Source organism: Dendrobates tinctorius, unplaced genomic scaffold, assembly GCF_039654945.1.
Source record: "Dendrobates tinctorius isolate UK_male_01 unplaced genomic scaffold, ASM3965494v1 ptg000064l, whole genome shotgun sequence".
NCBI classification, from domain to species: Eukaryota; Metazoa; Chordata; class Amphibia; order Anura; family Dendrobatidae; genus Dendrobates; species Dendrobates tinctorius.
In genome coordinates this window covers 152,796-396,588 of record NW_027361732.1, presented here as the reverse complement: position 1 = coordinate 396,588, position 243,793 = coordinate 152,796, and the positions used below count along the sequence as shown (strand labels likewise).

General features: G+C 45.5%; 2 protein-coding genes across 8 annotated transcripts; one reads left to right on the top strand and one right to left on the bottom strand.

Moving 5' to 3' along the window:
- Positions 1-1,522: 1,522 nt before the first annotated feature.
- FMNL3 (formin like 3) lies at positions 1,523-130,530 on the bottom strand. Of its 7 annotated transcripts, none has more exons than XM_073580206.1 (27): positions 130,240-130,530; positions 56,892-56,975; positions 52,853-52,933; positions 51,017-51,093; positions 24,772-24,855; positions 24,291-24,443; positions 23,433-23,544; positions 22,799-22,875; positions 21,581-21,674; positions 21,205-21,279; positions 21,021-21,131; positions 20,446-20,595; positions 19,802-19,903; positions 19,101-19,398; positions 17,829-17,894; positions 17,620-17,744; positions 16,959-17,161; positions 15,568-15,802; positions 14,932-15,000; positions 14,768-14,848; positions 14,552-14,681; positions 9,442-9,602; positions 7,197-7,298; positions 5,841-5,933; positions 5,625-5,748; positions 5,301-5,412; positions 1,523-4,167 (listed from the first exon to the last, which is right to left on the bottom strand). In XM_073580206.1, the coding sequence occupies exons 1-26, from the start codon at positions 130,345-130,347 to the stop codon at positions 5,321-5,323; spliced, it is 3,087 nt and encodes a 1,028-aa protein (XP_073436307.1). In that variant the 5' UTR covers positions 130,348-130,530; the 3' UTR covers positions 1,523-4,167; positions 5,301-5,320. The 7 variants fall into 7 exon arrangements, with proteins under 7 accessions (XP_073436307.1, XP_073436312.1, XP_073436310.1 ...); XM_073580211.1 differs by lacking the exon at positions 130,240-130,530 and adding an exon at positions 103,535-103,614; XM_073580209.1 differs by lacking the exon at positions 130,240-130,530 and adding an exon at positions 103,476-103,531.
- Positions 130,531-213,829: 83,299 nt separating this feature from the next.
- On the top strand, positions 213,830-241,640 carry TMBIM6 (transmembrane BAX inhibitor motif containing 6). The gene is made up of 10 exons (XM_073580205.1): positions 213,830-213,990; positions 227,759-227,850; positions 229,590-229,698; positions 233,341-233,461; positions 236,347-236,395; positions 237,146-237,243; positions 237,864-237,943; positions 238,172-238,272; positions 239,136-239,211; positions 239,728-241,640. The coding sequence occupies exons 2-10, from the start codon at positions 227,795-227,797 to the stop codon at positions 239,749-239,751; spliced, it is 714 nt and encodes a 237-aa protein (XP_073436306.1). The 5' UTR covers positions 213,830-213,990; positions 227,759-227,794; the 3' UTR covers positions 239,752-241,640.
- The last annotated feature ends 2,153 nt before the right edge of the window (positions 241,641-243,793 follow it).

Sequence of the window (243,793 nt, the reverse complement as noted above, 5' to 3'; positions counted from 1 at the left end):
AGTTTGCCAAAGAAAAATGGTCTAAAATTCCAGTAGAGCATTGTAAGAAACTCATTGATGGTTACCGGAAGCGGTTGGTCGCAGTTATTTTGGCTAAAGGTTGTGCAACCAAGTATTAGGCTGAGGGTGCCAATACTTTTGCCTGGCCCATTTTTGGAGTTTTGTGTGAAATGATCAATGTTTTGCTTCTTTCTCTTTTGTGTTTTTTCATTTAAGACAAATTAAATGAAGATAATAATACCAAAGAATTTGTGTTTGCAATCATTTTCAGAAAGAAACTGAGTATTATCTGACAAAATTGCAGGGGTGTCAATACTTTTGGCCACAACTGTACGTGTATCGGCGCATGACACTTCTGTTTTTCAGCTTTGCCTGCAGTTGGTCAAAGCATACCGCGCAGGCGCAAAACGCAATATTTCTGAGCAGGCACGAGATGTCGCACGGCACAAGAGGCGTCATCTATGAAGTAGGACGGTGAGCAACAGCCGATGGGAGTAATGTAGAGGCCCGAAACCACGCCTATTGGACCTGACTGAGAAGATTACCATACACCGCAGGAGAAATTAAAAAAGGTTTTTCGGGAGTATACAAGGGGAGTCCGGGGGTTCTATAAGGATTTAGGGAATGGATAGCAGATGCTGAATAAGGTGATACTTTTAGCTGCTATGTAACAAAACTGGTGACAGGTTCCCTTTAAAAGGGGTGTTCTTAAGTATGAAAGTTATACCTTATTCTGTGAATAGGGGATAACTTTCCAAACGCCGGGGTCTGACCACAAGAACTGGGGCTCTGAAGAGCTGCGGCTGAATGGAGTGGAGGTGAATCATGGGCACTGCTGCCCCATTCATTCTAATGGAAGAGCTGGAGATTGCTGAGTGCTGCTCTCGACCAATTTTCGGTGCTGCCGTTAGAATGAATGAATGGAGCAGCATTGCACATGACCGACCTCCACTCCATTCAGCCAGAGCTCTTTAAGTCCAGTTCTTGTTATCACTTGGGGGGGGGGGGGGGGGGGGAGCGATCCGACCTGCAGTGATCAGATAGCTATCCCCTATAACATGGATAAGGGATAACCTTTACATTTGAGATCACCTCTTTAAGGTGTGAAACCTGTAATCAACCAATTATAAACAATGTGGTCCCTAAGTAACTTAAAAAAACAAAACAAACAATAGTGAATATTGGGGTCAGCCCATGCAATCCCTAAATGCTTTTTTTCTAGAAGCCCACCCCTATTAATTGAACATTTTTCAATGCATTCTTCATTTTGAAGAGATTTCACACTATTGTGGAGACCACTGGCGAACAGAGACAAAAAAGGACCCTTGTGCAAGAACAATATCAGGTTCCTTTAAAGTCCAACAGCTCATCATAATGCACAATTCCATCCGTTTTGTAGGTGGAAATGGGCCCCCTTACCTCTTGGGCCCCTGTGCGGCTGCACAGGTCGCACAGATGATATGTCTGCCTCTGGCGGAGACAATGCCGCAGCTGGAGGGAGACCACACAAACACGTGAAGAATAGGGCTCTGCACATTTATTGTCAGTAAAATAAAACACAATAACATAAGAGAGCGCTATATAGGTTTCTGACATCTGAAGGAAAGGAAATGACCTGTATCAGACAAGTACTGGCATCTAATGTCCTGTACAAGATGAACACACCTAGAAAAGGCACTGGAGCCTCTCCATAGCCAAAACGTGTGCTCCACAAGGCAACCGGCCTCTAGCCATGGAGGAGGCTGGGAATGTATGTCACATGCACAACAGTTACAGTTTTATACCCTGGAATGATTAAAATACAGGCTGGATGAGAAACAGAGATCGCTGCTAGTTGCTATGTCTCGGCCACAGCCACCATTTCTGGGACACAGAACTGCCCACAGAGACAATGCCAAGCGTGTGGAGAAATCCCGGATACGGCCGTCCTAAAAGCTGGTATATTGTATAGCTGGAGCATAAGGTGCACGTCTACATGGCTTCTACCACCTTCAGGAAGAAAAGCTGTCACCATCTCTTATCCAGTCTGCGGGGTTTGGTCCCTACGTTCACCTTCTGGGCGCTGGATACAAGGATATGTTCAGAGAGATCGGCGCACATTTCCCGTGACGCTGGCCTCACTACATGAATCACACATACCGGCTAAAACATAACTGAACCAAGCAGCTAATGCAGCGAGAGCCTAAGAAACAGGACGATGTCCTCAGCACGGGCGACAGGACAGACGGGGACACGACCCATAGACGACATACCGCCGCTTCCCCAACGTGCAACTCATTACTCTCCTATAAAGCTAAATGTGTCACTTTGAAGTTGGAGCCCCTTTTTTTTCTCCATCTAATAAAAATACCTCTTGCTTGGCGCTATATTAAAAATACAATTCATTTTATGAACTGAGCAAACTGACAAAAAGGACTTTGGCAATTAGTGTTACGGACCGCCGGGCGTTCACCAAAATCTCCAGGCAATTACTGATCTGTTCTAAGACTGTATAGATAAAAGCTTCAGATTAGGACAATTTAGAAATAAATTATCTTTACCCCAATTAAAAACAAAGGGCACACTACTGCCCCCTAGACACAGATGTAGGGTAGCACATCAAATCACAACACCCCAAACCTACCGAAATATAAAGAAAAACTTCATTGTGAAGTATGTATGGGTAGGAATGGGAGAGCGCTGCTAGATACTCCGCTCAGCTAGAGATAAAATACATATATATATATATTTTGATATACAATAATAAAAAACTGTGCAGACTGGAAATCACTGACTGTGAGGTCTGTGCATAGTGGATTTAAAAGGTAGATGTCCAATTTACTAAACCTTGTTAGATTTGCCAAGCACTGCCAGTGTCAGGAGGCGAGAAATGCCGTAACAATGGCAGGATCGTGTTTGTGCCCGGCGACCTGATAAGAGCCAGATAGACCAACGCGTTTCGGCGTCGGAACCTAATACAAACCTTATCTGAAGTTCCAAGGCTCCTCATTTACCGCAGCACAATCCACCCAATGTGACTATTCGTGATGAGCGAACGTGCTTGGATAAGGCTTTATCTGAGTATGCTCTTGTGCCCACCGGCTGACTTTGGCATGCTCGAATAATATGTTCGAGTCCCCGAGGATGCATGTGTCATGGCTGCTCAACGACAGCCGCAATACATGTAGGGATCGCCTGTAACACATTATTCAAGCACGCCAAAGACATTCTGTCAGCACCAGAGCATGCTCAGGTAACACCTTATCCAAGCACGATCGCTCATCACTAGATTCTATCCATTCTGGTAGAAAGGGCACATTGATACTTACAAATAGGACAGTATCAAGGGTAAAAAAAAAATCAAATTCTGCACAACCATAGTAAAGTGGACATCTACACAGATAGAAAGGTATGACAGAAAGCGAGTGCGAGCAGGACCCTCAGACATAGTAGATGAGCTATACCATGTGCCATGCATATCCTGGCTCTAGAGTAAGGCAGAAACAGAATAAATGGCAATTCTGAGCCCACGACAGGTGTCCGCCACTACCTACTTACCATTATCACTCTCCTTAGTTCTTCTCAGGAATTTCTGCCTACTTTCCACACTAACACTTGATATGTCACTTCACAACTTTCTGGAGCAACCTTAGCAAATTCTTTGTTTTAACCATCTCCATTACCGGTTACAGTTTCTTACGACCTGGTCCCACTGGATCCTTATAAAACATTTCCGACCCCTCCGCTACGCTCTGCTCCACTCGCTGCATCCCTTTAATGTTCACACTAGCCTCCCGCACACTTTATAACACTTACAAGGCACTTTTTTCTTTGCAATAAGTATTGCCTACAGCAGCCAGTACAGATTCAGCAAAGAATATTACAAAATATTTACATTTTTAACAGTAAAACATTAAAAAAAATATATAAATAGTAAAAATAAAAATAAAAAAAATAGTTCTATAATACTGTAACGATAAGGCACTTTTTCTTCTCGGCAAAGTGTCCCAACTTCTTCATTTCCCTTACAATGTGGAATGGAGGAGTGCAGAATGAACTACAGAGCTCTGGCGCTCTATGGACCCACGGGGCAATGCACAGCACAGCCTGACTTCTGGGGGCGCTAGATCCGTCGCCAGGCGTTGCGGAGGACCGCGTCTGCTCTTCTGTAGGGCTGACTGCGGAGGTCTGAAAGATAGAAAGCATCAAATATTGATGAGCTAAAGAAAACGCTCACAAAAATGGAGGAAAGCAGATCGGCAGAAGCAGTTAGTGGCGGTTATCCGGTATTCTGAGATTACATGAACTGTGCTTGTGTCCAAAACTGGATTAAAGGGGTAATGGGGTAATAAAGTGACATCAAATCGCAACCTCCTTACTAGTCATATACTAACCTTTGCTGGGTTTATATACTGAGGCATTAGTTATAACAATTCTTGTAAAGCTAGCACGTTAGTCTTGTAGTGCAAACGCATGTAGCAGCGTCAGTGCCACCAGTGTACCGGGCAACACCCGATCTAGGTCAATGGGGCTCCGAGGTGGTACACAATGGAAAGACATAGCCAAGTGCTCTGGACTTATTTGGAGATGGCATGTATATGGTACCGTTGGGCAAAGTGCAGTAAACACAGACTTAGGACATGAATCAGCCCTCTCTGAAGCAGAAGCCACATAGCCGGCATTAGCTGATGCACATACAGCCATTTCTGGACAGTCTCTTACCCTCTGCAATAGGAGGGATACTACAGATCGATCTTCTTGGGGCTAATCTGAGAGATAAAATAAAATATGGATGTATATAGATTCAAGAACAATCTATTCTGCTCCCAAAGTCAAGAAACGAAACCAGGATTTCAGCTGAAGATCTCAGCGAACAGAGTTGCCGTCCTTGGATACAGTCTCATCACTGTGCCGGCAGCATTCCATAGATGCCCAACAGGGAGGGCACCTGGTTCGCCTAAAATAACGCTTACAGATCGGTACTTATCACATTTCTTGGTGAAAAGATAAAATAAGCAGCAAAGAAACATCTCCCATGGGCCTAACTAATATCAGAAAGAATAAAGGCGCGTGTATATATGTAACATATCCAAGAAAATATGACATATATGAGACGGCGGCAGAACATTATAAATGCGTGTAGATATCCAGGCGTGAGAAGAACATGCAGTCAGGTGCATTGCAAATCATTAGTATAGTGGCTACAAAGTTAAAGCACAGAGTGCGGGCATGCATTCCAGGGTTGTCCAAGAGAGCCGTCCACGGCTGAACGAGGCAGGCGACAATGCATGCAGGAGGAGCGTGTTGGTACCGTTACATACTTTTTAAAAGGCACGGGGGCTTAACAGTTTGAATCCTCAAAAAGGGATGTATCACAGAAGAACCGAGAGCCTCTCTTGGCTGTTCTGGCTGTGAAGGGGACACTCTTCAGGACTGCAGTCATCAATGAGGTTTGGGGAAACAGAGAGATACACATACATGGTCAAATAAAGACAATTACCGGTAATTAAAAAAAAAAGTGTCAACACAAGGAGTAGCCATCCCCAGGAGCGCAGGATGCAGGATGGAGCATTAACTCCATGGGGTGCTTGAGATCGCTGTAGAAAAAAAAAATGTGCAGAACTTCACCTATAAAAGAAACCCACCTGTGATGATGTCCTCGATAGTTCCATCCTTTCCTTCATACACAGGGCGGTGGTCCTTGGCCTGCCGCCTTCGCAGCTCAGCTATCAAGTCCTGCTGCTGACGCTTGTTTTTCTGCATTGGAGACTGGAGGGAGAATAAAAGATGCTTTGCACTGATCACTGATGACAACACATGGCTGCTGTGCCCTGGGGCTGATAATAGCTCCTATTTTATACCTTAGGGTCCATCTTCTTTGCCTCCTGGGCTAGTAATTTCTCTCGTAATACCTCCTCCTGCTTCTTCCTCATCTCATTACCTTCCTCAGCATCCTGTATGGAGAATAGAGGCTTGTAAACCAGTGGTACCATAAAACATGGCGAGACAGAACACCTCATAGCTCCTTATCCTGATGGTCATCACACTGGCAGCGGAGTCCTCTGCTGAGCGCTGTGCTATAGGTTTCTAGAATAATAAATCATGATACACCCACAAAGACATCCATCATGCTGCATCTCCCTGTACCTCCAGCGACCTGTCTATATCCTTACCTTGGCTATGTTCTGCTAATGATCCAAGACTATTACACCCCAGAATTCAAACCCTGCACTTTTTTCTCCAGGACTCCTCTTGTGCTGCACCAGGTCTCTGAAATGCTCTACCCCACACAATCAAATGAATGCTTAGTATCCACATTTTAAATGTGTCCAAAATAGCCATATTTTAGGCAGGCCTGTGACATTTCATTAAGTGACTCCTGCTCTTTTATCATCATTGCTCTCAGAACCTCATCTGTCTATTGAGCAGTATTCTCCGGCACTTCTCACACCCTGATGCACGTCACATCACAGACACTGGCTGGATGACTGGTGGATTAGTGGGTACTACCCTGTTTACTATAAAAGATAGGTGGACAATAGTACAAACATTTTTACCTCTTTGTGTACACCCTCATTCCTCCTGTTTAATTAATTCTTTAATATTTCTTCATTCACATTCCCTCTAAAGGTGGTTGGAATAATTTGCCACTATAAAATTAACAATGTCTGAGATTTGTAAATCTACACCTTAAAGTATATACGCGACAGTCTTAGTAATATAGCGCCATCATATTCCATAGCGCTTTACGGACATCATCATCCCTGTCCCCATTAGGGCTGAAAATCTAAACCGTGTGCTTTTGGAGTGCTGGAGGAAACTAAAGTACCCAGAGGAAACCCACGTAAATGTGGGGAGAACATACAAACTCCTTGCAGATGTTGTCCTTGGTGGGATGTAACTCAGGACCCCTGTGTTACAAGGCTGCAGTGCTAACCACCGAGCCATGATGTGCTGACATTTACTCTGGAATGGAGCAGCGTTTAGTTTCTATGTTCCCATTTGCACAGTCTATCCTGAACGTAGTCCCACTCGCTGGACAAAGCTGTTATGCAGTTTCTGTTCAGGTGACCACACCCCAAGGACCTTTTCCTGCTGGAACAATCACAGGAAAGAGCCTTTCTTCTGGGTTTCGAGGACACACATTAAACACAGGTGCTTCTGCAGCATCCAACAGGCGCGCACACTAGTCTGTGACATGAGGTTCATTTCTGTACCTTGTATGATTTGATGAATCTGGCGAACACTGGAAAGAAAACAGAGGGCGGCGTTGTCTTTGGATTTTCTCCAAAGTAATGCACCACAGCTGCGTACGCTTCCTGCAGAGGAGAAAAAGGAGAGATCTGGAGATACTGTTCTCTTCGAAGAGCGCACAGAACTTCACAAGTCTACGTTTCCTGCAGGCACAGAGGAGGGAAGGATGGGAGGGAGGAATCACAGTGGGATGGATGGCTAAAAATACCCGCACCAAACAGTCCCATAAAGCAGGAAAAAACAGCTGATGGGGAAAAACAATACACACAAGTATCAAAAAAATGGCAGAAAGCAAGAGAAGTAACACGGATATAGAGGCTCAGACAATATGGATTTTCATGGAGAACCACAGTCTGATATAGCACTTTGTCACATGCTGGTACCAGCAGAGACAAATCCAAATAACTACATAAAAATATTATTTTACAATTATCACAGGATATTATCATTCCTGAACAGAGTATACTACACTGCTCCAAAAAATAAAAGCAACAATTAAACAACACAGTGTAACTCCAAGTCAATCACTCTTCTGTGAAATCAACCTGTCCAGTTATGAAGCAACACTGATTGTGAATAAATTAAATGATCGTAATTAGCAAGACAACCCCTATAAAAGGATTAGTTCTACAAGGGGTGACCACAGACCATTTCTCTGTTCCCATTCTTTTAGGCTGTTATTTTGGTCACTTTTGCATTTTGTCATTGCTCTCTAGAGGTACTGTACAGTAGGCATGAGACACTATCTACAAAACCACAGAAATGCTCAGGTAGTGCAGAGCATCCAGGATGGCCCATCAATGTGAGCTGTGGCAAGAAGGGTAGCTGTGTCTGTCAATACAGTATCAAGAGCATTGAGCAGATGCCAGGAGTTAGGCCAGTACACTAGGAGACGTGGAGGGGGGGTCAACAACCCAGCAGCATGACCGCTACCTCCCTCCTTTGTGCAAGAAGGAACAGGAGGAGCAGTGCCAGAGCCCTGCAAAATGACCTCCAGCAGTCCACTAACATCCATGTGTCTGCTCAAACTGTCAGAAAGAGACTCCATGAGGGAAGTATGAGGGCCAGACATCCACAAGTGGGTGTTGTGCTTAGTCAAACACTCTGCAGGGCGATTGGAATTTGCCAAAGAACACCAAAATTGCCAGATTCGACATTTTCACCCTGTGCTCTTCACAAATAAAAGCAGGTTCACAATGAGCACATGCGACAGAGTCTGGAGACGCCATGGAGAACGTTCTGTTGCCTGCAACATCCTACAGCATGACTGGTTTGGCAGTGGGTCAGTAATGGTGTGGGGAGGCATTTCTTTGGAGGGCCGCACAGCCCTCCATGTGCTAGCCAGAGGTACCCTGACTGCCATTAGGTACCGGAATGAGAGCCTCAGACCCAGAGAACACAATTTGCAGATTTGACATTGGCGCCCTGTGCTCTTCATGGATAAGAGCATGTTCACACTGAGCACATAGGACAGACATGACAGAGTCTACAGGCCATGGAGAATGGTCTGCTGCCTGCAACATCCTCCAGCATGACCAGTTTGGCAGTGGGTCACTAATGGTGTGGGGAGGCATTTCTTTGGAGGGCCACACAGCCCCCATGTGATAGCCAGGTTTCCTGACTGCGATTAGGTACTGGGATGAGATCCTCAGACCCATTGGGAGACCATATGCAGGTGCACTGGGCCCTGGGTTCCTTCTGATAAATGACAATGCTAAGCCTCGTGTGGCTGACGTATATCAACAGTTCCTGTATGATGAAGGCATTTATGCTATGAACTGGCCTGTCTATTTCCCACAGCTGAATCAAAATATAGCACATCGGGGACATCATGTCTCGTTCCATCCACCAATGCCACATCCGCCGCCTCATAAGGACCATGCCCAGGCACGTGGAGGCCACACACACTATTGAGCATCATTTCCTTGTCTTGAGGTATTTCCACTGAAGTTGGATCAGCCTGTAATTTGATCTTCCACTTGGTTTTTGAGTACCATTGCAAATCCAGACCTCCATGGTATATTAATTTACATTGATCATTTTTATGTTTTATTGTTCAACGCATTCCACTATGTAATCAATAAAGATTTGCAAATGGAATATTTCATTCAGTGATATCTAGGATGTGGTGTTTTAGTGTTCCCCTTATTTTTTTGAGCAGTGTATACATCATTTGACCTGAAAAACGTCCCCCACAAGCATCATTACCTCCGCAGTCCTAGCATCCTTCTGAAGCTTGTCTAGTTTCCCTTCATTTGTGCTCACAAAACTCTTCAGAATGCTGTTATCATGGTGGCTGCTCTCCTTTCGGATCAAATCCATTCCTTTCCCCAACTCCCTGACATCCAGTAGGACATTTTCTAAAGACACTTCAAACACAAAACAGAATTATACCGGTGACTTTGCGACAGAACCAGAGACGGGTCATGGCCAAAGACGAAACATCAGACTAGCAAACGTTTATATCCCTGAGAACATGTTCCTACATAGATAGAGCTATACTCCTGTTATATATTACTAGTAGCAAACAGATGAAAGTCTCATAATCCAGCTCAGTAGTTTACAATGTTGAGTCAGGTTTTCAGTAGAGGAAATCTCAGATTCTGCGAGTTCTGTCTCAGCCGCAGTGTGAGATCATAGGCCTTCACCATTGTGATCGTCTGATATGTGATGCATGTATTTCTATGCAGCCGCACGCTCTGCTCCCGAGTGCCGGCGGCAGTGCCGGGTATTAAGATGCGAGACTCGTCTGAGTTTCTCGCATGTGTGATCCCGGCCTGAGTGTGATAAACACCTTCAGCATTCATCTCACAGCAGTCAGTGTGGGGGACGGGGAAATACAGCTGAGTGCAGTTAGAGGAGAGCTGCAGAGGTGTTTGTAATCACACTCTGCTCTGTATCACACATTAAGTGCAGTGATCAGTGCTGGTTGTCATCACATCTCACAGAAGAAAGCATGTTCTTCTGACCTGCTAGGGGTGTTCTATTTCTCCTGCTTATAACTAGCCACTTAATGAAAGGGGAAAAAACATGCCCCCAGAGAAGAATATCTGGTAAAGCCCAATTGCACTGATCATAAATTATAAATACATGCCAATATCTCCGCAATGGAGAATTACAAAATAAAAATTAAATTATATTCAGCTCTGCAGCCAGTATTAGATTTTGATGCCAGTTTAATATATGAAGACTGGCCAAAGGTCCTTTTCTAGCAGATGTAAGTTTGTAGAAAAGAAATAACATGTATGTTCTGTTTTTAATTTGTTGTTTAATGATTTGGGTCTTGTTTTTTTGTTTCAAAACTGTTCCATATATTTTGTCTATACTGTATGTATAGACAGTGTGTGGGTACATTATGGCAGCTACAGTAAATAACAGGTAATTGACAGAAGAAATATGACATCTTTCTCTGAGTGATGATGGCGTACAGCTCCTCCCCCTTAAGGCTTGTTCACACCACCGTATGTTCAATCTGTGTGCTGTACGTGGAAAATACGGAAAGCATTCGGACCAATGTTATTCAATAGGGCAGTACAGGCATCGTATTTTTCAGACTATAAGACGCACCGGACCATAAGACGCACCCCAAATTTTCAGAGGGAAAAAAATTAATGCGTCAAATGGGGGTCCGTCTTGCAGTCCGAAATCAGCTTACCCGGGGAAATCGGTAGCGCTGGTGGAGCGTGGTCACAGAGGGTGTTCGGTGGTCCGGCAATGATATGAATGCCATCCCAGACTGGTGCAGCAGGTTCTGCGGTGTTTGTGATGCGGGTGCTCCGCCAATATTTTGTGAAAGCCCGGAGCCCCGCACAACCCCACTGCTGCGATGTAGTGACCTCCGGGAAAATGGCCTTCGGGTCGGCGCATGCACAGATTGAGATTTCAGCACTCAGCGCTTCTGGCAGCCATTTTCACGGAGGCCACTCATCACAGCAATGGAAGTGCGGGGGCTCCATGCTTTCAGAAAATGTCGGCAGAGCCCCCCACCACTGTGCACGGCTGAATACTGCCACTCCCGCCTGGGAAGGAAGTGTGATCATCGCCCTGCAGCGTCGGATGGCCGCTGAGTCGCCCGACTCCTGCTACCGCCACACTACAAAATTTTTTGGGAAAAAAGTGCGTGTTATAATCCAAAAAATACGGTAAATGATCTTTTTCACTGTTTTATGAAAAAAATCGCAGCATGGACTAGTTTGTTCTATAAATCAGATGATTCAGACTCATTCAAGTCTATGGGGGTGTGAAAACAAAAGAAAAGAAAATCGGATGCCATATGGAGCCACAGTAAGCATTTTTATGGATAAATTGCAATTCTATATCATAGCAAACACAAAACTGTCCTGTGAATGATTAATAGCTGCTGCTGTAAAAAACGGATTATATACGGATGACAAGTGGGTAAAAAATCTTCCCACTTTTCTGGATGATCTCTTTTTATTATGCTTGTGTGAACTTGCTCTTACAGAGAGGCTGAGGGAGTCTTCCCTGTGCATGGTGTTGTAATCCCGGCTTAGGCTACTTTTACACTTGCGTTAGGAGGCGCAGCGCACGCTCAGCGTAAAGCTCCGCCCCCTGCCGCGCCTCCTCCGGTCAGCTCTGCCTATGGGCGCATGACGCTGCATGCGACCTGCGTACCCTATCTTTAGCATTGGGTACGCAGGCATGCTTTTGCCGGCGCATGCGTCCTTTTGACGGTGCGCCAACCTGCGCCAAACGCATCGTGTTGCATTTTGGTGCGGCCGGCGCACCGTCAAAAGGATGCATGCACCGGCAAAAGTATACCTGCGAATGGCCTGCGTACCCAATGCTAAAGATAGGGTACGCAGGTCGCATGCAGCGTCATGCGCCCATAGGCAGAGCTGACCAGAGGAGGAGCGGCAGGGGGCGGAGCTTCACGCCGAGCGTACGCTGCGCCTCCAAACGCAAGTGTGAAAGTAGCCTTATCTAGCCCTCCAACATTACAATCCAGCTGCATTAAGTCACCCTACATCTGAGGGTAGGTTACCACGAGGGTATTAAAACATTTAAAACAAAAATCGGTCAGTTTCATCCAGAAAATGGGAAGATTTTTTTTCACCTATCATTCGTGTGCAATGTTTTTTTTTTGTTTTTTTTTTTCACAGCAATTCTGTAGCAAAGGTAACTGTAAAAATCAGGTGCCTTACTGTAATCAGGTGCCTAAGGGCCCTGTCACACATAGCGACGCACCAGCGATCTCGACAACGATATGACCTTGTCAGGATCGCTGGTGTGTCGCTACATGATCGCTGGTGAGCTGCCAAACAGGCAGCTTCACCAGCGATCAGGACAGCGACACGCGGGTAACAAGCGACGCACGTCGCTTAGTTACCCGCAGTGTATGTTAGATATCAGCGAGCTGGTGCAGGGAGCTGGTAACCAAGGTACACATCGGGTTTCTAAGCGCCGCGCGGCGCTTAGAAACCCGATGTTTACCTTGTTTACCAGCTCACTGATCGCTGGTCTCCCGCCTGCCACATGCAGCGATGCGTGCTGGCCTACGGGAGACCAGTGATCAAAAAAATGTCCTGGCCATTCGAGGACGATCAGCGATACCCGGCAGGGGGGCCGGTCGCCGATAGGTGTCACACACTGCGTTCTCGCTGGTAAGATCGCTGTTGCGTCACAAAACTTGTGACACAGCAGCGATCTCGCTAGCGAGATCGCTGTGTGTGACGGGGGCTTTACCATGGCATCTGAATTTTTTTTTTTTTTTAATTACACACACATAGACTTATGGTAGAAACTAGTGCATGCTGTGATTTCTTTTTTGAACATGCAAATTTGGTCAGAACAAAAATATGGTTGTGTGAGCAAGGCCTAATGATAAAGAAATTACTGACCCCGATACACAACAAAGCTTTAAAATGATCTCCAGACAACAGGAAATGTCAGCCCACTTTGTGCGCTCGAAAAGTCAGTGACAGTCCTACAATACGTCACATAAAAAAACAATACATAACTTCATTATAACAGACAGATGACTGCTGATCAAGGTCTTACTGCTACAAAGGATTTCTCCATACCCCGGGCAATTGTCAAAGATTAGGCTGGATAGTCTGTACGACATGAACATAATAGGGTGCAAACAAGAATGTGATCGAATTGCTAAACAAAAACCCTAAAGTAAGACTTTGCTTGGGGAACAATGGAGAGAAAATATGCAGAGAGATCAAAGTACCCACAGATATGTGATGTATGAATAGAGAGCAATGCATTGAACAGTGAAGGGTGTGACTTCCCCTGCCGAGCACTTCTATATTTTCTAGTAGTTGAAGAGCCCAGCTTGCCTGGGCATAGTAACTAACTGCCGTCTGGCTCTCTCCCTCCGCAGCCCCGCTCTGCACTTGCCGTCTCGTTCTCTCCCTCCGAAGCCCAGCTCTCCACCCGCCGTCCCGCATTCTCCCTCAGTAGCCCAGCTCTCCACCCGCCGTCTCGCATTCTCCCTCAGCAGCCCTGCTCTCCATCCACCATCCTGCGCTCTCCCTCTGCAGCCCCGCTTTCGCTCCGCTGTCTCCCTCCGCAGCCCAGCTCTCCATCTACCATCCCGCTCTTTCCTTCCGCAGCCCCACTCTCTCCCTCAGCAGTCCCTGTCTCCACTGGCCATCCTGCACTCTCCCTCTGCAGCCCCGCTCTCCACTCGCCGTCCCGCTCTCCCTCTGCAGCCCCTGTTTCCACTGGCAGTCCCGCTGTCTCCCTCAGCAGCCCAGCTCTCCACCAGCGTCCCGCTCTCTCCCTTAACAGCCCCGCTCTCCACCCGCCATCAGGCGCTGTCCTTCCGCAGCCCCACTCTCCACCCACCGTCCCGCTCTCTCACTCTACAGCCCCGCTCTCCATGTGCCGTTCCGATCTATCCCTTCGCAGCCCCGCTCTCCATCCGTTTCCCGCTCTCTCCCTCGCAGCTCCGCTCTCCACCCGCGTCCCACACTTTCCCTCTGCAACCCCGCTCTCCACCCGCCAGTGGGTGTGGCTATGCGGAGTGGGCATGGCTTGATACACACACATACACTCAGCTTTATATATATATATATATATATATATATATATATATATATATATATGAGCCGCTTCCAGACATCTCAGGCAATGGATTGTCTCACAGAGAACAAAAGGATCGGCAGTCAGGAAAATCAGACTTGAGATCTTATGTCAGGGGAGCGTTGGAGACCCCAATACACATTACATGGTCAGCTGAACTCATTGATACTGGTGGCCGACGCTAGTCTTATGCATAAGGGGGGTCTTATGATAAGCTATAAATGTTTTCTTCATGCAGTTGACATCAGATTGACATCCTTACCTGCCGCTGCCTTCTCTACAAAGTGAAGCTCATTATAGAAAGTGGCCACTTCAGGATACTTCTCCTTGCAAACCAATGCAATGTAGTTTAATAGGGTCATTTTCCTGTCCGTTGACTTTGTGTCTTGGAGCTGGAGCAGACATGAACTGATTAGATATCAGAATATCATGCAGAGGTGAGCTCCTCTCCCGCCATTAGTGATAATGACCATCTTACCAAGTCCAAGCTCTGTAGTTTGAACCCGTAAACGGATCCTCTCTTGCTGCTGTTCATGTAATTGCCTAAAGCGAGGATAATCTGAGCAAAAGAGATGGAGGCGTCAGTTCAGCATTTGCCATATCACAAATCAGTTGAGATCTAATCCTCAGGCGCTCACCCACCTCCAGCATTTGTTTCAGCTTCGGAGATGATTTGACAGAAGCAGACGCTGCAATCACTGCATTAAGTTGCTGCAATGTTAGAAAATCTATGAGATGACATACAACAAAGAAAATACACATCTCATCCTAGTGTAACATATATTCCAGGAGTCAATAATGAAGGCATGGAAGGTTTCATATCGAGCTACATGTATCAAACATTGATGCCACATCCATATTTAGTATACTTTCTGTAATCTCAGACTTTGGCTCTGTTCACATCTGCCTTGTGGTTGCCATTTATAGCAAACTGCTCAATTTGTCATGGCGGACATGGTTAGCACCACACGGAGTCAATTTTTAGGTTCTTCTGTGATGGTTTAATAGCAATATTAGCGCTGAATGCAGCACCGTTCTTTCGGTCAGGATGACTGAGTATGTCATGGAAGCTCTGACGCAGATGTGAACAGAGGGAAAAATATAAAAAAATAAATGTAGATGACAGAAGAAATACACTCAGTTGTGAATGGATCCTGTTAGAAGATAAGCAGCTGGCAGTGGACTTCTGATTGAGTGGTGTGTATCTCCTACATCCATGAGCTTAATCATCAGCAGTGACCTAGGAGAACAAAATATCTTGTGCTAAGGCCTTCATACCGGTGTGAGCAACTGCAGGTTCTCATTGAAGTTGCCCATGAATGTCATGATAGACATTCTCTGGGAGAGACGTTCCACTTTACTGAAGAGCATCATAAATCGGTCTTCATCGGAAAGGTCCTCGAGAGGCTTCCTCTCCCTCTCATACTGTCTCAGTAACTTAACTTCTGCTTCTGTGGGAAGAAAACGCACCAGACACTCCACAAAGTCCACAGGGATTGTCCGCAAGTCGAACCTGTAATGAAGCCAAACCAAGTGGATTATTTTATGAATTTGTAAGCATGAAAAAATATATATTTTAGATTTATAGATATACTAAAAAATCCAACAGTGCTCCAATGGCAGAAGTGTGTTCTACAGTTTCACAAATATTGTCCACTTTTGTAGGGGCATGTTCTACATTTGTATGACTATGGTCTAACTGTATAGGTGTATGTTCTAGATTTGCATGAGTATGAACTAAATTTCTAAGTGTATGGCCTAATTTTATAGTATTATGTTCTAGATTGGTATGCTTATTATATGTTCCAGATTTGTTTGCCTATGTTTAAGATTGAGCAAAACCAATGAAATGTTGGCAAAAGTGCAATGTGTAGGTACATGTTCACATTGTGCCAACCTAACCTATGTAGATAAAAGCGAGATGAGCAAATACCCTGCAGTAAGTAAATAAAATAAACATATAGTAATAGTGCATGTAAATAACAGAGGGGACATACTTGACAATGGGCTGATCAGAAAAACGTAAAAGTCGTCCCGCCCGACAAGGTGTACCCAGCCGGGACGGTGCTATCTCTAATATTAAACCTCACCCATGTGTTACCAGACCTCAATGTACGTGGCAACAGAGCAGGACCCAGACCTAACTGTGTCACGGCAGGATGGCTTTTACGCTGTGTCAGCTAAGTACCCCATGTTATTTACATACACTATTACTATTCAATTATTTACCTACTGGAGGGTATGTGCTCATTTTGCTTTTATCTTAGGTTTTGCATATTCTAGATTGGCATCAGCTGCAGATCAGAACCTACTGTCTTAATCAGCTGTGAATCTGCAGTACCGGCAGCGGCTGCTACGCACTGAATGGAACTGTGCAGTTAAATTCAGTAATTATATGCAAGCCACCGCCAAAACAGCTATTTGATGGGGGTGTCAAGCGTCAGACCCCTACCAATCTGATATTTATTACCTATCCTGGAGATGGGTCAATCAATATGATATGCGCAGACAACTCAGGGCTTTGTTTTGTGCCTGAATAGGCTGATCTGTCACATTTAACCGCAAAAACAGCACAACATGCAGCGCTTATTTGGTGAATAAAATGACAGCCGTGATGCAGGTGTGAAAAGAACCTAAATGTAGGTAAAAAGATAAAATCAGAAGCCTACGTTTGGATGGCTTTACAGATCTCCTCCGTTGACCTTCCAGCTTTTCGTAGAGTGATGGCCAAGTTCTTGGCTCTGTTAGCTTCTAGAAGGGTTACTTTGCTGACGGACTTCTGAGAAGATTTATTCTTGGAGCAGGTCAGGTCTATGGCAGCCCCTTGTGCTTTGGTTTTGAAGATCTCTTCAAATTTATCCATATCCAGATCCTACAATGGTCAGAAGTCATGGACAACATTGCCGGAGATCAGGAGTATACGATTACACCGTTATTTCATAAAACAACAAATTATCAAATTCATTTGGGACAAAAATCAGCAGTGAGAATGTAGATATTAATGAGAGGGAGGCCACAAGGGTAGGGGGCATAGTTAACACGATGGGGTTACGCTACCATTGATTAGTAAAATCACATTAATATCTGGAAATATTCATTTAAAAAGGTTGAACTATTGTAGGAACGGGACTAGCTTATTATTCCCCAAAAAACGGCGATCTGAATGTTACTCCATAAAATGGCTGCTAATGGCGCTCTATGTGAATCAGGACAAGAAGTAACGCTCCGCTTTTTATTATGCACAGTGCTACATCCCTTTAATATCCATAAGTGTATGAGCTGCCTTACATGTACAGGCTATAATAACAAACACCGTGCAACTTATTTCACCTGTAAAATGCGCTCGTCGTCAAGATCGCTGAACACTGTCCCACTAATCTGGTTGGGCTTGAGTGCCGTCCAATTAAAGACAGGTAAGCGGAATTTCGTTTTTATTGGTTTCTTGATTCGGATGGCTGAAATAGGAATTTTAGGGTAAAGTGTGGAACCAAATTGGCACAACCAGAGCTTATGCTATACTGGCCACCTGGAGCACTTACCTGATAATCCAGTTGTGATGATGACAGGACAAGACGATGGAAGTGGCGGTGGGGGAGGACATTTGTCTAGAGGAGTAAATAGAAATTTCAGCTATAGATGTCTACATAAATAACTATGCATCCACAACCTAGAAGACCGGCTGAAACAACACATCACTATAATAATGAGGACGGGGTCGTGAATATATTTCAAGGGGTTTCCACTGTCTAAAAAACTTGTGCCTTAACGATTACATGCTTGTAAAACACCAAATAATACTCACTCACTACATGTCCAGCGCCAGCTCGCCGACGCTGCTCCCATCTCTGTGTTTTGGTTGCAGCGGTAACATCATGACTACAATGTAGATCACTGCCCTCAGTAGCTCGTGTCGTGGACATCAGCAAAAATGCTCATCTCCGTGATTGGCTGCAGCGGTAACATCATGACTACAATGTAGATCACTGACCTCAGTGGCTCGTGGCCAAGAGCAAAAAAGCTCATCTCAGTGATTGGCTGTAGCGGCGATGTACGTTTTTATTAATTAAGTCACCGGTGTACACAAAATACAGAACAAATAAGCAGTGAAAAGAAGACGCAGGACACAGGGGAGGGGAGTACGTTCTGTATCTCATGTTTTACAATTATGCAATTGTTTGGGCACAAGTTTTTAAAATTTAAAAAACTCTTTAAAGTTATTGCCTAATCTGCCGTATTTTGCAGGCGAATCATATTGTTCTCCAGTTTAGGTTATTGCCATTAGTACAATTTTAACAGAGGCCACTTTTTGAAGTTTTTATTTGGGCTCTAAAGTATTTTATTAAATAATCGTTTTTAGACCCAACAACTATATACAGAATGCTTTCTAGTATAATAACTAATATAAAAAGTATACTTCTTGACAGACGAGTTGGCACCCTTGTGCACATAAAGCTACCGGTGTGCAGGCTCCATGGTTTTCAATTGATAGTTGTCAGGTGTATGTAAGGATTGAAGGCAAGAATAGTTTTGGATAAAAAGAACGTAAATACCCTTAGTTTTGGATAAAAAGCACGTACATACCCTTAGTTTTGGATAAAAAGCACGTACATACCCTTAGTTTCAGATAAAAAGCGCACACATACCCTTAGTTTTGGATAAAAAGCACATACATAACCTTACTTGTTAATACAGAAAACACCTCCATTCCCACCACAACACTGCTGCTTTACAATGATCTACTATTCCAATAGCTGCTAATATTTGATAGGAGCGTAAAATAGATATTTAAGTGAACAATCTTACACCCTTACTTTGCATAAGTGGAGGGGGTGGAGGAGGAGGTGGTGGAGGCGGCGGAGGTGGTGGCGGAGCTGCAGGAGCAGGTGCAGGAGCCGGGGGTGGTGGTGGAGGTGGTGGAAAGTCTGCCATTGTACCAATATCTCCACCAGAACCCCCAATAGGTGCCAGCACAGTGCCGGCAGACCCATGTTTCTGCTGGTGCAAAGCATTGGCCTGTTCCAGCTGCCGAAGATGTTGAACAGCTTCCTCCTTTTCTTTGATGATTTTCCTTAGCGTGTTCACCTGGTGACTAGTTTTCTCATACGTTTCCTTAAAAACACAGAGATAATGGAGTTAACAGCCAAGTATTCATTCAGTAATAACTCACAGTAATTCACAACATTTCCAGCTTCATATGTCGTGTAGTATTTATCCTTACGGTAATGTCGGACATTGTATAACAACACAGATTTTCGGCAGATGCAAACATCTTATACATATCTAGACACATATATAGAAGTACAGTTGTTTGGAAGTTTTAATGCAAAGTTCTAAACATTGTTAGGAAATTCCTAATACTGGAATGATGTCATGAAAAGCCTACAGAAACAAAAGTAGATCTGGAGAACATGCACGCCCATAGTAGACAGTAATGATACATAATTTACTCCATTATATAAATCACATCCAGGGACACAGATCCCACATGTAGTAATCATCCTTAGGGTCTTACCCTCATGAGCTCCAGGTCCTTCTCCCGTTGTAACAGAGTTTTCTCAAGTTCAGCCACCCGCATCATGTTCTCATTCTCCAAATCCAGCAGCTTTTCCGTCATCTGGTAGAAAATCATGGTTTCAATAATTGGATGTGCAGTGCCTACAAGGTCTACTAAACGTTTTCCCACAAAGGAAACTCCGCTCTCTCGTATCGTAAGTTGAAACTAAAAGGATTTTTTTTTTTCACTTTAGACAAGATACTGGGAAAAAAAACCTTAAAATGACCAAACATTCCAAAGGGGAAGGATGAGGTCACACACGTCTTTCACTTTCACATGTGTAGTGCTGCAACTTATGTGGATCGCCCTCGCAGCACTTCTTCAGGAAATCTTATCACATGATTACAGTTTTATCTACCTAACAATTCGTTTCAAAGCAAATAAACAGCAATGAAAATAATATTTACAAATGAGCCATACAATCACATAATAAAAATACCAATCAAGTGCAAAATAAGAATGAAAAATAACCTATTATTTCAACCAGAGAATCAACAGATTCCCAGAGAATCTCAAGTTTGTTGGGTATCTCCATTAATAGAAATGCATTAAGGTAGAGATGTCCTTCACCCAACTAGTGAAAGAATTCTACATTTACTCACGTGAGACAGATGTTCTTCCAGCTCTTCCACTTTCTCAAGTGCAACATTCTTGGTCTCGGCATCTTCCAGCAGCCCCCCAACATCAAACACATTGTCCAGGTAAGCCTGGATCTGAACCAACAGTTTCTCACTCTCTGTGTGCTTGGACTTCTGTAGAGAAGCAATGAATCAGAAGTTGACATCAGATCGGGAGGTGTCAGTGTGAGAGCCCCATTTAGTCATCGCAGTTCCACTAGTTTTTAGAAAATACACACGTCAATAAGTAATGAACGTGGTTTCTTGTATGTATTATTTATTCCATCTTAAAAATTAAAATTCCACATCACACAGTGGAATACATATTGACGCACTTCAACTGAAATATTACAACTCAGACCGACAACGTGTCGAAACGCGTCCACATGGACTACTACTCTGCTGACGTGATTTGGAATTTTAACTATTTTTTTTAGTATTGATTTTATAATGGTTGTAGCTAGCGAGTTGACTGTGGCTTTGGAGATGTGCAATGGGCAATAATTATGGATCCCACAGTTTCACAGTCTAGTTTCAGAAAAATACATTTATATCCTCACCTCCAGAAATTCTTCAAGGCCCAACTTGGTGAACTCGAATTGAAGGTGTACACGGAAATTCATGTCTTCCACAGAATGGACAACGATGTTAATGAACTGCATGCATGCAACCTGAAAGAATAACCGTATATTAACAAGTGATCTTGGCAGCAGAATGTAAGTAGAAGCCAGTCCCGTCCCTTACCATGAAATCAATGTTGCCATCTTCATTTCGGAAATATTCCATCAGCTTCTCAAAGCGATGCTTCTCTTTACAGACCTGAAAAAAATGCAACAGATTCATTTATGCTCAATTATAGTTACAACACAAAGGGATATATGAACAGCTTAGAAAAATGCAAGGAAGACCGCAGTAAAAAGCGGCACGTGTTGAAACACAATGAAGTGCCACCCGAGCGGCCCCCACTATAGTGTGTGAAGTGATACCCCAATAAACTGTATAAAGCACCATTACTTTAATATAAAAGGATAGCCATTAATGCATTTAGGGATCCCAGTACCGCACACACTGAAGGACGCTCTAGAGTATAATTATTTAGTTTCCTAATCTCCATTTTCACCTCTTTAAAGTTGTCAAAAGCAGATAGAATGATTTCATGGCCTCCTCGGACAAGACACACAGCCGCCAGTAGTTCTAAGACCAGAGCTTTAGTCCTAAATACCATAAAAAAAATGTCAACTTAAAGGTTTGTACTAGATTGTGAGTAAACTGCAAAACTGTGAACTGTTACTAGAGTGCAGTAGAAAGGAGCAGAGAGGACCTCAGGACAGAACACACTGATACAAGGTATAAAGCAGAACCCGGACATGACCCACCGGGGCACAGATTACCTAGCCCTCTGTAAAACTTAAGGCCCCGTCACACATAGCGATCTCGCTAGTGAGATCGCTGCTGAGTCACAAGTTTTGTGACACAACAGCGATCTCACCAGCGAGATCGCTGTGTGTGACAGCGATCAGCGAGCGGCCCCCCTGCCGGTATCGCTGATCCCTGCAAGAAACCTCTGGACATTTCTTTTGTCGCTGATCTCCCGCTGGCCAGCACGCATCGCTGTGTGTGACAGGCGGGAGACCAGCAATCAGCGATAAAATAATTAAAAAAAATATATATATATTGTTATTCTCACCTTCCGACGACCCGTTCAGCCATCCTGCCTCGCTCCGGTCCCAGTGATCCTTTGCAAGAATGACCGCGAGAATGTCATGGTCTCGCGACGTCTCGCGGTCATTCTTGCAAAGGATTACTAGGACCGGAGCGTGGAGAGAGGCGGGAATGCTGCGCGGGACGTCGGAAGATGAGAATAACAATATTTTTTATTTTAATTCTAATTTTTGACATGAATCAGCGCTGAACACAGCGATGCCGCGCGCGTGGCGTCGCTGTGCTAATCGCTGGTGAAGCTGTCTGTCTGACAGCTCACCAGCGATCACATAGCGACTTACCAGCGATCCTGACACGTTGATATCGTTGTCGGGATCGCAGGTAAGTCGCTAAGTGTGACGGGGCCTTTACTTTCCTACTAAACCTAATCTTAGACGTCCCTAGAACACTACTTCCTATATGTCTTATGTTGTCTGGAGCTTCAGTCACACCCTGCTCTGGGGGACACCGGTTCACCACTTGGGTGGTATGCTACTATCAGTACAAGGACCTCATTGCCTTTTGTGCCACCTCTCCCACAACATTCATCTTAAACTGTTGCTTAGTAATCTATGCCCTTTACATTGTCTACTGATTACAGAATATGAAATATTAAAAATGGTATTATGCAGGTTACCTTGGATTCTTGTTGTTCAAACTAAGAGCAATTTCATTGACCGCGTGAGGATGAGACATTACCAGATTGAAGCCATACTTGAACAAAAGTTAGAGAAAAGCAGTTGTTACTGTCCAGTACAATTGTAGACACCAATATGTGTGCATGAGCATTTATGTGTAGGTTTGTACCTGTATGTACATTTATGTGTGTGCGTGCATATGTACTGTATGTGTATGTATGTTTGTGTGTATATATATATATATATATATATATATATATATATATATATATATACACACATACATACATACACACACGCACACAGTATATGTGTGTATGCATATATATGTGTGTGTGTATATATATATATATATATATATATATATATATATATATATATATATGTGTGTGTGTGTATCTATGTATATATCTGTATATATGTTGTGTGTGTGTGTATACATATGTGGTTTGTGTGTGTATGTATGTATGTATATTAAGAAAGCATCTGTGTATATGTATATGTATGTATATATATATATATATATATATATATATACACACACACACACACACACACACATATATATATGTGTGTGTATGTATGCGTATGTATGTATGTATGTATGTATGTATGCATGCACCTTTTCTTTACCTGGTAATTCATAATGGCTCGCAGGCACATGATGCACACATGTACGTCGTCCTTCTGACTGACCAATCTGGAGTTTTTCAGAGCTTTCTTTCCCGGTAACGTATTGTAGCTGCTATTGGGAGAAAGTGATTTTGGGAGGGTTAAGAGCCTTTGCTGCCTATTACAGGACACATTTCCTTCTCTAGTTGCACAAGCCTACATTGACAAATGAGTTTATATTATTATAGTATTTACATTCCAACAACGGCAGAGCCTGGTGTAAAGTAATGATTACAATGTGGTGGGATTCTTGTGGCAGTAACACCCAAAAAATAAAAATGGGTCGCACAATGTTGATATAATAAAATAATCAAATAATCTTCAGCAGAAATGCATATATGTTTTGCACGGATTTATAAATCATGTGTGACAGGGGTCACAGTTTTTATTTCTGCTCGCAGTAGGGCATCGCAGTTTTGGCACGCACCACTACTTATTGGTCTGCCTGATGGCTGAGAGGGGCGCTGTGAAGCCCACGAGAATATGGCAAATAACAAAACACTTGAACTCACCAGATGGGAGTTTCATAGTAAACCATTTGCACTACAGACAGATCAATGACGAAACTAATACATACTTTTGCAGTATACCAACCAAATACATTTAAAAATGAATATCCATAATGGATTTTTGGGGAAATTCTAATAAAATGTAACCGACAATAGAAGAATGATAATTCAAGGGAGCTTATGAATGGACAAGGACCCTTCATATTTCCAGGTGCTACTTTTCAAGAATGGACAAGACAGGGAAGAATCACAAACATAGCATATTGGCAGGTCGGCTGCAGGGACAAGGAGCTAGCACACAAATACATACCGGAGCACAGACTGGCGGGCAGAGCGAGCGAGGCCGTTGGCGAAAGGGGCAGGGAGGGCGTTGGGATTCTGCAGATCCTCGATGGATCTGCTCCACGATTTGGACTTTTCAACCAAGCCATCCTCCCCGTTTTCCAGGCCATCAAAATCAAACCTACATCAAGAGGATACAGAAGAAGCTTGAGCGGCCAAGGGACAGAGAGAGGACTGGACAAAGCAAAGCAGCAGAATGGTTTCCAAACTGAAAATGCGCAATGGCTGGAGTGATCCGGACCGAAAAACAGACGACTGCAAACCGAGCTCCAGATGGAAGGCGGTGCAGGGTGGAAACGGTTATTGGGGCACATGCTTCTACATCAGCACTAAGACGGAGCTGTACAAGCATCTTTACTATTAGTGTGGAGAGTTCCTCCTCATTATTACACCTAAGCTCTTACAGTTTTCCTCATGTGTATACTCCAGCATGATATGCCTATACTTACATAACCGCGCACTGTGCGAAGGACAGATACTCCACCAACACATCCAGGCCCTTGTTGTCATTGTTCAAAAACTCCCGCACCCACCTGGAAAAAAGCATAAGTGTCTGTATCAGAAAAGAGCATGTCAGATCACATTTACAGTGGCGAAAAAAAGTATTTAGTCAGCCGCCAATTGTGCAAGTTCTCCCACTTAAAAAGATGAGAGAGGCCTGTAATTGACATCATAGGTAGATCACAACTATGAGAGTCAAAATGAGAAAACAAATCCAGAAAATCACCTTGTCTGGATTCGGCAAGATTTATTTTGCAAATTATGTTGGAAAATAAGTATTTGGTCATCTAAAAGATGCAAGATTTCTGGCTCTCACAGACCTGTAACTTCTTCGTTAAGAGGCTCCTCTGTACTCCACTCATTACCTGTAGTAATGGCACCTGTTTGAACTTTTTATCAGTATAAAAGACACCTGTCCACAACCTCAAACAGTCACACTCCAAACTTCACTATGATGAAGACCAAAGAGCTGTTGAAGGACACCAGAGAAAAAATTGTAGCCCTGCACCAGGCTGAGAAGACTGAATCTGCAAAAGGAAAGCAACTTGGTGTGATGAAATCACCTGTGGGAGCAATAATAAGAAAATGGAAGACACACAAGACCACTGATAATCTCCCTCGTTCTGGGGCTCCACGCAAGATCTCACCCCGTGGGGTCAAAATGATCACGAGAACGGTGAGCAAAAATCTCAGAACCACACAGGGGACCTAGTGAGCGACCTAAATGGAGCTGAGACCACCGTAACAAAGGCTACCATCAGTAACACACTACGCCGCCAGGGAGTCAGATCCTGCAGTGACAGACGTGTCCCCCTGGTTCAGCCAGTACATATCTGGGCCCGTCTGAAGTTTGTTAGAGAGCATTTGAATTATCAAGAAGAGTATTGGGAGAATGTCATATGATCTGATGAAACTAAAGTAGAACTGTTTGGTAGAAACAAAACTCGCCTTGTTTGAAGGAGACAGAATTCTGATTTGTATTCAAAGAACACCATACCTACTGTGAAGCATGGGAGAGGTAACATCATGCTTTGGGGCTGATTCTCTGCAAAGGGAACAGGACGACTGATCCGTGGACATGAAAGAATGAATGGGGCCATGTATAGTGAGATTTTGAATGCAAACCTCCTTCCATCAGCATGGGCATTGAAGATGAAACGTGGATGGGTCTTTCAGCATGATTAATGATCCCAAGCACACCACCAGGGCAACGAAGGAGTGGCTTCGTAAGAAGCATATGAAGGTCCTGGAGTGGCCTAGCAAGTCTCCAGATCTCAACCTCATAGAAAACCTTTGGAGGTATTTGAAAGTCCGTGTTGCCCAGCAACAGGCCCAAAACATCACTGCTCTAGAGGAGATCTGCATGGATGAATGGGCCAACATACCTCCAACAGTGTGTGCCAACCTTGTGAAGACTTACAGAAAACATTTGACCTCTGTCATTGCCAACAAAGGATATATAACAAAATATTGAGATGAACTTTTGTTAATGACCAAATACTTATTTTCCACCATAATTTTACAAATAAATCTTGACAAATCAGACAAGGTGATTTTCTGGATTTGTTTTCTCATTTTGACTCTCATAGTTTTGGTTTACCTATGATGTCAATTACAGGCCTCTCTCATCTTTTTAATTGCGAGAACTTGCACAATTAGTGGCTGACTAAATATTTTTTCCCCACTCTATACAATGTAACCCAGCAGGGCACACATCTATACAGTGTAACCCAGCAGGGCACACATCTATACAATGTAACCCAGCAGGGCACACATCTATACAGTGTAACCCAGCAGGGCACACATCTATACAATGTAACCCAGCAGGGCACACATCGATACAATGCAACCCAGCAGGGCACACATCTATACAGTGTAACCCAGCAGGGCACACATCTATACAGTGTAACCCAGCAGGGTACACATCTATACAGTGTAACCCAGCAGGGCACACATCTATACAATGTAACCCAGCAGGGCACACATCTATACAATGTAACCCAGCAGGGCACACATCTATACAGTGTAACCCAGCAGGGCACACATCTATACAATGTAACCCAGCAGGGCACACATCTATACAATGTAACCCAGCAGGGCACACATCTATACAATGTAACCCAGCAGGGTACACATCTATACAGTGTAACCCAGTAGGGCACACATCTATACAATGTAACCCAGCAGGGCACACATCTATACAATGTAACCCAGCAGGGCACACATCTATACAGTGTAACCCAGCAGGGCACCCATCCATACAGTGTAACCCAGCAGGGCACCCATCCATACAGTGTAACCCAGCAGGGCACACATCTATACAATACAACCCAGCAGGGCACACATCTATACAGTGTAACCCAGCAGGGCACACATCTATGCAATGTAACCCAGCAGGGCACATATCTAGACTAAGCAGGGCAAAACAGCAGCAAAACATGCATATTATCTGAGTACGCCAAAGATACTCGGAAAACACCTGTACACACGTGGGTAACGCGTTATCCGAACACGTCCGCTCATCACTAATTGCAATGTATTTATAATAGTACTTGGTTCGTAAACTTTCTGTATAAATAAGCTGTATACAGTGGGGAAAAAAAGTATTTAGTCAGTCAGCAATAGTGCAAGTTCCACCACTTAAAAAGATGAGAGGCGTCTGTAATTCACATCATAGGTAGACCTCAACTATGGGAGACAAAATGAGAAAAAAAAATCCAGAAAATCACATTGTCTGTTTTTTTTTCATTTTATTTGCATATTATGGTGGAAAATAAGTATTTGGTCAGAAACAAGCAATCAAGATTTCTGGCTCTCACAGACCTGTAACTTCTTCTTTAAGAGTCTCCTCTTTCCTCCACTCATTACCTGTAGTAATGGCACCTGTTTAAACTTGTTATCAGTATAAAAAGACACCTGTGCACTCCCTCAAACAGTCTGACTCCAAACTCCACTATGGTGAAGACCAAAGAGCTGTCAAAGGACACCAGAAACAAAATTGTAGCCCTGCACCAGGCTGGGAAGACTGAATCTGCAATAGCCAACCAGCTTGGAGTGAAGAAATCAACTGTGGGAGCAATAATTAGAAAATGGAAGACATACAAGACCACTGATAATCTCCCTCGATCTGGTGCTCCACGCAAAATCCCACCCCGTGGGGTCAGAATGATCACAAGAACGGTGAGCAAAAATCCCAGAACCACGCGGGGGGACCTAGTGAATGAACTGCAGAGAGCTGGGACCAATGTAACAAGGCCTACCATAAGTAACACACTACGCCACCATGGACTCAGATCCTGCAGTGCCAGACGTGTCCCACTGCTTAAGCCTGTACATGTCCGGGCCCGTCTGAAGTTTGCTAGAGAGCATTTGGATGATCCAGAGGAGTTTTGGGAGAATGTCCTATGGTCTGATGAAACCAAACTGGAACGGTTTGGTAGAAACACAACTTGTCGTGTTTGGAGGAAAAAGAATACTGAGTTGCATCCATCAAACACCATACCTACTGTAAAGCATGGTGGTGGAAACATCATGCTTTGGGGCTGTTTCTCTGCAAAGGGGCCAGGACGACTGATCCGGGTACATGAAAGAATGAATGGGGCCATGTACCGTGAGATTTTGAGTGCAAACCTCCTTCCATCAGCAAGGGCATTGAAGATGAAACGTGGCTGGGTCTTTCAACATGACAATGATCCAAAGCACACCGCCAGGGCAACGAAGGAGTGTCTTCGTAAGAAGCATTTCAAGGTCCTGGAGTGGCAACCCAGCAGGGCACACATCTATACAGTGTAACCCAGCAGGGCACACATCTATACAGTGTAACCCAGCAGGGCACACATCTATACAGTGTAACCCAGCAGGGCACACATCTATACAATGTAACCCAGCAGGGCACACATCTATACAATGTAACCCAGCAGGGCACACATCTATACAGTGTAACCCAGCAGGGCACCCATCCATACAGTGTAACCCAGCAGGGCACCCATCTATACAGTGTAACCCAGCAGGGCACCCATCTATACAATGTAACCCAGCAGGGCACACATCTATACAGTGTAACCCAGCAGGGCACACATCTATACAGTGTAACCCAGCAGGGCACCCATCTATACAGTGTAACCCAGCAGGGCACCCATCTATACAGTGTAACCCAGCAGGGCACCCATCCATACAGTGTAACCCAGCAGGGCACACATCTATACAATACAACCCAGCAGGGCACACATCTATACAGTGTAACCCAGCAGGGCACACATCTATGCAATGTAACCCATGCAGATTCAGTCTTCCCAGCCTGGTGCAGGGCTACAATTTTGTTTCTGGTGTCCTTTGACAGCTCTTTGGTCTTCACCATAGTGGAGTTTGGAGTCAGACTGTTTGAGGGTGTGCACAGGTGTCTTTTTATACTGATAACAAGTTTAAACAGGTGCCATTACTACAGGTAATGAGTGGAGGAAAGAGGAGACTCTTAAAGAAGAAGTTACAGGTCTGTGAGAGCCAGAAATCTTGATTGCTTGTTTCTGACCAAATACTTATTTTCCACCATAATATGCAAATAAAATGAAAAAAAAACACAATGTGATTTTCTGGATTTTTTTTTCTCAGTTTGTCTCCCATAGTTGAGGTCTACCTATGATGTAAATTACAGACGCCTCTCATCTTTTTAAGTGGTGGAACTTGCACTATTGCTGACTGACTAAATACATTTTTTCCCCACTGTATATGCATTTATGATTATACAGTTGCAATCAAAATTATTCAATCCACATTACAAATTAGGTTTATCAGTAAAATTTACAAACTTTCTTCTCTTTGTAACACATCTGTCAAATAAGATCAAATTAAACAGCTCAACAAAAATAATGACAAGTGTTTGCTCCAAATTCCTCACAAAATAACACTTTAATGACTGCTGTCTCAGATTTATTCATCTCATTCACGACAAGCGTCTCTAGTACTACAGCACCTTCAGCTGTTATGACCTGCTGTAAACATGATGCACAGTCAGACACCAGTTTCTGGCAGCGTTCCTGAGGAGGATGGCCTTCAGTTCACTAATAAGAGTTCAAGAAAGTGGTCCGAAAAGTTAAGAGATCATTATCTTACACAATCAAGGAATACAGTCCAGAAAGATAGTAAAGGTACTGAATGCTCCTAGGAACACTGCTGGAAGCAGAGTTCACAAGTTCAAACATAACTTATCACTGGCTACACTAGCTGGACGTGGCAGAAAGAGGAGGCAATCACCGGATGCCATCAAATTAATGAGGACGTCAGTGGTCAATCCCCCTTTAAGTGACTGCAAAGACCTGCAGCAAGATTTGGTGGCAGCAGGCACTCACATATCAGTATTATTTGGTGGCAGCAGGCACTCACATATCAGTATTATTTAGTGGCAGCAGGCACTCACATTTCAGTATTTAGCAACTTACTTTGCAAACTGACAGTCTTCATGCAAGAACTCGAAGACATCATCTCTAATCCAAAAGCACACGAAAAGTAGGCGCCAATATGCTTAAAAATCATACAAATAAGCCCCAGAAATTTGGGGATTCTGTTCTGTAGAGCAAATTAACAAAACAAACTTTTTGGGTATGTTGGCAAGTCTGAAGGAGGGGAAAGAATGATGCACAAGCTGAAAACACCAAGCCTACAAAGAAGAATGGTGATGGCTCAGTGATGCTCTGGGGCTGTCTTTTTTGGCACTGGAACACTGCAATGTGCGGAGAGCAAAATGGATTAAAATAAAGTATTAGGAAATCCTAGGGGAAAACATCATGGATATTGCAAGGAAGAAGAAACGAAGGGAAACGGGACATAAGAGCCAAAGGTGCTCTACTAGGTTCCAAAGATGCTTGGTCCTAAAGGGGCTGAATATTTCAGAGATTGCAATACTCATATTTTGTGCTGACTTTGGAGAAAGCAAGTTGTATTAATTGTGTTAAGCCATTTCAATTGTTATTCTTTGATTGGTTTATTGCAAACAAGTGCAATGACCACCGATCCAAAGTAGTGTATGAAAAAGCAGGGTAGGATTACTTATTAAAATACAACTTTTAATGATTATTCTAAAAATTAGCCCTATAGTATCACACAAAAGAACAATTAATAATGTAGATAATAACAAAAAAAATTACATAAAAAAAAAAATCACTCAGCTGAGGTGATGACTAGATAAATATCAGGGTATCCTTGTATGTCAAATCATAGCTTCCGACCCATAATGAACGTTAGTGTATACACAAAGTGTTGCAATGCAATATGCGTTACATATACATACACACACACTTAGATATGGGCATATACACACATTTATTGCATTGCAAAACTTTGCATGGTTCAAATCTGCAGGATTCCTTCTTAGCGCACACTTGAGGTAGACGCTCTCTATGACATAAGTGTATGCCGACTAATAGCTACATGTAGCTGGTTCTTAAAGGACTCCCAGTATAAGGTCTCCATTCAGTGTGGAATTGACAGCTCGGCTGGACACCCCTCAGCCTGAGCACTGACGCTGTGTGTAAGTATAGGAGGGCCTCCGCTATGCCAGGAAAGAAAATAAACAGAAGCGAGCGCTTCTCAGCTCCAGGACTGTTGTGTCTGTGAGGCACCATAATTATCCGGCAGCCTCAGTCACAGGATTAGTCAGCAGTGCAATAGCAGAACATAATGATATCAATATGCTGAAGGAGAAAGGGCATTATATAGACACAAGACGCCCCGGGCAGATTCATCAGCATCAGCTCCGGAAAGCTCTTATGTGCCGCACTCCACGTGATGAACACTTCTGAATTTCCGCTAACTACATTTCTTTTATAGAAAGTACATTTTTCTGTTTGTTTTACGCTTACCATAATCTGCAAAAGTAATGTACAATTAGTGGTGGCATCCAAACCTGTCCCCATTAATAAATCTGTCCTTTTTTGTTCCATTAATAAGAGGAAATATAAGAATGCGACCCTCGGCCCCTGGGCGGAATGCCTCCCGCTATATATTAACTTCTTATTTTAGCAGAAGAGGTCCATTTTTGCCAAAGCGCTTCCCAATAGAATCAGTTTCTTATGTTGTCCTTATATTTATTATTGCCGCTTATATAGTTCCATCATATTCCACAGCCCTGTACACAGCATGTCATTTCTCTCCAGCCCCGATTCCCGTGGTACTTGCAAATCTTATGTCTCTAGCAGACAGCCATTTAACCTAGCCATATGTTGGTGGAGTGCGGTAAGAACTGGAGTAAAACGGAGGAACGTAAAGACAAGGAGAACGTGCAAACTCCCTACAGATGTTGTCCTTGGTTGGCTTTGTGCCCAGGACCCCAGCACTGAACATCAATACTGCTAACCACTGAGCCATCATTCTGTAACCCTGTCCCGAAGTCCATCCTCATTACTGCACCAATAAGGGTACGTGCACACGATGTCTTGTTTCGGTCTTGTTTTACTTTTTTCAACCGCCTCAGGCTTCGAAATCCGCTACTTTCTTTTATGTAAAATAATAATTTAAAAAAATAAAAATATGACAGTGATGAAGCCGTCACAAAAACAACTGGTGTTTTCTGCTTCAAAAACTATACTGGTGTGCTGCAGATGTCAGGCACGTCGACAGGCCGCTTCATCACTAAAGCAGAAGCAGTGGGGGACCAAGCATAGAAGCGCTGCCATAGAGGCTGTAGGGGCCTGATAAGGTGAGGGGCATTTACTCCTCTTGTTATTTTATACCATTGTAGGCAATCTGTAAAAGACAAAATCATCAAGTTGTAAAATTTCTTTCACAACTTGTTCACACAGATTTTACATTGGTCAAGTGAAAAAAGCTACAGGAGTCAAAAAAACTCTCACCCAGTCAATGTTGGAGCCTTCACTTCTAGCACAGAAAGAAAGTGATCTACAGGAAGATTCTGCAAAAAGCGACGACTGTCTGGAGGAAAGTGCTCATACCTTGTCCACGTTCTGAGGAGACATTACGGGGTCTGCGGCGGGGAATGTACACGCCGATCAGTGACATATTAGTCATCTGTGGTATCAGTGCTATGATACGGCTTCTGCATCAGTTTCCTTTCCTCTGTAGGATGTTGTGAGATGATCTAGTCTATTTATGCACACGTGGTCAAAATTGTTGATACCCCTCATTTTATGACAGAAAAACCCACAATGGTTACAGAAATAACTTGAATCTGACAAAAGTAATAATAAATCAAAAATCTATGAAAATGAACAAATGAAAGTCAGACATTGCTTTTCATCCATTCTTCCACAGAATTAAAAAAAATAAAACTCATGAAATAGGCCTGGACAGAAATGATGGTACCCCTGAAAATAATGTGACAAAAGGGACATGTTAAATCAAGGTGTGTCCACTAATTAGCATCACAGGTGTCTACAATCTTGGAATCAGTGAGTGGGCCTGTACATAGGACTACAGATACTCACTGTGCTGTTTGGTGACATGGTGTGTATCACATTCAACATGGACCAGAGGAAGCGAAGGAAAGAGTTGTCTCAGGAGATTAGAAAGAAAATTACAGACAAACATGACTACAGTTGCACATATTATTCAGAAATTTAAGCTCCATGGGACTGTAGCGAACCTCCCTGGACGAGGCTGAAGGAGGAAAATTGATGACAAATCAAAGAGACGGATAATAAGAATGGTAACAAAGGGGTCCCAGAAAAACTTCTATAAAAATTAAAGGTGAACTTCGAGTTCAAGGAACATCAATGTCAGATCGCACCATCCGTCGTTGTATGAGCCAAAGTGGACTTCATGGGAGATGACCAAGGGGGACACCATTGTAGAAAAAAAAAAAAAAAAAAGTCAGACTGGAATTTGCCAAACTACATGTTGACAAGCCACAAAGCTTCTGGGAGAATGTGCTATGGACAGATGAGGAAAAAATAGAACTTTTTGGCAAGGCACATCAGCTCTATGTTCACAGATGGAAAAAATGAAGTGTGTGTATATATATATATATATATATATATATATATATATATATATATATATATATATATATATATATATATATAGAGTAAAGCAGCAGCGTCCACGCTGTGCAGAGATGGGGCAGTGACCGGCAAGTTCAAACAAAAAAGCGTATTTAGGCTGTGTGCCCACGTAGCGATTTTTAAGCGTTTTTGCCGCGATTTTCGGCACGAAAACACTGCGAAAACGTTTAAAAATCATGTACAGAACGCCCCCCATGCATTCCTATGGCATTCCGCACATGCTGTGCTAATGCTGCGCTTTTTTCCGCAGCATGCTCATTCTTTTGTGCGGAATCGCAAAGAATTGCCGCGATTCCGCACCCATAGGAATGCATGAGAATCGCTGACTTCCCGCATGTGGCTATGCCCACCATGCGGGAAGTTAAGCGTCTCATGTGCGGTTGGTACCCACGGTGTGGAGGAGAGGAGACTGTCCTCCAGGCCCAGGGTACCATACCCCTGTAAAAAAAAGAATAAAAAATAAAAAATCGGGGTATATTTACCTTCCGGTGTCCCGCGCTGCATTCCCGGCCTAAGCGTTCGCAGTAATGCCTTGCGGCAAGGCCCTGTAATGACGTGGTCTCGCGAGATCGCTATAGCAATGCGAGACCAACGTCATCACAGGTCTCGCAAGGCATTACTGGGAACGCTGTGGCCCGGGATGGCAGCGTGGGACGCCGGAAGGTAAATATACCCCAATTTTTTTAGCATTTTAACATCCTATCTTTTACTATTGATGCCGCATAGGCGGCCTCATAGTAAAAACCTGGTCACACTTGTCAAACACTATGTTTGACGAGTGTGACCAACCTGTCAATCACTTTCCAAGCGATGCTTCAAATCGCTTGGAAAGTGCTTGAATATCTCACGCGAAAATCGCGGCAAAATCGCGATCATAATCGCGGTAAAATCGCGCAGGAAAAAAACGCGCGATTTCTGGGAAGGAGTCCGGTTTTTAGTGAGCGTTTTAAAACGCTACGTGGGCACATAGCCTTAATGTCCATAAAATAAAACACAGTGCACAACACGCTGTATCCTCCGGATCGCAGCTGGGAAGCAACAAAACAGTCCGTGGCCAGTTGCCGTGAGCGACCGCGTTGCCCGGGTATGAAAGGGGAGCCAGACCTTGGCTCAGCTTGGCCCTGTGTTGCCTCACACAGGGAGCTCCGCAGACCACTGCTCTCTCTCTGAGCAAGTCAGAACTGACACACCCAAACCCTTTCTGCAGGTTTTTTTTTTCCCTTTTCTCCAATCTGTGGCCATAGGCCACTTCTAAGACCTGGGCTAGAGGAATCGGACCGGACCCCACTACCTTCCTGCAGTCCGTTTCAAAAATGAAAGCCCATACCGGGTTTTCCTGAATAAACTCCTTGGTCCAAATAACTTCACCAGGCTCAAACTCACTTTTATTCTGCCCTGTGAGTCACAGGCACACTGCTGTGACAACAGGGCACTCCAGCGGATCTGATATGCTTCTGAGCGCATTCTGGGGGACACATAGCGACCCTCACATATGACTCCGGTCGAGGCCTCACATACGCCCCCCCCCCCCTCTGTTCAAGCTTATGGGGTTGAACATTTGTCACCATACAGGGGGCCCGTGACAGGGCATCCGCATTTCCATGTGCCTTCCCCGCCCTATGTTCCACTGAGAAACTGAAGTTTTGTAGGGAGAAGAACCATCTGGTGACTCGGGCATTCCTCTCTTTTGCATTACTTATCCAGACGAGGGGGGAATGGTCTGTTACCAAAGGAAACTGACGCCTGAGCAAATAATAGCGTAGGGACTCCAAGGCCCATTTAAGCACTCCTTCTCCACTACGCTATAATTCTTCTCTGCCAGGGTCAGTTTCCTGCTCAAGCAGGTGACTGGATGCTCATCCCCGTTCACCTCTTGCGACATCACCGCTCCTAGACCTACCTCCGAAGCATCGGTTTGTACAATAAAGGTCTTTTTGAAGTCGGGGCTGATGAGGATCGGCTGTCCACACAACGCCGACTTCAGGGACTCGAATGCTTTTTCCGCCTGAGGACTCCATCGGACCATCACTGTCCTTTTACCTTTTAAGAGGTCTATTAGGGGTGCTGATTCCCCCGCAAAATTGGGTATAAACCGGCGGTAGTAACCAATGATGCCAAGGAATTCCCTCACCTGCTTAGTACTTAAGGGCTTGGGCCAGTTTTGGATGGCCTCAATCTTGTTTACTTGGGGTTTGATCACCCCACGACTGATCACGTAACCCAAGTACCGAGCTTCCGTTAACCCTATCGCACATTTCTTTGGGTTTACTGTTAACCCCACGACTCGGAGCGAGTCTAACACGGCTTGTAACTGGGACAGGTGGGTCTCCCAGTTGGTACTAAAGATGACTGTCATCTAAACAGGCCGATGCGTATTTCCGATTAGGTTCTAATACTATGTCCATCAGCCTCTGGAATGTGGCCGGAGCCCCATGTAACCCAAAGGGTAAGACAACATAGTGAAACAGACCCTCTGGCGTGATAAATGCGGTCTTCTCTTTAGCAGATTCTGTCAGGGGAACCTGCCAGTACCCTTTAGTGAGGTCGAGCGTGGTGAAGTACTGGACCTTTCTCAGTCTTTTAATTAGCTCGTCCACCCGAGGCATTGGGTAGAGGTCAAATTTTGACACCTCATTTAACTTCCTGAAGTCATTACAGAAGCGTAATGACCTGTCCGGTTTCGGTATTAGCACAATGGGGCTAGCCCACTCACTCCGGGACTCTTCAATGACTCCCAATTGAAGCATTTGTTTCACTTCAGCCGCTATCGCTTGCCTCCTGGCTTCTGGCACTCGGTATGGATTCATCTGTACCCTAACCTGGGGCTCGGTGATAATGTCATGCTGTATCACCGAGGTTCGTCTCAGCAGCTCTGAGAATACATCTGTATTCTGCTGCACTAAAGCTCGAGCCTCCCGTCGCTGCTGTTTTGTGAGGGTGTCATTTATTTTTACCTCACACCCAGCCGGGTCCTTAGCCATAGCCAGAGGGACCCCCGTTTGTATGACCGGAGTTGCCTCGGTAACCAAATATTCTCGGTCCTGCCAGGCCTTTAACAGGTTTACATGGTACAGCTGCTCAGGTTTCCTTTTCCCAGGTTGGTACACCTTATAATTCAATTCCCCCACCTTCCCCTGTATCTCATAAGGCCCTTGCCACTTGGCCATGAGTTTACTCTCTGGGGTGGGTACTAGTACCAACACCCGGTCTCCTTCTTTAAAGGTCTTGACCGTGGCCCGTGCGGCTCTGAGCGACCTGGGCATCCAACAGATGCTCCTTTACTATGGGCCACACGACAGCAATCCAATCCTGCATTTTTGTCACATACTCAATGACACTCTTATGAGGAGTGGGCTCTTGTTCCCACGTCTCTTTGGCTACATCTAGCAGTCCTCTTGGGTGCCTGCCATACAATATAGCTCAAACGGGGAGAACCCTGTTGACGCCTGTGGTACCTCGCGAATGGCGAACATTAGATAGGGCAGTAACATGTCCCAATCCCTCCCATCCTTGGCGATCACCTTTTTTAGCATGGCTTTGAGGGTCTTATTAAACCTCTCCACCAACCTGTCGGTTTGTGGATGCTACACAGACGTGCGTAGCTGTTTGATTTGGAGCAGCTTACACATCTCCTTGGTCACCTTAGACATAAATGGAGTACCTTGATCGGTAAGGATCTCCTTGGGTAGCCCTAAGCGACAGAACATGGCAAACCGTTCACAGGCTATTAGTTTAGCCGAAGTGTGGCGGAGGGGTATCGCCTCTGGGTACCGGGTGGCGTAATCTACGACTACTAATATGTGCTGGTGGCCCAAGGCGGACTTTACTAATGGCCCTACCAGATCCATCGCAATCCACTCAAAAAATACCTCTATAATGGGCAGAGGCACCAAAGGACTCCGGTAGTTCATGGTGGGTGAGGTTAGTTGGCACTCTGGACATGTGTCGCAATACCTTTTGACCTCAACATAGACCCAAGGCCAGAAAAACCGCTGCAATATGCGCTCTAGCGTCTTTTTGGCCCCCAAATGCCCTCCCAGCATGTGAGAGTGAGCCATATTGAGCACCTCCCGACGATAGAGTTGAGGCACCACCAGCTGTTCTACCACCTCATCCCTGATTTTATCAACCCTGTACAGTAACTCTTGGTTGATCTCCATCCGGGGAAACTCCCTCTCTGCACCTGGTTGTTGAGCCACCCCATTTACCACGATTACTCTTTCCCTGGCCCGGGTCAAAGTGGAGTCCTGGAGCTGGGCAGTCCCGAACTTACCAGGTGACACCTCCAGCTCAGGAATCCGTGAGTTCTCCTCAACTTCCGCCAACACCTCTAGGGGAAACCTATCGGGGTTACACTCTGTCCCTAGGTTGGTGACCCCTACGGCAGGAATCCCTGACTCGGGATCTTCAGGTTCAGCGCCCGGAATACTTTTTACAATGGGCAAGTTAACCCTTGTCTCCCATAGGGACCAGAACAGGGGAAAGTCTCTTCATAATACAGTCCCATACGGAAGAACGTGACCTCCTCAGTCAGGTACTCACGGAGGTCCCCATGTACTACCCCCACCTTCCGTCCATTAGGTCTATCCCCCGCAACCAGGTACCCGTGTACCAGGGTCACCAAACTCCCGGAGTTCAAGAGAGCATCCGTCGGGTACCCATTGACGAGTACCTCACACCGCTGAGGTTCGGTACCGGCAGGGTCTGTAGTGGCAGTGCAGACTGGCTGGGCATACATAGATACACGGCGGGTATACCCGCAGTCCATGGGTTCGGTTGTTAGGGGGCAGTTAGCAATCACATGTCCAGGCTCTTGGCACCGCCAACACTTAAGGACTGGGGCCCGAGGGAACCTTGGGGCTACACTAGGGGACAAGGGGCGGTTGACACTCTCCTTCCGAGATATCCCCTCAGTACGGGCACGATCCATATTGGCCTTGGTGGTGGGTTGTAGACTTTTCCCAGGCTCCTGAGCTGACGGGGCCTTACGTGACAGCCGAAGTGGGGCAGTGTCCCGTATAAAGTCTTGAGTGGCTGTATACTGCTCAACCAGTCCTACCACCTGGTCCAGAGTGCCCGGGTCCCCTTGCCCCACCCAAAGTTGTATGGCGGCTGGCAGGGCCCTCACCAGCCGGTCGACCACCACCCTCTCTACCATCTGGATCGGTGTTAAAGTCTCAGGCTGTAGCCATTTTTTAACCAGTTGCAGTAAGTCATAGGCTTGAGACCGGGCTGGGCGAGTCTCAGAAAAGGACCACTGGAACACCAGTTGGGCCCGCACATATGTATTAACCCCCCGTCGGGCAAGGATCTCACCTTTCAGCTTCCCATAGTCCAGGGCATCGTCCCGACTGAGGTTCAGGTAGGCCTTTTGTGCATCTCCCGTCAAGAAGTTGGACACCACCTCAGCCCACTGAGCCACCGGCAAGTTCTCCCGCTCTGCAGTGTGTTCAAAAATGGTGAGAAAAGCCTCCATGTCGTCTTCAGGTGCCATCTTCCTCAGTGCTGAGCGGACCTTGTACCGGCCTTTCAGTCGGTTTGTGGTGGCTGAGGTACCTGCCAGTTGCAGTGCCGCAATCTGCTGCAGAATTAAATTGTTGGTCTGTTGCTGCTCCTCTTGCAGCTTCTGCTGTCGCACCTGCGAGGTGGCCATCTGTCTTAGTATTTCCTCCATCTTATCAGTCGACTTAACCCCTTCACGACCAATGACGCCACATAGGCGTCATGAAACCTGGTTCAAATCTGACCAGTGACGCCTATGTGGCGTCATGACTTCAAAGCCCCCCTGCGGGTCGGGTGACCGGGGTCACTGAAAGGTCACCCGACCCGCAGATACAGGGGGCTTTGTAATTTACCACAGGGGGCGTGCCTTCGCCCCCACGTGGCTACGATCGCTCTGATTGGCTGTTAAAAGTGAAACAGCCAATCAGAGCGATAGTAATATTTCATCAATGAAAATTGATGAAATATTACAATCCAGCCATGTCCGATGCTGCTGTAGCATCGGACATGGCTGGAGACACCGATTCCACCCCCCCCCCCCGCCACCGGCGATCGCCCCCCCCGCAACTGAATGACAGCGGCGATCTGCCGCCGCTGTCATCATCTGCCCCCCTCCCATTCCCTCTGCTCCCCGCCAGCCTCCGATCCCCCCCTCACCCCCCCCGGTACCTCCGGTGTCCCCCGTCCCTCCCGGTGTCCCTCGGGTCCGGATGATGGGCGCCGCCATCTTTGAAAATGGCGGGCGCATGCGCAGTGCGCCCGCCCGAATCTGCCGGCTGCAGATTCCATTCTTTCATTTTGATCACTCTCACAGTGATCAAAATGAAAGAAAAAGTAAATAAACCCCCCCGATTATCACCCCCATAGGTAAGCAGAACTAATAAAATAAAGATAATATATTTTTTTTTTTTCCCATTAGGGTTAGGGTTGAAAAGAGGGTTAGGGTTAGGGTTAGGGTTGAAAAGAGGGTTAGGGTTAGGGTTAAAAAGAGGGTTAGGGTTAGGGTTGAAAAGAGGGTTAGGGTTGAAAAGAGGGTTAGGGTTGGAAAGAGGGTTAGGGTTGGAAAGAGGGTTAGGGTTGGAAAGAGGGTTAGGGTTGGAAAGAGGGTTAGGGTTGGAAAGAGGGTTAGGGTTGGAAAGAGGGTTAGGGTTGGAAAGAGGGTTAGGGTTGGAATTAGGGTTAGGGTTGGAATTAGGGTTAGGGTTGGAATTAGGGTTAGGGTTGGAATTAGGGTTAGGGTTGGAATTAGGGTTAGGGTTGGAATTAGGGTTAGGCTTGTGGTTAGGGTTATGGTTAGGGTTGGGATTAGGGTTCGGGGTCTGTTGGGGTTAGGGTTATGGTTAGGGTTGGAATTAGGGTTAGGGATGTGTTGGGGTTAGGGCTGTGGTTAGGGGTGTGTTGGGGTTAGGGCTGGAGTTAGAATTGAGGGGTTTCCACTGTTTAGGCACATCAGGGGGTCACCAAACGCGACATGGTGCAACCACTGATTCCAGCCAATTTTGCGTTCAAAAAGTTAAACGGTGCTTCCTCCCTTCCAAGCCCCGACGTGTGCCCAAACAGTGGTTTACCCCAACATATGGGGTATCAGCGTACTCAGGAAAAATTGCACAACAACTTTGGGGGTCTAATTTCTCCTGGTACCCTTGGGAAAATAAAAAATTGGGGGCTAAAAAAATATTTTTGTGGAAAAAAATTTTTTTATAATTTTCACGTCTCTGCGTTATAAACTTCTGTGAAGCACTTGGGGGTCCAAAGTGCTCACCAGGCATCTAGATAAGTTACTTGGGAGGTCTAGTTTCCAAAATGGGGTCACTTGTGGGGGGGTTTCTATTGTTTAGGCACATCAGGGGCTCTGCAAACGTAATGACGACCGCAGACCATTCCATCAAAGTCTGCATTTCAAAACGCCACTACTTCCATTCCGAGCCCTTACGTGTGCCCAAACAATAGTTCCCCCCCATATATGGGGCACCAGCGTACTCAGGACAAACTGTACAACAACTTTTGGGGTCCAATTTATCCTGCTACCCTTGTGAAAAAAAAAATTGCTGGCTAAAAATCATTTTTTTTGAGGAAAAAAAAATATTTTTTATTTTCACGTCTCTGCGTTCTAAACTTCTGTGAAGCACTTGGGGGTTCAAGGTGCTTACCACACATCTAGATAAGTTCCTTAGGGGGTCTAGTTTCCAAAATGGGGTCACTTGTGGGGGGGTTCCACAGTTTAGGTACATCAGGGGTTCTGCAAATGTAACATGATGCCCGCAGACCATTCCATCAAAGTCAGCATTTCATAATGTCACTACTTCCCTTCCGAGCCCCGACGTGTACCCAAACAGTGGTCATCCCCCACATATGGGGTATCAGCGTACTCAGGACAAACTGGACAACAACTTTTGGGGTCCAATTTATCCTGCTACCCTTGTGAAAAAAAAAATTGCTAGCTAAAAATCATTTTTTTTGAGGAAAAAAAAATATTTTTTATTTTCACTGCTCTGCGTTATAAACTTCTGTGAAGCACTTGGGGGTTCAAGGTGCTCACCACACATCTAGATAAGTTCCTTGGGGGGTCTAGTTTCCAAAATGGGGTCACTTGTGGGGGGTTCCACAGTTTAGGTACATCAGGGGTTCTGCAAATGTAACATGATGCCCGCAGACCATTCCATCAAAGTCAGCATTTCATAATGTCACTACTTCCCTTCCGAGCCCCGACGTGTACCCAAACAGTGGTCCCCACCCACATATGAGGTATCAGCGTACTCAGAACAAACTGGACAACAACTTTTGGGGCCAATTTATCCTGCTACCCCTGTGAAAAAAAAATTGCTGGCTAAAAATCATTTTTTTTTTGTGGAAAAAAAAATATTTTTTATTTTCACGGCTCTGCGTTATAAACTTCTGTGAAGCGCTTGGGGGTTCAAGGTGCTCACCACACATCTAGATAAGTTCCTTGGGGGGTCTAGTCTCCAAAATTGGGTCACTTGTGGGGGGGTTCCACAGTTTAGGTACATCAGGGGCTCTGCAAATGTAACATGACACCCGCAGACCATTCCATCAAAGTCAGCATTTCAAAATGTCACTACTTCCCTTCCGAGCCCCGACGTGTGCCCAAACAGTGGTTCCCCCCCACATGTGGGGTACCAGCATACTCAGGACAAACTGGACAACAAATTTTGGGGTCTAATTTATCCTGGTACCCTTGTGAAAATAAAAAATTGCGCACTAAAAAATAATTTTTTGAGGGAAAAAATTTTTTTTTTTATTTTCACGGCTCTGCGTCATAAACTTTTGTGAAGCACTTGAGGGTTCAAGGTGCTCACTACACATCTAGATAAGTTCCTTAGGGGGTCTAGTTTCCAAAATGGGGTCATTTGTGGGGGAGCTCCAATGTTTAGGCACACAGTGGCTCTCCAAACACAACATGGTGTCCGCTAACGATTGGAAGTAATTTGCATTTTAAAAAGTCAAATGGCGCTCCTTCCCTTCTGAGCCCTGCCGTGTGCCCAAACAGTGGTTCCCCCCCACATATGGGGTACCAGCGTACTCAGGACAAACTGGACAACAAGATTTGTGGTCCAATTTCTCCTGTTAGCCTTGTGAAAATTAAAAATAGTGTGCTAAAAATCATTTTTGAGGAAAAAAAAATATTTTTTATTTTCACTGCTCTGTGTTATAAACTTTTGTGAAGCACTTGGGGGTTCAAAGTGCTCCCTACACGTCTAGATAAGTTCCTTAGGGGGTCTAGTTTCCAAAATGGGGTCACTTGTGGGGGAGCTCCAATGTTTAGGTGCACAGGGGCTCTCCAAATGCGACATGGTGTCCGATAACGATTGGAGCTAATTTTCCATTCAAAAAGTCAAATGGTGCTCCTTGCCTTCCGGGCCATGCCGTGCACCCAAACAGTGGTTTATGACCACATATGAGGTATCTGTGCACTCAGGAGAAATTGCTCAACAAATTTTAGGATCCATTTTATCCTGTTGCCCATGTGAAAATGAAAAAACTGAGGCTAAAAGAAAATTTTTGTGAAAAAAAAGTGTTTTGTTTTTTTTTACAGATCAATTTGTGAAGTACCTGGGGGTTCAAAGTGATCACTATGCATCTAGATAAGTTCCTTGGGGGGTCTAGTTTCCAAAATGGGGTCACTTGTGGAGGAGCTCCAATGTTTATGCACACAGGGGCTCTCCAAACACGACATGGCAACCGCTAAATATTCCAGCATATTTTCCATTCAAAAAGTCAAATGGCGCTCCTTCCCTTCTGAGCCGTGCCGTGCGCCCAAACAGTGGTTTATGACCACATATGAGGTATCGTTGTACTCCGGAGAAATTGCCCAACAAATTTTAGCATCCATTTTATCCTGTTTCCCATGTGAAAATGAAAAAATTGATGCTAAAAAAATTTTTTGTTGGAAAAATTAAAATGTCCATTTTTTCTTTCCACATTGCTTTAGTTCCTGTGAAACACCTGAAGGGTTAATAATCTTCTTGAATGTAGTTTTGAGTAGCTTGAGGGGTGCAGTTTTTAGAATGGTGTAACTTTTGGGTATTTTCTGCCATATAGACCCCTCAAAGTGACTTCAAATGTGAGGTGGTCCCTAAAAAAATGGTTTTGTAAATTTTATTGTAAAAATGAGAAATCGCTGGTCAACTTTTAACCCTTATAACTTCCTAACAAAAAAATATTTTGTTTCCAAAATTGTGCTGATGTAAAGTAGACATATGGGAAATATTATTTATTAACTATTTTGTGTCACATAACTCTCTGGTTTAACAGAATAAAAATTCAAAATTTGAAAATTGCAAAATTTTCTAAATTTTCACCAAATTTCTGATTTTTTGACAAATAAACGCAAAAATTATCAACCTAAATTTACCACTAACATGAAGCCCAATATGTCACGAAAAAACAATCTCAGAATCGCTAGGATCCATTGAAGCGTTCCTGAGTTATTACCTCATAAAGGGACACTGGTCAGAATTGCAAAAAATGGCCTGGTCATTAAGGTCAAAATAGGCTTGGTCATGAAGGGGTTAAGCTGCAGCGTTGCAGGCCTAATATACGACATGCAGCACGCTTTGGGTATGCCTCAATTCACACTGCCCGCATTCTCCAACCAAGTGTAAAGCAGCAGCGTCCACACTGTTCAGAAATGAGGCAGTGACCCAGCAAGTTCAAACAAAAAAACGTATTTAAGGTCCCAAAAAAAAAACCACTCACAGTGCACAACACACTGTATCCTCCGGGTCGCAGCCGGGAAGCAACAAAACAGTCCGTGGCCAGTTGCCGTGAGCGACCGCGTTGCTCAGGTATGAAAGGGGTGCCAGACCTTTGCTCAGCTTGGCCCTGTGTTGCCTCACACAGGGAGCTCTGCAGACCACTGCTCTCTCTGAGCAAGCCAGAACTGACACACCCAAACCCTTTCTGCAGGGTTTTTTTTTTTCCTTTCTCCAATCTGTGGCCATAGGCCACTTATAAAACCTGGGCTGGAGGAAACTACCTTCCTGCAGTCCGTTTCAAAAATAAAAGCCCATACCGGGTTTTCCTGAATAAACTCCTTGGTCCAAATAACTGTCAGGAACACCGCACTGCACTTGCTCACTGAGCCAGTGCGCGTGTCCTGAGTACAAAAACAGTGCTCAAAGATACCTGTGGAGCGGGGCAGCAGCGGTGACGATGTGTGCTTCAGACTATCAGGACCTGAAGCACGTGACTGCTGGGGGCGTGACCTAAGCTCCACAGAGCTAGGAGCTACAGGGAAACTCCTAGAAAGGTAACTACAGGACAAGTTACCAAGGGGCATAGACAGGGACGTAATCCAGATCAAGCCGGGTCAAAGCACGAGATAGCAGGACAGTACCAAAGGGTTATACAGAGCGAATAGTCAGAACGTAGCAATAGATCAGAAAACCAGAAAGGGCAATGGATGGTACAATAGGGACAAACTGTAACGGAGTAACAATAGCCAAGCCAGGAGGTCGGAACCGGAGAAGACAATAGTACCAAAACGAGAGACAAAGAACTGAGTGAGGGGACAGACCGGGTCATACATGGGAAGCAAACAAGCAATGCAGTATACACGCACACCAGGGGGGGGTCAGACACACAGCCAGAATAACAGTATAGCGGACAGGGAATCCTAGTCTGGAGTGAGTATAAATACCCCTCCCAGATCCAAAGAGGCCGGCAAAAGTTAACCCTGTGAGAACAGGACATTAACCATGTCCTAACCATGACAATAACTTGACCAGGCTCAAACTCACTTTTATTCTGTCCTGTGAGTCACAGGCACACTGCTGCGACGACAGGGGACTCCAGCGGATCTAATACGCTTCTGAGCGCACTCTGGGGGACATATAGCGACCCTCACATATGACTCCGGACGCAGCCTCACTATATTATATATATATATATATATATACACATACATATATATATATATATATATATATATATATATATATATATATATATATATATATATATATATATATACACACACACACACATATACATATATATACACACACACATATATATATACCGTATTTTTCGCTTTGTAAGACGCACTTTTTTTCCCCCAAATTTGGGAGGAAAATAGGGGTGCGTCTTACAATGCAAACATACCTTTTTTGGTGCTGCCGCTGCGGGTGTCTGTTAATTGCTGCCACCGCGCTGGGTGCCCCGGGTGCTGCCGCCACCGCGCTGGGTCCCCCGGGTGCTGCGCTGAAATCTCATCTCCTGAGATTTCAATGCTGAGATCTCCATCTGCGCTTGCGCGGCGGCCATTTTCTAGGAAGCAATCCACGCACAGGCATGGAAGGAACGTCAGAGCCCCCCACGCAGCAAGGGACAGAGTCCGGCGGCGGCAGCACCCGGGGGACCCAGTGCGGCGGCAACACCCGGGGAACCAGCGTGGTGGCGGAATCACCTGGTAAAGAGAGGGCGACAGCACCCCGGGGACAGAGTGGGCGACAGCACCCCGGGGACAGAGTGGGCGACAGCACCCCGGGGACAGAGCGGTTGACAGCACCCCGGGGACAGAGCGGGCGACAGCACCCTGGGGACAGAGCGGGCGACAGCACCCTGGGGACAGAGTGGTAAGCAATAAGACGCCTGGATTATAAGAAGCACCACCATTTTATTAAAAAAACTTTTCTTTCCTATTTTTCTCCTCAAAATTTGGGGTGCGTCTTATAATCCGGAGCGTCTAATAAAGCGAAAAATACGGTATATATATATATATATATATATATATATATATATATATATATATATACACATATACATATATACACACACACACACACACACACACACACACACACACATACACATACATATATATACACACACACACACACACACACACACACACTGATTCCAAGATTGTAGAGATCTGTGATGCTAATTAGTGGACACACCTTGATTTAACATGTCCCTTTTGTCACATTATTTTCAGGGGTACCATCATTTCTGTCCAGGTCTATTTCATGAGTTTTATTTTATTTTTTTAATTCTGTGGAAGTATGGTTGAAAAGCAATGTCTGAATTTCATTTGTTCATTTTCATAGATTTTTGATTTATTGTTACTTTTGTCAGATTCAAGTTATTTTTGTCACCATTGTGGGTTTTTCTGTCATTAAACAATGGGTACCAAAAATTAATACCACGTGTGTACATGGTGTACATAAGGTTATACTATCCCTACAAATTCCCAATCAATGTTCTTCTGTGTCAAATGACACATTCTTGATAAAAGCAGAGGAAAGCAGCACCCAATGTAATTACAAGAGATGACGGCATAGTAATAGCTTATAGTTTGTATAGTTACTGGGATAAGGCACTTGGTGTGGTACTTTTTTGCACCCCAACAGTGACATCCAATGAGTGTATTAATTCCAATAGATAATGTATTAAGAATCGCAATGGCACTTTAAATGTTTCACTCTTTGTTCCATTGCAGCCATTTGGTAAAATTAAAAAAAAAAGTTCACTTTTTTTTCTCATTAATGTACACTCTGCACCCCATCTTGACTGAGAAAAAAAAACAGAAATGTAGAAAGTTTTGCAAAGTTATTAAAAAATAAAAACTGAAATATCACATGGTCATAAGTATTCAGACCCTTTGCTCAGTATTGAGCAGAATTACCCTTTTGAGCTAGTACAGCCATGAGTCTTCTTGGGAATGATTCAACAAGTTTTTCACACCTGGATCAGGTTGGATGGTGAACGTTGGTGGACAGCCATTTTCAGGTCTCTCCAGAGATGCTCAATTGGGTTTAGGTCAGGGCTCTGGCTGGGCCAGTCAAGAATGGTCACAGAGTTGACTGAAGCCAATCCTTTGTTATTTTAGCTGAGTGCTTAGGGTCATTGTCTTGTTGGAAGATGAACCTTCGGCCAAGTCTGAGGTCCAGAGCACTCTGGAAGAGGTTTTCATCCAGGATAGCTCTGTACTTGGTCGCATTCATGTTTCCTTCAATTGCATCCAGTCATCCTGTCCCTGCAGCTGAAAAACACCCCCATATCATGATGCAGCCACCACCATGTTTCACTGTTGGGATTGTATTGGGCAGGTGTTGAGCAGTGCCTGGTTTTCGCCAAACATACATCACATACAGCTTAGAATTATCAACAAAAAGTTCTATCTTCGTCTCATCAGACCAGAGAATCTTATTTCTCATAGTGTGGGAGTCCGTCATGTGTTTTTTTTTTTTTTTTTTAAGCAAACTCTATGGAGGCTTTCATATGTCTGGCACTGAGGAGAGGCTTCTGCTGGGCCGTTCTGCCATAAAGGCCCGACTAGTGGAGGGCTGCAGTGATAGTTGATTTTGTGAAACTTTCTACCATCTCCCTACTGCATCTGTGGAGCTGAGCCTCAGTGATCTTGGGGTTTTTCTTTACATCTCTCACCAAGGCTCTTCTCCCATGATTGCTCAGTTTGGCTGGACAGCCAGGTCTAGGAAGACTTCTGGTGGTCCCAAACTTCTTCTATTTAAGGATTATGGAGGCCACTGTACTCTTAGGAACCTTGAGTACTGCAGAAATTCTTTTGTAACCTTGGCCAGATCTGTGCCTTGCCACAATTCTGGCTCTGAGCTCCTTGGCCAGTTCCTTTGATCTCATGATTCTCATTTGGTCTGACATGCACTGTGAGCTGTGAGGTCTTATATAGACAGGTGTGTGCCTTTACAATTCAAGTCCTATCAGTGTAATTAAACACGGATGGACTCCAATGGAGTAGAAGCATCTCAAGGTGGATCACAAGGAAATGGACAGCATGTGACTTAAATATGAGTGTCTGAGCAAAGGGTCTGAATACTTATGACCATGTGATATTTCAGTTTTTCTTTTTTAATAAATTTGCAACAATTTCTACATTTCTGTTTTTTTCAGTCAAGATGGGGTACAGAGTGTACATTAATGAGAAAAAAATGAACTTTTTAGAATTTACCAAATGGCTGCAATGAAACAAAGAGTGAAAAATGTAAAGGGGTCTGAATACTTTCCGTACTCACTGTATATAGCGCCAACATATTCCGCAGCACTTTAAATCTGCATGTCTCATTCCATCGACCACAACAGTGGTTTGTGGCCGCTGCACAGGGATGGGGGTACCGCCTCTTTCCTGCCGGTATTCGGAGTTCTTCCTTAAATTAGCCAGCCTGGCGAGACGTCATTGCTGCTGCGTGATGCCTGTGTGAAGACTCAGGCTGGCTAATCAAAACAAGAGCTGCAGATGCTGACAGGTAAGAGGCAGTATTCCTGCTTTTGTACATCGGCTGCTCACCACTGTTACGGCAGATGAAATGAGACGTGAGAATCAGTCTTTGCGAACTCTACAATATATATGTCTTTTGACGTGTACGAGGAAACCTCCGAAATGATGGGGAGAAGGTGCGAACTCCATGCAGATATCCTCGGTGGTACTTGAACCCCAGACCTCATCGACCAATCTGCAGCCATATTTTTTCTAGTCTGTTACAGTTTATCGGACAATGACTGTTTGTGATGGACATGTCTGTAGGGTTAGTGCAGTGCAGGGTTTCATCTGAGGGCAGATTTCCAACCAAAATCTCTGACCAGCTTTCCACCATTTTTGCATAAAGACGCATATGCAAACCCTTTGCGACTCGATACTGTCCAATTTCAGCCATATATGACATTATGCGAACTCAATACGCAGAGCTGATTTACACACCATGTCTATAGTTCTGGAGACTGCTTGATAAATGACTGAAACATGGAAGACCGAGAAATGCCAAAAATGAATCAGACATTTCCCGTGTAAGCTTTCTACGATACATATGACATACGTGCACACTGGGGCGTTTATATAAGTGACATGACGATGCGGTGTCTTGTATGATGACATTTCTGGTATACTTTGCACCGATGATGGATAGACGCTTTACCATTTCCTACTCTCTCCAGATGCCGCAGCCCCTCTGTCCTGCACACAGGCTCTGGCACTGGAGCGGACTCTTTCCTCCCCGCAGCCCGCCTATTTCCTGTCTGCTGCCTCTGCAGACCCCCACCACCTCCTGCACATTTCCTGTCTGACTACATGCTCTATTCTGGGGTTGCTTACAGCTGACGTATGCCTGAATCCCACCTAAATTATGCCAAGAAGTATTCTTTTTTTTTTCTGTTCTCCTAATTTGCTCCTGGGTTTGTTCAGGTTACTCGATTCCCACAAGCTACTGGTCTGCCGCGCTGGTTAATTTCCAACCTAGAAAGTCTGAAGCCAAAAATCTGCTACGTAACACATAGTAGCCAGGCTGCACTACAGCACACTACATTAGTGAGCGCTGACACTCCTGCCTTATCGTAGGGGCTACACCATCCCTTATAATGCCTCAGCTGCTGCAGAACTTCATGAATCACTTAAAACTGAGGATCTGCAGCAGCTGATAAAAGGACTCAAAATAGAGTTAAAGGGGTATTCCCACCTCCAAGATCTTAACCCAATAGGTGTAATAATAATAATAATATTCACAAATACCTCCAATTAGAAATGTAGTATAGTTTTCCTGATTTGCCATGCCCCTATCCCCATGTGCAGGCATTGCAGGACTTTAGGTATCCATGGTTACGACCACTAGCAACTATCTGTCACTATGTCATGGATACCTAAGGTCCTGCAATGCTTGCACATGAGGAAGGGGACATCGCGAATCAGACAAACTATACTATATTATACTATACTAATTGGAGGTATTTGTGAATATTATTATTATTACACCTACTACATATTGGGATAGGAATACCGCTTTAACTCCATCCCCTTCCCTACAGATCACACATACATTACCCTGCATGCGTTCCATCCACAACCTATATGCACTCACTCCATGATGGATGCTTGACGCACTGCCTATAGGACAGGGCCAGAGCATTGTCCTGCAGATCAGATACAATCCCCGGGAAGTGGTAGTATTCCTGTTACTCCATATCCTTCCTGATCGCCACCTCACAGTCTGGTGTGCCAGGACCCAACACATCCGGTCAGTGACACCAAGATACACCTGCACTGGTGCCGCCACGTAATGTGCAGTCTGTCCCACCACCTCACATTTCAGTAACACGCAGCATCTTAGCAAAGTTTATTCACATTTGAAGCCAAGTAATAACTCTGATCCATGAACTCCCACAAGCTCCGGGATGTGGTTCTTATTCTTACCCTATGTGATTGGTCCTTAGTGATATTTCCAGTTCTCGCAGCACTTTTGTGGACTCTTGGACCCGTCTTCTGAATTTCTGAAATATGTATGAGAGAAGTTACTTTCAGTAAAAGCGTTACAAATTAATTTGTAGAATATATCGAGAAATCCATATGGATTTTCAGTTTTACAGCACTCCCGGAATTAAGCATGGATTCCTCCGTGAGCGAGAGCGTCCTAAAGCGGCAGAGCTGCTGAGCCGCGGTGGCCACATCACCGCTGCAGCCTGTCAAAGACCGGAGCAGCGGGTAGGGTTTGCAATTTTAACCTAGAGGAAGTCAATGGGGAAGGAACAGTTTTTTCTGTAATTCCCTTCAATAAGCTAAGTAAGGGCTACAGCTAGCCCAGAGCATTAAGCGTGAAGTCCATCAATGGGTCTTTACCCAGTACAGCTGCTTAAGTTGTCCTTTGGCCAAGGTGTGACACGGCAATGAGGAAAACATGTGCTCACCAAATATTTTATTTCATCAACCAACAAAATGGCAGCTTCGCAGGGGCGAGAAAAAAAAAAAAAAAAAAAGTCCTTATTTTAGTAGTCGAGAAATTCACAATTAACCTCCAATTCACAGGCGAAAAAAAAACTCACAACTTAGGCAGCTCTACCGTGGATATCAGTGTAAACTGCAGCTACGTCGGCAGGAATGACTACACCGGAGTGTCCAGGTCTTTTAATTTATACGTATCATTATGCGCCAATAACGCAGCCACTCACCTTAGGTAAAACACAGTCAATCACTCCAAACTAACACAAGCAGAAAAAAAAGGAAAAATAAAAACAAATACTTTTAAAGGTGCATTTACACACCCAAATGTGTCCTCATAAATAAACGCCAGCAGGCTGTATACAAGATGATCAGCGCCCATCATATTTGAGAGCGCTCCACTCGTAATTACTCCCATTGTGGAACGCATTAACTAGTTCTGGTCTCGATGGAACGCATAAACCACATCCGGGTTCATGTTCATGCACAGCTCGAGAATTTCTGGCATTTCACCCCAGATGAGCAATTACGCCACATACTGGCTCATTTAATCCTTATTATCCTTTATTTCTCTGGTATCACCCCTGACGAAGCTACCGTGGAGCAGCGAAACTCGTGGGGGTTCTTGCACCACCAGGCAAGTCATCCAACTTTATGTTATTACATGTGGCTGGTTTTGTCCTTACTTTGTATTTTACACCATTTTTCTCCTCCAACAGGACTTCTTGGTCATTATCTTCAGTATTATACAATTTGTGCTTGTTTTATCTCATATAATACATTTATACTGAGCCGCCTAATCACATATTAATGCTCATGTCTGCCTGGTGTGGGGTTTATATTTTTTTTGTTTTTCTTATCCATACCTTCTTTTGTAGATCTATTGTACTTTTTAATCATTTTCAAACTATTTGTTCCATTTTTTTTCAATAAAACTTTCCGTGATTTGTTTATTATTTGGGGTGTATTATATACGGTACACCATTTTTGTCTTTTTTTATACACTTAAAGCTCGTTCTCTCAGACAAGTATAAATTGTACGGGGGACAAAAAGATCTTTATTACAATTGTTCTGCCCCCATATTGAAAGAACGTGTCCTGCTTACATTGGGTGATGTGCTGCCGACAACAATGATTTCGTAGCTAGAATGAATGATCCAACCAGCCGGCTACCTAGTGTTTTGCTCATTAGTCCGCCGGTCAGTAGCATGTTTACACGAGCCGTGTATGATCGGGAACGAGCGTCTTTCCTAAGGCTGATTTATTGCTTATCGGCACATGGAATTGACCCTTTATACTAAAACATATCATTACCTTTCGTGTTACTCCCGGGTCCAAGAAAGATTGAAGCTTCAGGATGTAAGTGTGCGGCGGATTTTTGACTTGAAACCGCTCCTAAATAGAAAACAATAAAAGCAATAAAGGTAATATAACATATACGAGGGGCGCCTGAAAACTTCGAGGCCCACCCATGAAATCTTTTTTGCATGGTCTTGTTTTGCAATGCAATATGTTATTTAGTTAGTTGAATGGTCTCATGAGCAATCTGGATTTATTTTGATTTTTTTTTGTTCCGTTACAGCATTTTAAAGTTGGGTCGCAAGGCTGAAATATGGAAATGGAGAAGATGGCAAAGTTCACACATCGGCTGTTGCAATGGCTGCAATTCCACCTTCCACCAAGGTGCTTTTTCATCTGAGGGAATAGGTGATAGTCCGAGGGAGCCAAGTCAGGGGAATAGGGTGGGTGCTGAAGCAGTTGGAAACCACAGGAGTGAACCCCCAAAGGAAGCAATAAAGTGAAGATGATCACATGCGGCACACGTGATCAGCACTTCTCGCTGCAGACTGGATTTTTACCGTTGTGACCGAGAACTTTCCTGGGCTCTTCTGTTTTCTACGACATACTGTTTCTATGATTAGATTAATGATGATCAATGTGAACAAGAGTAAATTCGTAGAGCAGCAAAGAGTGATTCTCAGTATTGGGGAATGCAAACTATTGCAAAAACTAAATGTGATTCGTACACATGGGAAAGTGAAATTCTACTGCACTACATAATGAACTGACACTTTTTCTCTTTTATAGAGATCACTTTTTAGCAGTATTGGAAGGTTATCACCTATATATTGAAAGGACACCAGATCCACTAGTCACAATAGATGGTTAAATAAACAGTGCCTTGCAAAAGTATTCGGCCCCCTGAAACTTTTCAACCTTTTCCCACATATCATGCCTCAAACATAAAGATACCACATGTTAATTTTTGGTGAAGAATCAACAACAAGTGGGACACAATTGTGAAGTTAAATTAAATTTATTGGGGATTTTAAATTTTTGTGGAAATTCAAAAACTGAAAAGTGGAGCGTGCAATATTATTCAGCCCCTTTAACATAATACTTTGCTGCACCACCTTTTGCTGAGATTACAGCTGCAAGTCACTTGGGGTATGTCTCTATCAGTTTTGTACATCGAGAGACTGAAATTCTTGCCCATTCTTCCTTGGCAAACAGCTCGAGCTCAGTGAGGTTGGATGGAGATCATTTGTGAACAGCAGTTTTCAGCTCTTTCCACAGATTCTCAATTGGATTCAGGTCTGGACTTTGACTTGGCCATTCTAACACCTGGAAACGTTTATTTGTGAACCATTCCATTGTAGATTTTGCTTTATGTTTGGGATCATTGTCTTGTTGGAAGACAAATCTTCGTCCCAGTCTCAAGTCTTTTGCAGACTCCAACTGGTTTTCTTCAAGAATGGGCCTGTATTTGGCTCCATCCATCTTCCCATCAATTTTAACCATCTTACCTGTCGCTGCTGAAGAAAAGCAGGCCCAAACCATGATGCTGCCACCACCATGTTTGACAGTGGGGATGATGTGTTCAGGGTGATGAGCTGTGTTGCCTTTACGCCAAACATATCGTTTGGCATTGCTGCCAAAAAGTTCGATTTTGGCTTCATCTGACCAGAGCACCTTCTTCCACATGTTTGGTGTGTCTCCTAGGTGGCTTGTTGCAAACTTTAATCAACACTTTTTATGGATATCTTTGAGAAATGGCTTTCTTCTTGCCACTCTTCTATAAAGGCCTGATTTGTGCAGTGTACAACTGATTGTTGTCCTATGGACAGACTGTCCCACCTCAGCCGTAGATCTCTGCAGTTGATCCAGAGTGATCATGGGCCTCTTGGCTGCATCTCTGATCAGTCTTCTCCTTGTTTGATATGAAAGTTTAGAGGGACGGCCAGGTCTTGGTAGATTTGCAGTGGTATGATACTCCTTCCATTTCAATATGATCACTTGCACAGGGCTCCTTGCGATGTTTAAAGTTTTGGAGATCATTTTGTATCCAAATCCGGCTTTAAACTTCTCCACAACAGTATCACGGACCTGCCTGTTGTGTTCCTTGGTCTTCATGATGCTCTCTGTGCTTTAAACAGAACCCTGAGACTATCACAGAGCAGGTGCATTTATACGGAGACTTGATTACACACAGGTGGGTTATATTTATCATCATTAGTCATTTAGGACAACATTGGATCATTCAGCGATCCACAATGAACTTCTGGAGTGAGTTTGCTGCACTGAAAGTAAAGGGGCCGAATAATATTGCACGCCCCACTTTTCAGTTTTTGAATTTCCACAAAAATTTAAAATAACCAATAAATTTCGTTCAACTTCACAATTGTGTCCCACTTGTTGTTGATTCTTCACCAAAAAATTACACTTGGTATCTTTAAGTTTGAAGCATGATATGTGGGAAAAGGTTGAAAAGTTCCAGGGGGCCGAATAATTTCGCAAGGCACTGTAATATTATATATATATATATATATATATATATATATATATATATATATATATATATTACCCCTCACCTGTAGTGTTTTAATCACTACATCCATTCTAAGAAACTGATGTTAAATCAAATAATAATAATTAGGGCGCTCAGTGCAGCATTCAGCCCAATGATTTGGCATGCCCCATCCCATTGACAAAGCAGGTTTACTTGGAGCAATCAGTGTCTGTAGAGAAATCGCCGGTAAAAGAGGTGGGGACATGCCAAACCAGTGGGGTGAATGGTGTACTGAGTCTCTTAGCCACACTAAGGGTACATTGAGCATCCCATTTAGCATAGAGGCAGTGCTTCCAAAACGAAACGGTGTGGTTTTTATATCGACAATACCCCCTATATCCTTAGTCTACATTGTCTGTCAGTTTGGGCTAACAGGCTCAATAAAAAAAAATGAAGGAGTAGCCACATGGAAACTATAGATGTAAAAAAAAAAATAAATCACCAAACAAAAATTGAATAGATACAACACTCTCCCATGGAATTAAAAAATGGCTTTGTTTCTGTATATACTGTACTCTATTTAGTACAAATAAATAAGATATAGAATGTGATACTACACACATAAGCTAAAATAAAATTTACTGTTGTCTCCAACTAATCCATACGGTGTCGAGATGTAACGCTCATGAATCAGAGCTGGTGCTGGCCGGATTATACATTTTCATTCTTGTCCTAATACTATTATTTGTTGCTTACAGCATGATGCACGTATATACCAACATGTTCACACTGTGCATGAGGGGTATTACAGTTATTTGGTTGTACTTTTTTTTTCTTTAGTAGTGGTAACTAGTAATAAGCGAATGTGCTCGGATAAGGTGTTATCTGATCATGCTCGGGTGCTGAGTGTCTTTGGAGTGCTCAAAAAATATGTTCGAGTCCCTCTCGGCTGGATGTCTCGCAGCTTTTGGACAGCCACAACACAGGCAGGGATTGTCTAACAAACAGGGAATCCCAGCATGTGTTGCGGATGTCAAACAGCTGAGACATGCAAACGCAGGGACTTGAACATATTTTTCGAGCACGCTGAAGACACGGTGTTTGTACCCCAGCAACTGCGGATAACGCCTTATCCAATTACAGTCGCTCATCGCTAGTGGTCACACATGCCGAGCTAAACTAACCTTTTAAATGTGGCTAGGTCATATGCTTATATGTCACAACATTATCTGGGCTATTTTAATCCAGGCTAATGCCTTGTCCCATGAACATATGTCCCAACGACATGTAATAGGATTAGGAAGCCTGTCTGGGACATTGGGACACGAGGCCGGTTATATCACCAGGGATTCCCAGTGACATTAAGGAGCACAACATGCAGAACATCAGAGGAGTTGTCACAACAGAGCCTCCCCAATCGCGACCATCAGAGAATACTCCAGGGGCCGCAGCAGAATCCTAGATTGGCTTACAGCAGGGAACAGGCGGACCATTTGCCAAAATGGCTACAAGCTTCATCGCTGTAGTTGCCTGATTACCTGATCCTCAGAAGCATAGCCGTACCTGGTCACAGATCAGATCCCACTTTTTCTCATTGTCATACTGCCGCAGGAGTCGCGCCTTGTCCGGGGGAAGGTTCATGGAGCTCTGGAAGATAGAAGGCAAAGCAATCTGTCAGTCAGCTGGTGACGATGAGGAGCGGTTCTTCTGCACACTTCAGTCCACTGTGACATGAAGCTGCCTTTTCTAGTTATTCCTACAGATGGTATACTATGCACTCTCCTGCCAACTTTTCACTGTCCATTCAGAAGTTTCCTAAAACAAACACAAACTTTATAAAATGGATTTTAGGACGTTTGTGCAGTGCTAAATGTACACGTTGTAAGCAGGGAATGTCCAAGAGAAGAAGCCCCCTCGTACACATTAGACTGCGTTCTACAACTGCCCCATACACAAGAGCGCACCGGTGTTCTCTATGGGAGCCACAAAGTTGGCCTCTTAGAATCCCACCGCCAGGTCCTTCTCCCCCAAAATGATCTGTTGAGGGAGAATCGGGAGGCCCCCATACATTTTAGACCGCTATCTCCTCAATTCTTATTTTACACTTCTTTAGAATGAGGCTGTTGCTAAAGTTCTGTAATAAAAAAAGAGCATGTGATAATCATCCGCACTGCACTAATCTATGAATGAATTGTGTGAGACGGGCACGTCCCAGAATCCGAGAACCGATGCTGCTCCCAGGCAAACAAGTGGGAATACCCAGCTCATCGTCAGCCCACCCGCCCCGAGCCCTGCTCCACATTTAGAAGACAGAGGTCTTGTTTGTGCCTCGCCTCAGTTTAGGGATGTGATTAGTGCTGAAGACGAAGCTTCCCGAGTGGAGCTGCTGCTCCTGGTCATCAGATCCATCACCACTGGCTCTAGTGAAGATAGAAAGGGTATAAAGCAGGGGTGGGGAACCTCAGGCCCCAGGGCCATTTACGGCCCTCGATGACCTTTCGTCAGGCCCCCAAGCAGATTCTCAGGGACCGCATTCTTGGGCAGGGAGCTGTATTTTGATTGCCACAATCTCATTAATTTCTTCTTGCTCTGTTAGCACACACACTGTGTTCACTACTGAACATTGGAGGGCATGCAATGAAAGATTAAGTCATGAAACCAGTGCCAGAGTCAGGATGTACTTTGTGGGCGGAGTTCGTACGGCCCCCGAAGGATGGTATAAATATCCAAATGGCCCTTGGCAAAAAAAAAAAAAAAAGATTCCACACCCCTGGTATAAAGGGACAGGTTCCCACACCGAAACATACATGGGTTCACAGCCTGAGGTTAACATCCACACATACATCCAATTTAAAAATGGCTCCATATCTCTGGTCTGTGAGACTCAGAGCAGGTCCTACTCTCATCCATTTAGTGAATCAGACTCAGCCATTAATGTATATGGGGATCCATGAGACACTGATGAAATTAGGAAGACAGACTTTGTACGCCAGAGTCCCCCTCCAACTATAGCCCAATATGGGGGTGCAACATCATACAATGCACGTCCTGTGTCTGTACTAGTTATGTGGTTGGCGGAATCAACGTCAAACCAGGAACAGCCAAAACAAAATGTTTCAGTAAAAAAAAAACACTCTTCCCAGTAACGAGCAAATCTGTTAAAATTAAATTTGGCAAAAAACACTCAAATTTGATCAGGAAACCTGATTTGTATCAAATATATGCAATTTATTCTCAGAGGTCTCTCCAGATCCCAAGGGTATACTCCACATATTCTCCTCGCCTTGGCCACCACCTGTTCAGCCACACAGCCCCAGTCTACAGGTGTCTGCTACTTTCCTCCATTTTTGGCCTTTCTGCACTTGATCAGGTCACAACGTTATGATGTTTTGAGCCCTAAATCATTGAAGAGGTGAAGATGCTTTGATGCCGAAGACCAGATTGGTAGCGGACGCCTGAAGACGAGATCAAAGCGGAGAGAAGCAGTGCGGCTAGAATGATTACTTATGGGCTGAAGAGAAATGTATACATATATACACACACACACATAAAAGATATCTTATTTTTTGCCCAGTCCAGTCACCATATTTCTGGATTCACGTAAAGAAAATTGTTCAAAAGTTAGGATACGCCCGAATCTATGAATTTTGGGTAAATTCTAAAGTCAACCTCCTCCAATAACTCCCTAAGGAGGAGCATTTCCTAAAGCAGCTCCCACTTGAGAAACTCGCACTAGGTTAAGCTATATTCACACAGAGTGTTCTGAGGAGTTCAGGAAACAATAAGTCAGGTAAGTCGCTTTTCATGCATCCGGGTTAATTCCAGATTAAGCACTCTTGTTGACCGCTACATTACATCTTCACACAAGCATCAGGTTGAATAGAGCCATTATATGTCTCCCATAAAAGTCTATAAGCCCATAATGTAACTCCATATTCTACCAATGACATACAGAATACAATGATTTGATGCCATATTACAGTGATATGACACTGCGTCTGGGGAATATGAGTGGTGCAGAAGAGAATCCACATGATGCAGCATATTCTTTGCTACGAGCATGCAACCTAAAAGTGCTACACCTTAAAAAACTGGGTTTTCAATGAGGAGAGTGGAGTAAGCTGCTGCCAGGGACCTCTGGTGGCTGCTTATCTTTGGAGAATTAAAGGGTTGGGCGTTAAAATTCAACATATCCAATCGTTACCTTCCCTGAGAGGCAGACGGTTCCCATACACATTAGATGGTCAGATCCTGAGCTTAGCCAACTTTTATCTCATGTATGGAGACCTTAAGGCCACGTTTATAACCAGCATAAAAATTTACAGCATAGGACCACAGGTTTAATTTTTCGCATTTTTGTGCAGACTAAAAGCTCCAATACATATTAGACAAATGTCATCTGAATCCCCCCCACCCCCACCCGATAATGATGGGCTTGGCCGACGGTCTAATGTGTATGGGGCTGCCGGTGGGCTGAAGATCGGGAGAGACATCGATCAGATACGTACTGCCAGGGTCAGCTCAATGATGGGCCGAAGCACAGTTCGGCTGACAGCCATCTAATGTGTATGGCAAGCTCTAGCTGCTGAATTCACTCATTGCCATCAAGCAAGTCCACAGTGAAAATCCACATTTTCATAACAAATCTGTTACATCATTTAAAGAGAACTTGTTATGTGCAAAAATGCTATTTACCGGTTGATATATTAATCTGCATCTAAATAGCTTAGGCCGGCTTCACATTTGCGTATGGAGGAGCTGCGGACGTCTGCGGACTTCCTCCGTGAAGCTCCGCCCACGGCTGCATTTCCTCCGGTCAGCTCCGCCTACGTCCGCATACTTCTCCTTGTGGCCTGCCTACCCTACCTTTAACATTGGGTACGCAGGTCGTGCGGATGTTTGCAGATGCCTCCGCATGCGTCGTTTTGACGATGTGGTGACCTGCGTCGAACGCATATTGTTGGAATTTTATGCGGGCGCCGCTTCATCAAAACAACACATGCGGAGGCATCCGCATACATTCGCATAACCTGCGTACCCAATGTTAAAGGTAGGGTATGCAGGCTGCATGCAGAAGTATGCGGGCATAGGTGGAGCTGACCGGAGGAGGTGCAGCCGTGAGCGGAGCTTCACGGAGGAAGTCCGCAGATCACCCATACGCAAATGTGAACCTAGCCTTACTGAATGCGTGGATGCAGGGAGGAAATGAACTAATATAGTCTCTTTAGCCACTCGTCATATGGGCACGAACAGAGAGCGGTTACAGGCAAACGTTTACTATTCGATGAGCGGCAGCTGTAATCATTCCCTGGCACTTTGATTGACAGCTCACTCTGTACATACCTACTGCAGAGCAAGCAATCAACCCGTCCATGTGGCGGGGAGTGGTTACAGCTCATCATATATACAGCCATGACTGGAACGGCTTTGTGTAGGTCCCTATTACCGAGAGCGAGCACCTCCCTGGAGGATACAAGTTAGTTTCCACTTGGCAGCTATGCTTTCAGTAAGGAGTCCAAGCAGTGCTGTGGAGTTGGTAAGCCAAACCTTTGACTCCGAAATTTCCCTGACTCCAGACTCCACAGCACAGGTCACTACTGAGCATGTACATAAAGTGCAGCACAGATTCATCTCCCCTACAACTCCACAGCACTGGTCACTACTGAGCATAAACAAAGTGCAGAACAGAGTCATCTCACCTACAACGTCACAGCACTGGTCACTACTGAGCCTGTACCTAAAGTGCAGCACAGATTCATCTCTCCTACAACTCCACAGCACTGGCCACTACTGAGCATGTGCATAAAGTGCAGCACAGATTCATCTCAGCTACAACCCCACAGCACTGGTCACTACTGAGCATGAACATAAAGTGCAGCACAGAGTCATCTCACCTACAACTCCACAGCACTGGTCACTACTGAGCATGTACATGAAGTGCAGCACAGATTCATATCATCTAAAACTCCACAGCACTGGTCCCTACTGAGCCTGTACATAAAGTGCAGCACAGAGTCATCTCAGCTACAACCCCACAGCATTGGTCACTACTGAGCATGTACATAAAGTGCAGCACAGAGTCATCTCACCTACAACTCCACAGCACTGGTCACTACTGAGCATGTGCATAAAGTTCAGCACAGAATCATCTCACCTACAACTCCACAGCATTGGTCACTACTGAGCATGTACATAAAGTGCAGCACAGATTCATCTCACCTACAACTCCACAGCACTGGTCACTACTGAGCATGTACATAAAGTGCAGCACAGAGTCATCTCATCTACAACTCCACAGCATTGGTCACTACTGAGCATGTGCATAAAGTGCAGCACAGAGTCATCTCACCTGCAACTCCACAGCATTGGTCACTACTGAGCATGTACATAAAGTGCAGCACAGATTCATCTCACCTACAACTCCACAATACTGCTCAATACTGAGCATGTACATAAAGTGCAGCACAGAGTCATCTCACCTACAACTCCACAGCACTGGTCACTACTGAGCATGTACATAAAGTTCAGCACAGTCATCTCACCTACAACTCCACAGCATTGGTCACTACTGAGCATGTACATAAAGTTCAGCACAGAGTCATCTCACCTACAACTCCACAGCATTGGTCACTACTGAGCATGTACATAAAGTGCAGCACTGATTCATTTCAGCTACAACTCCCCAGCACTGGACACTACTGAGCACGTACATAAAGTGCAGCACAGAGTCATCTCACCTACAACTCCACAGCACTGGTCACTACTGAGCATGTACATAAAGTTCAGCACAGAGTCATCTCACCTACAACTCCACAGCATTGGTCACTACTGAGCATGTACATAAAGTGCAGCACTGATTCATTTCAGCTACAACTCCCCAGCACTGGACACTACTGAGCACGTACATAAAGTGCAGCACAGAGTCATCTCACCTACAACTCCACAGCACTGGTCACTACTGAGCATGTACATAAAGTGCAGCACAGAGTCATCTCACCTACAACTCCACAGCACTGGTCACTACTGAGCATGTACATAAAGTGCAGCACAGATCAACTAAAAGCCAAGATCCTTAGATCAGGAACAGAACAGATATTTATAGGACATTTAACTTTTCCAAATTCTTATGAAAACATTTACAGCACATCCAGCATTGCACTACTGTACCCAATTTATTATATATTTTAGGAGTAGGTCCATTTTATTCCGACTCCACAGCCCTGCGTGCAAGCAGCATTTTAATGCCATTTACCTGCAGATTACCCCTTTATGTGCACTTACAGTAAATAGTTTTTGCATATGACATGTTCCCTTTAGGGCCACGGTGTACAAAAGAGAATTACTGATCCAACCACTAAGAATGGACACAACACCCTGCACAAATGTGCCAACACACAGTACTAGCATTCCTCCAAAATGTATTTTTTAATTTTGGGGGGCTCTTGAACAGATTTACGGCGAGACTTGAGCTCCCCTGCTGTGGCTCAGCTAGCTATGGAAGCTTTCAGTCCAAAACATTTCGCAAACAATGGGGTCTCAGAGTTCTGGCTGCAAACCAGAATGGGGGGAAAAATTAGAAACTAGAGCAAATTACAACCCTTTTAGCAATTTTCAATTGCTAAGTAGGTCAATGAAACTTCATTTAAGATGGCAATATTAATGGAAATTTTATTGTGGCAATTCTTGACTCTGTACAGACTGACCCTGTTTTGTGTATTCAGCAATTAAAGTTGGAAGCATCTGCAAGTGTAGTCAGGGCATGTAAAACTTTGGTCACCCCTGGTCAAAATTACTGCTATTAGGCTATGTACCCACATTGCAGAGATGCTGCAGAAATTTCCGCAGCATTTCCTCAACTCCCGCCGCGGGAAAAGCACATGGAATTCGCATGCGTTTTTCACGCGATTTTCACGTGCGGAATTCAAGCGCATTCCAAGCGATTTGAAGCATTGCTTGGAATGTGATTGACAGGTTGGTCACACTCGTCAAACATAGTGTTTGACAATTGTGATCAACTTTTTACTATTGAGGCCGCCTATGCGGCCTCAATAGTAAAAGATAGAATGTTAAAAATAATAAAAAAATAAATAAAAAAATCGTGATATTCTCACCTTCCGACGTCCCCCGCAGTATCCCCAGTCCTCAGCGATGCTCCCGTTCCCACGATGCCTTGCGACAATGACCTCTGATGACATAGCGGTCTCACGAGACCGCTACATCATCACAGGTCCTCGCTGCAAGGCATTACTGGGAACGGGAGTTGGCGGGAGCATCGGTAAGGCAGCGCGGGACGCCGGAAGGTGAATATAACCCGATTTTATATATTTTTTTTTTTACAGGGATATGGTACCCAGGGCCTGGAGGACAGTCTCCTCTCCTCCAGACCGTGTTTACCATCCGCACATGAGCCGCTCACTTTGCGCATGGTGGGCATAGCCACATGCGGAAAGTAAGTGGATCTCATGCATTCCTATGTGTGCATAATCGCGGCGATTCTTTGCGGAATCGAGGTGATTCCGCAAAAATAATGAGCCTGCTGCGTTTTTTTCCGCTATGAGATTCCACCGCGGAAAAAAGAACGCAGCATTAGCACAGCAGGTGCAGAATGCCATAGGAATGCATGGGGTGCATTCTGTATGCATTTTCGCAGCGTTTTCACAGCGAAAAATGCGGCAAAAACGCATACAATCCGCAACGTGGGTACACAGCCTTACTGTTATTGTAAACAGTTAAGCAAGTCTGCAGATGAAATTATCTCTAAAAGGGCAAAGTTAAAGGTTACACATTTCCTTTGTATTTTAGGCAAAACAAACATTATAGATAATATATCGTCATTTTTTACATTTAAAAAAATTACAAAAAGGTAAGTGGGCCAACGGAAAAGTTTGGGCACACTGCATGGTTAGTACCTAGTGGAACCCCCTTTTCAAAGTATCACAGCTTTTTGTAGCCAGACAAGTCTTTCAATTCTAGTTTAAGGGATTTTCATCCATTCTTCCCCGGAAAATTCTTCCAGTTCTGTGAGATTCCTGGGTCGTCTTGCATGCACTGGTATTTTGAGGTCTAGCCACAGATTTTCAATGATGTTCAGATTAGGGGATGGTGAGGGCCATTGTAAAACCTTCAGTTTGCACCTTTTGAGGCAGTCTATTGTGGATTTTTTCGTGTGTTTATGATCATTATCCATTTGTAGAACCCATACTCTTTTCAACTTCAGGTTTATACAGACAATTTTATATTTGCATCAAGAATTTGTTGAAAGCTTACTGAATCCATTCTTCCCTCTATCCATGAAATGTTCCCCGTGCCAATGGCTGCAACACAACCCCAAGGCATGATTGATCCACCCCATGCTTAATGGTTGGGGAGATGTTCTTTTTGTAAAGTTCTGTGCTCTTTTTACTCCACACATACCTGATCTTTTTGACCAAAGAATTCTTCTATTTTAAACTCATCGGTCCACAGGACTTGTTTCCAAAATGCATCAGGCTTGTTTGGATGTTCATTTGCATACTTATGATGCTGAATTTTATGGTGAGGAAGCAGGAGAGGTTTCATTCTGATGACTCCTCCATGAAAGCCATATTTGTGCAGGTGTCTCTGAACAGTAGAACAATATACCACAACTCCAGAGTCTGCTAAATCTTTCTGAAGGTCTTTTGTCAAGTGGGGTTTGCCTCTCTAGCAATCCTACGAGCAGCTCTCACTGAAATGTTACTTGGTCATCCAGACCTTATCTTGACCTCCACTGTTCCTGTTAACTGCCATTTCTTAATTACATTTCGAACTGGGGAAAGGACAATTTGAAAATGCTTTGCTATCTTCTTATCTCCACCATTTTCAGAGTCCTAGGCAGCTGCTTAGAAGAACCCGTGGCTGCTGTTTTTTTGCACAAGGTTTGAGTTGGCTGTTTTTGTTTTTTTTTAGAAAACTGGGAAAATTGCATCACCTGGCCTTTCCTAATGATGATAGTGAACAAGCCATAACCCTAACAGGCTAATTTAGTTTTGAAACCCTGGTCATAGATATCTCAGCACACAGTCTCCAAGGGCGCCCAAACTTTGGCATTGGCCCATTTTCCTTTTAGTAATTTTTAAAATGTAAAAAAATGACATTTTTTTTTGCCTAAAATACAAAACAAATGTATCATCTTTAACTTTAGTCCTTTTACAGACAATTTCATCTTCAACTTGCTTAATTGCTCACAATAACAGTAATTTTGAAAATCACAGCATGCTGTGGGTGCATCTGATAATCGGATCACACTCACCCACACAAGTCTATGAGTGCGTATGAAACATCGGACTGCACTCGGATGTCAGAGTGCAGTCCGATTTCTACGGACATATAGATTGTCTTCTCCGCATCTGTGCTAAGATTCTCTCAAATGCATCATCGATCGTGTGAGTCCGGCGTTAATGTACAAGTAGCAGGCCATTTTTAATGTAGTAGAAATGCTGTGTGTACACCCCACAATCAACAATTCAAGTCTTCTCATGTCATTGTTAAAAGGAATCCGTCAGACATATTTGCCCTCCTGAGCAGTCTATAAAGGCATGTGCAGTATATCATTGGAAGCTGGATCAAAGATACCTTGATGTCTGTGATCTGGTGTCTTTTTCCAGATATTCACATTTTTCTTAATATGTAAAATGAAATATGTTCTTTCAAGCTAAAAGGTGTGGGAACATTATACATCAGATGGAAATTTAGTACAAAAGGAACCTCTGTAGATTTTGCTGCAAATCCACTGTAAAAAAAAATAAATAAATAAAAAATTCAAGAAAAAAAAAAAAAAAAAGTAGTGATGAGCGAAGGTGCCCGAAAGGATAAGGCGTTGTCCAAGCGTCTTCATCGTGCTCGAAAAAGGTGTTTGACTGGGGTCTCAAACTGAATTGACGTTCAGAGAGAAAAAAACATATGTACTGATAGATTAATTTGAAATTTAGATTGTGAACCCCTATCAGGACAGCGCCGATGTGAGTGATGCCAATCTCTGCACAGCACTGCAAAAATGTTGGTGCAGTAAAATTTATGTAGATAGATAGTCCATGAATGATGACTAAGGCCTGATTCATACTTCAGTTTTTTACGTCAGTCAAAATCCGCCGTTTTGCAAAAAAAAAAACGGATCCGCCATTTTTTTTGGCGGATCCGTTTTTTTCCCATAGACTCATTAGCGGTGGATTTTGACAGATGGTCATCCATTTTTTGACGGATCCATCATAATTTTGGCATCCGCTGACTGGGGTGGACGGACAATGAAACGTTTTTTTCTCTGCATCAAAACAGCGGAAAGCAACGGATCCGTCGCTGTCCGCCATGCGTTATAATGGACGCCAATGGGTGACGGATCCGTTGCCATCCGTTATTTGACTGAATCCGCCAACGGATCCGCCTTTTTATACTGAGCATGTCCGGAAATTAAATTAAACTTAACCCCGAAAACCGTTCTGGCAGCTCTCTCTCTGTGAGCAGAACCCCCATGTGTGAACGTCAGGCACTCAGACCATCCTCATGGAGTTGGTTTCCAACAGTTTGTGCAGACACATGCACATTTGTGCCCTGCTGGAGGTCATTTTGCAGGGCTCTGGCAGGCAGTGCTCCTCCTTGCACAAAGGCTGAAGTAGTGGTCCTGCTGCTGGGTTGTTCCCCTCCTATGGCCCCCTCCACGTTTCCTGATGTACTGGTCTGTCTCCTGGTAGCACCTCCAGCCTCTGGACACTACGCTAACAGACACAGCAAACCTTCTTGCCACAGCTCACATTGATGTACCATCCTGGATGAGCTGCACTACCTGAGCCACTAGTGTGGGTTGTAGAGTCCGTCTCATGCTACCACGAGTGTGAAAGCACAACCAACATTCAAAAGTGACCAAAACATCAGCCAGAAAGCATTGGTACTGAGATGTGGTCTGTGGCTCCTACCTGCAGAACCACTCCTTTATTGAGGGTGTCTTGATAATTGCCAATAATTTCCATCTGTTGTCTATTCCATTTGCACAACAGCATGTGAAATTGATTGTCAATCAGTGTTGCTTCCTAAGTGGACAGTTTGATTTACTTGGAGTTATATTCTGTTAAGTGTTCCCTTTATTTTTTTGAGCAGTGTATATGTGCATGTAGCTCCTTCACAGACAAGTCCAGCGCCGCCTACTCCTGTTTGACTGACAGCCCTTGAAAAGCAGGAGGAGGCAGCGTTGGCAGGGAATAGAGCTGGAGTGACAGAGACTTCAGATATACCATAGCTCTTCTGCCTCATTTGCACATGAATTCAAACACTGATTCCTCAGCAATAGAGGAACAGACCGGCCACGTAAAGGTATTGCTGGACTTGTGTGTGAAAGAGCTACATGCACATAAATAGTTTGGGGTGTTAAATCATGCTGACAATTTCCCTTTAAAGGGGTTGTCCAGTGAAAACAAGTTTAGTTTGAGCTGTGAGACCCAAGGAGCTTTTCCTCCAGGCCAATAGGATTTAGCCTTTATGTTACTGGTAGTTCTCTTGCACGGCAGGTGACATCTAGGACAGTCCGCTTATCGCTTTTGCTGGTTGTGCTCGTGTCCACAATGTACTTTCTTAAGCTGGAAATCTCTTCTATGAATAGCTGCGGAGGTTTCTGGCTTCCCTAAACTCTCTTTACAATTCCTAAATTACAGATGGCAGATGTAGCATCCCAGTCAGTCTCCACACGTCACTGTATTTGAAGGACTTGAAAGGGTTTTCATCTCAGCCAAGGTTAAAATTTGTGAGCGCATCTAGCACCAGGAATCCCAATAGTGTGCAATGTAAACACGGTTAGGATTTCGCTCCTCTACACTGTGCTGGCAGTCATAACACGACGACTCATGTGCGATTTACATACTCAGGGTCACGTGAGGACCACTATTATTATTATTATTATTATTTATTGTTATAGCGCCATTTATTCTATGGCGCTTTACATGTAGGGAGGGGTATACATAAAAACAAGTACAATAATGTTGAACAATACAAGTCATAACTGGTACAGGAGGAAAGAGGACCCTGCCCGCGAAGGCTCACAGTCTACAAGGGATGGGTGAAAATACAGTAGGCGAGGGTAGAGCTGGTCATGCAGCGGTTTGGTCGATCGGTGGTTACTGCAGGTTATAGGCTTGTCGGAAGAGGTGGGTCTTCAGGCTCTTTTTGAAGGTTGCGATGGTAGGTGAGAGTCTGATATGTTGTGGTAGAGAGTTCCAGAGTAGGGGTGATGCACGAGAGAAATCTTGTATGCGATTGTGGGAAGAGAAGATAAGAGGGGAGTAGAGAAGGAGATCTTGTGAGGATCGGAGGTTGCGTGCAGGGAAGTATCGGGAGACAAGGTCACAGATGTATGGAGGAGACAGGTTGTGGATGGCTTTGTATGTCATGGTTAGGGTTTTGTACTGGAGTCTCTGGGCAATGGGGAGCCAGTGAAGGGATTGACAGAGGGGAGAAGCTGGGGAATAGCGGGGGGACAGGTGTATTAGTCGGGCAGCGGAGTTTAGAATAGATTGGAGGGGTGCGAGAGTGTTTGAGGGGAGGCCACTGAGCAGGAGGTTGCAGTAGTCAAGGCGAGGGCACGGACTAGGGTTTTTGCAGATTCTTGGTTGAGGAATGAACGGATTCGTGAAATATTTTTGAGTTGAAGTCGGCAGGAAGTGGAAAGGGCTTGGATATGTGGTTTGAAGGAGAGATCAGCATCAAGGATTACCCCGAGGCAGCGAGCTTGTGGGACTGGGGAGAGTGGGCAGCCATTTACTGTAATGAATAGGTTCGTTGGGGTGGTCACGTGAGATGGGGGAAAGATGATGAATTCTGTTTTGTCCATGTTAAGTTTCAGAAATCTGGTAGAGAAGAAGGATGAAATAGTGGACAGACATTGAGGGATTCTGGTTAGCAGGGAGGTGATATCTGGTCCAGAGATGTAGATCTGTGTGTCATCAGCATAGAGAGGATACTGAAAGCCATGAGATTCTATAAGCTGTCCCAGGCCAAAGGTGTAAATGGAGAAGAGCAGGGGTCCTAGGACTGAACCTTGTGGGACTCCGACAGATAGGGGGTGAGGTGAGGAGGTGGTGTGTGAGTGGGAGACGCTGAATGTCCGGTCTGTTAGGTATGAGGAGATCCAGGACAAGGCCAAGTCTGTGATGCCAAGGCATGAGAGGGTTTGTAATAGTAGGGAATGGTCCACTGTGTCAAAGGCAGCCGACAGGTCCAGGAGGAGGAGGACAGAGTAGTGTCGCTTTCTCTTGGCAGTTAAGAGGTCATTGGTGACCTTAGTAAGGGCAGTTTCGGTGGAGTGGTGTGACCGGAAGCCAGATTGTAAGCGGTCGAAGAGGGAGCAAGAAGAGAGATGGGAGGACAGTTCAAGGTAGACGTGTTGTTCCAGTAGCTTGGAGGCATAGGGGAGAAGTGATATAGGGCGATAGCTAGATACAGAGGATGGGTCAAGAGAGGGCTTTTTGAGGATAGGTGTGATTGAGGCATGTTTAAAGCTTGAGGGGAAAACACCAGTTGTTAGTGATAGGTTGAAGAGATGGGTTAGGGTTGGGATGAAGACTGTTGTGAGGTTTGGGATGAAGTGGGAAGGGATCGGGTCAAGTGCACAAGTGGTGAGATGTGATCTTGAGAGTAGAGTGGAGAGTCGATCTTCTGTAATGGTGGAGAAGTTGGTTTTGGAGGTGGAGGGCTGGGAAGATGGGAGACGGGGCTCTGGGGGTTGTTGACCAAAACTGTCTCTGATGTTATCAATCTTCTGCTTGAAAAATTAGGCAAAGTCTTCAGCTGAGATGAGTGGGGAGGGAGGAGGTGCTGGGGGACGGAGGAGAGAATTGAAGGTGTTGAATAGCTGTTTAGGGTTATGAGACAGGGCGGATATGAGCGACGAGAAGTAGGTTTGTTTAGCTGTGGCGAGTGTGGTCTTGAAAATCTCCCCCACCTCTCTCAATACTTGAGACCTGGGCTGCAAAACCCCTTTAGGGTAGACATACACACAAGAGAAGTCAGCTAAAACGAACGATTGTGACCAACGACCCAATAATTGTTTGAAAACTATATATGAATGACTGCCATCAGCTGAGCACGCGATCCGTCAAGGGGCTCGTTATTGACCTTTGTCAAAGTCTATGGCATGAATGGCTGGAAACAGATTCTTCTTAGCTTTCTTAGTCCAAGCCCACCCTGTTTCCTAAACTATCGCCCAGGCCTTCTGGTTTAGTCTGGCCTGTTGCTGATCGGATTGTCCATACTTATATACCCACTGATCAGGGCTGTGGAGTCGGTAAGCCAAACCTACGACTCCAACTCCACCAAAACGGGCTCCGACTCCACAGCCCTGCCACTGATGCCGATATTATTGGTATGTCCGCTTTGTGACGATTTCCATTGTGCAGTCTTGCGTCACTCCGACTCCACAGCCCTTCCACTTATGCCGATATTATTGGTATGTCTGCTTTGTGACTATTTCAATTGTGAAATCTTGCGTCACTCCGACTCCATGACTACGACTCCACAGCCCTGCCACTGATGCCGATATTATTGGTATGTCCGCTTTGTGCTGATTTCCATTGTGCAGTCTTGCGTTCCTTCTTCCTAGATGTCCTATTGAAGCTGGATCGAGTACATTGACATCTATCCAGAACAGTCATCAAGAGCTTTACGGAAATAAGCCTCCTTCTAACATGGGAACAGCTCAGCACCAAACTTTACATTTCGAGTGTCTGGGACGGGACATCTTTCAGTATTATCCCTAGGGGGCAGCAGGTTCTGAACGCTGCAGGCCTAAGCCCACCATCCTACTGCGCAGAAGATGAATTTAGTGCTGAAATCTGTTCCTGAAATTACAACTTCTCATGCTCACCACATCGCCCACAGACAAGAACAAACACAGATTTTTCCATTAACCAACAAAGAGACAAAAAGAAATTACTAGTTTATTCGTAATCGCCTAGAAAGTTTTTTGTGGAATTATGGAATACCCCCTACACTGCCATGAATGGGGGAGGTGGGACTGTAACATTCATGTCCACCATTGCTATGCTGGAGAACATCTGTGTGAGCTCCCTGCAGGGCCCAGCGCTCCCTCCCCGGCTCCAGCACATATACACATATCCCTGCTGCTAGTCTCAGATTGCAGATTCCCAAATCCACCTATAAATTCCCAGCTACTTCCACCTCGGCCCTCAAAAGTGCCCCTTTCACAGTAGAGACTGCAGACAATGAGTTATTTTCAGACACTCGTGTATAACAGGAGCCAGCTGGCCCATCACTGATGGTGCAATGGGTGCAGGACTCACAAGTCTCCTCTGGGCAGCACCGGCCCTTTAAGTGCCCTCCTATCTATATACATGTCTGGAGGGATGCTGCAAAGAGTGCAAAACATTACAAGATGCCAAAGATCTCACCTCAATCTGTGCAGGGCAGGAAAGTGCCGCTCTAAAATACTCACATATTGGTAGTATTTTTGTTTTTCCACCAAAAAATAAAGGTGAAGTTGAGGATATAACCAGGATGTCACCAATGCAATGTGTATCAAATCAATGGACAGATGTGCACCCCACACCCAATAGCAGCGTCCATGGCATCAGATATAGCGGACTGCCCAGCACCTCTGTACCCTGTGAATATTGGTGGGGTGTACGGACAGAGATGTTGGCCAGTCCATCTGATCTGATCGTACAGACTTTCCCACTAGTAGGCATGGTGCACTACATATAACAGTGTGTCTGGCACCTTATCGAAGGTTCATATGGATGCATTCATAATCTTATAGCAGATTTGTCTCCAGGGATCACAATACAAACCATACAAAGTATTAAGCAGATCTAAGACCTGATGTTGCTGGTGTTTTTCCTATGAAAATCCAAGTCAGAATGGATGATGTTATTAGAACCATTTTACAAGTTCATCTACAGAATGATACAACTCGAGACGTAGGGCCTGTTTCATCATGACTGGAGATTTTCTGGACAGTCTTGATGAGGAGGTGGGCTGGAGTCAGGTAAACGCCTCTTAATGAATCAGGCGCACCTGACTATTGGTGTGAACCTCACTTAGGCCGGGGTCAGACTTGCAAGAAACTCGGACGAGTCTTGCACATTAAAGGGAATCTGCCATCTATTTTTTCGCATATAAGCTGCCGACACCGCCATCAGGGGCTTATCTACAGCATTCCGGTCTGGTGCTCTCCGGGTCCAATGGGTGTCGCGGTCCGGGTCCGGCGCCTCCCATCTTCATGCGAGGACATCCTCCTCCTGGCTTCTGTCGCTGCTTCTGTGCAGGTGTAATTCTCTGCCCTGCTGAGGGCAGCGTAAAGTACTGTGCAGTACGCAGGCACCGGACCTCTCTGACCTTTCCCGGCGTCTGCGCACTGCAGTACTCTGCTCTGCCATCAACAGGGCAGAGAATTACACCTGCGCATTAGGTGCGACAGAATCAAGGAAAAGGACGTCATCGCTAGAAAATAGGAGGGCCGGACCCGGACCGCGACACCCATCGGACTGGTGAGTATAATCTGACTTGTTTTTCTTATCTTTCAGGTTACAGCGGGGCTTATGTACAGCTTTACAGAATGCAGTAGATAAGCCCCTAATGGCAGTGCCGGCAGCTTATATGTGAAAAAATAGGTGACAGATTCCCTTTAATACCCGGCACTGCCGCCGACACTCGGGATCGGAGCGTTCATCTGCATGTATTTCTATACAGCCGCATGCTCCGTTCCCGACTGCCGGAGGCAGTGCCGGGTATTAACGCGCAAGACTCGTCTGAGTTTCTCACATGTGTGACCCCGGCCTTACTCCAAATTCTGGTATCGGTAACACCGCCGTTTGCCATGAATTAGGTGGTATGTAGTGTCACGCCCCCTTCAAGCCTTGGCTTCACCCATTTTGGCAGAGCTGGGGCAAACTGGGGGTGAAAAAAACAAAATTCTCAAGATGTTTGCACGACTTCTAGTTGTGCGAACATTTTGTGACTTTTCAAAGCGTTTTATGCCAGACTTCGATGGATTGGGGCCTGAGTGTATTCAGTCTTTGGCCACCCAGCCTGACTGACACAGCTGCAGTTTGCACTGTGTAGCGTGAGATCTAAGCAGGGAGGAAGGACACCGAGGAGCTGCCAACCAGGCTAGTTAGGTGGAGATGGAGTTAAACTTTCGAACATGATACGGAAGGTGTACGAGAGGATGTTCATCAGCATTTTACACCTGTACAATCTCCATCATATTCTCCATCATCTCGGAGGGGGGAATGGCACACCACCGAGGTCCATAAAACCAATATCCAGAATTCTTATTTAAAAAGCATTTACTAATGGATGTATCAGGAGATCTGACGGATCCTCTTAAATTAAAGATGACATCACAACCACCATACGCCAATTCCTATTCCTACTCAATCTCAAAGAAGGCATAAACTGTTTTCTTCCTTTTTGCTTATCGTAGAAATAATGGCGTAAGGTGAATTTCTCAATCAAGTCGCGCTGAAATGACTAAATACATTATGACATACAAAGTATAATTGTGAACATATATACCAGCGCTGCAAAGGTCACGGATAATCTGATCTGTCTGCGCAGTAATAGATTTGTTCCCTTTACTACAGCAATTACCATTATGCACAGCACTAAATGCATTACAAATGCAGTCACTCCAGGTTTAGCTCCTACTTGCCTCGATATAAGGCCTCATTCAGACGTCAGCGACATAACATGAACGTAGAAGCCGGCCTGAGATTCATCAGTGTTCTGGATCAGATTTTCAGCAGTGGTTGGTCAGTTTTTATTAATAGGCCACGTTCACACGTTCAGTATTTGGTCAGTCTTTGTAAGCCAAAACTAGAAGTGGGTGAAAAATGCAGAAGTGTTGATGTGCTTGTATTATACTTTTCCTTTAAGGGTATGTGCACACTTTGCGGTTTCTGCTGTGTTTCCGCAGCGGTTTTGGCTCTGCAGAAACGCAGCAGATTTTGCTGCGTTGTACAGTACCTTTATTTCCTATGGAAATAAAAAAAAAGCAGTGCACATGCTGCGTTTTTTTCCACGCGGTTTTGCTGCGGTTTTCAAAACGCAGCATGTCAATTGTTTGGTGCAGAAACGCTGCAGTTTTACACCTCATCCATTATGAGGTGTAAACCGCAGGGCAAAACCGCAGAAAAAACGCAGATAAACCGCAGAAAAACCGCAGCACTTTGTCCTGCGGATTTCCTGCAGTTTTCTCTACAAAATCCGCAGAGACAAAAAACTATGTGTGCACATAGCCTGAGGCTTACAAATACTGAACGTGGCCTTAGTGTTTCATCCGTGATTTCTCGTCTGAAAAACTAAATATATAAATTCCAAATAATGTCCTATCCATTGCAAAGTCACACACGGATTGTACATAGACTTGTGGGTAAGCTGGATTTATGTCCCCACACAGTCCACGAAAAAACACGTACATGTGAATAGTACCATAGACTTTAATAGTTCATGTTCAATCCATAAATATCACAGGTGGAACACGTCCGTGATTTACAGACATCTGACTGAGGCCTAACGGGAACTTGGAAGCAATGGAGGCCTTAAGAGGAATCCATCAGCATGTTTTGTTATGTAATTGGAGGGCAGCTTGAAGTAAGGGCTGAGACCCTGATTTCAGCAATGTGTCACTTATTAGGCTGGGTGCTGTTTCAATGCAATGAGTATTTTATCAACAGATTATTACTGCCCGGACTACAGCTCATGTACATCCTGGTCCAACTTCGCCCCCTGCAGCTTACCGTCAATACACACTCAGGGGTGGGCGGGATTAGCTTTCTCAGCTCTGCTTCCTGTTACATGTAAAAAGTCTGATTGTATCACAACCGCTGCACCCAGAAAACTAAGTAATACAACGCTGGAATCAGGGTCTCTTTTCCTACATCATGCTGCTTGTCAGATGAGATAGGAAAAAACCTTGTGATCGATTTCCTTTCAGCTGTATACTTCTTAGGACGGACTTAGACATAACAGGCCTCTATATTATTTATTTGGAGAGTGGATAAAGTATCAGAAAGCGGCATCACAATAAACAGGAGAAAAAGAACTGGAAAAGGTTAAAACCCTCGACAACTCTCCAGAAACATGTCCTTCTGCCTCCATTCCCTTAGACATGTGCAAGAAATGATTATTTGTGACTCCTCTGAGGCTTGTGAAGACAATGGGGCCATTTCCTCAGCTTGTTTGTATACAGATCAGATGTGACTGGTTACACAGGAACCGCTGGAATGTTTGGTGGAAATTGTTATATGGATGTAGGTCTGTGCGCACATTAGCCAATTCACACTTCTTCAGTATTCACCATTTGTTTTTAAAGCTAAAACCTGACATAGGATGCGACAAATATAAATAAAAAGGGAAGCATTTATTTTACTCAGGTAGGGTGTAGTCCGATCGAAATGCAGCGCACGGATTGGTTGGCGGCTCTCCTGACCCGAGAGTGACAGCTGCATAGAAATACATGAACCGGTCACGCTCGGGTGAGGAGAGCAGCCGGACATGGAAGATCAGAAGACACCGATCCAAGCAAAACAGCCGTCCAGTGTGAGATCTGTGGGTCCTGGCCTCCGAGGACTCTGTGTGGGATCAGTGAGAAAGAGGAGTAAGGTTTAGAGAGGGCAGTGGGTAGTCACCCAGGGCTACAAAGGATGGAACAAACCGAAATCCACCAAGCCAGGTGGAATCCACCATCATTTATACAATGTGCAGCTACAGTGACAGTGACATTTGCAGATTTGAAGAGTGTAAACTGTACTGCACCACTCCAGCGGGTGTTCTTACTGCAGCACCGGAGTGGTGCCTCTAAGGTAAGGTCTTCTACTTACCTGCCGCCATCTTCACCTTCTATCACCGCTGCTCCCGTCTGTCCCCTGCAGCTTGGGAGCTGCCACATCGCTCCGATTAGCTGGAGCCGGAGGTCACAGTTCAGTGTATGTCTATGAGAGCCTCGTTCGGTGACATTTAGAGCTTGTGACCATTACTTCTGATTTCTGGTCGGTCACAAGATGGCGACGTGGGATCAGAGTGGCACCAATAAGAGATAAAGACAGGGAAGGAGAGTTTAGGACCAGAGTCAGGCACCTTAGATTAGGAGCACCACTCCAGCAGTGAAAAATACAAACGCAGGAGTGGTGCTTTAAGACAAAGGAAAGCTGTTCCTGTCAGCAGTGCTCACATTTGCTAACAATGTTGGCCTGCAGGTGGTATTACCTGAGAATCCTTGCTGCAGTCCCCCTGGCACTGTGATCGTGAGCCCCTTCCCAAACTCTCTGCTCCCTCTTCCATGTGTTGACCTGTTTGGATGCTAGAGCCATTACTCACAGCAGAGGGAAGGGAATGGGGGGAGCGATCAGCGCAGAGTCCAGGGCACGTCACATGAAGAGACCACCTACTTGGCCACTGGAATCACAGAACCAGGGGAATGAAAATGGAGAATTATCAATAGTGCAGCTAGAAAGATTATGCAGGTAGACAAGCTGCACCTGTTCCCCGTCCCCCATGTATACAGTATGCTGCCAGTTATAAGGGGTACAAGGCTCCTTTACAAGGAATCTGTCACCAGGTTGCCACCTAATCCGAGGGCAGCAGAATGTAGACAGAGATCCCGATATGTTACATACTGAGACGCTTGCTACAACTTCAATAAAATGAGTGTTTTATCAGCAGGAGATCATCACTAGAGGACTAGTCACCCTGCTGTCATATAGTCCTCCATATTCATGAGTTCTGTAAAGCCCACCCCCACCAGTGATTGGCAGCTGTCTGCCTATGCACAGTGTACACAGAAAACTGCCAATCAGTGGTGGGAGCAGGATTATACAGAGCTCAGCATTCAGAGAACTGCAAGATCTGTAGCAGAGAAAACAGTGATTGTATCAAAACTGCAGCAAGCAGCCCAGTAAGTCATACATTGCTGGAATCAGGGTGTTTGCCCATACTGTACGTTATGCAGCTCTCAAATGGGGTAGCAAAAACCTGGTGACAGATTGCCTTTAAAGGGTACAAATCTCTGACTGGTAGCTGTGCAAATTCTGGCACATACAGATTTTGAGAATGTGAAGAAGTGACCACATACTATATGGTACATGATGAAACTGAGTGTTGGTACGCGGCGCCCAGGACTTTGGAGTCGGTAAACCAAATCACGGACTCCGTGATCCCAGATCACTGCCTCACTACTGAGCATGGACATAAAGGGCAGCGCAGACTTATGACTGGCGCCCTCCCATTCTTAAAGGGAATCTGTCATCAGGTTTGGCCGATATGAAGTAAAGCCATCACCTTTCAGGGCTTATCTACAGCATTCTATAATACTGTATGTCTGCCCCCAACCCGACCTGTAAGAGAAGAAAAATAACTTTTATTATACTCACCTGTAGGGCGGTCCGGTCCGAGGGTTGTCGCTGGTCCTGGTCCGTCGCCTCTCATCTTCTTGCGATGCTGTCGTCTTTCTTAGTTTGTGTGGATAATGTGTCCCTGCATCATCCATACAGTCTGCTTGTCATCGGGCTCCTGCACAGGCGTACTTATCTGTCCTGTTGCGGGCAGAGCAAAGTACTGCAGTGCGCAGGTGTCGAGGCTCTTTGACCTTTCCCGCAAGTAGGAGGGCGGCGATCATAAGAAGATGGGAGGCGCTGGACCAAGAAGAGCAACACCTCTACCCCTCGTACGGAACCGCCGCGCATGTGAGTATAATAAGTTGTTTTTCTTCTCTTCCAGGTCGGGTTGGGGGCAGATATACAGCATTATGGAATGCTGCATATCAGCCCTGAAAGGCGATGGCCGCATCTCTTATCGGCCAAACTTGGTGACAGGATCACTTTAACTGATAAACGTCTACGATGAGGAACTTTTTTCATTCATTGCACGGGTGACGCTGAATCAGCTCTTTTGAGCAAGGACACTCCAAATCAACACACATTTATTGAGCCTCGTCTCCCTGGGTTTTACATTTTTAACTTTTCTCACAATTTTTTCATAATGCTTATTTGTCACAAGTCCTAGAACAGAGTGGGAATCCCCCCATGAAGAAATAAAATACCATTTTGGAAAGCCCCCATAAGAAAAAGAAACTATGAGTGTTCCCTAGCAGTAAAACTAACCAGTTTTCCCACACTGTTTGGCAGAGAGGACTATTTAGAAAGCCTAAGGGTTAAGTTCACACTAGGTGTTTTTTCAGCAGGTTTTCCTTGGTTTTGGTTGTGTTTCGACATGCTAGACTAGTTTTCTCATAAAGTTTAGCGTTCAACAAAAAAAAAAGTCCAGTAAGGATGTATCTGGCAGAACAGTAATCACTGGACACACATCTCTTACAGATTGTAGGTGCTTCACATTAGCTACTTGATGCCTTTATTTAGGGACATCGCTGCCTCAAAACACGGATGAGTAAAGATCATCAACATTTGGTTAAGGCAGCAAAACATAAAATGGGTGTCTTTAATGTAAAAACTGACGCCAATGATGTCATGGTTGTGTACTGTATACACTAGGCTACAATTCATGAATGCATGGATTCCATCATTGCTACACACGTGAAAAACATGGATTTTTGTGAGTACTCACCGTAAAATCCTTTTCTCCGAGACGCTCATTGGGGGACACAGAGATTGTGGGTGTGTGCTACTGCCGTCTGGAGGCCGACACTAAGTATACAAAAAACAAGTTAGCTCCTCCGCCGCATACACCCTCGCCCCGATAGCGGGCGGAAACCAGTTTAGTGCAAAAGCAGTAGGAGAACATAACAATAAATTAGCCTTAACGCAGAAAATTATATGTCTGAAAAAGGACCACCCTACATTAAATAAGGAATTATACTAATTAAATAAACAAGAGCCAACTGGCTATCAGGGTGGGTGCTGTGTCCCCCAATGAGCGTCTCGGAGAAAAGGATTTTACGGTGAGTACTCACAAAAATCCATGTTTCTCCTTCATCTCATTGGGGGACACAGAGACTGTGGGACGTCCTAAAGCAGTCCCTGGGTGGGAGCAACTCACCAATCCACACCGCATGCCCACCTGTTTAAAGGTGTGCCACCGCTGCCTGGAGAATTTTCCTACCCAGGCTCGCATCCGACGAAGCCTGAGTATGCACATTGTAATGCTTAGAGAACGTGTGCAGGCTTGACCAAGTTGCCGCCTTGCATACCTGCTCTGCCGAAGCCTGATGCCGAAGCGCCCAAGAGGCGCCCACTGCCCGAGTCGAGTGCGCCCTTAATCCAGCTGGAACCGGCGCACCTCTAATACGGTAAGCCTCCTGAATAGTAAGGTGAATCCATCTGGCTATGGTCGACCGTGAGGCTGCGAGCCCCTTCCTGCGCCCTTCGGGGATCACAAACAACGAATCTGTCTGGCGAAAAGGTGCTGTCCTCGACACATACCTTCTGAGGGCCCTTACTAGGTCCAGCGTGTGGAGCGCCTTCTCCACTCTGTGTACCGGGGCTGGACAAAATGAAGGCAAAACAATGTCCTCATTAATATGGAACGAGGACACAACCTTCGGCAGAAACGGCGGCAGTGGTCTCAGGACTACCTTATCCTTAAAAAAAGGTCAGAAACGGCGCTCTACAGGATAGGGCTGCCAATTCCGAGACCCGCCTAATAGAGGTTATGGCTACCAAAAACACGACCTTCCTGGTAAGGTATGGCAATTCGACTTCCTGCAACGGCTCAAAAGGAGCTTCCTGCAGGACACCCAGAACCAAATTAAGGTCCCAGGCGTCTAAGCGAGCCCTAAAGGGGGGCACCAAATGCGAGACCCCCTGAATGAATGTCTTGACCTGCATATTGGTAGCGATCTTTCGCTGGAAAAGGACAGACAAGGCCGATATCTGTCTCCTCAGGGAACTCGGGGCCAAACCTGCGTCCAGGCCTGACTGCAGAAAAGCCAGAATGTTGGGAACCGAGAAGGACAAAGGCGCAACCCCGTGCTCTCAACACCAGAGAAAGAAAACCTTCCACGTGTTATGATAGACCCTCGCCGAGGCCGGCTTCTGGGCGCTAACCATCGTGGCCACCACCTCAGGTACAAACCCCGCCAGGGTCAGAACCCAGGATTCAACGGCCATGCCGTCAAACACAGGGCCCCTAAGTTCGGGAGGTAGATCGGCCCCTGGGACAGTAAGTCTGGCCGTTCCGGTAGACGCCATGGCACGTCTGCGAGGAGATTTACTAGATCCGCGTACCAAGCTCGACATGGCCAGTCAGGAGCCAGCAGAATTGCCGGAACCCTCTATCTTGATCTTCCTGATTACCCTCGGGAGAAGAGGCAGAGGAGGAAACAGGTATGGAAGCCGAAACTGGCTCCATGGAAGAACCAACGCATCCGCTGCAATTGCTCGCGGGTCTTGAGACCGGGCAACAACCCTGCCCACCTTGGCGTTCTCCCTGGAGGCCATCAGATCCATGTCCGGAGTTCCCCACCGTTGGCAAATCTGCTGGAAAATCTCGGGGTGCAGGGACCATTCTCCGGCCACGACCCCCTGCCGACTCAGGAAATCTGCTGCCCAATTTTCCACGCCTGGTATATGAACCGCTGAGATTACTGAGTGGTGCCTCTCGGCCCAATGGAGTACATGTTCTATCTCGCGCATGGCTGCCCTGCTGCACGTGCCTCCCTGGTGATTCACGTACGCCACTGCCGTGGCGTTGTCTGACTGGACCCTGACTGGACGACCCACTAGCCAGTGCTGAAAATGCTGCAACGCCAACCGCACTGCTCGAATCTCCAACAAGTTGATCGGCAGAAGAGTCTCCTGGGGAGACCACTGCCCCTGTGCTGTGTGATGACGAAACACTGCTCCCCAACCGAAAAGACTCGCGTCGGTCGTGACCACCAACCATTGATCTGGAGGAAAGGGTTTCCCCTGAAGGAGAGAGGAGTCGCGCGTCCACCATTGAAGTGCCCGCCGGACCTGAAGGGACAACCTGCACTGATGATCCAGGGAGAACGGACTCCTGTCCCATGCTGCTAAAAGAGCATGCTGCAGGGGGCGAAGATGAAACTGCGCAAACGGAATTGCTTCTATTGCTGCTACCATCCTCCCTAGAACCCTCATCCCAAATCGAATCGTGTGAGGGCCTGGCTGCTGAAGACTCCGAACTCCCTGCCGGAGCGCCTGGGCCTTGTCTTGAGGGAGAATTACCAGCCCTTGGGAAGTGTCGAAAATCATCCCTAGGAATGGAATCCTCTGAGCCGGGGTAAGAGATGACTTCTTCCCATTGACTAACCATCCCAGGCGGGATAGAGTATCCAGCGTGATGCTGACATTCTCCTCGCATGCTTGAAAGGACGGCCCTTTCACTAAAAGGTCGTCCAAATATGGCAGCACTACTATGCCCCGAGAATGAAGAATGGCCATAACGACCGCCATCACCTTCGTGAATACCCTGGGTGCCGTGGCCAACCCGAACGGCAGAGCCACAAACTGGAAATGCCGGCCATTGATCGCAAAATGAAGGAACTTCTGATGCGGGGGGAAAAATAGGGATGTGCAGGTAGGCATCCTGAACATCGATTGAGGCCAAATACTCTCCCTGCTCCATGGCCGATATTACTGACCGGAGGGATTCCATCCGAAAGTGCCTGACTCTGATGAACCTGTTTAGGAGCTTTAGGTCCAAAACCAGTCTTACTGTTCCGTCCTTCTTGGGGACCGTGAACAGGTTGGAATAAAATCCTTGGGCCTCTTCGCCTCTGGTACCGGGACAATGACCCCGTTGCACAGAAGAAAACTGATGGCACCTAGCAATGCCTCTGCCCGGGTTTCCGATTTGGGAAGCCGGGAATGAAAAAATCTCTCTGGAGTGTGTCCGATAAACTCTATCTTGTACCCGAATGACACCAATTGCGCCACCCATGCGTCATGTGCCACCTTGACCCAGACGTGGCGGAACCTGAGCAGACGACCGCCTACTCTGCTGTCCTCGGGTACCTGATGCCTCAAGTCATTTTGCTGAGGGCCTTTGGGACCTAGCTCCCCTTGACCTGGGTGGACGGCTCCGCATCCTCCCCAGCGGGTTGGCTCTATACGTGACCTGGCGCTCTCTGTCTTGGTTGTGACGAGCTGGGGCAGTAGAACCGGCCGCTGTTGCCCATCCTGGGGCGCGAAATGCTCGAAAGCGCGCCTGCGGTTGACGAAAGGGCGGTCTACTCTTCTGCTGTGGGAGAAAGCTACTCTTTCCCCCTGTGGCATCTGAAATAAGCTTGTCTAGCTTCTCTCCAAAAAGCCGATTACCCTGATATGGCAGGGACGTTAACGATTTTTTAGAAATCGAATCAGCCCGCCATAGCCTTAGCCACAAGGCTCTCCTAATGGCGATAGCATTTGCTGCCGCTAGCGCCGCGCAATTAGCCGCATCCAAGGATGCATTAATTAGATAGTCCCTTGCCATCGCGATCTGATTTGCTATCTCAGACACCTCTACCGTCAAGTCTCTGTCTTGCAGGACTCTATTCAAAGATTCTGACCACGACATCATGGCCTTGGCCACCCATGTTGCTGCGAATGAAGGCAAAAGCGCTGATCCCGATGCCTCATACACCGAGCGGGCTAAACTTTCTATGAGCCGATCCGTGGGGTCCTTAATGGAAGAACGACTAGGCACCGACAACAACGATCTTGAGGCCAGGCATGACACTGGGGGATCCACAATCGGAGATTCCGCCCAACTTTTACAGAACTCTGGTGCAAACGGGAACCTCGTCTCTAGCGTTTTTTGTCCTGAAAAACGCTTGTCTGGGCGTTCCCTGTGCCGCTGCACCGTGTCCTCGAATTTTGGATGAGTGCTAAACACCCTATGTGGGCGCCTGGCCTTCTTAAAAGATATCTTATGCCCTGCGGTCAGGGAGACATCCTCCTCAATACCAAGAGTTTGATTGACGGCCTCAATGAGACTGACTACCGTCTCCCGACACCCGGGGGTATCCAGATCCAAGGAATCCTGCCTGTCCTCATCCGAACTTTGCTCGCTCCCAGACAATGGTGACGGTGAGCGAGACGCCGCACTCACGGATGCCGAAGCACCGGAGGGGCCCGGAGACGCCATATGGGCTCTTTCCCTGTACGTCTCCTTAGAGAGGGTGCGGCCCCTGCAGGCCGGCGGCTCATGTGAGGTGGATGAACCTTCCCAAACCGGTGAGCCGTTGTCTCTACCCCTATCCGGGGCCTGAAGGGTCTCAATCGCCTTCGTAAGTGAAGCCATAGACCGAGACAGTGATAACGCCCATTCCGGGGGATCCGACCCCCTGGGCTCCGTTGGAGGGGAGGGCTCCTGGGCGCGTTCGGAACTACAGGCCTCACATATTTTAATAGTCTGCGCTCGCGTGAACACAGCCCCACAGGAAACGCATGCGGTATCAAGGAAAGTGTGTTTCTTCCCCTTTCCAGACATACTTGCGGAAAAAAAACGGCCAGAAAATTTTTTTTTTTTTCTTTCTATATCATACAGGGGTATGAGGAGAAGGAGGACAACCTGCCCTAGTGTGGCCAAGACGGGGGTCGCACTTACCCGGGCTCCTGCTGTCTACCCGTGCTCCTGTGCTGCTGCTCGCTCCCAGCTGCTGGTCTCCCTGGGTAGGCTGCGATGCTTCCTGACCGCGGCCTACCCCATCCTGAAGCCGGGGCCTCTGTTTTATCCAGCGCCCGCCCAGTACCCGGGCCGAAGCCGCGGGCTAAATTTAGGCACTGCCTGCCCGCCGGCGGGCCTCCCCCGTGGCCTAGGCCGAAGCTGCGGGCTAAATTTGAGCCCCGCCCGCTGGAGCTGGCGCCCTATATTGGCGCCTCACCTACCCCGCGCGCTCCTTCCCCAGCCTGGCCACTGCAGAGAGACGTGGAAGGCTGACCAGGAAGGAAGGAGGGGAAAACGACCGCCGAGGATCTGCCCGCAGGCATGAGAGGGGAGCCGGCTCCAGCATCTGGAGTGTTCGTCGCAGCCCTGGCCTGGAACCTCCCGCTGCCCAGGAGCCCTTCTTACCCTGAGGTAACCTGTCTTCGGACAGTGCAGGCACCCTAGCTCCGTCTGCCTTGTCTGGGCGAGGAAAGGGACCGTCCGCCACCACGCAGTACCGCCGTCTAGCGTTGGTGTAGCAGTGGGGCCGCACAGACTAGTCTTGTGCCTCTGTGCAAGCCCATGATTTCGCTACCTAGGGGTGGACAGGGCTAAGTCTGGCATATTGTCCCACGTCGCGGGAGAGGAAACGTGGAGGGACACTCGCACGTGGTCACCCGTTGATGGTTTGGGGAAATCGGATCCTTTCAATAGGATGCGTTGCCCCTGTCATATCTTCTCAAAATAAAAAAGAAAAAATAGATGTCTGGGGAAAAGTCCCAGAGATGTCCCTCGGTGCGGGAAAGGATACGCGGAGGCGATACTCGCGCGTGCTCGCCCGTTGATGTTTGGGGGAGATCGGACCCTTTCAATAGGGTCCGTCGCCCCTGTCTCCTCTTCATAGCAAGAAAATGTTATAAAAAAAAAAAAAATAGTCTGGAGAGACCCAGACTGCATGTGCCTCCATCAGACACTAAGCAAAAACTGGTTTCCGCCCGCTTTCGGGGCGAGGGTGTATGCGGCGGAGGAGGAGCTAACTTGTTTTTTGTATACTTAGTGTCGGCCTCCAGACGGCAGTAGCACATACCCACAATCTCTGTGTCCCCCAATGAGACGAAGGAGAAAATGTGTGCTAGGTATAAGCCATCCACCGGCGACAAGGTGACCTCACGGGATGGACCCCCGACCCTACTGACTCACCTCTTGTGAAACTTGTTCTGTAATCTCAGGACTGTGCGTTATTTCATCACGTGGATCACCAGCCAGCACGGTCCATACTACATGCACTAGTTTTGCTTTTGGCTGCGGATATCAGGACACTGTGCTATCTCGCGATAGGTTGGTCTGTCTGGATAGAACTAGAATTATAGCTTTTAATGTAGTAAAAAAAATAATATCTGGGCATATTGAATAACTGATGAAAATGATGCCATTATGTGCATTAATATACTGAGAATCGCGCGTCGTGGTAGTGTAGGGGCACAACCCCCACACAGGGAGGCAGAATGTAAATATAGACGGATGAATGTGCTGTGCAGAGAGCGCAGTAATTCTTCACATGAGAGAATAAAAGTAAAACAGTTTATTCATCGCGTTTCAGGGTGGTACCAACTCTTTCTTCAAACTACATGATAGTTACCTTGAAGATGGGGATGGTACAACCTCGACACGCATAGAATAAACTACTTTACACCCGCATATGAAGGTATCCTCTCCGCAGCGCATAAAATCCAACCATCTATCGCCAATATAATACATTGATATTTTATATTATGTCATAATGTGGATTAATTATGATTAAGTCCAAGTGGATGTTAATACTGGGGGCGCGTAATTCTTTCTGTAGGAGTTGCTAAATGACGTCGCCCACTTGGAGTTAATAAAAGTTAACTCATTAGGCGTTAAATACTTTGATTGCTAATATCACCGCAATGGAGGTGCAAAATTAAAAAAAATAAAAATTTTATTCCCCTCTGCAACCACTATTACATTGTGTGTCGAGTTCTACATGAAAAATTTGGTGAAAGGTCTTCGGCCTTGGTCAGCGTCTCTCCAGTGGCCCATTCCTGGTGTACGGGTGACCTCCTGACTGTCTTCCATTATATAATGTTGAAGGAGAGAAAGATTGGGTCATTGGCATCTTCAAAAGAAGATCCTTTTTGCTTTCATAGGACAATTTTCTGCTCTCCCCGTTGGAGGCACATGATTGCTCCGCCAAGGATACGTTTATGGATGAGTCGGGACAGACAGCCGGTGATATGTATGGCTGGCTTTAGGGCATTATTCATGAACTTGTACAAATAAACCATGTTTGACAAGTGTGACCAACCTGGCAATCAGTTTTCCAGGGATGCTCCAGATCGCTTGGAAAACGCTAGCATTCTGCAAGCTAATTATGCTTGCAAAACGCTAGTTTTTCACAGGAATTACGCATGTGGATTTCTCGCGTATTTCCAGCGGCAGGGAGTTGCAGAAATTTCCGCGGGAATTCTGCACGTGGGAACAAAGCCTTATTGGTTGACGTGGGCAATAAAGACAGATTTTTCTGTTAGCCCATTTTGTTTTTTTGGTCACTTTGCCACTGTGGCATTGATTGTTTCCAGATTGTTTTAATTTGAATTCATCATTTGAAAGTTTTCAAAAAGTCGCAAAGTTTGTTGTAAGGGTACCCCGGTCCACCCCCTGGAGCGATGAAGTGGGAACATAAAGCGCACATTTCTGGCGCATACATAATAGGTTTCTTTCTGTGCCCGATTTCAATATGCGCACCCTTTGACCTAATAACGACACCCACTACAAGACTAGAGAAAAAGGCAGGAATTAGAAACGATACAAAGTAGTACAAAATGATAGAAGTAGCAGATTGTCAAACTCTTAAATAAAATCCATAGAAATCACAGCAAGGCAGGGATTACCCGGCACACTGAGGTTGTGTGAATTAATTACGAGGCTCGCGCCACTTTATGAATTTGGCGCCTCTACTGAGTGTGCTACGCCATAAATGCTACTCCAGTTGGGAACCGGAGTAGCATTTCTGGCTTAAAAAATGGGGGCAGATTTGTAGAATTTGCTGGCTGAATGTGACTATGCCCCCACTCTGCCTCGAGACATTTCGGAGTAGCTGATCCGAATTGGCTTTGAAAACAAAAATTTACAAAAATTTTGCAACTGTTTAAAGTTTTTATGCCAGTTTTATGGAGTAAAAGCTTTGACCAGCCCCTTAATTATTGACCCCTGGGTACACATGGCAGGAATGCTGGAAATCAGTCAGCTCCAACTATTAAAAAAAATGATCTCGAAGGATTAGAGGCTGCCGTCATGTATTCCTGAGCCTGAACCAATCTCATCAGCACAAGACAAGTGATAGCTATTGAGCTCAGGTCATTACATCAATATACATTTCTCAATAACACATATCTTACATGAATCTCCCTCCCATTACCACCGACATTCCTTAGATAATGGCATAACCCACAAGTATGTAAAAGATAACCTGTCCACATATCTGGAAACTAGAATAAGTATATCCTATACAGTGCCTACAAGTAGTATTCAACCCCCTGCAGATTTAGCAGGTTTACACATTCGGAATTAACTTGGCATTGTGACATTTGGACTGTAGATCAGCCTGGAAGTGTGAAATGCACTGCAGCAAAAAAGAATGTTATTTCTTTGTTTAATTTTTTTTTTAAATTGTGAAAAGTTTATTCAGAGGGTCATTTATTATTCAACCCCTCAAACCACCAGAATTCTGTTTGGTTCCCCTAAAGTATTAAGAAGTATTTCAGGCACAAAGAACAATGAGCTTCACATGTTTGGATTAATTATCTCTTTTCCAGCCTTTTCTGACTATTTAAGACCCTCCCCAAACTTGTGAACAGCACTCATACATGGTCAACATGGGAAAGACAAAGGAGCATTCCAAGGCCATCAGAGACAAGATCGTGGAGGGTCACAAGGCTGGCAAGGGGTACAAAACCCTTTCCAAGGAGTTGGGCCTACCTGTCTCCACTGTTGGGAGCATCATCCGGAAGTGGAAGGCTTATGGAACTACTGTTAGCCTTCCACGGCCTGGACAGCCTTTGAAAGTTTCCTCCCGTGCCGAGGCCAGGCTTGTCCGAAGAGTCAAGGCTAACCCAAGGACAACAAGGAAGGAGCTCCGGGAAGATCTCATGGCAGTGGGGACATTGGTTTCAGTTAATACCATAAGTAACGTACTCCACCGCAATGGTCTCCGTTCCAGACGAGCCCGTAAGGTACCTTTACTTTCAAAGCGTCATGTCAAGGCTCGTCTACAGTTTGCTCATGATCACTTGGAGGACTCTGAGACAGACTGGTTCAAGGTTCTCTGGTCTGATGAGACCAAGATCGAGATCTTTGGTGCCAACCACACACGTGACGTTTGGAGACTGGATGGCACTGCATACGACCCCAAGAATACCAACCCTACAGTCAAGCATGGTGGTGGCAGCATCATGCTGTGGGGCTGTTTCTCAGCCAAGGGGCCTGGCCATCTGGTCCGCATCCATGGGAAGATGGATAGCACGGCCTACCTGGAGATTTTGGCCAAGAACCTCCGCTCCTCCATCAAGGATCTTAAGATGGGTCGTCATTTCATCTTTCAACAAGACAACGACCCAAAGCACACAGCCAAGAAAACCAAGGCCTGGTTCAAGAGGCAAAAAATCAAGGTGTTGGAGTGGCCTAGTCAGTCTCCTGACCTTAACCCAATTGAAAAGTTGTGGAAGGAGCTCAAGATTAAAGTCCACATGAGACACCCAAAGAACCTAGATAACTTGGAGAAGATCTGCATGGAGGAGTGGGCCAAGATAACTCCAGAGACCTGTGCCGGCCTGATCAGGTCTTATAAAAGACGATTATTAGCTGTAATTGCAAACAAGGGTTATTCCACAAAATATTAAACCTAGAAGTTGAATAATAATTGACCCACACTTGTATGTTTAAAATGTATTAAAATTTAACTGAGCAACATAACTTTTTGGTTTGTAAGATTTATGCATCTGTTAATAAATCCTGCTCTTGTGTGAAGTTTGAAGGCTCTAACTTATTTGCATCTTTTTATCTGTATGGCATCCATTTTTATACTTCAAAATAAAAAGTTTCCTTAGGTTATCAACCGCAATGTACTCGGAAAACGGGACGCTATACGGATAATCTATATGGGGGTCCAATTTTTTTTTGCCTACCATAATAGTTTTTTTTACTTGGATCAAAAAACCAGGTCGTGTGAATGTAGGCTAATAATAAGACAAGTGACAATGTGGATCCGATTGTTCCCATGTGAGATCTACTCAATATACTTTTTTCGTCTGGGACATTGGGACTCTGTGTTCCCGTGGAAAGGTGATAAATGTATAAAGTGGGAAAATCCCTTGATGTAGGGGCAGAGACCCTAATCCCAGTGATGGATTACTTGCTCAGCCTTCTGCTGTAGTTTCAAATCAAGCGTTTTATGAGCAGAAGATTATCAATGCAGGACTAGGGTGTTCCATACCATACAGTCTAGCTACTCTGTGATCCCGCCCCCCACCACTGATTGGCAACTTGCTGATAATGTACACAGGAAGCTGCCAATCAGGGGTGTGGGTGGGGTTAGGCACAGCTCAGTGTTTTAGCACTGCTACATCTACAGCAGGGAAAACAGGAATTTTATCAAAACTGCATCAAGCAGCCCAGTAAGTGATACATCACTGGAATCAGGGTCTCTGCCTCTACATCATGCTGCTCTCAGATTCCATATCCAAAATTTGCTTACAGATTCCCTTTAAGCCAATGAGGAATCCAAACAAAGTAGACTGGGAAAACTCATACAGTGTATATTCTCTACTCTTTCCTTATCTTAGAAATCATCCAGATGTAAAAAAAACGTGCACGTAGCATGTTACGGTGCTGCCCATGGAGCATTAATCAGAAGAAAGAACAAACATGGAGAACTAAACCATCCCATGGACCCGAGGAGCCGCACAAAGCCAGATGTGGATCCAGTAAGCAATCTGTCCTCTATATTCTTCATGAATCCTACTCTGGATTTGCCTTTGACGGCATTAAAACCTGCATGTGTGATTCCGGCCTTACACAGTGCAGATTTGTGGTACTTCACGTAGATTTAAAACAAGTGAAAAGCCAATTTTTGGGGGTATGCTTGTGTCGGGGGAAGTTGTAGGCCATTGATCTTGCTCCTGACACTAGTGACGAGCTGGAGGTAAATGACAGGCTGGTGGAAAGATAAAAGGCATGGCGCAGCCCCACCCGAGGATCCCATGACCAGCAGACATCCCCAGGGAGGGCGCTCACGGCCCTGGGAAGATCGCTCTGGCAAGGCTTTGTTTTTTCCACCTATTCAAAAGGGCAGAGGATAAACTTTCCTCCCAACAAGGACGCCCCCTGAAATCAGAAGAGCAGGGACCGGCCCGTAGCAGAGGAAACAGGAAATCCATTACATTGTGGCCTAAAATTAAAACGCAGAATAGGACTTCTCCAGATAACCCAAGGTTAATGAAAAAAAAATACTACTAGAGGCAGCAGAGACAAAAATCAGACAAGACCGACAATGAAATAAAAGGATGAATACTGTGATGAAACTTGTGATGAATACTTATAGCATTACTTAAGATGTCAAAAAACAATTACCGTAATCAGTAGGCTGAAGCGCTAATTAGATGCTATTCTCGCCATCAAATGACACCGTAAAGTGACAAAGAACTCCATGAAGCCTCATAGTGCCATTGGGGGTCTCTTTAGTCACTTTTATTTATTTTATTTTTTTCTGATTTTAAAGCACCAGATAAAACAACGTGCCTCCGGAAATAACGGAGCCTTCCTCTCTTCACTGATCTTCGGCAGCTCGCTATACAACCAAAACAGGCTTCTTATTACCAAACAGCAAGTGTTTAAAATGGGATCTCCAAAGTGGAAGCCCCCCATACATACGCCCTATAGACAAATACCCCGGGCCCCTCTGTGAGTCACCTCCCGGGGGAACACTTGGCGCAGCCATTACAGCAGCCGATGCAGGTGACATGTAGCGACAGCAGCTGGCTGTCCGAGGATCCGGCAGCCGGACTGACCCCGGGAGGGAAGAGGGTCCGGGCCAGGAGGAGAAACTCAACAAAACTGAGAAGATCTAGAAAAACGAAAGCCATAAATATATCTATGAGGGCAGCAGGTACTCGAGTCTGGGTGACGGCATGCAAAGGCCATACCATGTACTCTGTACTGTGCCGGAGCCCGAAACCTGGGCAGAAAATGTACAATAATTCAGTTTAAATGGTATGTCTAGGATTTTCACAATAACCTGTAAAGCATGGATGTCATTTTATTTTATTTTTTTAAAATCCCTTTAAGAGTATAGAAAATAGAAAGAAATGTATACATAGAATAGGATCAGGACCCTTATACTTTCCCTATTTATCTACTTTGTGCCATCGGAGGCACAGAAAGGAAAAACAGCTCTTCAATAAAGTTCATGGTGAAGTGCTCAGTCAAGAGTGAAATAGCAATGCGTGGTTATGGGAAATTCACAGACATGCAGAGTCAGCCCTGGCACACGTCACGCAGGGTACAAGAGAGTGGGGGCCCCGAGATACAGACAAAGCGCATGGCTATAATCCACAACCCTGGCGAGAGCCAGCACAGCGTCCAGTGCACCCACCCTGGCTCCTCGCACCTTACACAGGCCCTGGCTCCTCGCACCGTACACGGCTCCTCACACCGTACACCGACCCTGGCTCCTCACACCGTACACCGGTCCTGGCTCCTCACACCGTACAAAGACCCTGGATCCTCACACCGTACAAAGACCCTGGCTCCTCACACCATACAAAGACCCTGGGTCCCCACACCGTACACCGGCCCTGGCTCCTCACACCGTACACCGGCCCTGGCTCCTCACACCGTACACCGGCCCTGGCTCCTCACACCGTACACCGGCCCTGGCTCCTCACACCGTACACCGGCCCTGGCTCCTCACACCGTACACCGGCCCTGGCTCCTCACACCGTACACCGGCCCTGGCTCCTCACACCGTACACCGGCCCTGGCTCCTCACACCGTACACCGGCCCTGGCTCCTCACACCGTACACCGGCCCTGGCTCCTCACACCGTACACCGGCCCTGGCTCCTCACACCGTACACCGGCCCTGGCTCCTCACACCGTACACCGGCCCTGGCTCCTCACACCATACACTATGACCTAATAAACCAGATACATATGCAATGATGGGTCACTTTCTGACCTCATAAACAGGGGAGTCGTATCAGTTTTCATAAAGGATTTGGTTTGGAGTACATCCCAGGAGTAACATCGGTGTTGGCCATAGTTTGGGGATGCCTTTAATAAGTCAATCCCTTTAAAAAGGGTATTTGCAAACGATAAAGCAAACCTTTGGTCCACGGGCAAAAAATTAAAATGTCACGGCATGTATGAAATAATACTTTTATCTTCCTTTCTGTGATGCAAATTGTGCGTGGGTAGTCAGAGACACTCCCTCTTCTGGATTGGCCAACACTAGTCATGTGACCTGGTGGGCTGAGAGCTGGGGAAGTGTCACAGACTATCGGTGCACTTTAATCACAGCTCCACAGATCCCATCAACCATTGGCTGATAGTGTTTAGATTTGGCGGGAAGCAGGCAATGTGTGTCTGCAGATGACAGTCCATAGAATTCCACTATAAACCATTTACACTGCCATCACGCTGAGTTTTCCAGAAAATGTTTTACTTTAACTAAGGAGTCATTACGGAACAATACAAATCTATTTAATAAATTGCCTTGTAATGTTTTCATTTCCTGTTCTGTCCAGATGTCACCATATCCCAGAATTCCAAGCGGAGGAAGTTCACCGACCGCCATATTGGGACACCCAAGTGATGGGTGGTGCCTCTTGCGTGGTACCACCAGCAGAACACCATCGCACTGCACCTGTATGAATTCCACGCAGGCACGGTGAATCATTCGGGTGATCCCGGCGGCAGAAGAATGACGTGTCTACAGGCAGAAGAAGCTGGTCACATTAAAGGGGTTTTCCCCACAAACAAAAGTTCAGTTTAAAAATTGTCTGTGTCTGACTGTGTACGGAGCATACCACATCTCCTGGGAAGGGGAGGAAGCAAAAGACAATACTGACATTACAACAGGGGATCACAGAGGATTCATTTTGTGAGGTAAAATATTTCACTGACTGTTTTTAAACAATATTTTACCTCACAAAATGTATCCTCTGCAATCTCCTGCTGTAATGTCAGTATTGTCTTTTGCTTCCTCCCCTGCCCGGGAGCTGTGGTATGTTTTGTACATGAGGGAGACAGAGCACAGGGGGGAGACAGCTCTAACAGGACAGCACATGAGGGGAGAACACAGCACAGGAAGGAGAGACAGCAGACAAGGGGGATAGCACATGGGGTAGACAGGTCAAAGAGAGCACAGACGGGAGAAGTCAGCACATGGGGAAAGAGAGTGGAGGGTGAGCACATGGGGGAAGAGATTCTCAACGCTGCAAAGCCTGCCCCCATTGTGACATTACCGCCCTCCCGATGCGACAGCATCCGGCCTCCTTCTAGTATGATAACTAATGAAAGATGGATAGAGCCATACAGAATACTGCCAACATTAAAGGGCTTGTCTGGCCACACCATTACTGATGGCCTGTCTGTCGGCTAGGTCATAAATATAAGATTGGTGGCAGAACAACACTCGGCACCCCACTTTTCAACTCATGTCTCCTCTGTCGGCACTTTGAAGGCGCAAAGCTCATCTCCATTAAGTGCATAGCGGATCAGCTGTTAGGGGGTCCTACACCACCTACTATCCTTAGCTCATCAATGTAGTACAACCGGACATCCCCTTTAAAATATGTTCAATACTAAAATATCCTAATCTAACAAAAAGTAGAATGCAACATCCTCTACAACTAACTTACGTCATTGAGGCTAAAAGCGACCTGTGGGAAGTAATGATCATTTTCGGGGTACTTTGCTTTATTGCTGGCATTAGAGTCCTCTTCCCTTCTGAAGCTATTTGCATATTTAAATTTGCGGAGGAGCATTGCATGGCCTACATGTCTCCTTATACTGACTTGGCATTCCTCATCACAAATAGAAACATTTTGCTTTAGGACCCCCCCCAGTCAGAGGCCTCTCCCCCAGCCAAATCAGACCTGCTGCTTTGCATCGATGAGGAGCAAACACCCAGAAACATGTGTCTGCAAATGAGAGTGTCTGGTTTGACTTCTTAACCTAAGTCAAGTGGCAAGGCTCGTCAAAGAGACAACATTGACTTTTAGGATTGCTACCCCCCAATAGATGGCACTAGAGTCCCTATCCTCTTCCTCTCTAAAGAGGCAACTTGTACCGAGAAAGATGTGATGGCAGATGATGTTTTTCCTATGTAGTAATTCATCTCAAAGCCAAGACAAAGATCTCATCAGAATTGGCAACGCCATGCCAGAATTACAGAACAATTACTGTAGTAAAGATTAAATATTTTTTAGAATCAGCTAAGGCTCTGTTCACATCACGTTTTTACCCTACTGTAGAGGAATACTTCACACACACCCCTGACAGACCTGTCATGTCCCCAAATGCTATTAGCCTGCAGATATGAAGTTAATCTGCAGATTAATAGCATTCTCAAGCCATAAGCCACACTATAAACCCAGCTGCCTGGAGGTAATGACATTTATTCCTCCAGCGCGGCTTCAGTCACCACTCCGTACATAGTGATTTGCAGCTGTAACCATGTCCTGACACTGACAGACAGCTGACTCTGTACTGAGCGGTGCCTGAAGCTGTACCAGCCGCACCTGTATGACTAAAAGTCGGAGGCTGCAGGGAGGAATAACGATTATTTCTTCCCAGCAGCCGGGCTTTCAGTCCATCGGCCAGGCAGCTTCAGAACGCAAATAACCTGTAGATTAACCCCATATTTGCAATGTAATATTTGTTGTTGTTTTTTTTACATGACAGGTTCTCTTTAATGTGGTAGTCCCCATCTTTTGCAGCTACCATAAAAACGGATGCAGAACACGGCCACCTCTCCTCTAACAGTGGCACTTAATGCTGCCCCGCTTTCCAGGAACATGCAGGTTCCAGCGTTGGGTCTCATATTTAGCACCTATTTATGGCAGATCATCTACCATATATACACAAGATGTATATAGCTCTTTAAATTAGATCATACCAAATCCAATGCAACCAACATCCTCCTTGTACGTCTAGAAACGTGCAGTGCTGACTTGTCCCAGGCTACAAGGCAGAGCTGTCTGGAGGTTCACATTCATTTTTAGCTTTGGGAAGACAAATTGCAAATATGCTTTTGGGCGTTTTCATTTTTGTTTGCTGCTTGGTGCATTATACGACACACACCCATCAGCATCTGCACATAGAAAGTCAGTCACATCTCACACGTTCATTTCGACTAAAGCGGGCCATATTCAAAGAATTAGGATTAAGTCGATAGAAGAAAAAAAATTTAAAAGCAGACAGCATCAAATCTGTTATGTGCCGCACATCGGCTGTATTACAACTTCAGAGACTAAATCGAGGTGCATGAGGCCTCTTCTGTACCTCCATACTAGAATAACAATGCTAAGCAGATCTTCCCGTTTCGCACTAATGTCCGATCCTTATACACTTCCCAGCACTAGCCCAATGATGGATGGTTCTCGGCTGCATAAACAACAACGCAGTCACAATGCGCAGCCCACTGCTGATCTCCAGCCCTCAGATTCCAAACACAAACAACATTTTCTTCTTCATTCACCAGGTCCAGGAATGAAAACAACATAAGTATGGGCAACTGTGACTATATCTTCACACCACCGAGAGTATATACACAAGGCATCTTTCATCCTCCATGAAAACAAATAGCAGGTGCAGGAAGAAACAGAAAACAAACATTGTATTTTCACACTACTTCTAATATTTTAATTGGACCCATTTCTAAAATTAAATTAGAAAAAAGTACAGACTGAGCCTTCCTGCTATCCTCTATTAACCAAAGCAGAGAGCTATAGTAAAGAGCTGCTCCGCTCTGGGTGGTCTCCACGTGGCCCAGCGCTACTCCCCTCTGGAGGGCTCAGCGTGGCCCAGCGCCACTCCCCTCTGGAGGGCTCAGCGTGGCCCAGCGCCACTCCCCTCTGGAGGGCTCAGCGTGGCCCAGCGCTACTCCCCTCTGGAGGGCTCAGCGTGGCCCAGCGCTACTCCCCTCTGGAGGGCTCAGCGTGGCCCAGCGCTACTCCCCTCTGGAGGGCTCAGCGTGGCCCAGCGCTACTCCCTTCTGGAGGAATCGACAAGTCCCAGTTGTACTCCATTCTGGAGGTCTCAGCAAGGCCTAGAAAGGTGTTAGATTTAAATAAACTCGGGGCACAGTATCATCACAAATTTGCATCTGCAGGTAGGTCTGGCCATGGGCCGTATACAGACGTTGGACCGTAGGACCGTACCCTTAGCCCTAATTAGTTTGGTACAATACTGTAAAGTCAACCTCTCTTCTCATAGTTTTCTTCCTCTGTGGTAATATGTTTCAACCTGGAGTCCAGGCTGTTCAGGTTACAAAGTTTTCCTAAACTGGATATACAGGTGAACAGGGTTATATCCACATGCAAAAAAAAATGCTCCCATTTACTGACAGCAAACAAATATCCTTAAAACTGAACAATAAAATTGGAAGTTATATGAAGTTAAAAGTCTCAACTCCAGAAAATGACTTTAGTTTTACAGTGGATGTGTCACCAGATTTTACAATGTAAGCTGCATATATTAGTAAATGTATCTATTTTTGACCTGATGAGGCTGGTGGTGTCCATAACTTGGAAAATCAATTTCAGTGTGGCTGTATAATTAAAGGGAATCTGTCACCCCTTTTTGAGATATCATATAATGCTATCATTCAATTGTGTGTCATATAAGGATTCTCTTAGTACTTTTGCTTCCCCCTGACCCCACACATTTCATGCATAAAAACCTTTTTTATATCGGTTCAGATGTATGTAAACTGCCGCGGTCCGGTCAGATGGGCGGGGCTTATTCACCTGCTCCCCCCAAGAAGAAATGCACAGAGCAAGACGGGGGAGGGGGGAAGCAAGTTAATAAGCCCCGCCCATCCGACCGGACCACGGCGGATTACATACATCTGAACCGATATAAAAAAGGTATTGATGCATGAAAGGTGCGGGGTCAGGGGGAAGCAAAAGTACTAAGAGAATCCTTATGTGATACACAATTGAATATCATTATATGATATCTCAAAAAAGGGGTGACAGATAGATTCCCTTTAACTTTCAAACTTTTCCATCCTAGTATTAAAATGCTCATCTTCATATCAGGATTATACAGCCAGGTGGGCTGGATTTTCAAAGTAAGTACACCAGCTTCATCAGGTCTAAGATCTATTTAAAGATGCCCTCCCATCAAAAATTGTATTGCCTTCTTTATAAATATGCATGTAATGCAGTATAGTGGCACTGAAATACTTATCGAATGCCTTCTTCCCTGGTTGCCAGCGCCACTCCGCTCCTCTTCTGGATCACAAGGCTCCACATGGACTAGAAATCACTTTCACAGTGTTAGTCTATGGAGCCCTATTCGGAGCGCCATTGGCTTACATTGATGGCAGTGAGATGACAAAGGACAGGAGCTAATAGAGAAAACAGTCAAAAATGAATAGATGAGAAACTCTGGCGCTAATAGACGGTCAGTGGTATTGGTCTTCAACCAATGAAACAGATGGTAGCCGACGTTTCGGCCGCCCTGGCCTTTATCAAGGTCATCTCTGCATATAATATTACAGACACATCAATCCTGTGTACAGAAATATCTATAAATTTACAAGAGCTTGATTGGAGAACATGGTAATAATGATCACAGAGGTACAAGTTAAAGGGATATTTTGAAAATCAAGCATATAACATGTTCGGACTTCCTACTGGGGATATCTGCAGTAGAAGATGAATATTAATACTTGAGGAAGCAGTAGTGAAACTGTGCCAACTGCAAAATTCTAGGTCTCTGTGGAGAAAAAAAAATGGATAACTGGGTAGGTATGACTGAAAGAGGGAAGATAGAAATAAAAAAGGGGAAGGTAAAGAAAAGTTAAAAATGAAAAAAATGCAAAGAAAAAAAAACCCTTACAAATTATGTACCGTATATAAAATGGATGCAACTGTAAAAAATAAGAAATACAAATTAAAATAAGAAAAAAATAGCACATGAACAAATGGAAATATAGACAAAGAATAGAAGTGCTTTGGTACACCCAGAGCACTAAAGCTTGCATATTTGCATATGAATTAAACCAATTTTTCAGTCAGTGAGCACCCGACTGAATCACTAAAAATGTGGATGACAATATCTTTCAGAGACCAACATGACCATAAAAATAGTTTGGGGGGTATGTTATACTGAGAGAGAAAATTAAAAAAAAAAAAAAAAAAAATCAGTGAGTCTTCTAACAAAAAAAAAAAAGGTAAGAATGACTGAGTAGAGTACATGGAATACACCGCCGAATCTAAAAATAACAAAAAAGTCTTCCAAAGTGCAGGCCGGAGATCACCAAGACTGCGACACTCTGCAGACTGCTCATCCGGTGACACATGGCGCTCAGTATCTGGGACGAGTCCTCTCTGCAGCTCTGGAATTTCCTTTTCTCAATCCACAGCTTCCTTTCCAAGATGAAGGAAACGTTCAAGGCCCCACCGCATAGGTCTATCCAGAAGTATTCAGGGGAGCTGATCACAGGAAGCAGACAGCTTCATTTCGGCTCTTTTATGAAAGATTTTAACAAAAGAAGAAATGCAACGACCCCGTCTCATGTATATCTATGTATCAGCAGTGTAATCACTCACAATACCAAGTGCTGCACATTGGGAGAGCGACACCAGGGACCAACAGCAGCCTAGGAAGGATGGATGCAGAAACTAGAAATCAGCAAGAATCTAAGGCAAATCCACTCTTCAGATCAGGTGGTGGCGGGAGGATTCCCCTGCGCAGATCACATATAGAGAACACAAGCCGGATGGCCACGTAAAGGACAGACTCCCCCCAGTTGTAGGCAGCAGGTGCACCTTGTGCTCGTCCATAATTAACACGCAAATCGTCCTCCGGCAGATCATACCATTAGCGTAAGTGCAGGGATAACAATCGCAGGCTTTACCAGGATCACCAATATCTTCACTTTCCATATAAATAAAGAACAGAATTATACCGACCACCCTAAAGGAAAACGGGGCAGGAGCCGATGAGCCCTGGCCACTATGTCAATTAACAACGAGCTGAAAATTAGATAACACGGTTACCAGAATTACAACGATTCCAAGGTCTGAAGACCCCACAATAAAGGGGGCTGTATCAGCATTTCTGCTGTGGCTGGACAGGCTTATCCAGGCTCCCATACACAGACACAAGCAGCGTACTACGTAAGGCTCCCATACACTGCATAGAGTCCGCCGCACCCGCTGGCATCGGCCGACAGTCTAATGTGTACGGAGGCCTTGTAGCTTCCCTGACACTTTATATTTTGGCCGAGAAAGTTCCAGGATGTTCGCTTTCCAATGGCCAATACTTTTGTACTCCCTTGGGAAAAGCCAGCACCTAAGGAGTCTGGCAGCAGCCCTCTCTGAGAACACAGGAGAGCTTGGCCAAACCCTGCGCTCCATCTAAGGCTATGTGCACACGTTGCAGATTCTGCTGTGGAATTTTCCGCGCAGATTTTGCTAAATCCGCAGGTAAAATGACCTGCGCTTTACCTACAGATTTAGTGCGGATTTCCCCTGCAGTTTTACACCTGTGGATTTCTATAATGGAGCAGGAGTAAATCTGCAGCAGAACTGCACAAAATGACATGCTGTAGTTTTAAGGGTGTGTGCACACGCTGTGGATTCTGCTGCGGATCCGCAGCGGTTTTGGTCCTGCAGAGGTGTACAGTAGCATTATAACCTATGGAAAACAAAAACCACAGTGCAGACAGTGCGGATTTTTCCGCGCGGTTTTGAATCCGCAGAAAGAAATGACATGTCAATTCTTTCTGCGGATTCCGCTGCGGTTTACCATCTGCTCCATTGTAGAGATGATAAACAGCAGGCTAATCCACAGATAATCCGCAGGTCTTCTGACCTGCGGATTTACATGCAGATTTTACTAAATCCGTGCGGACAAATCCGCAGAGCATTCCGCAGCGTGTGCACACACCCTAAATCCGCACCAAGTCTGCGCGGAAAAATCCACAGCATGTGCACAGCGGTTTTTGTTTTACATAGCCTTACATAATACTGTACATCACATGCAGTTCTGCAGGGCCAAATCTGCTGCAGAACTGCAGAAGAATCCGCACCGTGTGCACACACCCTGGATTTACTTCTCTGGCAGACCTTTTCTGCAATGGCACCAAATATTCACACAGTAATTTCCCAATGGATGCGATGCCGTCAGAATCATTATGACGACAGCATTTAATCAATAACACAAATCTCTAGCAATCTTTTTTGGCTTTCCAACAAAGCCAACCGTTGTTATTACAATTATGTCTGATTTCTGAGGAAGTTGGACAGATTAAAAAGTCAAGATTTATACAAAGTGTATACAAAAAAACAAGGTGAGGAAAGTGGCTCTGGACACAATGTAAATGTACTATTAGCCTTTGGTGAACACTGAGGGCAAAGAAGGTGGCAAAGGCTTAAACACAAAGTATATTGGAAAGGTACATAACATTTCACTATAAAACTAGAACAACCAGAGAGGGTCCAATGCTACCTGTGGATTAAAGTAAAAAAAAGAAAACACACAAACTGCCTTGTGTAAATCCCATAATATAATGCCCCGAACATATTAACCATCACTGCTACACTGCCAAATGTTTAAGCTCAAACTGTACTAAAGAGAATCCGTCAGGAGTTTTTTTTTGCTATGTAATCCGAGAGCAGCATGATGTTGGGGCAGAGACCCTGATTCCAGAGATGTGTCACTTCCTGGATTCCCTGGTGCAGTTCTCTAATGCTGAGCTGTGTATAACCCACCCATACCCCTGTGACCGCTGTGTACACTGTGCATTGTCAGCAAGCTGCCAATCAATGGGGGGGGGGGGGGGGGGGGTTACACAGGATAAGCCTGACTGACCTGCACATGAGATTTAGTCCATGGCGGGATCACACATGCGAGGAATACGGCCGAGTCATGCATGCTAATACCCGGCACTGCCGCCTGCACTCAGGAGCGGAGCGTGAGGCTCCATGTATTGCTATGCGGCCGCACGCTCCGCTCCTGAGTGCCGGCGGCAGTGCCGGGTATTAACATGCGACACTCGGCCGTATTCCTCGCATGTGTGATCCCGGCCCTACAGTGATAATCTCCTGCTGATAACACACGATTGTACTGAAACTACAGCAGTGAAAACACTGGAATCAGGCTCTCAGCCTTCACAGTATGCTGCTCTCAGACTTGTAGCTTAAGACCAAACAACACGTTTAAAGCAAAAAAACAAAAGGAATATATATTAATCTGAATTACCAAACACCCAAAGGTTTCAGACGTTTTAAATGGAATCCAGAAATCAATGGTATAAGTTATTGTAGCATCTATAGCTCAGTTTACGTAAAATAGAATTTGCATTGGGACCTGACATCTCACGCTGGAATTCAAATCCCTTTTTTCTTATTCCCGCATTTTTAATAAGAGATTACTGGCCCTTTAATTGGCATGCCAAAACAAACTAAAATTGGGCAGTGATTAATAACAGACTGCAAAAAATAAAGTCCTAGAAACTGGAGAAAGAGTTGGAAAAGACTATTCACTGTAAGTCATCAGGCTCTCGAAATTTCTTCCATGAATAAGGAAAGCCACAAAAATGTGCTTCTTTTCCAGGACATCCCAGCACGCATGTGTCTCAGCTGCTTACCATCCATTACCCAAGATGACGGCGTCTCCAGCGGGCCAGTATAAAGTGATCCTCCAGATGCCAAACCACCGCACTGGATACTGGGGCCGGGAGCATGACTGCTCGGAAGCGGAGAAATTAAACATTTTCAAGCATACCCATGAATAGGGCATCAATCACGTACCCAATGAGCCAGGGTGCCCACATCATACAAACACCGAAATAATGAGCCATCACTACTGTCCAACGCAACCATGCAAAACACTTAATGCGACTTGTCTAAGGTCCCGTCACCCGGGAGAACTGCTCAGGTATAGGCCAAATGTCTGCAAACCAACAGAGAATCTGTCAGCCGATTTTTGCTATCTAATCTGAGGGCAGCATGAGGTAGGGCCTGAGACACTGATTTCAGGGATGTGTCACATAATAGAATCATAGAGTTGGAAGGGACCTCCTGGGCCATCTGGTCCAACCCCCTGCTCAAAGCAGGATTCGCTAAATCATCCCAGTCAGATGTCTGTCCAGCCTCTGTTTGAAGACTTCCATTGAAGGGGAACTCACCACTTCTCGTGGCAGCTTGTTCCACTCATTGATCACTCTAACTGTCAAAAAGATTTTTCTAATATCTAATCTGTGTCTCCTCCCATTAAGTTTCATCCCATTGCTTCTAGTCTTTCCTTGTGCAAATGAGAATAAAGTTGATCCTTCTACAATGTGACAGCCCTTTAGATATTTGTAGACAGCTATTAAGTCTCCTCTCAGTCTTCGCTTTTGCAAACTAAACATTCCCAAATCCTGCAACCTTTCCTCATAAGACAGGGTTTGCAGACCGGTCACCATTCTGGTTGCTCTTTTCTGAACTTGCGCAAGTTTTTTTATGTCTTTTTTAAAATGTGGTGCCCAAAACTGGACACAATATTCCAGATGAGGTCTGACCAAAGAGGAGTAGAGGGCAATAATGACTTCACGTGATCTAGACTGTATGCTTTTTCACATGTGCTGTTGCTTAGGCCTATTCCTCCCATTCTGTGTATGCTTTTTTCATTTGTATTGCCCAGATGTAGTACTTTGCATTTTTCCCTGTTAAAAACCATTCTGTTAGTTGCTGCCCACTTCTCCAGTTTATTTATATCTTTTGAATCCTCTCTCTCTCCTCTAGTATTAGCTATCCCTCCTAGCTTTGTGTCATCAGCAAATTTAATCAGTTTACCCTCAATTCCTTCATCTAAATCGTTGACAAAGATGTTGAACAATACAGGGCCCAGGACAGAGCCCTGTGGTACCCCATATTAGCCTGTATGTTGTTTCAATACAATGAGTGTTTTATCAGCAGGAGATTATCACTGACAGGACTACAGCTTCCTGGTCCAACCACACCCCCTGCACTGATTAGCAGCTTACTGTCAATAGATAATGTACACAGATTCCCATCTATAAGAAAGTGTAACTTAGCGCGTATTGTTCATGTTGGGGACACTCGCTCAGCAGCGAATTAAGCACGCCAGGCACGGGTTGTTCACATAAATCAGTCCATCTGGTTTATTGTGCAGCATAACCATATAGCAGCAACAATCTTACATCAGACCAAATGAAGATTCAATGTAGAGCTCCGCTCTCTTAGCCCTGTGGTCACACAGGCTGTGCTTTGTCAAGCAAACAAGCTCTACAGTCTCTCAGTTAATTCCCCCTGTACGGGGTTACCTCTTAGCTGCTTCTCAGTCCTGACGTCCCTTCCCTCCTGGGGACTGTCCAGTACTCACAGGCTATTACACACAGGCCACACACGGTCAGCGGCGTCCACATGTGCGCTTCAGGAAGGCAACACTCCTACTAGGACGTCGGCCTCCCGGCACCTTCCACACAGACCAATCAGATCCAGGCATTCTCTCATGTGACTTACCTTGGTCACCTTATATGGTCCGTAGCCACACCCACAGCATCACATGGCTATGAACTCATTGCAGGTCCTTCAGATTCACAACCACACACATAGGGATTTACTTCAGACACACGCCCCTGGGTGGGTTTGTAGGTGACTGGTGCCACCCGTCTCACCAGCCACCTGGAAGCCTTCCCTGATACACTGTAACAAAAACCTCAGCAGTACCTCTGCTGATTAACACACATTCAAGCTTCCATCCCAGGGCCACCCCCCCGGGATACATACCGGTCATTTACGATCCTGCCGTTCCTCCTATTTCCATTACCACAATGGACATGCCTGTCCTGGGGCACCCACACAGCGCCCCTTAGCGGACACAGTGGTCACTGCACCACAAAAGGTATAGGCTCGATACACAACATATCAAATCAATGTCTATTAGACAGAAGTACACAGTACTGCACAAGTTTTAAGCTGGTGCGGATAAAATGATGCCAAGTAAGAATGCTTTGCTTTGCATTTATGGTTATTCAAGGGAACATGTCAGGCCCCCATGTTCTGCAACCCAGCAGCATTCACAGATGTATGACTAAATTCCCTGCCTACCAGCCCTGTGTAACATCATTCATTTCAATCAATGTTCAAAAAAAAAGTGTTTATAAGGTCCGCTTTTCATATGCAAATTAGAGCTTTGAGTAGTCGATGTGGCATTAGTTCTCTGGACTAGTCTGCTGTTATGATTGGGTCACCGAGGAGGAAAACAAGACCAAGCTAAGCCACAGAAAACCAGAGAGGTTGGTAACTAAGCGGATTGCAGACCCCTGATCCTATCCACACAACTAGCAGTAGCCGTGGAGCGTACTTACGATGATTCTAGACGCCTCGTCACAGCCGAAGGACTAAATAAGCCTAAAGCAAGAAAAGGGGACCTAAATTGCCCCAGAGCAGACCCCAAAGGAATAGCTAGCCCCCAAACATTTATTGTCAGTGAGACAAGATGAAAACACAAACACAGGTAAGAAAATACGCTGAGCAAACGATGGGGCCCACACTAACTAGAAAGGACAGGAAAGGAAAGATACTGTCTACAATCACACCCAAAAAACCCTGCAAAAATGTCCAACACTTCTGATAGCAAAAAAAACCCTGAAGTCACTAGACTTCACCCACTATATCAGCACTCTGGCATATTCTCAGAACAGAGCAAAAAGAGGCCAATCTAATAAGGGACAAAAAACAAACTGGCACAAACAGTAACATAAGGATGGAAATTCAGCACAGCCCCAGCCGGGGCTGGCTGACCACACAAAACTGAATAGACAAAACCAAACCAAATGCGAACAATAGCAAAGAACACTTAGCTTGAGAATGCAGGGACTGAACTGGAAACTAAGACCTCAGGAGGCAGGAAAAATCACAAGCAGAGATAGAGGGAGTCGGCTGTCTTAAATCCAGTCAGACTCCAGATGTCCAATCGTCGTCCTCATTATCAGGTGGCAGGTCTCTGTTAATTAGATCAGCTTCATTACCTCCTGCAACCACCAGAGGAAGCCCGGAAAGAGAACTCACGACTCCTCTATCAATACAACCAGCTCCACCACCCTCACCAGCAACCAGAGGTAGACCAGAAAGTGAATTCACAACAGTAGCCCCCCTTGAGGAGGGGTCACCGAACCCTCATCCACACCACCAGGCCGATCGGGATGGGCCCGGTGAAAAGCACATACCAATCTATCGGCATGAATGTCAGAAGCAGACACCCAAGAATTATCCTCCTGGCCATAACCCTTCCATTTGACCAAGTACTGGAGTCTCCGTCTAGCCAAACGAGAATCCAATATTTTCTCTACCACATCTCATATTCCACATTGCCTTTAACCAATACAGGGTCAGGAGGTGCCGCCATAGGAACTACTGGCTCAACAAACCTCTTCAACAGAGATTTATGAAACACGTTATGGATCTTAAACGCAACTGGAAGAGCCAATCGAAAAGAAACAGGATTAAGAATCTCCAAAATCTTATAAGGTCCAATAAATCTTGGCTTGAACTTTGGAGACACAACCTTCATAGAAATATTCTTTGATGACAACCAAACCATATCACCTACTTTAAACCGGGGACCAATGGTCCTATGCCGGTTGGAAAACCGCTGGGCCTTTTCCTGAGAGAGGGACAACTTATCCACCACTTGGTCCCAAATCTGCTCCATTCTCTCTACCACAGTGTCCACACCTGGGCAGACTGAAGATTCCACTTGTCCTGAAGAAAATTGAGGGTGAAACCCAAAGTTACAGAAAAAGGGCGAAATCAAAGTGGCAGAACTAGCTCTATTGTTTAGCGCGAATTCGGCCAACATCTCAAATAGGACTTCAAAGTCGGGTTTGTTCTCTCAGTCTGCCCATTGGTCTGAGGATGAAACGCAGAGGAGATAGATAACTGAATTCCCAGATTGGAACAAAAAGCTTTCCAGAATCTGGAAACAAACTGGACTCCTCTGTCCGACACAATGTTCTCAGGAATCCCATGCAACCGAACCACCTGTTGTAAAAACAAGGGTACCAACTCTGAAGAAGATGGCAACTTTGGGAGTGGTACAAGATGGACCATCTTAGAAAATCTATCACAAACCACCCAGATAACAGTCATTCTCTGAGAGACAGGAAGATCAGAAATAAAATCCATTGAGATATGGGTCCATGGCCTCTTGGGCACCGGCAGGGGCATCAACAACCCACTAGAACGAGAACAGGGTTTAGACCGAGAACAAGTCCGACAGGACAGCACAAAATTCCTGACATCACAAGGTACCAAAAATACCTGGATGACCAGCCAACGCGGAGCAATGAACTTCAGACATCACTCTCTTCCTCCACTGGTCAGGAACATACAATTTTCCCATAGGACAACGCTCAGGTTTGTCCTCCTGAAATTCCTCCAGGGCGCGTCTCAAATCGGGCGAGATGGCAGAAAGAACTACCCCCTCACCTAGGATGGTAGTAGGCTCGGTCACAATAAGAGAATCAGCAAAGAAACTCCTAGAAAGGGCATCTGCCTTAACATTCTTAGTGCCCAGAAGAAAAGAGACCACAAAATTAAAACGCATGAAAAACAAGGCCCACCTAGCCTGTCTAGGATTCAAGCGTTTGGCCGACTCCAGATAAATCAAATTCTTGTGGTCTGTAAGGACCACAACTTGATGTCTAGCTCCCTCCAACCAATGTCTCCACTCTTCAAATGCCCATTTCATGGCCAACAATTCCCAATTCCCCACGTCATAGTTACGTTCAGATGGGGAAAATTTTCGAGAAAAGAAGGCACAGGGATTCATTTTAGAAGTCACCGGATCTTTTTGGGACAAAACAGCTCCTGCACCAATCTCAGAAGCATCTACCCCCATCTGAAATGGAAGTGAGACATCAGGTTGCCGTAGAACCGGAGCAGAAGTGAATCTCCGCTTAAGCTCCTGAAATGTCGAGACAGCCTCTGGAGACCAATTCAGCACATCAGCGCCCTTCTTGGTCAGATCAGTCAGTGGTTTGACAATACCGGAAAAATGACCTATAAATTTACGATAAAAATTAGCAAAACCCAAAAACTTCTGGAGAGCCTTAAAAGAAGTGGGCTGAACCCAGTCATAAATGGCCTGTACCTTGGCCGGGTCCATTTCAATAGTTGACGGAGACAAAATAAATCCCAAAAATGAAATCCTTTGTACAAGAAAGAGGCATTTCGATCCCTTAAAATACAGGGAATTTTCCCTCAAAATCCGGAACACAGTCCGGACATGTTCCACATGAGAATCCCAATCACTGGAAAAGATCAAAATATCATCCAGATAGATGATCAAAAACTTATCCACAAAGTCCCGGAAAATATCATTCATAAAGGATTGAAAGACAGAAGGGGCATTAGTGAGCCCAAAAGGCATCACCAGGTACTCGAAATGTCCCTCCGTATTATGAAACGCCGTCTTCCATTCATCCCCGTGCTTGATGCGAATAAGATTATATGCCCCCCTGAGGTCAAGCTTGGTAAACCAGCAGGCACTTTTAACTCTGGAAAATAAATTAGGGGCAACGGGTACTGATATTTAACCGTAATTTTGTTAAGGGAACGATAGTCAATACAAGGCCTTAATGAACCATCTTTCTTGGTCACAAAAAAAACCCCAGCACCTAAGGGTGAAGAGGATGGTCTAATATGACCCTTCTCCAACGACTCCTTGATATAAGATCGCATAGCATCATGTTCGGGTACCGATAAGTTGAAAAGTCGACCCTTGGGAAATTTACACCCGAACATCAAATCAATTGCACAGTCATAACTCCTATGAGGAGGCAAAGACGCAGACTTACTCTCACTAAATACATCAGAAAAATCAGTCAAATAGTCAGGAATATTATGAGACTGGGGAGAGGTGGAGAAAACAGGAGTGTCACTAAGAACACACTGACAACTCCAACTCGCCACAAACACAGACTTCCAATCCAAAACTGGGTTATGAGTTTGCAACCAGGGAAAACCCAGAACAATAGTATCATGCAAATTGTGCAGCACCAGAAATTTACAATTTTCTTGGTGGTCTGGGGCAACTCGCATTATCACCTGGGTCCAAAACTGGGGTTTATTCTCCGGCAAAAGCGTAGCATCAATACCCCTCAAAGGAATAGGCGTCCGAAGAGGTATCATGGGAAAACCACAACGTTTAGCAAAGTCGAAATCCATCAGATTCAAAGCTGCTCCTGAATCTACAAAAGCCTTAGCAGAAAATGTAGACAAGAAGCAGATCAGAGTAATTGCCAAAAGGAACTTAGGTTGTACACTGCCCACCGCAAATGTGTGTGCAAAACGATTCTCTCGTTTAGGGCAGACAGAAATAATATGAGAGGCGTCTCCACAGAAAAAACACAGCTTATTACGCCTTCTAAACTCATCACATAGCGCCCTAGACAAAACCCTATCACATTGCATGGGTTCAGACGTTTGTTCAAAAGATGGCAACGCCTCTCGTGTAGTTTTACGTTCACGTAAACGCCGATCAACTTTAATGGCTAATGACATAGAATCATCAAGACCAGAGATAACAGGAAATCCCACCATAACATCTTTTACGGTTTCTGATAAACCCTTCCGAAAGAGAGCTGCCAAGGCACCATCATTCCATGTAGTAAGGACCGCCCAGTTTCGGAATTTTTGACAGTATAACTCTGCAGAATCCTGACCCTGGTTCAATGCCAATAGGGTTTTCTCAGCTTGATCAACAGCATTAGGTTCATCATACAACAACCCCAAGGCTTGAAAAAAATGCGTCCACATTAGTCAGAATAGGATTTTCAGGTGTCAGAGAAAAAGCCCAATCCTGGGGATCGCCGCGCAGCAAGGAGATGACAATTTTAACCTGCTCCACAGAGCTCCCCGATGAGTTAGGCTTCAAGGCAAGAAATAATTTACAAAATTCAAAAATTTAGACCGATCCCCAGAAAACACATCAGGAGTAGGGATTTTTGGTTCAACAGCATGTGATTGAGCGAGATAGGCGGAAATTCTCCGGACTTCAGCAGCGAGCTGCTCAACACGATCAGACAATTGCTTAATCTCCATTAAAGAAAAAATCCTCCTACGGCCCCAGAGAAAAAAATACATATAAAAAAAAAAAATTCTGACACTTTTTTTTTTTTCTTTCCTGCTTTTGAGTACCCTAGAATCTGTGGTTTAGGCTGGTAATTCTGTTATGATTGGGTCACCGAGGAGGAAAACAAGACCAAGCTAAGGCCACTTTCACATTTGCGTTTAAGGCCGCAGCGACGGCCTGCGCACGGCCGCCGCTAAGCCCCACCCCGATAGGGGACGCAGGACGCATGCAGCGTCCTGCGCTGGTAGGCGGAGCTACCGGAGGAGGCGTGGCAGGGGTGGGGCTTAGCGGCGCCCGTGCGTAGGCCGTCGCTGCAGCCTTAAACGCAAATGTGAAAGTGGCCTCAGCCACAGAAAACCAGAGAGGTTGGTAACTAAGCGGATTGCAGACCCCTGATCCTATCCACACAACTAGCAGAAGCCGTGGAGCATACCTACGATGATTCTAGACGCCTCGACACAGCCGAAGGACTAAATAAGCCTAAAGCAAGAAAAGGGGAACTAAACTGCCCCAGAGCAGACCCCAAAGGAATAGATAGCCCCCAAACATATATTGTCTGTGAGACAAGTTGAAAACACAAACACAGGTAGGAAAATAGGCTGAGCAAACGATGGGGCCCACACTAACTAGAAAGGACATGAAAGGAAAGATACTGTCTACAATCACGCCCAAAAAAACCTGCAAAAATGTCCAACACTTCTGATAGCAAAAAAAAAACCCTGAAGTCACTAGACTTCACCCACTATATCAGCACTCTGGCATATTCTCAGAACAGAGCAAAATGAGGCCAATCTAATAAGGGACAAAAAGCAAACTGGCACAAACAGTAACATAAGGATGGAAATTCAGCACAGCACCAGCCGGGGCTGGCTGACCACACAAAACTGAATAGTAAAAACCAAATCAAATGTGAACAATAGCAAAGAACACCTAGCTTGAGAATGCAGGGACTGAACTGGAAACTAAGACCTCAGGAGGCAGGAAAAATCACCAGCAGGGATAGAGGGAGACGGCTGTCTTAAATCCAGTCAGAGACTCCAGATGTCCGATCGTCATCCTCATTATCAGGTGGCAAGCCTCTGTTAATTAGATCAGCTTCATTACCTCCTGCAACCACCAGAGGGAGCCCGGAAAGAGAACTCACGACTCCTCTGTCAATACAACCAGCTCCACCACCCTCACCAGCAACCAGAGGTAGACCAGAAAGTGAATTCACAACAGTCTGCCCTGTTCCCAGGTCCCTATGGGCGTGACAACATAATTTGCACATCAGAGGCTTTGGGGGCGCACTGCCCATGACCGGAAGCAGTCTTCTGAACTCCTGGTCATGGGCAATGCGCCTCTGAATCGGGAAAGCCTATACCTGGCTAGAGAGGTGCAGTGATGCTGCCGAAATGAGAGACATGCATGCGCAAGATTTGTAGGAGCTGGCGATGACGCCGACTCGTGCCAATTATGTTATCATATCCACACGGACCAATCGGCATTACGATAGGTAAACTTTACCAATCGGTGGCTGTTTGAATGCTGACTTACGTAGGCGAACCAAAGTAAATGATTTAAACTAGATTGCTCCGTGTGGAGGCTGTCAGAGTTCTCAGCAGTGCCACTCCTGTTTACACAGGATGATACACCACCAAAGATGCACAAAAGATCATTTCACTCGAACGAGTGTTTTGTCTGTTTCATAGAATGGTAGAGTTGGAAGGGACCTGCTGGGTCATCTGGTCCAACCCCCTGCACGACAACATCTTACAGTGTAATTTCCATTAGAGGGATGGTCTAGTTTCATTCAAAACGGGGACTAGAGATTATGTTGTAAAATAACAAACCCACCAGCACGTCCCTCCTCATGCGCCGCCTCTCCATTGCTCCACACTGGTTGAAAGGTTGCAGTGGTGACAGGTGATTACAGCAGCCAATCCCCGCCAAGGTAGAGGGCATGATTATTTTAAAGCCCAATGACAGTCTGCAGTGGTCACGTATCCTGCAGACTTCTCAACAAAGAGGTGCTCTCCTGAAGACTGACCGGTCAGCCGAGAGCATGGGCACGCTGATGGGCAGAGGAGTGCGCTATCCCATGCTGTGCACCAGCGATCCGTCCAGCTTTAGAACAGGGCTTGCCAGTCCTACATCAAAGAGCGTGAAAGCGCGTTCAGTGCCTAGGACATCGGCCCTGCAGAGCAGTACAGTACAGCTTCAGAAATCCTCCATTATTGAAAACAGAAAGGATTTTTCCTAAGAGGCGAGTTGCCATATTGCTTTACAATCTTCTTTTTAACTTTACACATTTAACAAAAGAAGGCAACCCCTATAGAGCAAAGCTTAAAGAAATGAATGTGCGTCGTACAATGCATGACCCAGGGCTTCAGTTTCGCCTGCAGTGATCTTTTCCATGGGTATTCCCATCTGGGACATAACCACATCCTAAACCATACACAAAGTGAAGAGATGGCAGCACATAAGACTATTGTGAATGACTAATGCTGTAACCCTGTGTACAATGTAGACATCTACAAGGGTAGTTCTCCTCTCTGGAGAGATTCATCAGGGAGCCCCTGAAGGAGAACCCTAGGTGTGAAACATTAGGTCATATCCTGTGGATGCCATAACTATGCCTTGGAGAGTCGTACAATGTGACAGCGTGGCCCTCGGACCAGGCAGATGCACTCCTATGGGTGACCATTGGGCCATAGGGGCATGTTGGGATTACTATACTAGTCCTCTTTGCATTAGAAAGGTCTTATTGTGGAAGCTAATGGTGGGACACTGGGTTTATCAGGAAAACAGGTGGTGAAGCATGGAATAATTTGAACTCACAGGTGCGTACATTAGGTAAGCAACCAGAACTAGAAGGGCAGAAGAATGCAAACACAATCCCTATGATATAGCTGGCGATACGAGGAGCCATCTTCCCCCTGAACCCAACTCCCTCGTGAATTCCTCGAGGTGAAGGAGTTTCTGTGATTTTTCTTCTGTCACTTATCCAGCTGTTATAAGGCAACGTCAACATTATTATTTTCTATCGCAAATTTGCAACCTGAAAGAGATCTCCCATCTGGTGGAGGGATAGTCCGGGTGAATCACAGCCAAAACATGGAGATCTTTGCTATTCGGGTGATTTGTTTAGAAACCCTTACATGTGGTACAAACGGGAGGTGTAATTACAAACCTTTGCAAATGAGGATCTGGGTATTGCGAGGGAGAAATTAGATTTAGACATGTTGGCTTTTATTCCTAGCAGGCTTGGAATTTTCCACAAAGGTTGCACTGGGTCAGTTGTAAAATATAGGCAAAATGTAATAATAATAATAATAATAATAATAATAATAATAATAAGAAAAATACATGATAAGATAAAAAGGTGAAAACAAGAACACTTACAATAAATGACCCCCATAATCAGGACCATGAAAACTTTATTTAAAGGCATGAACACATTGGACATGAAAAATAAATATTCTTACATATACTAGTGGTTACCTTTAGTTTATTAAGAAAAAAAAAAAGTTCCATCTTGGCCCACTCTCCCATATACACGGGCATTCCTGTGCCCTCTATGAGAAGACTGCCAGCTGACATGTTAGTCGCCGACTTATCTGTGGGAGAAAAGTACAGTATCCTCGGCAGTCCAAAGTCAGATACGGTATGCCCGATTTACATCTCCACAGGCAGCCAGTGTCGCCCATAGGCATTAGACTGCAGGCTGGAACCATCGATATTGGAGGGTTCGGCCAACATTAGTCTAATGTGTATATTGGCCCTAAACGGAATCTGTCACCAGGTTTTTTGCCACTTAATGTGAGTGCAACATAATGTACAGACAGAGACACTGATTCCAGCGACGTGTTACTTACTGGTTTGCTTAGTGTAGTTTTAATAAAATCACTGTTTTATAAGCAGGAGATTAGAGGACTGGTAAACCTGCTGCCACATAGTCCTCCATATTCATGAGCTCTGTACAACCCCACCCCCACCAGATTGTCAGCTTTCTGGCTATGCACAGTGTACACAGAAATCTGCCAATCAGTGGTGTGGGTGGGGTTATACAGAGCTCAGTATTCAGAGAACGGCTAGATCTGCAGCAGAGATAAATGACTATCAAAATGACAACAAGCAGCCCATGAAGTGGCACATCACTGGAATCAGGGTCTCTTCACCTACATTGTGCTGCTTTCAGATTCGGTTAGCAAAAGTTAGCAAAAACCTGGGGCTTTCAGATTCGGCTAGCAAAAACCTGGGGACAGATTCCCTTTGCAGGGAATCTGTCAGCAGGTTTTGGCTATGTAATCTGTGGACAACATGAATTAGGGGTTAACACACAGAATTCAGGGATGCGTCACATGTTAAGCTGTGTGCTGTTTATTTACACTGAAGGTTTTATCACCAGTACATTATCATTGCTGTGACTAGTTTGGGGTTGGGGGGGGGCACTAGCCTGACTTCACCCCCTCCTGTGATAAGCAGCTCAGGGTTTATAGCAGGGCTGTGGAGTCGGACTCGTGGAGTCGGAGTTAGTTTTGGTTGGAGTCGGAGTAGGTAGAAATGTACCGACTCCAGCTTTAAAAAAAATGTATTAACTATTTCATAATTGAACTTTCATATGAATTTTATAAATGTTACTCAAATATATATGTTCTATCAAACTATGAACAACAGTGATAAGCAGTTCTGCTGGAGATAGAGACATTTCTTACTTCTTGTGTGTCACTGTTCTCCACTGCCCTTATCTAATCTTATACTTGGTTAACCTCATGCTGCCCCAACCCCCCTACTTACAATGTATGAAACTGAAAGTGAAAATGTGTTGCAAATTCTTAGTAGTAAAGATCCTCCTCTAGACTAGATCATACTAGGTGTGCGTCTTCCAAGCATCTCACAGCTGCCTGCTACTCAGAAGAGGAAGACTGTAAGAAGTATTATCCTTTCAACAAACTTTGCATCAGTTAACTGTGAGTACATAAGGAATAATAACAGTATTACTGACCACTATATCAGTTGTACGACCTGGCAATAATTTTGTACAATTGTTTTTAGGAAAAACAATTGTCATTTGGATTGTGAATGCAGAATTAAAAACCTGAGAATGTCAAAGAAGCATCACAGTAAATCAGCTGTATTTGAACATTTCACCATCACTCAAGATAGAAAACATTATGTCTGTCAGTGTATGACAAATGATCCAGACGAAAACAAATGCTGTGATGCCAAGATGAGTGCATATTCAGGCAAAGATAAAAATGCTCCTACCAGAGCTTCTAATCTAAAGAGACATTCACAGCGCTTTCATCCAGAAGTACTGAAAGCAGTAGATGAGAAAGACTGCATCCAAACCAATGAACCAGTGCCCAGCTCTTCCAGTCAAACAAAGGAGCAGAGAACTTTGCAGCCATCAGTTGCAAGATATTTTGTCAGTGACAAAGTTACTGTGACAATGACAGTAGATACATTTAAAAAACATCATAGAGCTTGTTGTAAAGGATAGTGTGCCTATTTCATTATTTTCACGACCAGCTTTTATGTGTCTGAATGGGGAAATGGCCCGCAAGCTTGGTGTTTCTCTGGAGAGAGAGTATTAGAAAATTAGTAATCGAAGAAGCTTTTAAACAAAAGGAAGAACTTAAAAAAACTCTCAAGGGACGCTTTCTGTTTCTTAAAATGGATGCCTGCACACGTCACAGAGTGAACTATTTTGCCATCAATGTCCGATTTGTTTGTGACAAAAATGAAATAGTTACCAAGACATTGGCAGTAAAAGACACCAAAGCTCATCACACCAGTGAGTTTCTCCAGGTCTTGGTGGAAAAGACTATGAACTTAAAAAAGAGCAAGTTCTTTCTGTCGTAACTGACAATGCTTCAAATATGATAAGTACTATTAAACTAATGAATGAGAGTAATGATGGTGACCAGCAGCTAGAAGAACATTCTGGGTCCAGACACAGAAATGTTTGAAATAAAGGAACACAGTATTGTAACTGAGGAGCAAACTAAAGTTACTTCAGATGAACAGCAACATGATAGTTTAGATGATCTTGTTGAAACTGTGTCAATGTTCTTTCATTCATCACATGCGCTGTGTTGTGCATACACTACAGCTGGCTATAAGAGACAGTCTGCAAGAAGGACATGCTGCTGCACTGATTGGCAAGGTGAGAAAATTGGCTACTGTTGCCAGAACCCCTAAAGTTGACTCAATTTTGAAGAGACGTGCTGGAAAAGGGGCAATTATTGATCAAGCCACACGATGGGGCAGTACTTACTTAATGATTCAGCGCTTGGTTGAACTGAAAACCTTTCTTGTAGACATGGCTAACCCTCAACTGACGCTAAATGAAAGTCAGTGGAATCAGGTGACTGAGCTGGAAAAATTGCTAGAGCACCCATTTACAGTGACTAAAAAATTACAAGCAGAGAACTTAACTCCAGGTATTTTCTTAAAGGAGTGGAAGAACCTGATGTTTCGCCTGTCCCAAAGAGGAGGGTTAATTGCAAGTGGCATTGCTACATCAATGAAACGGAGAGAGGAGCTACTATTACAAAATAACATTCTTTTGGCAGCTGTTTATGTAGACCCAATGCATCGGATTCTTCTAGATGATCAACAGCTAAGTAAAGGAAAAGAAGCTCTGTTTGAAATAGCAGTAAGGATGAAAGGGTTGCAGAACAGTCAGGAGGAACAAGAAGAATTTGGTCGTCCTGCCACATCTTCACCCTCATCATCAACTGATGAAGAATTTAATTTCGAAAAATATTTGGATCACAAGGACCGTGCAAAGCGTTCCCGCATAGAAGAAGAGTCATCCCCATCAAGGAACACAGCCAGTACATTTCAGCAGAATTTTTCATGTGCACTAAAAGAAATTGAGAAATTTGACCGTTCATCAAAAATAACAGTGCAACAAGCGATTCCTCTGTATCCTGACATTGTCAGAGATGTTGCCCGAGTGGTTACTGCTTTGCCACCAACACAAGTTAGTGTAGACAGGTTGTTCTCTGCTCTCAAAATAATTAGATCAGATTTGAGGGCATCCATGAAGGAGGATCTGACAGAGGCAATACTTTTTCTGAGGACAAATTTATAGATTTCTTCTTATTAACTGCATAAAAGTTATTTGCTATATTCTAATTGTATTCTAATAAATGTAGTTTTTGCTCTAAGTGGTCTGATTACTTATATGATGGTGAGAAACTGAATAAGCACGATGTTTAATATTTTACAACAGTAAATTTGTTGTTATGAATTGGCCATTTATGAAGGAGTCGGAGTCGGAGCCTGATAAGATCCAGGAGTCGGAGTCGGAGTCGCAACTGTGGCTTACCGACTCCACAGCCCTGGTTTATAGCCATTGTATATGGAGAGCCTGGTGTGGGCAGGGTTAGCTTTCTCAGCTCTGCTTCATTAAAAATCTTAAAACTCTGTGCCAAAACGGCTGCACCCAGTAATCTAAGTGATACATCGTTGGATTCAGGGTCTCCTTTTCTACATCATGCTGCTCTCAGATAAGGTAGCAACAACCTGCTGACAGATACCCTTTAAGTTTCAGGCTGCAATCTTCAATCATTCCTTTTCAAACTTCCCAACATGCCACTCATAATATGCTCGTAGTTTTGACTTTTCTCATGTAGGTGTCTTCACAGTCCTACATGCTGAATACATAGTCTGGGATCCAGGATGCTGCTACCTTCACTAGCTCTCATGTATCAGCACAGCTTCATTCCTCTAAGCGATTTCACGGCCCTTTTGACAGATCATGAGAGAACTCTTCTCTAGTTCACTAACAGACACTGATGCGAGTGGTCTCCCCCTCCCTTCAGGGGCTACGACATATTAGCACAAGCTTGACCATTAGGTGTCCTCACGCGTTTGTTTTTTTTAACTATATACCCTTGGGTTGCTATACTACTACTTGCTTAGTAGTGTAGTTTACTCTGCCATCCTATTCAGGGAGACACAGTAAACATGGTGTGATTTTTATATAATGGGAGTCTATGAATACTCAAAATGGAAATGTGAAGAGACCCAAAGGCCTCCACACAGAGGTGCAATTGAGCCAGACCTGCCTGGATCATCATGGAATCTGTGTGGCGGCTTCTCACTCACCACCTACAGGTAAGGAGCGCTAAACACCAAACATTTCATACTGTGCTACAAGAAGGTCACATCTGAGTGCATGTACTTTCCAAAAGTAAGTTGAAAAAAAAAATAAATCTGATGGAATCAGGAAAGCATGGGGGATGGGAAACGCGATGAACCTGCCCATTCAGGAAACCCCCCGTAAATGTGCTGAATGGAGATAAATCTGGAAGACCCCTCAGTCCGCGGATGAGCCGGAGCCGATACAACCTACCACTGTAAGGCTTCTGGGATCTCTACCCCATGCGAAGTACAAGCCTTCTGTGCCAGCTCTGTACCCCCACGTAGGATTAGCACCCCTCTCACAAGATATGGTGGGAGAAAATGCAAAAGTTCAGACTGATCCTACAAGTCCTACAGGGCTGGCAGCTGTAAAGCCGGTCGTGCGAGATCAGAAGAAAGAGGCTGAAAGTTGGCTACTCAGCCCGCACATCTGACTAACAGATTACAAGGTTTGCCGCAGACTTCAACCTAAGGATTGCAAAGAGTAACATCTGCCAAAGAGCATGCAATGGTTATGGTGCCGCAAAATAAGGCCGCAGTGCCTGCAAACAGGCAAGCAATAGCAGCAGATAGTGGACATGTCGTTTTTACAGCTGGAAAGATGCATGTCCTAGTAAAAACGTCACTATGGTTGGTATATAAAGAAGTATTAGTAAGCCAAAACCAGGAGACGTCAATCAGTGTAGAAATAATGCTGCAATTATTGACCGTAAGCTGCTGTATGGCCACACGGTGGATTCTAAGGAGTTCCCACAACAGAGATCCAAGTCTCCGCTCGGATGCGTGTCGGTGCGCTGCGGGGGTACAGCACATTCACACGGGGATTAGCATCATTGTCATCCTAAGGAGCTAATCCTCAGCATTTCCGACAGAAGGAAGAGACAGGTCACTTATTCCTGCAGTAGGAGTCCTCGGATCCCGGTGTATGAAAGGGAGAACATCCCAGTCACAAGCGTGGGGGGCAGATTTCATGCAGATGTATGTGCAGATTTCGCCAGCAATACATTTCTATGGGGTCTCACAGTACTGCTGATGGCGCCATATAAAAGTATCATAGGGTGGCACAGAGGATCCACGGCACCCAGACTACACAAGCCTCTGTGAGCACAACACTGCCATGTGCAAGAGGCCTAAAGACCGGGACTCAAAGTTAGGACCAGCGGCGTCTTTCCACTCTCAATACGGGATCCCCTCAGGTTTCCTGGCAGGAGCATCTAGGGGTGTGAACATGATCCCTGCAGCCAATTAAAGTCTGCTGATTGGCTGCAGCCTTCATGTTCCATCTGACAGAGAAGAAACATTTCTCTCCTGCTGATGCCAGGAGACCAGGCAGGGGACACAGAACCAAGTACAGAACAGTGCAGACACTCCGGTAGGAAAGTATAGGGTTTCATTTGTTTTTTTTTTTAATTTACACCTCAGTGGGTAACTGTTCGCTCCAGAGTGTGCACTTAGGAAATAACAGTTAAAAAATTCCAGACTGCAGACTGGTATACTTGGAGTTGGACTTGTTAACGTCCGGCTAAGAACACAAAAGAATATGTAAAAAAATAAAATAAAAACTGTCTGATCTTCATCCAGAAAACAGAAGATTTTCAACCATACTCTCATCCGCATGCAAGCCTTGTGTCCATTTTTTAGAAAGTTCTCACGCAGCGAGCGCTGACATCAAAGAGGTGACCGGAGTTCATTGGCTATGAACTCCAGTCACATTACGGACGTTAGCACTCGGCACTGAAGCTGCATTCTTCACGCGCAGCTCAATGTCTCCTGGATGCCGGGCTGAGGGGTCGCATTTTATGTGACCACTCGGCAAAGCATCCAGGTGTAGCCAAGTTGGGCTCATTGCGGGACAAGGGATTATTGGGGACAGGTGAGGATTTCTGTGGGTTTGTTTTTATTTTTCTTTGGATATTAATAAAAGGGTAAAAGAGGGTAGGGGAGTGTTTATTTCAAATAAAGGGCTGTGCGTGTTTATTTCAATTAAAAGGACTTTACTCTGTGTTATAGACGCCTCTCCATTAGCAACCCCTGGGCTTGATGTCAGCTGACAGTACAAAGCTGAAATCAACCCCAATACTATTACCTCACTTGACACCGCACCAAGGTAAGAAGAGTAGAGGCTAAGCACTAGAATTGCCGCATCTAATGGATGTGCCATTTGTGGGGCAGGTGATCTTAGTATCGGAAGGGGGCCAATATTCATGGCCCCTTCCCTGGCTATTAATATCAGTCGACAGCTGTCCGCCTAGCCTTCGATGGTTATTAAAAATAGGGGGACCCCATGTTATTATTTATTCAGGGGGTCACCCCTTGTTAATAACCTGTAAAGGATAAGAAGACAGCTGTGAGCTGATATTAATAGTCTTAGAAGCTCCATGTTTAGTACCTTCTTGCCAGACTATAAACATCTGCCCCGAGCTGTCAGCTTTCTGTCAGCTGGTTTAGAAAATTAAGGGGGATCCCATTTTTTTCTTTAATTTATTTAAGTATTAGATAAATACATGTACAGTAAAGCCCCCGTCACACATAGCGATCTCGCTAGCGAGATTGCTACTGAGTCACAAGTTTTGTGACGCAACAGCGATCTCACCAGCGAGATCGCTGTGTGTGACACTTCTCAGCGACCGGCCCCTCTGCCGGGTATCGCTGATCGTCCTGGAATAGCCAAGACATTTTTTTGATCGCTGGTCTCCCGTTGGCCAGCATGCATCGCTGCGTGTGACAGGCGGGAGAGCAGCGATCAGCGAGCTGGAGCCTGGTGACCAAGGTAAACATCGGGTTTCTAAGTGGCGCGCAGCGCTTAGAAACCCGATGTGTACCTTAGTTACCAGCGCGCTGGTGCAGGGAGCTGGTAACCAAGGTACACATCGGGTTTCTAAGTGCCGCTGGTAACTAAGCGACGTGTGTCGCTTGTTACCCACGTGTCGCTGGTGCTGATCGCTGGTGAAGCTGCCTGTTTGGCAGCTCACCAGCGATCATGTAGCGACACACCAGCGATCCTGACCAGGTCATATCGTTGTCGGGATCGCTGGTGCGTCGCTATGTGTGACCGAGCCCTAAGATACCCACACACTGCACTAATTATATACCTCATTGACATGTTTCTATCTATATCTGTATATAAGATTTCTTTATTAGTTCGAAAACCAACATAACTTGAAATGACAGAGAATTTCTGTATGTAAAAGCTGATGTTAAAACTCATTGCATACGCATGTAATACAGATGCTAGCTGAGAAAAAAAAAAAAAAAAAACACATGACACTCTCCAACTTTTGTGGCTGAGAATCTCAGCTACTTTTTATATTCAGAAGTGAGCGTACTCTTAAGCAGAGTGATGTACAAAGTATTAAGACAGCCTAGGAGTACCTATAACCAGTCTGCTGCCCTTTAAGAAAAGAGTGGACTGCCTGAAACTGCTTCTTTTTTTTTTTTTCCAAAGATCACCTATTGGCAAAAGTGGTAACAAGGATCCCTAATGTCCACCCTCCTCCTCAAAAAGACCCAAATTTCTGGAAAAGTTGGCTGCAAACTTCTATGTAGAGTGGGGTCCCACAATCCTCCTCGCTATGAAAGAGGGAGATCTCACTCTTTGCCAAAATCTAGCGCTGCCGTATCCTTACTGCTTTAAAGGGGATATTCGGAACGTTAAGAAAATGTGCTTAAGCACTAAGAGGTTGGTAGTTGCTACCTGCGTGCCTGTCCGTTTCTCTCCTGTCGACAGGGCAGGGTTACTGGTGTCATGCTGATTGACAGCCGGCTGTCAGCTGCCTAACTGGAGAACGCTGGCTGTCATTCAGCATGACGCCAGGAGTCCCGTCCTGGTAACTGGAAGAGAAACCACTGCTCTGTTGACAGGAATCTCCAGCAGGGGCGGTCAATGACCGACACCAGGTACGACAGGCAGAAGTAGTTACCAACTACATGCCCGTTAGTGCTTAGGCACATTTTTTTTTATGGTCGTAGATATCTCCTTTAATGATTTTACCATTTAGTAACAGATGAGTAAAGTACGTGGCAGCGGTGAATTAGTGCAAAGAGTGAGATCTCCCACACAAGTTCTCCCCTTTTCATAGCGAGGAGGGCCGCGGAGGGTTCTGGGATTCCACTCTGCAGGGAAGTTCAAACCCAACTTTTGAGGAAAATCAGGAGGGCATTAGGAATCCTTTTGGCCCCTTTTTATATCAGGTGATAATTAGAAAAAAATCACCAGTGTGAGGCTGCTCACTAGTTTCTTAAATATAAAGGGCGGCCCCAAACCGGGGATAGGTTCTCTTTAAGGTGCATTTACACCAAGCAATGTGGCGTTAATCAGCCTCTGATCAGTAAGACGTTTGCAGGTCTGCATTCATTTAATAACCTGTTTAGGCAGGCAGACGGCGATTCAGAGGTCTGCACAGAACGATGCGCTGCCGAGAACGATGATGTTTTAGTCAAAACCAAAAGATCGCTTCACCTTACCCCCGAGAGACATGATTCGTTCCTCGGGTATCAGCAGCCTGTTTACACTGCACGATCATCAGGAGGAGCGCGTTACTACGAACACTCATCCTCGATAATCATGCTGTATAACTTAAGGGTAACATTAAGCAATGGACATCCCCATTACCCTACGGCACTATATAGACTAATATCATACTAATTTAGCTACTATGGTGCAATGCAATCACAGAGCGGAGGATGTTAAGAGCAGAGCAAGGGAGTGATATTTTCCCCGTCCGGGCTGATCACACCCTATATATCCCTCAGCATTACGTGATCCACACGGAGAAAGAAGAATTCCCAGGAAGGATTACTATCAACTGGAAAAGAGAAATCTCTATTTAGTAACTGTACAACCTCCAATTATATAACCCATGAGCTGAGACCACAGGCTGCTGCTCCAAGACACATACTTTATGATCTATTTTGACAATGATACTCAATTTTGGAGGACATAGCCTATGTAATTATCCCAGGCAGGCTGGCCATTTTACATGTCAACTGAAATAGATGCCATGAAAGTGTTCAATTGATCCATCTATGGAGGGGTGTGTGCCCACATGCATATACAGTATGCTCCTCAACATTGGGATTGCAACATCAAGAAGGCAAAGCCATGGAATAATGAAAAAAAAAAATCACAATATCGACAGATATTTTAATGTCAGCGCTCTTGTTGATGTGGACTGTGAGCATACTGCACGGCCTAAAGGTGCTACATTGGCCTGTGGTGTCTCCGAACTTGTCTCCCATCAAACACATCTGGGATCTCATTGGTAGGAAACTTCAAAAGGAGCTGCCAGCAGTGGATCTTGATTATTTAATTTCCAAAAATCCATTGGGACCATTCTTCAGATAACCATTAATGACCGCATTGATTTCTGTGTGTGGCGCTCATATTCTACACTGAATAGAAGAGGTTTTGAAAATGTCTTTCCCTTTTTCATCATTTGCACATCAGTAACATGTCTATCCATCCTGGGATTTCCATCATTCCTTGGCTTTTCCTTCTTGCTGTTACACCTTCAGTGTTGAGGAGAGTATATTAGATGGCCAAACCCTTGAAGCCTCCACCTCACATGGTTCTTCAGGGCTTTGCAGTGACTGATCGCTCAACAGCAATACTCAAACAAGTTGTTCTACCAAGACCTTATCAGTGACTTGCTGTTCAACATGTATTTCTGAGATGCTATTTAAGCTGCTAAATCAGCCAAATCACAGATCTGGTGACCAAAAGACGACTGACAACCCCTACAAGTGGTGACCCACCTCACTGGTAACCAATAGGTGGAGGCTTCAATGCGACAAGACAATATTCATGCGCCGTGGCTTTAGAATGTGTGAAAGTTTCTACATTTTCATTCTAGGCGTGCCATGTGTGAGCTGCAATCAATCCGTTCTAACTGGTAATCCGGCCCCCTTTGGTATAACCACACGTTCCCACAAGCTTTGCCATGAGTAACTAACATCAGAAATTACTGAAAAACCATAAGCCCCGATTCAGTAAGGTTGGTGTGTTGTATGGCAGTCTTAATAAAGGAATGCTGGAGGAAAGGATGCGACAAATTCATCTCCAGTTTCTTACACCATCAACACACCTCGGCCAGTAACGTTACTCCGGCCAGGGACTGGGGTTCACTTTTGGCGTAATTTACGGTAAGCCACTTTTGTGGTGTAAATTATTAGGACTTTGTCAAACAGGCTTTGCCACACTCCATCACAGCACAAATTAAAAAAGGTGAAGGGGGTGGACTAGCAAGGACTGGTTTGAAAATGCCACAAAAAAAAAAAAAAAAAAAAAAATTGTAAAAAAAAAAAAAAATTACCATTAGTTTCAAGGGAAGAACAATAAAGTAAAAGAAAGCCAATGGGTTAAAATGTCTCAACGACAATTTGAAGGGTGGATGTCTAGTTATAGGAAGCATTTCATTATTTTATTACAATTAAGGTGTTATCTGGGCATGCTCAAGTGTTCATCGAGCATTTTGGCGTGCTTGAGAAATAGGCACGAGTCGCCGAGGCTGAATGTGTCGTGGCTGTGTGACAGCAGGGATAGCCTAACAAGCAGGCAATCCCCACATGCTTTGCGGCTGTTGACAGCCACGACACATTCAGCCTCGGTGACGAGCATATTTTTTGAGCATGCCAAAAATACTCGATTAACACGCGAGAATACACGGAAAACACATCACACAAGCAAATTAGTGAGATGCTAAGTCGTGGGGGCGTCGTTTCCCCCAATCTAGTCCACCCACTAATTAGCAGATCATGGGCCAAGTTATAAAATTGATTTTTGGAATATGATGAAGTGAGTAAACCACTAATAGGCGCTTGTTAGAAAGGGCATAATGGTAGCAATAAATACATGGTGGGTGTTTGGGGGCCTGGGGTAGCTGACACATTCCCTTTAACTATTTAGCAAGACAAAGGCAATTATACAGGACTGCGTGACATTAAATAAAGTGCAAAAGAATGAAATGGAAACCAATAAAGGTGATTTTAGGTCACAGCATTAGGCGTCATTCACATCTGCTTTCCTTGTACCCCTGCCTTCCATCATACACCCATGTGCTTATGTGACTCCACCAATAAGAAGCGAAACATTGCTGCTATCATGGTTCCACACAGAAAAAAAGGAAAAATATATAACACTGTCATATGGGTAATTGAGAAAATCCCGCACAATCTGACCAACTTCCTCTCTGTGGTTAAAAGGAAACTCCGATAAGAGACAAGCGCTAGAAGTTCTGTATCATCCCGATACCATCATCCATCCCGTCACACAGAGTGGCTGTTACCCTCCCCCCACACTTTGGGATTTTAGTCACAGGGTAAGGAAAATATATGAAACCTTTCGCCCCAGGTGAAGGAAAGCCTAGCTCCAGCTATGGGAAAAACCACACATGTACGAGCCTTAGACGCTGTGCCAATACTTTATACTACCAAGTCAAAGATGTCAATCATGTCTTTGAGGCTGTGTACCCACGTAAGCATTTTTGTCACGTTTTTTAAGCGTTATTACTGGCAAAAACGCTTACAAGAAGCATCCCATTCATTTTAATGAATTCCGCACTTTTTGTGCATATTGATGCGTTTTTTTTCTGTGAAAAAAAAACCGCATTGCGGTAAAAAATGCAGCATGCTCATTAATTTTGCGGAAAAATCCGCATTTCTAACTATATTCTATGAGCAGGAGGATGCGCCTTTAAAAACCGCATAAAAAAGCACAAAAATCACGCATTTTTCCTGGGAAGGAGTCCGTTTATTTCTGCATACATGGGTACATAACCTTAAGGAAATTCTCCACCATGGCGGAGATACTCAGCGACTGTTATGTAAAAAAGTCAATAAAATTTTACAGCAATTTTCATTGATGTGCTCTGGCATACAGCCTATAAATGTGTGACAAGAACAATCTGCCACAAGATCTCGAAAAAAGTAATAAGGGGACCCTAGACACCGTGCCGGCCGAGAAGATCTCCATAGCAGTGAGCCACAGGACCTTCATATGTGAAAGCAAGAAGGACCCCTGAACTTCAGTGCCACCCACAGAACCCACGTAACTGGAAAACCTTGAGGGGTGACGGCCCTGGATGGATACATGTATCCTCTGTGGCTGCGGGATGATGGAAAAAGCAAAGAGATATATATGTGACTGTCACCGTCAGCCTCATAGACACACACACACACACACGTCAGCAAATTTAGTATACATTAGACTAACCTCAACTGAACCTGTCAATAGCAACAGGCTTGGCCAACGATCTAAAGACCCCCATACACATTAGACAAACGTTGGGCAAATCCGACAATACCGATGGGGTTGTGTGCTGGTCTAATGTGTATGGGGTGCCGCCTGATTGATGGTCGGGAGAGCTGACAATTGCACGTGTCTGATTTCAGACTGCTGATCACATTGATCACCTAGAGATAAACCACCAGCAAACATGTCAGCCGGTGGCTTTCTCATGGAGAACACAGGAGTGTTCAGCCGAATGAGAGCTCCTGTATATGGGAATGTCAGATGAGATGCCGGCCGTCCGATCAGCTGTAGCATTATTCGGCGGACAGCCATGTAATGTGTATGGCCAGCTTAGGTCTCAGTTCACACTTTTACAATGCTTTACACCAGGGTTCCAAAACTCCAGTCCTCAAGGCCCACCAACAGATCATGTTTTCAGGATTTCCTTTGTATTGCCCAGGTGATGCAATTATCACCTGAGCAATACTAAGGAAATGCTGAAAACATGATCAGTTGGTGGGCCTTGAGGACTGGATTTGGGGAACCCTGCTCTACACCAAACACTATGTCAGAGTTTCCATCACAGTCACTGAAAAACCATCTTCTGAACCCAGGTGGAGCCATTCACCCGAATGAAGTGGGCACTAAACGGCCTCTGTCCTGGCAATATTCGGCTTTTTCAGACCTCAGTTGTCAGATGAACGTCTGGCCGACAGCTATCTAATGTGTATGGGGGACACAATACAAGAACCCCATCCAATTGTGCTGTAGCCCGGAGAGCCATGAAACTCCCGATCACATACAAGACACAACGCCATGGGCCTCTATTCAGATGCATCATTACAGATACTGCAGAAATGACTACCTACTGAGAAGCTGCCGTGAACAGGTTAAACGGCACGAGGAGAGCATTTCCTGCGTTTTACATGGTCATTGCCATAGTTCGTCAGCCATTGTTCAGTAATCTTTCCACCCCTCCCTGTTGGAGACATCACACTTGAAGAACACACAATAGTATCACTTCGGAATAGGATTACAACCATTCATCTAATGATAAAAATTAGGAGAGAAACCCCCGACTCCCACATTATCCTATCCAAAGCATGGCAATATTTCTCCTATAAGCTGTCTAACAACCATGGCACCACACACGTCCTGACAGACCACTGCGAGTTCCCCTATTGTTAAGACCTCCACTCTCAAACAGTCTAGCACGTGATCAGTGTGATCCTCCAATATCCTTCATACGTAGATTAGAAAAGTAGTCTTTCATGGTTTGGAGATTTTTGGCCCTGGTGGTCTAGATGGTTGGCAGTGAAGACACTTTCAGAAGGGCGGTTTCACACACGCACGGGATTTCCTTTAATAACACCATTTCATTGTGTACGTAGTTTTTTAATACAAGTTCTTTATATTCCACCCTTTCTTTTGAATCCACTTCTGGCTCCAGATCAAAGTGTGATGGACATCATCAGATAAAACGAGGGGAGCTGAATAGCCGAAAGAATAACATTTTATCACTAGAAATGCCGCACAAAAAAATGAAGCCAGAAAGTGGAGCATCACTTTAACAAGAAACCAATTACCAGTTACTAAGCAGTTAATTATGGAATCCTCAATCTCTGGACAGATTTAGATGGACAATCTGGGATAATCTGTGATGGCCTCGTGTCAGCCATCCCCATGAAGTACTTGTAAAGTCTAATCTGCCTGTATTGGAAAGAAATAGTCCGAAGTGAGCCCCGCTACTAATATTACAGGGGGTCCCCGCAGGTAGAGAACTGACAGGCTTCTGCCCCATAACAAATAGCTGTCTATTGGAGCTGCCTGGAGCACGCCCCCTCTATAGAGTTATGCACAAATTCCTCAAATCCCAAAAGAGACTTCAGCCGAGCAGGGGAAAAAAATCCCCATCGAAGAGGAGAAAAAAAAAGGAGGATAGAGACGGCCCTGACTGAGATCTCCAGACCTAAACACCGCCAGTAAGGACAATATATAATGAGCCGGATCCAGAGAAAGAGAACACTAACCAAACCCAGGAGCACAACCAGGACTCCAGACAGAAGGAGCAACCCAGACAGGAGCCCCAGAGCCAGGACCCCTCACAGCCACCATATCACAGTGCCAGGCTATGGGGCAGGCGGAGAACACACACCACCCATCTGTATGGGCAGGGGTACACGGTGTACAACGGGGCCATCAAGGCTTAAGCCACATTGGCTCACAGTAATGGTGGTTTGCTCTTCCTTGTGACAAGACGTCACATTCTATTGGATGCCCACAGACAGGTGTGAACCATGCCAAGCACAGGAGAAATCAGGACAGTCGCCAGAAAATTTCAGGAAAAATGTTTCTGGTATCAAATTCTGACCTTCTAAGATTCAACAACTTGGTAAACTGTGTGATCACATGAACAATCACAAATTGTCCCTGCAAGGGTCATAGCCTGGGCATCAGCAACCAGTCAACCCTCACACCTGGCATCCACAGTCAGTCAGCCCTCACACATGGCAACCACAACCAATCAACCACCCTGGTCATCGCCAACCAGTCAGCCTTCATGACGGTCATCGCCAACCAGTCAGCCCTCACTCCGGCATCCACAACCAGTCAGCCCTCACACATGGCAACCACAACCAATCAACCTTCACCCTGGTCATCGCCAACCAGTCAGCCTTCACGCCGGTCATCGTCAACCCTCACAACTGGCATCCACAGTCAGTCAGCCCTCACACATGGCAACCACAACCAGTCAACCTTCACCCCGGTCATCGCCAACCGGTCAGCCTTCACGCCGGTCATCGCCAACCAGTCAGCCCTCACCCCAGGCATCCACAATCAGGCAGCTTTCACTCCAGGGCATCACCAAGCAATCAGCCTTCACCTCGGGCTTCACCAATCAGCCGTCACACATAGCATCCACAGCCAGTCAGCCGTCACACATGGCATCCCCAGCCAGTCAGCCCTCACCCCGGGCATCCACAACCAGTCAGCCCTCACCCCGGGCATCCACAACCAGTCAGCCCTCACCCCGGGCATCCACAACCAGTCAGCCCTCACCCCGGGCATCCACAACCAGTCAGCCCTCACCCCGGGCATCCACAACCAACCAGTCAGCCCTCAACCTGGGCAATGCCAACCAGTCAACTTTCACTCCAAAGCATCACCAAGCAGTTAGCTCTCACCTTGGCAATACCAGACAGCCCTCACACCTGGAATCCACAACCAGTCAACCTTCACCCTGGGCATCCACAACCAGTCTGCCCTCACAACTGCATCACCAACCAGTCATCTCTCACTCCAGGCAATGCCAACCAGTCAGCCTTCACCTTGGGCAATACCAGACAGCCCTCACCTTTCCTTGAGCATCACCAACCAGTCAGCACTCACAATAGGCATTACCAGACTTCACCCTGGACATCGCCAGCCAGACAGCCCTCACCCTGGGCATCCACAACCAGTCAGCAGTCAGACCTCACCCTGGGCATCCACAACAAGGCATCGCCAACCAGACATCCCTCACCCCGGGGCATCGCCAACCAGACAGCATTCACCCCGGGACACCGCCAACCAGACAGCCCTCAACCCGGGGCATCGCCAACCAGACAGCCCTCACCCCGGGGCATCGCCAACCAGACAGCCCTCACCACGGAGCATCGCCAACCAGACAGCCCTCGCCCCGGGGCATCGCCAACCAGACAGCCCTCGCCCCGGGGCATCGCCAACCAGACAGCCCTCGCCCTGGGGCATCGCCAACCAGACAGCCCTCACCACGGAGCATCGCCAACCAGACAGCCCTCACCCCGGGGCATCGCCAACCAGACAGCCCTCGCCACGGAGCATCGCCAACCAGACAGCCCTCACCCCGGGGCATCGCCAACCAGACAGCCCTCAACCGGGGCATCGCCAACCAGACAGCCCTCCCCCCGGGGCATCGCCAACCAGACAGCCCTCCCCCCGGGGCATCGCCAACCAGACAGCCCTCAACCGGGGCATCGCCAACCAGACAGCCCTCCCCCCGGGGCATCGCCAACCAGACAGCCCTCCCCCCGGGGCATCGCCAACCAGACAGCCCTCACCCCGGGGCATCGCCAACCAGACAGCCCTCAACCGGGGCATCGCCCACCAGACAGCCCTCAACCGGGGCATCGCCCACCAGACAGCCCTCACCCCGGGGCAGCGCCAACCAGACAGCCCTCACCCCGGGGCAGCGCCAACCAGACAGCCCTCAACCGGGGCAGCGCCAACCAGACAGCCCTCACCCCGGGGCAGCGCCAACCAGACAGCCCTCACCCCAGGGCAGCGCCAACCAGACAGCCCTCACCCCGGGGCAGCGCCAACCAGACAGCCCCAAGCTCCTGGCCAGCCGCAGTAAGCTGCCACTAGTCCCAGTGTGAGACTCCCCCATATAAGCCGTCCGGGTGCAGCTCCCAGCGCGGAGTAACCGGGGCTCCCCTTCCTCCATCTCCCCACACCACGGACACTTCTGCGGGCACTGCCCCCCGTGTGCACAGATCTCCGCGGACACATCCCGTCTTTTGTCCCGTCACCGTCTACATAAGAAAGTCACTTCACAACTTACCAAGACCAGAGCGAACCTCTCCTCCAGCTCCCCCGGGTCCGGCATCGGAACTTTCAGCGGTAATAAGGGGGTTCCGGGGGCTCCCCCCGCACTCTCCGCGTTACCCATGTTCGGGACCCCGGTAATCTGCACCCCGAAAGCCGGGTGTCCCCTTTTTCCCGTGCGCGCCCCCGCTACACCAGCATAAAGTCCCCGGGACCCATCCTTTGTACTAGAGAGTCCCGCCTCGCAGCCCACACTATGCTCAGCTCCATTCACCCGGCCGCACACTCTAAGCCACGCCCCTCATCCCTGCAGCCATTGGTGCGCTGCCTGATACTCCGTGCTCTCATTGGAGGAGAGACTGTTTGTGGAATTTCAGTCACACAGCGCCCTCTACTGTAAGATGCAACAGTTGTTTCTGAGCAACTTTTCCAAGCTGTGTAATGTATACTATGGACGGCCGCGGTCCTGCGGCTGGTGACGTCACCAGGGTAATCGGTGTGTTGTGACGTCATGCACCAAGAACAGGGCAAAACAGTAATTTATAAATAAAGCCAAAAAAATATGGATGAAAACAGCAAGGTCTGAATATAGCCAAACTAGCAATACTGCCCAATATGCCATGCTTCTACTGTACTTACTATCGGGCTGACCCGAAGTCTGTACGTGAATCTTATTTGACATCATCTCATAATGTCAGTGTGTGATGTCATTGCGGCCACCGATCAGTGGGCGATCAGAGGGCGACTGCACGGATCAGTGGGCGATCAGAAGGTGACTGCACCGATCAGCGGGCGATCAGAAGGCGACTGCACCGATCAGCGGGCGATCAGAAGGCGACTGCACCGATCAGCGGGCGATCAGAAGGCGACTGCACCGATCAGCGGGCGATCAGAAGGCGACTGCACCGATCAGCGGGCGATCAGAAGGCGACTGCACCGATCAGCGGGCGATCAGAAGGCGACTGCACCGATCAGCGGGCGATCAGAAGGCGACTGTACCGATCAGCGGGCGATCAGAAGGCGACTGCACCGTTCAGCAGGCGATCAGAAGGCGACTGTACCGATCAGCGGGCGATCAGAAGGCGACTGTACCGATCAGCGGGCGATCAGAAGGCGACTGTACCGATCAGCGGGCGATCAGAAGGCGACTGTACCGATCAGCGGGCGATCAGAAGGCGACTGCACCGATCAGCGGGCGATCAGAAGGCGACTGCACCGATCAGCGGGCGATCAGAAGGCGACTGTACCGATCAGCGGGCGATCAGAAGGCGACTGCACCGTTCAGCAGGCGATCAGAAGGCGACTGTACCGATCAGCGGGCGATCAGAAGGCGACTGCACCGATCAGCGGGCGATCAGAAGGCGACTGTACCGATCAGCGGGCGATCAGAAGGCGACTGTACCGATCAGCGGGCGATCAGAAGGCGACTGCACCGATCAGCGGGCGATCAGAAGGCGACTGCACCGATCAGCGGGCGATCAGAAGGCGACTGCACCGATCAGTGGGCGATCAGAAGGCGACTGCACCGATCAGCGGGCGATCAGAAGGCGACTGCACCGATCAGCGGGCGATCAGAAGGCGACTGCACCGATCAGCGGGCGATCAGAAGGCGACTGCACCGTTCAGCGGGCGATCAGAAGGCGACTGCACCGATCAGTGGGCGATCAGAAGGCGACTGCTTCGATCAGCGGGCGATCAGAAGGCGACTGTACCGATCAGCGGGCGATCAGAAGGCGACTGCACCGATCAGTGGGCGATCAGAAGGCGACTGTACCGATCAGTGGGAGATCAGAAGGCGACTGCACCGATCAGCGGGCGATCAGAAGGCGACTGTACCGATCAGTGGGCGATCAGAAGGCGACTGTACCGATCAGTGGGCGATCAGAAGGCGACTGTACCAATCAGTGGGCGATCAGAAGGCAACTGTACCAATCAGTGGGCGATCAGAAGGCGACTGTACCGATCAGTGGGCGATCAGAAGGCGACTGTACCGATCAGTGGGCGATCAGAAGGCGACTGTACCGATCAGTGGGCGATCAGAAGGCGACTGTACCGATCAATTGGCGATCAGAAGGCGGCTGTACAAATCAGTGGGCGATCAGAAGGCGGCGGCACCGATCAATGGGCGATCAGAAGGCGACTGCACCGATCAGTGGGTGATCAGAAGGCGACTGCACCGATCAGTGGGCGATCAGAAGGCGACTGCACCGATCAGTGAGCGATCAGAAGGCGACTGCACCGATCAGCGGGCGATCAGAAGGCGACTGCACCGATCAGCGGGCGATCAGAAGGCGACTATACCGATCAATTGGCAATCAGAAGGCGACTGCACTGATCAATGGGCGATCAGAAGGCGACTGCACCGACCAGTGGGCGATCAGAAGGCCACTGCACCGATCTGTGGGCGATCAGAAGGCCACTGCACCAATCTGTGGGCAATCAGAAGGCAACTGCACCAATCAGTGGGTGATCAGAAGGCAACTGCACTGAGCAGTGGGTGATCAGAAGGCGATGGCACCAATCAGTGGGTGATCAGAAGGCGACTGCACCGATCAGTGGGCGATCAGCTAAGGACATCGATACCAGGACAAAGCAGATAATGGAAACATATTGTATGCAGTCACTCACAACTGCACAGTATAATACGATGGTAAAGTTGGTGTCTTATTCAGCAATTTTTTATTTCTGTTTTTTTACAGGTTTAACAACGAAAATCAAAAATTACGATAATAAAAAACAATGCAGCGTGGAGCCCTGATGTAAATGCACATAAAACACTTAAAAGCAGCTACAAAAATTATAAAAACAGCACAAAAATGGACATTAATGTGGGCAACAAAGGGTGATTTTGAAAGGGCTAATTGACTTTGGGCCACTGATCTCACACCACCATTACGTACATAGTGACGGCCCGTATCAAATTCAGTTCCCTCCAGTCTGGCCCAAATGGGTTTTGGGCTTTAAAACAGGCATCAAATAGGCAATATAGTGAGCAAATAGCAAAGTCATTTAATCCCTTTATGACCTGTGACGTATAGGTACGTCTAAGATCGCCTCCCCCTCTTTGGTGCAGGCTCCGGTGATGAGCCCATAGCTTTTCCAACACATGACAGCTGATCTGATCAGCTAACATGTGCAGCTTACAACCATGGGTGGAATCGCGATCCACCCGCAGCTGTTGACATGTTAAATGCCGCTGTCAATCTCTGACAGCGGTATTTAACTCGCGCAAATCTGATGCTCTGCCCATAGGCGCCCATGCCACATGATAGGAGTGCGTCAATGGGCTGGCATGACAACCCGGGGTCTGCAGGAGACCCTTGTGGTTGTCATTTCTGAACTGCTATGAGCGCCGCCCAGTGGCTGGCGCTTATAGCAGATGATCATTTCTGCTATACTTATCAGGGCTGCAGCCCTGCTCTGTGTAGCACAAGCGATCGAATGATCACAGCTTCTAAAGAGTAAAAAAAAGTTTTAAAAAATATAGAAAAAAGAATTTAAAAAAATGTAAAAGTTGAAATCACCCTCCTTTGCCCCATTCAAAATAAACAATTAAAAAATACTTGTTTGTTATTGCCACATTCATGTCAAAATATAAAAAGAATTAATCCAATATGTAAACAGCTTACTGAGAAAAAAATCTAAATGCCAGAATTACGTTTTGTTGGCCGCCACAACATTGTAAAAAGATGCAATATCAGGCGATCAAAACATTGCATGTATCTACCTCAATGGCATCAATACAAAAAGTCAGCTCGGCGTACAAAAAATAAGCCCTCACCCAGCCCCAGATCCCCAAAAATGTAGACACTACGGGTCTCGGAAAATGATAAAAAAAATTTAGATTTTTGCTTACAAACTTTGGAATTTTTTTACCACTTAAATTAAAAAGGACCTAGACATGTTTGGCATCTGCAAACTCGTAATGACCTGGAGAATCATAATTGCAGGACAGTTTTAGCATTTAGTTAACATGGTAAATACAAAACTAAAAAAACAATTGTGGAATTGCACTTTTCTGCAAATCCATAGCACTAGGATTTTTTTTTTCCCATTTTCCAGTACATTATATGGTAAATTCAATGGTGTCATTCTAAAGTACAACGGAAAAATAAAGTTATGGCTCCGGGAAGAGGGGCAGCAAAAAGCGCAAATGCAAAAATGGAAAAATCCAAAGTGGTAGCGGGGTTAACCCCTTAAAAGCACAAGTTACTTATTGAAATGGTTAAAAATTGACTGTCTGCACACTTGTATGCCAGTTCTGATGGCCAGAACCCGTTTGGGCCAGGCTTGAGTGACCTGATTTAGATGTGGGCCATCACAATCTGTGTGACAATGAACCCCTTAAAAGCAGGAGTTACTTATTCAAATCTGGGAGAATTAGCTACTTGTCCATTTTGATGCCAGTTTTGATGACCAGAACCCATTTGGGCCAGGTTGGAGTGACCTAAATTTGATGTGTGATTTGACTACCTATGTAATGGTGGTGTAATGTCAGTAGCCCAAAGTCATTTAACTCAAAAGAATCGCCAGTTACTTATTCAAAGTTAATATCAACTGTCTGCCCACTTTGGTGCCAGTTCTGATGGCCAGAACCCGTTTCGGCCAAGCTGTAGTGTCCTGAAAAAAACTAAGACAGAAAAAAATGAGAATATACCCTGCAGTAAGTAAATAAGTAAAAAAGCAATAGTGCATATAAATAACGTAGGACACTTAGTAAACATAATTTTTTTAAAAACTGTAAAAACCACCAGCGTCATCAAAGTGTACCCAAATCGGGATGGTCCTAACCTCTTCTACCATGTGTCAAAGTGACGTCAATGTGAATAAGGGCCAATCAGGACCAGATCCTGAATATGGACACACAGCAAATGGGAAGTTACATATATGTGATTTTTTATTTTGGCTGTTAAACCTGTAAAAATCAGGAAAAAAAAGTTGCCAAATAAGAAACCAACTTCAGCCCCGAATAAGAAACTGGACAAATAAGAAACCAACTTCACCATTATCACAATAATGACCTTTCTAAGTGTACATGCATATAAAAGACCATTTCACATCACAGACTACAATGGGGCCCACAGAAAAGCCAGTCAGGTATTGTATTACTAGTGAAGGAGTCACAGTGATGAATCAGCGCTGCAGCCCCTTCATCCACAAGGTTAGTGGAGGTCCCAAATGTCAGTTCCAATTGATCCGAGCAAGATATCTTCAAGTTATATCTAGGCAGGGGCATACCTAAAATTCATGGGGCCCCATAGTAAATGTGTTAATTGGCCCCCCTCTAAACAAAATATATGTATATTTGGCAGAGTAGGCTGAGTTATATCACCCAAATTTTATAAACAGGGAGAGAGACATATTGCAGGATGGACACAGTAAATATGCCCCTATGGAAGCCCCTTAGTGTTCTCATTTACAAAACCCCTTTCACAGCCATTATCGAGTTTGATGCTCTCAAAATGCCCTCACATACACATACAAAGTATAATACCCCTACAACTGTCAGTATGGCAGCACCCACTCAGCATGATGTTCTCCAAAGCCATTACCCAGTATAATACCCCCACACAGTACCATTGGCACACAGCATGATGGCCCCTCAGTATGATGTTCCCACAGTCTCCACTCAGTATGATGACCCTTCAATATGATACTACCACAGCCCCTGAGTATCATGCTCCCACAGCCCCCAACGCAGTATGATGGATCCCACTCAATATGATGCTCCCACGGCCATCACTCAGTATGATACCCCCACATAGTATCGTCGCCTCCACAATCCCAGTATGATGATCCCACAGCCATCACTCAGTATGATACCCCCACATAGCATCATTTCTTCCACAATCCCAGTATGATGATCCCACAGCCATCACTCAGTATGATACCCCCACATAGTATCGTTGCCTCCACAATCCCAGTATGATGATCCCACAGCCATCACTCAGTATGATACCCCCACATAGCATCATTGCCTCCACAATCCCAGTATGATGATCCCACAGCCATCACTCAGTATGATACCCCCACATAGTATCATTGCCTCCACAATCCCAGTATGATGATCCCACAGCCATCACTCAGTATGATACCCCCACATAGCATCATTGCCTCCACAATCCCAGTATGATGATCCCACAGCCATCACTCAGTATGATACCCCCACATAGCATCATTGCCTCCACAATCCCAGTATGATGATCCCACAGCCATCACTCAGTATGATACCCCCACATAGCATCATTGCCTCCACAATCCCAGTATGATGATCCCACAGCCATCACTCAGTATGATACCCCCACATAGTATCGTTGCCTCCACAATCCCAGTATGATGATCCCACAGCCATCACTCAGTATGATACCCCCACATAGCATCATTGCCTCCACAATCCCAGTATGATGATCCCACAGCCATCACTCAGTATGATACCCCCACATAGCATCATTGCCTCCACAATCCCAGTATGATGATCCCACAGCCATCACTCAGTATGATACCCCCACATAGTATCGTTGCCTCCACAATCCCAGTATGATGATCCCACAGCCATCACTCAGTATGATACCCCCACATAGCATCATTGCCTCCACAATCCCAGTATGATGATCCCACAGCCATCACTCAGTATGATACCCCCACATAGTATCATTGCCTCCACAATCCCAGTATGATGATCCCACAGCCATCACTCAGTATGATACCCCCACATAGTATCGTTGCCTCCACAATCCCAGTATGATGATCCCACAGCCATCACTCAGTATGATACCCCCACATAGCATCATTGCCTCCACAATCCCAGTATGATGATCCCACAGCCATCACTCAGTATGATACCCCCACATAGCATCATTGCCTCCACAATCCCAGTATCATGATCCCACAGCCATCACTCAGTATGATACCCCCACATAGCATCATTGCCTCCACAATCCCAGTATGATGATCCCACAGCCATCACTCAGTATGATACCCCCACATAGCATTATTGCCTCCACAATCCCAGTATGATGATCCCACAGCCATCACTCAGTATGATACCCCCACATAGCATCATTGCCTCAACAATCCCAGTATGATGATCCCACAGCCCTTTAATCAGTATGATTATTCCACAGCCCTGTAATCAGTATGATGACCCCCACAAGACAAACCTCATTAAAAATGGTAGCCTCAAATGCCACACGGCATGACAGTTTCAACTCTATCTGCATCCAGGATGCAGATACAGTTGAAAGCAATGGTGGAACAGGATGGCTCTCTCCTCCATAATTCTTCCTCTGTATCTGAGCACTGACGTTTTAGCACAGTGGGCATGATGACTGTCATAGAGGAAAATTAAAATCCATAAGACATCTCCAGAGAGGAGACATGACCCACTCACATTAAAAATATGGGAAAGAGAAAACTACTTTTATCTGGAGACGTGCTGACACCCCAACATCCTTTTAAGTGGAATCATATCTGAAGCCAAGATGGGCAATGCCTGTGCAATGTGGCACCGAAGTCAGTGCGTGCGCATACCGCGCCACGGCACCATTTTATTAAAGGCATTGTGTATGCAAATTCATAGACACAGTGTCTTCAACAAAATGGCGCCTGATATCGCAAGATGCGCACGCTTTGACTCTGGCTCCATTTTATTGAAGAAAAAAAAAAAGAGGAAAACACCGAACATAAAAGGTAAAAATAATAATAATAATAATAATAATAATAAGTAAAAATATTTAAAAAAAAATAAATGAGGGGACAAAAACTGGAAAATGAAGGTAATATTTATTAAGATAATATAAATATTCATAAAATTTATAATAGTGGCACATGACCAATACCTGTGGCCACATGAAAACATGCATAAAAAGACACATCAAAGAAATAGCTACAAACGGGCAATGCAGTAAGCACAAAATGAGAACAAAAAGTGATACTATACTAGAGACAATCAATATACAAAATTCCAAAAGTGCTCAAAGACAATAATACAAATACTGAAAATCCAAACAAACACCATTGTATGCACTATAGAAATGTGTGCACAGGTGAATGGGGGTATACTGTAACCACAGTCACAGGAATATCCACAAAATAGAAAAAATAAAAATAATTATAAATTGCTTAAAAAAAAAAAGAAAAACAATATAAATGTCAGGAACACCGCACTGCACTTGCTCACTGTGCTAGTGTACGTGTCCTGAGTAAGACAACCTGTGCTCAGAGATACCTGTGGAGCAGGCAGCAGCAGAAAAGATGCATGCTTCAGACTAACAGGACCTGAAGCACGTGACTGCTGTAGGCGTGGCCTAAATTCCCCAGAGCTAGGAGCTGCAGGAAAACTCCTAGCATGGTAACTACGGAACAAAGTTACTAATTGGCATAGACAGGGAAATAAACCAGATCAAGCCGGGGTCAAAGCACGAGATAGCATGACAATTACCAAAGGGCAAGACAGAACGGATAGTCAAGACGTAGTCAAGAAGTCAGAAACCAGAGAAGCAGATATACAGTACAGAATCAACAGGCAAACTCACAACGGGGGACAGAACCGGATCAGAACCATATAAGCAAGCTATAAGACAACGAACAGGCACACAGGGGTCACAACACTCAGGCAAAAGTATAACTGACAGGGATTGGCGTATCTCAGGGCAATAAAAAGCTCTGCCTGAACCAAAGAGAGGCCACAATAATTAACCCCAGGTGTGCAGGTCAAAGCCTGCACTGAGCTCAAGACAGTAACCCCTGACGTGCAGGTCAAAACCTGCACTGGGATCATGACAATAATGTGATGTGGCAAGTGAGAAAAAAATAAATACACATAGTGGGTAGTAAGAAAATTTGTTTACAAAACCAATAGACAGTGATATTAACTGTGCGGTTTAGAAAAACTCACATTGCCCTGTATAGCTATATAAATCCACATGTATGGGGAGGCAGTGCAGGTACAAAAGACATGAACCCAAATAAGGTCAGTAAGGGGATTACCTGTGCAGGGAAAGATGAATGGCCACAGGAATGCACCCCGACGCACGTTTCGGAGAAATCCTTCGTCAGGGGGATAGCCACAGCCTGTCACAGTGACTTGAAAGTAGTATCCCCAGACTGTCAGGATTTTGGTAAAGTGTTTCCCACATCCTGTCAGGATGGTGAGAAAGTTGTATCCCCAAACTGTCAGGTTGGTGGGAAAGTAGTATCTCCAGCCGGTCAGTATGGTGGGAAAATTGTGTCCCCAAGTCTGTCAGGACAGTGGGAGAGTGTGTCTCACACCCTCATATGGTAGTAGGAAAGTGGCATCCCAGTGTGTCGGGTTGAGGGGAAAGAGTTACAGCCTGTCAGGGTAATGGAAAAGTGTTGTTAACCCCCAGGGAGACAGCATACATAGCCACTGTCATCCACAGTCAGAGTGCCCAGAATGCAGGCTGCCTTCTGGACTCTCATTATTCAGTATGATAACAGAGCCAGGTACTGACCCAGAGCAGATCAAAGAGGATTTCTGTGAAGTTTGGTTCTTCATGTCGCTTCTGGCCACGTCTAGCCAGGAGATTCAGGCTGGTCTACCCATAGATGGCTGTCTTAAGGCACTGAGTGACCTAACAGAGAAACCCAATTCTGAGCCCAAGAAGGAGAGGGTAATATAGGATCCAGGGAGGTTGTGCCGTAAGGTGGCCTTGGTAGATGATAGGTAAATCAGTGCCACCTCAAAAAGGGAGAGGTGTAACGCAGGAAAATGATAACACATAGAATCATAGAATCATAGAATCGTAGAGTTGGAAGGGACCTCCTGGGCCATCTGGTCCAACCCCCTGCTCAAAGCAGGATTCGCTAAATCATCCCAGTCAGATGTCTGTCCAGCCTCTGTTTGAAGACTTCCATTGAAGGAGAACTCACCACTTCTCGTGGCAGCCTGTTCCACTCATTGATCACTCTAACTGTCAAAAAGTTTTTTCTATTATCTAATCTGTGCCTCCTCCCATTCAGTTTCATCCCATTGCTTCTAGTCTTTCCTCGTGCAAATGAGAATAAAGTTGATCCTTCTAAAATGTGACAGCCCTATAGATATTTGTAGACAGCTATTAAGTCTCCGCTCAGTCTTCTCTTTTGCAAACTAAACATTCCCAAATCCTGCAACCTTTCCTCATAAGACAGGGTTTGCAGACCGGTCACCATTCTGGTCGCTCTTTTCTGAACTTGCTCCAGTTTGTTGATGTCTTTTTTAAAATGTGGTGCCCAAAACTGGACACAATATTCCAGATGAGGTCTGACCAAAGAGGAGTAGAGGGAAATAATGACTTCACGTGATCTAGACTGTATGCTTCTGTTAATACATCCTAGAATTGCATTTGCCTTTTTTGCTGCTGCATCACACTGTTGACTCATATTCAGTCTGTGATCTATTAGTATACCCAAGTCTTTTTCACATGTGCTGTCACTTAGCCCTATTCCTCCCATTCTATATCTGCTTTTTTCATTTTTATTGCCCAGATGTAGTACTTTGCATTTCTCCCTGTTAAAAACCATTCTGTTAGTTGCTGCCCACTTCTCCAGTTTATTTAAATCTTTTTGAATCCTCTCTCTCTCTTCTCTAGTATTAGCTATCCCTCCTAGCTTTGTGTCATCAGCAAATTTAATCAGTTTACCCTCAATTCCTTCATCTAAATCGTTGATAAAGATGTTGAACAATACAGGGCCCAGGACAGAGCCCTGTGGTACCCCACTTGAGACATTCTTCCAACTGGATGTGCAGCCATTTACGACCACTCTTTGGGTCCGATCACTAAGCCAGTTATGAATCCACCTAACAGTTGCCTTGTCCATTCCATACTTAGTCATTTTTTCAATAAGGATTGTATGAGAGACTTTGTCAAATGCTTTGCTGAAGTCAAGATATACTACATCTACAGCATTTCCTTGATCCACCCAATCAGTGATACCATCATAGAAGATGATAAGATATCATCTGGCGGATGTCTCCAGAGCGGAGACGTGTCCCCATCACATAAAACATATGGGAAAGAGAGAAAACTGTTGTTTATTGGAGAGGGGCTGACACTCCAACCTACTATGTATGAAGTAGAATTAATTATAACAGGGTAAGTTAAAGAAAGAAAGATGACTAGAGTTGAGTAGAGATGAGCGACTTTGCCTTTTTTAGGGTCAAGTCGGGTTTCATGAAACCCGACTTTCTCAAAAGTCGAGTCGATCGAAATCAGCCGACTATAGGGAAAAGTCGGGAAAAGTCGTGAAAGACGAAATCCAATGCAAGACAATGGGGAGAAAAGTCGGCAGTGAGTGATGTAAACACACCTGGCATGAATTTTAACCCTAGAGGCGGAGAAATCGCTCTCTCTCTCTTCTCTCTCTTCCCTCTCCCTCTCACTCTCTCTCTCCCACTCCCACTCCAGCTACGCTCCCGCTACGCTACGCTCATTGGCTGAAAAAAGTCACGTGCAAGCATTCGGCGAAACCCGACTTTGGCGCTTGGGTCGCCATGGCCGACTTCACACTGTGGTCGGGTTTTGTTTCATGAAACCCGACTTTGGCGAAAGTAGGCGACTTTTGAATCTGACCGACCTCAAAGTCGCGTTTCAAATGATGCTTCCAGCGCCCTTTTTCAGCCAATGATGGAGGACGCACACTGTGGGCAACGCGATGACATGGGCATCGGTCACCACCATCTTTGAGAAGGGAATGCAAGTGATTGGCTTGCTTTTTTGTGGCGTCACAGGGGCTATAAAAGGGCGTGCATGCCGACCGCCATCTTACTTCTGCCGATCTTAGCATTAGGGAGAGGTTGCAGCTGCTGATTCTGAATAAGGGAGAGCATTAGGCATGGAAGAACAAAAAAACTGCTTCTGCTGTTAGTGATTTCCACTGTACAACACAACAGTTTGTGTGCAGTGACAGAGGAGGCTATATTTTTGTGCATCAGCTCTGTTGGATATGAGGCTGCCTTATAAGGCTCCCTGATAGCTGCATTGCTGTTTGCACACTGCTGTGCAAACTGCTTTTTTAAAAGCAAAAATACTTTTTCTTCCTCTTTTCTGCACAGTTACCAAGCATTCATTTTTCCACACTTTTGTGTGCAGCAGTCCTGCTTATTAGGCTGCCCGCTGCCATACTTGGACTGAGAGCATCATTGTCAGTGGGCCGCCCTCCCAGGGCCGTGGGGTACTCGGTACTGGGCCCGATGAGCTTCAATGGGAGATGTCACGGCAGCTGGGACCCGGCCCGTGGCCCTGGGTGCCCATTGTAAAAAGGGGAAAGTTTATAAGTGATTTGTGACGCCACCTGTGGTGTTCGGCAATGTAGATGTAAGCCGACGCTGCAGACAGATCCTCTGGGACAGATGGTGTGGTGCAGTAGTGATGTTATAACCCTCCACAGGCAGGGCTGTAGTCCCAGGGCAGTGTAGGTGAAGTGACAAGAGAAGACTGAGAGGAGACTTAATAGCTGTCTACAAATATCTAAAGGGCTGTCACATTGTAGAAGGATCAACTTTATTCTCATTTGCACAAGGAAAGACTAGAAGCAATGGGATGAAACTGAATGGGAAGAGACACAGATTAGATATTAGAAAAAACTTTTTGACAGTTAGAGTGATCAATGAGTGGAACAGGCTGCCACGAGAAGTGGTGAGTTCTCCTTCAATGGAAGTCTTCAAACAGAGGCTGGACAGACATCTGACTGGGATGATTTAGCGAATCCTGCTTTGAGCAGGGGGTTGGACCAGATGGCCCAGGAGGTCCCTTCCAACTCTACGATTCTATGATTCTATGATTCTATGATTCTATGACACTTAGATGGTGTAGTGTCAGGCGCAAGGGATGCATCAGTGCTGGGCAGGTTGGCGCAGGAATAAGTGGAGGACACCAGGGCATGTAGTTCCAAAGCTTTACACACAGTCTGTTGCAGGTACAGGTGCCCGCATCCATGCCGCGTCCTCGAGTCAGGAACTCAGCCAACTTCCAGGCAAGATGAAGTACTCCTTTCCAACACTCCGCCAACATATGTGCCTTTTCTGAACGTCTCCTCTTATAGCGCCTTTGAATGAAGTACTCCTAGTACTGAGTTACACTGGAGTTCCTCCTGTCAGATGTTCCTATGAACTCTACTTGTACGGCAGACAGCTGTAGCCTGCTTCGGGGACTCCTTGCTACTAAGTCCCGGCTCACTAATATGTTGCTGTTGTGCCCCCAAGTCTTGTGTGTGAATAAAGTGGGCACTACTTCTATTCCTCCGGTGTCTGCTGCAGGACCATTAGTATCCGTACAACCTCGGGGACCGGACCCCGGCCTTGCGCTTAGAACTTGAAAAGGGTTCTCCTCTCTAACCCTGGTCCTTGTTCTCTTATTCTCCTCACGTTCGTGCTAATCCTTCTTCCCAATGGAGAATCAAGCTTCCTTTTTGTGTCTCTTTCCTGTGCCAGAAGACCCAGATCACTGTGGCCTGCTGCAGCACTTCCTTCTTCCATCCCTCTCCCAGGGATCTTCTCTTTCTCACTCTCTGTCCTTCTACATCCTCATTCACTGACTGAATGAAGACTGACTGACTGACTCAACTCTTCCCGCTCTTTTATGTGAACTCACTCCACCCGCCTCCCAGCACGTTTCATGTTCCAAGCAGGGAGCCACCAATGGGTGCTATGCTATACTCCAAGCAGGGAGCCGCCGAAGGTGCTTTGCTACACTACTTTGTGGTGTGGGGTTGTAGGTGTTGGAGTGTGGTCAGGTGTCTCCACCTTACCTGGATAGTGGGGTACCACACCTCAGGAGGAGGTGCAGTACCTCTGTGGCAACTGAACCCTCAGGGGCGCCACATTAGCCTCCTAAAATCTCTAGGGAGCTTCCAATTTTCCCCAATACTATATACACCTTGTACCTGGTCATACACCTGCTTATTTCAGGCTGGTTTCACACTTGCGTTTTTTTGCGCTGCTTTTTAGCGCAAAAAAAACATGCGTTTTTTCCCCTATACTTTAACATGGGTGCGCATATGTGCGCATACATATGCGTTTGTATGCGCATGCGTTTTTTGCAGTGTGCGCATCCTGTTGCATTTTTTGTGCGTCCGACTTGCCCCAAAAAAACGCATGCGCACGCAATGCGTTTTTTTTACAGCAAAACACCCATTAAAGTCTATGAGTGCGCATACATGCGCATTGTATTGCGCACGTATGCGCAAAAAAAGCATGTGTTTTTTAAAAAAATGCACCAAAACCAGCAAAAAAATGCACACAAACGCATGATGCATTTTTTTCATGCGTTTGTGTGTGCAAAAAACGCGCAGCAAAAAAACGCAAGTGTGAAAGTAGCCTAAGCCTGTTAAATTGAGGTGTAATCTATAGTGGGCCTGAGATAATAGTTCAGCCTCCTAAAATCTCTAGGGAGCTTCCAATTCTCTCTACACCTTGTACCTGGTCATACTCCTGCCTGTTTCAGCCTGTTAAATTGAGGTGTAATCTATAGTGGGCCTGAGAAAATAGTTCAGCCTCCTAAAATCTCTAGGGCGCTTCCAGTTCTCCCCAATACTATATAAACCTTGTACCTGGTCATACACCTGCCTATTTCAGCCTGATAAATTGAGGTGTAATTTATAGTGGGCCTGAGATAATAGTTCAGCCTGCTAAAATCTCTAGGGAGCTTCCAATTCTCCCCAATACTATATACACCTTGTACCTGGTCATACACCTGCCTATTTCAGCCTGTTAAATTGAGGTGTAATATATAGTGGGCCTGAGATAATAGTTCTGTTAGGTGTCAGGTTCCTGTCGCTGCACAGCAGGAATCCCGAGCCTTACTTCCAGCAGTCTCCCATTCCTCTCCAGCCACAGAGGAGGTTGCTCAGCAAACTCATCAGTCCAGGTGCTCTGCCCAGACCAGCTCCATGGGTTTGCTTGCTGCTGCCATGTTTGGCACAGCTATGGCAATACATGCTGCTCAGCAGCGAGATTCTCCAGGGACTGTCTCCATGTCGGGCCACTGAGCATGCCCGTGGAGTGATCTCCCATTGGAGATCGAACGTCACGTGCTCAGGTCCTGCTCCTGTTCGGATTGGCCCATCCGAGAAGCCATGAAGATCCCGGACGCTCGCGGCTAGAAAAGGTTTGCATGGCCGCTCGGCCATGCGCTAGGATAGACTGTATTTTCACACTATAAGGAGTGAGTGATGAATGCACGTATGAATGTCTCTGGTGACTGACTCATTATGAAACCCCTACCCTTGGTACGAATGTGTTGCGCAGCCTAGCCTGCTAGCGCCCAGGCTTAGGCGTAGGTAGGTCAGGGTCTGAGTCTGGCATTAGTCTTCATCAGCGACTCGGCACGCCTCAGTGCAAGTGCTCCACACTCCATAGCCAGCGTCTATAGCGGCATTCGTGGCAGCAACGCTGCGCGCTCAGTGGGCCTAGAGGGACTCTAACTCCGCTTCCTTGGAGGTTGAGTCCTGTGGCTGCTTGCTGTGCGCTCTTTGGCCGGGCTCTGTAAGCTAAACAGGCTCCGGCATCCACGTTCAGCGGTTGTGCGGCTCTGTGAATTAACAGAGTTCGCTCCTGTTCACACTGGGTGACGTAACCCACGTGTGACTGTTTTCACGCCGCTCTATTCTTCCGCCATTGCCTAGCAGCAGTCTACCACCTCTGCACGGTGGACCCCGGGCTGCGAACGCACCTACTACTACTTTATAATTTGGTGCGTTGCGCCAGCCCTAACAAGTTCAGCCTCCTAAAATCTCTAGGGAGCTTCCAATTCTCCCCAATACTATACACCTTGTACCTGGTCATACACCTGCCTATTTCAGCCTGTTAAATTGAGGTGTAATCTATAGTGGGCCTAAGATAATAGTTCAGCCTCCTAAAATCTCTAGGGAGGTTCCAATTCTCCCCAATACTATATATACCTTGTGCCTGATCATACACCTACCTATTTCAGCCTGTTAAATTGAGGTGTAATCTATAGTGGCAAAAGACAATAGCAACGGTGTATAAATGCATCCTATATGTCATGGATTAGCACACAGGTGCTGTTGGTGTCGGACAGTCACGGATCAATCGCTAAAATACATAAAACAAGAGTGTGGAAACCACAAAAAAAATGTTATTCAAGATATTCCTCAGGGGAAGGAGCCCAGCGCTCCGAAACGCGCATTGGGGATACGAGCGGACCGCCCGGTCAACCTAAAGGCTGTTGTGAGGTAATGAGATCTCGGGGTATTAACCCCATCTGGGTGGGGTACATATATGCTCCTCAGTGCTAAGAATAAACAATTGCTCCGTTTTACATGTGCTCTAATGGTATACCTGGTTGTGCCTTTTTGGCAGCAGCGGTAGATTTTTACTGGTATTCAGTTGCATGATATACAGAGCACATGTGGACAATAATGGGCACTAGTCCTCTGAGTGTGGTATTTGGACAGGCGCAGCTGTTTTAGTAATGCAAGGTAGCTTATCCTGTACACTGTCGAACTATTGGTCGATTTTGAGCCCCTTTGGGTACAATATATACCTCCTTATATAGATTTGAATATCTTGAATAACATTTTATTAATACAGCATAGGTTGACTGTGGCTGGTCCTGCGCGTTTTTGCACTATTGCACTTTGTTTGCTGTTTGCACAGGTCCCCCATTTGTCCTTTTTTGTCCATTGTCTAATAAAGATGATTTATATATTTAATGATATGGATCTATGGTCGCAATTCTTTTTGTGGTTTCCACACTCTTGTTTTATGTAATCTATAGTGGGTCTGAGATAATAGTTCAGCCTCCTAAAATTTCTAGGTAGCTTCCAATTCTCCCCAATACTATATACACCTTGTACCTTGTTTTACAGTACCATGTAGCTGGTGGTATTTTGGGTACATTTTTCCAAAAATGAGGAAGTATGGTGGAAGAGGCCGTGGAAGTGGGCGGGGGTTGCCAGCTGGTACTGATGGTGGTGATGGTGCATCTGCTTGTAGTGGCAAAAGCACAATAGCACCTAAGGCAGAAGGTGTTGAGCCTGTGTCATCGTCTGGCTCCACAAGGCCTCAAAGGCTCGCTTTTCTGGGAGTAGGTAACCCGCTTTTAAAGCCGGAGCTTCAGGAACAAGTTTTGGCTTACATTGCTGACACAGCCTCCAGCTCTCTCGCCTCCTCTTCTGAAGTTTCAAAAAATAAAAGCATTGATTCGTCAGTGGAGGCTCCTGGTCAGGAACAACACCTTTCCTTGTGTCCTTCACCCCTACCAAAAGTGAAGGATGTGGCAGGCCACACTACCGATTACTCCATGGAGCTCTTTTCACATACAATGCCTGGGTTATCAAGTCATATCGTGAATTCCCCAGTCCAAGATGAATCTGACATGGAGTGCACTGATGCACAGCCACTGCTAGAATTTTATGCTGGTACATTCATCAGAGCACTACATTGTCTTCGCAGTGTTCTGAGCCAGAATCTGACCCTAATGAAACTCAGGTGCCCCTTCCCGCATACTATACCACCTTACACGGTGACACAGAGGAAGGTGCACATGAAATTGAAGAGGAGGTGATGGATGACCCAGTTGTTGACCCAGATTGGCATCCATTGGGGGAAGAGGGTGCCGCTGCCAATAGCGCAGAAGAGGAGGAGGAGGATCCGCAGCAGGCATCGACATCGCAACAGCTGTTATCTGGCAGGCCCATAGCAGTCCAAAAACGGTTTACAAAACCAAAAGAGTTGCAGGACAGTTTGGCCAGACGGTCAAATTAGCACAGCGTGCAAGGCCTCAAAATGTCTACCATAGTAGGAAGAGTGCAGTGTGGCACTTTTTTGAACAAAATCCTAATGATCAGGCAAAGGTTATCTGTAAGAAGTGCGCAAAGACCTTTAGCCGAGGGAAAAATCTGAGAAATTTGAATACCAGTTGCATGCTTAGACATTTAACCACCATGCACTTGCAAGCGTGGACGGACTACCAAACCTCACGTACCACATGTGCACCTGCTCCGAATGAAGGTAGTCAGCAATGCTACATCGCTTCCCCCACTGTAAGCCCACCGGTTAGCACACCACCAGCAGCAAATGTTGAGGTGTCGTCGCAAGGCCAAAGCAGTCAGGGAATCACAATGTTATAGCTACGAAAGACTGAATCTAGGCCATCAGCAAGACCACCAACACCATCACCATCACCAACCCTCTCTCAGTCCGCCATGTCCTCCGCTAGTTCCACCATATGCAGCTCTCAAGTCCAGCTCACCCTACCAGAGACTCTGAGTAGGACAAGAAAGTACTCATCCTCTCATCCGCGTACACTGTGTTTGAACGCCCACATTGCCAAACTAATCTCGGTAGAGATGATGCCCTACCGGTTGGTTGAAAGCGAAGCTTTCCGCGAGCTCATGGCCGAAGCAGTACCACGCTATGACCTACCCAGTCGGCACTTCTTTTCTCGAAAAGCCATCCCAGCCCTCCACCTGCATGTGAAAGACCGCATTGTCCATGCACTCAAGCAATCAGTGAGTGGAAAGGTGCACCTCGCAACAGATGCATGGTCCAGTAGGCATGGCCAGGGCCGTTACGTGTCCATCACTGCGCACTGGGTTAATGTGGTGGATGCAGGGTCCACAGGGGACAGCCGCGGTGGGACAGTGCTGCCTAGCCCACGGTATAGGAAACAGTTGGCTGTAGGCGTTCGACCCTCCTCCTCCTCCTCCAGAAGCGAAAGCTCGTCCACAGAGCGCAGTCGCACAAGCACTTCATCCGCAGCTGCCAGTGTTGCACACGAGGTGTCCCACTATCGAACAGCTAGTGGTAAGCGTCAGCAGGCTGTGTTGAAGATGATGTGTTTGGCCGACAACAGACACACCGCGGAGGTACTGGCCGACTACTTGCAGCGACAAACTGACTCATGGCTGGGCAGTCTACATCTTGAGGCAGGCAAGGTAGCTAGTGATAACGGCCGGAATTTTGTGGCAGCCATAGCCCTTTCAAAACTCAGACACATACCTTGCCTGGCTCACACCTTGAACCTGGTGGTGCAGTGCTTCCTCAATAATTATCCGGAGTTAACAGCCCTGCTCCATAAGGTGCGAAGACTGTACTCGCACATCCGCCGGTCGCCCGTACACTCCAGTCGTATGCAGAAGCTGCAGCGATTGCTCCACCTTCCCAAGCACCGCCTAATTATCGATGTTGCAACAAGGTGGAACTCCACCCTGCACATGGTTCAGAGACTGTGCGAACAGAGGCAGGCTGTAATGCATTTGTGGGAGGATACACGGGCAGGCAGTTTGAGGGCAGACATGGAGTTGTCTGGTGTACAGTGGTCGAAGCTGAAAGACCTCTGTAAAGTCCTTCAGTGTTTTGAGGAATGCACATGGCTGGTAAGCGCAGACGACGCCATCATAAGCATGAGCATCCCACTTATGCGTCTGCTCATGCAAACTTTGACGCACATAAGGAGCAGGCGTCTGCAGTCGAGGAGGACTAAGAGGAGGAGGGAAGCCTTGATGACAGTCAGCCATTGTCTGCTCAGGGAACTCTCCTGGACGAGGTGGAGGAAGAAGAGGAAGAGGAGGAGGATGATGGGGATGATTATTTAGGGGAGGAGGATGCTTCTCAGGGGGCAAGAGAAAATGTTGGCATGGCAAGGTAAGGTACAGGGTTTGTGCGTGACTGGAGGGATGTTGATTTGCCAGAAAGTGCTCCTCCACCCAGCATTCGCAGTGCATCATTGACACCTGGAACATTGGCCCACATGTGTGATTATGCCTTGCAGATCCTAAAAAGGGACCCCCGCATTGCCAAAATGATGAACGATGACGACTACTGGTTGGCCAGCATCCTGGATCCACGCTATAAAGGAAAATTCCAAAACATCATGTCACAGGAGAACCTAGAGCTAATATTGGCTAACAAACAAGCAACTCTGGTAAACCGTTTGTTTGAGGCATTCCCAGCACACAGCAGCGGTGATGGTTCTCCAACGAGCCGTAGAGGGCAACATGGAAGAGGTGTTCGTGGTGCACACAGCCGAAGTGGCGTTGGACACAGGGGTTTCATGACCATGTTGTGGACTGATTTTTCAAGTACCGCTCACACGACTGGTAATACTGCATCGATTGAAAGTGACAGGAGACAGCAGTTGTCATCTATGTTTACAAACTACTTCTCCTCCCATATCGATGTTCTCCCTCACAGGTCATTCCCCTTTGACTATTGGGCCTGTAAACTGGACACCTGGCCTGAATTGGCACAATATTCCTTACAGGAGCTCGCTTGCCCTGCTGCTAGTGTGCTATCCGAAAGAGTCTTCAGTGCTGCTGGATCAATCCTGACAGAAAAAAGGACCCGTCTGTCGACCCAAAATGTTGATGATCTAACCTTCATTAAAATGAACCATGCATGGGTTTCAAAGGATTTTGTCCTACCTTCCCCTGCTGACACGTAGGTTGCCAGAAAAATGGCTCGCTTTTGTCCTCCTCTTCCTCGGACTTCTCCAATTCCTCCATTTGCAGCTGCTGAATGTCCAACAACAACATATGCCATTTTTTCAACCTCCCTAACTGGGCTGCCTCCCCCCCAGGGCCGGGGTCACCACCTGGCACACGCACCCTTGCGAATGCCGTTGCCCTGGACAGGTGGGTGGGCCCACTCTTGGGCGACGGCACTGGCACAGGGTCCCTCATAGTGCAATCAAGTGTCTCTGACAGCGGGGGGTGCACACCCACTGTCAGACACAACGGCGTACTATGAGGGGCCCTGTGCCAGTACCGCCGCCCACGAGTGGGCCCCCACTGCTTGCTCAGGGCCCCAGCACTTGCAATACTTACCTCTCCCTGCTCCACCTCTGTGTAGTCTGAGCTCTTAAATTCTTAACTGGGACTGCCAATACAAATTTGGTGAACTGATAGATGATGGTTAAGACGTAGCTATGCCCTGTCCTGCTGGGCTCTATCTTCAGATGATCAGTGGCTTCCATTTCTTATGGACGTCAACTCACAATGAGATGCAGTGGTGGTTTATCATCAGCTTTCACGGTTTTCCGACTCACAGACATGTGACATTCCTGCCCACATTTTTAAATGTGTCCTCTCATGCCAATCCAATAGAATCGCCCACGGCCTGTGGCTTCTGTCTTTTGCACTCCAAAGTTACCTGACAGATCATGATAGGCAGTGAGGACAATGTCTACATCTCTCCCTGTGATCACAATTTGATGGAGATGAGTAACGGTGATGGGATACACGGTACTGCGATACAGCAAACCTTTCTTCACAAAGAACTGTTATCACTGTCTCCACAGACAAAGTAATTGAGGGTCAGCATCGCCTCTGAGAATTCTCCTGGGAGTTTTTCCCGTGATTAGTAATTCTAAAATTTCTGCAATCACTCGACTTTCCATCTGTACTTGTATCCATCTCGTTTCCTCTTGCGGAGAGTCTGGACTGTCTAACTGAGACTGAAATATATATGAAGATTGAAAAATACCTCAACAGTGTATACTGGTGTATGTTTCGAATACATTACCCTTTTTCTACTTTTTAGATTCTTGTCTAATCCATACTGAGGCTGTGAGTGTCTTTGTCTGACTCTGGAAATATACACGGAGATTTTTAATGTTTAAACTATGCTATATATACCTGGTATCCACACGGCTCTGCTCCGGTACACCTCGTACACACATGACTCTACACCCCGTCCATGTGAGAGTCAGTGGTGTATCCCGGCCCCTCCCATCAGTTCCTGGATCATTTTGCCACTTGGCTTCCACATTTTCTCTCCTGTGACATCCCTACCCTCATCATGGGAGATTTCAACATCCCCATTGCTCTTCCCCTCTCCCCATTTGCTACTCACCTTTTATCTCTAACCTCCTCGTTTGGCCTTTTGCAGCTTACTAATTCTCCAACGCATGAAGACGGAAACTCCCTCAACTTGGTCTTCTCTCGGCTTTGTACAGTGGATTATTTTGCAAACTCCCCTCTCCCGCTTTCTGACCACAATCTTCTTTCATTCTCTATCAAGATCTGCCAGGCTGCTCAGGTCACCCCCACTGTCCATATTTATAGAAACATACAGGCCATTAACACCCAGAAACTTATGAAGAACTTGCAGTCTTCATTGGCCCCTATCTCCTCCCTCTCATGATCTGATTCTGCATTGAAGCATTACAATGAAACACTTCAAAGTGCCCTGGATGAATTTGCATCCCCTATAAATAGAACACCACAACACAGACGGCGACAACCCTGGCACACCATGCAAACACGTTTCCTGCAGCGGTGCTCCAGGTGTGCCAAATGTCTGTGGAGAAAATCCAATCTACACGAAGATTTCATACATTATAAGTTTATGCTTAGAACATACAACACTGCCCTTCACCTCTCCAAACAAACCTATTTCAACACCCTCATCACCTCACTGTCCAATAACCCGAAACGTCTCTTTGACACTTTTCATTCTCTACTCAACCCAAGAATACAGGCCCCAACCACGGAGCTCCGAGCTGACGATCTGGCCAATTACTTCAAAGAAAAAATTGACCAGATGCGACAGGAAATTATCTCCCAATCACCTCATACCATGTATCGTCCTCCCTCCCCCACTGCATCTAGCTCACTCTCTGATTTTGAACCAGTCACAGAAGAAGAAGTAAGCAGGCTCCTTGCATCTTCTCGCCCAACCACTTGCACCAGTGACCCATTTCCGTCACATCTCCTCCAGTCCCTTTCCCCTGCTGTCACCCCTCACCTAACTAAAATATTTAACCTCTCTCTCTCTTCTGGTATCTTTCCCTCCTCATTTAAGCATGCCATCATGCATCCACTACTTAAAAAACCATCTCTTGACCAAAACTGTGCCGCTAACTATAGACCTGTCTTTAATCTTCCCTTCATCTCTAAACTACTGGAACGCCTGGTCCACTCCCGTCTTATCCGCTATCTCTTTGATAACTCTCTTCTTGACCCTCTCCCATCCGGTTTCCGCTCTTTACACTCTACTGAAACTGCCCTCACTAAAGTCTCTAATGATCTACTAACAGCTAAATCAAATGGTCATTACTCCATGCTAATTCTCTTGGATCTCTCTGCAGCATTCGACACTGGATCATCAGCTCCTCCTCGCTATGCTCCGTTCCATTGGCCTCAAGGACACCGTTCTCTCCTGGTTCTCCTCCTATCTCTCTGACCCTTTGCCCCCCACATCCGTTCACTGGCTCGCTTGTTGTGAGTTCATTTTCCCCTTCGTCACTGAGGTCTGGTGAACTCCCTATTCTGGTAAAGGAAGGTAATGAGCCTGATTATCAGGCACCTGAGACTAATGAGGATGACTGGCTGAGTGGAGTCACTGACTGGATATAAGGCTGCCGACGCCCTTCTGCCCTGCGGGTGATTTCTCTGTGGACTTCTAGGACACCAGTCTGATTCCTGCTTCCCTAAAGCTAAGTTTTCTGCTTTGCCTGTTTGCATTTATGTTTTGTTTTGTTTTCCTTGCTTTTCTGGATTCTGCCATTCCCTGCTGGGATGAGCTGAATCTCCTTTTGCTGGTTGCTCTGTCTTCAGAATATTCCTGAGTACTGACATAGCTTTTTTGAAGCCTAGCGTCTTCAGGGCCTTTTTCACTGTCAGTCTGTTGGCTCTTATTTTCATAGGGTTTTTCACGGATTGCAGACAGCAGCCTTCCTGTCCTTTCCTATCTAGGTAGTTTGGGCCCCGTCTTTGCTCAGTCTATCTTTCTGTCTGTGTTAGTGTTTTCATCTTGCTTCACCGTCATTATATGTTGGGGGCTGCCTATTGCTTTGGGGTCTGCTCTGGGGCAGTTTAGATTTCCCCTTTCTTTCTTTAGGCCTATTTAATTCTCCGGCTGTGATCGAGGGGTCTAGGGCATCGTTGGAACCCCCCACGGCTACTGTTAGTTGTTGTGATAGGATCAGGGGTCTGCAATCCGATAGCTGCCAACCTCTCTGGTTTTCTGGACTTAGCTAGCAGTTCTGTTTTTGCCTCCTACGGTGACTCAATCATAACAGAATCACCCGCCATACCGCAGATCCTAGGGTACTCAATAGCAGGAAAGAATTGTGATAAAAAAAAAAAAGTGTGTGTATATTCTTTCCTCTATATCTCTGAGGCCGTAGGGGGAATTTTTTTTTTTTTCTCTCAATGGAGATAAAGCAATTGTCTGATCGTGTGGAGCAGCTCGCTGCGGAAGTGCTGGGAATTTCCGCCTACCTTGCTCGTTCGCATGCTGTTGAACCATAGATCCCTACACCTGATGTATTTTTTGGGGATCGATCTAAATTTTTGCGTTTCAAAAATAATTGTAAATTATTTTTTGCCTTGAAGCCTAACTCGTCAGGGAGCTCCGCGCAGCAGGTTAAAATTGTCATCTCTTTGCTGCGTGGCGATCCCCAGGATTGGGCGTTTTCTTTGAAACCAGATGATCCTATTCTGACTAATGTGAACGCATTCTTTCAAGCTTTGGGGTTGTTGTATGACGAACCTAATGCTATTGATCAGGCTGAAAAGACCATGTTGGCATTAAACCAGGGTCGAGATTCTGCAAAGTTGTACTGTCAAAAGTTCCGAACGTGGGCGGTCCTTACTACCTGGAATGATAATGCCTTGGCTGCTCTCTTTCGGAAGGGTTTGTCAGAAGCCGTAAAAGATACTATGGTGGGATTTCCTGTTCCCTCTGGTCTGGACGATTCTATGTCATTAGCCATTCAGGTTGATCGGCGTTTACGTGAACGCAGGATTGCACGAGAGGTGTTGCCACCGGTTGAACAGACGTCTGAACCTATGCAATGTGATAGAGTTTTGTCTAAGGCGCAACGTCAGGAGTTCAGAAGGCGTAATAAGCTGTGTTTTTTCTGTGGAGATGCCTCGCATATTATTTCTGTTTGTCCTAAACGAGAGAAACGCTTTGCACACACGTTTTCTGTTGGTGGTGTTCAACCTAAGTTTCTTCTGGCAATTACTCTGATCTGCTCCCTGTCCACATTTTCCGCCAAGGCTTTTGTGGATTTGGGAGCAGCGCTAAACCTAATGGACTTGGATTTTGCTAAACGTTGTGGATTTCCGATGACACCTCTGCAGAGGCCTATCCCTTTGAGGGGGGATTGATGCTACTCCTTTGGCTAAAAATAAACCTCAGTTTTGGACCCAGGTGGTCATGCGGGTCGCCCCAGACATCAAGAAAATTGCAGACTTTTGGTGTTGCATGGTCTGCATGATGCCGTTGTTCTGGGGTTTCCCTGGTTGCAAATTCATAATCCAGTTTTGGATTGGAAGTCTGTGTCTGTGGTGAGTTGGGGTTGTCGGTGTGCCTTTAGTGAGGCTCCGGTTTTTTCCACCTCTCCTCAGTCGCATGATGTTCCTGATTATTTGGCGGACTTTTATGATGTATTTAGTGAGAATGAGTCTGCGTCCTTGCCTCCTCATAGGAGTTATGACTGTGCTATTGAATTAAGCCCGGGGTGTAAATTTCCCAAGGGTCGGCTCTTCAATTTATCTGTATCCGAGCACGAGGCTATGCGGTCCTATATTAAGGAGGCGTTGGAGAAGGGTCATTTTAGACCATCCTCTTCACCCTTAGGTGCCGGGTTTTTTTTTGTGGCCAAAAAGGATGGTTCTTTAAGGCCTTGTATTGATTATCGTGCCCTCAATAAAATTACTATTAAATATCAGTATCCGTTACCCCTGATTTCGGATCTATTCTCTAGAGTTAGAGGTGCTTGCTGGTTTACCAAGCTTGACCTCAGGGGGGCGTATAATCTTATCCGCATTAAGCAGGGGGATGAATGGAAGACGGCGTTTAATACTCTGGAGGGACATTTTGAGTACCTGGTGATGCCTTTTGGGCTCACTAATGCCCCTTCTGTCTTCCAGTGCTTCATGAACGATATTTTCCGAGACTTTGTCGATAAATTTTTGATTATCTATCTGGATGATATTTTGATCTTCTCCAAGGACTGGGATTCTCATGTGGAACATATTCGGACTGTGTTCCGGATCTTGAGGGAGAATTCCCTGTATGTCAAAGGATCGAAATGCCTTTTTGGAGTACAGAGGATTTCATTTTTGGGATTTATTTTGTCTCCGTCAACTATTGAAATGGACCCGGCCAAGGTACAGGCCATTTATGATTGGGTTCAGCCCACTTCTTTGAAGGCCCTCCAGAAGTTTTTGGGTTTTGCTAATTTTTATCGGAAATTTATAGCAAAATTTTCTAGTATTGCCAAGCCATTGACTGATCTGACTAAGAAGGGTGCTGATGTGTTGAATTGGTCTCCGGAGGCTGTTGCTTCCTTTCAGGAGCTGAAGCAAAGATTTACCTCCGCCCCGGTTTTGCGGCAACCTGATGACTCACTCCCGTTCCAGGTAGAGGTGGATGCTTCTGAGATTGGTGCAGGAGCTGTTTTGTCCCAAAAGGATCCTGTAACATCTAAAATGAATCCCTGTGCTTTCTTTTCCCGAAAGTTCTCTCTATCTGAACGTAACTATGATGTGGGGAATCGGGAACTGTTGGCCATGAAATGGGCATTTGAGGAGTGGAGACATTGGTTGGAGGGAGCTAAACATCAAGTTGTGGTCCTCACTGACCACAAGAATTTGATTTACCTAGAGTCGGCTAAACGCTTGAACCCTAGACAGGCTAGGTGGGCCTTGTTTTTTACACGTTTTGATTTTGTGGTCTCTTTTCTTCCTGGAACTAAGAATGTCAAGGCAGACGCCCTCTCTAGGAGTTTCTTTGTTGATTCTCCTGTGGTGACCAAGCCTGCTACCATCTTAGGCGAAGGGGTAGTTCTTTCTGCCATCTCGCCCGATTTGAGACTTGCTCTGCAAGAGTTCCAGGAGAACAAACCTGAGCGTTGTCCCAGTGGAAAGTTGTATGTTCCTGACCAGTGGAAGAAGAGAGTGATGTCTGAAGTTCATTGCTCTGCATTGGCTGGTCATCCAGGTATTTTTGGTACTAGAGATCTGGTGAGTCGCTCTTTTTGGTGGCCCACCTTGTCTCATGATGTCAGGAATTTTGTGCAGTCCTGTGGGACTTGCTCCCGGTCTAAATCTTGTTCTCGCTCTAGTGGGTTGTTGATGCCTTTGCCGGTCCCCAGGAGGCCATGGACCCATATTTCAATGGATTTCATCTCTGATATGCCGGTCTCTCAAAGAATGACTGTTATTTGGGTGATTTGTGATAGGTTCTCTAAGATGGTTCATCTTGTACCACTCCCTAAGTTGCCATCTTCCTCTGAGTTGGTGCCCCTGTTTTTGCAACAGGTGGTTCGCTTGCACGGGATTCCTGAGAGCATTGTATCTGACAGAGGAGTTCAGTTTGTGTCTAGATTTTGGAGGACTTTCTGTTCCAAGCTGGGAATTCAGTTGTCCTTCTCCTCTGCCTTTCACCCTCAGACCAATGGGCAGACAGAGAGAACAAACCAGACCTTGGAGTCGTATTTGAGATGTTTTATTTCCGCTGATCAGGATGATTGGGTTTCATTTTTGCCCTTGGCCGAATTTGCTTTAAATAATAGAGCTAGTTCTGCCACTTTGATGTCACCTTTTTTTTGTAACTTTGGGTTTCATCCTCGATTTTCTTCAGGGCAGGTGGAGCCTTCTGCCTGCCCAGGTGTTGACACTGTGGTGGAGAGAATGCACCAGATCTGGGACCAAGTGGTGGATAAGTTATCTCTCTCCCAGGAAAAGGCCCAGCGGTTTTCCAATTGACATAGGACCATTGGTCCCCAGTTTAAGATTGGTGATATGGTGTGGTTATCATCAAAAAATATTGCTATGAAGGTGGCTTCTCCTAAGTTTAAGCCTAGATTTATTGGTCCTTACAAGATTTTGGAGATTATTAATCCGGTCTCTTTTCGTTTGGCTCTTCCTGTCACATTTAAAATCCATAATGTGTTCCATAAGTCCTTGTTGAAGAGGTTTGTTGAACCAGTTGTTCCTGGGGTGGCACCTCCAGACCCTGTATTGGTTGAAGGTAACATGGAATATGAGGTAGAGAAAATACTGGATTCCCGTCTGGCTAGACGGAGACTCCAGTATTTGGTTAAGTGGAAGGGTTATGGTCAGGAGGATAATTCCTGGGTCTCTGCCTCTGATATTCATGCCAAAAGATTGGTGCGTGCCTTTCATCGGGCTCACCCTGATCGCCCTGGTGGCGTGGTTGAGGGTTCGGTGACCCCTCCTCAAGGGGGAGGTACTGTTGTGAGTTCATTTTCCCCTTCGTCACTGAGGTCTGGTGAACTCCCTATTCTGGTAAAGGAAGGTAATGAGCCTGATTATCAGGCACCTGAGACTAATGAGGATGACTGGCTGAGTGGAGTCACTGACTGGATATAAGGCTGCTGACGCCCTTTCTCTGTGGACTTCTAGGACACCAGTCTGATTCCTGCTTCCCTAAAGCTAAGTTTTCTGCTTTGCATGTTTGCATTTATGTTTTGTTTTGTTTTCCTTGCTTTTCTGGATTCTGCCATTCCCTGCTGGGATGAGCTGAATCTCCTTTTGCTGGTTGCTCTGTCTTCAGAATATTCCTGAGTACTGACATAGCTTTTTTGAAGCCTAGCGTCTTCAGGGCTTTTTTCACTGTCAGTCTGTTGGCTCTTATTTTCATAGGGTTTTTCACGGATTGCAGACAGCAGCCTTCCTGTCCTTTCCTATCTAGGTAGTTTGGGCCCCGTCTTTGCTCAGTCTATCTTTCTGTCTGTGTTAGTGTTTTCATCTTGCTTCACCGTCATTATATGTTGGGGGCTGCCTATTGCTTTGGGGTCTGCTCTGGGGCAGTTTAGATTTCCCCTTTCTTTCTTTAGGCCTATTTAATTCTCCGGCTGTGATCGAGGGGTCTAGGGCATCGTAAGAACCCCCCACGGCTACTGTTAGTTGTTGTGATAGGATCAGGGGTCTGCAATCCGATAGCTGCCAACCTATCTGGTTTTCTGGACTTAGCTAGCAGTTCTGTTTTTGCCTCCTACGGTGACTCAATCATAACACTCGCTCTTGTCATCTGCACCTCAAAAACATTTCTAGAATTCGACCTTTTCTCACTTTTGACTCTGCAAAAACTCTTACTGTTTCTCTTATTCATTCTCGTCTCGACTATTGTAACTCTCTTCTAATCGGTCGCCCTCTTACCAAACTCTCCCCTCTCCAATCTGTCTTGAATGCTGCAGTCAGGATCATATTCCTCACCAATTGTTACACCGATGCCTCTACCTTGTGCCAGTCATTACACTGACTACCCATCCACTCCAGAATTCAGTGTAAACTTATTACCCTCACCCACAAAGCCCTCCATGGCTCACCACCACCCTACATCTCCCTTGTTTCAGTATACCACCCAACCCGCACCCTCCATTCTGCTGATGACCTGAGGTTAGCATCCTCAATAATCAGAACCTCCCATTCCTGTCTCCAAGACTTTGCACGTGCTGCGCCAATTCTTTGGAATGCACTTCTCAGGTCAATACGATTAGTCCCCAATCCCCACAATTTTAAGCGTGCCCTGAAAAAGCATTTTTTCAGACTGGCCTATCACCTCAACACATTAACCTAATCTATCCCTGTGTGGCACAGCCAAAAGTTTTACCATAACCAGGTTCCCCGCATCATGTTCCCACATGCTTTATGCATCCATTAGCCCTCTGTGTCTGTACTGTTACACACTTAACATTATGGCTGGTCCATACAATCAGGGCAACTGTTACCACCCACCTTTCGTGTCTACCTCTTTCCTGTAAGCTTGCGAGCAGGGCCCTCATTCCTCTTGGTATTTGTTATAATTTATGTGATTATTGTTATTCTGTAATGTCTATTGTCTGTACAAATCCCCTCTGAAATGTAAAGTGCTGCGGAATATGTCGGCGCTATAGAAATAAAATGTAATATTATTATTATTATACTGTACCCTTTCTCTACTTTCTACAATCTTGTCGAATCCATACTGGGCCTGAGACCGTCTGAGTCTGCCTCCTGATATATAGACATAGATTTTTAATGTGTAAACTATGCTACAGATATACCTGTTGTCCGGTGATACTGCACCCTTTCTCAACTTTCTACAATCTTGTCGAATCCATACTGGGCCTGAGACCGTCTGATTCTGCCTCCTGATATATAGACATAGATTTTTAATGTGTAAACTATGCTACATATATACCTGTTATCCGGTGATACTGTACCCTTTCTCAACTTTCTACAATCTTGTCGGATCCATACTGGGCCTGAGACCATCTGAGTCTGCCTCCTGATATATAGACATAGATTTTTAATGTTTAAACTATGCTATATATACCTGGTATCCGGTGATACTGTACCCTTTCTCAACTTTCTACAATCTTGTCGAATCCATATTGGGCCTGAGACCGTTTGTGTCTGCCTCCTGATTAGATATGAGCGGTGTTCGAGTCGACCTGTTCGCCAAGTTCAAATTCGAGCTGTTTTGAGCGGTGTTCGAGCCATTCGTCGAATTCGAACACTTTGCTTAAAATTCGGCTGTTCGAGGTTCCGTTCGAGAACAGTTTGTTCACCAAAAGCGTAACTTTATTTTCACATTAATAATGGTTTTCAATGTTAATACAGTTTCATGGCATAGTAGCGGTGTCTGGTAGCCAGCGGTGTAGTACACCTGTCAAGGAGCTACAACGTGTGTGTTTCTAATAATTTTTTACCGCATCTTGTCCAGAAAATCCCTTTGGGCCTTGTAGCACTGTCTGCTACTCAGCAGAGGAGCCCACTCGTGAACCTAGCTATGCCGACTGTTTATGAAAGAACCAGTTTTTGACTGCATTTAGCCCAGTTAATACTTTGGGCCTAGTAACTGTCTCTGCTACTCAGCAGAGGAGCCCACCCGTGAACCAAGCTGTGCCGCCTGTTTATGTAAGAACCATTTTTTAACTCCATTTAGCCCAGTGAATACTTTGGGCCTAGAACCTGTGTCTACTGCTCAGCAGAGGAGCCCACCCGTGAACCTAGCTATGCCGCCTGTTTATGTAAGCACTGTCTGCTACTCAGCAGAGTTGCCCACCCGTGAACCAAGCTATGACGCCTGTTTATGTAAGAACTGCGTGCTACTCAGCAGAGGAGCCCAGCTGTTAAGCAAGCTACAGCACCTGTGGTTTGGACACTTAATTTTTTCACATTCTTTCTGGAATGCCGGTTAGGCCTAATTCCGGAATTCTGGTTGACCTGCACTTACTGGGAAATCCTCGTTCGCGGGGAAGAATTGGAATCCCAGATCCCCATCACTAACGGGGTTCAGCGGGTTATCTGCACCTGTAAGCGACACACCCTGGTCCTTTCAGTGTAGCGCGCATGCAGCCCCGGACATGTAAGGGCATGACAGACCTGTTATTGCTCGATCTCGCGTGGCAGAGCCTCGCGTGTCCCTCTAGTAAGCTGGACACGGACCGCGGGGGCATGCCGGAGTCTCATTCGTTAACGGAATTAAGCTGACAAATTGCTAGCACAACTAAAAACGGCCATGCACCACCACCCACAGAATCGACAAAGCTTGCAATTTGTCCATCCTTTCCGTGGCTGGCATGGTTGAGCAAAAGAAGAAAGACGCGCACTCTTGCTGTGGAGGAGATAGGTGCTGACTGTACGTGGAGGGTCCACAAACAGTAGTCAGTAGATAAACAGTCGCACTCAAGTGTGGATTAATCTTGCAAAAAATCTTGAAGATTTTGTGAAATTTTTGGATTTTTATTTTATTTCAAATGCATCAAATAGTGTAACACCGCAGACAAAAGAAGTATCCAAAATGTGGGTATAATATCGTAATCCAGGATATGAGTATACTATGGTTACGTTTCGACCTACAACACCGCAGGTCCAGGCTGCTCCCATGCCATCAGCCCCTGTTTGGGACTTCTGAAAATGCTCTAATTAATCTTTTTCTTGACACTACTTGAGTATGGTTTGAGAAAGGCCTCCTAGTAGGTCGAAACGTAACCATAGTATACTCATATCCTGGATTACGATATTATACCCACATTTTGGATACTTCTTTTGTCTGCGGTGTTACACTATTTGATGCATTTGAAATAAAATAAAAATCCAAAAATTTCACAAAATCTTCAAGATTTTTTGCAAGATTAATCCACACTTGAGTGCGACTGTTTATCTGCTGGCATGGTTGAGGTTGCCCGTGTGGAGTCCAATTAAGCCGCAAGCTCCACTCCTGGTGGCGCCCTTCTGGACATTCCTTTATGGTTCAGCTTTGCAACCATACTGCCCCCGGAAACCAATCACTTTGCCTTCATGAACGCTGTTCGGAGAGTCGTGGGAATAACGCCGCCCGATCGGCAGTTGGCATAATTTATGGTGGGAAGTCCGACGGTATATGATCGTCTTCGATTTTAGAATTTTCAATTTTTTTTTTATTTTAGACTTTTATTCCAGCCTTTCTTGACTTTGTAAGGGCATGACATGCCTGTTACAGAACCACTCAGCACCCAGAATATGTTGTGCAGTTATATGTATATATAATAGGTTCCATGTGAGATGCATGTCCCTAATGTATCAGCAGTGTCCGCCCTCCCCCCACCTTTGTAATTCCCACAGTAAACATCCGCAGGCTCCGGCCACCTGCGGCTTTTGTAATGCATGTCTGGCCTGACGCTTGTCTATTGGCCGGCCCTCTGTATCTGTGTGATATATTCTATGTCCTGTGAGTAAAGTGTTGTCAGACTGGAAATACATGGAGAAGCAGTGATCTTTTATATGCGCCCATGCACTCAGAGGAATTGCAGCCAGCGTCATTCATTCAGACTCCAGCCAACGCAGAGCGGACCTCCGAAAACACGGGGTGGTATTGAAAGAGGTACCCCAGCTTGGAAGACCCCGTTACACTGGTGGCAGACAGCGGGATTTGATACCCTTTCTACAGGAGGAAAGGAATGAATGGAAAATAACTACCAGAAGTTAAAGAGGACTACATTAAAAGATCTGGTGGAAGCCCGAGGGTTGATCGCCAGCAACAAAACAAAAGCAGATTTGATAGCAGCCATCATGGAACACGACAGTGCAGCGCCCCCCAATGTGAACGTGGAGGAGACCGAATTCCAGAGGGAGGTAAAGAACAGACTGGCGTTCTATGGCCCAAACCCTGCAGTAGAGATCATACGAGAGGTGATGGCTGATGTGCGTACTGATCTGAAGGAAAAGATGGCCGAGCGGACCAGGATAGAGCTAGCCAAGATGGAAATGGCAGAGCGGACCAAAGTGGAGCTGGCCAAGATGGAGATGGCAGAGCGGAGAGAGGAGAGTCAGCGAGCAGGGGAGCTCTGGCCTTCGACCAGGTACCTTCAACAGTAAGCCACAAAAAGATCCAGTACAATGCCTTCCGAAAGTTGGGGGAGGCAGAGGAAGACATTGATGGCTTTCTGCAGGACTTTGAGCGGCAGTGTGCCCTTCATCAAGTAAAGCCGGAGGAGCGGGTTCAGATTCTGGCCAGCAAGCTGACAGGCCGGGCAGAGGACGCCTATCGCACGGTACCTGATGAGGACTGTATGGACTATGAGCGGATCAAAGAAGTGATCTTGGCCCGGTATGCGCTGACACCAGAGGCCTACCACCAAAAGTTCCGCGGACTTATAAAACGCGTAACCGATACCCACGCTGAATGGGCCTGTAAATTACGGCGGTCACTGCTACAGTGGGTACAAGGGAGCCAAGCAGCCACTAAAGAGGACGTCCTCCAGCTCTTCCTGTTAGAACGATTCTTTAATGGACTAAACCCCGAGACACAGGAATGGCTTCGGGACAGGCGGCCAACGACTTGAGGAAGCCGCTCGTCTGGCCAATGAACATCATGATGCCAGGAGGCCGCAGTTCTCCGGATCAAAGGTGGTCACTAGGGGCCCGCCCATGGACCTGGAGGGCCCCAAACCACTGAAGATTGTAGGGGGATCAGCTAGAAACCCGGCCTACCACAGTGCCCCTGGGGGTGCGATGCCACACCTGCCGTCAGCTGGGCCACCTGCAAAGACAATGCCCCAACCGGACTCAGCATACCCAGTGGCCAAAGGCGGGAACAGCTACCTTCAGCCGGGCTGCTGTACACTGCTACCAAGGCGAAGCTGACCCAGCATTGGGGGCTACGACTAACCAAGGGGTGGAAGAGATGGAGGAACTGCTGCATGAAGTAGACCCCGTGCAGGCAGCCCGGGCAGATAATCGACAACAGCATCGACAGGTCGTGTGGGTTAATGGGAAACGTATGCAGGGACTAAGAGATTACGGATCAACTTTGACCCTTGTGAAGCCTCATCTCGTCTGGGACCAAGAGAAGACGGACCTGACAGTGGCAGTCCGTGTAGCAGGGGGAGCCATACATCGACTACCCACTGCCAGGATTCACCTGAACTGGGGAGTCAGGGATGGCCTTGTTGAGGTCAGCTTGATGCAGGATTTGCCTGCAGACGTCTTGCTGGGAAATGACTTGGGGCCCATGTTGTCTGCATTCTCGGTGGCCCCTCTGGCTGAGACCTATCCTGTGACCACCCGGAGACAAGCTCGAGCTGCGGAGGCAGAATCACACTCAGAGGAGGCCCAGGTAAGACATCCCAGCCCTGCACGTATTCCCATAGCCAGACACATTTCTTGGGCCACCCCAGATAAATTTAAGAGGGAGTTACTTGAGGATCCTTCATTGGAGGGATATCGTGGGAAGGCACAGGAGGTGAGAGGAGTACTAGAAGGGGAACAGTTTGTATGGAAGCAGGGACTCCTCTACCGGATCACAGAGCAGCACCACACAGGGACGAGCCCCACTATAAAACAACAGCTGTTAGTTCCCAAGAAGTATAGGCAGGAGCTACTGCGAATCTCTCATGATATACCCTTGGCCGGGCAATTCGGCGTCAGTCGCACCAGGCATCGTCTGACACAAAACTTCTTTTGGCCAGGGGTAACCTATGATGTTCGTCAGTACTGCCAGACCTGTGACAGTTGTCAGCGCATTGGCAAGAGAGGGGATCGATGCAAGGCCAAATTACGCCCCTCCCCATTGTGGAGGAACTATTTAGCCGAGTAGCGGTCGATGTGATAGGGCCGTTAGCCAAACTCAGTCCGTCGGGGAAAAAGTATATATTGACAGTGGTAGATTATGCCACACGGTATCCAGAGGCGGTTGCGTTACCTAACATACTGGCAGAGACGGTGGCAGCCGCCCTGCTCCAGGTTTTCTCATGGGTTGGATTTCCCCGGGAGATTATCTCGGACCAGGGTACCCAGTTTACAGCAGAGGTGACCAACCAACTGTGGAAGCTGTGCGGCAAAAAGTCCATTAGAAGCGCCCCGTACCACCCGCAAACCAATGGATTGTGTGAACGCTTTAACGGGACATTAAAACAGCTCATTGGGACTTTTACCAGGACCTACAGGGACTGGGAGAAATTCTTGCCACACCTCCTGTTTGCCTATCGGGAGGTGCCCCAAGAATCCACGGGGTTCTCCCCGTTCGAGTTGGTATACGGGAGACGGGTAAGGGGACCCCTAGACTTAGTGCTGGTACACTGGGAAGGGGAGGGCCTCATAGAAGGGGTACCTATTGTACCCTATCTGCTGGAATTCCAGGACCGCCTACAGGAGCTGACTCAGGCTGTACGTGAGAACATGCAGGCGACCCAGCGGCGCCAGCGCATATGGTACGATAGGAGGGCCAGAGAGCGCACTTTGGAAATAGGACAGAAGGTCCTGGCGTTAGAGCCCACTAAGCAGAATAAGTTTCAAGCTGCATGGCAGGGGCCCTACCAGGTAGTGGGGAAAATAGCCGACACAACCTATAATGTCGCCGATTGTGACGACCCCAGGGTTATCCGCATGTTCCACGTGAATATGCTGAAGCCCTACCGGGAGCGCCCTGAAGAGGTAGTGGCCATCTGTGCACCTGAAGCAGAGGATTTAGCCAGACTTCCCTTGCCGGATGTCTTAGGGGAAAGGACTCAGTCTAAAACATGGGACCAGGTACACTTGGGTGAAGACCTAGGCCCCCGGGAGAGACAGCAGGCGGAGGCGTTGTTGAGGCTGCGACAGAGGATGTTTTCAGAGAGACCGGGGTACACTCGCCTGGCACAACACAGGGTTGAGACCCAGGATCAGACCCCCCTGCGACAAAACCCCTTCCGCGTCCCTGAGTCTGTACGAGAGGGGATGTGACAAGAGATACAAGAGATGTTGCATTTAGGGGTCATTGAAGAGTCAGATAGTCCCTGGGCATCCCCCGTAGTGTTAGTGCCCAAGAAGGATGGGACTACATGGTTTTGTGTAGACTATCGTAAGCTCAATGAGAAAACAGTGACGGATGCATACCCCATGCCGCGTGTGGATGAGCTGTTAGACCGGCTGGCGGGGGCAAAGTATTTGACCACCATCGATCTATGCAAAGGCTACTGGCAGATTCCCCTTAGTCCTGACGCTATTCCCAAGTCGGCATTTGTCACCCCGTTCGGCTTATTCCAGTTTCGAGTTATGCCATTCCGGATGAAGAATGCCTCGGCGACCTTCCAAAGGCTGGCTGACCGGCTTCTGGATGGTCTCCAGGACTATGCTTGTGCCTACCTGGACGACATCGCCATCTACAGTGCGACATGGGAAGAGCATCTAAATCACCTAGAAACTGTATTGGACAGGATCCACCAGGACGGAATCACCCTGAACCCAAACAAGTGTCACGTGGGCAAAGCAGAGGTTCAGTATTTAGGGCATTGGGTGGGAAGTGGGAAACAGCGACCAGAACCAGCCAAGATTGAGGCCATAGCCAAATGGCCCATGCGACGCACTAAAACCCAGGTCATGGCATTTCTAGGGACAGCGGGGTATTACAGGAAATTCGTTCCCAATTACAGCAGCGTAGCCAAGCCCCTCACTGATTTGACCCGTAAGAACCAACCCCGCCAGGTAACCTGGACCTCAGAGTGTGAGGAAGCCTTCCGCCAACTAAAGGATGCCCTCACCAATACCCCTGTATTGGCCGCACCTGATCCAACTACACGTTTCCTTGTTCATACAGACGCTTCTATGTTTGGATTGGGGGCAGTACTGAGCCAAGTCAGGCCGGATGACCAAGAACACCCGGTAGCTTACCTGAGTCGGAAACTACTGCCCCGTGAAGTATGCTATGCGACCATCGAGAAGGAGTGCTTGGCGGTAGTATGGACACTCAAGAGGTTGCAACCATATTTGTATGGACGACAGTTTTCCCTCCTAAGGGACCATAATCCCCTAGTCTGGCTTAATCGGGTCTCTGGAGACAACGCCAGATTGCTGCGGTGGAGTTTAGCCCTACAACCTCTGGACTTCACCATCTACCACAGACCCGGCAAACAAAATGGTAACGCCGATGGACTAAGTCGACAAACGGAACTTGTACCAACCCCATAAACTTCGGTCATCCCCAAACCGATCCGTTGAGGATCAGACTGTGTATGCCGATCGCGTCGCTGAAAAGGGGGAGCCGTGTTACAGAACCACTCAGCACCCAGAATATGTTGTGCAGTTATATGTATATATAATAGGTTCCATGTGAGATGCATGTCCCTAATGTACCAGCAGTGTCCGCTCTCCCCCCACCTTTGTAATTCCCACAGTAAACATACACAGGCTCCGGCCACCTGCGGCTTTTGTAATGCATGTCTGGCCTGACGCTTGTCTATTGGCCGGCCCTCTGTATCTGTGTGATATATTCTGTGTCCTGTGAGTAAAGTGTTGTCAGACTGGAAATACATGGAGAAGCAGTGATCTTTTATATGCTCCCATGCACTCAGAGAAATTCCAGTCAGCGTCATTCATTCAGACTCCAGCCAACGCAGAACGGACCTCCGAAAACACGGGGTGGTATTGAAAGAGGTACCCCAGCTTGGAAGACCCCGTTACAATGCCTATATCTGTGTCTCCTCCTCCTCCTCCTTTTACTCCTCCACCTCTTTTCTATATGTAGTTGCCCTTTTCCATGTTATTTGTGTCTTCTGAGCATTTTGTCTGCTTTGGGACTCCTTTTAAGGTGTTTTGTAATTGTTTTCTATGTGTTTGTATGTGTTTGTGTTTGCCTGTCATTGTTTTCAATGGGGTTCGACGTTGTTCGGCGAACGTTCGGCGAACATTCAACGAACTTGCCTCCTGTTCGACGAACCGAACCCGAACACTAGCGGGGTGGCTCAACACTACTCCTGATATATAGACGTACATTTTTAATGCTTAAACTATGCTATATATACCTGGTATCTGGTGATACTGTACCCTTTCTGCCAGGAAGTCCTCCTCCACCCACCACTCTAAGTGTGTCATTGACACCTGGAACATTGACCCACATGATTATTTCTTGCGGATCTTCTTTTTATATTGTGGTTTGATCCATCCTGAGCGTGTGAGAGACTGTGGGTTACTCCTGCAATTTATATGTAGATTTAAAAATGACCCCAACACTGTATACAGCTCTACACTTGTAATACATTACCCATTTACTGCTTTTTATATTCTGGTCTAATCCAAACAGACCAAGCGAGAGTCTGTTTCTGACTGTGGAAATAAATACTGAGATTGACAATGACCCCTACACTGTATACAGCTGTACGCTTCAGATCATTACCGTTTTACGGCTTTTTATATTGTGTTTCAATCCATAGTGAGCCTCAGAGCGTCAGTGTCTGCCTCCTCAAATATATGCGGAGATTTAGAATGTTTAAACTATACTATATATACCTGCTATCTGATGATACCCTTTTTCAACTTTTTATATTCTTGTCTAATCCATACTGAGCCTGTGAGCGTCTCTGTGTGACTCACAAAATATATAGGGAGATTGACAATTATCCTTTGACTGTATAGAGCTGTACGCTTCTGATACAGTACCATATATCTGATGTTATTTTGGGTACATTTTCTCCAAAATTTGGAAGTATGATGGAAGAGGCCGCGGACGTGGGCGTGGGGGGGCAGCTGGTACTGATGGTGGTGGTGCATCTGCTAGTAGTGGCAAAAGCACAATAGCAGCTAAGGCAGGAGGTGTTGAGCCTGCGTCATGGTCTGGCTCCGGAACGCCTGAAAGGCTACCTTTTCTGGGAGTAGGTTAACCGCTTTTAAAGCCGGGTCATCAGGAAATGGTTTTGGCTTACATTGCCGAAACAGACTCCAGCTAATATGACCTCCTCTTCTGAAGTTTCGAAAAATGCAAGCACTGAGTCGTCAAGTGCTGGCTCCTGGTCAGGAAGAACTCCTTTCCTTGTGTCCTTCACCCCCAACAAAAGTGAATGATGCAGCAGGCTACACTTCACATTAGTCCATGTAGCTCTTTCTCACATACCATGCGTGGGTTATCAAGTCAAATCGTGAATTCCCCTGTCCAAGATGAATCTGACATGGAGTGTGGGTGGCCAGCCAGGGCAGTGGGGTTAATCGGTACCGAGCCGGTGTTTCAGAGGGATGTGTCACGGTGCTGGTGACCCGGTCCGTGGCCCTGGGCGTCCATGCAAAGGGGTGAATAACATTTATAGGTGAATGATACTTGACGCCACCTGTGGTTTCTGATCAGATTGACCAGCGCTGCAGTGTTTCTTCTCTGGGACAGATGTTGTGGTGCAGCTAAGATGTTGAAGCCCTACACAGGTAGGGCCGTAGTCGCAGGGCAGATGAAAGAGTTGGTAAATGGTGTGCAGTGCAGGATGTAGCAGAGCCGTGCACCAGGCGCAGGAGAAAAATGACAGACACAGTCGTGCAGTTCCTTTACCTGTACTTGGTAAGTGCCATCCAGGACCCAGAGTACAGATGGAGAAGGAGTTGGTCAGCCTGGAAGCAAATTAGGAATTCTCTCTCTGCAGATAGGTAGTGTGGCCTCCGTTCTAGCGCTTATCTGAGATACTCGCAGTACTGAGTTCACTGAAGTTCCCCCTGTTGACTCTCTTTTGAAACTTTCTCGTATGGCAGGCAGCCGTAGCCTTTTCCTTCTGGCTCACACAAGTCGCTGCTGGGGCCTCTGAGCCTTAGTTGGGAACAGAGCATTTACAGCTGCTACTTCCTCCGGTTTCTGCTGCAGGACCGTCAGTGTCCCTACAAACTCGGAGACCGGAATACGGACCATGCGCTCCAGCTAGGAGTGAGCCTTAACTCTGCTCATCCTCCAGCTCCCCTTCTCACGTCCACACACTTACCATTTCCTTCACAGACTGCCCTAACGTCTCTCTCCCTGCTGGCCTGGAGTGGGAACTGTGTTGTGTGTTGGTTTAACTGCTAGAGAGATCCTTCGTTGCTCCCAAGCATGACATCACACTCCCTAGGAGGAAGGTAATGCCAAAGTGGCGACTGTACTCCTGGGGGCGCCACAAGTGCATTGATGCCCAGCCACTGCTAGATGATTCTGCTGGTACATTGACCCAGACCACTACATTCCCCTCGCACTCTACACAGCCAGAATCTGACCCTGATGAAACTCAGGTTCCCCTTCCCGCATACTATACCACCTTACACAGTGACAAAGAGGAAGATGCAGATGAAAGTGCAGGCTCCTTGAGCAGGTGGGGGGGCATACTCATGGGCGACGGCACTGGCACAGGGCCCCTCATAGTACGCAAAAGTGTCTCTGCCGGAGGGAGGGCCGGAGGGAGGGGGTCACCCCACCCGCCGTCAGACTCACCACCGTACTATAAGGGGCCCTGTGCCAGTGCCGTCGCCAACGAGTGGGGCCCCCTGCTTGCTCAGGATCACAGCACTTGCAAAGTTGAAATACTTACCTCTCCCTGCTCCACCGCCGTGACGTCTTCCGCGTTTCCTGACAGTGACATTCTGGTCAGAGAGTGCGATAACATCACGTCTGTACGCCCTCTGCCTAAACAGTCCAAGTGCAGAGAGATGGAAGATGGGGATGACGAGGAGTCCAGACTAGTACAGGGATTCCCTAGCGAGGAGACTTATTTAATTGTTTTAAAGGTTGGGAGCAATTTTTGGGGAGCAATATACTCTGGAGAATGATATATGGGGCCTATCATACACTGGAGCATTCCAAAGGTGGACGTCAGACACTGGAGCAGCATTTACAGGGCCCTTTATACACTGGAGCATTAGAAATGGGGCCCATTATATATGGAGAATTATTTGGGCCCATAAGACAGTGGAGCTTCATCCATGGGGACCAACATATACTGTAGCATTATGTGGAGCTCATCATATACTGTATCGAACATTATATGGGACCAATGATTCTGTATGGAGAAATATATGGGCCTCATTACTCTGTATAGCGCACTATGCGGTGGCCATAATACTGTATGGAGTAATATACTGTCCGTTTTTGGAGCTATTGGAGAATTTAAAATGGATATCAGTCATGTGATGTAAGAAGTGAAGTATTCTTCATTGTACTATACCGCTATTTCTCTGCCGTATCAGAGGATCATGAATCGTTGCATGTGTTAAAGGAGCCCATTGACACTCTTTGGCCCTGGGCCCACGAAAATCTGGAGCCAGCCCTACTCCCCCACAACTTTAGCCAAATAACCCCCAGTTTTCAATGCCTAACTATTATTATAAAGTAAATTAAGGTTGACAAGCTTAAGTAATAAGAATTGATGTTTTTGGCATTAAAATTGGCACTGTAGGTGTGTTTCCTGTCCTCCACTCACTGCCGACTTTTCTTCCCCATTGACTTGCATTGGGTTTTGTGTTTCAGTCGGCCTTCGACTTTTCACGATAATCGGCCGATTGCGTTCGACCCGACTTTTGCGAAAGTCCGGTTTCATGAAACCCGACTTGACCCAAAAAAAGGCAAAGTCGCTCATCTCTAGAGATGACGCCTCCAGCTCCTTTGAAGCAGAGACCCCCATGCAGTGTCTAGGTAATAAAACAGGAGTTTCTCTGGGAAACAGACAACAAGGATGAGATCTGTTTGCGCAGGTGAATAGAAGTGCATTGGCTTCCTTTGTTCCAAGAAAGGAGCATCCTGGGTTCAAAAGATTTATTTTTGAGAGTGTTCTAGACACTCGGTCTCCAACATCCAGATATGAATATTGGTGTTTTGTATCAATCCAATATTTATGGGAGATAGAATTTCAGAGTCGTAGTGAAGGGACGAACAAAATGCAGTCACGCGCATCACTGTAACCCCATTACAACCGCCCCCTCTCTAACTTAGCTGATGCCATCAAGGTCAAGTTTGATCTCTATGAAAGGTAAAATTGTGATAAGAAATGTGACGACAATATCTAACATTTGGAACCTCTGGGGGCGAAGATATCCTGTAAGTCGGGGATCTCATAAAATTCTGAAGAGCCGAGCACTTCCAACAATCAGCCCCCACATGAGCTCAACAAGGGGAGGTATGTGGGTCTAATCTTCACCTAATAAAAGGCAGTATTTGGGTTTGGGTCATTTCTCAATACTTAGAAGGCCGAGCTTGCTGTAGGTTCTGTCTGTTTTCCAATTGGAGTGCCTCTCTCCGCTAAGCTCTGAGCAAATTCCGTGACACAGATTTAGATTATGTTTCTTTCGTTATTCCTTTTTATTTCATCTAATTGTATACATCGTATTGTTTGTTCCCATTTTGTATCATCTTTGTACATTTTTTTTATAAACACTACCAATCTTTCCAGATTAAATATATAAAATTTAATAGCTCTGTTCCTCTTGCTCTGTAAACCGCACTCCTGAAACCATAAGCTACCTGTAATGTGTGTCCAATCCGCATATATATTTGAGCAGGTTGTGGGATGTAGTGACAGACAGAAGGCAGAGCAAGGGTTAATAACTTTACTTGAACAGGGCATACTCCACACAGGGAGGTAAATGGCTAACAGGGGCGTAAGCAGTTCAAAGTATAAGCAATATGCAGAGTTAAAGAACAGCAGAAAGGGTTGGGTCACTTATCCTGTCAGACGTTCCCCAGGATGGGATGAGTCACGGAGCAGGAGATGATGTTCACAATGGCCGGCGTGGTACTTGTCCGGTGGGGGTCCTGAAGATAATGCGGTCTCCGATATCTTCCACTGGCCCAAGTCCATATACTGATGTAGCTGGGAGAATATGGGCCACCACGCTGTCTGCGCCCATCGTGTTCTGACGGATGTACACTGGGGAATCAGGGCACGCATAATGGTCCCGCACCCGGTTTCTCTTGGGCGGCACGCGCACGGTACTCACTGGCCCGGATCGTCTGGCAGCTCGCTTCGTGCTGACGGGCACACTGCACGTTTCTCCTCACAGTCTCTGCCAGCGGCAGTGGCGGTGCTTGGGGGCGGGTCTGCACTGTATGGATGCTCCGGGGCCGGAGCACTCCCTGGTCCCTACTGCACGCTGCCTGTTCCCACCAAGTCTGCCTGTTTGCGAGCGGTAGCTGAAGGTGTACCCCCTTAACTATGCCCCCTGCTTCTGCATGCAAGAATTGGTCCGGTCCCTTAAGCTTTCCCACGGACAACAGAGGAGACAGCCCCAACAGTTCCGGAACCGGCACAGAACAGGTACCCGTGGCCCTTCTTCTTATGCTTACACAATTGGTGGTGACAGCTAGTAGTTATTTTGCTGTTGTGGAGTTGACAGAGACCGGGGTGCATATATATATTCTAGGCGTTGGAATCAGAGGTATATATACCATACGCTCACTGGGAGTTCCCGAAAAAACAGTCAAGTAGTGGAAGCAGCCTCCTCAGCCTCGTCCATCACTCATTAGCCATTTATGGAATTGCCTGACAATTGAAGGCAGCACAGTTGCGTTCCCCTGACAAGCTGATGGCAGCGGTGAAATCTGGTGATCTCTCCTGTGTCATCTGTGACAAAGTAGTAGCAGTGGTTGGATCTGTGTGACACCCACAGCTGTTATCCTTGACAATAACTTCACTACATCGCACCCGCTGTGCACAACTTCACACCACACGCTGCAGAGACCAGAGCAGCAGGGGAAAGGTGAGACATATTATTTATTTAGTTAGTTTTAAATCAATGAGCACATTGTGGGGGCCATTATATTGTTTGGAGGACTATGTGGACACCATTATACTGTTTGGAGGGCTATGTGGACACCATTATACTGTTTGGAGGGCTATGTGGATGCCATTATACTGTTTGGAGGGCTATGTGGATGCCATTATAATCTTTGGAGGGCTATGTGGATGCCATTATACTATTTGGAGGCTATGTGAATGCCATTATACTCTTTGGAGGGCTGTGTGGGGGTCATTATACTATTTAGAGGGCTATGTGATGGTCATTATACTATTTGGAGGGCTATTTTGAGGTCATTATACTATTTGGAGAACTGTGTGGGGGGCCATTATGCTATTTGGAAGGCCATTATACCGTTTGTAGAGCTAATGTGTGTTACACCCGGTTCTAGACCCGGTTATGGACCTGGTTCTGGCACTGGCACTGGTTCCAGTTCTGGTCCCTCACCCGCTCCTGCTCCTGACGCTGCCCCTGTACCTCTGTGAGGTCCCTGTCAGGATCCTCACTCTCTGTCTGTCCCTTGGCATCCTGCTGCTGCCTCTCTCCTCTGTTTCCTGGCGCGCTTACCCCCAGTCTCTTAAAGAGACAGCGCGCAATTTTTAAAAATACCAATTAACCATTGGCAGCGCGCTGATTACTATTTCTGGCCCCTCCACCATAGGGAGGGTGCCAGAGTAACGAGTATCTACTCTTGCTAATCCCGGGTCTGTCTCTGTTCTGCCTGTGCTGTTATAGCATTCCATTTAGCACTTTGCTTACACTCTTTGTCTCCGCAGAATATCAGTGACCAGCTGTGCAACTTCCCTATACGACATCTGTAACATTACTCCCAAGTTCCATCCCGTTCCGCCACTCCGCCATCTGAACCCTTGGACTACGCTAAAGTTACTGGAGCCAGCATCCTCCTATCAACCCAGAATCCGACTATCCTGGCCAGAGCTAGCTTCATCTCGTATACCCGGTGTCCGCCGGTAAGCTTCACCATATCTGTAATTTCTGTTTACCCGTTTGGCCCGCTGGGACAGCTGCCACGTGTCTGGAGTCTAACTGGAGGTAGCACCTGTGTCCCCCAGGTATACCATTCTGGTCCTGTTTGAGGGATCTTTCTAGGGGTACCTGGGGCTCACTAGTCACACCCCATTTGAAGCCCCCCGGACCGTGGTCCCGAAGTTCCACTCAAAAAATAAAAGACGAATGGGAACTTCATCCTCTGCCTCCGCTTCCATTCGTTACAATGGGGGCCATTATACTGTGCTTGAGTAATTATAAAGTGTGGAAGATTACGTGGGCTCCATCATACTGTGTGAAGGGTTGTTTGGGGACCCATTATACTGTTTGGAGGGCTATGTTGGGAGCTATTATACTGTTTGGAGGGTTGTTATATTGTATGGAGGGCTGTGTGGGGGCCATCGATTTGTGTGTTGTATGTAAGGCTGTGTCAGGGCCATCATACTGTGTGTGTGGTGGACTGTGGGGGTATCATAGTTTGCACTGGGGGTACTGTAGGATTATCATACTGATTATCATACTGTGCATGTAGAGGATACTATGGAGATATTCACTGTGGGGGTATCACACTATTTCGGGGGCACTTTTATTGACATCATGCTTTGTGGAGGCCATGAAAACGGATATCCTAGTGCATGAAATAACTGAGGGGATGCAGTATAACTGTAAGGGGGTGACGCACCGAAGGAGCCGAGGGGGAGTTGCCTTCCTAGCTCTGTGCCCGGAACCATCGAGCAGGGCATTAGGTTCCCAGGGGGATGCTTTAGTGGACTGCGCGAGCGCCAGAACAGGAAGAGGGCAGGACGGAGAGTGGGAGAATTGGGCGCGCTTTCAGCAGAGCAGTGCAGGGACCGGAGCAGAGAGGTCGCTGACAGATGAGAGGATAGGAGACAGGCACAGCGACTGAACACAAGGGGCCCGCAGACACAGGCGGTGAGCACTGAGTACGAGAAGCCTGTCACTGCACCGCCTGGAGGGCTGGTCGCTCCCCTCCTGTTAGAGACTTTGTCACACCGACAGACTGCGCACCTTAAGACGCTCCCCTGCAGTGAGACCCTGCTTTATCCTGAGAAGCTTCCCTGTGACTGAGGAACATACTGTAACGTGACACCGACCTGCCAAGAGAGACTGTCCCAGGCAGAGCCCCTGACCCTGGTGAGGGAATGCCGCTGCCGCAGCAGAGAGAAGAACCTTGCAAACAGGGGGATACCGCCATCCGCATACCCCTTGAGCTCTCACGTTAACCCCCCATACGCCAGTTGAATTATACCTAGGACCCCAGAGACAGACGACATCAAGCACCCCTGGTGCCTGGGTGCCTATGTGGGAGAAGAGTGATCTCTACAAGCAAGATCTCCAGGAACTAATAAGTTTCATCCCCATAAGAGAATAACTGTCTGTTGTTTTGCACTTCTGTTATTTTTTCAGTCTCTGATATCACCTGTTACAGCATTTTCTCTGTTATATTATATGTTCACCAGATGTTCTCCCTGTATATAAACCTCCCCTTTTACTGTTGGTCTGCCTGCTCCGTGGTGACATATATTCCTCCTGCACCTTATTACATTTGGCGTAGTCGGCAGGATGTCACACGAAGACACGGACAGAGCGGACCAAGCAGTCAGGGAAGGCCCCAAGACAAGCATCTCCTTGGGGGCCATGTTGAATAACCTGCCGAGGTTTACAGGGAATAATGTGATGTTATGGAACTGGACAGAGAGAATTCAGGGGTTACTGCAGATGCACCCCTTGGCACCAGCCCTAGAGGCAGAAATAGCCTTGATGGCCCTAGAGGGGGAGGCACGGGACTCTGTCATGCATAGACCCCCCCAGAAAGAAATACTCTGCAGAAAGTGTTACGTATCTTAGAGGAGACACATGGGGACCCCACTGACTTAGGGGAATTACGGATGCGACTGTTCCATCGGGTGCAAAGAGAGGGGGAGACCGTGACCCAGTTTTTGAACACCCTACAAGAGCTTCACAATGCTATCAATAGAAAGGACGGGGTAGGTGTAGGGGCAGTAGACGTGGTGCTCAGAGACCAGATGGTGACAAGGTTACGTGATGGAATGGTGAAGCAGGCTATGCGAGAGCGCCTGCGGGTGAAGCCAGGCATGACCTTTTCTGAAGTAGGTAGCGAGGCGCGCACGCTTGAGCAAGAGCATGACGTGACAGGCTCGGTGGGAAGGGTGCAGAGCAGGGAGCAGCTAGCACTGAAGACAAAGTCCCCCGATGGGTGGAAGACCTGAGGATGGAGATCAGTCAGTTCCGAGAGGAAATGGCGACTTCCAGGAGGGCCCAGGCAGAGGGGCCCGAATCACGGATGCGGGGAAGAGGAGCTGTTCCCCGAAGAGAAGCTACAGCTACCCCGAGAAGACGCCCTCTCACATGCTATACTTGTGGAGAGCCCGGTCATATTGCCCGGTGGTGTCCCCAGCGGAGCCGACCATCCCCGCGGCTCCCGTTAAACTAGGGGGCTCCAAACGCGAGGGACACCGCCCAGAGCGAGAAGAACAGAGCAGGAGTGAAAACAGTCCCACTAACCTTGTTTCCATGTGCTCCTTGGTCTGGGCCGAAACCAACGGGAGAGCTGTGCGATGCCTGGTAGATACCGGGTCACAAGTGACAACCATGCCCGAAAACTTTTTTCGTAGACACTTCATAGAGGCGCTGCGACCTGAGTGGGGACCAGTCATTAGACTTATGGCGGCCAATCACCTGCCCATCCCGGTCGCAGGGGTGGTGTGGCTGAACATAGAAGTCTGTGGAAAAGATGTGGGAAGAATAGTAGTATTGGTAGATGAAGAAGCCGCTCGGGACCATACTGTGACCCTGGGCATGAACGTGCTTAAAGACCTCGGAAGGTTACTACTCAACGAGACCCCAGATCAATTCTTACGAGAGTGGAGTGATCAGACCCCACAGAAGAAGGTCTTTCAACAACTGATCCGGGAGCACGGGTCCGGGAAATCTGCAGCGGTGGAAAGGAACTAGGCAAAGTCTTCATCCCTGCTTCTGTGAATCGAGTGCTAGCCCCTGGACAGACCATGCTTTCCCTGCCAGTGCGAGCAGGAGTCCCACTAGAAGGAGCGGAGGTGCAGGTGAAGCCTAGCCCAGTCGACCAATTGCCGTCAGGGGTACTAGTCGCACGGACCCTCGCCACTGTGCGAAACGGCACCGTCCTCGTGCGCTGTGTGAACTTGGGGGAGACTGATGTGACCCTGGCTCCCAGAGAGGAATTGGCCCACATTCTAGGCGTACCAGACGAGCTGGTGCCCTCCGAAACAGTGCAGTTGACCGCCAAAGCGGAAGACCCATGGTTGGTGATCGTGAAAGCGGAGGTTGCCCCAGATCCCTGGGTGTTACAAGTAGGCCGCCGGATACTAGAGCAGATGCGGGCAGAACTCTCAGAAATGCCCTCTCACCAAATTTCCCAGGTGGAGGCCTTGCTGGGGAAGTTCCAGGAGGTGTTCGCAAAGGATGACGATGATTTTGGACGCACGATGGCCATTACCCATGAGATACCCACTGGGGATGTGGCACCGATATGGGAGAGATATCGCCAGATACCCCCACAAATGTATTAGGTGGTTAAGGGAATGCTGTCACAGATGCTGAAGAAGGGAGTAATCCGTGAGAGCCAGAGCCCGTGGGCTGCCCCCATCGTCTTGGTGCGGAAAAAAGATGGAACTCTACGTTTCTGTGTGGATTACCGCTGGCTCAACGCTTGCACAGTGCGAGATTCATATCCACTGCCACGAATAGAGGAGTCCCTATCAGCACTGGGAAAGGCCCAATATTTTTCCACACTAGACCTGGCCAGCAGGTACTGGCAAGTACCCATGTCTGAACAAGACTGAGCCAAGACGGCCTTCATTCTCCCGATGGGACTATTTGAGTTCGACCGCATACCCTTTGGGCTGGCCAACGCCCCGGGAACATTTCAGCGTCTCATGGAATGGTGTCTGGGGGACCTGAACTTCGAAGCCACCCTGATTTACCTGGATGATATAATCATCTTTGCTCCCACCATTGAAGAACATCTCCGGAGACTGGAGCAAGTTCTGAGTCGGCTACAAAAATTTGGTTTGAAGGTGAAACCCAAGAAATGCCACTTCTTCCGCACACAAAATGACTATCTGGGGCATGTGGTCTCCGCCGAGGGAGTGAAGCCCTCGCAGGAGAAGATCGCTGCGGTGCAAGAGTGGCCGACCCCAAAAACCGTGAAGGATGTACAAGCGTTCCTAGGACTCACAGGATACTTCCGGCGCTTTGTAAAGGATTTCGCCCGCATCACAAACCATGAATTGCTGAAAGGAGTACCCTCATGTGCGAGAACAGGAATGTACATTGGGGAGAACAACAGGAGAAGGCATTCCAAGCCCTGAAGAAGGCCCTGACTGAGGCCCCGGTGTTGGCCTATGCTGATTTCACCCAGCAGCTCGTCTTGCACACTGATGGAAGTCTGCTAGGACTCGGGGCAGTACTCTCACAGATGCAGGACGGGAAGGAGCATGTCATCGCGTACTCCAGTTGCTCCTTACATGATTCCGAAAGAAATCCGGAAAATTACAGCTCGTTCAAGCTGGAGCTGTTGGCGCTGGTGTGGGAGATGACTGAAAAGTTTGCAGAGTATCTGGCCGGCTCGGAAGTACACGTGCGTACGGATAACAATCCGTTGGCCCACCTCGAAACAGCCAAGCTTGGGGCCTTAGAACAACATTGGGTGGCACGAATGGCAAAATTCCGGTACAGGATCTCCTACAGAAGAGGAGTGGAAAATACTCATGCGGATGCCCTTTCGCAAGTAAACTTCCGCCCGCCAGCACCCAGCCGGGATGAAGAGTTGGAGGCTATAGAGGTTCCAGAATTTGGAGGGGCTGCCAGGACGGTGGCAGCGACGCGGGAGACAGCTCAGGGGAGTACACCCGAGAATTTGTTGGAACAACCCTGTGATGAGTGGGTCCGGATGCAGCAAGAAGATCGAGAGACAGCCCAGCTGAGGCGGTGGCTCGTAGCCGAACAGATGCCCGGCCAGAGTGAGCGAGCAGCCATGCCCCCTGAGATGTTGAAAATGGTGCGCCAGTGGAAATGGCTACAGTTACGGGATGGAATCTTGTACAGGAAAGTGTACCTACAAACTGAACTGGGCTTCGTTTGGCAAACGATCATCCCCTCGTCCTTGGTTGAACGGGTGGTTAAGGAAGCACACGAGAAGGGGGCACACTTTGGGGCGGAAAAAACATTTCAGTGGCTGCAACGGTTGTTCTATCACCCCCACATGAGGACCGTCATGGAGAAAGTATGTCAGCAGTGCCGAAATTGTGAACTAGTTAAGCCGCCAGAACAGCGAGCCCCTACAGAAACGGTGAGGTCCTCTGCACCCATGGAGCTACTGGCCATAGACTACTTGACGATTGACCCAGCACACCAGCGTTATGAACATTGCCTGGTGATGATCGATCACTATTCCAAATTTGCTGTGGTCACACCCACTCGGGACCAGACTGCCGAATCTGCGGCCCATGCTATCTGTAAACACTTCATTCAAGTATACGGGTGTCCCAAGCGAATCCATTCAGATCAAGGGGCCTGCTTTCTGGGGAAGGTGATGGAAGAGTTGCATCACTTGTACAAAATCGATAAGTCTCGGACCACCCCTTACCATCCACAGGGGAACGGAGCTTGTGAGAGATTCAACCGTACCCTGATCCAAATTCTGAAGACACTTGAAGATCAGAAAGCACGCTGGACTGAGTCCGTCCCCGAATTGGTGTGGGCATACAATAACCGTCCACACAGTACCACAGGGTTCACGCCCTATTCACTGTTCTTCGGCCGACCCGGGAAGGGACTGACTGAATTGGCGTTAGAGCCCGAGGAGGACTACCCGCGGACGGGGGTGTACTCCAGGGTTCGAGAACATCGTTGCCGGCTATGGACCATTCAACGGTTGGTGCAGAACCGGCTCCGAAAGTTGTAACACCCGCAGGTCCCTCCCCAGAAGGGGACAGCCCTACGACCAGGGGATCGAGTCTTAGTCAGGGAGAAGTGTCCTAACAGCAAATTGGAGTGTCGGTGGGAGAAGAGCCCATATAGGGTGAAGCGATGGCTCGGTAGGCGAGGACCCGTCTATGAAGTTCAGCCTGAAGCAGGTGAAGAACTCCCCACTCGTACATTACATCGGAATATGCTGTGTCCCTGTTAGTCTCAAGATCCTCCAGTGGTGCCATCTGTCCCGACGCCCCCAGTGGCTGAACCCGTGTTCACTCCTGAGGACGAAGAAGACGGAGACTCTCTACTCCTTCAGGGAGACCCGGAAACTGGGCTGGTGCCTGAAACGACAGAAGTAACTGAGGAGGCTCCAACTTCCACTTTTCCGGTGGCTGATTCCACAACCTCCACTGATCTGAGACATTCTGAGCGATCAACAGCAGGTGTGCCTCCCAAACGCTAAAATCAGGACGAATTCATCTGGCAGCAAATTGTACGAGGTCTGGACGATTGTCAGCAAAAACTCCAGAAACTCTCACCCGTGGAATGGCAAGCTCACAGAGAGGGGGAATGTAAGGGGGTGAAGCACCGAAGGAGCCGAGGGGGAGTTGCCTTCCTAGCTCCGTGCCTGGAACCATCGAGCAGGGCATTAGGTTCCCTGGGGGATGCTTTAGTGGACTGCGCGAGCACCAGGAACAGGAAGAGAGCAGGACGGAGAGCGGGAGAATTGGGCGCACTTTCAGCAGAGCAGCGCAGGGACGGGAGCAGAGAGGACGTTGACAGAGGAGAGGACAGGAGACAGGCGCAGCGACTGAACACTGAGGGACCGCAGACAAAGGCGTTGAGCACTGAGTACGAGAAGCCTGTCACTTTGTCACTTTGTCGCCTTAAGACGCTCCCCTGCAGTGAGACCCTGCTTTATCCTGAGACGATTCCCTGTGACCGAGCAACATACTGTAATGTGACACCGACCTGCCAAGAGAGACTGTCCCAGGCAGAACCCCTGACCCTGGTGAGGGAACGCCGCAGCAGAGGGAAGAACCTTGCATACAGGGGGATACCGCCATCCGCATACCCCTTGAGCTCTCACGTTAACCCCCCATACGCCAGTTGGACTATACCTAGGACCCCAGAGACAGATGACATCAAGCACCCCTGGTGCCTGGGTGCCTACGTGGGAGAAGAGTGATCTCTACAAGCAAGATCTCCAGGAACTAATAAGTTTCATCCCCATAAGAGAATAACTGTCTGTTGTTTTGCACTTCTGTTATTTTTTCAGTCTCTGATATCACCTGTTACAGCATTTTTTCTGTTATATTATATGTTCACCAGATATTCTCCCTGTATATAAACCTCCCCTTTTACTGTTGGTCTGCCTGCTCCGTGGTGACATATATTCCTCCTGCATGTTTTTACATAACGACTGAAAGTTTTGAGCTATGCTCTTCTGTGACCCAGCCAAATTTTTTTTTTTTTTTTTGCTAGCTTGTCTAATTAGGACCTTTGCTATGCAGCTCCATAATTTCTATGTATGCCCCTTGTTAGCCCTGAGGATGCAGATGTTGCCAAAATCTTGATGTCGGAGGGGCAAGTGCAGAGCGATGCTGCCCCCCCGGTTTCATGCCTCATAGTGGCCCCATTGTCTGCCACTATGGGCGGTATGCCCCTGTATATAGTGATTACCGCTAGCGGACACAAGCAAAAGAGGGCACAGTATTTGGACTCTTTGCTGTCCAATAATGTATCATGATTCAAAATTGCCCCTAGTTTGGAGTTGGAATTGGGATGGGCCCCCATACCTCTTGGGCCCCTATGGTTGCACAAGGTGCACCAATGGTAATGTCTTCCCTGAGGAATACCACTGCACTAATTTGCTTTTAAATCTCATTCAGATGTTTTTCACACATTTCCAGTCGTGGTTTCCATGGATAGAATAATTATAGTCTATGGAGCTGTTAACCTGTCCATGTATTTTTTGTGAACCAAGTGACACGTAAATTTGCCAATGCAAGTTTTGGGGCCCAAAAAGCTTGGACAGCACACTGATGGCATCCTGGTTGCTGTGCTGTCCCATCTAAAGTTATGATTATATGCTTATATAGATTGTGTTATGTTACCATTCTTTGTGTTCAGTTTTGCATTTGGTCTGCTGCCACCTGCTGTCCTTTTTCTGTATAGCAGACTGCAGCTAATTAATTTTAGTACATGCCTTCAACTTCCTGGTCATCACTCCTTCTCTTCCTGCCGGTGGCCATTACTAGTTTCTTTTTCACCTGGGAGAGACATGCTTACCAGGCTATGGAAGGCATCAGTTTTTTGACCACACACACACACACTCACAATTTGCTGAATCATCGTGCTGCACACCTTGCTGCACACACATTGCTGTACCACCTCGGTCATTACACCTGCATTTCTGGAGAAGTACTGCATTACCAATCATACGCTGTATGTCCAGATTTCCAATAAACAAGTCTGGACTTCACAATATCTGGTGTGTATCATCTCTCTGGACGCATGAACAGCAAAACAGCAACAATGGTCCTGTCTGCTCTGCATCGAGGAAACGGAAGGTAGGAATCTCTCCCAGCCCCACTCAACTACACCTCCATTCGCCTCATGTGGGGACAGAACAGTCAAAAAACTGCCTTGAAGCCCGGCAAAAATCACCCTTAGATCCTAACCCGCCTGCCCGCTCACATACTGAAGCCCTGCTCTGCTAAGAAACTCTGTAGTGTCACCCCAGACCGCATTGTGCATAGAGACTGTCTGTATATTATACAACATTGCTGCAGGTTGTCGGACTGCAAAACCTCACAATTCTCTAAAAACACATTGGGGATCTCGTCAGGACATCTTAACTAAGCTGCACTGCGATTTTGCCCCCAACTCAAAAGTTCAGTTTCTTAAAGAGACAGTGCACCTTAAATCAAAATGGCCGAAAAAGACCCTGCACAGTCTCCCACTGCTGAAACAGAGCAAATACTACCCAATACTGTCCATGAAGAGGGGGAAACAGAGCCAGCTTCAGAAACAGACCAAGACTCACGACCAAGACGCTCTGTCAAACCAACCATGAAGGTCATCGAAAACTATCACAGTACAAAGGATGAGTTTAATGACAACCTGGACGACCTATGGGAATGAGTCACCTCCCTCATGTCAAGCATCCAACACCACAAAAATAATGCAGCAAGTCTACAGGACACTATAAAACGGCTAGATACGGCCCACGGAAGATACAAGAGACTGTCCGCAACGTACGTTGCCTTCCTAAAAGACTCTAATATTGATAAAGCCTCATCAGAATTAAGCAAAGTGGATTCCACAGAAAGAGAAAGGGACACTGCTGTGCAAGACGCCAAAGATAAAGCGGAGCTCCGTATCGCTTATCTGCAAGAAGCTGGATCTCACAGGTCAGCCTCATCCAGACACTCTGCTCGGTCATACAAATCATCCTGCTCAAGAACTTCAGCCCTCAGCGCCAGAATCCTAGAGGCCCGTCTAAACGCAGAGCGATCCAAATTAAGACGCTGCTACACAGAAAAGAAAGGAGAAGCAGAGGCAGAAGGCAAGAAAGCAGAAGCAGAAAGCAAGAAAGCAGAAGCCAAGAAAGCGGAGGCAGAAGCCAAGAAAGCGGAGGCAGAAGCCAAGAAAGCAGAAGCAGAGGCAGAAAGCAGAGGCAGAAGCCAAGAAAGCGAAAGCAGAGGCCCAAGCAAAGATCCTTCAAACAGAAGCAGAGGCTCGTGCAAAAATTCTTCAAACAGAAATGGAAGAAAAAATCGCATTAGCCGAAGTAAAAATACCTGAGCAAGCAATGAAGCAAAACCTTGACCCGATTTGCCTACTACCACTAGAAGAAGAGGACCCAGCTGTCCGTACCAGTGATTACGTGCAGAAACAGATATCTGCAGCACACACCTTCATCAGCAACTTTCAACCCAAGAATGTGGAAACATCCAAGTCAGCCCAACACAGAATTTAAGCACATGCTAAAAATGAAGAAAAAAATGTTTATAAAATGGAAAGAGGGAGGCATATCTAAAGAAGAATATAATGCTGTCTGCAGAACCTGCAGGGCACAAATCAGATTAGCTAAAGCTGACAATGAATTGAGGCTTGCAAGAGATGTCAAAAGCAATAATAAAGGATTTTGAGGATATGTCAAAAGTAAAAGAAAAGTCAAAGATGCTATAGGATTTTTACAGGATGAAAATGATGAAATGGTAAGACAGGATGTTGAGAAGGCCGAACTTTTAAATTCCTATTTTGCATCTGTTTTCTCTCAGAAAGGAAATGTAACATCAACTGTTCTTCACTGTCATATTAAGGGAATAGAAGAATCCAGGATATCTATAAACAGAAAGATAGTGAGGAAACACTTAGCTAACCTAAATGAATTCAAGTCTCCAGGTCCAGATGAATTACACCCCAGAGTTCTGAAGGAGATAGCAGAAGAAATTTTTGAACCCCTGTCCATAATCTTTGAAAATTCTTGGAGAACAGGAGAAGTCCCAGAAGACTGGAGAAGAGCAAATGTTATTCCTATCTTCAAAAAGGGGAAGAAGGTGGACCCAGGCAACTATAAGCCGGTGAGTCTGACTTCTATACCAGGAAAGATCTTTGAACAAATTATTAAACAACATGTATGTCAGTACCTGGATAAGAATGAAGTGATTAAACAGAGTCAGCATGGGTTTGTAACTAATAAGTCATGTCAGACTAACTTAATTTCCTTCTATGATGGAATCACTGATTGGGTGGATCAAGGAAATGCTGTAGATATAGTATATCTTGACTTCAGCAAAGCATTTGACAAAGTATCTCATACAATCCTTATTGAAAAATTGACTAAGTATGGAATGGACAAGGCGATTGTTAGGTGGATTCATAACTGGCTTAGTGATCGGACCCAAAGAGTGGTCGTAAATGGCTGCACATCCAGTTGGAAGAATGTCTCAAGTGGGGTACCACAGGGCTCTGTCCTGGGCCCTGTATTGTTCAACATCTTTATCAATGATTTAGATGAAGGAATTGAGGGTAAACTGATTAAATTTGCTGATGACACAAAGCTAGGAGGGATAGCTAATACTGGAGAAGAGAGAGGATTCAAAAAGATAAATAAACTGGAGAAGTGGGCAGCAACTAACAGAATGGTTTTTAACAGGGAAAAATGCAAAGTACTACATCTGGGCAATACAAATGAAAAAAGCATATACAGAATGGGAGGAATAGGGCTAAACAACAGCACATGTGAAAAAGACTTGGGTATACTAATAGATCACAGACTGAATATGAGTCAACAGTGTGATGCAGCAGCAAAAAAGGCAAATGCAATTCTAGGATGTATTAACAGAAGCATACAGTCTAGATCACGTGAAGTCATTATTGCCCTCTACTCCTCTTTGGTCAGACCTCATCTGGAATATTGTGTCCAGTTTTTGGCACCACATTTTAAAAAAGACATCAACAAACTGGAGCAAGTTCAGAAAAGAGCGACCAGAATGGTGACCGGTCTGCAAACCCTGTCTTATGAGGAAAGGTTGCAGGATTTGGGAATGTTTAGTTTGCAAAAGAGAAGACTGAGAGGAGACTTAATAGCTGTCTACAAATATCTCAAGGGCTGTCACATTGTAGAAGGATCATCTTTATTCTCATTTGCACAAGGAAAGACTAGAAGCAATGGGATGAAACTGAATGGGAGGAGACACAGATTAGATATTAGAAAAAACTTTTTGACAGTTAGAGTGATCAATGAGTGGAACAGGCTGCCACAAGAAGTGGTGAGTTCTCCTTCAATGGAAGTCTTCAAACAGAGGCTGGACAGACATCTGACTGGGATGATTTAGCGAATCCTGCTTTGAGCAGGGGGTTGGACCAGATGGCCCAGGAGGTCCCTTCCAACTCTACAATTCTATGATTCTATGAACATACGGTGCCAGTGTTACCCACAGCATCTGCAGAGACCCAAGACCAATGCCATAATGTGTCCCCTCAGGAGCAGCAATCATCACAAGACGACCATAAGATGCACTCCAGTCCATCTCCACAGTTCAAGCCGCAGTCATCGAAATCTCCAGAGGTTAAACCACAGCTCAACCCTGCAGCAACATCATTCTACCTGGGAACAATTCACCCTTCCACGCCACACAGCTTATAAGCCCGAGAGGCAACACAAGCTAACATGGTAACAAGGAGTGAAGGATCGGATATGCCCGAGTTAGCCAGGTTTATGGTGAGCAAAGATCTAATCAGCACCAGCCTCTCAAAGTCTGACGACTGTGCAGAGAACTACAGAGCCTGGAAAGCAACCTTCAAGGCCACCATTGCTGACCTCAACCTATCTGCAGAACGGGAGCTCGACCTCATGGTAAAATGGTTGGGTCCTGACTCCACAAACTGTATCAAGAGTCTTCGGACCGTCTACGTGGGGCAAGCTGAAGCAGGTCTCGCTGCTGCCTGGCTGAGACTCGAAAGAACCTATGGCAGTGCTGAAGCCATAGAAAAGTCCCTATTCAAGAGATTGCAGAAGGTTCTAAGGATCAACCTTAAGGATGCCCACAAGCTTCTGGACTTAAGTGATCTGCTTATGGAGCTGGAACTTGCAAAAAAAGACCCTCGTCTGTCTGGATTATGCTACCTGGACACTGCCCATGGGGTGAACCCAATCGTCTCAAAGCTGCCGCATAGTCTGCAAGAGAAGTGGGCAGTATGCGTTTCCAGGTACAAAAGGTCACATGATGTCACCTTTCCTCTGTTCAATCAGTTCTGCAAGTTTGTCGACGAACAGGCCCAAATGAGGAACGACCCTAGCCTAGACTTCCTGGAGTCTAACACTACAGCTCCAGCAACACCGTCATCAAAGTATGAAAGCGTCTCACATAGACGCAAGGACTTGAGGAGCAGTATAAGTGTCAGAAAGACTAAGCTGCCATCACCCGCAGTAACTGCCGATAAACAGTACACTATTCCATCAAGAGATAAGTCTTTCAATCGTGAGTGTCCCATTCACAAAAAAACGCACTCACTGAATAAATGTAGAGGCTTCAGGTCCAAAACCATGCAAGAGCGCAAGAAAATCCTCAGCGAACTTGGGGTATGTTTCAAGTGCTGCGCCTCATTAGAACACATGGCCAAGGACTGTAAATCTGCCATTAAGTGTGAAGAGTGTCATAGTGACAAACACCCTTCAGCTTTGCATCCAACCTCAGTCACCAGCGATCCAGCAGTCGCAGTTACCTCTAGTCGGCTACAAGCCATGGCAGGGAGCCACAGAATAACGCCAATTCTACCACGGCTGTCTCCTGCTCATGCTCAGAAGTATGTGGGGAGAGCCAAAGTGATAAATGCTGTGCCAGGATATGCCTAATCAGAGTTTATTCAGAAAGGCAACCAGAGAAGGCAGTAAAAATGTATGCCATCATTGACAATCAGAGCAATCGTTGCCTAGCTGGACCTAAGTTCTTTGAAGCCTTTGGAATCAAGGGACCAGCAACGCCCTATACTCTGAATACTTGCTCAGGCCGCATAGAGACCAGCGGCAGGAGGTCAAAGGTTTCATTGCTTCTCCTGTCAACGGAGGTGTAGAAATACCCCTACCTACGTTAATCGAATGCGATCAAATACCCAGCCAAAGGAATGAGATTCCTACTCCAGAAGCTGCATTCCACCAACCACACCTAAGGTACCTAGTCAGTGTTATCCCACCTATGGACACTGATGCTGAAATCCTACTACTGCTCGGCAGAGACAATTTAAGGATACATAAGGTCCGCCAACAGTGCAATGGTCCTGACTATGCCCCCTATGCACAGAGACTCGACTTGGGGTGGGTAATCATAGGAAATGTGTGCTTGGACCGATAAGAGTCGACGCCTTTAAGACCTATGTACGCAGAGACGGACGAGCTACTTTCTGCAAACCATGCCCTCATCACTATGAGGTGAAAGAGAAGCCTCCAGATCCCATACAGCTGCCTGATGTCATTCCTTCTCCCTATGCAGACGACTTGGGAATATTGGTGCTTCATACAACTAAGGATGACAACAATGTAACCCCGTCAATGGAAGACAATGAATTTTTCAGGATAATGGACAATGAGTTCCTTAAGGACGAGACCAATCACTGGGTTTTTCCCCTACCCTTCCGAGCTACCAGGGTAAGACTCCTGAACAATCGTAATCGTGAACAAGCCTTGTCCAGATTCAACTCTCTCCAGTGCACACTTAGCAACAAACCGGAGATGAAAGAACACGTTGCCACCTTTATGAGCAAGATATTCCGGAATAGCCATGCGGAGCCAGCTCCTCCCTTAAAGGAAAACGAGGAGTGCTGGTACCTACCCTCATTCGGAGTATATCACCCACGGAAACCTAAGCAAATTAGAGTTGTCTTTGATTCAAGCGCCAAACATCAAGGTGTATCTCTCAACGATGTCCTCCTCACGGGTCCTAACCTTACAAACAACCTAGTAGGAGTGTTGATGAGGTTCTGGAAAGAGCCCATTGCCATCACCTCCGACAATGAACAGATGTTCCTCTGTTTTATAGTCAGAGAGGACCATAGGAATTTCCTCAGGTTCCTATGGTACAAGGACAATGACCCCAGCAAAGAGATGGTGGAGTATCGCATGAGAGTGCACGTATTCGGGAACAGCCCTTCCCCAGCAGTGGCAACCTATGGCCTGCGGAGAACCGCACAAGAAGGAGAGACCGAATATGGACCAGACGCCAGAGACTTTGAAGAGAAAGACTTCTATGTAGATGATGGACTAAAATCTCTACCCACAGAAGAAGCGGCTATCGATCTACTCAAGAGGACCCAAGGTATGCTGTACCAAGCTAAGCTTAGATTGCACAAAATTGCTTCAAACAGAACGGCTGTCATGAGAGCCTTTGATTCAAGTGACCATGCATCAGGATTCAAGGACATAGACCTGGAACCAGACTGTCCGCCTGTGCAGAGAAGCTTAGGCTTGAGGTGGAACCTGTCAGTCGACACCTTCAGTTTCCAAATAAACTGTGCAGACAAACCATTCACTAAACGTGGTGTCCTGTCAGTGGTGAATAGCTTATACGACCCGCTGTGGTTTGTAGCACCAGTTACCATACAAGGTAAATCCCTTCTGAGACAGCTTTCTGAAACCATCAAGGACTGGGATGCCCCACTCCATCCTGAGAAGGAACCAAAATGGTAAAACTGGAAGCAGTCTTTGTGTGCCATGGATGAGATCCACATACCGAGATGCTACGCCAGAGCCTCACTTGCTGATAGCACTACAAAGGAACTCCATGTGTTCTCGGATGCATCCACAGAGGCCATTGCAGTAGTTGCCTATCTGAAGGTGACGGGACCCGACAATCAAGATCACGTTGGGTTCGTCTTCGGCAAGGCTAAGTTGGCTCCCAAGCCCGATCACACTATTCCCAGGCTTGAACTCTGTGCAACCGTGCTTGCAGTAGAACTCGGAGACTTTATACACAGCACGAGCTGGACACCAGCATAGATGATGTGCAATACTACAGTGACAGTAAGGTTGTCTTAGGTTACATCTACAACCAAACAAGGCGCTTCTACGTGTACGTCAGTAACCACATCGAGAGAATAAGGAGGTCTTCCAAGCCTGAACAATGGCACTATATCCCATCTGAACTTAATCCAGCTGACCATGCCACTAGACCTATGTCTATAAGGTCCTTTGCTAACTCTTCTTGGCTTTCAGGTCCTAAGTTTCTGTTGGAACAGAAGGGAAGTGAACGTGTCCAGTAAGTCTTCAGCATCCAGAATCCAGATGGTGATCCAGAAGTCCGCTCCGAGGTCAGTGCTTTGGCGACGAACACTAAACCAACCTCCAGCCTCGGTTGCCAGCGCTTCGAACGCTTCTCCAATTTGATGAGACTAGTCAAGACTATCGCAAGGTTAGTCCACATTGCGAGATCTTATCTCAGCTCACGTGGAGACAAAGACTGTCACAGTTGGCACGTTTGCCATAAATCACTACCATTTGAGAATATTCCGGTAGGATGAACCATGAACAGAACACTGCCCTACTATTTCGTCCATTGGATTACTGTTTGGGTCGGAGACAGTTTGGCCTAGTGCGGCTTCTCCGATCCGAAGATGGGTATCATTGGATTGTCTCAGGAACTAACTATCATCTACCTCGTTTTGAAGTTGTTATTATTGCATGCATATTCATGTTTCTTTTCTAGGTTATTGAACTTTAAAGAAATGCAAAAAAACTATATAGTGAAATTCCTTATGGAATTTCAGACGGGGAGTGTGCTGTCCCATCTAAAGTTATGATTATATGCTTATATAGATTGTTATGTTACCATTCTTTGTGTTCAGTTTTGCATTTGGTCTGCTGCCACCTGCTGTCCTTTTTCTGTATAGCAGACTGCAGCTAATTAATTTTAGTACATGCCTTCAACTTCCTGGTCATCACTCCTTCTCTTCCTGCCAGTGGCCATTACTAGTTTATTTTTCACCTGGGAGAGACATGTTTACCAGGCTGTGGAAGGCATCAGTTTTTTGACCACACACTCACAATTTGCTGAATCATCGTGCTGCACACCTTGCTGCACACACATTGATGTACCACCTCGGTCGTTACACCTGCATTTCTGGAGCAGTACTGCATTACCAATCATACGCTGTATGTCCAGATTTCCAATAAAAAAGTCTGGACTTCACAATATCTGGTGTGTATCATCTCTCCGGACGCATGAACAGCAAAACAGCAACAATGGTCCTGTCTGCTCTGCATCGAGGAAAAGGAAGGTAGGAATCTCTCCCAGCCTCAATCAACTACACCTCCATTCGCCTCATGTCGGGACAGAACAGTTGCATTCTGAAAGGCCATTTTCATTGACTGCTGGGAGAAGCCTGAAACCTCCATTACTTTATTATTTTTTTTTGCTTAGAAGGAAAACTGGTGAAAATCATAGATGTTGAAAACTGACCAAACACTGCTCAAAATCTAACCTAGCACACTGATAGAAACCGGTCATACGTGAAAAGACATGTCTTAATGAGGCCTATCTCTGTGTCCTGTCACTCCATTATTCTGAATGATTGGCTTTGATGAGGCAGGATTTTGCTCATACATACATTTAACTTCAAAATTAGATTTCATTAACTGATGTATTATGCATCAATATTTGTAAAACAAAACTAAGTGTGGCTCCAAAACACAGAAGTGGTGTGAATCTTCAATTCTGCAAATATAGATTTTCTCTGTGTAGGTTCCACTTCTGATTTGGGCTTATAAATACTGTGAAACATGATGTGTGAATGAGGTCTAATATGTATGCAGCTTTCAAGAACCAGTGTCAAAAATCAGATAAAACTTCTAGAGAGAAGTCAGAAGGAGAGGGGTTGTCCAGGACTGAAATATTGATGACCTTTATGTGGCATAAGTCATCAGCACGAGATTGGGGTCCGATACCAGGCACTTCCACAATCAGTTGATGTACAGTGCAAATATAGCATCACTGTATTTTGCTTAGTAAAGTAGATGCCGCCGAGTACCACTGCTTAATTCCCATTCACTAGACTGGAAGAAAGTCAACAGTACTCAGCAGCAGACTCTAAGGCTAGTTTCACACTAGCGTATCTACACGCAGCGCACGGCGCCGCTAAGCCCCGCCCCCTGCCACGCCCTCTCAGGTCATTACCTCCTACTATCGCACAGCGCTGCATGCGATCTGCGCACCCTATCTTTAGCATAGGGTGCGCAGACCATGTGCTAGCCATGCGCTAGTAGGATTTTGCAGGCGCCGATGTGCGCCAAACGCACCATGTTGCATTTTGGTACGCTCGACGCACCGTCAAAAGGGCGCAGCGCACGCAAAATTCTACTAGCGCACGGTGAAACTAGCCTAAGCAATATATGGGACTGCTTTGTTTAGCCCGTGCATCTCTTCTTACTTTCAGCCCCTGCCAGAGTGGTCCTCAGCTGATCATGGGGGTACCAGGTGTTGGCCCCCACCAATATTATGTTGATAAACTTTCATATGGATAAGCCATTAAAATAGCTCAGTCCTGGAAACCCTTGTAATTCAGCACACCCTGTGGGGCAGTGAGGGGAGTCATATACGAGGGAGGTTATGTGTCCCCCAGAATGTGCATAGAAACATACTAAACCCTCTGGAGAGTGACAGCTACAGCTGTGGTTACAAAGCAAGATAAAAGTGAGAGTGGACTGGGTCAAGCTATTTGGCCAACTCAGATTTAGGAAAACCTGACATGAGCGTTTATTTTTGCAGATAGCTGTAGGAAGGTAGTGGTAAGGATCTCTCCCTCCACTCTGAATCTTGGAAGTGGCCCACATCCACAATTCCCATTTAATAAGGAAAATCCGCCGCACTCTCAAAAATTGATATTTTACAAGGTAATTTTATTGATTAGCATATATACATAAGGTGAATCAGATGGGGTACATAAGCAACAAAATATAGGATGTTTCAACCTGTCTAGGGTCATTGTCAAGGTCACAGAATATCTAAAAAAAAAAATACAATATTGTATATAATGCAAGAATTGGTGACAAAACATAAAATATATATCCATACATGAACATAAAAAGGGTTATATTAATGTGATTAAACATAAGGACCAAAGTGACATATATTGTAGTACAGCGGGGTTGATGCAGTGTGACAGATAGACAGGGACCACAGGAAAGTTCAAAGCAAATGTCTTTTAATGTCCAAAAAAACTCACAAAAAAACCAGCACATGGAATCCTCCGGATCGCAGCCAGGCGTCAAAACAGTCCTAATCCGAGACCGGTTGCCGTGGACGACTGCACCAGCGTGTCACTCTGAGGGGTGCCAGGGCTTTTGGCTCTGCTTGGCTTCACAATACCTCACACAAGCTGAGTTTTGCAGAGCCACCTGCTCTGCAAGTTTGCAAACCAAAACTGACAAACCCAACCCTTTGATGTAGGGCTTTTAAATGGAATTTGCGGCTATTGGCCACTTGTAAGATCCAGCCTGGAGGGAGAGAACTGCCCCACTACCATCCTGTAGATTGCTCCAAAAATAAAAGCCCATGCTGGGTGTTCTTAAATCTGCCTTGGCCAAATACCTTTCCCAAGACCAAACTTACTTTTATTTTGCAATCACAGCTCTATCTGTGACTGCAATGCACTCCAGCAGTCTTGATAAGCTTCTATGCGCATCCTGGGTGACATATAGTGACCCTCGCATATAACACCTGTCACTGCCTCACAATATATATAAGATAGGTTCCTGCAGCTGCACAGCAGGAATCCAGAGCCATGCAGCCAGCGGTCTCCCATTCTCCTCCAACCTCTCAGGGACCTGCACAGCAGTCTCCGCAATCCAGACGCCCTGCCCAAACCAGCTCTCTGGGTCTGGTTGTTGCTGCCTCCTCTGGATCAGCAATGGTAGCGCAGCCTGCTCTGCAGGAAACCACTCCAGAGGCTAAGTCCTCTCGCTGCGCTACTGGGCATGCTCACGAGACGATCTCCCAGTGGAGATCGGGAGTCACGTGCTCAGATCCTTCTCCTGATCTGATTGGTCCATCTCAGAGATCTGGAAGGTCTCGGAAGCGCACGGCTATAATGGCCCGCATGGCCATGCACTAGTATAGGCTTTACTTGCTAGATGTGTGAATGGTGATGAATGTATGATTCCCCTCCCTTTGATATTACACATGTGGATAGGGAACTAGCGAGATAGTCAGCACCAGTCAGTGGCAAGCCATAGGCCACTCTGCACACCGCACCTCTACACTAGCGTCCGATTGTGTCACGTCTCACGGCACTGTCGTATAGCGACTGTGGTTACCGCTGCGCTGAAGTCAGCAGCACTTACCGGCGTCTGCGGTAGCGACGCCGCACGCACGGTAGGTCTAGACGGACACTGACCTTAGCCTTGGGTCTGTCCTGTGACCGTATACCGCGCGTGCAATTTAGCTGAGACCTGTGAGGCTAACAGGCTCGGCGTTTATGGTTATGTTTTTGTTAAAGCGCCTATGTGAGCTAACAGAGTCCGCTCAGCGCACATCGGGTGGCGTTTAACCCGTGCACGTTATACCGCCACATAGCGCGTCTGCCATTACTCAGCAGCAGTGATATCACCTTCTGCACGGTGGACCCCGAGCGGCGAACGCGCTTTTTTATTTAGTGCGTTCTGCCGTTCCTAACATATATATATATATATCTACTATATAATTGTCTAATTCTGTCTGTCTGTAATGAAAATCCCGCCTTGCTGATTGGTCGCGGCAGTTAGGCGGCGACCCATCAGCGACAGTTGCTTAGTCGTCACGGCAACACGGCTGCATTGCTTATTGTACAGGCACATTACAGCTGTTAAAGGCATCACTGCTGCGTCGCTCATTACACAGGCACAGTCCTGTACATATTCTGGAGTACAATACATTAGGTAACCGCAGAACAGTGACTGCAGCTCTGGGTGTAACTTGCGTACAATACATTAGGCAAGATCTGAACAGTGACTGCAGCTCTGGCTGTAACAGGAGTATAATACATTAGGTAAGAGCAGAACAGTGACTGCAGCTCTGGGTGTAACTGGACTACAATACATTAAGTAAAAGCAGAACAGTAACTGCAGCTCTGGGAGTAACTGGAGTACAATACATTAGGTAACAGCAGAACAGTGACTGCAGCTCTGGGTGTAACTGGACTACAATACATTAGGTAACAGCAGAACAGTGACTGCAGCTCTGGGTGTAACTGGAGTACAACACATTAGGTAACAGCAGAACAGTGACTGCAGCTCTGGGTGTAACTGGAGTACACTACATTAGGTAACAGCAGAACAGTGACTGCAGCTCTGGGTGTAACTGGAGCACAATACATAAGGTAACAGCAGAACAGTGACTGCAGATCTGGGTGTAACTGGAGTACACTGCATTAGGTAACAGCAGAACAGTGACTGCAGCTCTGGGTGTAACTTGCGTACAATAAATTAGGTAAGAGCAGAACAGTGACTGCAGCTCTGGGTGTAATTTGAGTACAATACATTTGGTAAGATCTGAACAGTGACTGCAGCTCTGGCTGTAACAGGAGTATAATACATTAGGTAAGAGCAGAACAGTGACTGCAGCTCTGGGTGTAACTGGACTACAATACATTAGGTAAAAGCAGAACAGTAACTGCAGCTCTGTGAGTAACTGGAGTACAATACATTAGATAACAGCAGAACAGTGACAGCTGCTCTGGGTGTAACTGGAGTACAATACATTAGGTAACAGCAGAACAGTGACTGCAGCTCTGGCTGTAACTGGAGTATAATACATTAGGTAACAGCAGAACAGTGACAGCAGCTCCGGGTGTAACAGGAGTATAATACACTAGATGGTGGCCAGATTCAATCGCATCGGGTATTCTAGAGTCTCTGTTAAAATAAAAAATCGTTATATACTCACCTGCCGACGGCCCCCGGACTCTGTCCCGCCTCTCACCACGCTTCCGGCATCTTCCGGTCCCAGTAATGCTTAGCGAGAAGGGCCGGAGATGACGTCACTCACGTGAGCGCGACGTCATCAGCGGTGTTTCGCGCAAAGCATTACTGGGACCGGAAGATGCCGGGAGCATGGAGAGGAGAGAAAGAGTCCGGGGGTCGTCGGAAGGTGAGTATATAACTATTTTTTATTTTAACAGAGACTCTAGAATACCCGATGCGATAGAATCGGGCCACCATCTAGTATATATATATATATAAATATATTAGAAAAAGGTTTTTTAGCATAGCCAGCTCACCGCTTTGAAGAAACCAGGAATATGTCCAGCCTGTGGTTAAAGTTCGCACGGAAAACAGATTGGGATAAATCCACACATATAAAAGGGACTGACTGTATGCAAAATTGTTATTGAAGAAACCTGGAACTTTCTAATGGATAAATAAAAGTTATATTTTACTCTACCATTGGACTGATCGCTGGAGAAACAAAAGTCATTTCTCATATATATATATATATATATATATATATATATATATTCTCTATGCCAGAGAACCCAAAGAAAGACCTACCCACAGGCTGCCCTGAAGCACAAATAGTCTGTGTCTATTGTAGTGCAGCGGTGTCCTAACTGTGCAGTGAAGAGGGGGTGACCTAGGAGAGTTCAAAGTAAACACAGGTTTAATGTCCCAAACTTGAAAACAAACGGTATCCTCCGGATCGCAGCCGGGAAACAAGACAGTCCGTAAATGCGGCCGGTTGCCAAGGGCAACTGCACCATCGTATAATGCTGTGGGGTGCCAGGAGTTTGCACTGCTTGGTCCTGTGTTCCCTCATACAGGCTGAGCTTTTGCAGAGCCTTTTGCTCTGCACCTTGCAAACTCCACACTGACACACCCAACCCTTTGCTGCAGGGGTTTTCACAAGGAACCTGTGGCTGTAGGCCACATGGAAAACATAGCCGGGAAGGAAACGGATTGCCCCACTACCATCCTGTAGTCAGTTTAAAAAATAAAAGCCAATGGCAGGTTTTCCTAAATCTGCCTTAGACAAATAGCTTGCCCAAGACGAACACTCTTTTATTTTGCATTGCAATCACAGCTATGCCTGTGACTGCAATGCACTCCCATGGCCTCAATATGTGCGCATCCTGGGGGACACATAGTGACCGTCGCATATGACACGGGTCGCTGCCTCACATTATGATGAGGAACATGTTTGTACTTCAGGGCGGGACTGTAGGCAGAGTCTTATCTTCTTTCTCTAAGCCAGAGAAACCAAGGAAAGACCTGCACACAGGCCTCCCCGAAGCACAAACATGTTCCTCATCATAGAGAGAGAAAGACTGTTTGTGCTTCGGGGCGGCAAGTGGGTAGGTCTCTTCTTGGTTTGGGCAAGATAAGTCATGTTTTGCCACACCTGATTGGAGATTTGTGACTTGCTATGTGGTCCTTTTATGTTGGGTAACATAGAAGAGACTGCACTGATACTTAATCAAGTAGACCACATTATTGGAGTCACGTGGAAAATATCTGTTTATTGGGAAGGATTTATCTGTATGTGGATCCATAATATTGAATGTTTTGTTAACGTTTGAACAGGCTGTACAGCCTAAACATGGAAATGTACCCAGTCTTCTAGTATTGAGGAACTGTTGCACAGGTGTAACCCACCGGAGCGCAGGAAGGAAGACCATCCAGTACATCGGGCATCGGTTGAATCCTCTCTGTTCCTAGCTACACAATTGGTGGGGGCTGTGCACGACACCTGCCGCTTCGGGGACAAATAAAGGGAGGCATACGGCCAGGGGCGTAACTAGAACTGATTGGGCCCCATAGCAAACTTTTAAACGGGGCTACCTCAAAGACACACCCCCTCAAAGACACACCCCTCCAGGAACTACATTTCCCAGAGGTCCATGTGGCAGGCGGGACTGAACTAGTCTGAAGCAATACACTCTGTGACTGGCTAATAGCAAACAAAATTTCAAGGGCAGTGAACATATAATTATAGGTGGCCCTGACCCATGGTGACCACCCCATAACATGCACTAGCTGTGGAATAACTCCCAATAACTTGTATACAAAACCACTTGGAGTAAAGACATCCACCAAAAGGAATAATTAAAATAGTTTTGTTCTTAAAGACTCATGATTTTAAACAAGAAACACATAAAGATGGGTCACATAATTATAGAGCTCCATATGATGAAGAATTCAGGTGCAGAAAAAACACACATGCAGCAATACTGATAGCAATGGAGTAAAAAGTGTATAATGGATATATAGATATAAATAAAGTGCCAGTGCTTCAATTCTTAATCTAAGGTATCCAAGGCATCCCACAAAGTGACCCCCTCTCAGTAATATTCCGTCATAGCATAATAGCTCAAAATCTCAACTTGGAGGCCACATAAATAGAAACCATTCAGAATCGCTTACCCATAGCTGATGAGTATGTCGCACGTGTAGCCCCTACGCGCGTTTCACGTGGGCTTCGTCAGGGGGCTGTGATAGTATGTTCTGTCCCACTCTCCCTTATATCACCCCACCGCAGCTGTAGAGAATCATCATAATCGACGCATGTCATCATGATAGGACCCGGAACTCGCGTCAGCAGACGGCGCCAATATGGCTGTGCGGTTCACCCAGAACAACTGGTGACGTCACTGAACCGCACACGTCATTAAGCAGCGCCGGAGATAACGCGCCGGTCATCTCTATACAAGAGACATGCGCACCGACAATCTCAAGATACAGGTCACCAAGACAACGGGTGACGTCACCAGAACGCCCACACTGCATAGCGGCACCTGGAAATGACGCGCTGATCGTCTCGGGACATGCGCTCTGACAATCTCAAGGTGCTATTTAACAAATAAACCCGATAACATAATTAAAAGGCGCATGTCAGGTAACAGTATAAAGAATTTGCACACTGACAGTCCCAGTGCTAGACCATATGCACTAATAAAGTGTACAATATTAAACTCTAGGAATAATATAAACGCATTAATGCACCATGAATGACATCCAGATCCATATGAACATGAAATAAAAAAGAAAAAAATCTAATATATGCACAAATGACTAAAAGTAAAAAACACCACAATATGTGTGAAAAAATCTTTTTACAAAACTATTCCACAAATAAATGAGTGAAAAAATGTGAAATAGGTGTATAAAAATAAACCGTGAAAAAATATTAATAGTTATTAAAATTAAATACTATAGTGCTAAAATCATTCCAAAAAATTGGAATAATCACATACACCATGTAATACTGTGTAATACCATATATTCAAACACATAAGAAAAGTGAATAATACAATATAAAGTGCAAAACTATATTTTAATTATATATAAAAAAACATGAATATATGATCCAGACGCTCCAGCATTTGAGAAAATCTTCTTCCTGATCCAGTTGCTAGATGTCAAGGGGTCCAAAAGGGAGGATACTCACAGGTACTCATTCTCATATGACAAATAACTACAAGAGACACAAAACATACAAAATAAAAATAAATCCAAAAAAACACAAATATTATAAAAAGGAGGAGAAACTAATTTGCTCATTTAAGCTCTTTGGTGCTACAGTATCCAGAACTGCAATCCATTTGCAGTCTCTCTGCGTAAGGAGTCGCACTGCATCCCCACCTCTGATACCCAAATGGATACAGTCAATCCCATATACCGTATTTTTCGGACCATAAGACGCACTTTTTTCCCCCGGGGGGTGCGTCTTATGGTCGCAATGCACGGTACCTGGTGCGCTGGTGGCAGCAGGTGAGGCTCTGCGGTGCGGTGGTGGCAGCGGGCTGTGCTCCGGTACAGGGGCGGCGGCTCCACCGGCGTTTCTTCGCAGCCCGGAGGCCCCCGCACACCCCTTGCTGGGCGCCGCCATGTTGCGGTGGCCTCCGGGAGCATGGACGCCGGCAAGATGGCCGCCGGTCTGGGGTCGTGCATGCGCAGCTTCAGATCTCGTGCCGAGATCTCGGCAGGTGGGCACAGCTGCCCCTGCCCACCTGCCCCAGCTGCCCCTGCCCCAGCACAGCTGCCCCTGCCCACCTGCCCCTGCCACAGCTGCCCCTGCCACAGCTGCCCCTGCCCCAGCACAGCTGCCCCTGCCCACCTGCCCCAGCACAGCTGCCCCTGCCACAGCTGCCCCTGCCCCAGCACAGCTGCCCCTGCCACAGCTGCCCCTGCCCCAGCACAGCTGCCCCTTCCCACCTGCCCCAGCACAGCTGCCCCTGCCACACCTGCCCCTGCCACAGCTGCCCCTGCCCCAGCACAGCAGCCCCTGCCACAGCTGCCCCTGCCACAGCTGCCCCTGCCCCAGCACAGCTGCCCCTGCCCACCTGCCACAGCTGCCCCTGCCCACCTGCCCCAGCACAGCTGCCCCTGCCACAGCTGCCCCTGCCCCAGCACAGCTGCCCCTGCCACAGCTGCCCTAGCACAGCTGCCCCTGCCCACCTGCCCCAGCACAGCTGCCCCTGCCACAGCTGCCCCTGCCACAGCACAGCTGCCCCTGCACAGCCCACCCGCCCCAGCCCCAGTGCAGCTGCCCCAGCACAGAGCCGCCGCCACCGCACGAGCCTGGACCACTGAATGACCCCTGTGACTACTCCACCTGTGCCGGATCCCTTCCCAGGTAAGCTGAATTCGGACTGTAAGACGGACCCCCATTTGACACATTATTTTTTTCCCTATTTTCCTTCTGAAAATAGGGGTGCGTCTTATGGTCCGGTGCGTCTTATAGTCCGAAAAATACGGTACCTTCAGATCATTTGGATTACAGTTATGTCTCAATTTAAAATGCCGGGGAAGCGATTTAAGCCCATTAACATCATCCACATCACGAGCGGCTGTAATGTCCCTAACGTGTTCACGTGTCCTTACTCGTAACTCTCGTGATGTTAACCCTACATATATTAAATTACAACTACACTTTGCATAATATACAACATGTGTAGTTGTACATGTAATAAACACGTTGATATTAAAAGTCTTAGAGCCGTCCGAAGATGTGAATGATGTGGCCCGTACATGGTTCCTACATGCCAGACAATTTTTACATGGAAAAAACCCCTTCCTCCTATCTTCATTTCCAAATAAAGTTGGAGATCTAGTCACATAGTGACTATTAACTAGCATGTCTTTAAGATTTCGACTAAGACGGGCCGTCATCAGAGGCACCACTGATAAATTTTTACTAAGAGTTTGGTCTGTCATAAGTATCGGCCAGTGTTTTTTTAAAATCGCCCGCATGGTTTCCCACTGTTGGTTAAATGTGGAAATAAACCTTATCCCAGCATCACATTCCTTTTTCTTATTCCGTGGGACTAAAAGATCCCTTCTCTCGGACTTCTTCGCTCTAGAGTAACCTCTCTTGATGCTCCGCCTGCTGTACCCACGCTCTTTGAATCTGTCCCCAAGATCAATGGCCTGTCGCTCAAATAAAACATCTGATGAACAAATGTCTCCGGGCTCGGGGAGAACTGGGAGCACCTGGGTTGTTTGTTTCTCTGTTTCAGTGGGAGCACTGGGCTACTTCTACTGATGACCATCACTGCTAATGATGATTGGAACCTACAAGGAAATGGAGCATTGAGCACTTAAGAAAAATTGTACTGGAGTACTGTACATGCTGATTATTTTCTAATCATCAGAAAATGTATGTGTGGTCCCCCCCGTCCTGTCCAGCTCTGTGTGGCTTCCCCTGTTGTATACATGCCTCTGCTCCCACTCTCCCTCTCCCATCCTGTATACATGGCTCTGCTCCCACTCTCCCATCCTGTATACATGGCTCTGCTCCCACTCTCCCATCCTGTATACATGGCTCTGCTCCCAACCTCCCATCCTGTATACACGGCTGTGACCCACCCTCCCATCCTTGTATACATGGCTCTGCTCCCACCCTCCCATCCTGTATACATGGCTCCCCTGTCCCATCCTGTATGCATGTCCCACCCTCCCTTGTATATATGGCTCCGCTTCCACTCTCCCTCCCTTGTATATATGGCTCTGCTCCCACTCTCCCTCCCTTGTATATATAATATAATAATAATAATCTTTATTTTTATATAGCGCTAACATATTCCGCAGCGCTTTACATTTTGCACACATTATCATCACTGTCCCTGATGAGGCTCACAATCTAAATTCCCTATCAGTATGTCTTTGGAGTGTGGGAGGAAACCGGAGTACCCGGAGGAAACCCACGCAAACACGGGGAGAACATACAAACTCCTTGCAGATGTTGTCCTTGGTGGGATTCGAACCCAGGACTCCAGCGCTGCAAGGCTGCAGCGCTAACCACTGAGCCACCGTGCCGCCCGATGGCTCTGCTCCCACTCTCCCTCCCTTGTATATATGGCTCTGCTTCCACTCTCCCTCCCTTGCATATATGGCTCCGCTCCCACTCTCCCCCCTTGTATATATGGCTCTGCTTCCACTCTCCCAGCCTCCCTTGTATATATGGCTCCGCTCCCACTCTCCCTCCCTTGTATATATGGCTCCGCTCCCACTCTCCCTCCCTTGTATATATGGCTCTGCTTCCACTCTTCCTCCCTTGTATATATGGCTCTGCTCCCACTATCCCTCCCTTGTATATATGGCTCTGCTTCCACTCTCCCTCCCTTGCATATATGGCTCCGCTCCCACTCTCCCCCCCTTGTATATATGGCTCTGCTTCCACTCTCCCAGCCTCCCTTGTATATATGGCTCCGCTCCCACTCTCCCTCCCTTGTATATATGGCTCCGCTCCCACTCTCCCTCCCTTGTATATATGGCTCTGCTTCCACTCTTCCTCCCTTGTATATATGGCTCCGCTCCCACTCTCCCTCCCTTGTATATATGGCTCTGCTTCCACTCTCCCTCCCTTGTATATATGGCTCCGCTCCCACTCTCCGTCCCGTGTATATATGGCTCTGCTTCCACTCTCCCGGCCTCCCTTGTATATATGACTCTGCTTCCACTCTCCCTCCCTTGTATATATGGCTCCGCTCCCACTCTCCTTTGTATATATGGCTCTGCTTCCACTCTCCCTCCCTTGTATATATGGCTCCGCTCCAACTCTCCCTCCCTTGTATATATGGCTCTGCTTCCACTCTCCCGGCCTCCCTTGTGTATATGGCTCCGCTCCCACTCTCCCTTCCTTGTATATATGGCTCCGCTCCGCTCCCCTATCATACTTACCCTAACATCGCTGAACTTCCCTCCCTGCATCTTGCGGCGCTTCAGCTTCTTCCTGTGCGGAGTGGTCACGTGCTACCGCTAAGTAAGGTGCATGAATATGGACGCCACGCCTATGGGAGAGGAGTGGCGTCCATATTCAAGACCTTAAATGAGCGGTACACTTGACAGCTCAGCGCTGGAATCTGGATGAAGCCGCCGCGCCGACAGGGACCACTATGCAGGGTGAGTATCAGCTGCTACACAGCCGCCGGCTCCCCTTGTGTCCGCGGACCGGCAAGAGCACTGCAACGGCCCGGTGCTGGGCCGCGGACCGGTGGTTAGGGTAATTAAATTGCACTACCGGGTAGCGCCGATCGGAGTCGGGGACCCGGGCCCCTATATGGGCCAGGCCCCAAAGCAACAGCTTCGGCTGCTACCCCGGTAGTTACGCCCCTGCATACGGCCGTGGGTATGCAGGAGTGAGATGCCACTGTTCTGTCACCTCTGAGTCGTGTGATGATAATGGCATTCCACGTGATGTACTGTAGTTGACAAAAAATGGGGACATACTGGTGGACTGATTCACCCAATTGCTAAAGGCAAATTCGGCCAACGGTAATGTGTCACACCAGACATCCTGTCTGACAGAGGTCAAACACCTAAGAATCTGTTCCAGGGATTGATTAGTGCGTTCAGTCTGGCTGTTACTCTCCGGGTGATATGCAGAAGCAAAAGACAATGAAATGCCCAACTTCTTACAGAATGCCCTCCAAAGCTTGGCCACAAACTGCTCACCTCTATCAGACACCACATTCAGGGGCACCCCATGCAATTGGACCACATGCTGCACAAACAACCTAGACAAAGTTTCTGCTGAGGGCAATGCCGCTAAGGGAACAAAATGTGCTTGTTTCGAAAATCTGTCCACCACCACAAATATCACGGTATTGGCCTTGGAAGGAGGGAGCCGGAGAGAAAGTCCATGGACAGGTGAGCCCATGGCCTGTCAGGAACTGGCAGAGGCACCAGTTCCCCAGCCGGCCGGCTATGAGTGCTTTTGGAACGGGCACAAAATCCCCATGCAGATATAAATTTCTTGTCCTCGGAACCAAGCGAAGGCCACCAATAAACTTTGGCCACCGCCTCTCGTGTTGCCGTAATCCCGTGATGGGCACTTAGCTTGGATTCATGAAACTGCTGCAGGAGCTTAGACCGGAAATGTTACAGAGCAAACAATTTATCCCCTGGCTTAGAAGCAGGGGCCAGAGACTGGGCCCCCACAATCTCACTTTCCAACTCAAACGAGACCCCCGCCACCACCACCACCCCAGGACAAAGAATGGAGGACGGCAGTTCGGGGGGAGATACAGGCTCAAAACTTCTGGATAAGGCATTCGCTTTAACATTCTTGGAACCAGGACGAAAAGTAATAGAAAACTGAAAGCGTGAAAAAAAAGCGACCAAAGAGCTTGTCTAGAAGTCAGCCTTTTAGCGGACTCAATATATACCAAATTTTTATGATCCGTGATTACCGTAATCGGATGAGCCGCCCCTTCCAAAAAGTGCCTCCATTCTTCGAATGCCAATTTGACTGCAAGTTGTTTTCTATTGCCCACATCATAATTTCTTTTGGCGGACGAGAACTTATTGGAAAAGGCACAGGGTCTAAAGCTGGTTAAAGTGGCAGGACCCTGGGACAACACTGCCCCCACCCCCACCTTAGAAGCGTCCACCTCAACATCAAAAAGCTTGGACGAGTCTGGCTGTACCAAAATTGGAGCAGACATAAAACATTTCTTAAGAGCCAAGAAGGACTCCTTGGTGAGCCCCAACCAACTTCTAACATCTGCCTCCTTGCGAGTAAGATCAGTAAGCGATTTAGCCACTTGTAAAAACCCTTATTAATACTTCGCAAATCCCAAGAAGCGCTGCAGCCCCTTAAGATCTCGGGGTTGAACCCAATCTGAAATCGCCTGCACCTTCGCCCCTCACAGGAAACAATCAGACCCAAAAAAGACAGCTCTTGTATAAAAAATGAGCATTTTTCCAATTTTCCCTGAGTCTTTAGAGAACCGTGTATAGATGTTGTAAATGAGTCTGACTGTCCAGGGAATACACTAAAATGTCATCCAAATAAATAATAACACAACGGCCTATAAAGTCCACAAACACCACATTAATGAAATTTAGAAAAATAGCGGGAGCATTAGTAAGTCCAAACGGCATGACCAGATTTTCAAAAAGTCCCTCTGATGTAATGCCGTTTTCGACTCGTCCCCCTCCCAAACCCTTATCAGATTGTAAGCCCCCGGTGATCTAATTTGGAGAACCAATTGGCCCCTGATAACTGGTTACATAAATCTGAGATAAGGGGAAGAGGATAGGTGTTTCTTACAGTAATTTTGTTGAGTTCTCGAAAGTCGAGGCAGGGACCCAGACCGACATCTTTTTTCTAAACGAAAAAAAAAATACTGGCAGCCACAGGAGAAACAGAAGGCCTTATATGTTCCTTACGGGGGCTTTCTGCAATATACTCCTTCATGGCTGACCATTCAGGACCGGACAAATTGAACAGGGTTAGATACATGGCTCAGCAGACGGTATCACACAGGATAGGATTAGATACACTGCTCAGCAGTCAGTATCACACAGGATAGGATTAGATACACGGCTGAGCAGTCAGTAACACACGATAGGATTAGATTCACAGCTCAGCAGAAAGTATCACACAGGAGAGGATTAGGTACACAGCTCAGCAGACATTATTACACAGGATAGGGTTAGATACACAGCTCAGAAACAGGATGTGCCAAAGGAGAGGACTTTTTCATTCCAAGAATTCCACTCATTCCATCTGATTTGTTTTTTGATTTTAAACGCCTCCAGTTTCCAGTTCAACTGCTATTTGCAATGTCCATTAACAATGCTCAGGGACAGTCCTTAAAAGTAGAAGGGATCGATTTGCAATCTCCATGCTTTTCTCATGGTCAACTTTACGTGATCTGTTCAAGAGTTGGAACTGCCAAAAATCTGTTCATCTTTGCACCGAAAGGAAAAACCAAAAATGTTGTTTATCAAAAGGCTCTTGAATGAGTTGAAAATAAAATACTATCAATACTTGGGTAATCGTTTAGTTAATTTGCGCTGCAAATCTGTAGTGTTGAATATATGATGTGAAATGTTTTTATGTGCAATATAATCATTATAATTTGTTATAACTAACCACAGTTGGTTACTATGCCCAGGCAACGCTGGGCTCTTCAGCTAGTGTATATATAAAAATAGAAAAAACAGATAGCAGCACAAACTTGAGCAGATTTTGGGTGCAATAGTCCTGAATAATGCGGTTGTCCAACGCAAAAATATAAATAGAAAAAAACCAGGCAGCACTCCAGTTAAAGGAAAAATTGTGGACTTTAATCCAGCACTAAGTGGTGCAACGTTTCGACCTTACACCGTGCTGTGAGGTCGAAACGTTGCACCACTTGGCGCTGGATTAAAGTCCACAATTTTCCCTTTAACTGGAGTGCTGCCTGTTTTTTTTCTATATATATATATATATATATATATATATATATATATATATTGTGGGGAATAGATAGCTCAGCTGGGATCTTTGCTTTGGCACAAGCGTGTGGCTATGAAGTCACTTCAGCAGACTAGCAAGTTCCACATGAATATGGACACGGCATATTTATTGTGCACACTTGTTATTCAATGTTACACATGCCAAACATGAAATAAAACATCTAAGGCCGTCTGGCCACTAACTAACAATAGCAGGCTAACTACAAAATAAACCTATATAACAGCAAACAAGTCCATGTAATCTTACTGTGTCAGCTCCCAGCTCAGCAGACGAGATAGACTGAGAGATCCCAGCTCCTCCTGATTATATCAGCTGGACCAGTCAGGAAACCAAAACCTGGATTGAATAAGTGGAGGGGGAACTACCAGTCCTTTCCATGCTGATCACTAAGGAAACCAGGACTGGATTACAGTGAAATAAACTGGCTTCATCATCAGTACAGGGAGACATATGAAATGAAACAGGGAGAAATATACCTGTTTTCTAGTACCTCTCCCCTTGGCACCTCACAATATATATATATATATATATATATATATATATATATATATATATAGTGACAAAGTTACTGGTAAAATACTGGAGGGGAGATATGTGTCACCAGGTTTCATGGCATCAGTGATATAAAGCCAGAGTATTTTCCTACAAATGAATGTTTAAACTGTATTTAGTGGTCAATTTGTGAAAGTGTGGTTTGTTTGGCTCTTTTCTTGCTGAATGGAGCAAGTTTACCTTTCAAATGATGTATCATTTGTGTGTGTGGGGCGAAGTAATCAGCGAAAAAGCAGTGCATGTTTATAAATGTGTTTGCATATATGACTCACCTGCGGTGAAGTGTGCAATTCTCCAGTGTGTCTGAAATAGGCTGGGCAAGCACTTGGGCGAGCTGGAAAGACCCCAAGGCAAATGTTTGGATTTGTTTGTGATGTCTGTAAGCAGCTTTGTGGTAGTGTGCTTTGGGGTAGTGTGCTGCCACCTGCAGGTCATTTTTCCTTATTGCAGGTTTATGAAAATGAATGTTTAAACTGTATTTTGTGATCAAATCGTGGATGTGTGGTTTGTTTGGCTATTTTCTTGCTGAAGGGGGCAAGTTTACCTTTCAAATGGTGTAATATTTGTGTGTGTGGGTGGAGTATGAACGGAGATACAAAGTGATCTCCGAAAAAGAGTGTTTAGAAATAATAGAAAGATGTATAATATTCTTTATGTCAACTAAGGGGCAGGTCAGTGAGGGATCAGTGACCTGTCAGAAGCCATACTGGTGAATACCTAATCAGGGCACCACATAAAGACCCCCCACACAGGCCGCCCTGGGGCATGAGCAGATCATTAACTCAAAACTGAAAATAAAGATTAAACAACACTAGACGGATTTCATCAACCCAGGTATCATTTTAATCAATATCATGGTGCAGACCTGACATTGTCTATAGGTTACTGTGCACAATCCTGCTGACAGGATGCCTTTAAATTGGTGTTATTGCTCTCATACTGGTCACTTTAATTTCAACATGGCGCCTCATGGCAAAGAAATATCTGAGGATCTGAAAAAAAAGAATTGTTGCTGTACATAAAGATGTCCTAGACTATAAGAAGATTGCCAACACCCTGACACTGAGCTGCAGCATGGTGGGCAAGACCATACAGCGGTTTAACAAGCCATGTTCCACTCAGAACAGGCCTCGCCATGGTCGACCAAAGAAGTTGCACGTGCCTCAGCTTCATATCCAGAGGTTGTGGTTTCAGAATAAATGTATGAATGCTGCCAGCATTGCTGCAGAGTTTAAAGGGGTGGAGTGTCAGCCTGTCAGTGCTCAGACCATACGCCGCACATTGCATGAAAATGGTCCTCATGGCTGTCGTCCCAGAAGGGAGCCTCGCCTAAAGATGATGCACAAGACAGCCTGTAAACAGTTTGCTGAAGACAAGCAGACTAAGGACATGGGTTACTGGAACCTTGTCCTGTGCTCTGATGAGACCAACATCAACTTATTTGGTTTAAATGGTGCCAAGGGTATGGGAAGGCAACTGGGTGAGGAAAACAAAGACAAGTGTGTATTGCCTACAGTCAAGCATGGTGGTGGGAGTGTCATGGTCTTGAGCTGCCAGCTGTGGGGAGCTACAGTTCATATGCACTGTGACATACTGAAGTAGAGCATGATCCCCTCCTTTCAGAAACTAGGCTGCAGGACAGTATTCCATCATGATAACGACCCCAAACACACCTGTGGTTAAATAAGGATGTAAAAAGGGCAATAAATAACAAGAACAAGGCATTTAAGAAGCTAAAACAAGAAGGCAATGAAGAAGCATTAAAAAGTTATAGAGAAAAAAATAAAATGTGTAAAAAACAAATACATTTAGCAAAACTGGGAACTGAGAGACTCATTGCTAAGGAAAGTAGAACAAACCCCAAACTATTCTTTAATTATATAAACAGTAAAATGATTAAAATTGATGGTGTCGGCCCTTTAAAGAACAGTGAGGGTGAAATCATAGAGAGCGGTGTGGGAAAAGCAAATGTTTTAAATACTTTTTTCTCAACAGTGTTCATACAGGAAAAGGATTTGCCAGGGGAAATGCAGAGTGATAATGTAAACTCCCCATTAAGTATTACCTGCCTAACCCAGGAAGAAGTGCAGAACCGCCTTAGTAAGATTAAAATTGACAAATCACCAGGCCCTGATGGCATTCACCCTCGGGTATTAAGGGAGTTAAGTAATGTGATAGACAGGCCTCTATTCCTTATATTTAAAGACTCTATAGAAACAGGGTCTGTTCCTTTTGATTGGCGGCAAGCAAATGTGGTACCAATATTCAAAAAGGGGTGTAAAAGAGAATCTGGAAACTATAGGCCGGTAAGCTTAACATCTGTTGTGGGTAAAATTTTTGAAGGGTTTCTAAGGGATACCATTATGGAATATCTCAATGTTAATAAATGTTTAACTCCATATCAACATGGATTTATGAAGGATCGCTCCTGTGAAACTAACCTGATCAGCTTCTATGAGGATGTAAGCTCTCAAATGGACCAAGGAGAATCATTGGATGTAATTTATCTCGACTTCTCTAAAGCATTTGGCACTGTAGCACATAAAAGATTGGTAAGTAAGATGAGAAAGCTTGGACTAGGGGAAAATGTGTGTAGATGGGTAGGTAGCTGGCTTAGTGATAGAAAACAAAGAGTGGTTATTAATGGGGCATACTCAGATTGGGCCAGGGTTACTAGTGGGGTACCACAGGGTTCTGTATTGGGCCCCATACTATTTAATATATTTATTAATGATCTAGTGGATGGCTTACACAGTAAAATATCAGTATTTGCAGATGATACAAAACTATGTAAGGTAGTTAACACAAAGGAGGACAGTTTGCAACTACAGACAGATTTGAGTAAATTGGAGAATTGGGCTGAAAAATGGCAAATGAGGTTTAACACAGATAAGTGTAAGGTTATGCACATGGGAAGGAGAAACAGATGCTACAATTACTTACTAAATGGGAAACTGCTGGGGAAATCAGACATGGAAAAAGACTTGGGCATCTTAGTCAATAAGAAGCTTAATTCGAGTGCCCAGAGTCAGGCAGCTGCCACCAAAGCAGATAGGGTCACGGGATGCATTAGAAGAGGTCTGGGGACACGAGATGAAAACATAATTCTCCCTCTGTACAAATCACTCGTCAGACCACACTTGGAGTATTGTGTGCAATTTTGGACACCGGTGCTCAAGAAAGACATTACTGAACTTGAAAGGGTTCAAAGGCGGGCTACTAAAATGATAAATGGAGTTGGTTCACTACAATACCCAGAAAGGTTATCAAAATTAGGTCTATTTACCCTAGAAAAGAGAAGACTTAGGGGAGACTTAATATATATGTACAAGTATATCAGAGGGCAATACAGAAATCTCTCCAATGAACTGTTTGTACCAAGGACTGTGACAAGAACAAGGGGGCATTCTCTTCGTTTGGAGGAAAGACAATTTCTGCACCAACATAGAAGCGGGTTCTTCACGGTAAGAGCAGTGAGGCTCTGGAATTCTCTTCCTGAGGAAGTGGTGATGGCTAACTCACTGAATGAATTTAAGAAAGGAATGGATGCTTTTCTTGTGAGTAACAGTATAGAAGGTTACGAATAACAGAATATTATAGGTAGATGGTTGACCCAGCTAAGGGGAAGGAATTTTTTTCCCTATAGAGAAAATTGGCTTCTACTCTGCGGCTTATTTGCCTTCCCCAGGATCAACAATGCAGAACAGCTGCACTAAAAATAGGCTGAACTAGATGGACATAAGGTCTTCCTTCATCCTTCAAAACTATGTTACTATGTTACTATGTTACCTCCAAGACGACCACTGCCTTGCTAAAGAAACTGAGGGTAAAGGTGCTGGACTGGTCAACCATGTCTCCAGACCTAAACTCTATTGAGCATCTATGGGGCATCCTCAAACAGAAGGTGGAGGACAGCGAGGTCTCTAACATCCACCAGCTCTGTGATGTCATCATGGAGGAGTGGAAGAGGATTCGGTGACAACCAGTGAAGCTCTAGTATCAAAGTGTCAGATCTCCAGTGTTGTACCATGAAAAGATAGAATAAAACATTTACAAAGATGTGAGGGGTGTACTCACATTTGGGATGTACTGTATGTAAAAGTTACCACCTTACTTTTCCTGAAACATAAAATATAACAAAACAAACAAAAACTATTGGGTTGGTTTTGCTCCGTGTGACTGTCTGAACTAATAAAATATTTATTCCACACCTTGAACTTCAAAACAAAAAAAAACAAAACAAAGCAAAACAATCACTTTGTGTGCTGTACAGATAGGAACGTCTTTAGTTCCTATTACGCAATACCAGTGTGACTTTCGGTTTTAGGTCTAAGGACACGGTCACACGTTCAGTATTTTACCTCAGTATTTTACCTCAGTATTTGTAAGTGGGTCGCCCTCCCAGGGCTGTGGGTTACTCGGTACCGGGCCGGTCCTTCAGAGGGGAATGTCACAGCAGCGGTGACCCGGTCCGTGGCCCTGGGCGCCCATGTAAAAGGGGATTGAGTGGTGAAATAAAGTTTATGAGTGATTCATGACGCCACCTGTGGTGTTCAGCAAGGGAGGTGTTAAGCCGACGCTGCAGACAGATCCTCTGGGACAGATGGTGGGGTGCAGCAGTGATGTTATAGCCTTCCACGGGCAGGACTGTAGTCCCAGGGCAGAGTAGATGAAGAGGATAGGTGTTGAGGAAGAGGGTGCAGTGTCTGGCACAGAGATGTAGCAGTGCTGAAGTTGCAGGAAGAAGGCAAGGACACAGCGGAATGTAGTCTTTACCTTTACTTTGTAAGTGCAGTCCAGGGTCCAGATTACAGATGGCACAGGAGCTGATTAGCCTGGAAGAAACCTAGGAATATCTCTGTCAGATGGGTTGTGTAGTCTCCTCTCTAGCGGTTACTTGAGGTACATGCAGTACAGTGTTACACTGAAGTTCCTCCTTCTTCCCTTTTGGATCTACCTCATATGGCAGACAGCTGTAGCCTTCTATCTCTCTTGGCTCACCCTTCGCTGTTGTGCCTCCAAGTCTTAGTTGGGAATAGAGCATTTACAGCTTCCTAATCCTCTGGTTTCTGTTGCAGGACCGTCAGTATCCATACAACCTTGGAGACCAGGCTCCAGATCATGCGCTCCAGCTGGGAATGAGCCTCAACTCTCTGCTCAATCCCCCAGCTCTTCTCTCCACGTCCACACACTTCGCCCTCCTCACAGAACTGACTATTTTCCCTTCCTGGCCCTCAGAGAGCACTCCTCCCCCAATTCTGGTTCAGAGCTCCCTCTGCTGGCTTGGAGTGGGAACTGTGTTGCATGTTATGGTTAACTGTCAGAGAGACCCTTCATTGCTTCCAAACCTGACATCACCCTCCCTGGAGGAAGGCAATGCCAGTGTGGCGCCCATACTCCTGGGGACGCCACATAAGCCAAAACCAGGAGTGGAACAATCAGAGGAAAAGTATAATAGAAAGCCGTCACCACTTCTGGATTTATCACCCACTCCTGATTTGAGCTTACAAATACTGAGGTAAAAAAATAAATGTGTGAACATGGCCTAAAGTTCAATTTCAGCTCATTCTCCAGCATACACATGGCTGTAGATAGAACAGTAACAGCGCAGCCTTGTGGCCAAACAGTGAATTGAGGCAGTACCCTCATCAAGAAAAATAACACTGACATAAAGACTTGCCCACAGCGACCAATCAGATTGCAGACATACTCTCTGTGCTCTACTGTACACTACACCTGAAGAACGAAACCAACGAGAACCATTCAGCAACTGGTGAAGCCGAGAAGGTAAGCCATGCCTATTATCTCCACTAGGAGCGCTGTTGCTGTAAAAAAGCAAAAAACAAAGAAGGTAACGTCAACATAAGCGATTTTGATTGGCTAGTGGTACAGTTAGTGACGTATTAAACAGCCAATGGTAGAGCGAGAAAGAACGCCTTCTAGAAATCTGCAGACGTAACTGACGCCCCTTCTGCAGTCAGAACAAAGTGTCAGGGGGCGGGGCTTCCGGAGCTGGGAACTGCGCCTGTGACACGTACGGCGGAAGCGAGGGGACAAACGGAAAGGCGACACCGAGGCTGCTGGTCCGGAGACAGGTGAGTGCTGACTGGGGGCCACATACAGCCCGGGGACGCGTGACGGCGCCGGGGAGGGAGGTGGCCGCCATTCCTCTGCTGTAGAGGAAGCCTGGGCCTGCGGTTCTGTCTACAACCCCCGGCCTGTGCATATACAGCGTGTGTCTGTGTGTATACAGCTGGTAGGTGTGCTCTATAGATAGGTAGATATGTACTCACACACAAGCTGTGTATATATACACAGACACACGAGGTATATATAATGTATACACACAGCTCTGTAGACCCATGTACACACGAGGTATATATAATGTATACACACACACAGCTCTGTAGACTCACACACAAGCTGTGTATATATACACAGACACACGAGGTATATATAATGTATAGACACACAGCTCTGTAGACACATGTACACACGAGGTATATATAATGTATACACACACAGCTCTGTAGACTCACACACAAGCTGTGTATATATACACAGACCCACGAGGTATATATAATGTATACACACACAGCTCTGTAGACCCATGTACACACGAGGTATATATAATGTATAGGCACACAGCTCTGTAGACACATGTACACACGAGGTATATATAATGTATAGACACACAGCTCTGTAGACACATGTACACACGAGGTATATATAATGTATAGACACACAGCTCTGTAGACACATGTACACACGAGGTATATATAATGTATAGACACACAGCTCTGTAGACACATGTACACACGAGGTATATATAATGTATAGACACACAGCTCTGTAGACTCACACACAAGCTGTGTATATATACACAGACACACGAGGTATATATAATGTATAGACACACAGCTCGTGTCACTACAGTCACCATGGGATTCTCCTATATATGATAGTGTGTGGTGCCATTGTGTGCCGCGCTGAGCCTGGCATATGGTGGCGCTGACAGCGTATCTGGCAGTATTGTGACCATCAGTCAGGGAGCAAAGATCAGACTGCGACTAAAGTCCTACAGCGTAATTGACGGACGTCACGGCGACATGCACATTAGCAGAGTGACAGTGTGACCGCACTTCCAAGCCGCCTCTGTGAGTACACCTGTGTCCTCAGGCTTTGGGGCTCGTTTGGATATTAAACTGAGCATACGGGCAGCATATGGACCAATACAATGGGGGACGTTTCAGTGACCCGTTTTTATACACGGACCGACTGTCTTCATGCAAAAATTGCAGCTTGCTCTACATTGATCCGTATTTTATATCCGACTCTCCATCTTTTGGGTTCCCAAAAGATGAATCACATGCAGGTTACCGTCCATTTGTCAGGCGTTTTTCACTGAACCATTACATTTATTAAATTGTTCATATACACTGTAATATACATACCATACAAATGTAAGAAAAAATGGACATACAGGTGACATGGATGTAAAAAAAAGAATGGTTTTGCATGCACTCGTCTGAACTTGGCCTGATAGTGGGCTTATTCTGGCAAAATGTTTTATACATCTATGTACTCTCTGTATGCAAACCTGCTGGCATATAGTATAGAGTCATTGCAATTATTTATAAAGTGCTCTCAGTGAGAGAAACAAAATAGGAATCTTGTGGGTATGATACCTTTTAATTTATTTGTTAGCCATCATACCCACAAGATTCCTATTTTGTTTCTCTCACTGAGAGCACTTTATATATATTTTTTTCTACTGGCTAACACGGTACCAAACCACTTTTTTCGTTTTATTGCAATTATTAACATAGGAAATTGTATTTGGTCACGTCAAATTTTTAATTGATGTATAAAAGCAGATGACATACAGATGGAGATATTGATGTAAAGTCATAAGGTTTGTACAGGTTGAAAATTCAGACATCTGATTAATTTATTCACATAATAAATCATAACTTTTTCAATGTGGATTTTATTTTTGAGGGTTTTTTCCCCCTCCTACACAGGTTTTTACAGCTTTCCATTGATTTGAATGGAACATTGATTCGGATTTAACAAAGAATCTGCATCAGAGATGACTTCATTAAAAAAAAAAACCAAAAACATATTTAAAAAATAATGCTCCTTAAGACTTTGTGCCTAGTTTTTGGTGAGTTTTTGATGCAGAGTATTTTTGCTCCATCAAAATGCAGCGTCTTGCAGTTCCAGCAAAGTGGATGGGATTTATAGAAATCTCCTGTCCCCTGTGCGTCCTTTTTTAATCAGCCTGAGCTGACCTGTGGTTATTTCATATCCGCAGAATGCCAGTTTCTTTTGCAGGTACGTTGTGTTTTAGTGCATTTAAGTGGTGGAAACGCATCAAAAATGCATGTAATCTGCTCATGGCTGTATCAATACAGTTTTGTGAAAGCTGAATACCAGGATTAATCAAAAACAAAGTAGCTTTTAAAAACTTGACATACCAAATAGAGACAAAAAAAAAACCCCATGAGTACTCTAATTTGCTTAATAGGTGCAAAAATGGTGCAGAAAATCTGCAACATCAAACGCTTGTCGTGGGAATGTCGCTTAAAAACTATACCACAGATTATTTCCCGTTGAAATCGGTGAGTTCGTCTCGGAGTGGATTTTGGCAAGAAAAAACTTTTCTGTTCCAAAATTAACATGGGGAAAAAAAAACTGCAACAATACCATAAGCCTGCACACCAACGTATCATGAAAATAATGTACAGTGTCTTTATTTGGCATCTGCGAGTGTTCAGTTCTCTGATTTTCTAGATTTCAAATGTTCCTCGGAAAGTTAAAAGAAAAAAAACAAAACTTTGCAGAAGAAAATACAACAGTAATACATCTGTTTTATTTATTATGGAGAGGTCTTGTGATCTATACTTTTGTTTAGTCTTTGCCTCATGCCTCCGTGAAACTTCACAATGTGTAGTATTGATATGTCAGAATCAACTGCTGGACTGAAGACAATTCTTAAGATGATAATGTGATCCTATGGAAGAAAAATGGACCTGCACACTATATTTAGCAAGAAAATCACAATAGTTGCATGCTTTATAATTAAAGGGGTTATCTCAGGTTGGGATGAAAGTTCTGAATCCTCACAGTGTGCGCTTTGCATGCTGTCAGGATTTGCTTGCGACTGCAGATATGCAATATGTCTCCTGCTGGCCACATTCTGACTATACGTGCGCAATATCACTCAATACAAAGGAAATTGAGTGAAGCCAAACATGTCTAATCGGCACAGGACTACATGTATACACATTACATACTTGCTGGCACGTGACTGCCTACTCTCAATGAGTCCCGACAGCATGTGGTGAACGTGTTGTGAGGATTCAGAAGTCTGCAGTTATAAAGTGACAATAGACTTTCATCCCAAACCTGGACATCACTCTGTCTGCAGACTTGTGAATCTTCACTTTGCACACAGCGCGCACTGTCGAAATTCTCCGGTGTCAGCGGTGAGATCGGGCAGTCATGTGACCGCAAGTATTCGATTTGCATATATCCTACTAGATTATGATTAGACATGCGTGGTTTTGCTCAATTCACTTCTATTGAGAGAAGCTGCGCACGTCTAGTTTGAATGCAGCCGGGAGTATGCATATCGCATGACTGACAGCTCCTGGGGCATCCTGACAGTGTGCAATGTGAATATTCACCAGTATACAATCAAATAGACTTTCATGCCAAATCTGGGCAACCCTTTTAAGGTTACATGAAATTGCTTATAGTTGCATGATTTATTGTGGCCCATAGAGAATATATTAGATTCTATAACGTCATCTAATGTGATCATATGTAACACTGTAGAGCCTGTACACGGGGTACAGACATCTGATCACTGTTTCTCTGTGCATGCAGTGTCTAACGTGATGTTTCATTACTATAGTAATGACCTATCTTGGGGACAGCTTATCAATATCCTAATAGTGAAACAACCCCCAACAATGGCACAATGTGTTTTTTTTTTTTTTTTTTTTTTTTTCTTTTTTCCTTCTATATGAGATTGGATTTATGTAGAAATACAATATCCCTTACACAGTAATGTGAGGCCTGTTGCAGCTTTGTGTCTAAAGCGTTAATTAAGTTTTTCTCTATCACAACCTCCTTCAATAGTGCATTTAATAATGGCACCTAAGTTTTGTTTTTTTTCCTCTTGGAGCCTTCAGATTCCTTACAATATAGAAGACTAAGGGTACCGTCACACTTAGCGATGCACCAGCAATCCCGACAATGATACGACCCGGTCAGGATCGCTGGTGCATCGCTAAATGGTCACTAGTGAGCTGCCACACAGGCAGATCTCACTAGCGACATAGCGGCGGTTGTCACTTACCTGTCAGATGCTCTAAACACTCTAAAAATCACTTTTTGCTTCTAGTTAATTGTTTAACAGCCCCTGGCAAAAATTGTTATTAAATAGTCCTAAACAGTTTGGAGATATTTATTAAAATTGGCGTAATTCACAGTGTATCGTGGTCGGCCATATATTACTGTCAACTACCAGTCCATACTTGAATTGCGAAACATTGATGTATGAATCTGGTCTTGAACCCAGTAACACTGAAATGAGAAGCACCAAATGTATTAAGAAATGTGGTCGCCAGAAATCAAGATCTACTTTTGCTGTGAGCCCATTTTTGGTGTTTCACCAACTGTGGCCTCTACCCATGTGCTAATCCTGCCCGCTTTTTTGACAATCTTCAAAAAGTAGAGAAGGTCACAAACTGCAGCATAGCCGTGCATAGTTAGATTTCCGCTAAGACTGTCAGTTCATTAAGAAATGTTTCCCATTTTCTGCCATAAAACTGCTTGAAATGTAGCAAAGTTTTAGCGCAACTCTTAATTGTGCAGAATGGTTGGTAATTTTGATGTTTTTCGCCAGTTGTGGACCTCTTAAAAGCTGGGTGAGGTTTTGGTGGGAGGTGTGGCCAACAAATTTATCATACTTTTCATCGCAAAAGTGGTGAAAAGTAAGACAAAAGTGTATCACAGTCTCTAACTGGAGTGCATCTTTTGCCGTGACGCACGGTAGCTGAAGGATGTGACAAGTTACTTATGTACTCCAGCGCATTGTTCATCAAGTCTGGCCTGCAATACGCTAGGCTTGATTGATTCAACGGCCAATGCCGGTGCCCAACAGACCCCACTGACTTTCAGTCGAAGTGAGAGTATATATTTTACATGGAAAGGAAGAAATCGGACACACGTGGAGAAGACTTTTTTCCCCTGAGATCCTTCTTTTTCTGACATTTGATCTGTGGTGAGACAGTCTGAAGCCCCACTTATATATAGATGAACATGTGACGCTTCTGAAATCTGCAAGGTTACAACTATGTATTCTGTACTGCAGTTTGGGAGTAAAAAATCCATAGGGTAATGATGGTTATCCACAACTCCTGCCACTTTGTCAGGTGGCAGCAGTGGTTGGCCCCTGCACCCATTGAATAATGGTATATCCTTTCAATATGTTATTAATGTCTTAATATGTCTGTTATTAGCCAGTGGGGTCACCTGCAGGAAAATCTGTCATGTAATTATGTATTCCTTTAGGAAGGATCAGTGCAATTCCATTAATGTAGCATATGGCTGCTGTACTTTTACCACTATTAAGCAAACTGCAGCACACATGTAGACTTCTGTACACACACAATGGCAAGGACATTCCTGTGCTGTCTACGATGGAGAATGGAATAAGCCACTGCCTCATCTGGCTGCTCCTAATCTGCCACAGAACAAATAGGGTGATTGAATTCCAACCGCCCAACTCTTGCGCCCTCCAATGTAATCTGTTGGGAAACATTCGGGAGGTTACCCGAGCACCCTGAAATTAGCGGGTAAAGACACCTTTTATTTCATGTGTATGGGGACTTTAGTTTATTATTAGATAAGATGGGTGTCATAGGTCTTTCACTGGTTAATAGATTCCTTATGTTCTGTGCGGGAAGAAATATTTTCCTTTTCTGAACTTTGAGCCGTAGCTTGCATTTTTTTTCCTCTGGTTAGAAGGTACCATGTATTACAGTTGTGACCTAGAAGTTATTAAAGGGCAATTTCACTTGGGGTTTATATTCTTAAGACCCTCTAACACATTAGGCTAACAATAACCTAATGTAGATGGGGGGCCTCCCCACTTTTGCCCCAGCAGATAACATCCTATTCTTTGTTGCCAGTCACAAGAGAGGGCTCTCAGCCAAACTGTCAATGGACTGACAGCTGTCTATTGTGTGCAATGAGGCTGAAGTATAAGGGTGCCTAGTTACCGAATATTTTTGCCCTCGACACTTGAATGCGCAAAAAGGTGGTCTTATATTTAAAAAAAAAAAAAAGCATTTGCAGTTTTTGCTGCAAGTATCTTAGCCAAATCCAGGAGTGGATTCAACACTACTAAGAAGTCTTGGCTTTGATTTAAAAAATGTGCATATGGAACTGAAGTAGCATTCTGTAAGCCGCGCTTGTGTGGCATCCTGTACGTTAGGTGATTACTTTCTTATACCGTTCCTGTAGCACCAGACCTCACACTTGTGTCCTCTCATGTATCTCGGTAGAGTATTTCTTATCTTGGACAGCAGAGTCAGTGAACAGCAGTGCAGTGGCTTGAGGCCCATGTAAATATTAGATTAAAGTTGTCCGCTTCCATCAAATGTCAGTGGGATCTGCCAACAGTCTGATGTGTATTAACGATCTCCCAACTGTGTCTATGAAGACAGTGGGTGATTCCAGCAATGCCTTATCAATGTTATACAGGGTCATGCAGGTTTCTACAAATGGAGGTAATGTCTGTGGCAATGTACCATGGGAATTGTAGTTCTTTACATTACAGTCCTGTCCACAGCCAGCAGCCGCACAGAGCCCATAGTAATGACAAGTACAGTCATGGCCAAAAGTTTAGAGAATGACACAAATATTAATTTTTACAAAGTCTACTGCTTCATTTTTTCTAATGGCAATTTGCATATACTCCAGAATGTTATAAAGAGTGATCAGCTTAACAGCAATTACTTGCAAAGTCAATATTTGCCTAGAAAATTAACTTTATCCCCCAAAACACATTTCAACATCATTGCAGCTTGGCATCATTGTTTCTCTTTTGTTAACCATGGTTATCTCTAAAGAAACACGTGCAGTCATCATTGCAGTGCACAAAAATGGCCTAACAGGGAAGAGTATCGCAGCTAGAAAGATTGCACCTCAGTCAACAATCTATCGCATCATCAAGAACTTCAAGGAGAGAGGTTCCCTTGTTGCCAAAAAGGCTCCAGGGCGCCCAAGAAAGACCAGCAAGCGCCAGGACCGTCTCTTAAAAGTGTTTCAACTGCGGGATCGGGCTACCAGCAGTGCAGAGCTTGCTCAGGAATGGCAGCAGGCAGGTGTGAGTGCATCTGCACGCACTGTGAGGCGGAGACTCTTGGAGCAAGGCCTGGTCTCAAGGAGGGAAGCAAAGAAGCCACTTCTCTCCAGAAAAAACATCATGGACAGACTGATATTCTGCAAGAGGTACAGGGAGTGGACTGCTGAGGACTGGGGTAAAGTCATTTTCTCTGATGAATCCCCTTTTCGATTGTTTGGGACATCTGGAAAACGGCTTATTCGGAGAAGACCAGGTGAGCGCTACCACCAGTCTTGTCTCATGCCAACTGTCAAGCATCCTGAAACCATTCATGTGTGGGGTTGCTTCTCAGCCAAGGGAATGGGCTCTCTCTCAGTCTTGCCTAAAAACACAGCCATGAATAAAGAATGGTACCAGAATGTCCTCCAAGAGCAACTTCTCCCAACCGTCCAAGAGCAGTTTGGCGATCAACAATGCCTTTTTCAACATGATGGAGCACCTTGCCATAAAGCAAAGGTGATAACTAAATGGCTCAGGGAACAAAACATAGAGATTTTGGGACCATGGCCTGGAAACTCCCCAGATCTTAATCCCATTGAGAACTTGTGGTCAATCATCAAGAGACGGGTGGACAAACAAAAACCTTCAAATTCAGACAAAATAAAAGCATTGATTTTGCAAGAATGGACTGCTATCAGTCAGGATTTGATCCAGAAGTTGATTGAGAGCATGCCAGGGAGAATTGCTGAGGTCCTGAAGAAGAAGGGTCAACACTGCAAATATTGACTTGCTGCATTAACTCATTCTAACTGTCAATATAACCTTTTGTTACTCATAATGATTGCAATTATATTTCTGTATGCGATAAAAACATCTGACAAACACACATAAAAACCAGAGGGCAGCAGATCATGTGAAAATATAATATTTGTGTCATTTTCTAAACTTTTGGCCATGACTGTAATTCCCAGCTAATATTATCCTATGTATAAAAGCCTGTACCTGTCATTTTTCTATGTTGCCTGCTTTAGTGATTTTGCTGTCGATAGCAACATGGAAACATCACTGATCTGTTTTAGACTGTTCACATGTTGCGTTTTTGCGCCTTTTTTTTTTTTTTTTCTTCAGTCAAAACCTGCTCTTTTGGCAGTAAAGAAGCTGCATACAAAAAGCAGGTTTTGCTGCATTTTATTGTCTTGTGCATGCTGATAGTTTAGTGCCCCAGAAAACATGATGCAACTTCCTTAACCCCGTATTGACAGAGCCAATTTGGTATTTAATGACCAAGCCAATTTTTACAATTCTGACCACTGTCACTTTGAGGTTATAGCTCAGGAACACTTCAACGGATCCCGGTGATTCTGAGATGACATATTGTGCTTCAAGTTAGTGGTAAAATTTATTCGATATAACTTGCGTTTATTTATGAAAAAAATGGAAATTTGGCAAATTTTGCAATTTTCAAACTTTTGTACCCTTAAATCAGAGAGTGGTGTCAAACAAAATAGTTAATAACATTTCCCAGATGTCTACTTTACATCAGCACTAGTGATGAGCGAGTATACTCGTTGCTCAGGTTTTCCTGAGCATGCTCGGGTGTCCTCCGAGTATTTTGACGTGCTCGGAGATTTATTTTCTGTCGACTCAGCTGCATGATTTGCGACTGCTAGACAGCCTGAATACATGTGTAAAATGCCTGTTAGGGAATTCCCACATGTATTCTAGCAGCCACAAATCATGCCGCTGAGGCGACGAAAACTAAATCTCCGAGCACGCCAAAATACTCGGACACCCGAGCATGCTCAGGAAAACCCGAGCAACGAGTATACTCGCTCATCACTATTCAGCACAATTTTGGAAACATTAATTTTTTTTTTTTTTTGGAAGTTATAAGGGTTAAAAAATTGACCAGCGATTTCTCATTTTTCCAACAAAATTTGCAAAACCATTTTTTAGGGACCACATCACATTTGAAGTGACAGAAAATACCAAAAATGACACTATTCTAAAAACTGCACCCCTCAAGGTGCGCAACACCACATTCAATAAGTTTATTAACCCTTCAGGTGCTTCATGAGAACTAAAGCAAAGTGGAATGAAAAAATAAACATTTTACTTTTTTCACTTTGGAACTAAGTTTTTTATTTTACCAAGGGTTTCAGAAGGAAAAGGACCACAAAATTTGTTGTGCAATTTCTCCTGAGTACGCAGAGGGGGGAAAGCCACTGTTTGGGCGCATGGCAGGGCTCAGAAGGGAGAGAGCACCGTTTGACTTTTTGAACGCAAAATTGGCTGGAATCAATGGTGGCACCATGTCACGTTTGGGGACACTTTGATGTATCTAAACAGTGGAACCCCCCCCCCCCCCCCCATTCTAACTCCAACACTAATACCAACACATCCCTAACCCTAATCCCAACTGTGACCGTAATCTCAACCATACCCACAACCTCGATTTTATCCCAACTTTGGAAATAAATCTTTGTTTTTACCTAATTAATGGGGTGATAAAGGGGTGTTTGATTAACTATTTTTATTTTTGATCACTGTGATAGACCCTATCAAAGTGATCAAAATGAAACAATAGGAAAAATTTCCTATTGTTGCTGGGTGCTGGCTGGCTGGCAGATCTTGACGGGCGCATGCTTCTGCCATTTTCTTCCCGGAAGAAGATGCCACCGAGTGGGGAACAGGACCTGGGGATGCACGAGGTTCAAGGGTCACCTGAGGTACGGGGGGGACCCTATTTCTCTCTCCTCTGATGGGCAATCACATCAGGGGAGAGAGAAATTAAATGGGAAATTGGACCTTTTTTTTTTTTTTTTTTTTTTTTTCGGTCGCTGTTATTCCGTTAATAATGGTGTTGGTAAAAAACACTGGAGTTGGTAAAAACCAACCCGAATCATGTTCTCTAGGGTCTCAGCTGCCCACGGTAGCCGATACCCTGGAGAACTTCCGACTCTGGGAGGCGCTATACCCTTATTTCTCAGCTCCGTTAAAAGGCGGCGCCGAAGCATAATTACCCTTAACCTCCGCTGTTAAAAGGTGTATCGGCCGTCGTTAAGGGGTTAAGGTTTCTTTACCAAAAATGCAGCAAGTTGGGTATCCGGTTTTAGTGTTTTTGCACTTACTCACTCATTGCTTTCTAGACCCAACAGTGATCTATCCCAGACAGACCCCTGTCTATAGCAGTGCACAGCACAAGACCGCTGTGCCTACAGAGAACAGAGCAAGGGGCTCACCGTTGGTAACGTTTACCTCTGTGTTCTCCTGAGAGCGGAATTTGTATCAGTTTCTGACAACAGGTATGATCTTTGCACATGTTCAGTCGCCTGATGAGTTTGTGCACATACTGGGTATAATACAATAGGGGCACAGGTAGATGTCTCTTTACCTAGATGTTAGTGCCCTTTTCTCCTTTTTGTTGTGGGTAGATATAGGATACATATGTAAACTAGTGTGGTTTACTCTGTTCATTGCCTTACTACCGTTCTAATACTTATATGACCATATTCGTCTGGGTAGTCTGATCTCCTCTTTGAGTGTTTAGTATACAAGAAAACCCCTAGAAACTAGTTTACGTTACATGATTCTGGTTGAACTTGATTTTCTGGCTTCTCCGATTACCACAGCCTATGCAGTAAACTGCAATATCACTTGTAGGAAAATCCACAAAGTACCATTCACCTGAGCTCTATTCTGAGTTTCCACCTTCTCCAAAGATTAGAAAGGTTTTATAGGATTACCGATTATAAACTGGTATCCAGTTGCGATTGTGAGAGTGGACTCACTGGGTGATAATGCTTTTTCATCCTGTTTTGATGATTGAGTTCACTGTCACACACAACGCTAATATCAGGCATATTTCCTGTCAGTCATCAACAACAATGATGACTAAATCTCTGGTGGCTAAAAAAGTACCACCAAATCAAGAAGTGCGGTAGTTAGATTCTGCCGCAGGCCTCTGAGATTAGGTCCTGTGAGTGACTAGACTATCAGCAGACTACTAGTGCTCTGCATGGTCCTCACGGTCTCTGATAGGCAGCAGGATGGAATTTAATAATAGTTCTCTGACTGGGTCTAGACTGCCGCGTAAAAAGTTTTAGTCCAAATAGTTTCCTATGTTAATAATGGCAGTGGATCTATTAAAAACAGATGTCCTAGAGATCGTGTCTGTGGCATCTGTGTTGTTTTTTTTTTTTCTTCACTTAACCAACCACTTTCACGTGTCCATGTAATATCCTTGTGTGGCCAGTATGCTATTTGGAGCTAAAATACGTTCACCCAAACGAGCCCTTAGGCTACCTTCACATAAGTATTATATGGTCCGTATACAGACCGTAATGCCTGGACTGACCACGGGTGCCCTGACCTGAACCAACACCCTTTTATGTATATGTGAAGCTGTTCATTTTGTGTCAGGAGACCCTCGGTCAGTCTGAGCATTGTGGTCCGTATACAGACCTTATTATGTGTTAGTATGACCATATAGTCTTAAACCGGTTTTTCACATCCAACATTCAGGGACTGTCCGTACATCTCCTCACCAAAAAGAACAGTCTTCTATGTGCCTCTTCAGTTTGGGTCAGGACACCTGTCGGTTTGAGCATTGCACTCCATATGCAGATCGAGAATGTTATACATTTGAAACCATCTTTTTTGTATTGCCTTGATTGCTGCTAAACTGAAAGATTTAGGTGTATTATTCACATATGTAAACATAAATTATCTCCATAAAACATTCATCAGGTATGCATTAAAAACTTATACCATGATGGGCAAAAAAAACGGCTAATACGCAGTAAAAACCCAAAAAGAAAAGGGTCAAAAAGTGCCTTTAGATATAATGGCCCACACTGATACCAGGCAAAATTGCAAGACAACTACAGATAGTTCCTATTTCCTAGAGAATCAAACTACTTGGCCATGGAGGTTAGCACCCTGCTGTCCCTTTCCACTGTCGGGTGTGATATTACCTGTTGCGTATATCTGTAAGATGTTTGTTCTGTATGGCACCTGTATAACTGATGGGGCAGCATACGGTAATCCATCGGTGAGTGGGGGTGCCATTTTCATTATCAGTTAGGGTGCCAACTTCAGTAGCTAGGTATTTTGTTTAGGAATGTCGGGCCAACGCACCGAGTAATACTAGACTGTCTTGCTATGCCCCGTCAGTGCATCCATGTGATGTTTTTTTACAACTTCAGGTTTTTGCTTGTGGATGTTTTGCATGATTTCTATTTGCTATTCAAATACCAGGCATACTGAATAAACAAGTTATCTATAGATCTGCTGTGGCTCAGGATCGTACCTGCTTTTAAAGGGCATACGTCACTGGGAAATTCCCTTCGGAGTAATGCATTTTTAAATGCCCAGATAGCCAGAAGATTGTGTCCCTGCTCCCAGGCTCCTCTTGTGATAAGATTACATCGCACTTAAATCTGACATCTACTTTTGTTTTCCTTGTCTTTCATTTGCACAAAATTTTTCATTAAATGTGCACCCTTTTTTCAAGACTGTTTTATGTGTGCAGCTGTGGGTTGTTTATTTTGTTTGTTCACCATTGTAGGCAGAGTTTGTGATTTCCAGATATTTTCATCTTGTTCATCAATTTGGCGTTTTAAAAAGTCACAAACTGTGGCACAAATGAATGCCAGCTATTTTGGTCTGGATTTGTGCAGTTTTGTAAAACTTGCAACTGTTTGCAATAAAAAGTCGCAAAACAGGTCAAAGACCAAAAGAGAACCATTTTTTGCTTTGTGCAAAATTCATGAATTGTGTGCACCATTTTGAAAAATTTGTGGAAAAAAGCAACATACAAGACAGAAAAGTGATTTAAAGAAAATCCCTGCAAATAATGATTTGGGTCCAGTGTTTCCTCACTTGCATCCCTACACTGCGCTCGATATACTTGTCAGATTCCTGATTTGTTTTTTTTATTTTCAGCTCTGTAGGGTACCCCATCATGTATTGTTGGTGTATCAAGTGTGTCCTTGACACCCAGTACAATTCAGCCTCTCCACCAACTTGCTTCTTATTCTACCCTAAAGCTTTATGATCTAATGAATCAGGGACCTCAATATTTGATAACGTTGCATTCTGAGGTGTGTTGCATGCAGATTTCATTATAGATGACAAGTATTAATTTACCATTCCTTGGCTACACATGTGCATTGTTGTTGCCAAGGGAGATCATTAGCATCATTAATGACTGTCATGGGCAGGGACTCCGCAACCGAGAGCGATGTCTATTCTCTTTGGGAAAGTCTGAGCCTATAGCTTTCTTGTAACAGCCTGCAATAATTGCGCCATCTAGATCAAGAGATCCCGTGGGCCTCCATGAGTCTGTGCGTCACCTGGAAGAGAGTCCAGAGCGATCATTATACCAGGCTTGCCTCGTAGAGTTGGGTGTACAGAAAGTTCTCTCCCCTTTCTGGTCACATCTCACATTTGTATTGAACCAGTGACTTTTAAAATTCTTTTTATTCTCAACTCAACAGGAATTCAGGCGGAAGACGCTCCTAATCATTTCCAACATGGATTTTCTGGATCGGAATATCAACTTTGATGCCCTCCTCAAGTTCTCACACATGTAAATATTATGCCTTGGTATCGTTGGGTTTTGTCTCACAGTATTTTTTATTTTTTTTTTTAGTGGGTGGAGGCATTCGATAAGATTTTGTTGTGTTTTGAAGCCGATTTATAGATGAATATCAAGTCACTGTGAAAGGAGTATTACATCATTTTCTATGGAGATATTACATCACGCTATACGGTGGTGTATTACATCTTCTGACTAATATTGTCTGTAGACCCTTGCTACAATTTGGGTACTATAGGTTTTATTAGTACAGGGCATATGTGGCTTATAATTTTTATTTATGGGTGGACATTGCTTCGATCTGTTCTGGTATGGTATAATGTGATAGGCCCAGATACAACTCATTATGATCTTTCTGACATTGTTTGCAACAGGATGGCTTATGTCAGAACTTGAGTGCATTCAATAATAGGTTAACTATTGACCTAAGGTTATTGTGAGCAGATGAGGTGTTTAGATAAACTCCATTAGCACAGAGTCCATATCTGTTTTTTCTGCTGTTACAATGGTACAAGCTTCTAAATGTGTTACTGAAAATAAAAGGAGAAATAAGAAAGCTCAGACCTGTTTATTTGCTTAATCATTGCCTGTGAGTCTGATTTTGTATCACTGACTGCAATGTGAGAACGAGGTGCAGCTTCTTTGCACTGTACCCGTGAACGTTGCGTAATATAATTTGGTCTTTTTGCAGGTCATAGTGATAGAAGTAACAGCACGGGTAGTTCTAATGTAGGATACATATTGGTAAATGTGAGCAGGTCCCAGCCAGTACCTGATACAGGTATAAATATGGTAATGCAGAAATGTTCGTTAAGATCCCTGGTATGGACAGAATGATAGGCTGATCAACAGGTAGAGCAGTAAGCACATGCTCTTTGCTAATATATCTGTTGCTTCTGGAAAAATCACGTTGAACATGTCCATCCTAGTCCCCCAAAACAATCATCTGTCAAGTTAGAGTACCTGTCACCAGGTCAACAGTCACCCAGTTTTTGCCCTTAGTTTATTCCCAGTCTTTTTATTAGTATAAAGACTGGGAATAAACCCCCCCCCCCCCCCCCCCAGAATCCTGTGAACTACTCCCTTTTGATAAAGACCCATAAAATGTAGCTCTAAATAAAAATGCCCATACCTCTGGAACTGTATGACGAATTTCCAAAAAAAAAAAAGCAGAATAGTCAGGAGCAGCTGGAATAAAATGAAAGTAAAAAGTGATCCTTTTTGATCTGCTGGTAAAGTAGTCTTAAAGAATAGCATGATTCTGTACAGGTAGATCAGGATGAACAGGGCTGGATGATCTTGCTTAAAAGTTGATGTGAAAGCTGTATGAAGGTTCTCAGCCATTCAGTCAGTGCCTGCCTGAAGGTGCCACATTCGTTCAGCCCATGACTCTTCTTCCCACCACTCTGTAGAGCGTACATGTGTTGTAGAGCTAGCTTCTACCTGATAGTGGTATGCATGTGTAAATCCGACCCTTCTTTCCTTCACCTGTCATCATTTAAGAATTCTGAAACTCTTAAGTTTGGGCAGCTTGGAACCAGAGATAGGTTCCCTTCAAAAGTAGTGTATCCACTTACCGTATTTCTTGCAGTCATTAACACCTAGCTGCTTACCACTTACTTTAACATTGAGTCGTTCATGAGTTTTTATTTGGTTTTACAAATGAATATTTTGCTGAATATTGTGGTTGGTTTCCAGCTTAACAGTTTGTTCCTTCTGATCGATTTCAGTTCCCATTCCACACAGCAGCACTTGAAGCGAGTGTATAGCAGCTTTGCCCTGTGCATGCTGGTAGCTGCTGCTGGTGCTTATGCAAATGTGGTCTTCGGGTTCCTGCAGGTGGGTAATATTAATAGAGTATCTATCATTTTATACCATTGCACGTATACAAGAACAAGAAGAGCAAATCATTCTTCTGTGATGGATTAATAAAAGGGATTATTCAACTTTGCAAAATAAAAAAATATAACATGTATGTCATGGACACAAACTTGTGTGCCTCATATGTTTGTTTCTGTGTCTTTAGTGTAGACCCTGGTATAAACTTGAAGCCACTTTCATGAAAGAGGGCAGTCCATTTTTGCTGATGTTATTAGCACTTTAAATTACTTTACCTGTGATTCTACAGACCAGGGATCGGCAATTAATTTTCCTGAGCGGCCAAGTGAGAAACCGTGACTAGAGTTGAGCGACTTTGGTCGGATCGGGTTTCGTGAAACCCGAATGAAACAAAATAAGTTTCAGATGAAACTCGTCCGACTAGAGGAAAAAAAGTCGGAGTTTCGTCCGACTTTTATTTCCCATTGACTTGCATTGGGGTCGGGTTTCGGACGAAACTCCGACTTTGTTTTGCTCTAGTCGGACAAGTTTCATCTGAAACTTATTTTGTTTCATTCGGGTTTCACGAAACCCGATCCGACCAAAGTCGCTCAACTCTAACCGTGACTGTTGTGGAGGCCGAACCTATAGGCTGAAGTTAATTTTGCTCAATGTTAAATGGAACTTGTCACTAGAAAAACGTTATTAATCGGCAAATGTATGGTTCATCTGCAATTAGCAGATTGCTGTGGGGAGAAATTGGACTTTATTCCCTCTGCAGCGTTCAGGTTTCAGTCACGGGGTCGGTGCCGATGCAGGTTCGGTCAGTGCTCTGAGAATACAGAGCGGAGCCTGGAACCGTGCCCCCCCCCCCCCACGGCCCCGACTGACAGCCGCCCCAATCCAGAGCGAGAGTCAGTCAGTGGTGGGGGCACAGTAACAGCCTCCACTCTGTATACTCCAAGCAGTGACTGAACCGGTGCCACTCTCATGACTGAAATCGTAACGCTGCAGGCTGCTGAAAGTTCATTTTCTCCCTTCATCGTTCGGCTAAGTGAGGGTGCGCTAATAACCTGTATATTAACGCAGTATCTGCAGGTTAATAGCATTTTTTTTTTTTTCGTGACACATTTCCTTAATTATAATTGATATGTTAATATTTTATATTAACTGTATCACTTAATATTGAGCAGAATCAAGTATGTTGACCTCCCCCAATACACTGTATACCGTACATAGCCACCCCGTGTATATACTGTAAGAGCCCTTCATATACAGTTAGTCCCCACATAGCCTCCTATGTACATACAAATATCCCATACACATGAAAAAAAGCAATCTCATACTCTCATCACTCCTATTCCCCCTGCACTCTGCTCTGGTCTCCTGTGCACAGCAGCAGCATGATGTAATGACGTCATTGCGTCTGCTGTCTCTCACTCTGATAGGTGGAAGATGGAGCCGGTGGCCCCTCCTCCACTAATGTATTCACCGCTGTCTGCATCATCAGGATGCTGATGACATTGATGGTGGCCCGTGGACCACTGTTTCGATCCTTTGGCTGTCTCGGTCTGCGGACCCTACTGGAACAGCCAGATGGCTGAGTGTGGCCCGCGGGCAACAGTTTATCCAGGTCTGGTCTAGGCTCTATTTCTGCCCCCTTACATCATGGAAAAACAACTATGACCTCCTGTATTCTCCGCTTGGTAGATGTGGTGGTGGTGGTGGTTGTCACGTGGTCAGTTACATGTGTCCAGTGGAGAACTGCTGTACCAATTATTAGTACATGGCTTCATTTTGAGTTTTTGATTGAATGAAATATATGGGTAATTATTTTAATACTATGCTAAGTAAAGACAGCGTGAAGATGGACAAGACTCCCCAAAACAGTGGAGCACGCTGTGTGGTAGATTTTGTGCTTCTCTAGATACAGTGCCTACAAGTAGTATTCAACCCCCTGCAGATTTAGCAGGTTTGATAAGATGCAAATAAGTTAGAGCCTTCAAACTTCACACAAGAGCAGGATTTATTAACAGATGCATAAATCTTACAAACCAAAAAGTTATGTTGCTCAGTTAAATTTTAATAAATTTTAAACATAAAAGTGTGGGTCAATTATTATTCAACCCCTAGGTTTAATATTTTGTGGAATAACCCTTGTTTGCAATTACAGCTAATAATCGTCTTTTATAAGACCTGATCAGGCCGGCACAGGTCTCTGGAGTTATCTTGGCCCACTCCTCCATGCAGATCTTCTCCAAGTTATCTAGGTTCTTTGGGTGTCTCATGTGGACTTTAATCTTGAGCTCCTTCCACAAGTTTTCAATTGGGTTAAGGTCAGGAGACTGACTAGGCCACTCCAACACCTTGATTTTTTGCCTCTTGAACCAGGCCTTGGTTTTCTTGGCTGTGTGCTTTGGGTCGTTGTCTTGTTGGAAGATGAAATGACGACCCATCTTAAGATCCTTGATGGAGGAGCGGAGGTTCTTGGCCAAAATCTCCAGGTAGGCCGTGCTATCCATCTTCCCATGGATGCGGACCAGATGGCCAGGCCCCTTGGCTGAGAAACAGCCCCACAGCATGATGCTGCCACCACCATGCTTGACTGTAGGGATGGTATTCTTGGGGTCGTATGCAGTGCCATCCAGTCTCCAAACGTCACGTGTGTGGTTGGCACCAAAGATCTCGATCTTGGTCTCATCAGACCAGAGAACCTTGAACCAGTCTGTCTCAGAGTCCTCCAAGTGATCATGAGCAAACTGTAGACAAGCCTTGACATGACGCTTTGAAAGTAAAGGTACCTTACGGGCTCGTCTGGAACGGAGACCATTGCGGTGGAGTATGTTACTTATGGTATTGACTGAAACCAATGTCCCCACTGCCATGAGATCTTCCCGGAGCTCCTTCCTTGTTGTCCTTGGGTTAGCCTTGACTCTTCGGACAAGCCTGGCCTCGGCACGGGAGGAAACTTTCAAAGGCGGTCCAGGCCGTAGAAGGCTAACAGTAGTTCCATAAGCCTTCCACTTCCGGATGATGCTCCCAACAGTGGAGACAGGTAGGCCCAACTCCTTGGAAAGGGTTTTGTACCCCTTGCCAGCCTTGTGACCCTCCACGATCTTGTCTCTGATGGCCTTGGAATGCTCCTTTGTCTTTCCCATGTTGACCATGTATGAGTGCTGTTCACAAGTTTGGGGAGGGTCTTAAATAGTCAGAAAAGGCTGGAAAAAGAGATAATTAATCCAAACATGTGAAGCTCATTGTTCTTTGTGCCTGAAATACTTCTTAATACTTTAGGGGAACCAAACAGAATTCTGGTGGTTTGAGGGGTTGAATAATAAATGACCCTCTGAATAAACTTTTCACAATTTTAAAAAAAATTAAACAAAGAAATAACATTCTTTTTTGCTGCAGTGCATTTCACACTTCCAGGCTGATCTACAGTCCAAATGTCACAATGCCAAGTTAATTCCGAATGTGTAAACCTGCTAAATCTGCAGGGGGTTGAATACTACTTGTAGGCACTGTATGTACAGCAAAATTACCATTTTTGTACCGACTGTTCAAGTATAGAGCTACACTTGTGTAAAACAATCTGAGTTCCTTTTACTGCATATCGGTAATGGTGAAGGCTTTTGTATATCACCTTTTTATCTTTCAATGCAGGGCAACTTCCTGACCTTCGCGGGCACGTTGGGCACCATGCTATGGCTAATGTTTACTCCTCACAGCTATGAAAATGAGAAGAAGCGCCTGGGAATCCTGGCTGCTTTTGCCTTTTTCTCTGGTGAGATTTTCTTGGACACATTTACTACAGAATAAATAATTTTTGGTGGGTGTAGTAGCTCTGCTCGGAGTCATAGGATCACCTTGCCTGTATTAATGCCAGAATGAAACTCCCTACCCAGCAAATGGTTGTGACACATTTAGCCAGTCATAAATTTGATAAGTGACATTCCATTAATTATCCAGCACTCGTTTTTTGTTTTCTACTTTATGTGAATAGTTCAAATAAACATGTTGAATGTTTAACAACAATGTTTACTCAAAAAATTACCTGTGTCCAGTAATTGATATTGATCGACCAATTCTTAAAGGGAACCTGACAATTACTACATTGGTCAGACACTGGCTGTGTATGACTTCAGCCATATATGTTTGACTCTGAAATACTTTAACAGCCGCTGTGGACCAATATGCACGGGAGACTAGTCGGACAGGCGGGTCCATGGCAGATTATCCCAACTCGCTACCCTTGAGTGTCTGGTCTCTCTCTTTGTGTGTATCTGGAGAGACCTGTCAGTGTATATCAGCTAATAATTTATATTTCTATAGCGCCGACATATTCCGCAGCACTTTACATTTCAGAGGGGATTTGTACAGGCAATAGACATTACAGCATAACAAGAATCACATTGATTATAACAAATACCAAGAGGAATGAGGGCCCTGCTCGCAAGCTTACAGTCTATGAGGAAAAAGGGGAGACACGAAAGGAGGGTGGTAACAATTGCCCTGATTGTTTGGACCAGCCATAATGTTAAGTGTGTCCAATGTTCAGCTGTCTGGTTCCCTTTAAGATTTTAAGATGTCATTAATAGAGTGAATGGAAGCTGAGCTGTGGTACCCTAGTATGGCCACTAAACTGTGCTGTCTCGAGTGCCAATCAGCTGATCTGTTGGGCTGCAGGGTGACAGCTCCCTGTTCATCTGATTTGATGGGCCTATCTTGGGGATAGGCCATCAATAACTAAGGACTGAACAGACCATGTAAATCAAGTTTTTGTGTTACTTGTTTTTCCACTTTAGCCACTGAGCTGCACAATTGTCTGATACTTCTTGTTTTAGGAAATAAGATGTTGAATACATGAATATTAGCAGGTATCTGGTTTATTTAGTAAAAAAAAAAAAGGTATTACCTCCTACATGTATGCTTAGAGAAATTTTTTGGTCTCGGAAAACTGCTGTCTCCATGTCCAATCTTTTTTTTTTTTTTTAAACAAACAAACCCACAAGCAAACCATGCTTTACTCACACTTTTGAGGTCCGGTCCTGAACTTCGTTGCTGCTCCTGGTGTCTGTTGTCTGCAGCGCTGACATCACGTTACTGACGCCAAATGGTGAGCTCAAATGCTTGTGTTGTCTACTCAGTCATAGCCACTAAGCCTAGCGATTGGCTGCAGTGCTATTTACATGATGACAATCGCTGAGCTTAGTGGCTTTGACTGAGTAGACGGTACAAGCCTTTGAGCCCACTGATTGGCTTCAGTGACGGGATGTCAGTGCTGCAGACAATAACTGCCAAGGGAGCAGCAACCGAGACTCTGTGCTGGACATGGAGAAGGAGAGGTAAAACTGTTTTTTTTTAAAACTTTGACTGGAGTTTAGGAGGTTTATTAAACTGGAAAACCCTTTTAATAAACTAGAGAAATGTATACAGTTGTTCAGCTTTGTTACCCCCCCCAAACCTACACTCCTATGTGTCTTTTGGGGAGTGAGTCAGGTTGAGGCCTCTTATTACATTAATTTGTGGGTTCCAGCCGTAATTCCCCTCGATTAAACATCTAATTTATAAATCGCATTTTTTTTCAGTAGGTACAGTGTATATGTGCCTGTAACAAGACTTATGCATTCAGATATTTCAAACTAGATATAACAGAACTCTGCAAAGGAATATGTGGATTTCGTCCGCACTGCCCAAATGATGAAATTCCAGAAGGTTATTAAAGTTTGACAGTGGTTTATTCAAACTTTATTAACCTTCTGGAATTTCATCATTTGGGCAGTGCGGACAAAATCCACGTATTCCTTTGCAGAGTTCTGTTTCATAAAGTCAGTGACCGACTTGTGGATCTGCGGCAGCCTTTATCTATACATGCTTTGAATACCTAATAACAGGTGAGCAGTTTTTTGTCAAACCGCTTATTTATTTGTGGGATTAGACCCTGTATTGCGCTTGTCTTCCTCTTTCCTCACAACACTAAATATAATGGCAGATAACACACTTAAAGGGGTTGTCTGGGCTTTTCACATAATCTCAGTGCATATCTGGGCTGCAGAATGCTGACAATAAGTAATTTACCTTCTGTGGCCAGTTTGCAGGGTTTGCTAGATATCAGCTCTTGCTTGTAAGAAAAACGTCCAGGGAGGGTGTGTTCTGGCATTGAAATGAGAACTGGTCGTTTCCTCGTACTCTACTAAAAACCTGCCCTCTATAGCAACAATCCCACCCTCCATAGCAAAAGGCCTTCCCCGACCACATGAACAAGCCCTCCTCACACAGTAACAAATCCTCCCCCTCTAGCAGCCTCAGTGCAGAGAGCAGCTTCTTCTCCCCCAGACACACGCTGAACAGTGATCTATGGAAAGTGAAACTATTGAGGAGGACACGACCAGTTCTCATTTCAATGCCAGAACACACCCCCCCTGGATGTTTTTCTTACAAGCAAGAGCTGATATCTAGCAAACGCTGCAAACTGGCCACAGAAGGTAAATTACTTATTGTCAGCATCCTGCAGCCCAGATATGCACTGAGATTGTTAAAAGCCCGGACAACCCCTTTAATAACTTTCAAATCAGCAAAATGTTGTAAGGATCTGTTTGTTACTTTATAAAGTCAGTAAGGAGAAGGATATGTTATATGTGATATGTTAATGTCCATTTTGTTTTCTAGGTTGTGGCTTGGGTCCCATCTTAAACCTATGTATTGCAGTTAACCCCAGGTATTAGCATGTTAAAAATCATTGCTCTTTTGAAATGAAGATTTCAGTTAGTGGGAGATGAGGGTGTGCATCCAATTTTTTTTTTTTTTTTGCAAGTATACATTAGTAAGTAAAGCAGAAGGGCTGTTATTATCTGATGGAGTTACAGCTGCATAATACAAAAAATCAAGAACAGCCACCATTACCTATACGGTCAGATACACAGCTCCAAGTATACATTCGGCGGGTGCTGTAAAAATAATGGCAAAACCAGTCAGTGTGGAGCTGGCCTTATATGAATTTGAAATTGTCATTTGTCCCAAACCTGACTGGTTTCTGATCTATGCAATTTCCAATCCAAACCCTATACAACAGCAATCTGCTTACAATATAGGCCGAAATTCTATTACTGCTGCACATGTAGAAACATGCTGCTCTTGGTGCACATTTTGAGCCCATCGTCCTTGGCCCTCTTTTTTTTTTTTTTTTTTTTTTTTTTTTTTTTGTAGATTTTAAAGAATTCCTGTTGCACAGTCTGACCTAGAGCAAGAACACAAAAAAATAGTATTTACAATGCTAAGATATGATAACAAGCATGCAACATTGTACGTCTCCCCAGTTTCAGGGGGTTGACACTGTTTCTTTTAAACTCAAGTGCATTTCCAATGTTTTGCGGATGCATGCTGATATTGTGCCAGACATTACGTTTCAAGTGCTACTGTGCATCCTAATGTCACTCGCGTGTGATCAAACAATGTGGTTTCTCCACAGCATCATTCCTACTGCTTTCTTGGGCACAGCCGTGATCTTCACCTGCTTCACACTAAGTGCCCTGTACTCCAAAAGTCGCAGCTTTCTTTTCCTAGGAGGTAAGTGGTATTCTTTGGCACCTCCTCTTTTTTTGTGCATAATTAAGTAGATCTCAGGGTGTATTCCCTTACTACAATCGTTACTTATTTCAAGGGTCTCTTGACAATATTCAAAATATTAAGGGTATCTGTGAGACCCTCTGCATAGATGTTATCTGTGAGAAAACATAGCTATGAAGATGGTTAGACAAGTTAAATAGCTGTAGGATGTGTGGGGTTTTTTTTTTTTGTTTTTTTTCCCCCCCCCCCCAACTCTATGATCCTTTTTATTCCCAACCTCTTATCATCAGCGTCTGGGCACCACCATACGCAACTGTTATGATTGAGTCACCGTAGGAGTCCGTGACTCCACTCAGCCAGTCATCCTCATTAGACTCAGGTGCCTGATAATCAGGCTCATTACCTTCCTTTACCAGAATAGGGAGCTCACCAGACCCCAGTGACGAAGGGGAAAATGAACTCACAACACGCAACAGATTAAAATTGTTTTTCTAATCTTGGCAACCTCTTTATCAACCTACTATTGGTTGTAACAGAAAAGGATGTATATCCTTCTGTTGAATGTCTAGCCTATTCTGTACTAAATTTACACGTCATGGCTTACTGACTTTTCCACTCAGGAATTCTGATGTCTGGTCTGAGCCTGCTGACCATCTCTTCCTTGTTGAATATCTTCATTGGATCAGTTTTTCTGTTCAAGGTGAGTAACGCCATTACTGAGAACAATAATATATCAGCCACTGTGATACTACAATCATGTGTGGATATGGGTTACTATTCAAGCTGGAAAAAAAAAAAACTCTGCTTGTTTTATAATACTAAAACTTGCTTTTTTTTTTTAAATAAATGGCAGCCATTCTATTTTATACCTTTGCCATCCAGAATCCATATGCTAACTCTATAAATGCATTCCATGTCTTGATTTCAGATGCACATGTACGTTGGTTTGCTGGTTATGTGCGGATTTGTTCTATTTGACACTCAACTCATTATCGATAAAGCTGAGAAGGGAGATAAAGATTATGTTTGGTAAGACATGACATACCACAGTTCATAGACATGAATGTTGGGCAAATAGAATTACCGTATAGCTTTAATCAGGTTTGCAGTGTCATTGATTTAATTTAAAATCATAAAACACATTTCATAAGAGGTTCGGTAATGGACTTGATTGATGGACCAGAGAAGGTCTTACAGAGCAAGGAGCTGAAGAACCCTCTTCTTTCTCCACTATGAGACTCTTTATCCACCCCTATGTCTCCTAAACTCACACATCACTCTAAAAATAAAAAGTTTTGACAAAATGGACTGCCAATCACCAAGAGTTCAGTTTACAGCTGTCCTTTTGAAGTCTGGAGCCGGGAGGGTGGATCAAAGTGAGAGGGGCAATAAAATGGGTCAAATTTATAGTAAGTGTTTATTCCAAAGACATACTAATAGCGAATTTAGATTGTGAGCCCCATCGAGGACAGTGCCAGTAATGTCTCTAAAGTGCTGTGGAATTAATGGTGCTATATAAATCGGTAAAATAAATAAATCTGACGCCACAGCTGAGGTTACAGCTACACTGCTCAGTACTGCTATATAATGTCTTCGATACTACCGCTTCTGAACATGACTGTTAAACAGGAAAGCAGGAATCCCTCATATCTGTGTGCTTTGGTCGCTATGAAATATCCCATACAATCTGTCCATTCGCTTAGAAATTACTGAAAATCAGAGAGCCTGCAGCAGATGAAACTCGTACAAAATTCAAGTTAAATGAAATGCAGTCCATGTAACGTCTGTGTACACACGCGACAATACATCTTACAACACGTACTCTGCTAATTTTAATTAAGAGGATATGGTAAGCGTGTGTTTAACAAATTGTTCTTGTTTCTCTTTTAAAGGCATTGTGTAGACCTGTTTCTTGATTTTATCACTATCTTCAGGAAACTGATGATAATCTTGGCTATGAATGAGAAGGTAAGCATTCTGTAATAGAGTACCATGAAAGCAGTTCTCACTTATTAGCTTATATGTTTATTACCTGCCTAAAGAGTGATGGCCTATTCTTGGCATCCAACCTGAGACCCCCAACCAGTCTTGTGTTTACGAGGGATGGTTTAGAGCTGAGTTGTCTTTGCTGTTACTATGTACAGCTGGAGCCCTGATATTACTGAATTGGGACTAGCTATATTCCTTCTCAAAGTCTGTCACTACTGGGCTGCTGTGCTGGGAAAAGCAGTGAGGAGGACACCAGCACTACTCTGAACACCCTGAAGTCAGTCCACCACCTACCATAAAGTGATAACACCTCTATATTTCCATTTAAACACTTTTAGGAAGGCTGAAAAAAAAATTCTTTAAAAATAACATTTTTGGTGCAAACTGTATGAGTCTAGTTCTGTTTGAGCCTTACAAGTAATCCATTAAATAAATGATGTGGATGGCTTGTGTAGTAATGATCATTGTGTTTTTGTTTTTTTTTGTTTTTTTTAGGATAAGAAGAAGGAAAGAAAATAAACAGACTGAAACCCATCAACTTACTATTGCCATTTTTTTCTTTCCATACTTTTCTTTTTGTCTTTCTTTTTGTTGGCTTTGTGTTCCATGGTTTAATGAAACGCTTAAGAAAACCGCCTTTGTGTATGTTTTTGTACTTTCTCTCTTTTTTTTTTTTTTTTTTTTTCCCCCCCCCCCCCAATCCTTTTAATATTTGCCTGTCTTATGAGATTTCCTTTCTTTGGTTTTTGTTTTTCTTGTGCTTAAGCTTCATGTCAGTTTTATTGCCATGATGCACAAAAATTGGAAAATAACAGCTGACTATAAGGATTTTTAGATGCATACTCAAGGCACTATATTCCTGAGCAAGTCTCTTTTTAAAGGAAAAATTGACAAGTTTGTGCTGGAATTTATGCATCATTAAGTTGCGATTCTAAATCCCTGTTATATCTGATATAGAGCTTAACATATGGCACACTGAATACTCATGAGTTTTGAGCAAGGTGGGTGAAGGTTTTCCTATTGTGCTCTTCTGTTCTTTTGCGCTTTCCATGATCAGGCAAGTAAGGATTTCCCATCATTACCACAGAAGTGTGCAGGATGTTACAACTTTACTGGAATTGAATGATTTCTTTTGCTGAGAGCAGTCTCTTTGGGACTCTTAGTTTAACCCTTTGCTTTACTAGCTGATCTTAACCACTTGCACTAACAGTCCATAATTTGGAGCTCCCTTGTAAAAGAATGGGACCAGTAAAGGCCCTGTCACTTTGCTGTGGGCGTACTTGGCTGAAATACAATTGTTCAAACCTGACTTGTAAAAGCTGTGTTTGCTCCCCTGCTTTCTGCCAAATCTTGTGTTTACTCAACAATTAAGTTGCCATCCCATGAAGGAAGTAGGAATGATTTAAGCACTGTATAAATATTAGCGCAAAAAGATCTGTACAGTCCCTCCTCCCCTTGACATCATTTATAACCATGCATTTCCAGGATCAAGTGTTTTAACACTGAAGATCTCAAGACACAAAACCCATTTGTGTCCTCGCTTATTATGTAAGAAGACAAATCCAAATAAAACCCCTGCACAAAAAGTATTGATAAGCTGTAATTCCATGTAGTGTTAGATTTTGTAGAAAGGCTTTGAGTAGTAGATAACAACTGTTTCTGTGGAAGTGTATTGTATAGGTGAAGTCCATCTTCTACTGTTTGGATCTGTAAGCTCGCAGTACTTTGTTCAGATCTTTCCATTTGATCTAAAAGTGACACAGTTCAGATTTGGCAACTCGTTCTTTTGTATTATGAAATGAAAGATCTGACCAAGCTTTTCCTCAGGCCTATTGGCTGGATATCTGCAGATTCCATCTTTGCAGTGGCTGAGATATGGCCAACCTCCCAGAAATCTCTCCTCACCTTGTTTTCCATCCTTAGTAACGATCTTCCATTTGAGAGAACCCTTATTGGATATGGAGGTATTTGTGACTCTACATACTATAGCAATACAGTACATTCAGTCACTTGTTATATTGTCAGCAAGGTGAGCCACATATAAATGTTTCTGATAACTTTTTAAAGGCACAACCAGTTAGCAGTTTAAGGTCTGAGACTTTGTGCAGGAGTTTGGATTAAAGTGTTACTTTCCTCTGCTGTCCTTACCCAACCTTTGCCCTCACCCCTGCATGCTTTTAGGGATACGGCAAGCTGCTTTAGAAACCGTGCCAAGAAGTTCATTGAATAAAGAAGAAAATTCTATGTGAAAATGGATGACATGTTTTCATAACAACTTTATTTTCTAGTGCAGTGATTTGACATTACTCTGACTGTGAACACAGTGGAACTTTTTGATTAATATACAAAACTATGGATTAATTTGTACAAATTCTTAAAAGTACTAAAATAAAAATTACTGAACTCCTCACATGTTGTCTTTCTTGAGTAAACATTTTTTTTTTTTCTTAGCTCATAGCAGTTCAGTTTTCTTACGTCATGATTGGTGGGGAGGCTGATCCTCCTTGAGTAGCTTCATTCTGCTACCTCTTACACATTAAAGGTCTGTCAGTTTGTTCTGTTTACAATGTATTTATGTATAAAGATAGCAGGTTGTTTAAACAAGTACAAAATGCAGAAAAGTGTTGAGTTGTACTCAAAAGTTTACATACCCCAACAGAATTTTTGCTTTCTTGGCCTTTTTTTCCAGAGAATATGAATAACACTAAAACCTTTTCTCCACTCATGGTTAGTGGTTGGTTGAAGCCATTTATTGTCAAACAATAAAATATCCAAGTGACCCTGATCAAAAGTTTACATACCCTGGTGATTTTGGCCTGATAACATGAACAGAAGTTGACACATGGGTTTGACGGGCTACTAAAGGTAACATCCTCACCTGTGACCTGTTTGCATGTAATCAGTGTGTGTGCATAAAAGCTGAGTTTCTGGGATCCAGACAGACTCTTTCATCCAGCCACTGACGTTTCTGGATTGTGAGTCGTGGGGAAAGCAAAAGAATTGTCAATTGATCTATGGGAAAAGGTAGTTTAACTGTATAAAACAGGAAAGGGATACAAAAAGATTTCCAAGGAATTGATAATGCCAGTTAGCAGCATTCAGACTGTGATTAACAAATGGAAAATCAGGGGCTCTTTAAAAACAAAACCAAGGTTGGGTAGACCAACAAAAATTTTGCCCAGAACTGCCAGGAAAATTGTTCGGTATGCAAACCAAAACGCACAAATAACATCAGCTGAAATACTGCACTCTCTGAAAACTAGCGGTGTGGCTGTTTCAAAATGCACAATAAGGAGGCATTTGAAGAAATATGGGCTGCATGGCAGAGCTGTGGAGTCGGTAAGCCAAACCTGCGACTCCGACTCATCAATTTCCCTTACTCTGACTCCACGACTCCGACTCCCACATATATTGCTTATATTTAAGTGAAAAATGTATTGTAGTACAATGTGAACATCAAACATTTAATCATTTTTATGATACAATAATCAAGATATTTAGAACATAATATATTTATTGGAATGCAACTTCAGAATACAATAAATTGTAATAAATTGTAAATATGTAATATCGATTACTTACACATTGTGTGTGTGTATATATAATAAATATATATATATATATATATAACACACCCTCACTATGTAATAAACTATGTAAGTGGCAAAAAACAGTTTTCAACAAAAACATACTAAATAACATTTGTGCAGTCTTTGAATTTGTTCTAAGAAATAGAATTGCCTTCATCAGATCCTCCTTCATAGATGACCTCAAATCTGACCTAATAATTTTTAGGCTATAGAACAACCTCTCTACACTAACCTGGGTTGGAGGCAAAGCCGTAACCACATGGGCAACATCTCTAACAATTTCCGGGTATAAAGGAATTGCCTCATGCACAGTCAGTTTTGATGAACGGTTGAATTTTTCTATTTCTTTGAGAGTAAGTGAAACATTTTGCTGAAATATGGTCAATCTGCTTGCTATAGATGACAGAGTGAAATCTTTTTCCTTGCGGCAACGCTTTGCCTGCTGCATGTCATCCAAATACTTGTCAAAGTCAAACTCCTCATCTGATGAGGATGAAGATATGGCAGCAGTAGCACTGTCAGGACCCAAGTCCTCTTGCGCCTGGCAGTCCTCCTGTAGGCCACTCATCCTAACTGCTACCTCAGTCAGAGCTTCTTTTCCTTTTGTAAGCTGTTGATCATCAAGCAGTATACAATGACTTGGGTCCACATAAACCGCTGCCAGAAAAATTTTATTTTCCAATAGCTGTGTCTTTCTCCGTTTCATTGAAGCAGAAATGCCATCTGCGATTAAACCTCTTTGGGACAGGCAAAATAGCAAGTTCTTCCACTCCCTTATGAAAATGCCAGGCATTAAATCCTCAGCTTGTAATTTTTTTGTCACGGGAAAATGGGTGATTAAGCAATTCCTTTAATTCAGCCACCTGTGTCCATTGATCATTTAGGTTTACCTGAGGGTTCGCCATATCTATAAGAAACGGTTTTAGTTTAAGCAATCGCTCAATCATTAAATAAGTGCTGCCCCACCGAGT

Coding starts and splice junctions, on each gene's coding strand:
- FMNL3 (XM_073580206.1), bottom strand. CDS start 130,347: ATGGGTAACGCGGAGAGTGCGGGGGGAGCCCCCGGAACCCCCTTATTA. Junction 56,976..130,239: donor AGAGGTTCGCTCTGGTCTTG/GTAAGTTGTGAA, acceptor TCTATCTTCCAG/AGCTCCATGAACCTTCCCCC. Junction 5,413..5,624: donor TATCGAGGACATCATCACAG/GTGGGTTTCTTT, acceptor TGATGACTGCAG/TCCTGAAGAGTGTCCCCTTC.
- TMBIM6 (XM_073580205.1), top strand. CDS start 227,795: ATGGATTTTCTGGATCGGAATATCAACTTTGATGCCCTCCTCAAGTTC. Junction 227,851..229,589: donor CTCCTCAAGTTCTCACACAT/GTAAATATTATG, acceptor GATCGATTTCAG/TTCCCATTCCACACAGCAGC. Junction 237,944..238,171: donor GATCAGTTTTTCTGTTCAAG/GTGAGTAACGCC, acceptor TCTTGATTTCAG/ATGCACATGTACGTTGGTTT.